General features: G+C 36.3%; 1 protein-coding gene across 2 annotated transcripts; it reads left to right on the forward strand.

Moving 5' to 3' along the window:
* The first annotated feature begins 28,549 nt into the window (after positions 1-28,549).
* Positions 28,550-220,406, forward strand: LOC128865727 (protein prickle). Of its 2 annotated transcripts, none has more exons than XM_054106020.1 (7): positions 28,550-29,231; positions 86,727-88,541; positions 170,718-171,450; positions 192,148-192,261; positions 203,485-203,613; positions 212,017-212,220; positions 214,745-220,406. In XM_054106020.1, the coding sequence occupies exons 2-7, from the start codon at positions 87,235-87,237 to the stop codon at positions 216,719-216,721; spliced, it is 4,464 nt and encodes a 1,487-aa protein (XP_053961995.1). In that variant the 5' UTR covers positions 28,550-29,231; positions 86,727-87,234; the 3' UTR covers positions 216,722-220,406. The 2 variants fall into 2 exon arrangements, with proteins under 2 accessions (XP_053961995.1, XP_053961996.1); XM_054106021.1 differs by having other exon boundaries at positions 28,550-29,175.
* The last annotated feature ends 67,952 nt before the right edge of the window (positions 220,407-288,358 follow it).

Raw genomic sequence — 288,358 nt, forward strand, 5'->3', positions numbered from 1 at the left:
ACTGGGATACAGTTCGAAAGCTTTACTTTATTACAGATTTGCAGGGTCTTCAATATACTCCAGCTAGAATGTACAGTCTTCTTCATTCTAATATACTTTTTTCTTCTTCTAATTAAGGGCTTTTACCGACCACATTCTGTCTGTGCTATGGAAAACAGCATTGTGTTAATTTGTAAGCTTGTGTGATAATACACAGTGTACGCTCGCCTAACGGGTCCCTATCGTAGGTGGACACCATTAGCCCATTAGCTGACACTTTTTTAAGCGTGCTACAAACAACCATCAATAGGGTTTTTTTTTAATTTCTCAGTCTCTTGTTTCTTCAACCTCCCCATAATAGGATGCCCATAGTTTTTCCACCCACCAGAAGCATTTTAGTTCGCTTATAAGCAGACAAACTCTGCCTTGGAGATGTCAATATCAATAAATTTTTTAGATGTTCTTTATTTCATACTCAAAGAAAGCGTGGGTTGCTCCCACAGAGTCCACAGACAGTGCAAAATTGTCGAAGGAAAGCTGATTCGCGAAAACAGGCATGCCTAATGATGATAGCGGTTGGACCGTAGAGGAGGATCAGCAGTTGGTCAGTTCTCGAACGTTATTAATCTAGTTCAGAACCAAATCAAAGGTGACATCGAAGGCTGCCTTAGTTTAAATAATCAATCAAGTCTTCATAATTGACGCCGATGCAGAAAATATCAATGGTGAAATGTCAATTGTTTCTCAGGAATCGCTGGCCAACTCTGCTGAAGATTAACTAGAAAATGAGATTGAACAAATTAACTTCCTTTGAAGAGACTTATTTAGCTATAAGTAAAAACTAAGTTTTTTCTTTGAATTGAATTGCTTAATGAACTTGAAATACACCTCCAAGATATTGAAATTAAAGTAAATAAAACCTTGCAAGCTAAATTTTCTGACGTTTCTGAAACTTATTTAAATTTTTATTATCAATATTTATTTATTTTAAATTAATTCACAAAAAATATTATAACTCACGAGCAACAAAGGCTATCAACGGCTTTCCATTTGAATAGCTATTCGTTTGCAAATTCGGTTTTTTAAACCTCTCGTATTTTTCAATATAGTATTAATATTATTAATATATTATTATTACAAGGCCATTACGCACTGCGACCAGAGCTGATCTATTGTGAAAGGCCTAGTTTTGTAACCCTAGAGTTTAAGGCTTTTTAAAAATTTTAGCACAAACCCAAATTTTTTTGGGTTTGTTGTTCCAAAGATTGCATGGAGATACTACGATACCACCAAGGTGATGAAGTCTCTGTCTGCTCAACGCAGGACATTCACAAAGCACATGTTCTGAGCTTTCAAAAGCGGCAGACATTGGTCTCAGATAGACCAATATTATTTAGATGATACCTCAGATCTACTCTGCTTAGTGGGAGAAGCTTGTCAGATATTCCTTTGTTGGGACTTAGGAATAATTTGGCTTGACGCTGACCGGCACAGTTTAGCCAGTGTGTAGCAAATTTCCTTTCTTCCCATTTCCTAAGGAATTCATTAATGTGGATTTTTGTGATTCCATAGAAAGGCTCAGGACCAGTAAGTTGCATATTTGCTCCTTGTTTTGCAAGGTTATCAACCAAAATTCTGTTTATTTCCTCAAATATTCATATGCATATAAGTACGTGCATATGTGCTGCTTTGGAAATGAAACTGAGATTAAAGATCCGTTTTACACTTTTCTCATAAGCGCGCACCTTTTCTAAGAAGACACATTTTTCAGGCCTTTAGGTGTATGAGTGAGAGAGCATACACTGTACAGCGGCAAACAATTTATCATCAGTGAAGAGCAGTTTTTGTTATAAAGCACTTTCAATCCTATATAACCCACTCTTTGGGTCTACAGCTCTTTGTGAGCTTTGGCCTGCTGCACGTGGGACCTCCATACGTCTCGAACGCTTGCGACTTTTTTCCAGTTCGTTGTCCTAAGTTTCTTGATGTCGTCCTCTAGTCGTCGTCCATTTTGTTCTCGGCATTCCTCTTGCTCTAGTGTTGAACGCTCTGGCTTCTACGATTTGTCTTCTGCGCCCTCGTACCGTCCATTCTTGTAATGTGACCCAGCCATCTTGACCGCTGCGCTTTGATGAAACGTATAACATTTTCGCCCTTTATCAGTTGATCTAGCTCGTCGTTCCATCTTATTCGCCACTCGCCGTGATCTTTGATTGCTCCGAAAATTCTTCTGAGTACTTTTCGTTCGAAGGCTTGCAGTTTTGTTTTATCTGCTTCAATTAGCGTCCACGATTCAGCTGCATAGCATAATACTGGTCTAATGATGGTTTTATACAGAGTCAATTTGCATTGTCTGTTTAGTAGTTTTGCTTGGAAGAGTTTCGTTAACGACTCATGCGATCTGTTCGCTGCTAGAATTCTCTCATCGATGGTGAGGCTCATTGAATTGTCTCTACTCAGTTTGAAGCCTAGAGAGGTAAAGGATTCAACGATTTCAAAAGAAAAATCGCCAATTTTCAGTTTGCCTGATGTTGGTTTATTTTGTCCGGACATCATCATATATTTCGACTTATCTTCGTTGATTTTAAGACCAATTTTACTAGCAGCAATTTCAATATCAGCGAAGATTTTGATTAGGCCGTGGATAATTTTGCTGACAATTGCTATTGCAATTCATCTGCGTATGCGAATAATTGGGAAGTTCTGTTTAAAATATGTCCAGTCCTTTTTGCGTCACTTACTTCATCGATGGCACAGCATAGCATAAGGTTGAAGATTGTTGATGAGAGCGTATCCCCTTGTATAACTCAAGTTTTAATTCTGAAGGGGTCGGATTTTTTATCTTGTATAATTATTGTACTTTGGATACAGTATAACATGAAATTATTAATTTTTATCAACCATATTTCTACAAAGTTAATCAACTTACCAGAAGATTTATAACTTTTACAAATAGCGTCGTACGTCAATGATATTTGACACTTGTGAAGTAGAGAGCTGCAGTATACAAAGAGACAAGTAGTGGAGAGCTAAAAAATCAAAATAAAGATTTCCATCTCTCACAATCATTTTATTTTTGTTTAGTAGAAAAGTTTTTTAAAAACAAAATTGATGACATATTTTGCGCCACCTTTAATATTACCAATGCAGCACAGACGCTAAACCGTTTACCGATCATTTACCTTAAAACGTTTGGAACTCTATTGTGATTGCAGTTCCTCACAACCATAGTAAAGTTTCAAACCGCACTGGCAAATTATTTCTCCAACTTAATCTACTACAATTTGTAGACAATCGCTAGTGTGGAAAAAGCGACTCAATGTTATTAGCAGTCACTGTTAGAAATTGCGCCTGCGCATATGCAATGACCTAAGATGGTTAATAGCAGAGTGCGAATGTTATTTTACATCAACAAGAAACAAACTGTTAATAGCAGGCATTGATTGGCTGGCAATAAAGTTTTTAAAACCATTTCAGTTGGAATTTACATGAGATTGTGAATGCGTGGTTTGTTGCGCTGTTTTAAAATATATTTGTTTGAAATGCTTTTGTTCCTTATTCAATTGAATACATGTACGAGAATTACTCTAAGATGCAATTTGAATTCACACTGAAATGTAATAACTTTGCTTGCAAGTATACAAAATATATATCGCACCCTAAATACAAAAGGGTCACAACTCAAAATGTACTTCTGCTCAAATATGAACGAGACGTTATCAATAAAACGGTCCGCGGATGACATATGGCAAAAATAAATTGTTTGTTTTTTGATGGGACTGTTATAAGCTTACATGGCAAATTTCAGCGTGATATGTCACATAGTTTGTTTTCTGTGCCACTGTAAACAAGTCAAGCTCGAGTGTGGAAAATTTTGAGTGTGCCCCTTTTGTATTTAGGGTGCGATATGTACATACATACATATATACAAATATAACAAACTATTGTATATTTTTAGGAAATTGGTTAAAAACACACAATAGTAGGTAAAACACGCATGCAAAAAATTCCCTTTGGCAGTCTTTTCGTATGTCTAATAAACTTCAACTCATTTTTTTTATATTTATAATGAACTTTATTAAACCAAATATGTACCTTTTAGGTCGACCGCCTTTTGCCATTTTTCTTCTAGAGACATTATTCCATCAGTGTAAAACTTTTGTGGTTTCTCGGCGAAAAACTGCGACAAGTAATTTTCACAGGCTTCTCTTGAAGCCAACTTTACTTCATTAAGGGAGTTCTGCATTGACCGAAACAAATGGTAGTCCGATGGTGCAAGGTCAGGGCTATATGGTGGATGCATCAAAGCTTCCCAGCCAAGCTCTCCCAGTTTTTGCCGAGTCATCAAAGATGTGTGTGGCCTAGCGTTGTCCTGCTGATCAGTTCTGGCCGTTTTTTTTCCATTGCTTGCTTCAATCTCATCAGTTGTTGACAGTAAAGTGTAGAATCAATCGTTCGAGCAGGCTGGAGCAGCTCATAATGGATGATTCCTTTCCAATACCACCAAACACACAGCATAACCTTTCGAGGTGTCAATCCTGGCTTTGCGACCGTTTGTTGAGCTTCACCACCCTTGCACCATGATCTTTTTCGCACATCATTGTCGTATTTGATCCACTTTTCGTCTCCTGTTACCATTCGCTTCAGAAATGGTTCGATTTCATTTCGTTTCAGCAAATAATCGCAGATGTTAATTCGGTCCATTAAATTTTTCACAGACAATTCATGTGGTACCCAAACATCGAGCTTCTTTTTGTAACCAGCCTTTTTTAAATGGTTCAAAACCGTTTGATGATGAATGTTTAGTGCCTTGGCGATGTCATGGCAGCTTATGTGACGGTCCTGGTTAATATTTTCCATAATTTCATCGACTTTTTCAACGATAGGTCGACCGGAGCGAGGTGCATCTTTCACATCGAAATTTCCAGAACGGAAGCGAGCGAACCATTGTTGTGCTACACGAACTGAAACAGCATCGTCTCCGTAAACTTCACAAATTTCATTGGTGGCTTGCGTGGCATTCTTCCCTTTTTTCTACCAAAATTTCTAAATATAGCGAACTTCTTCACTATTTTCACTAATTTTTTAACAGCTATAACTTTTTTTCAACTTCTCCGAATTAAATTTTTTTTTGGTTAAATGAGCTTAAAATGTCACCTTTCCAACACTATGATATGACACAATGTAATTGGTAGCACTGGAGATAGATGACTCCAACGACATCTATTGACAAAATACGAAAAGACTTTTTCGACTACCATATTATAGTAATGCATGAGGGCCTCCGGATCATGAGCTCCTGCGTATTAAAAACATAAACTTTAAATATACTGATTTTTGCTAAATTCGAATTAAGCACTGATTTCGCATTGATAATATAATACACGCTTTAATTTTTTATTTCTTTTTTCATGCCTGTTTTTGCTGAAATCCTTTTGATTTGATTGAAGAAAAACGCTTTCAATCATCTGTTAGTTACTCGAATTTGTTTTTTTTTATTTTTCCAACGAGTTGGGAGAGCTCAGTACTGTCGAAATCAGGGATCTTCTAAAAGTTGTGAGATATAAGGAGAGATGGGGACGAGCTCCCCGCGTATCATCATAACGGGCTATGAGCCTGAGTGCGCCCCATAGTGGACAATCACCTAAACCTAAGATAACAAAACCTAGTCACTCGACGCAAAAGTTTATTCAGGGTCCGGCACTCGAAGTGTAACCAATTAAAGAGGCCATAAATTTAGTTTGGAAAATTACTTTTATTCAATTCAAATTAAAAAAATGTATGGAAATAATACAAAATTAAAAATCAACTTCCTTCTGCTCGATATGACCACATTTTGCCTTAACTATGGCCTTGAGACGGTCCAGAAACGAATCGCAAGCTGCCCGAATGTGACTTGCGGGTATTTTGGCTCACTCGCGGGCAATGGCTTTTTTCAGCGCTTGGAGACTGGTGAATCTTTTAGTTCGGACCTTGCTCTACAAAATGGCCCAAGGAGAATAATCCGTTGGATTTGCGCCTGATGAATTAGAGAGTCATTGTGTGGACGTTATGAAGTACGGAACGTTGTTTTTTAGCCATTATTGGTTCACTCGAGTTTTGTAAGACTGTGCCGAGTCCGCTTGAAATGTGCATGGCTTCAAAGGAACCTCCAGAATACTTTCCCGATAATACTTCGCATTTACCCTGACGCCAGGCTCGATGAAAACTATTGGAGAGCGCCCATCTGCGGTTATATTGACCCAAACCATTATTTGTGCCGGGTGCTGCCTCCTGGTGGCAAATCGATGACTCAAATTCTCACATGAATGTTCGGTGAAATAATCCCTATCGTTTTGGAAGTTGGCGAATTGCTCAATTTGAAAAATTTTCTCTCGGAAAACACAATGTTCGGATACGGAAATTGACCGCTTTCGGCCAAGCGAAGTAACTCCTTCGCTCTCTCAAGTCTGATTTGTTGCTGCTTTGGTGTGAGATCATGCGCCTTTTGGATCTTGCAAGGCTTGACTTTGAGATAATTTTCCAGTATGTGGGGATACTATGGTCAGATATTTTCAGTTCTTTCGCCATTTGATTGGCACTTCATCGGGGATTTCGCTGAAGTCGCTTCCTCATTTTTCGAACCATTTCACGTGACGTTGCAGTCTTTTGATGATCACCTCCATGCCGATGCTACCAGTATCATTGTAACGAGTAATGGTGCGATAGGCAACAAATTTATTTACTTTAAGGTGCTCGAGCTCACGAACAATTGTTGGTTGTGATTTTCCAGCCAAATATAATGCGATGACAATATTACTTTTGAAATCCATTACTGATTTTATTTTTTCGCGTTTACGCTCGGCAAAATGCTTCCGCGCGCTCGTAAACAATAATCTGGCTGTCATTTAGCCAACTATAACAGCCAGCTGATGCCTGTGCAGTAGGCCGGGTCGATTTGTGGGGAGGCAAAAAAACCGCCCATTGCTCTGTGAAAATCATATTCTAGGGATCAAAATAAGAAATTTTGCCGAAGGAACCATACCTCTAAAACGAGTTCTGATGTCCGCCAATTTGCGTCGAACTTTTTAGTTTATTTTCTCATGTAAAGGCCAAAAATGGTGATATTTTGAAATGATTGTATGGGGAACCCGCCAGGGGAGTTCCAGGGGGTGTGCCACTGGCATGGGTGGATCGGCCGTCCAAAGTTAGTGGGGGTCGGTCATACATTTGGACTCGATTGGAGCACTCTAAATGGGTCAAAGTGCGATTTTTCGTTTGCTTGAATTCATTCTTTTATCCTTTTTGCTCCAAAATACTCTCAAATAGCCCTTACTAAAGCAGTCTTTCCTTCGATCAATGTGTGTCAGGCAATTATGGATGCCCGTTATTGATAGCAAATATTACAATTTTTACAAAAAATCCACTTTTATTCTTATTAAAATAAAACCATTAAAAATTATTTCATGCCAACAACCACACCTGTGCCTTCACAATACCTTTCTTCTTCCCTCTCTTCTTCCTGCCTTTGAAGAAAGGCTAGTTAATGCTTGAGAAGAGAAAAATGAAAGTCAATGTGAAAACTCCGCAGCTAAATAGCAAACGACCATTTATTTAGGCACATTTCAATACCATTTTCCAGCCAAAAGGGGAGAAATAAGCATAAAAGTAGGTAAATTGTCCATTTCGGCAGGGAAATAAAATTTTATGAGATCGCTTTAGCAACACGAATGCCATTGGGCGCTTGCTGCTGCTTATAATTTTTTCTACAATAGTTTTTGCTATTTGCGCTTAGTGTTTCCCTTTCTCCAACTGTTTGATGGTATGCATTTAACTATTTTTCTTTTCTTTGGGTTTTGGGTATTTTTCGCCTAGTTCTAGCCCATTTTGACTTTTATATTTTGCTGGCATTGATTTGATGACACTATTGAATGACTGAATAAATAGTTGACTGCGCGGCTGACTGCCATTTGGCATGCTTCATTGAACGACTGTCTGACAGCCATTTGGCTTTTCGCTTATTTGGTTGGCATGCCTTTTGCAGTGCCCTTTATTTAATGTGTGGCACGCATCCAATGCTAAGGTGTACTTTATGTGTTTGTGTGTGTGCGTTTGTGTTGTGTTGAAACAAATGTGTCGGTAAACGAGCCCATAATGTTCGCAATTAGCCAAATTGATTTTCTGATAAATTAAAATTGCAGTTGTGGCACTTTTGCGGCTAATGAAAATTGATTCGAAATAGTTAGTAGTAGATTTTTGGGTGTTAGATGATGGTGATGGTGGGTATTGCTGTAAGTAAGTAAGAAAATGGTAGTGAACTTACAATTTTTGTAAAAGAAAAATTTTAATAATTTAAATAATTTTTTTTGCTAATTTTTTTATAAGCTGCTCTTAAAAACTAACTACCTTTCTTATTGTAATTAATAGGAAAGAAAAGGAAATGTTCGTGAATATTTTTAATTTTTTATTAGTGCCAGTAATTACACAGGCCGACAAAATTTAACCAACATTCAGACCCAGAAACCAGACTATATATTTCCGAAGGTTTATGATGCGCTGAATCCAAATCTGGCCTCAGAATTGCTCTATTAGTTTGAGTTTTCGAGATATCCTAACCTAAAAGTGCAAAAAACCCCATTTTTGCCCATATTTGAGGTTATGTAGCTTTGCAGATGTTTTCTTTCACCAAAATTAAAGGATGGCATCTTTAAATACAATCCTTCTTTTTTCAAATGGCGTTTTGTTTGCTCAAATATCATTTTTTTTCGCAGAGATATCGCATTTTGAAATTTTCATGTTTCGAAATTTTCCTACACCTGAAAATCGATTAAGATAACATAGACATGATATAGTCGCTTACTAATTTTCTTGGGTTTGAGGGCCTGAAATATATGGATTAATAGTATGTAAATTTGGAGTTTGTGGGAAAGCCTGCTTGCGGTTATGTGGGTTAGCCTGCTCGCGGTATGATAGGGGTGGTTTCTAGGGGTTAGGGCTGTGTGTGACTCGGTACCCAAAGGTTAGATAGTGTAGGGATGTGGTGAGTCAGCACACTTATGGTGTGAGACAAAATTTTAAGAAAAATAAGACTCAATTCAAGAAAATTAGTAATCGAATATATCATGTCTATGTTATCTTAATCGATTTTCAAGTGTAGGAAAATTTCGAAACATGAAAATTTCAAAATGCGATATCTCTGCGAAAAAAAATGATATTTGAGCAAACAAAACGCCATTTGAAAAAAGAAGGATTGTATTTAAAGATGCCATCCTTTAATTTTGGTGAAAGAAAACATCTGCAAGGCTACATAACCTCAAATATGGGCAAAAATGGGGTTTTTTGCACTTTTAGGTTAGGATATCTCGAAAACTCAAATTAATAAATTAATTTTAGTTATCAATCCGAATTTTGCATGGACAGAGAAGCAGATATTAGTTTAAATTATTTCGGATACTTTTCCTTGTAGACTAGTGTTATTATTATTATTTGTTGCTGTCGCGTAGGTTAGAGGCGCATAGTGCCGAAACAAAAGATTGCCAATGTTGTCGATTGTTCGCTATTGCCTCGATCTAGGACCACGTTAGGTGTTCGTCGACTACTAAAAACTGGTGAAAAAGGCTACGTCGCCATGAACCTTATGATGGCCTCTGCGGTGATGGGAGCATTTCTGTTCATGTTTCCTCAAAGGAAGCGTGGACGGAGTGCAGAATTTGTATGCAGGACCTGATGAAACTGTTCACAGATAGCAGGAAGTTGGTTGGTTGGTTGGTTTAAGGATGACCCCACATCGGAGTGCCACACAGACCGCAAGTTGGGTGCGTTGTGTTGGCCTAGAGCTCATTATATTATATCATTTCCCCATCCAACCGAGACTTTGACTATAAATTTTGGTGCAAGATATTAATTCGTTTCGAGAATTTAGTGATAGATTCGATTTTCAGGTCCGAGAGTACTGAAAGATTGTCAATTGTTGGAGAGCCTAGAAGAGCGAGTCGACTTCTGGCTAGGCCGGGACAACTGCACAGCAAATGCCTGCTCGATACTTCCTCATCTTCGTCCTCGCAGTATTTGCATGCGTCGTTTTGAGGAACCCCGAGCCGAGGTGCGTGAGTGCCCAAAAGGCAGTGGCCGGTGATAAGAGATATTATATTCCTTAGTTCGTGTTTCGAAAGACTTATAAGGGTTTTTGTCTGTTTCAAATTGTAGGATGGCCAGATTTGTCTGGTCGTAACGCAAGTAGTTTCCACTCGCCACCTCCGATCAGCAATGCTGTAAAATTCTCGATCAATGGATTTAGCAGGAAGTTGAACGAACGTTTTGGTAGAGGAGTATTCTGCGGGCAGCTTCCCACCAGGCTTAAGTCCAGGCTACCAAACCACTACAATATGCTCCAAGAAGAGTTAGCCACAATGTAGCTCACTTGTGTTATAATTGTCAGAGAAATAAATATTCTTCACGTCCTCTCAGCAAGCGCTGGGCGTGTATACAAGTTTACAATATCGTGAAGTCCTTCTTCTCATGGATGGTTCGGAAGCACCCGAGGAAACCTTTAGGGTTAACAAAGCCGCAAGTTTCGAATTTTGTGGGTGTCCTTTCGGGGACAGTTTGCCTTATGTAGCCACACTGTGATATCGGCATTACTTCGAGTGCTTCTTGTGGCAACTGTCTGGAGAATGAAGTGGAGTCATCTCCAAGATAGAGTCGCAAGTCGGAGAAGGGGTTTTCTCTAAATCTCCTTTAAAATGCTGAATATTGCTTGTTTTTCAGGCAAAAGTCTTTGCGATCCTACAGGCATGCAAAATGCTTAAGAAACATGGGAGCGAGGGAGATATTACAATTTTCTCTGATGGTCAAGCCGCGATCAACACTCTGATGACGCCATGATGCAGCTCCAAACTGGTCAAATCCTGTAAGGGGGAGACCAAAAATGTTGGGTGTGCAGATAACATTCCCCCGATCTGGGTTCCAGGACATAGGAACATAGGGGGAAATGAATTGGAGACTGAATTGGTCTCAGAGACCTGACTGTTGTTAAAGAGGAATTGCACAACTTATTTCTTAGGAGAGCGAAAAACAGATGGAGCTCCATTTGTTCATGTGCTACTTCGAAAACCCTTTGGCCCCAGTATAATAGACGGAGGTCTTAGAAAGTCCTGCGGACTCAACTTCATTCAACTTCCAAACTCGTAGCTGTGTCTTTCAGTCAGTGGACGATCGGCACACACCGAAATGCTAGTTTTAGCATTCAACCCCCATCGCAGAAGCAATGGGTACCTTTCAGAGAAGGAAACTATTAAGCACTTTCTCTGTAAATTCCCAGGTTTGGTAGGTAGACGATTAAGACCGCTGGGTGCCTGGGGCAGTGCGCCAACCTAAATCCGATCAATATTCTGCATTAAATCAACAGCTGTGGCTGGCTGTAGATGTCTGCTTGTTGAAGGTCTCACAATGATAAAAAAACGGTGCTTTTGTGCTGATACTTCAACCATTTCACCTACCTATATAGAATAAGTTTTCGTGTTCTGGGCCTGAAGCACCTGAAAATAATGCCGCAAAGGAATCCAAAAAAAGTATTAATTAAACATTTTATAAAATTGAGGAAGCGAAAGCTTATCCCCCAGAAGATGCATTCTGTTTTTTATTGGCGTAATAAGTATGACAACCCTTTGCAAACTTGCAACTTGTTAAATCTCGAACCCACCGAAACCTTGAAAAGGCTCCTCGATTGCATGGTTGTACGAGTATATAAAGATCGAAGTGATAAACCCAACCCACGGAAAAATATCGCTAATCATGAGGCCCTACTCTAAGGAATAAGAAGGCATGATATTACCTTCACTGCTCTGCACCTCCAATACCATTACGGAAATGTTTGAGTCTATTTTGTAGTCAGTCTCACGAAAAGCCTTTGCAGTGCCGTTAAATTGTGTTTTTTTTTTTCTTTTTCTTTTATGATCAAAAAATTCCATTATATTTTTTATGCAATGCTTAGGTAGGTAGGGTGGTTGTCATAAGACACACTTAGACCTTCCGCAGGTCCATTGTGATACCACTGGAGCTCATCCTTACTCTACGTGTTCCTTTTCAAACCATCCGGTTGCTTTAATAAACGAGCAGAGCTTCGTTAGTTTTATATGGGCTATATCAGCTACATCGGTTAGAAATGCTGTATCAAGAGTGCGCAGCCTTCTCATAGCTAGGCTTTCACACTCACATAAAAGGTGTCTGACTGTTCCTTCTGTATTAAGACAGCTTCTACAGAAATCGAAATACGGGAGTCCTAACCTTCTAGCGTGGCTGCCTATTAAACAATGACCAGTTAATACACCTATCATTTTTCTTATAGATTCTCTGTTGAATCTTAGCAAGATCTTCGATCGACCGCTGTTCCAGTTCGGCCATGTCTGCCTGCTTAGTTCGCATGTTGTGAGGTTTTGCCAGCTTGTATTTACCTTTTTGATGGTTTCCCTGTCTATAAGTAATTTACAAGTAGCTATGGGTATGGGTATCAGCGCCTGCAATGCTTAAGCTTATAAATTTACAATTATACATTTTTATATTTTGTTGTTGCAATACATATGTTTGTATGTGCCTGTAGACATGTTTACGAGTGTAGTTACTAATTAGCATTTTTTCTCATTTTCTTTGCAGGTAAGCTGGAAGAAATAATTTTATACTATAAAGTAATACTTAAAAATTACACGAGTGGTAAGTCATAATAATTTAAATTAAGAAAATTTTTTTATCGAAAATGAAAAAAGAACTATAATTTGCGCAAAAAGTTTGTGATTACCAGCAGTGTCTTAATTACCAACTAACAACATCGTCGCACGTCTGCAATGAGCAACCAACATCTATGTACCTATGTACGCTGATACATGGCTAGCCGCATCCCCATCAAACATTCGCGGCAATAACCGCCAAGTCTTGTCGCCAAAGCTGTGCCTGCAAACTGACCTTGAACTTCATTCACATTGCCAGTGAGCTAAATTTACATAAACATACATACCTATCTACTCATATGCACCACTCGTAATAGCATCAGCAGCTTTGCAGATTAGCGCTGCAACAGCTTGTCGTGTTGTTCTTATTATTATTTTTTTGGCTGGATATGTTGATGCAGGTGCAGCCACAGACGCATTAGCTGTCACACGAATGGTCGTCTGTGGGTCTGTTGTTTGTTGGGTTTTTGCTTTCGCTTTTTTCCTCTCATTGATGCTAAGCTTTACATATTTGCCTCTTGACCGCGTTTATCATTGCGAACTGCCACAGCTAAGCTAATCGCGTAGTGTAGATAAATATGAAGAAATCTTACTTAGTTTAAATGTGCGACGGACAGGCAGTTGTTGGCTAATTTGCATAGACATAACTCTGATGCACTTGCATTTATCACTAATGTATAAGTTGGGTTGTATGTGTGTGTGTGCCTAAAGAAATGATTAATTGCACATTAGTGTGATCGCGCTGCAGCGGTGGGAAAACACCTCAGAGAGACTTTCATAAGCATTAATTTATTATTTATTTTGCTTACTTTTTCTTGCGATGGTTTGTTTGCTTTTTTTATGACTTAAGACTTAAACTCAAAAGCATTATTTTTTTGTTGAACTTACCATAGAGTGCAAAATAAATATTTATGTATAAAATCAGTGCGAAATAATACATGAAAGCCGCTCGGCTCACTTAAAAGAATACGAGTGCATGGTAAATTATCCGCTCATGCTCCATTTGCTTATGCTCTCATAATCAACGATTCTGATCAGTTTTATAAATATAATAAAATAATTTTTTTTATGTTTACAATGATTTGCGAGTTGGATCGTTTTTTTAATGGTGTTTATTCTTTAACCAAAGCCAAAGAAATCCAATTTTCAAAGTTTATCCAAAACTTAAAAAAGTTGAACAAAATTTCATTTAAATCTTGAACCCTTTAATTCGAGCTTTTAATAATTTTTTTGGATACGCGGTAACATGGCTCATGTGATTTTAGCAAAAAAAAAAAAACTATTAAAAAAAGAATAGAAAAAAAATTAAACAAATATTAGAAAACATGGCATTCTAAGCGCCTAAAAATCACATGGATTTTTAAAAATAAAAAAATAAACACAAAATTAATTTATTGTGAAAAAAATGTGCAAAAACAAATTTCAAATAAGTTCTCGACGGTGACGGCTCTACCAAAGATTTTTTTTCTAAAATCATCGCTATTCTTTCGTTGCTACACTTTACTATACCAAAATTCAAAGGGCTATAAAACTTCATACACGAAACTTTTTAAAAACTGAAAAATTTTTAAATTTTGTTTAATTTTTCTCAATTTTCTATAAAGTTTAATTCTTTCAGTTTTCGTTAAAATATGAACAATATTTATCAAAAAAAAAAAAAAAAAAAAAATTCGAAGATGCTTACTCTCTTTTTATAAAGATTTAAAATATCAAGAACAAAAAATGTTTACAAAGTATTATAATTAAATAAAGAAACAATTCTGAGGAAAAAAATTCCATTATCATAACGTTTATTTTTTATGGCAAAAAAGAATGGAAACACAATAATCATCTTTTAAAAATCATAAGTTGATAATTAATCTTAATCAAAAACATTTAAATTGAGAAAAAATCAATACTAGGGAATGGAAAAAAAAATATAAAGGGTGGTTAAATTTTAAGGGCCGATGTGGAATGTGAACCACACCTAAACGACAAACTTTTTTCTGCATTTCATTTGATATTTTTCAATTTCACACTAACTCAATTTGAACTATGGAAAGATACACAATCGAACAACGCGTTACATATCGAAGAAAATCATCTACAGTGATGAGGCACATTTTCACCTCAGTGGATTCGTCAATAAGCAGAATTGCCGCATTTGGGCGAATGATAATCCAAGAGTGATTGCCGAAAAACCAATGCACCCACAAAGAGTGACTGTTTGGTGCGGTTTATGGGCCGGTGGCATCATTGGGTCGTTGAGGCCGGTCAGGCAGTTACTGTGAATAGTGTTTGCTATCGTGAGATGAAAACGGACTTTTTACGGCCCGAATTGGAAGATATGGATGTGGAAGATATGTGGTTTCAACAGGACGGTGCCACTTGTCACACAGCTAACGAAACAATGGCTCCTTTGCGCGAAAAATTTGATGGCCGAATAATCTCACGTCGCGGCGATGTCAATTGGCCGCCAAGATGATTTGATTTGACACCGTTGGACTTCTTTCTTTGGAGTTCTTTGAAAGAAAAGGTGTACGTCAACAAGCCAGCAACAATTCAAGAACTAAAGGATGAGATAATTCGACACATTAACGGCATAGAACCTCAATTATGCCTCAGCGTCATCGAAAATTTGGAGCATCGGATTGAGGTGTGCCGCCGAGACGGCGACGGTCATTTGACCAATATTTTGTTCCACACGTAATTGAACCATACCAGTATTATCATAATAAAGAGAAATTATAATAATTTCCTAAAAAAATTGTATTTTATTCAAAATCAAGACCGGCCCTTGAAACTTAACCACCCTTTATAAAAAAATAAAAAAATCGCCATGCACGCACTCAATCATGCTTGCCACTGTATAAGTACACAGGGTGTGCTTAGATGCTATGCAGTTTTTTGTGTACGTCTTTCGTAGTTGTTGGTTGGTTGGTTAGAGTGGTGATTCATCCATAATCCAACTAGCACTTTCGCACCATTTTCTTGCCACATCCTCGTTACCAACTTGTTTACCAGTTCTTTACGGCGTAACTGTATCCAGTCTGTGCGGTTTAAAAACCTTATTAGGTTGTTGACATCTAAGCCAAACAGTTGTTCGAGATTCTCGAACAGCGGTTTGCCCAGGGTTAACATTCTGTCCTTCCATAGGGCAGGGCATTCATAGAGAAAGTGGAAGATTGTTTCCTTTTTCTCCGTTTGTTTACAACTGTGACAGTATGTGTTGTGAGAGATGCTCGTTTTGACTGCTTGTTCTCTGACAGACCAAAAGCCAGTTATGATTGCCGTTAGTCTCCAGGCGTCCCGTCGTTTCATGTTCATCAATGTTGACGATTGTTTGAGGTTACAGGGTGCAACACTGAACGCTACCATATATTAGAGGATAACTCGTAGTCTCCCACTGAATTATGACTGTTGCTTAATCAACCTAAAATTTAAGCAGACAATAACTCCCTACACTATTAGCGGCTTCTTGAGTGTTTCATAAAGACAATCATTTGCGTTGAACGAGAGAGCCAAATATTTAACCAATGATTCCCATGCTTCATTTATCACAAATGACGTCTTCTTTCCGGAATCAGGTTGATTTACAGTATCTGAGAGCACTATTCGAGCACTTCCGAGTGGAACGACGGTTTTGGACGTTGTGTAGAATACTGCCCTGGGTTCACAAGGGGAAACGAAAGGCGTGAATGTCGATGGATCGGAAAATGTGAAAATTGTGATTATGCGAATAGTCACTGAGCTCAATTCGACCATTGTAATAAAGGGTGGCGCAAAATTAATCGGGTGGCGCAAAATTAACCATTCAACTTTTTACTAAAAAAAAAATATTTTGAATGACGGAAATCTTTATTTTGACCCTTACGTACTCCATTGCTTGTCTGTTTGTATGCTGCAGCTGTCTAGCTGACAAGTGTCAAATATGATTGCCGTAGGACGATATTTGCAAATATTATAAATCTTTCCATAATTGATTAATTTTGCGCCATCTGTTATATGATTTTCATGAAAAATGTAGGGCAAGTAAAAAGTTCTGAGCATTTTTTCATTTTACTTCGACGATAAAACTCACACAGTTAAAATTATCTGATTAATTTCAAATATGTGCCATTTTCTCCAAAAATTTCATAGTTCCAAGATTGAAATTTCATAGTTCCGTGATTGAACAAGTCTTCGTACTTATTGGTGAAACACTTAACCAGTTCACAAATCCTACTTCAGGCTGCGTATTTTCAAAAATTGTTTTGTACCAAGTGTGAACTATTATTGAGAATGCAATAAAATATTCCATCTTTGCAGCTCCTGTGATATCGTTAAAATGCCATCTGGCATTGTCTTGATCGATCACAACATTATTTCTATTCGCCAATTCTGGCCATTTCTGGTCAATCGCCTGTTTCGAACTGATCCGTTGTTGTTCGATGAAATCGGCTAATAGAGGATCCTTTTCAATCCCAACAAACACGCATCAAAACCTTCGTCGCCGTTGATTGAGGCTCGTCGATCGTTTGGAGGGACTCAACACTATTTGTCCATAATCTTTTACGGTAGTTTTTCTCCTACGGAATCCACTTTTAATCGTAGGTTACCTTCAGCTTCAAAAATGATTCACATTTATTACGTTTCAGTAAAGAATTGCAAGCTTCAATTCGATACTAAACACATCCATGCATACATCGCTTTTTTTTAAAGCTCAGCATTATGCAAATGACTCCAAATGACCGCTTAAGGGGGTCTTCTGGTCTCCAGCGAAAAAAAAAATCGATTTTTTTTATTTTGCATGATTTTGTTGTATGTGTATGCGAGAATACGCCGCAGGAAGGATTTTTTGAAAATCGTATTTTTTCACATTTTTCTGGGCACCGAAGTGTACCCTCCTCCGGCCGTTTTATCATAAACTTTATCTTTAAACGCGTTTCCCCGAAAATCGTGTTTTTTAAGCATTTTGGTCACACTTTTCATAGTAGTTATACTCCGATTTCAATGGTTTTGGTCTTAAAAGGTTCGGAAAACTTACCACTAAGTTTCCCCGTGCACGATTTTTGAAATTTTTTTTCATTCCATTTTTATAACCTTTTAAAGTTCAAAAAATGAGCAAAAAAAAATTTTTTTTGCAAATTGTTGCATAACTTTTGAAAAAAATTTAAAAAAAAAAATCTGTCACGGTAAAACTTAACCAGGGCAACTCTGAAGACAACGCATATCTAATTTTTGCTTTCTGATTACCCAGGTGGAAAAACCGTGACCAAAATGGAGACCTGTTTCGTTTGGAGGTGGACGTCTTCAGCGCCATTTCAAGGTCGCGGGTGTTAATTTTTTTCAAAGTCAAAACCATTTTTTAAAAGCCAAGACATGTACCTTTAAAATAAAAAAAAATTTTTTTTAAATATTCACAGGATTTGTCACATCCAATCCCCAAAAAAACCGTTCATTTCAGGGCCTCGAGACCAGAAGACCCCCTTAAAAGGAATACTTAATGAATTTCATATTTTAAGTGGCTAACTCCACTAGCACTTCAGCAAATTTAATATTTTAGTTAGTAGTGTTTGTCTTTTTAATGAGTTGGATGATGGGATACTAAAATTCATAACCTGTTGATGAGGGGTTTACTCTAATTTATCCAAAAATGAGTCCGTTTGTACCCATTCGGAGGATGTGACCCAGCAAACGAAGCCACGGAATCTTTATTCGCTCCACTTTGTCTATGTCGTCGTAAAGCTCATACAGCTCATCGTTCGATCGCCTACGATAGGCACCGTTACTAACGTACAAAGGCCCAAAAATCTTCCGCATGGTGAGAGCCTTATAAAGTCTTTTTTTTTTTTTGTCGAGAGAGGGCTTTACTACGCCGTTGCCTGCTTAGCCCAAAGTAGTAGTAGTAGTAGAGAGATTCTACGTTGGATTTCAAGGCCTACATTGTTATCGGTTTTAATGGTAGTTCCTAGAAAAACGGAATTGTTTGCAATCTTGAAATCATAACTGTCACGAGTGACGTGGGTGCCGATAGGCAAGAGCGCCGACTGTTTGATGCAGCGATTAAATTCTTCGGCTCGCACGATCTTTTCCAACATCAGGTCAAAGAAGTCAGACTAAAGTCGAAAGTATCCGATTAAAAAGCATAGGCACACAAATTTATGAGAGACCTTCATTTATGGAGCGAAGAAACAGCACAATAAAAGGCGCATATGGAGTCAGTCGAAGGGCTCATAAATCGTCGAAATGGAGACCAATTCGTCACTCTACGCAAGGGCGAAAAATGCATTGCCGAGAAAGGCACTAGAGGGGAGTGCTCTTGCGAATGCTGGTCGTAAGCCTGGTATAACGAGGGAAACTTAGAAGTGAACAATCGAAAGAGAAGCTGGAAGCATTGGGAAGAGTTGGAGTGAATTAAAGTACATTCGCTCTAAATGCCGTGGGTGATGCGCTATGTCCCACGAGAGACTGAGAATGAAAAGAATAATGAAAAAAATAATGCTTAAAAATTAATAACTAATCTATTTTCACACAATATCAGAGCGTCATGGTTTTATGTAATCTGATCGAAGCTACATCATTGAAAACCATTTGGTATTACTAGTTGGCATATAAACATTAATACTTACATTTGTGAGGGTTTTACATTAAAATATTAATATTAACATTTGACTTCCGACACTTTAGCATTTTTTAACCACAGCCACATTTACAATCATTACGAATCATTAAAAACTCTTTACTGGATTCTACACTAACCCAAAACGTCTTACAGCAAACAAAAAAAAAATTAAAAAAAAAGAACTAAACCTAAAAAATACTTCGTAAAGCAAAATCTCGAGCACACCTTAATCAATAAATCATTGGGGCGCAAGAATGGCAGCAAATTCTGCAGCCAAACAATAAATGGACAACTACTGTAACCCTAAAGAGCGAAAAGCAGCAGAAGGCGAAACGCAATTACTTAATTACAGAGTGTAGGAACACGCGTAGTGGGACAAAGCAAAACAAAAACAAAGAAGCACTTGCAACCGCACAATAACACATACACACACGCGCACACCTACATAAAACCAAATAGCGAAAATCTGCGCTGCGAACTATTTTTAACTAATGGTCCGCTGGGCCGAAAGAAAAGAACCCGCCAACTGAAGCCAAAGCGGCGAAATAACAAATTGCTTTCAATCATAATTTCCAGCAAATTACAACAGGCAATAAATGTAAACAGCAAAATAGTCGGTAAGACAAAAAACAAAAGCCAAACAGAGTAGAAAATATGAAAAGTTTAAAAAACAAACACACCGAAAACTAAGCAGATAATAATGATGAGCTAAATGTAGTACCAAATCCCAACAAGCTTATGGTTTGATGCCAGAAAATGGTCCGAACATGTTGCAAGCAGTGCGAGGCGTTCAAACTGGCAAACAAAAAGAAAGAGGAATACAATGACAAATGAAACGGAAATGGCACAAGAAAGCGCCAAAGTTGGCTATTAACTTAAAAGTGAGGCGAAGAAAAACATTGCATTCAAAGAGAGCGAGAGAGAGTCAGATCGCAAAGCGTATAAGTAAGTGTGAGTGAGTGCTCAAACAACAAGATCATTGCCGGCTCCACGTTATTTCGCTCACCTTTGCTTTGCCTCGCATTCACCGGCTAGAAGCGAGCTTGCTTCAGTTTGAGTAAAAACGTGGCGGCGTGCAGTAACACCTGTCGCTTTGTGTCGCTAACGCGTTGTTAAACGATTCTACCTATTACGGCTAAACGTAGACACCTCTCGTGCTGTTCCGCGGTTTTCATGTTTCGGGGTTCGTTGCGTTATTCGTCGCGTTCAAAGTTGAATGTTTGCTGAAGTATCACTTTGGTCAAGAATCGCATCGTTTTCGAAGAAATATAATAATAACAACAACAAAACAAAAGGCGGTGGGTATGAGCGTTGCAAGTGTGTGTTCTTTGAAAAAATTGTGTCCAGCCGATTTGCAGAAACTTGAGAAAAAAATGTATTAATGTGCGTGTCAAATTTTTAAGTGCTTTGGTGGTGAATCGTGCGTGGGCAAAATATTAAAAAAAAAACAAAGAAACCTAAAATGAATTGAATTGAATTCATTGGCATGAAATTGCAAAATTTTTGGCGTGAGAAAGCACAATTATCAAATCTGATTTCAATGAAAAAGTGCCCATACACAAAAAGTTTCATGTTCAAAAAAAAAAAAAATGAATTATGTACAAAAAATGGATTACACCAAAAAAAAAATATTTACCTTTACATAAAAACAGCTGAACTTTTATTACAAAAGCAAGCAGAAAACCAGAAAAAGTTGAATAAAAGTTACAATAAAGCAGAAAAACGCAGAAACAAGTTGAATAAAAGTTGCAATAAATATTTGCAAACAAATAAAATTAAATAATACGACTTTCCTGTTACAGAATTAATTTAGTGAGCTGTATAATTTTTTTTTTTTTAAGGCAAACATTTTTTGTTGTGTAAAAATGTTACAATTCGCTAAAACACTTCTATTGGTTATAAATAGGGGCAAATATATATATGTCTATGAGACTATTATTTTTAAAATATAAAAAAATAATATGTCATAAAAAGCATTTACACATTTGCGACATTAAAAACTGATCGCTGTGGAAATGTATTTAACTGGATAGAAGAAGAAGTGGATGTCTGGTGAACGAGGGGGCAAAAATATATCATTGAAATTCAATGGACGAAATTTGCAACACTCACTGCCTGTCTGTCAAGCTGTATAAATTAAAAATTCTAGAAAATGTGTAGGCAAATATTTTGTGGCTCTCTGGCTTAAACTAATCGTAAAATTTCATTAGGAATCTTTCCTCAAACTATTTTAGAGCTCTGGGCCAAAAGTAACTTTCTTGATAAGAAGTATGTTAATACCCCTAAAAGCGGGAAGCACTGAGTTAATATAAGTTGCACAAAAATATTCTTGGCAGAATACTTATGCGATAAACAAATGCCTTTCATAACAGTAATTCTTGCTTAAGTTTAAGATTTCATAAAAAAGACACAAAATTTATAGAATTTTCTAAAATATAAATTTCCATAAAATTATAAAATTCTTAATACATATTTAGCAGATACCAATCGAAGACGCTTCGGTGCGTCAAATGATCACGGAAAGTTACCGGAACGATCCACATTTATGTGCCGCCAAGTACCACCATTTCAGTAGTACGCCTTAAGTATTCATGGGGAACATTTTATGCTGTTACAATAGCAACAACAACCAACAGGTTTCACTTCTACGATGAAAGCCAAGATCTTGCGTCGCAATATAGACTGAGAAATCGCCAATTTCTGTGTGCAAACCCTGAATATCCTTTTTTACTTTACTAGAATTTTTCAAAAACATTCTATTTTACAGAGCGATTTCATGTCAAGTGATCCAAGTTTTTCAAAAATGAAAAAAAAAAAAAAAATGTTTTTCTCAAAAAAAATTTACAAAAAATATTATTTCTTTACCAATTGTCTGTTTTGAAGTGTAGTTTATACCAAAAAATACAAATAAAATAAGAAAAATGTTAAAAGGAGTTAAAGAGATTTCATTTTAAAAAACATCACTTTAAGCACAAAAAAATAAAAAAAATAAATAATTGGAGCGTAATTGGACGAGCTACTCCTCCTCCTCTGAATGGTAGTTGGTTTCTGAATTAGGAGCCTTTTCAATGCAGAAATACATTCGAAGGTTTGTCATTGCCTGCTGAGCGGCGACCGCTATTGGAAAACACTTTTTCTGTAAGTCGGTGGTTCTTGTCCCGTCTTTCGAAACTACGCACTTCCGACTGGTAATCACGCAACAATGCATACGGCTACGGTGGATGCCTAAAATAAATTATAAAAATGTTAAATCAGCAGAAGATATTTCACTTTAAAAACTGTACACCAAAATTTTCAACATTGAAACAATTTTTCAGCATTTTTACATCATACTCAAGCCTACAAATTGAGCAAGTTTTTGAAGAATTGACGACATTCGAGATCAATTATATGAGATATGAGATCGCTCAGATACTTAATTGCCAGTATTCTATTAAAAACGGCGTTGGGAAGCTACATCACGCTTCCACCTTTCTGTAACTAGGCTCTGATCACTTCCGATTGTGCTAAATATGCAAATTGTGATACTTAGATTTAACTTGCTTTAACTAGTGCTAGGCGCAACACATAACAGCTTGAGGTAATTTCATGATTTTTTAATAGTCGCTATATTGAAATCGCTAGCAGTAGCCGCTTTTTGGAACAAATCTGCAAAATTGTCAATTATAATGACGTCACATCTATTCGATTCAAATTGCTCGATTGATCGAATGTGTGAAATCATGTCAACAATTGTTTGTGGCAACATTGAAAAAACCCAAACCGAAATTTCAATATTATAAAATAACTAATATATTTATACTTCCCCAAAAATGTGCAATCAGGCAGGTACGTGCGACGTTTGGATTTTAAGAAATAATATGCTGATTTCTGACCCATATGTTAAATGAGTTCACTCCCAATGGCTCCACAGAATGACTACATGGATACTCTGGATATCCGTTGCTAATGACTTCATTCAGAAATCTTGAAAATGTCGAAATAAAACAGTGTAATGCAATGTAACATACACTAAATATTTTCAATTCATATTTGAATTTTAATTAAAGAAAACCTCTATAAATGTGTAATATATTGCAGTAAATTGTATGCCCCTTATGTCTACATAAATATGTGAGCCCATATTAACATACGTACACAGAGCAATAATATAGCAAAAAAATTGAAAAAAACCGACTAAAAATCTTTGTTTTTAAAGATCTTAATCCGTAGTTGATCATGAAACCAATAGAATGCTCTGACTTAATCTAAAAGGCAAAACACAAAGTTCCATACATTAAACAACTTTTTTTATAAAATATTTGCATACATATGTACCATATATAATAAGAAATGTGTACCATCACCACCTCAAGGCCAAGTGAAAATAATAATCGGCAACATTTCAATTCACTTGGTGACAAGCATCCTTTCAATCAAGTATACGTACTGAAATGAAATTGAACACGCCCTGGTTGTCGTTCAATTCGCTTAATCCTCTTTTACAGCTTAGCAAGTAAGAGTGATGTAATTGTGATGTCAAATCGACTATTTCAATTGGATACTCGTTCGAGCATAGTTACAGAAACAGTTGCACAATCCGTAATATTCGTGAAGAATCTTTATAAGCCGTTAAGACCTATTTACGATCTGTTTCATAATGTGAATACACAAAATTAAAAGGTCTTTCAAAAACGTGCCCAGCCGTTGTTTTAAAATAAAACTATATAAAATATAAGATTTCTCCAGGTTTCACTATTTTTGTTGAAAATTCGACTCTTACAATTGAAAAAAGACACTTCAGCAGCCCGTCATACGAGAATTAAAATTTTCAAGAACTTGCTCACACATTAGCGCATTAAGTCCAGCAATCTCGACACGAATGTTGTGTTTCAGGTGTGGAATCATTAACGGCTTATTCGCATAGACTTTACTTTTCAAAAAATACCACAGAAACTAGTCTAATGGAGCTAAATCGCATAATCCTGGCGGTTATTTTATGTCACCATTGTGTGAAATTAACCGACTGGAAAACTTAGATCGCAATAATGCAATGTGTGAGTTGTGGCTCTATTCGGTTGAAAATAAAGATCGTCTATATGCACGCCTTCAAGCTTAGGCCACAAAAAATCTTCAATTAGTTGCCTATCGCGATGTCCATTGACCGGAAGAAAAGCTGGCGAATTATTCTTCCAGTCCAAAAACCACATCAAACAGTATATTTGGGTGGACAAAATGATGTTTCAGAAATTACTCAAGGGCTTTCTTCACCCCAGATGCAAGAAATCCATTGGGTGTGAAATAAGCTTCATCACTAAAGATGAATTTTGTGATATATTTGTTCTTAAAGATCGACCTTTTCATAATAAGTTTAAGTTAACGCGTTGCTCTATTGTGTATTCATGCATTCATGGTTAAAATTGTAAATGTCAGATATGACATAAAAAAAGAATCGTCTAGGAATTATTTATTACAGACATTTAGGCGTCACTTTTGACAGACCTTAACACCTATTGCTAAATTCTAGATGATTTGGATTCAACTGAAGTATGTGAAATATGGCAAGCAGGGCCACCGTTGCATCCTAAAATGGGTTGATTTATTTGATTAGCTTTGAAAAAGCTTCGAGTTTTAAACTTTTATTTCTCTAAAGTTTTAAGATATCGGTAAAATGGCAATCACCTACATATGCTTGAAAAATCAAAAAAAAAAAAAATTTAGTCTGCTTCTAATATAATTCTGCGAACACGAGGAATTTACACTTTATATAAATAACTATCAAGTCGTTAAACATTTGTATTCATATTTGGAAGTAAAAAGCCAATAACATATTATGAATAAATAAGAAATACTGTGGCTTATTGAAAACATGCAATAAAGATAAACTAAATCGAGTCTTAAATTTTTTAAATGACTAAGGAATATCAAAACTTGAGAAGTAACTTTCAAAAGGCCTGCACGTATATGTGTAAACATCTTTCCATGTAACTTCATCTTCCTGCGAACATCAAACGTTCGAATCTGCCGTGATCTACGCATATTTATCACTCGACAAAAAATTAAAAAAAAAAATTCCAAGAACAGCTTGCATTGAGGTATGCACTACGTTTTACCATGAAAATACCGCTAATTCTACGTCAATTCTGACGCGAAAAACGGTTAGATGCTGTCTAAAGACAACAGCAACAACAAAACAAGTGGGAGCACTAATCAAAACAACAACAATGGTGGTAACACGTACACGTGTGTGCTAACTTGAGAAAAAAAAATGTAAAACAAGGAGCAGAACTGCATGTCTCCAACAGTCAACAACAACAAATAATCGCACGAGTAATAAAAGACGGATCAATAATTTAATATTAACGTATTAACAACAGCCATCATCATTTAATGTGAAGTGCAAAAGAGTTTTTTACGTATCTTTTTAAAATTAAAAATTTTTTTATACATTTTTTTTTCGATGTTAGGTAGGTAGGTAAGATGGCAAGAGTACCCCAGGTACACTACAAGTAGCACTTACGTGCCGTTTTGATACCATAAGGTGGACTATTACCTGTGAAAAGATTTAGGGAAGAGAAAAACCGTCTACAGCCATCCAGTGCTGTTGATGTCGTGGGGTAGAGAAAACGGATTTAGGCTGTAGAATTTCTTCAAGGCATCCTCAAAGGGCACGCTAAGGAATCTCAAGCGCCTAGCCGCCAGAGCCGGACACTTGCAGAGAAAGTCTTCGTTCCACAGTCTTTTTCTCTGCAGGATCCCCACAGCTTCTGCAATAGGGGTTTTACCGAATTCCAAGTTTCTCCGCATGAGTACCGATCACCCAGTGACCAGTGAACACCGCAATGAGTTTGGAAATTGCATGGCGGGGGATTCCCATCACCTCAAGCGTTCTGTTTCTATCGTATTGGGGCCATAGTGTTTTTGAAATAGCACCACAGACCTCCATCTGTCTTGCGCTTTTTTTAGAAAGAAATTGTGTAGTTTCCCTTTAACAACGGTCAAGGGGACACCGATGTCTGAGAAGGAGATAGCTGAAACCGGTTCTGTCGACCCTTTCCTGGCAAGCTCGTTGGCAATTTCATTTCCCTCTTTGTATATTCCTGTGCCCAAGAACCCAGATAAGGGAAATGTTTCCTGCGCGTTTGAGACGTTTGAGTTCCTCTTTATAGGAGTTGAACAGAAGAGAGCTGCAATACGGCGACGATAGGGCCTTGATCGCTGTTTCGGAAAAAATATTAATGTCTCCCTCCCAACAGCGATCTCGAAGCATTTTGCATGCCTGCAGGATCGCGAAGACCTCCGCTTGAAAAACTCTGCTTGTTTCCGGCAGTTTAAAGGAAGTCAGTGAAAACAGAGGTATATATATCCGTGCCGACTCTCCCCTCTTTCCAATCTTGTCTGCTCGGAAAGATAGCCCTACCACAATCCTCAAAGCACAGTTTCCGGATGGAGAGATTAGTGCAAAGAACTGAGAAGGAGGAGAACATCTGCTTCAAGATGCTACTATGTCCTACAGGAAGTTGTCTCCAAAGGCCAATCTCCTTCAACCTAATAACACTCTGAGCAGCAATGAATTTAACCTGCAGATCTACAGGATGTAAGTGCAGAATAATGTTGAGCGCAGCAATAGGGCATGTTCTCTGCACTCTCTCTAGTTTAGTGGTGTTGTAGCCCTTCTGAAGAGCTACCCACCAAACTAGGCAACCGTATGTGAAAATTGGCAGAACCACTAAGTTGTACATCCAAAGTACGACACGTGGCTTCAGACCCCATTTTTTGCCGAACATAGTTTTCCAGATTTTCTATGTGCAACTTCCAGTGGAGCTTGGGGTCAAGTATTACACCAAGATATTTGACTTCCGATGAGAGAGTAAGACCCTGGTTGTTAAGTCTTGGAAGCCTAAAAGGTGGAGGCTTGTATTTTCTGGTGAATAGCATCAACTCTGTTTTGTCAGAGTTGACTCTGAGACCGCAACTGGCAGCCCATCTACTGAATGTCGGTGTTAAGCACATCTAGAAACTTTAAGCATGCGTAAATAAAGGAAAATTTCTTAAAACTTAATATAAATGTTTTTTACACGAAAACAACTTTAAAAAATTAGATTTTTAAAATTATTTTAAAATTTCTTGTGCCTCTGAAAAAATTTAGTTATACACATCAAAAAAGTTCAGAAAAATGGTGACAATAATTGGGCATTGAAATGGTTTTTAAACTCTTAAGCTTTAAGAAATTTCGTTTAAGAGAAATTATAAAATTTTTTCTGTAGATCTGTAGATTTTTCTACTTGAATATCGTTTTGAAAGTTGCAATTATTTTTCAAGGCATTTTTAAACAATTTCATTTAAGAAAAATTAGTTGAGTACTTCTGAAGATTTTTCTACTTGAAAGTTTTTGTCTAAAAGTTTTCGAAAAATTTTAAGTGTTTTCGAAAAAAATTAAGTATAAAAATAAAAAAAAAGTTTTCCTTTTAAGCGATTTTATTTGAAAAAATTGAATATTATCTAAATATTTTTCATTTCAATATTTTCTACAATTTTTTTCTAACAAATTTGATAAAAATATATTATATTATAATTGGCGTGTACACCCTTTTTGGGTGTTTGGCCGAGCTCCTCCTCCTATTTGTGGCGTGCGTCTTGATGTTGTTCCACAAATGGAGGGACCTACAGTTTCAAGCCGACTCCGAACGGCAGATATTTTTATGAGGAGCTTTTTCATGGCATAAATACACTCGGAGGTTTGCCATTGCCTGCCGAGGGGCGACCGCTATTAGAAAAATGAAATAAAAATAGGGTTTTGAAATAGTGGAAGTGTTTTTGAAAAAAACTAAGAATAAATATAAAATAAAATTATATATAAAGTAATACTATATGTAGAAAAGCTTAGCAAAACTTAATGCTGAAACATATTTTTTTCTTAACAACAGGCTTTCGAAAGATTTTTATTAGGAGGAAAGATTAATTCAGCTTTGGTTAATGGCTGCCGATTTTGCTGCGAAGATGAGGAGTCTATAGAACATCTCATTATCGAATGTCCGGGGCTGACGCATAGAAGGAAACGGTTTTTAAACAAGTTCTTGCTTACAGATGAAGACCTCCAATCACTCCCTCAGAAGGAGCTGGTACAATTCATAAGCATACTTAACAGTCAATAGACAGCATAGGGTGCACAATAGATCAATATGGTCGCAGTGCTAAAGGGCCATACCTTTACAACCATTAACCATTAATTCAGCCTTAAAAAGAAAAACATGAATAAATGCCTATTCAAATTGTCTTTGAAAATGAGATTTATGACTGCCGACAATTGGCTAGCAATAGAGTAACTGAATTATTAAAAACAAGTAAAATATAAAAATATATAAAAATTCAATAAACATAAAAAATTCATAAGAAATAAATAATTCGGCAAAACGGCTGGAGTAAAAAACCGCGACATAAAAATTATCAACATTTATATTTTTTGTTTTAATAATAGGAATCGTTCTACAAAAAACAAAAAATTTAGGATTTTTTGTAAAAAAAAGTCGAATACAAAATTAAATGTGTGAAATTTTTTTATGCTAAACGTTTACCATAAAAATCTGCAAATGCTGTGAGACGGTGCAAAAAATTCTACCATCGCATCGGCACAAAGCCATCAATAACTAAAACCTCCGCAAGAAATTCTACAACAACAATTTTGGATTATCAACCAGGGATTAAAACAATTCCAGCGTATAAAAGGCGTAATAACAACCGATCAGAGCAACAACAACACTAACATCATAAACATTGTGATTGCAAGGCGCAACATAAAGAAACACAACAACAGCAACGTAAACATCCAACATTCTGCAGCAGCATCTTGCTTGTTGGACGCACTATTGTTGTTGTTCTTGTTGTTTGTTGCAGCGTGTCAGCAGCATTCCCCATTTAGGCAAAGTGTTAAAGGTGCGTGTACCAAAGTGTTGTTGTGCAACAGAAACACAAACTTAAGCATACACTTAGTAAGTATATATCTACACTCACACATACACATATACATATACATACAGTTACCGCGAATTGCTGTCACATTATTAAGTATTCGCTGTTAGCGCGCCAACAGCAACGAGCCTTTTGTTGATTTTAATCGCGCGCGCCACAAAACATTTGCTTCAATTGAATTTTATTTACGCAGCTCAATAAAAGGAATGAAAAATTATGCAAAGAAAATTCCTGTAAGCAAAATTATAGAGAATACCAAAAATAAAAATAAAAAAAGAGTAAATAAAATCAAATAAAATTATGCATACATTCATATATCAGCTGTAAATAGAAATGCTTCGCTTGGCTTGACTTGACTTGTCTGGGCTTAACTTGACTTGAATCGGCTGTTTTGTCTTGTCTTTAGGCGTAGCTTACTAGCGTGCGACCCCTAGGCCGCTGCCACAAAATGCCTTCATTTGGTATTCCGTTTGTCGACGCATACTCACAATTTCTGTAATTTTTATGGGCTTTTAATTTTTTGTTGTTGTTTGCTTCTTATTTACCATGATAGTTTGTTCGATTTTTTATTGGCATCAAAATGCAATGGGTGTCGTCATCTATGAGCCTTGACGTGTTTACAATTGAAAATTTGTGTGCTGGTTATTTTATTCGCGCTGCTCATTCTTTGACATTAAATAGCCGCGTAGGAATGGGTGTGAAGTGGTTGCTGGGCATTTATGTTGTTTCAATAGTTAGTTTGGTTATTGCCTGATTTCTTGGTAGATGCGCATATGCACACCCTGTGGGAACTTAAAGAACTGGACTGTAGTTAATTGCTAAATGATAAAACACCACCAGTAGGCAAAAAAAATAGTTGCTGCAAGCATTGTTTCTTCAAAGTCATTTACATTTTTTAACGTAAAAATGTGTATATATTAATATATAAAATATATAGGCATTTTTACAAATTTGTGTATTTAATGCGCCTGTATCCGATATCCGAGATAAATCAAGGGACTGTGTACTCATTACTGTACTGCCCACTGCTGGAAATCCGAAAAATTTCACTAGAATTAGGATAACAATGTACATCTATCAACAAAAACACAAACAAACTAGTAGCAATTGATTTTGGATGCAAATGTCGACCTCAATTTTTTGACTAAATGAAGTATGGTTTTCAGTAACAATTTGGAATTAAAATTTGGTCTCTATATGAAAAAATAAGCAAAATATTAATGTTCAACAGGGTGGAGGACTATCAAAAGAATTTTTTGGTATGAAAACAACTACAATAGTGCAAAAATATATTTCTGAAGTATGTTTCAAAATTTGAAGTGCTTAGCCGTTTTCACGAAATTTGATCGGCTTTGAAAGATGCGCTAAAAATTTCAAAAGCACTTTGCGCATACTCCAAAATGTCTATAAATTATTAACTCAACGTCTTCACAAATATTCGAAATTAGGCCAAAAATAAAGTTTTTGCCTCAAACACATTTCGAAATCAATTTCTCGCGTTCAATTCATACCGACTGCTAGTTATAGCTATAAAAGCATGAAATGTTCTGTTATATGCTATATGCTGTACCTAATATTTTCCTTTTTTTGCCTGTACTAATAAGCCCTGCACCGTAGCCCAATGGCTACCATTCGGATTTCAGAAAGAGAACGTAGGTTCGAACCTCGGTGAAAGACCAAAATGAAGAAAAAGTTTTTTATAATAGCAGTCGCTCTTCGGCAGGCAATGGCAAACCTTCGAGTGTATTTCTGCCATGAAAAAGCTCCTCATAAAAAATATCTGAAAATATCTGCCGTTCGGAGTCGGCTTGAAACTGTCGGTCCCTCCACTTGTGGAACAACATCAAGACACACGCCACAAATAGGGGGAGCTCAGCTAAACACCCAAAAAGGGAGTAGGCGCCGATTATATAGGGTTTTTCAGTAAGAGTGCTTCAACTTTTGAACTTTTTTGAATAAAACACAAACGGTTTGACTTTTTTAACTATTTTTTTTTTTATTATCGAGTTTGAACATATACATTTAAGTATGAAATTCGATTTCTTTTGCATGACCACCGCGTACACGTTTTACGAAGTCCAATCGTTGAACCCAATTTTTTACCACTCTTTTGCATAAATCGGCCGAAATTCCAGCAATTTCGCGTTCAATATTGGCTCTGAGCTCACAAATCGTCGCCGGATTGTTACTGTAGACCAATGACTTCACATAACCCCAAAACGGGACGGCTTGTTAAATGGACCGTAAAATGGCCGTAATGCTCTTAAATTAGCAGCAACAGAACGATTATTTTCATAAAAAATTTGCACGATTTGCAATCGTTGCTCAAGTGTGTAGCGTTCCATGATGAAATGTATACTAATGAAGTTTACAAATGACAAGCGAAAAATAAAAAATATTGCGTCGTTCGCCCTCCCTATCGGAAAAAGGTTGAAGGGCACCTATTGAATAACCCTATATATATATCATAATATCATATATCTATATATAATAAACCCTGCACTGCGGCTCAATCAACTTTGTGGTAACATTTTTTTCTTTGTTTTGAGTTTGAGCAAAATCGTACCATAAATACGACTTTAAGAGATATCTCGACCAGATTGCCACCTGCGTTTACCGGCCACAAGCATACGCAGAGAAACGTTTAAATTTTTATATATAATATACAATAGAATTGCTTTCATTCTTGCGTAACTTGTTCTGTTAATTTTTTTCATAATTATAATTGCTTTGGCATTCTGTTATCCTACATTGCTCTCAAATTTACTGCTAGAAAGCATTTAGTTCCTATGACTAATTTTTTATTTGCCTTCTCAGGGGTTTCATATGCTTAAAAAGGCACCTACAGATCTTTGTTCAGCAATGGTTTTAGTGGAGTCTTTATAAACATTTTCCGCCTGTCCAAACTCTTTGGCGATTGTAGGAAAATCAGCATTTTCGACATATACATATACTCATTACATGTCCCTATCTTCTGATGGGCTTTCATTTAAAGGAAATGAAAAATATACCATAAATAACTTAACGGCACTTTAAATATGTAGTGTCTAATATGCTTAATTTCACGAAAAAACTCTGTTGTAAAAGGTCTGAAATTTACTTCTATATGCAAACGTTGACCCCTGATGTGTTTTAATTTTATTGAAAATATTCTATTTTTGTGATATTTTTGAAATATTCAAAATGGGTAGCGAAAATGTTGCCGAATTTTCCACTATTTTGCTTTGCTCGCCCCGTCTCTTTACTAAATATCTGTAAACAGTTGTGGCTAAAGAGCTTAAAATCTTAATTATAATATATCCAACATGTCTCTAGACTTGCAGACTGAAGCAAATTCGACAGTTTAATATGATCAAGGAGCGCAATCGTAGGAGTAGTTGAGAGATAATCGCAATTAAAGAAAATTCATTTCAATTACTGACTCACTGAAAGTAAAATCGCTTTCTTCTAAGAACTTATTTCTTCCTAGTTCTACAATGGGTTGCAAATGGCTGGAAACAGCTTGCAATCCTAAGATTTTGTTGATATCATGCATGGTACAAATGCGGGTAAATAGGTAAATATGTACTTATATATATATATATATATATATGTGTGTAATGGTATAGTACATATCATGTTGTATGCAACTCATTCGGTGAAGACCGATGTAAATAATATTCAGTCGTGGCAATCAAGTTTTTTCGTGGTTTCTCTTACACAAATCAAGTAGTACTAAAATTTTTTGTAATAGAATACATAGATATCTTAATGAGATTGTAAAATAAATACAGAAATATAATCAGCGCTTATTTCTAGGTCCAAATAAAGTTGCTTTAATGATTTCAAGGTTGTATTTAATGTTCAAAATTTTGTAAATAATTATTTTCAATTTATTTATATGTGGAGCCAGTGATAATATAATATAAAGTCAATCAAATAAGGCTCCTTTATACTCGTAAAAATGTATATACATATATACATATATAAATACATATATACATATATAAATATATGTGACGCTCAAACCTTTCTTTTCTATTGGGTATTTCACGGAGCTCCTGCTTGCACATCAGAGGACGCATTGCGTTACGTCCCAATTAGAAAATTGAAATATCATTACCAGACAAAAACTAATGACCCTCGCATATCGGACTCCGTGAAGAACCCTCGCACCTATTCAGCACACATCTTTGTTGATTGTGCGGCCGAGCTCCTCCTACGATTTGTGGTGTGGGTTTTCATATTGTTCTAGTAATGCAGGGACCTACAGTTTTAAGCCGCATCCGAACGGCAAATGGTGTTTAATGAGAACTTTTTCATGGCAGGAATACCTGGGAGGTTTGTCGAGGTGCGACTAACATCAGAAAATAGTTTCTTTAATTTGGTGGTTCTCGACCCCGAGCACTACCGAATAGTAGATGCACTACGGTTGCCGCATGATTCCTTTAGAAATGTAAAAGCCCAAAAGAAAATTCTTCGATCAAGAACACTGACTAATAAAGTAATAAAAATAAATATAAGTAATAAAAGGATAAACATCAAAGTGAATTAACTGAAAGACTTCAAACCAAGAATCTAAACATGTGGCTATTTAAAACAGCTTCTGCTCTATGAGCATATCGGACTCTTGCGCCAAAAGCTGGTCATCAGATGATGAGTATTTGAAAAACTAAGATAATTTTCATCATGTTATCTGATCATTTTTTTAAGTACAGTGATTGTTGGCGAATATTCCGAAATAAATAAAGGTTTTTCCTTTCGTATTTGGTTTTGTATTTTTTAAATGTATATTTACGCCTTCAAAATTCGTTTCAAAATTTCTTCAACATTTTCAACTTAATAACCAATATTTTTAAAATATTTCTGGATAAACAGCTTTATAGCTGAATGAATTTTAGTCCAACAAAGTACAAATTATAAGTGGCTACGAAATATCGTTGATTTTTGAATTTTTTTTTTGTTAATGTTTCGCGTTTTTTCATCCATAGAGAGAACATGCTCGTGTTGTTTACATGGAAGAAAAAGCCTAGTACTGTCAACAGAAAAAAATGAAATGCAAATTAATAGTGGTTAGAGCAAGTATTTACCTGACTTTTGAAGAATCTCATCTAGAAGGGAATTAAAGATACCTTTTATATACATTTTTAAGGTAAGCGTGGAAAGAATTGATGGGAAAGTAATGTAAATCAGATCATTTTTGTTGTTCATATTTAGGCATTATCCTGCAAATAAGTTTAAAAAAACGAAATTAAATTTTGATTGAAAGAAGCAAAAATTGGTTTACTGTAGAATAAGAAACCTCAGCAAATGTACTCTAATCGGTCTATCAAGTTTAAGTGCCCCTTATAGATAAACATAAATGAGCAGTCAAAGAAGTAACTTAGCCAACTACATAAATTTGTAAATATTCGATTAATACAGTGCAATACCCACAAGGTGACGTAACTTTTTAATTAGGTGATTAATTTATGACACCAGCATCAGATATCATTTCGAAACGAAAAAAAAAAAAAATTCAAAGCTTTTTTGTTCAGTAAAAACCTGCTTTATAAAAATTATATTTTTTACAATTTTTTGGAGTTACAGGAAAGGCGATTCGGATGATTCAGAATCGATCTAACTATTGTATATTACATAAATGTTTTTCTTTTTATTTTTTCACATTAAACAATAAATTTGAACGCACCATTTGTAAACATAAAAAAATCACATAAAAAACGTACTTTTCAATACTTCACCTACAATCTGTTCGTTTATTAGCAAATACGCCCACCAAGTTTGTTTCTTAAGTCTTTTGTCTCATTGCCGTCTGGTTGCTTATGGGTGTGGGAAGCTCTTAATTTTAAGTAGTCTGCTCAACAGATATGTGGCTTATGTGACATGTTTTGATTGGGAAATGCGAAAAGTAATAATAAGAAACAAAAAGAAAAATAAGCAAATCTGCAACAAAAGCTGCATATAAGAAATAAAGATAACGCTCAAAAATGCAATCACCATAACAAGCAATAGGCCAGACTGAGGTCATGCGCTTTTGTATGTAGCGGAAATGCAGCAAATTTGTGGGTATTGAATGCCACATGACCTAAAATATGTTTTCATGGGACACTATTCAATATTTTAGAAAATTAAAAATAAAAAAAATGTTAATGTATACAAATATTTAGTTATACGCATAAAGTACACATTTCTATGTCACTTAAACAAAACTCACAAAAATCGGTTTAAATTTACAAACGAACACCTGGTAAGCCTAATTCAGATAACGTTCACACAATCCATTTGATGAAACAAATTCAAAATAAACAAAAAACGTCTAACCAGCACTTGAAAAGTTAAAAGCGAACTCAGTGACTATCTGATTGAAGTAAAAAAAAATAATTCGTTTGCGTGCTACCGAAAATTGAAAAATCACTACAACATGTTTACAAATCGTCGCGCACATGTCAGCAGTACACGAATACAAATTACAAGTAAATTTAGTTGTATGTACTCATTTACTTAACACGATTCGCGCGCGTTGGTGGCGCTTTGCTGATACTCAGTTGGCTGCAGCTCACTTTCACGCTGCCACACGTACTGTCAAAAGTATTTTTTTTTTCATATTTCATGGTTGTTTTGCTAAAATTTTCATCTGAAAAACTTAATTTGTCAACTGGTTTTCTACCTTTTAATTTATCGCTCTGCAAAGCCAATCGCTTAATTGACCAATTTTACGTTGATCAAAATGTGCTGGCTTAAAAACGCATTTAATTGCAACGTTTTAACGCTTAAATGAAGCTTAAGCTTTAGTTGCTTGTGCGACGGGTGGTAATTCCAGTAGCTTAAGCTGATGTGTACAGATAGAGGTGCATCGAATAAGTGAAGTAGACTGAGCCGAGTGATGACTATGTTTTTATGAAGAGGTATTTGTGTACATATATAACAAAAAAATGCCTGTACAAAGTTAAACAAATTAAGGTTTTTACTATTTCTTCATGAGGAAATACAGGGCCTGCCATCTATCGTTACGGATTTGAACTAGGTATTATTTGAAGAATGGTAACACTTAGCTGTCATCTGATTTGACAGAAAATTAGTTATATTCTTCCGCTGAACGAAAATTGTTGTGTATACGCTCAAAGAACGCTGGGAAATATTGCGACATTACTTTGAAAATTATGGTAATGTTGCAGAATGTGTACGAAAATTACGTACGGCAATGGGAAGAAGAAAAGCACTGACATCGTTTGGCCGACTCGGAGCTGCGATTTGACGCCGTTGGATTATTATCTTTGGGATGCCATCAAATACCAGTGTTATGCCAACAAACCAGCAACAATTGATGCACTGAAGACCAACATACGCGATGTCATAGCTGAAATACAGCCGCATACAATCGAAAATGTGTTGAAAAATTGGACCGATCGTATGGGATGGTGCATGGCTAGCCGAGGCAGCCATATGAATGGAGTTGTATTCCATCATTAACCGGAAGGATTGTACTTCAAAATAAAAAAACAGTTAGGAAAAATATTGAGTAAAGTTACATGGCGGACCCTATATTTAAAATAATTGAGGGGAAAAATCAAATTACTGGATTTCACTGTTGATTGGGGGTCATTTGAAAGAGGAAGTGAGAAGTTTACTACTATTATTGAGAAGGAAATAAGGGAGAGAAAAGATAATGTTACGTAATATGACCAAATTAGCAAACGCTTATTGGGGCAAAAATATTATTTTGTGATTCTTAAGACCAATATTAATGGGATCCCTAAGAACGGAAAGGCATTTTCGGATGCACTCCAGCATTCAGCTAAACCTGATTTTTTGAATATATGTATGCTCGCTTACGATACGCTTACTATCTAGAACTTTCTTCGGTGTTGATCCTTTTGCTTTAGCAGGAGATTCGATGGATGACAGCTTGAAGCAATGTTTTGGAATCTATTCATTGCCTTCAGCTATAGAACAACACTCTTCGTCCTCTACATAAATTAAAAACGAATTTAAAGCTGCTAATAAACTGCATGGGCAGGGCGCAGCATAAGCTAAAAATAAATCCATTATTTTTTCTGTAGATGGCAGTAGTGATCGATATTTCGCAAAGTATCGATCAAACAACTGAAAATTTATGCTCGTTGTCAACATTTCACACTAGAAAAAGTATTTGCTTGCTGTTCCATTGAATTGTGAGTTTCAGTAAATGTATTTTTGAAAATTTTTGCGTTTTTTTGTTAAATAACAGCTCGGATATTATTGATTGTTATTGACAACTTGTGGATTTTTGACAACTTTTTTTACTATCGGGCTTTTACTTTCTTACCTCATAACGAACGCTCAACATGTTTTTTATATAGAAAACACTACCCAATATTGGGCCAGTTGCCCAGAACCCTGCAGGAAGGCAACATATATCATTGGTTGAATGACAAAAACTCAGTATCATGTCGGACAAAACTTCTATTTAGCTCAACAGCTGTGATAACATACAAACTTTCCACATCTAAAAATTATCAGGAAATCAATGCCTAACCAGAAAGGAGTTGATTCCAATTCGAAAGGGGTGGCTGAGATCCTTTCATGAAAATGTCGCTGAAAAGGTAATTTTGACACAAGTAGGAACATGGTTAATCGGCGGCTTCAACAAACTTATACACCACGGCGCACAGTCAGTTACAAAAAATGTATACTTTTATACTACGGTGAAGACGGTCAGTCGTCTTGGGGGTGCCTCGGAGCTGCGAGTAGAGTTTAAACTTTCTTGTGTGGACTTTTTTAGATAATTCAAAACCAGTTCAGATCATTAAGGTGATCGTGTAATTTGAGCCAGAAACTCTCAAACGAGAAGAATGGAAAGGCTACTATAAGGCCAGATATTTGCATGAAGCTATATTTCATAATTAGTCGGAAGTTTCAAAGCATAAATTATTGAAAAATATTATTGTATATATAAAAGCAATTTCAAAAAGACGCTAGCAGTTATCCCCACCTTTAGTATTTGGTTACTTTAAAACACTTTTTTTGTGTGATAGCGTTCGGTGGCTTATGGTTTCCATTTGTAAGTGTCACTTTTTCAGTTAAGATAAATTTAAATGCACCATTTTCCAGGCTTAAATTCAGTTTAAAAAAGTTCTCTGCTGAAAACTGGCCCTAAATGAAAGGATGTCCAAACCTCATGCTAAAAAGTATGCTCTCACAAAATTTCAAATAATAGCTATATAATATTTTGAGTCTTATATTGAAACTAAAAATCGGGTGGGAGTCATTACTCTTAAGTGAAAAAATAAAAAGCAGAAGATAATCGTTATTCCTGAGTCGAAGCACAAAAAACCTAATCACCAGCTCTAGCCCCGATATGTAGAATTGGCGCTCACACCCTTTGTTGGATGTTTGGACAAACTCTTCCTCCTATTTGTGACGAGCATCTACGACGGCGATTCCGCATGCAGATGGATTCTTATGACGTGCTTTTTTAATGACAGAAGTACACTCGGGCGTTTGCCATTGTCCGCGGAGGAGTGAGCGTCAGGTGTTTTGTGCCTCGGCGACTTCCGGATGGTTAGTCACGCACCAACCCATTCGGCTACTTTAGCCGCCTACCTGAAGTGGCCGACTACCCCACTGAAAATTATTTTAAAGTTAAAACGAAAATATGTCAGACAATTGTAGGTTTATAAAATTATGTATTTTATTTATTTATTTATTTATTTATACAAATAGTACATAGTAAGACTAAGGTCTTTTGATTGTACTTCAACAATATTATAAAAAAACTGGAATGTTTTTAACATACAAGTTTCTTAATCTAAATTTTACACCAGTTCATTTACAAATCAATCCAATATATTTAACTTAACTATAATAATAAGAAGAAAAAAAAAATCAGTAGGAAAAGAAAAGAAGGATTTAGAAAAGAAAAAGAAAAAAACAAAAGTAGTACGAGTAATTAGAGAATGTAAAGAGAAATGTAATGCGCTACTTTAAAGCAATCAAACACTTTTAAAATAATTATAGACTTGTGCCCTGAAGTTAGATCTGTTAAGTCCAGCCTTCACAGTGTCGGGTAATGAGTTCCACACTTTTATAGCGTTAATGAAAAATAATCTAGATGATGGTAGGTAATTAAATTTTGGAACGATGAATATGTTGTGTCTGCGAGGCCTTACTGGTATCAACTTCTCTGTCAAATAGGAAGGAGACCTGAATAATATAAGTTTGCACAAAAATATGCAATTCCTGTTATAGTCTTGTACAGTTATGTACAGTTATAGTTTTGGTAAACACAAAAATAATAGCAAATTTCGCAAAAGAAATATTGAAAAATAAATCTTTAAAAATTTCTTGAAAAATAAACATAAAAAAGGGAGAGAAACAGAGAATATTTTTTCTTTCTGTTAAAAAAAACTTGCAAAATAATCATTACTTCAGATTTCCGAAAAAAAAAATTATTTCAAAATGAATATTTAAAAAGTGCTTGAAAAATAAATATAAAAAAACATGGACCGAAAAGTAATATTATTTTTGATGAAAATTTAAAACTAAAAAAAAATATTATTTTTGATCAAAAAATATAAGCTGATATCTTATATCGATACCCGATAACTGAACTATACTATTAAGCTGAGAAACTTGTTATTCTTATTTATCGCATAATACAAAATCTGAAAGCAGTAAAAAGTATAAATTTTTATGCTAAAACTCTAGGATTACCACGGATATAGTGACGCATTTCTCAAAGAAAAAAAAAAAACATTGAACTATTTTTGTAATCATTTCTCTGTTAAGCTTTATTTTCTTTTTGAAATCATTTTCGCATTACTTCACCAATCTATCGCTATAATTTTTTATAAGTACGGATTTTATCTCAATTATAAAAATTTTCAAAGTTATCCTATTATTCCAAACAATTATAAATGTTCATAGGCTTTCGTGCAAGTGGCGCAAGTGAGAGTGCGAAATATTTTGTCGTACACTCTTATTTAGCGCAAAAGCAACAAATCAATAACAGCCAACGAAGTGGCCAATACCAATAGGAGCAACAAGTCCAAGAAAAAGCAATCAGTTGTGTCGCATTCATCACCCGCCATTGCGACTATCGACTGACAGCTGCAATTAAGTCGCCTTCAAGCGATGCAGCGTAGTTGACGCTACCATTCATGCCACTCTTGCTGTTACCATTTGTTGTTACTATTTTTTAATTAAATTTCCAGTTACAAGTATGGTGAAGTAAAGTAACACAGTGACCATTGACTACTGCAGTTGTTGTTTTTTGCAGTCGTTTTGTTGCAGGCAATAAGAGTTTTTTCTTCTTTGTGGAAAAATCAGGTTAATTACGCGGTTTTAGAAAAGGCAAAGCAAAGCAAAGCACAGCGGCACCGAAAGTATAGCTGCAACATCTCACACCGCAGCTGTCAAATATGTGCAACTACATATATATATATATATATATGTAGCTTAGTGTTATGCATAGGAGAAATGCAGCAACAACAGTGGTGACTTTAAGCGGTAATACATTTTTAATGGCTGTGCGGTGCCTCTTTCACTTACAGCCGCTGGCAGTGGACGAAGATATATAAGCATAAAAACGTATACATAAATATATCATTGCCACCATGCAGTGGCCAGCGGACTTGCATACTTGCAACTACTGATTAAACGTTATTTGTTTTTCATGCATCCTTATTTAAATAGCGCACAAGCCTTAAAAGCCTTGTTGCTTTGTAATATTTCAGCTTTTAATAACCTGCCGTGAAAATGTAATTTTTGCATTACCCTGAAGATACTCAGTAGCCTTTTGGGAAAACGAGAAAAGCTAGTTTTCAAGCGTCACGATGCGATTTTAAGCCACAAAATTTTAGCTACTATTTTTTTATTTTATTCATAAGCTTTTCTGTGTTCATTTTTCTTCGGTAGCTGAGTGTATAATTTATTTTTGACTATTTGATGCGCCATGTATATCTACTTAAATACTTTTTCTCGAATATCTTCATTAATTGACATAATTTATTTCCACTTTATTTGAATTCCTTTGACGGGAATACCAGTTAATTGCTGCAGCACTAATCTAACGTAGCCCATGAGTGCATGATAGGTTTTGAAATTTGAGTAACTTTGAGGACCAAAAATTTAAGCACAAGCAAATATTTACCATAGGAGTCTTGCTTGTTTTTAAGTGTAGCATAATTTGACTCCCATAACTTTGCCAATAAAATTGTACGCTCACAGCTTCATTGGAAAAGACGGCGCTTATGTTTAAAGGTGCCGAGTTTGAATTAAAAAAATACTCCTTGAAAACCAGTGAAAATATATAAAAAGGTTTGCGTAAATTGCTTATAAATAATGTATAACAAAATTAACGATTTGTCCTCGATGCAAAAGGCTTTCAGACTCCCCAATTTTCTGTAATATATTTCAAACTGAAATCTATGCCGCATCAAAAGCAGCTGAGTTGACTTTGCAATTAACCCCTCTTAATACTCGGACAAACCCTTTTTATTGATAGCCAAGCGTCTATTAAAGCAATTATGGCTGCTTGGACTAACTCAGAATGTGTTCAATAATGAATGAACTCTGTGAAAATGGTCAGGCCACTATTTACTGAATACTAGGACACAAAGAAATAGAAGGAAATGAGTGAGCCGATGAGCTTGCCAAGGCAGGTATTCGCCTGCAGAGATTGAGCACTTTAGAAATATATCCATCACTCTCCTTTATGAGGAACTATCTGTGAAAACGCTGTCGATATGGGAACACACAATGGCATCTACACACTTTATTTTATCGATTTGCATATTTTATCAAAGACTACAAAATATGGGTTGGGCGGCGATACTGACGGGACACCGTCTCACCACACATCCTTGAAAGATATTGCTGACGTGCATGAAGAATTATATAATATGATAACTCTACCCCAAATACATATCACTGGTAACACAATGAATCCTAGAGTGAGATATTTATACCGATCAGCCAGCACTACCTGACCTACCGCGTTTAAATTTTTTTCACTCATGAGAGTTTTGAACATGAGTTTTGAAGGATATACCTATACTGCGTTGAGCACTAGAACTTATTGTCAAGCTTTGTAAATTGATTTGTTTTTTATATGTAATTTTAATAATTTTTTTATGAAACTATAGTTCGTTCTCCTACAGGAACCATATAAATTTTATTTTCAAACTTATTGAAAATTACAAAAATATGAACAAATTTTCACGAAAATTGTCCGCTTTTCAATCGGAAGTTTGAGAGAAATTTTCCCGCATGCAGTTTTATAGCCCATTTAATTTTGGTATAATAATTAGTACTAACCTTTGAAAGACAGCTGTTCAAATTACGTAATTCATTTGGTCGTGAGTTGTTGTGCTTGGAGTGATACTAATTTTGTTAACTTCAAATCAATGGGATCAAAAATGATTTCCTGTTTTAATTTTACACTGCTTTTTGATGGGGAAAAATATCGCTCAAGCGAAGCAATGGCTCGAAAAGTGTTATGGGGACGCCGCTCCATTAGAGGCAATAATTAAACGATGGCTCGCTAACTTCCAACGTGGTCGTAGAGCACCGATGATGCACAACGCAGTGGACGTCTAAATGAGGCGTTAACATTTGAATACATCAAAAAAATCCACAAAATCGTTTTGAATGATCTCAGAGTGAAGTTGCGTGAGTTTGCTAACATTTAAAAGGTTTTATATTGAATTGAATTGCATAGTCAAATGCAATATAAAGTCAATATGTTGACTGTTGATTGTTGGCCAAAAACAGGTCAGTCAGAAGTCAATCAAAACTGTGGCAAAACTACATTAATTGTGCTTCAAATAGCTCCGATATCCACCTTATTCCCCAAATTTGGATCCCAGCGACTACTGGCTGTTCGCAAACCAAAGATACTCGCAAAAATTTTACCCAAAAATAATGGATTTCTTCTAGGGTACTTCACTCTTCTACCAAAAAAAAAATGGTACTATTTTTCCATCGGTGGTATGAAATTTATTGTATTAGATTTCGAAAATCAATTAAGTTTATGTGAGTTTCAACGATTTCAAAGTACGTTCAAAAGTCTCAATATTTTGATTTCTTTAAACAAATTTTAACATTTTTATGTATAAATTTTGGACGTAAACTAACCTATCATCTGAGTGGTTTTCTTGGAAAACATATTTTTAAAAACTAATTAATGTAGGGAAAACTCGACTTTTGTAGTTATTTGTAAATCAACCCTGCTCAAGTAAATCTTAATAGTTTGCCAAAATATTTCGGTAGAAGTCTTAAAATATAATATAATAAATTTTATAATTCCGGTGAAGAAACCGCAACTTTTTCGGTTGAGGCACTTCGGTTGAGGCGCACATGAGTTCGCAGTAAAGTAGCGCGAAATATTAAAAAGTTTTGAATTTTTTTATTATTTAGTTTTTTATAAAAATGTAGTTTATACTATAACAAAATTCATCTAACTTGAAGTTGATTTTGTACAAAATTTATAAAAATTCAACAAATTCTCCTAAAATTTTAAACTTTTTATTCAGAATCTTTGAAAATTGAGAGTATGCAGTTTTATACCTTATTGAGGTACAAGTTTGAAGTGGCTCCAAAATCGCGTTGATTTTTTATAACTTTTTTCTTTGACGGTGTTGTACTTTTTCTCCGCATAAAAAATGTCGATCACTCGTTATGTCCCAGAAAATGCATAACACTCTCAACAAAAGAAAAAAAATACTAAACATCAGCGTGAATTTTTAGCCACTTTAAACCTTCACAATACCAAATATTAGTGGACAACAAAACTGCATTCCTAGAATTTGTCTAAAAGTTCTGGTTAGAAAATATGAAATTTAGTGAAAATTTTTTTTGAAAGTTAGTTTTTATGGTTTTTTGTAGCACTGTACTGTATTTTTATAAAAAAAATGTTAAATAAAAAATAAGTAAATTGTCGCTGCTATTATTGCAAACACGGGTGCATATATACATATATGGTATGTATGCGTGTAATCATATATTTGCGCAAAACTAAATTTCCTACCAACCCACCCCACCAATGGTAACTGTCATTGGAATGTTAAACAATTTGTTTGTAAACGCGTCTGTACATGGAATGAGAAAAATATTTGCCTTGTATGCTTTATTGGTTGCAAGTGTATTTTAATTAATTCAGATGAGTTTGTCGCTTAAGTCTTCGGTTTTTATTTTGCTTTTTGTTTTTGCATTTTTCTACATAAACCTGTTCTACTTATATAAGCGCGCTTCATTTGTGGCGCAGAAGAATTCCTTTAATCAACAACATTCCACGCAAGCAATTGCCACTAATTGGTAGTGGGCAACAAGAAAAATATTCAGGGTTGAGTAAGAAATGAAAAAAATAATTTCGTAAACAGAAGCAATGAAGGAAGTAGATGCTATAGGCTTTCATATATTTAATGCACGGCACTTGCATGCAACAAATTTGCATTTTAATTATCTTATCTCTCTGACTACTTTATTGGTCAAGCATTTACGAGTTATGCGCGCCGCATGCAATTGCACGCAAATGGCAAAACATGGCTGAGTAGAATGCCTCAACATGCAACTGCGTGAATCTACGTGTTAATGGCATATTTTTTAGCATCGTTGCAAAATAAGCTTATAACAAAAAGAGATGGAAATATAGCAGTACCTCTACTTAGCTGTGAAAAATCTATTCTTGCACTCTCTATTCTTTCACGGCAACACACTTACATCTTGCTTTTATTTTTATTTTTTGTTTTTCAATTTTTTTTAGCAAAAAAGTATGCAGACACAAACAATCATCGAATGTTAAGCGAGTCATTAAACAGCTAATTGGTGAGTTAAATGGCTTTTCACACTTTAGCAACGCATCTCACTCGGGCCTGATTCAACTGTTAATCGCTGCACCATTATCAGTGCATAAACCGAACGTCATCGTAGTAGCTGGCTGCCAAATGGTAGTTGTGTTTGAGTTTGTGGGTCAATAACCGTTTATGCCACTGTTATGTGATGTTTTTGGTGTCTTTTGGAATGACTTTCTGGCGTTGTTTGTTGTTGTGTTGCTTATGCTGCACCATGTTGCATGCAAAAATGTATTAAATTCGCGTATCATCATCTTAGAATTTTTCCTTTGTTTATAAACAGCTGATGAGAATGTTTGATGTATTTGTGTCACCAAGTCAAAAGAGTTTTCACAAAATGAAATAGAGAAAAAGCAAAAATAAAAGACTAAAAAGAAGGCAGATTTGATAAGATAGCGGTATTTTGTTGTGCCGAAAAGCAAGTGAGTTTTTTTGTATAAAATTTAAGAGTTGTGTGTAATTCCTGCGTCTACGTTTTTCTTACAGACTACAAATAAAAGGAGATAAAAGCTTTGTAAAATAAGTAAAGGTTATGGGACATTGAATTAAAAATTTTAATTTCGAAAAGTCTCGAATACTGAAAAGTCTTACAAATACAACCTTATTAAAAAAAATCAAATAACTAAAAAAACAAAAATAGTGCGTGTGAAAATATAATCATACTAAGCTTGGAAATTCATCATTAAGATCTCCACTTAATTCCATGCTTGAATCGTTTTATTTTTAGACTAAGTTATCAAGAAGTTTGTAATCCAAGTATTTTTGTAATCTGTAAGATTTTTCTGTCATACGCTGAAATAATTGAAGAGAAATGAAATGAAATAATTTAATTTAATAGAGTCACATCAAAAAGAAGTGTTTGGCTTCTTTATTAGCCATTTCAATGCTTTTATTTAGTGACATTGTAGACTGTAAATGAACTTGAGGGGGCAGATGATTAGTGTGCATTAGGATGTCAGAATCGTTCTAATAAATTTTTGCTTTTTCTTGATGCTACCCCAAAAATTTGTGCGCGGCCAGAAAAATGAGACAGAATTTTTTTGTGTTTTAAACTAATCATTGAATCTAAATGGAAAAATGTACTTTTAGATAAATTTAGTATAAAATATTTGCAGACCGATATTATTTAATGGCAATAGCAAACCTCCCGGTGTATTTTTTCAATGCAAAAACTTAAAAAAAAACCATTTGTCGTTTGGCGGCGGCATAAAACTGTGGTTCCTCAATTTATGAAAAAAACATCAAAACGCCCACCACGAATAGGCGAAGGAGGATACATATGTATACAGGGTTGCCAATATTCGACAGACCCATCTAGCAACCCTGTATCTTTTGACAGAGACGTCAGATCGCTTAATGACATACCGCGTTGGAAGCGTCAGTCCGACCAGATTTTTACCATGGAACAGTGCACGCCACGCGAGCGCTCCCAATCTGTTGAAATTTTCATTCAACAAAAGAAGTCAATAGTGAAAACTCAACGTGCGTATAAAAAATTAAATAATGTGAAAAGTGCACCTTCTAAGAACACCATCAAACGTTTGTACGAAAGGTTTTCGACTGGTGATACTCTTTCTAATCCAAACAGGCCAAATCAAAACCGACCAAGGCGACGTTGAAACGTCACCAAGGGCGTCCCAAAATCGCCGTTCTCAGAAGTTGGGCATTGCTCGGACCACTTTACAACGAATTATCCGCATTGATTTGCATTTATTCCCGTATAAGATTCAATTGACGCAAAGATTGTTGCCTGCGGACAAGCCTCGTCGATTTGAATGGGCCCAAAGAGTCAAAGGGTCCGTCGAATATGGGCAACCCTGTATATATTTTTTCATTTTTGATACTGACCAAAAATTGAAAACCGCCTAGAATTAAAAATTTAAAACCCAAAATATTTATCTCATTTTCTTATTTCTTGTTGTCATTTTTCAAAAGCTCGTGAAGACATTTAAATGAATTACAGGCCAAACTTTTTATCTATTTTTTATTTCTTTGTGTCATTGTTAAGACGTTTGTGAAGAGAAAAACAAATTAAGTAACAATGATTTATAAAACTTGTTTACAAAATCTTTAAATAAATATTTTTAAATTTAAATTTACATTTATTCCTATGCAAATTGAGTGACAAGTTTCAAAGTATTCGTCGAAAAGCCATCAAGGGCGGTATTACCAGCAAAGAGAAATGGCCTTTGAAATATAAATGAGGACAACAATACAGAAGGCAGAAAAGCGCGAGGTAAAAATACCAGCTGTTATTTATATGGCAGCCGTGACAGTGTTCAATCCTAGTAAGATGATTCACCCGTTTGTAAGGCGCTTTTCAATAGGTGCGCTTCAACTTTTTTCTGATAGGGAGGGCGAACGACGCAATATTTATTTTATTTTTCGCTTGTCATTTGTAAACTTCATTAGTATACATTTCATCATGGAACGCTACACACTTGAGCAACGATTGCAAATCGTGCAAATTTTTTATGAAAATAATCGTGCAAATATTTTACGAAAATTTATAAATTTTCCAAAAAATCATCTTCAGTGATGAAGCTCACTTCTGGCTCAATGGCTTTGTCAACAAGCAAAATATGCGTTACTGGGCAGAAAACAATCCACACGTGATTCATGAGGCACCGTTGCATCCCGAAAAAATCACTGTTTGGTGCGGTTTACATGCCGGCGGCGTAATTGGCCCATATTTTTTCGTTGACGAGAACGATCGCCACGTTACTGTGAATGGAAATCGATACCGCGACATGATAAACGATTATTTTTGGCCGCAATTGAATGGTATGGACTTAGACGACATGTGGTTTCAACAGGACGGGGCCACAAGCCACACAGCACACGCTACAATTGATTTGTTGAAGAGTAAGTTCGATGAGCGCATTATTTCCAGAAATGGACCGGTCGAATGGCCGCCGCGCTCGTGTTATTTGACGCGAAATTGCTGGAGTTTCGGCCGATTTATGCAAAAGAGTGGTCGAAAATTGGGTTCAACGATTGGACTTCGTAAAACGTGCACGCGGTGGTCATGCAAAAGAAATCGAATTTCATACTTAAATGTATATGTTCAAACTCGATAATAAAAAAAAACTAGTTAAAAAAGTCAAACCGTTTGTGTTTTATTCAAAAAAAAGTTGAAGCGCTCTTACTGAAAACACTTTACTACGATATGGGACATCAGAAAGACCAGCACTGCAGTTTATTATTTTAGCAGCAAATACGACCTGGGAAAAGATTGCGTGAAATGTTGAAGATAAAATATTCGTCTTAGGAACGTTACGCTCCCTATTCGTAAATCTGCTCACTTTTCGCACATCTGCTCACTTTTCGGATCAAATTCCAGAATTTAATGCAAAATGGTGCTTCAAAAATATTTCTTTATAAATTTCCATTACAAATTTCAAATTTTAGAGCAAAATTAAAAAATATATCATATGATATTTTTAGAATATCATATTTTTCAATCTAAATTTTATTCACTAATTTTTAATTGGCTTGATTTTTGGCAAGTATATGCATACTTTGTTTTATTGAAATTGAATCGGCTATAAAACTACGTGCTCTTAAAGTTTTTTGTTTAAAACCCTGAAACCATTTTGAAGTTTTTTAAATCTTTGTAAATTTTGTACAGAGTTTAGAATTTTGAATGATAACCATATTAACGAAAATTAATTTGCACAAAAAAACTGATATGACTTAATTATGTGACCACAAGAGTATATGTAGGATATTTCCAGAATCAGTTGGCATTTTCGATATTAATCGAAGTTAAAAATAAAAATTAATAACTTGAAAAATTCCGCATGCATATCACTCGTTCGCGGAGAGAACGTCATAACTCAAAAAATCCAAAATTCGTGAACCGGACTTCAAAGCTTTTTCAATTTATTATGCCTCAGTAAGTAAAAGTAAATACACATTTTCTTCCAACTTTTACTCCGCATAAGCATCTCTTTTATTGAATGATGGGTATTTCTGCATACTTATCTAAAAACAATTTTCTCTTTTACTATAACCTCTTACTGCAAATATCGCGCATTTTAGTTTTCAAGTACAGAAGCATTTGTTTACAAAACTCGTATAAGCAAATCAACCAAAGCCAACAAGCAAAACCTCGTGTACTCAGCTGGCCAGCTTTTGCCTGATAATCAAACCTCTTAATGCGGATAAAGCCAATAACAAACGTTTTTCGAAATCGAAAGCCGATGAAATATATGCGACAGTCAACAAATGAAAATTCATATTATTTATTACCAAATGTGTAATATAAGTATGATATGTAAATGCGTCTATGTATGTACGAGCATGAATGCGTCCCAGATTTTCACAATATACACTTTTTTTTTTGTAATTAACCAGTTTTGTGTTTTGCTGCATACTTTTATACGTAAACACATTTCACAAGTGTTGTTCAAAATGCCGTTACGCAGCTGGAAGAAATCAATTAACACTTCCAGCATTCGTCTAGCTAGACAAAAGACTTTAGGCGCGAACTCGCGCCTAGAGGAAAACTGTTCTATTAGCATAACTAAAAACACAATGTTAATGGTGAATTATAGCATTTAGGAAACTATGTTTGGGCAATAACAGTAAAAAAGAAAGTACAACAACAAAAAAAATGTTTTTCTTTTCTTATTTCGAGCTTTTCCAATTAGAGGTATGAAAACAATTGAAGAATAGCCTTACAAAAATAAAATCTTAACTCAGTGGAAAGCTTGAAATTTTGTAGACAACTTATTTTGCGAAAAAGGGAGGCATTCTATGCTACGGACACATAATAATATAGGAATGGGGTTAACAGCGCTTAGTACACCTACTAAATACCATAATTACGATATTTGTGATGGGATTGTTATTAAACTCAAATTTCTTTTAGGTTTTGTAAATTTTTCACATCTAACTATAAAACAAAACAGCGCATAAATTAGTGCGTCTAGTTATGCCTGAAATTATTACAAAGGCATCACATATTGAGAAATTTGACAATTTATTTAATGCGAAAAATTTCGCGATTATAATGAAAAATATGGAAAACCATCAAGACGCACACCGCAAATCGGAGGAGGAGTTTGGCCAAACATCCAATAAATGGTGTACGCGCAAATTGTACATAAAAATAGTATCAATAATTTCCGCGTACAACTTTTCTGGCTGTTTGGCCGAGCTCTTCCTCCCATTTGTAGCGTGCGTCTTGATGTTTATTTATTCATTCTTTCATCAATTAAATTACAACTCAAATAGATTACTAATACTAAATCTTAAATATAATATATGGTAAACAATACTGTGAGATACATTAGTCACAATTCAAGAAGTGTATCTCCATATTAAGTTTTGACTTGAAAGTGTGTCGTAAGTTACAGAATATATCTAAATTATTACTCCCTATGCAACGCGCAAGCGGAGGCACCTTCGAACGGCAGATGGTGTTTTATGAGGAGCTTTTTCTTGACAGAAATACACTCGGAGGCTTATCTTTGTCGGTATCGGGCGACCGCTATTAGAAAAAAGTTTCCATTTTGCTGTTTCATACACGGAGACTCGATTCCATGCGCTCCCGAATAGTAGTCACCCATCAACCCATTCGGCTACGCTGGGCGACTCTTATGCCGAAATGACGGCATTACTCGACACACTATTGGCAAAACACACCAAACTGATAAAAAATACTGATCTTTCGTATGAAAAATTATCGAGCATTCGTTATATGGGGAAAATGCAAAGGACTGCCAGCAAAATTTAAAAAAAAAAATAGCAGTCTAACGGTTAGACGCGATAGAAGTGAAACCTTCCGTAAAACAAACTGAGAGAGAATGAGACGGAAGCAGCATTAGGAGCGGGATAATTATAGGTTCATTATAATATTGCTATAAAGTTCATATTTTATTTTCTTCATTTTATTATTATTCATCCTCAATATTTTCAATTTCAACAAATGTTACGAGTGGCTTATGATAGCTAAAATATGATACAAATGCTTTGGTTTCGATGTTGTCAACATATCTTTGAAATACCGCGTCAATTGTTGTTTTGATCGTGTTGTCGATTCAGTGCGATTGTTACACATTTTTAAGTTGAATGTTGTATTGAGAAAGTCAATTAAAGGAACCGCTGTGTCCAATGCAAAATTTACGTTAAAATCGCCACTTAAAATCTTTGGAACTTTATCGTAATCTTTTCTAAGTATCCGCGATACTTCTGGTGTATACTTTATTAAATTTTCGTGAATGAATTCCGTGATGCTATTTATTGATTAATTCGGTGAAATATAAATTGCCACAATTAAAACTGTTTTTCCATTGCTCAATGTGGTTTCGCATGCACATATTTCTCCCACTTTAGAGAGCTGAACAGACAGTGATTGTAGTTGCTGTGCATTCAGATCTATCTGTGGAGTTACAATACGAGCACCGTCATTTTGATTGTGGTATATTGCAACACCGTCTGCAATTGCGGTAAATATTTAAAAATGAAAATATTTACGAATATAAAAATACGGGCGTAATACAGCACACGCGGTTGCTATTATGAGCGTCGTAACGCGTATATTACACAGACGTACTAACGCACACACAAACATTCGTAGGACGCTTGGTCTAAGCAAGTATTAGGTAGTGTAGTATAGGTATACATAATGCCTTCTCGCTCACCGTGGCTCCATAATACGCAGGCGCGTACACATACGCCGCATACATACATATGACGCTTGAACTAAACACCAAAGCAAGTAATAGGCAGTGTAGTATACATACTACAATACTCACTATACTAGCGTGGCTCAGCATTACGCAGCCACACACATATACGTATATCAACATATAACGCTTCGTAGCCAAGAGTGTCGCTTTTTCGTTTCATCGAGGCTCAAATCACTCCCAACGATTCTAAAGAAGTTTTCACTTCAAAAATGTGAAAAAACAACGCGGAACTCTCATTTTATTTTACAAAAGTTCAATAGGCTATAAAACTGCATACTACATACTAAAGATTCTTATCAAAAAAGTAGAAATTTCCACGAAAATTTGTGGACTTTTTGTTTCTTTTTTAACTTGAAGCTTTGGTTTATATGATTTTTATAGGACATGAACTAAATTATTCTAAAACATTATTGATTTAAGTATTATTATTTTTAATATTATAGTTTGACTAAGCGCCGATTATGTGGCGTATATTGTCAAGTTAATGATTTCCATTTATTTTTATCGTGTGCGTTTTGCTTCATTTGAGTCATTGCGTGTTATTTCGTCATGCAGGCTGCGAAGCGGAGGATCCTGGCTTGGAAGTTAAGTAAAATTAGGTGTGAGACAAATTAATTGCCACAACATTTTCATGAGTGCTGGTGCTGTAGTTATTTAACGCAGTGTGTGTATAAGTATGCCAGTACTGTGGAGCAGTGCCAGCTTAACGAACAGTCGCAACTCATCATTCGTCTTGAGAATCGGGTGGTGTTTATATGCTCCTTCCAAACTTAAGCTTTTACGCCCTATTTGAAAATAGGTATGAATTGAAACGCTTAGGACTTTGAAGACTATTTGGAAACTCTTTTATAAAGTATGTGAAATCAGTCGAATCATAATATATCGCGTATGTGCTACAATAGTGTCACAATACAAAAACAAAAACACAATGTTGAGAAAAAACTTTTTAAAATCTTACCAAACAAAACATCAAATGGCTAATACCTTTTCGTTGCTTTTGTTGTTTTTGTTTTGTAAACAATTAGCATTTTGCCTGCAATAAGGGGGCGATTAAAAGTGATGGGCTTATCACAAAAAAGTTATTACACATAGAAATTAAAATTTTCGGTGCGACCTCAATATTCCAGATTATCCTCAGCGCGATTTGAATTATATTAAAAAAAAAAAAAAAACAAGTACGGTAGTTTGTAGTAAAATTAGGAAAATTTCTCACATTTATTAAGACAAAACTACTTGCACATAAAAGTGGCCTCATTATGCATATCCGTGTGAAAAATCAACTAGACTGAAGTAATCTTGAAAAATATGTGATTTTTATGCGCTTAGCTAATTAAGTTAATATGATTTTCGTCATTTTAATTAACTAGTAGGAGTTTTTCAAGAAACAACCAAATTAATTTACATACAACGCACTGTTAGTCAACAACCCGGACGAAGCACTAAAATAAAAAAACAAAAAATTATTATCCCAGAGGCAGTAAACCAATTAAGATGAAATTGTGACAGGTGACAGCTAAACCAAAAACTAAAAAACAAAAAGAGTCGAACAAAAGAGCCCAAAAGTCTTTGTGTTCCCTTTTGCAAGCGCGCCCCGAATTCTGTTGTGTGAATGACATTGACCGCTGTGACAGCAACACAACTGCCTGACTGACCGACCCACCACTTTGGATAAATGAGATAAATGCGGCTTGCGAATTAAAAATAAAATATTCTTGAAAGCTGCCCTCTGCTTCGTGGTTATTGCTATGCCTCTTCTTTTGCACTTTACCCTTGTCGCGCATCTACAAGCACATGCATACATATATGTATGTGTGTACACGTTTAACTGCGCAGCTCATTTACACTAATTTGACATTTGTACTTTCCAGGTGAGCACGGATGTGTGTGCGTGTGTGTGTTTAACATTTATATGTCCGATTTGTTTTATGATTTATTAACAGCGCGTTTTGCAAATTACTAACAAAGTGAAGAGAGCAACTCAGTTGTAGGAATTGTTGCTGCTAGTTGCTGTGGTATGTATTTAATAACAGAACTGTTAGCTAATTTCAATGTGAATTGTATTCAGCGCCCATTGTTGAAAGTTAAGTAAGCGTGAAAAGCTTAAGGAGGACAGTTGAAGCGAAATAATATTTTTGTGTGAAAAAATTATTGTAATACACGAAAGGCTGGAGCTTGGAACTTGCGCTTGCTTAAGCGTTGTTTATTAATGGCTAATTTGATGATAAGTGCTTATTTTTATTGTGAGCACGGAGAGCTCAAATGCAAGAAAAAATGTTAGTAGCTAACAATTTCTAAAAGAATCAGTTCTAAGATAGGCGAAGTTTGCATACTAATTCTTTCATTAACTTTGTAAAAGTAGGAAGAAGGTTTGGTAAATACGATAGTGGGTACCACAGAAATAGAAGTAAAGTATTCAGAGACCGAGAAGATCTTTTACATAGCGGGAACAAAGGTACCTTCGAGCTTAAGAAGCCTCTAGTAGCCGCTTTCTAACGACTGTTAGGATCGACTTTGCTATTCGTAAAAAAATGTTAATAACAAGTTGCAATGAAGAAACACATTTAACTGAGATATTTTAACAGCAGTATACGTTATTTACGTAAAGTAAACTCTGCTTAATAGATAACACTGTGCGTCAAAAAAAGACAAATCGGACCCCAAAAAAGGAAAGACGCATGACTTATTCTTTATTTTTTAATGAAAATTATAAAATACAAGGGTAGTGTATTGTTGAAAAGTGCCTTTTTTACGAATTTACTAATATGTATACATGTGTAAATACTCATATTATAACTGATTGTAGAAGATTGTGAGTCCGATGAAATTAATAGTCTTAGAAACAATTTAAATTGCACACTTTTTGTCTAAAAACGAGCTCACTGAAATTTCCTTGGAAAAATTTTTGTGAAACATTTTACACTTCCACGGACTCTAGAAACTTATTATTATTATTTTTATTTTTTATTTTCAGAAATACCCACACGCGTATGAAATATTGAACTCAAATGTTCCACAGAAATATACGCCACCAAGATTTATTATAGACTTTTAAAACTAAAATTAATGGTGAATATAGTTTTATACGAGATTTTTAAGTAATCGTGAAAAAGTTGAGGCGAAATTAGTAAAGCTTGAATACACTGTAAAAATTTTTTAACGCTCAGGGACATAACGCTCCAATGGTCCACAGTGTATTTAATATGAAAAGAATTCAGAAGCTGTTGCCAAGATCAGACCGTTAACCTGCTCTCAGTGAATTTGAAAGAATCAGCTGATTGTCTGACATCACCGGGGTCGTAACATCGTTTTGTTTACGAAAAAACTGAGTTTGTGCTGGTGATATACGACAAAAAGCAACACATTCAAAATAAGTGTGGGCACAATCCGGTTACCGAGAATTTTGTAGCTCTCTATTGGATGATTTTCATTCCAGAGCAATTCTCCGATGTTTGCCAATCGCTGCCGAGCAATTACTTAAAAGTCAGTCGTTTTAGAGAAAAAGAAAACAGAGAATCAATGAATGAGAAAGTAGATATAAATTTCCTAAATTTTGATAGAATTTGTCAATTCAGTATTGATCTTAGAACAGTGGTTGACAGCAAAAGCACCGGTTTTGTGTAATTTTGATAGCACTGTCCATATATGTAAATCGTACCGAAAGCGTGAGCGTGGAAGAGAAGCACTTGAGAATAAAAAAGACAAACATCATTAATGTATTTTAAGTGCAATGTAGTGAAAATTTAGTTGACGAAAAATGTGTACACAAACATAAAGATAAAGACAAAGACAAAGATAAAGATAAAGATAAAGATAAAGATAAAGATAAAGATAAAGATAAAGATAAAGATAAAGATAAAGATAAAGATAAAGATAAAGATAAAGATAAAGATAAAGATAAAGATAAAGATAAAGATAAACATAAAGATAAAGATAAAGATGAAGGTAAAGATAAAGATAAAGATAAAGATAAAGATAAAGATAAAGATAAAGATAAAGATAAAGATAAAGATAAAGATAAAGATAAAGATAAAGATAAAGATAAAGATAAAGATAAAGATAAAAATAAAGATAAAGATAAAAAAAAGATAAAGATAAAGATAAAGATAAAGATAAAGATACATATAAAGACAAAGATAAAGACACAGATAAAGATACAGATAAAGATACAGATAAAGATACAGATACAGATACAGATACAGATACATATACACATACAGATACAGATACAGATACACATACAGATACAGATACAGATACAACTAAAATCGAATCCAAAACCACCAATCCAATAACCCTTTTGCCAATCACAAGCACCCTCTATATTCCTCGTCAGTATCCACTGTTATTCCTTAATTTCATTAATTACATATATTTGCATATAAGAAGAGCTGTGGCTGCTCGGGCTCAGCTTGACAACACTACTTGTAATTACTCTATGATTACTACTGTTTGCCTGTGTGATATCTCTTGCAATATTTCCTTGCAATAATTATGTGCCTTAACCTAAATTTTATGTAAATATACTCACTGCAAATACATTGTGGTTTTTACAGTAAACTTTTGCATAAATCGTAGCAGCTTTTCCTACCTTTTTCCATTTTATGATTGCCTGCAGTTGGCTTTTGTGCTAACATTTTATCACGCTCATAAATGAGTAACTGTCTTGTTTATGTCAAACATAAATTTCCCTAACACTACCCTGCAATTCTAACCGGCATAAGTAATTTTCCGCTCCAGTGGTTTCTTTTATTGTTGCTTATATGTATTTTTATTTTATTTCTTTCACAACTCTTAATGCGTCGGCGCATGTGCGCAGCAACAGCAACCAGTTAAATCACAACGAAAATTTATGCAGCGCAAATTGAGTCACAACATTTTTCTACATTTTGCTAGTGGTTGGCTGGCCTGAAAACTGAATGGTTTCTTGGTTGGTTGTCTGAATGATTAGTTGAGTGTTGGGCTGATTGTCTGTTTGATTATTTGCTTAAACTGCAGGCTGACTGCAACATTAACTTTTAGTTGTGTGCGTTTACGAATGAAAACCACAATTCTCAATTACACTCGCGATTCCTAAGCAACAAAAAAAAAAAAAACAAAAACAATTAAAAAAAATGCAAAATGGTAGTAAAACCAAATGCAGCTGCGCGCTTAAATCAAAACAACCATAAACACATGCCTTTTTTGCCGACAAGCGTCTCAACTTTAACAGCAGGGACGAAAAAAGTGGGAAAATATAAATAAATTAAGAATAACAAAAACATAAACTTATAAGGCAACAAAGCATTTAAATTACATTTACACCTCCGCGCCGCTGCTTTAGTTGCATGACTAACCAACAGTTTCATTGATTACCAAACAACAAATTTGTGCTCAGGTTTTGCGCTCATAAATATACACTTTACTACGTTTACCCAAATAAGTAGCGGTAAGTAGAGTTTATTTGTAGTGTCAACCATTTAAATTTCTATAAATCAGTTGTTGACACCAGTTGTGGGCGCCAAACAGCAGTCAAGTCATGTACGAGAAATGAATATGTTTGCCCTTTTTGGTAACTGATTATTTGCTTTCGCACGATTTTCAATCAAATGTTGATGTTTCGGAAATTAACTGTCAAAACCGTTGTTACCAAAAACTGTTACAAATAAGTATCGTTTGATTTGTTAATTGAGCGATTATGGTGGAGTTGCTGATTTCGTCTAATTAATGGATAATAAATGAGCAACGATGTATGAACAGTCACGAGCATAACTAAATGCATGATGATTTTTTTATTTGTTAAGCTTTTCAAGCTTGAGTTTTTTGTTATTATTTCTAAATATTGTTCATTTTTAAGCAATTTTCAACTGAATAACTCAAATCTGCAAACTTTGTACGAAAATTCGAGAAATCTTCATCTAAATTTTACATTTTTTAAGCTGAATTTTTAGAAAAAATTTGACTACAAAGTTTTTTTAGTCTATTGAATTAAGGTAAGTTTTAAGTGATTCAAAAATCGCGTTTATTTAAAAAAATTGATGGCAGCTATTTCGATTTTTTCCGTATAAATGGTAAAGTTTATAAAAAAACGTAGTCGATTCCTCTACATTTTTTATTTTTTGCAAACTTACAAACAAGCAAGACTTTGGAAATTATTAGCTTCTGGTATGAATCAACTTGCCATTTGAAGTGAGCGAAATCGGTAAAAGGATAAAAATGTGTTTAATAAATATGTTCGAAAACGCACTGAAAAGTAAGCAATCATTTTTTTATAGGGATATATCCTCTTTTCTTTGGTACCCATGTTAATGGTATAGAGTGAGTATACGAATTTAATACCGTGTTTCGGACGATAGGTATAGTGGCGGTCATACCAGCTCGGGACACTGAGGACGCTAGAAGGAAGCTGAACCAAGTCATGATAAGGACGCAAATATGGCTTGAGGACCACGACCTGGAACTCGCCAAACATAAAACCGAAGTCATCCTTATGACACGAGGTCACATGCCACTGGAGGTTAACACGCAAATAGGCGACACGTCCTTAGTGACCCAAAAAGTAGTAAAATACTGAGGTATTCAATTTGACTGCAGGCTTCCTTTCTGCGCCCAGATACGGCATGCGGCTCTCAAAGCAGCAAAGGACACGGGTATGCTAACTAGATTAATGGCAAACATCGGTGGGCCAACACAGAGCAAAAGAAAGCTAATTATGGCGGCCACAAGCTCAATTCTCCTGTACGGCAGCGAAGTATGGGGAATTGTACTAAACTGCAAAGCCAAGCTCAAAGCACTGGAAGATGTGCAAGGAACAGCGGCACTCAGAGCTGCCTCAGCCTACCGCATTGTCTCAGGCACTTCAATTTTCGTGATCAGCGGTCAGATACCCATCGACTTCATTGTTCGGGAACGAATGCATGCGTGGGACTCCAAAAAGAAACACATCATCTTCCCAGAACGGAGACGCCAAACCTTGCTGCGGTGGCAAAGCCGATGGGACACTGAACCGAGTGGCAGATGGGCGGCGAAATTTATTCCATCAATTGACAAATGGGTCCAAAGGAACTTCAGAGAAGTGAACTACTTCTTAACTCAGTTCCTCTCGGGTCACGGATACTACCGGAGTTACATATCGGTATATGGGCAAGGTAACCGAGCGATAACGCTGAACACACGTTTTTTAGTTGTGACAAATGGCTCGCGGAAATAAATGCTCTGAAGGAGCAGATTGGCGACATCGCGCCGAGCAACATAATCAGCAAAATGCTCGAACGTAGGGACAGCTGGAATGCGGTATGAAATACATCGAGAACGTACTACGAAAAAAAAGATTGATCTCGACATAGTGCAACAAAGTGAAGCCGCCCAGATAGAGACACAAGAAGACGAGCATATAGCATGAAAGCTGGCTACAAATATAGTGGACCCAGACGTGGGTGAATAGAATTGGTTCTTTATGGATGCCGTTCTGGGCCCTCCCGAAGTAATATAGAAAGCAGTTCCGGGAAGGGTATCTCCCCAGAAGGAGAGGAGGGATCGTTTTAGTGGCCACACCACACGACGCAGTAGACGACGGTCGCTGTAAGTGTGACGGCATGTTATTGTTATCCAGCACAAAAAAAATACCGTGTTTCTGAAAATTTAGTCCTTTTAAAATTAATGCATTCTTAATAATACATTTAACGGTGATTGGAAATATCAAGTTTTAATTTTGTTTTTTGTATTTAGTTTTGTTTTATAAATTGATTTTTCAGAATGTTTTCACTAAAGACCTCTGAATGTTTGCATATAAAAGACTTCCGAGCATGTGCTTTATAAGGAAGAAAATTCTCAACGTGGTATGCAAAAAAAATTGCCAAAAGTCGCTGCGATTTTTGATATATTTCAGACTTATATTTTATTATATCAAAACTTTCTATGCTTTAAAATTTCATACCCAGAATTTTTTTTTTAAATTCTGAATAAAAAGTTGAAAATTTGAGTTGCTTTTTTTTAATTTGTTAAATTTTCGTGAACTTCATGCAAAGTTTGCAGCTTTGAATTATATAGTTTTTAGCGCAGAATGCACTTTACTTTTATAAAAAAAAGTTTTATAAAAAAATTTATTAAAACTTAACTCGTAAACGTAACTCGTTGCGCTCCTATTATTTTGAACCGTGTGTAGTTTCAAATGATTATGAAATTTTTGCTGGATAACAAAAAAAGTTGATTTTTGTTGATTGACCAGCTATAGAAGTATGCAGGAATTTTTAATACATAAATTTTCGTAAAAATGGTGTTTTCAAATGCAAAATTTTCAACTCAAAAAAATATTATTTCGAGGAAAAGTAAATCCATTATTTTTGCGTAATGTTTTTGCGCAAAGAGTTTAAAACTGTTTTATGGTGGATTTTTAGCTCATAGGCGATGCTACGACTTTTATCGACATTTTCTGTAACATCCAAAAGGCCTGAACGGAATCGACGAAATCAAAACTGCACGTAAAAAGCTGTAACAGTATCGGCACCATAAACACCATTCAGAATTTTAGCGGCCTGGCTCGCATTTTTGCCTTTATCAAAGAAAAACAGTAAAATGTGCAGAATTTTTGCTTTGCTGACTTCCATTGTAAACACCCTATAACTCACAACTGAATGGAACAAACAAAAAACGGCAAATGAATTTTTGTAGTGTGAAATGTCACCTTGACCACGAGCATAAACTTTCAATTGTTACTTTACGAGATATCGATCACTACAGCCATCTACCGAGAAAATAGTGGATTTTTTTCCCCTCATACTAACATTTTGTAAAAAACTGTGTAATATCTCGAAAAATTCGAGTTGATTGAACCATGCAAAATGTATTTGTCAAAATTAATCAATTAATCAGTAATGAAGTCAATCGATCAATCGGCTAGATACAAAATAGGATAACCCTTAATCTCCTTAATCCTTCCGAAGTATCATTTTAAGATACAAGCGCATCTTGCAGCACTTGAACAAACAAACAAAAAAAAAACATTTTATTTAACTACGGTCGCCATAGCCGAATAGGTTGGTGCGTGATTACCATTCGGAATTCTCAGAGCGAACGTTGGTTCGAATCTCGGTGAAACACCAAAATTAAGAAAAACATTTTTCTAATAGCGGTCGCCCCTCGGCAGGCAATGGCGAACCTCCGACTGTATTTCTGCCATGAAAAAGCTCCTCATAAAAATATCTGCCGTTCGGAGTTGGCTTGAAACTGTAGGTCCCTCCATTTGTGGAACAACATAAAGACGCACACCACAAATAGGAGGAGGAGCTCGGCTAAACACCCAAAAATAGTGTACGCGCCAATTATATATATACAGGTATCGGTATAGGTATAATGTTAAAGTTGTTTATTTAGCAAAAAAAAATATTCAAAAACAATCTGTTGTACAAATCGTGGTTGACAACATGAGCTACTAAGACCAGTGAAGTTGACTATTTAAATGGAGTTGTGTGTCACAATTATCCGGAGGGTTCAAACTTTCTAATAAAGGACATATTTTGTATGGGTATTGAACGGTGTTTTTATATAATTTTTAAAAGGAAGCAAGCTGAAAGCTAACCTTTCCTAGTAGGCATTCCTTTCATAGCAATCGAAGTGAAACTTTAACTATGATTAACTATTCGTAATTTAATAATGTGAGCTATAAATAAATAATTTGAACCGGCGCATTGTTGAATCATTAGGTTGAAGTGGCAGCCACGGATATCAAATGCACACTCACACAAAGAGATGGAGGCGAGGCTTGTTGTGAATTATTATTCGTAGAATATCTAACATGTATCTTTTTTGCATTAATGACAATAGTAATCATAATAACTTTTCTTACATTTCTAATTTCCATAACTATTCAATCATTCCTTTATACTTTTGTATCTCAACTTGATTTATGCTGCACTACTTTTAATCGGTCCGCACAGAAAATCTGTCACTTTTCATAGAGTTAACAACAACTAAGAAATTATCAAGTATCTATGCATTTGCCTCGCTTCAGTTGTTTGATTGAATGCGCTGCTCTTTCTCACACAGAAATAATCATCTGCTTATTGCAACCACGCGGCACTCACTATTAATTCCGCTATTCATGTGAATACATCTACTTATGTATGCATGTATGTTAAGTTTCTTCAGCTGTAAGATTAGAAAATCAGCAGAAAAGCAGCGTATTGCAGTTGATTTGAATTACAAATGCAGCATGAAATTTTAATAGCTGCCACAGCTGCTGACAATGCTGCCCTATAGAATGTTGGGCATTCGCAAGGTGAGATTAAAAGTTTCTAAGCTGGCAGAAGGGGAAAACGTGAAAGACATTTGAAGTGTTATTACAAAGAAATAATAAAATTGATGATATGAGGAGACTACCTTTGACATAAAGCTAGTAATTAAAGGCAGGCGCTACAAGGAATTTTCTTGAATTCAGAATTTCCATAAAAATAGGCGGTGAAATTCACCTAATTTTTATTTTTTTGAATAAATGTAAACAGATATGAGTGAATACATTTTTCTATACAATTACTGCCTAGGCTATCGAAAACTTGTATGGATGTAACAAACTCAGCACAATGGAAACTTAAAACTCATGCTATGTGCAAGAATATCTCTCGAAAATCTAACACTAAGCAACAATACAAAATATTATATTGCTACAAAAATGTATTTCGTTCATTTATGCGCCACTCCAGCAGCAGTTATCACTCAGCGCGCACGCATACACAAACACAAACACCTAATTTCATTAGAATGTGAATGCAACAGATAAATAATAAAATTTATAGTCTCTCTCCAACATTGAAATTAAAAAAAAGAAACCTATTAGCAACTCGCCGCGCCACCAGAGTGTCACGCATTTCCACCGACTACATTCAAATGATACTTAATTGCCAATCGTGTCGCAGCAACTTAGCAGACGATGGTCAAAAATCTAGTAAGAACCACCATGCTGCATCAGGCAGCCAAGCGGATGCATGCATTAGAGAAGTAACAACTGACAAGTGTCGTACACAGTTCACAGCAGTGTTGTTATAGCCAGTTTTCATTTCCACTCGACGAACGGGACGGCTGGCTAGTGCTCCCTCAGCGGTAGCAGATTGACTTGTTAAGATTTTTATTTTGTTGGCTTAGATAGTGTTTGACAGCGAGATAAAGTGCCGCTAGATGCTAGTGTTTGCTGTACATAAATATGTGCGTATGTATGCAGAAAAATGCGTCGTAAAACTGTGAAGATTATGGCAGTAACAAATTTTGTGGTATTAAAACTAGTTACTTAAAAAATGTGTAAAAAGAAGTGGAAATGAAGGCAGATAAGTGATGAGTGAGCAAAACGTTTGGACACTGCTCATTAGGGCGGGCCGAATTAAAAATTGCCCATTGCTCTGTGAAAATCGTATTCTAGGGATCAAAATAAGAAACTTTGCTGAAGGAACCATACCTCTAAAACGAATTCTGATGTCCCCCCATTTGGGTCGAACGAAAAATCCTACTTTGACCTATTTAGAGTGCTCCAATCGAGTCCAAATGTATGACCGACTCCCACTAGCTTAGGACGGCCGATCCACCCATGCCAGTGTCACACTCCCTGGAACTCCCCTGGGGGGTTCCCCATACAATCATTTCAAAATATCACCATTTTTGGCCTTTGCATGAGAAAAGAAACTAAAAAGTTCGACCCAAATTGGGGGACATCAGAATTCGTTTTAGAGGTATGGTTCCTTCGGCAAAGTTTCTTATTTTGATCCCTAGAATATGATTTTCACAGAGCAATGGGCGATTTTTTTGCCTCCCCACAAATCGACCCGGGCTACTGCTCAAACTACTTAATATTGAACTTGTTTATAAAATGTATACACATAAAGCTTTCATTAGAAAAATTGGAAAAGAGCAGCTGAAATAAATAAAATTACTCGAATAAATAAACTAATTAAAAAGTCAACTTCGTAGCGGCACTAAAAAAATGTATGGTTAAGTTATTTCAACCGCTCTCAGTTTCTAATAACATAGGGGTAAGTGAAAAAAACAATAAGCTAGAACAATCAAATTTTTTAAATCTTATTCTTGAAAAGCAGAGAGGCCTATAAGAGAATGTTGACATGATTTCGTTTTTTTGCACGCTGAAGGAGAATGAGAAAATGTTTAATTTCATCACGTGAATTTCGATGAGGCGGTGCGCTGCCTCGGCTTTCATTATCTAATGAGCAAAAAAACGTATGTGTACATGTACTGATATTGGATGCATTGGCCTGGAGCAAGTGGTCGTAAGAGTGGGTTCTGTTTATCAGCTTACTGGCTAAGATTTTTTTGTAGCTTTGGCCCGCAAGGTGGCACCATATATGATATTAAGGAGATATTCCCAAAGCTAATTTTAATGATCCGATTTGGTTCGCACTCTGTTTAGATATTGTACAATGTGGCGCGAAACTTATCATTCTATCAAATAATTTTTGCAAATGGCGTCGTATGTCAATCTTATTTGATGCTTGTTGTTAAAATTGCACAAGAAAGTAGGCAAAACTTGTATATTTTCGACTTTCGAACTTAGTCCCTTTCAACTTATGTAAATATGGTAATGCACTTTATACTTTGAAATCAAGCGCTAATAAACTGTCAAGCTGTAAACATTGATCGATCAGCTTCTTACTCTGGCAGGTATTCCGTTTAACACTTGTGTGAAGTAGACTAAACGCTTCTGCGAAGAGCTCCCCAACAGACTCAAATTCAGGTTATCGGATCGTGTTCCAAGCAGAGGTAACCGCAATCAAAGAAGCCGCTGATTGGCTACTCACCTGCGTAATAACCATTAAGAAGGTAGACATTTTCTCCGTTAGCCAAGCGGCAATTAGAGCTCTGGGCTCCATTATGGTGCATTCGAAATAACAAGTGTATGTCTGGTTTCACTTCGATAGCATCCGAATTCTTCGACATAAATCTAATCTGGGTACCTGGTCATAGCGACATTGCGGGAGACTGCGAAGGGGGCTAACTGGCCAGACAAGGGATTTGTGAGGTACTTTCCCTGTGAAAGGAGAGCACCGGGATCCTCGTGACAAACTGTGCTATACTCCTGGAACGATGGGCTTCGTGTCAACTCAGCGAACGCTGAGCAGGTACACAAACTTTTAAGGTCGCGAACTCCTTCTGGCCACATGTGGATCGGAGGCGTTCGAGAGATATTCAGAGGATGACAAAACCTCAGCTTTCAAGCTTCGTGGGTGTCTTCACAGAACACTATCCGCGCGAACTTTTGAGTTTCCAAAAGCATCTTTTGTAAAGAATGAATGTAAATGCTTTCAGCTTATTTTGTACCAAAATCAATGTGATGCTTCGTGTCCATTCTGAAATATTGTACTAGTATACATATCGCACACTAATTACAAAAGAGTCACAACTCGAAGAATTTGAAATGTTCAGGAGAGTTAAGAAAAAAAACGTCTGTGAATTTGTTTTGAGTTATATTATAGTTAAATTGAGTTCCATAAAACAGAAGACCTAAAGAAGACTAAAAGCTAGTTTTGCTAACGTTTTTTTTGGGATTTCATATTTTAACTGTGGAAAATACAGTTTTGAACTATGACTGTTGCCCTGAAATATTTTCATTTACCTAGTGGTGTTATGCCGAATCCTGCTACTTTATTGCACCCACTTTTTTCAGATAAAAAGGCAAAAATTAGAATAATATTTTAATGCATAATAAAACTAGTCAATCGTCCCAAGCATAACAGACATTCCATCTCTGTTGGCATGGCAATAAAATAAAACTTAACCCAAAACTGTCAAGAAGACCACTGATCTTGCAATTCCATCTTGATGCAATAATTGCCTGATTCATACAGACAGTTTGTTGAACTTGCCCCATATTTAATCAAAGCATTTGATCACTAGCCGCCGAGTTTTAACAACTAGAATTGACACCGAATGGTGGAAAACCGGGGGATTGTATGTATTTGTATCGATATATATATTTTCCACCTCTATAGTTTGTTTGTATTATGCGAACTCAAGCATTGACCCACTTGTAACTCACTGCTCCGCCTAAGATTACTTGATGTCAAATGCAAGTTGTCTAAATGAATTTCTACATTTCATCGTCTCCATGCAACAGTGTGTGATCTTGTTTTTGGCAGCAACTGCCAGCGATCGCATCAGTCATCTAACACCTCTATTTTTCCGCTTGCCATTCACGTCACTGTGCTCTGCTATCAGCAATCTTCGATAATTACGTTTGTATTTTCCTGCTCTTTTTAATCGCACTCCGTTTGTTTGTTAACATGCATTTACATGATATTTTCCGCTTGCACAGACACGTCGTCCATGATTCTGCACTTATGATCGCATACTCAATATTTCTCACAGTACTCAATAAGTTCGTGTTCTGAAATAGCACAATACGAGTTTAGGGAGAGCAAGTCGGTTGAAGCCGTATCATGGTCGGTAACTAGAATGAGTGCGCAAATGAATTGTAGCATAGCATAACTGTGCACTCGCATACCAACACTTGAACGTGAGATACTTGTTTGATATTTCATCTCCGCCGGAAGTCGATTGTCAATAATGATCATCATTTGCTGCTAAGTAGGCAGTTGACTGATCTAGACTCACCCCAAACATGTTTACAATCGGATGTTTGCTACTTAATTTCTTCATCTTCTTACGAACTGCAATGAAAGGCTTGAGTGGCACAGTGCTTTCTTTTTTTTATTTTTTTTGTCGTTGTATGCAAGTTTGTAATTGCTCCTTAATTAAAGACAAGTCAGTTGGTAGGTAATTGGTGCATGTGAACCAGATGCCTACCACAGTTAGTAATAAACTGCGACATGCGCTGAGATATAAAATTCATGCATTTGATTGGATCGTTACTTGCATTGAAATATGAAAATGTCTAATCCAGTTTTAATTTGTATTTTATGTGGCTGTGATATTAATGCGAGTTTTCCTTTTTTTTATACCCAACTATGTATTTTCGTGTGCGCACAGCTTCAATGAAGCCGCAATTACCACAGCAAATAATTGTATATGTGGATCGCGTGCTAGAGTTCACGAGCAATTGGACTCTGTGCTGGAGTAGTAGCAGTTATTAATGCCGAATTTAAAACACGATATAGTCACTTTGCTATGACAGCTAGCAGATCTCTACTTCTATGTATATATGTATATCTTTATTTGATTTTCACTGCAAGTGATGCTTTAGATCTCAGCCACCAATGGCTAAGTGCCACGAAATTGTATGCTCAGCCGGAAGTTTGGTAGAGCTAATTGAAGCACAACCAAATTATATACAAACATGATTTTTTTTAATTGGTTTATTTTAGCATTGATTTGCAATAAAAGTAGATTATAGCGAATATAAAACGACGGCAAATACCTAAGCTTACTTGAGCCATTTAAGCACTGCTAATCGAAAAAATTTGACTGCGATTTTTGGTATAAGTGGTTCTATTAGAATAATGGCATACAAAAATGATGATTTAAAAACAATCATAATTTAGATTTATTTAAAAATACGTTATTTTATAGGCGTTCAAGTACTCGTAAAGCGAAGTGAAAAATGCTTCATGTTTTGCGCTAGAATACCTTTAGTAAGTCATATCTCAGGATGATGTATCCATTGCAACGAGTCATACTAAACTACGATTTAAAGGTGGCATTACACTGCAAAAACGTACTGTGACTGCTGTTTAATGTTAAATGAAATCGATTGTGTTTTACCACATTAAAAAATATGGATAACACAGAGCAAATTGGATACATACTTTAGTGGCATGATGACCAAGACGAAAAGTTGAAGCAGCGGCCACTAAAATCTGTGCGTTTTATGGAAAGCAACAGCAAAGCGTTAGTAGGAAAATAGTCGAAAATGTTCAGGAAAGCATGGAAATGAGGCGAACCGCCATGTGAGCATTTATTCCATTGTTCAGGAATCGAAGATTAATTAGAAAACTGTTAGGAGCTATAAGCACAAGAGCAATTGTAAATACATATATTAATTTTATCATCCAAATAAAGCGAAAAAAAGCTAGCAACATAAATGAAATCGTGTTGCATAAATAATGAGAAGGTTTGCTCTATAGAATAATTCAATAGGAATAAGCCCACTTTTTTCACCTTGTGTAGAAAGGACGCGCTGAATTTCATGCCAGTCTCGAGCACGCTCTTAGATTGTATCAATGACTGGCATGCTTCTAGGCAGGTATTTTTCTCTGATCATTTCTATGTTTCATTCAAACTATCTTTCGGACCTCCCACCCTCTCATGGTACAGAAATGTGGTAGGAGGAGGACTGACTGGCCAAAATACAAAGCCTCATTTTCAGCCCGACTCCATAAACAAACTTATCATGGTAAGCTAATATAATCATAAAGAACTGATGAACCGAATCCTTCTAAGACAAACATCGTTTCTCTCGGTGAGCTCAACTTCTCGACTAAAATTGATGAAGCGGTAAACTTTACCAGCAAAAAATGTAACTTTTGACTTCGTAACATCGTGCCGTAAAGTCCGCCCAAAAAACAAAAGGACACCACCCAGGAGGAGTTCAGAGATTTTATCTTAGCGGAGGGACACCAGAAAGATGTTCAATCTCGCAAAAAGAACTGATTCCTGGCAAGTCTATAAAGACACACTGAAAATCTTCAAAAACGCTGTTGGAAGAGCCTAAAAAGAATCTGCGAAAGACTTCTGCAGAAACATTGAAGAAAGCGCTAAAGGAAAATAGTATCAAAAAATCCGATTACTCCAAATTTCATCTTCAAGCCAGTTTCAATGAAATCTTTGTCTTCCCAATTAATACTCATTTTCCCGGGTGCACGGAAGACCTTGGCGTAAATATTTTTAACGTGGGTTCAGGATCTTTTTCGGGAGCATCATAAGTCTGAAGAAACTGAACTGGGCAATTAGAGCTTTGCATTCGAACAAATAACTAGATGATATATTTCCCGCTGAATTGCAAGTGGGCTGTGACCTTCTAAGTCTTCTCCCGAGTATCTGTAAGGTCTGCCTAAATTTTTGCCACTTACCGAGGGCAAAATTTCATCCATAAAGGAGGCAGGTCTTCTCGTATAAAACCAAAACCAAAAACTTTAGTTCAGTAAGCATCCTTTCCTCTAAAATTTTTGGAGAGATTGCTGGATGTTCACCCGACAACAAATCCATCCGAATTGCGTCTCAACGTATCAGTGCGCATATCTCTACGGCAAGTCCGGGAATACGACTCTACATGAAATTTTAGATCAAATAGAAAGGGTACTTACCTTTAACGAATGTATCTTTATCGATATTGAAGGAGCTTTCAACAACCTCTATCCATATGCTGTCATCAAGGTGGGCCTGTATCAGCCACAGGAGTCGATCATCATCTCGTTATCTCACTTTAAACCCCCTATTCCAAATCTCATATGCTCAGTTTTTAGAGAACGCAAAGTCTGTTGTGTCTACTTAAATGATTTAATAACTTTTAAACGATAATAACTTGAAATCTTCGGCGGCTAAGAATGTCGTAAAAGTCAAATAAACTTTTGACAAAATTCAGAGATAACGCTTACATTTTGAATGGAACGACTGTGTAAGGAGAGATTCGTGTCTATAAGGTTTCGGACGTAGGTTTTATTCACAACTCCCTTATCTACTTTCTTAAAAGTGACTTAAAATCTATTATTCTATACGACGAAATGTTAGTGTCCTTGGATGATCGAAAAACCGATAGTAGCAGATATTTCGTCTTCACTTGCCAGTTATTCTATGGTGGGTAGAGAATCTTACCGCTACTAAAGTAACCCAAATAAATTAAAGTCTCCATAAGTTTCTTTTTTTTAAAAGAAGATGAAATTTTGGGTGAAAATAATAAGCACATTAAATCTTGAAAACAAAAACTGTCCGAATCAACTGAATTAAACAAGCACATTTTTGAATGTTCTTTAGACAAAATTAATATCTTTTTAATAATATGATTCTACCAATAATATTGTATTAAACTGCGAATGTGAAGCTGTAATAACTGTAATTTTTATTAAAAGTCATTTTTCAAAGTGCTTTCGGATTTCAAAGTGTCCAATGTAAAAATATTGTATGCTAACATTTTGACGTAGTCTCACCCCGCAGGAAATCTTTTTTTACACAACCGTAAATAATATGAACATATCAAATCGAATTATTATATTAATTATTTATGTATTGGATTAGTTATGTCTGTGGTAGCAACAGCTGCAATCTGTGCTTTTCGACCTGTTGTCAACTGTTTGCACGCAAACTCCAGTTTAATGATCGCCGGACAGGCAACCGATCGATTCGTTCGCCATATCCTGATTGCCATGCGCCACACATCAGACAACGGCATTATGCAGTTGACTTCTTCATCGCAAAGGAACTACTGCAACACAAACCTTCACGCACACTGTACTAATGTCGGTACATAACTACTGTATTGTATGTTTGTATGAATGCAGTTACTTCCAGTAGACAAACAAGCAATTACTACGATAATCATTTCCATGCCACCAAGTGATCGGCCGAGGAAAAATGTGTTTGCAAACAACTTTTGGCAGCTGAGTTAGCGCCAAAGGCAATGCAATTTATTGCCCTATTTATGAAATTGTTTTTGTTTTTTGTTTTGATTTGTGTTTTTCAGCATTTGCATGCAACTAAGGCGCTTTTTCAATATACAATGCGTGAAATAACTATAACACTAGGAATTATTGACAAGTCTTAAACGCTTTTTATTTTTCATTTATTTTCTCTACAAATATAATTAATTCTCCTATAAAAACTATATAAATGAGGGACTAAAATTTTATGCACATTGAAATAAAAATTCAGCAAATTTTAATATAAATTTCTAAGTCAGAACTTGAAGAAAAAATTGTACTATGTAATTTTATAACCCACGGAACTTTTGTATAAGAAAGTGCGACTTTCAAGTAGCCCAAAAATCATACTGACTGTTTTTTTTTTTTTTGCACCGGTATATGCATTTTCTCCATACAAATTCTAAATATCATATTTTTTTATATGAAAAAAAAAAACCCAACAACGTGTTAAAAAATAAATTATCTAAATTCAATGCTATTTTTGTTATAAAACAGGCACATTGAATTTTTTTCCATAAATTCTGATCAAAAAATTTGGAGCTATGATGCATTTTTTAGCGAGTTTTTCCACAAAGTTTGAAACTTGCATTTATATGGTTTTTATAGTAGAATATATGTGTATATACATATATATATATTAATAGGTGTTATATGATCTTAGTTTGAGCATAGGATGTCAACAAATCCTCTTCGCTATCGAATATGGTTTTGAGCACGGGCTCTAAGTTCATTCCAGGTCTTAATCAGAGACATCATATTGCCTCCGTTGAATGGCGCCAGGTGCTTCGTGGTCTGCCTACATTTCGTTCTGTCTGTTAGAGGGTTTCCATCGCAGCGCTTATTTGGCGATGGTTTCGTCACTCTTCCTCAAGATCGGCCACCATCCATTGCCATTCACTTCTGCAGATTATAGTCATCACATCGGATTAGTTAGCCCCCTTAATTCGGGGTTAGATATAGTTCGAGCCAAGAAAATTCGAATTATGCGCCGCAAGCAGCGATTACTGAACTTTTGAAGGCGCCTTGCGATCATTGCGGTGACCATCCAAGTTGTGCAGCCGTGTAGCAGGACGGATTTGACGCATACGTTGAAAATTCGCAGCTCGGTGTGCGTAGTTATGTGTGTAGCATAAAATTGTGTATATTTTCGAAAGAAAATTTTTTTAATTAATTAGGAAATAAATAAATCGTTAAAACTTGCCAAGAAGTCTCTGTGCTATAGTTATTTGGCGCATTGCATATTCAAATAGCACCACAGTGATTGCAATGTGGGTATGTTGTTGTAGTAGTGTTACATTTTGCAACATTTATTTTTGGAGTAAATCTATTTTACTATAGCAATGGCACCGTAGCATTTGCGTAGAGGCATATATATGTATGTACAATACATATCACAGTATACTTTTGCCATGAGATATGTGCTGTTAATCATTGTAGTGGCTGCCATCGGCTATGCAATCAATCATTTTGAAATTTCCAACAACTTCAACAATTCATTATTCCGATTTCATTGCAAAAGTAGAACAGTATTTAATAAGCGTTTTGATGCACTTACTGATTGCTGTTGGGTATCAGAAAGTTTTGCTGTCATTGCCTTAAAGGATTTTATATATTTTTTCTTGTATTACCGGCAGGAAAGCTTTGACGTGCATGTTATTCTTCCTCATTCATCCAGATACAATAGTTTAGCTTATAAGTTCTTGGACTGATGTTTTCATGGTGAAGACATTTACCGTTTTATTATCCATGAATCCAGTGAAATCAAGGACCCATTTTATGAATACCCAGTTTTTGGTCTATTAATAACTAGTTGAAGGTGGTCCTTCCCCAGCGTGGAGGTAACTTCATATGCCTTCAAGGCTGGGGGCACGATCTTGCTATCCGAAAGTATATAGAGAATGCTCCAAATAATGGTTTCTTTTTGAAAATTCATGAAAATTTACACCGAAAAAGACCTACTTTTTTCTTTATACGAGTATTATTGGTTTATTCAAAAGAGCAAACATTTCCATTATTTATGGAACTCAAATTCATTCATGTGGTTGCCTCGGCTGGCTTCGCAGTAGCGCTTCCTCTTGACTTAGTTTTCTAAGATCTTCGTAGGATCTCTTGCTCTATCTCTTGAATGTATAGCTCGATATTCGCGTCAAGCGCCTTAATCATTCGCATAACATCGGTGCTTTATGTCATTCCAAAAATATAGCCATAACGGCGTCGAATCTCGGCTACAAGTTGGCCAATTGACATCGCCGAGATTTGACGCGCAAAAGTCGATAATGGTATAGGCTGTGTGGCATTGCGCGCCACCCTGCCAAAACGAAAAATCACTCACCGTTGACAGAAATGGCGTTTTCAGTAGAATTTTGAAAGAAATATGGGTCAATGATGTTACCACTCCAAAATTCACACCAAACTATAACTCCCTGAGTATTAGGCCGGGTCGATTTGTGGGGAGGCAAAAAAATTGCCCATTGCTCTGTGAAAATCATATTCTAGGGATCAAAATAAGAAACTTTGCCGAAGGAACCATACCTCTAAAACGAATTCTGATGCCCCCCAATTTGGGTCGAACTTTTAGTGTCTTTTGTGGGGAGGCAAAAAAATTGCCCATTGCTCTGTGAAAATCATATTCTAGGGATCAAAATAAGAAACTTTGCCGAAGGAACCATACCTCTAAAACGAATTCTGATGTCCCCCAATTTGAGTCGAACTTTTTAGTTTCTTTTCTCATGTAAAGGCCAAAAATGGTGATATTTTGAAATGATTGTATGGGGAACCCCCCAGGGGAGTCCCAGGGAGTGTGCAACTGGCATGGGTGGATCGGATGTCCAAAGTTAGAGAGGATTGGTCATACATTTGGACTCGATTGGAGCACTCTAAATGGGTCAAAGTGGGATTTTTCATTCGACCCAAATTGGGGGACATCAGAATTAGTTTTAGAGGTATGGTTCCTTCGGCAACGTTTCTTATTTTGATCCCTAGAATACGATTTTCACAGAGCAATGAGCGATTTTTAAAACGACCCGCCCTACTGAGTATACATTCGCTTCTCGTCGATAGTGCGCAGATTTTCTAATCTCCAAAATACAGCCACTGGCATGGAAATGCGCCTCGTCAGAAATGATGATTTTTAGCTTCTTTCCATAATGCAACATTGAGCGACGCAGCATTGGCTGAAGTAATAAGTCCGAATGTTGTTCAACCGCAAGTCGATTTATTTCGTTTCGAAATATGTTACTGACTTACTGTCAATATTTTCAGCGGGAAATCTGTGTACATATTGTCTGAGGCTTGGTTCAGTCAGAAAAGCAGCGTTCTTTTGTCTTATGCTAAAAAGCTGGTAAATAGAATCATTTTTAGTTGCATACCATAGGCAACTCCACCGTTCCTATAGTTCTGCTCTAAATTGGACCTATTTGAGAAGAATACTTGAAAAGTTGTGTGTGATGAATGCGTACCGGTGGCATAATACTTTCTTGCGCTAGTGAAGATGAGGCGGCCAGCCATCTGAACTTCTAAAATAACAAGACCCGTGACATGAGACTTAACCAGCTCAAAAACATCAACATTTTTTACCTAGAATTGTTGTGAGAAATACTATTATCACAAGTGCTGGTGTACTATTCATAGCCGATACTAGAAAGCGAGTCAAAATTCATATTACAGTATGCACACCATTCCGCTCTTCATAGTCAACATACTCAATGCAAATACTATTCTTTTTTTTTACTACCCCTTTCCACTCCCCATTTCGCCACGATCTCATAATATTGCTGATTCATTATTTTGACGTAGCGTTGTGAAGAAAATATATCACTTTACTGCTATCGCTAATAAACAGCAAAGAATTCGCAAGCAACCACCACTACTGATTGCTTCAAGTGGTGTAACAACAAAGGCAACTAATTGCAGTGGCAACGCCTCAACTCCAAATACAATTTCGTAGCAGCAATCTGCTGCTAGCTGGCCATAGACTGCAACTGAAACTGATTGTGCTGCAAGAGAATGAGGCAAATGTAATACAATGGCATGCTTGCTAATACGATAACTATATATGTAGGAATGCAACTACATATGTATATGTATGTGTTTGCTAAACGTTACTACTCTAGTAAGTGTTTTGATGAAGACATTATAGTTCAGAGCCAAGGGTATTGCTGCGGCAAGTTGGTGGTAAGGTGAGCTACACTACTGGCAGTGAGGAAACGCAGGTATGGCTTGCAGGCAAAACTTGTGCTAGTGAATCACGTTTCTGGTTCGGAACGATTTCGCCAAAATGCAAACCACATAATCGGAATTTTTGAATTTTGGAAAACTGTCATTGGATTTGTAATCAGCGGGCCCAAAAACTCCCGAACAGTTATTTTTATGAGCTTAGCTCCAATAGTTTAGGGCTTATCTTATTCAAATTTTTTTCTTTTTTCTTTTTTTCTTTTGATGTCGATATTTACCGCTTAAATTGTACGGGAATAAAACATATATGCATTTCTACATTTGTTTACTCTTCCAGTTTTACTTTTTTCGATATCAGATGTGCACACCCTTAAGTACTACTACTTTATGTGTAGTAGTAGTAAGGTATTTATAAAAAAAATAATAATTGGCTTTTTCACTTAGGTGAATGTTAGGTGTTTAATCGAGTTCTTTCTGCTATTTGTGGAGAGTCCCACAAAATGAGGGACCTATAGTATTAAGCCGACTCTAAATGGTTTTTATGAGGCCAATCTTAAGGCTTCTAAAAACGTTCAAATATATATATATATGTATATATATGTATATATAATTGGCGCGTACACCAGTTTTGGGTGTTTACCCGCGCCTCTCCTCCTATTTGTGGTGTGCGTCTTGATGTTGTTCCATAAATGGAGGGATCTACAGTTTCAAGCCGACTCCGAACGACAGATATTTTTATGAGGAGCTTTTTCATTGCAGAAATACAATCGGAGGTTTGCCATTGCCTATCGAGGGGCGACCACTATTAGAAAAATGTTTTTCTTAATTTTGGTATTTCACCAAGATTCGAACCTACGTTCTCTCTGTGAATTCCGAATGGTAGTCACGCAGCAACCCATTCGGCTACAGCGGCACGTTACGTGTTCCAAACCTAGTCCTGTTTTTCTTGCCAAAGGTCGTCAACTTTGAACACGCACGTCTTAAGAAGAGACCAAACCGCCATCACCCGCAGCGTAGCCGACTGGAACCCTGAAGGTAGCCTTCGTAGAAGTATACCAGCACTGACCTGGAGGAGGAATCTGGAAGCTGACGTTTTTTGTTTTTTTTTCCTTGCTCACTCCTCTCGGGAGAGGCTTCGATAAGACTCTTCCATCGTACACCGTTCTGTGCTGTTGTTTTTGCACCGTGCCGACGTCTCGGCATCTGGTAGTTTGCGAGAATCGACCGCGACCTCTGCTGCCTTGCGGGTTCTAGTTCAGTACCAATCTCGTGATGCTATCTGGTGGTTTTCTCAATGTGTGACTTAACCATAGCCACTTTCTGCGTTTCATTTACCTCGTTCGTTAATCTCCACAGTGCGTCGTTACTGATGGTGTTTGGCCAGAACATTGTGCAGATGATGCGGAGGCATTTGTTAATGAAGGATTGTAGCCTCTGTGTGATGGTGTTAGAGAGCAGCCATGTTTGGCTTCCATAAAACAATACTGACTTTACGCATGAGCCGAATATTCGTAGTTTAGCGCGCTTGGAGATTTGCGAACTCCCTCATACTGTATGTATTCGCCGGAATGCCGCCCTTGCTTTGTTTAGCCTGCAGTTGACATCTTCAGCTGCTCCACCATCTGCCGTGATGATGCAGCCAAGGTAGCAGAAGCTTTCACCGAATTCCACCGGGCATCCGTCAACTAATATCTGCCTTGCGTTATTGTGGTTAACTACCATAGCCTTGGTCTTGGCGATCAGAGAGTTTGTGAGAGAGGAGTCAGATGTCATCGGGGAAGTCCAGGTCCGCAAGATGTCTGGTGAAACTCCATACGATGCCTTTTTTGTGCAGGGTTAGTTAGCTCATGACACTATCAATGGCAAAGAGAATGGGCGACAGGGGACAACCTCGCCTTATGACGTATTGACCAATAAATCCAATCCGGAGCGAAATCAAGAGGTTGGAGCATGACATTTTAATTAAAAAAGTATTTTTAAAGCCCAATATTGATGCAATTTTGTCAAATTAAGTTCTTTTAAAAGAATGAATTACTCATTCCCGAAATCCCGAATTGTATTAACGGAATTCCGAAACAACTGGGATTGTTAAAATGAAAAATAATATTCCCAATGTACACACCTATGCATACAAAGATTAACAGTAGTTTAGCAGTAGCAAACAATTGCAGCAGCTCACACTTTAGTTCGAGCCATACATTTAAGTGTTAACTTGCGAGTATAGGTATCCATGTGTACATTGTATGTGTTGCGCTTTTATGCATTTCGCCCGCAGTATTGTGAAAGGTGGAATGGTAGCGTAAATGGTTTGATGGCAGCAGGACGTTAAGCCACGGCCATCACCACACTTACCGATTATTTTGCGGAATGGCTTAGTAGTAAATGCGTACGCCTTGTTATGCTGTGGTGTTGCAAAATTATTAACTTAGCATAAATGTTTTGTTGTCGCTGCACTGTTACTGTAGTTAATGTTGTTTTTTTTTTTTGATTGTGGGCGCGCACTGAAACAAGCCTTGCTGCCAATGTATAAAATGCCTGAAGCGTTCTCACATTAAATACAGCTTATACACACACACATACGCAACCTCACTTACCCACATCCACAAACTTACAAAGTTGAAAATAATCGTTTGGTTTTATAAAATTTTTGTGGTTTATGTGGAAATTAGTAGATTCCACGCCGTGGAACGTGGGGTTATGCTGCATAACAGATGCACGAAAAATTACTCAAAAGCTATTATTTTATAAGCGTTGAGATAAAGCTCATATATATTATGGAAATTAGTTGCTGTTTAGCCAAGCATTTAAAAGCTTTGTTAATAGGAATGATATTTCTCTGTGGAACTTTAAAATTTATTAAAATTATTTTTATATATAAGAATCTTCTTCTCGACTTCAGGGATTTTTTGGCCCAGTTCAATAAAACGACCAAGTTATCGCTTTTTCCTCATGCTAAATTATGCCGATTAGAAAAACCAAGTAAAACCAACACATTTTGTCATACTGCCGTATTTTAATCATTTGCTGTCTTCGTAAAGCTTCCTTCGTCTAACGTACGCAAATCTGCCGATGTTGTTTTCCTCTTTCTTTTAAAGTTATTTGAGAAACAATTTTTTTTTTTTTTGGCTCATAAAGAACGAAATGAAAATAAAAATATTTTCTCAGCTTTTACGCATTTTTATGATCAAACTTATGAGCTCCGCCGAAATGAAAATTTTTGTATAAATAAAAATCGAGTTCAGACCAGAAATGCTATGCCTTCTGGCAGGTGGCAATCTTCTGTTATTTGCCTCTTCGATTAAAATTGATTTAAGCCGCAGACAGTGCAGATATTTTTTGTTTCTAATTTAGGAAGAATTTAGGAAGAATTAGAAACAAAAAATATCTGCACTGTCTGCGGCTTAAATCAATTTTAATCGAAGAGGCAAACAGAAAAGTGTTTTTCCTTTTCCATAAGTTTGATCACTGTTAGAGCAATAAAATTGCAAAGAAGGCTGAGAAAAATATTGTTGCTTTCATTTTGATAGTCCTTGTGGGTGTTTTAGAGAAAGCGTGATTCTTTAATTTTTTCAAAAATTCAACACAAGTACGGCGTGTACAGTTACAATTTCGTAGGATTTTTGCGCGTCTATTGGGCTGGAAAAGGAGTACTTAATATTAGTTTTTTTGTTTTTATTTATTTTTCAATATTTGTATTTAAGTGCTTCATTTTCCGAAAAAAACTTTCAAAGCGCCTTCTTTCTGTTTTCCCCAAATTTATGTCAAAAAATGAAATTTTTTTCGAAAACTTTTTGGATAGTGTTTAAAGAGAATATTTTAAATTCTTGGCACCACTTTTTAGTATCCGCTTCATGTAGTGATTTAGTTGGAAAACATATTTTTAATTCTGTGAACCAAACAAAGAAACCAAAAAAACTTGTAAATTTTTGAAGTGAAACTGTTTAGGCGTCGATGGACAAGCGAGAATGGAAAGTAAAATTTCAAGGCCATGCAACGTTTTGGGCATTTTCGTTCCGCGAGAGAGAAAAAGATATAACGTAGAGGAAAAGGAGAGAGAGAGCTATACATTATATATATCTTAGATACACTTTAGGCTATTTTTCCCGAGATTTTCCTTGTGGTTGTTAATTTCTAGGGAAAAATAACACTGCCTACTTTTTGGTGCTTGTTTGTTGGTGCAAACTTGTTGGAAGTATATTTTGCGTTTGTGCGGGCGATACACGCTCGGAGTAGTGCGCGTTGTTGCCACGGTTTGTGTCCGGCGTTTATCTACACCGGTCGACCCTTTTTCCTTTTTTTGTAAATTTTGTCTATTTGTATTCTCTGCAAATGTGGTGAATTTATTTAGATATATATTCTATCTCGCAGGCGGCCACCGTAGCCGAATGGGTTGGTGCGTGACTACCATTCGCAATTCACAGAGAGAACGTTGGTTCGAATCTCGGTGAAAACACCAAAATTAAGAAAAACATTTTCCTAATAGCGGTCGCCCCTCGGCAGACAATGGCAAACCTCCGATTGTATTTCTGCCACGAAAAAGCTCCTCATGCAAATATCTGCTGTTCAGAGTCGGCTTGAAACTGTAGTCCCTCCATTAGTGGAACAACATCAAGACGCACAGCACAAATAGAGGGAGGAGCTCGGTCAAACACCCAAAAAGGGTGTAGGCACCAATTATATATATTCTATCTCTCTCTCTCTCTCTCATTCTCTCTCGGGTCACTTCCTCTTTCTTTGTTTGCCTTCTACACGCCCTTTGTTTTTCTCACGCGACTTCTCAGGATTGTATCATACCCATTGATTTGAATGAAAGATTGATTAAAAGATCATAAAACAAGAAACCTAGAGCTTCTTTTTTTCCTATTTTTCAATTTTCGTATAACCATTTTTAACTGAGATACAGCGGTTTGAAAAATAACTAAAAATTTGCAAATTCTTGTTGGTCACTGAATTTTACCTACTACTGCTTCGTTACTGTTGTAACGGCATGAACTATTACACTTAAATTTATAGAAGCGAAAACCCTTATCTTTCAGTTTACTTTATCACATAGAAATTACAACTACAACCCACAACTACACTTTTTTCCAAAGCACTCCTCCACGAAATACCGTTCAGTATATCCGAACTGTATTTGTACTGAATTAGTTCTTTCAAATAACAATAGATTATGTGCTCACTGTAAATTTGCGCAACATAGTTCTTTACTTTACTTAAATGCTAAATGTAAGAAGACCTCAATACCAAAATAGAAAAATCTGGTAGATACAAAGCTGAGCCATAATTACTGCTGTTCGCAAAATAAATAAAGCTAATGCATATCTAAGCATGCGGTTGCACTTTTCGTGTTCCGCTATACATACATAAATACATCCATACATATATACGAATAATATAAACAAATCTTTGTTTGTGCAAAAATTTAGTAGAATAATAGATACCCCAGTCAAATGAGCCAGTTCAATGAAGTGCAGCATTTGCTACTCAATGAAGTTTTAGTACGCCAATGCTTCCGTATTTGCTAACGCTTTACTGCCTCCTATTCGAACGCAATGTTGCATCGGCTATATCTGTATGCCGCTGCAACCATTTACTCGGCATGTCAGTCAAACTCTCAGGCCATCAGTCAGTCTAGCAGTCTGGCTGTCAGGCAGTCAGCCACTCGTTGTCTGTGCTTCATTATTATTAGGCTACCCTCTTTTGCTTGGCATAAATAGCAGCTGCAATACACAAGTTGCTATGCAATACATGCCTGCTACCAACCACGGGAAACCTTGCTAATCTTACTATTTTCACTATTTACTGTTGCTGCTAGTTTTTATTATTCTTATGCCTTATTTGTCTTCACTCTTTGCACTCAACTTACGTTTTAGATGCGTCACGCAGCCTGGACTGTACATAGAACGCGCATGCGCAACTTAATGCATTTGCAGATTGATGCACGGAGATAGCGGCTGCCTCACTGCGGTCACCAGTAACACCGTCATTGTGTAATAGAATCGGTTCTTACCAAGTTCAATTACAGATAGCACGTCTTTTATTATTTTTTCAGTTTATGCGATTTTTTTGTTATTAACTTCTTCTACGCTAGCTTCTTCCCCATTACAATGCCATTGATAGGCGATCGAATCATCAGCCCATGTACGTGCATTCCATCAAGTGTATATTTTGATTACCCACTTGTAATCAACAGGCGGCTGAGACCACACCATCCACTGACACTATCAATTGATCGGCTGGATCGACAATGATGCCTGCTTGAGTTGAGTTTTTACCTTTTGCCAGCCAGCCAGCCGGTGTATACTCATATCAGGCACTGATACTTCACGTTGCGTGCCTTGTGTTGCCTTGAATTGAAATTGTGTTTTGATAGTGAGTTTGAAAATTTCAAGAAGAATGCGCATAAAAAATGAAGTAAAAACAAAGTGCAAGTATCAATTGTTACTTGCCATGCCATTCGACCAAGCTATCGCCAAATATTGGCCATCAATTAAAAGTTAGAGGCTATTAGCCATTTTCCATTAACAGCACATTTGCGATTGGCTTATCATTAACTCGATTGTCATTATCGATTCAATCTAAAAATAATATTCAAGGTGAAAATCCCCTCCGGAAGGAAAAATCATTAATAAAATTAAAAAAAAAAAAACATGAAAGAATTTAGCTGAAGTGCTAGAAAATTTATGTTACTTTGATTTCATGTATTTTTCAGGTTAATGTAATGGAATGTGGCATGCTTATTATTTAGTGAAATTTGTGTTATTTCACACCAATATTCACTTTTATTGGACTTTTGCATACAACTTCCAACAATCTTAAACAAAAAAATTCTAAATCCCCACAGCTCTACAAATATAAACGAAAGGTGACTTTTGGCAGATAAGGCCAAAAAAGGTATTTGGCAAAACCAATAAATCAAAATGGCTCAACCGATTGAAGCACTGCTTTTTCGTTAATCAAATTTATAAATTTTTTAGTTGACTATTAACATTTTTCAATAAAATGAAAGGTGTTTCCCTCTCCTTTCTCGTATATACTTTATCGTAATGACCGAGTCAGGTACATATTTGCTAGTTTTGGTTAAAAGCTGCTTACACTAGCATGCCGGATAAAATATTTTTTTTTTTTGTGTAAATATTTTATTTGCAATCTATCTTAATACAATGATATTCAGCAAATTAGGTCTTATAATCTAATAGCAGCGGTAGTACTTTCACAAATGCAAAACTACATATAAAATTATGATATTTGTTCAAGTCTTATATCTTAAATGTATTAAATTTCATTTGTACTAATTAGTTGCTTATCTTCATATAGGAACTTATGTATTTTGTTTTTTATTTAGTGTTGATAAAGTTGGGATAAAATATAAAACTTGCTTTCAAGTTAAAATTAAATTAAAATACTAAAGTGTACTTTAACTTACTACTATAACTGCGCGCCTAAATTGTTCTCTTATTCGTTATATCCATATTTTCACTGTAGTTATATTTATAAATAGTTACAGTCTGATGCTAAAAAGATGCAGCAAACATTAATATTTCCCTATTATGTAGGGAAACGTACCACCAAATGGCAGTTAGTGTTTCTGAGAGCTAATTTTTTGAGGAGCGATTTTTAAAAATAAGTTTATTTGCAGACTTGAGTAGAAAAACAAACATACTTTTAGAAACAATTCCGACGATGAACAAAACACTTGGACGACTTCATTGACTCAGATGCATCTTTTTGGCATCAGAATGTGACTATAAATATAACTACAGTGAAAATATGGATATAAGGAATAAGAGAACAGTTTCGGCGCAGAAGGGGAAAAAATGAAAACAAAAAAAAAAAACAAAAAATTTTGTTGGGTTCGTTTTAATATTTTCGTAAATTGTTTTGATTTGTAATTTTTCGCAATTGTTTGGGATAAAATATACTTTTTCAAAATATTGTATTTATTTATTAAATTTTTTGTTTTGTGATTTGTGCATACACTTTTTGTTGCTATTTTGTTCGTTTTGTTATTTGTTTATTATATTTTTGCGTTAAATATAATTTTTTGTTCAAAATAGTAAAAAAATATTTTGTTAAATTTTTTAAATATTTTATTGTTCTGAATATTTTAAATAAAAAATATTTTTAAAATATTTTTAAAATTTTTTTAAATATTTTTTGGAACCAATTTTACTCTCATTGCTCCAATAGAAGCTAAAGAAAAAAAGAAAAATTATAATTTGATTTGAAAAATTGGGCTACGGTAGAATTGCGTATTATCCATGAGAAGTGCAACAAAATAGTGTCTCCATGCGCTAGCTGACTTTCTAAACAGTGGCCTGCAAAGGGCGTGAATGGTCAAAGGAAGCAGCAGATGAACTTCCACTTGCCAGTTCGTAGTCGATTTTATGCCCAGTCACGCAATAGCCAGGTAGAAAACTTCGTCTTTTTTTAACTTGTTTTTTAATAGTATAAGATTAAGGAAGAATGGGGAGTTGTGAGACGGGTTTTGTTTTTGGACCCGTATTACTCAAAATCTTAATATTCTGCATATGTCAACGATGGAATCTTTAGTCAATGAATACTGGAAGCTATTGGTATGGCCTTTTTAACAAAACTACAATTTTCCTTAAAATTAAAATTGTATATAATAATATAAAATATAATACAAAATACAAAAATGTGGGGAGTTGTGAGACACCATGGTTTAAATCAATAAAAATGACTTATTTTAGTTGTTAGTTCTTTATTAAGATGAAACATAAAAAAGAAAAGACAATTGTTATAAGAAAGTGTATAAAAAATGCAATGCCATCAATCTGATGATTCGCAGTGAGAACATGTATAATAACCAGTTAGTAAATTGGCACACTTTAGGTGTACAGCTCGATCGCATACATTGCAATGAATGGAGTTCTTTCTGCTTAACTTTAAAAGCGGAAAAACAATAAAAACTCAAATTTAACCAAAAATTTCATGATATATGTACAAACAATGCATGAATATTGCGAGGTACTTATGAAAGATGCGTTAAAACGTCGAAAAAAACGGTGTCTCACAACTCCACACATTTGTTGTCTTACAACTCCCCAAATCGTTTTTTTTATAAATGGCCGCGTAGTCATAAACACATCGAACGTTCATGCCCAAGTGAAAGTGTAAATTCAAAGCTAATAGGACAATTAATAACTTGTATATATTAACATTTGCAATTTGCTTCAACAACTGATCGAATGTATCGCAAAACAAATGATGAAAAAAACTTACCGAGAAATTCCAAAACACAATAACTGGAGAGACGCGTCGAATGCGTGTAAATATGACCAATGCTAGCTGAAAAGTGAGATCGCATCGAGAACACTTGTTGACACTTAAAATCGAATGTAAACAAATGAATAATGCGGAACGGTAACAAAGTCTCACAACTCCCTATGTCTCACAACTCCCCATTCTCCCCTACTTATAAAATAAAGGAATGGGAAGTGAAGTAATCTGTGCCAACTTATCTTTTTAAACGTGAATGTAATTGGAGTGTAAACTTTTAAATTACTCCAAATGCCTAGTTTACAATATTTTTTCCATTTCTGATAAAAAAACGTCTCTTCTTCTTAATTGGCGCTATACGAGGGGTGCCTTTTATATGTCGGGATTAGAGAACAAAAACAAATTTTAATCGTCGAAAATCACTTTATTGTTTTTCAAAATATTCTCCATGAAGATCTATACACTTTTCCATGCATTTGAACCAATTGTCGAAGCACTTTTGCCACTCTGAATGAGGTACCTCCAAAACATGCATTCTGAATGACGCAACCGCTTCTTCAGGTGTCGAAAAACGTTGACCTCTCAGTTTGTTTTTTACGTACGGAAATAAAAAGAAGTCATTCGGTGCCAAGTCAGGACTATACGGCGGATGACCCATTAACTCGATGTTTTGGGTGCTCAAAAATGCAGTTGTTTGACCCGATGTGTGAGAGCTCGCATTGTCTTGGTGAAGACTGATCCGTCTTTGGCGATTGGTTCTCCTAATTTCTTGGAAGACAACTGGCAAACAAATGGTTGTGTACCACTCAGAATTTACTGTTCTCCGTTGTTCTAGTGGTACGGTTGCGACATGTCCAGTTTTTCCGAAAAAACAGGCGAAGTGCTTCGTGCGCGAACAACTTTTGTTGGATTTGGCTCATCTTGAAACACCCATACAGTCGACTGCTGTTTACTTTCGGGCTCATACGCGTAATTCCATGATTCATCACCTGTCACGATGTCATAGACGTGTTTCGAAGCCCCGCGATCGTATTTTTTGAGCATTTCCTTCGATCAATCGACACGAGCCTTTTTTTGAGCGATTGACAAATTGTGTGGGATCCAACGCGAACAAATTTTTTTGACAGTCGAATGTTTATGCAATATTGAATGTATGCTGGTCCCACTAATGCCTAAGATTGTCTCAATTTCACCATAGGTCACATGACGATCTTGCAATATCAGTTCGCGCACAGCATCAATGGTTTTCGGAACAACAAGTGATTTTGGACGACCTTCACGAAATTCGACTTGGAGTGAACTACGACCACGATTGAATTCATCATACCATCGGTAAGCACTGGTGATGGGGCTTCATCGCCAAAAAATGAATTAAGTTCAACCATGCAATGTTGCTGAGTTAATCCACGTAGAAAGTTGTAAAAAATAATCGCACGAAAATGTTCACGATTTAATTCCATTTTTGGACCGAGATGAATCTTTTAAGTTACTGTATACAACATAAATAGCGCTGGTAATTCAAAACGTTCTGAGTACGTAAAAGCCAAAAAATGTCAGACTTTGCGATACAGCTGTCAGTTTCCAGATTGCAACACCAGGGTTGCCAAATCTTGAAATATAAAAGGCACTCCTCGTAATTACTTACTCAATTTTGGCCGAGTTTAACAAAGCGCGCCAGTCGTTTCTTTCTCATGCTAACCGGCGCCAGTGGGACACACCGAGTCCTAGTCCTTCTCTACTTGATTTTTCCAACACTGAAAAAGTCTTCTTCTTCCTCTGCTACCACATAGATACTTTTAGAGCCCGAGCGTTTGTATTCATTCGGACGACATGACCCAGCCAACGTAAAAACTGGATCTTTATTCGCTGGGCTATATACATATATAGACATATGGCTATATATAGATATAGGGCTATATATACATATATATATATGTACATACATATGCCATCGATGAGCTGCATGACATCGTTCCATCGTCTGCGATATTCGTCTTCGCCAACGAGCAAAGAGCATTGTAGAGTGTTATTTTTGTTCGTCGAGAGAGGACTTTACTACTCAGCTTCCTTGATAAAAATGTTTCCTTGCTACGAATTTCTAATAATGTGTGCTTCGCTAAAACGTCGCCATTAGTTTTCTCTGACAACAAATCAATCAGCGCGAGAAACCCCTATTATTTTCTAGCCAACCGATAATTACAATTTTTTTTGGCAAAATTGAACAGCTAGAAAATTGAGTTTGTTTCTTACGGTGATAGTTTTACTCCATAAATAAAGGAGTGCGCTAGCCGCACAAGAGGAAGCGGGCAACCGCGGTAATAGCGCAGACACGTCAAATTTAGCGAAGCCCTCAACCATCTGTACGATCCTTCTGGCAGAAAAAGGTGAAACACAGATAGCGCTCCAAGCACTACGAAGGCGAAGGCGTTGTTTCTAAGCAACGACAGGTGGGCATTCCCACTATTTAAGACTGGTAGCGGTAGGCTAATCATCTAGCCTGTCAGAAATCAAAATAAATTAACGAATACAATGCAAGACTGAGTCTTGTCAAGGCCCTACGCCCCCGAGAGGAGTGAACAAGGAAAAAAAGGTTAATGTGTACCCCTGGCGCAATTTACCATAGTTGCGTTTTGAGCGATTGTACATACTGTAACTTTCTTTAATTGTAGTTTACATACAAACGATTTCCCAACTAAAGGTCTTAATCTTATATTTTCCATCCCCAACGACACGGCTTTACTTGGAAAAAAATTTCCATTACTTTACTTTCTGGGATAGAAATTTCGACTTTCATTTAGAAAAAAGTTAGAAAACAAGTTTTGATTTGGACTCGGCTCTATTATATTACTTACAAGTAATCCGCTTTACTTATGAACTAAATTAATTATCTAGTAGACGGCAACGAATTGATTTTCATCGTTGGTGAAGTGAAGCAAATGTTTTTGTGGCAGGAGAAAATGTGATACCAAAGCGGGGTAGCTTACATTTTTTTCTATACTAAAATTTTAACCACACCATAATTTATTTAGGCTCTATAATAAATACTGACGACCACAAAAAACGGAAAACACAATCAATGCAGTGTTAATAAACAGGAGCACAAGGACAAAGGCCCATAAATATAATGAAATAATTACACCAAAAACCAAGACTCTGCAGAATTCAAGACAACAGAAAGGCGACCTACAAAAAAGTACAATAAAAACAAAGTGGAGTTCAATTATTTTGTGTATCTTAAAATAAAGTAAAGTAGCTGATAAAAAACTGTATGCAACAATAACAACAGTAAGATTAAACCAAAAGTTGAAGTTCGAGAAGAGCAACAAAAAATTGCATATAAAAAAGTATGCAACAGTAATTGCTGATACGATATACTTGCAACACACCGAAGTTGCTACTGCAACAAATAACATCAGCAATAACAATAACAAGCAAGATATTATAGTAGCAGCAACAACTTTAACAAGTACTCACACACATACTTATGCACATACATACATACATACGCTCATCGCCCTAATAGTCAGTCACAGCAACATGGAGAACATGTCATCATCAATTGAACCGGTGCCGGTGGTGCCGCGCACCGCCAATTTGCTGGCCTGCAAACAATGGTGGCGCGTCTGCTTTTTATACGGTGACCAACAGAAATACTACCGTCAAGTTTACAGCAAAGCGGCTGCGCAACGTCTGGCTCTCTCTACTGGCGGCGCTGTTACCACTGGCTTCCAAATGGACAACGACCACAACAACGACAACGACAACGAAAATGAGACGAACAGTGGCAAGGACAGCGGTTGTAGTGGCAGCATGCAGACCGCTGACTACGATATAGTGGCAGGCGATTTTATCGAAACGCAATTAGACGAAGCAGATGCCAACGCAACAACAACAACAACAAGAGCCGCGTTAGCAGATGCGATCAATGGCGCCGATATGAGTAAAAACCATAATCCCGAGGTGGACAAACTGTTGGTGAAGAAAAAGAAGAAGCAAAAAAGTAAAGAAGGTGACGAACAAGCGCCGCCAGTACCACTCTTTCCCTCCAAATATCAAACGAACACCACTTCAGCAGTCGGATCGTCAACCACTTCGTCGATGTCTGCAACAAATCGCGGCAAAAAGCTGTTACGCTCTCTACGCGGTCATGTGAGTAAAGTGGGTGAGTCGGCAGCGGGTGGAAAATCGTCGAAGGAGCGGCATAAAAACGCACAACAAGCAAATGACCTAAACGCCAGCGAAGCGACCAAAGGTAATGCCAGAGTCACTGTTTTGGATGATCCCTTTCTTTTCGGCATCGACGCCGATCACTTGGGTGATTTGGTAGTGCGTGGCAAGCAATATGCAACCAATACTATGGAAGATATATCCAAATATTATAGTTCCTATTTGGAGCAAGAAAAGTTCGAAATGGATGTGCAGAATGGCGCACAAGTGGATTTCGGGCAACATTTGCCGACGGCGCCCTCAACGCCTGAGCAGTGTGGCTCTATGCAATACGAGGCGGACGAGCCGAAGCCAGCGTTACCGCCTAAGAAGAAGAAGCAAAGTAATTATGAAACTTTTAATGGCTTAGTAAATGATGGCGCGGAGAAAAGTGGTGCGTCACATGAACTCCAGCTAAACGAGAACGACTTACAATTTCTAAAACTGAATATGCGCAATCGCAGTTTGCCACGTAGCATGAAACCGTTTAAGGATGTGCCGACTGATATTAGCTTTACCTTTACGGAAGCGGAGGGTGACACGACGTCAGCGTCGCGTCCAGCGCCATTACAGAAGAGCGCCACCTGTGAGCGAGATATGAATTTGGCAGCTCATCTGCAGCAAAGAGGGAGTGAAGAGTAAGTTTTAGTGGTTAAGTTATTTTCGTTTTATGTAAATATTTAATTTGGCAAGTAAGTGAATGCTTTGAGAACGATCACCAAAGAGCGCCCATTCTTTAAAATATGCTGCTCTAGAAGTATATGACATAATTTGTAACGCAGATTTGAAATATTAAGAATTTTCCCCTTGATCATAAGAGTGATTTGACGCGCCACACATTCTTCATGAGCTTAAAACGAACTTCTTCACCGACCTGTGATGCCACTTGATAAGTTGTACCAAACCTTTTCTGAGATGAATTTTGTTTTTATATGCGAGAACTATAACTTTCAGAAATATACAGGGCGTTAAAAAATTAAAGCAAAAGGGTTTATTAACACGTTTTGACAATTATTTGTTTCGTATTTAATTTCCACATTTTGTTTTTGTAAATATAGTTAATTTTTCTTTAAACAACCACATAGATCCAAGAGTTCAGCTTTGTGCGAATTTTATAATTTTTATATTTTCATCAAAATTTCATATTTTCTAGTCAGCATTTTCCGAAAAATTTGGAGTGTGCAGTTTTTTAGCACATTAAATTTTATTATATTGTAATAAAGTATACGTTTTAAGGGCCTCTAAAATCGCATTAATTTTTGAAAATATTTTGTTTTTTTGCCAGCGGTCGCGAATTTTCTCCATGTAACGAATACCTGACTTTTTTTTATATGAAAGAAAGCACCCAATATCGTCTAGGGTTTGGCACTTGCAGGGTAGATTTGACCTCTATTGGAGGCACTTATCGTTTCTCAATTTGATGTGTGAAATCCAATTTGTCGAGATCAAAGCTACAAGCCTAAGACTGACAGCCCACTTGCCACTACAAATACACTTGTCTAGGTCGGTCGCCTTAAATCTCACCGAGACAGTAGCTGTCGATTTACTTACATAAGTGATTTAATCAGAAAGTATAATCCGAGGCTTGGTTGCGAGCCCTAGTATACTTATATAGTATTTTTAGTTTTCAATTTGACTAATAAATAATCTGAAAAATTGCAAGCTATTAGAAGAGTGGTCACCTCCGAGTATACGAGTACAACGAATGCTCGAATTTTTTTTAAAACGAGAAAATGCGCAAGACTGCTGTCAAAAAAAAAACATAATTTCAAAAGTGAATTCGATTTTAGAGGTGCTTGCTATTTATTATAGCAAAATTTAACGGGCTAAAAAAAACTGCATACACGAAATTTTTCGAAAAATTCTCCACAAAGCTGGAAACTTGGATTTAGGTATATCATTGCTACTCGTAACTTTTCTAATATTTGAAATTTTGATGAACATTTTTTGAATTTCAAATTTTTACAAAGTATGAAACTTTAAGTTATATGATTTTTGTTGTAGTATGGAATATAGTTTTATAAAAAAACTAATAACAAACAAATAATTAAATGAAAAAATAAATAAACAGTGAAAGCTTCGCAATTAGCAGACTGCTCTTATTTTGATATTAATTATATAATTTGCACCCAAGCTTACTTTTACTATCGATTTCGATATAGGTCATATGGAATACGAATGATTTCCCTATATCAACAACTACTGTGTATCCAAAAAACGTTTCAGTTCGAAATAACTGAAAAATTCTTAAGTTTTCCTCATTGGATTGCTCAAAATCTGTATCAGGAATATCCAATTTTCGTCATATATCAGTAAATGAGGGTCAAGTGACAAGCAAACACACGTGTTACATGACCACAGTATTCAGAAGAAGAAGGGAGAAGGAGCAATAATGGGGTGCAGTAATCCTCCAATATTAACCCTTTGGGGACGAGTGTCGGCATATAGCCGCCCAAGCCGTTTTGCCCAAATTAGTTCGTAGCTGCAAGGCTCGCGATGTCGTTCTGAGTGATGAGACACGCATAGGTATAGTAAAAGAGTAACGTTTTCATTCAAAGACACAAGCGACCATGAGCGATGAAGTCTTATCTTCCTTATAATGTAACCTTACGATGCGAGACGACGGTAGAGTCAGAACGAATTTCAGTTCTTCGATTCAGTCTCTCAGAGTCACTGCCAGAGGATCCAGCAGGCTTTTTTTTATTTTATCCTACGCACGAAGGCTAAGCGATCTAAATAAACCCTTAGTTTTTACAACGTTCAACGTATTTATTTTCTTTACTGTGCACTCCAATACCTCTCGTCCTCAGCGACGCTCGCCCGTCGAGCGGCTCCGTCCCCAAAGAGTTAAATATCTGAAGATAGCACTTGACCCAAAACTACTTTTCGGAGATTGTCTGGCCTGAGATTGCATAATCATCAAGTTCAATATGGCCCCATATACATAGCCCTAAATCTGTTAATAAACTGGAAAACTGAACTTATTAATCAGGGGCGGATCCAGAGGTCATTTTTGGGAGGGACAATTTTTTATCAAATTCGATATTTGGTACTCAACTTATATGAATCATAATCAGTAATTTATGAGTCCGATAGCTTTTGGAGTGGGAAATTTCCCCTATTACCCTCCTTGGATCTGCCCCTGTATTAATAGGAACAAAGTAATAAATGCAACAGTTATATTTCAATCCATAATTTTGCATGGAAGTTTTGTCTGGAGCAATTGTGCTAAAACTCATATTAAGAAGAAATGAGATTTTTCAATCGCATACCCCAAAGATTAATTTAATTTAATTAAATTTAAGCGTCAATGAATGTGCCAATACTCCATTCATTAGTAGATCGAATTAATTTTATTTCTTTCTAGCAATGCATACAGCCACTTTACTTATACAGCCATATTAGTAATACAGTGTTATCGGGAAAGGCACCCCAGGTACTTAAGGCACTCAAGACGATTAGTTTGATACTAGTTTTAAAATAATTTGTAAAGTAGTTACAATACAAACAAAATTCAATTACGTGAATTAGAGAAAGTCACTTAGAGAGGAATTGTAAATTCAAGACTTTATCAAGCTGCTATTTATGTCTTATCGACGACTGTTACTAACTGACTAACTTTTTAACTAAAAATTGAAAAAAAAAAAAAATCCAAGACTCTGATTTAAACATTAACATTTAAAACCAAGCGGATATACAATTTTTTAATAGTCCTTTAAAAGTCCAATGTCTCGAAAACGGCTTTGTTTTGAACCCCATGCCATATAATCAAATTCATCGGAAATACTCTAAAAAATGCTCTCAACTAGCTAAGACGACCTTTCCGGTAACTGGGAAAACCCGTCTTTCAAATTTATTCATGTAATTTTGTTCAAACTATCCAAGATTATAATCTACATTCTTTAAAGGCAATACAGGATATGAAAAAATTTATGGTCAGCCATAGAGAACTTAAAAAACCGGTTTTAACGATTAAATTGTGCTTATAACAAACTCCTTTTTAAGTTTGCCAAATAGGCTTCAGGATTGAGAGTTGTCGTGGTTTATGAAGGTTATACTGTTCGCCTGTTGGTGCATCCGTGTTCCATAACCATGATCCATCAATCGCGCAATTTCTTTTTCTGATCTAAGAACATAAATAAGTTGTGGTAGCTAAGATTAGATACCCTCCGTCAGGTTTAGCACATGAGGCGACATGGTTTTAGAGAATGTGGGGCATGGAGCCAGAGGCGGAAAGTGAGGCTTTGGGTGAGAATAAGGCCCTTTCAGCGACTGTGTGCAAATGAGGTCTGACTGATTATAGGATAAGGTGCTCTGCCCTCTACCCTACAATCCCATAACTCTACTAGCTCTGCCTTCGTGAAATTAAAATGCATTTCATCCGAAAAATACAGTTTAAAATGAGGCGAACGGGATTTTTTTTGTTAAAATAAGGTTATAAATTTGTTCTTTGTTGATTTTTGCTTCTCCATTTCTAAATGTAAATAAAAATCAGTCAACACAGGATGAACTATGGTAATTAAAATACTTACAGCGGCAGTAGCTGAATAGGTTGTTGCGTGACTATCATTCGGTAGTGCTCTGGTTTGGAAGTCTGGGCATGAAACGCCAAATGATAGAAAAAGCTTTTTCTAATAGCGGTCGCCCCTCGGCAGGCAAAAGTCCGAGCTCTTTACGGGCATGAAAAATCTCCTCATAAAAAACGATCTTCTGTTCGGAGGTGACATAGAGCATAGGAGGAAGAAGAGCTCGACCAAGCATCCAGCAAAGGGTTTAAGTGCCAAATAATTATTATTATTATTTCTTTATATTGCGGAGTAAATGGCCGCCTTAGCCGAATGGGTTGGTGCGTGATTTCCATTCGGAATTCACAGAGAGCCAACGTTCGAATCTCGGTGAAACCAAAATTAATAAAAACATTTTTCTAATAGCGGTTGGGCCTCAGCAGGCAATGGCAAACCTCCGAGTGTATTTCTGCCATGAAAAAGCTTCTCATAAAAAATATCTGCCGTTCGGAGTCGGCTTGAAACTGTAGGTCCCTCCATTTGTGGAACAACATCAAGACGCACACCACAAATAGGAGGAGGAGCTCGGCCAAACACCCAAAAAGAAGGTACGCGCCAATTATACTCGTATATATATAAATGTATTCCTTTTATTTGACTAGATCTTTTCGTTTTCATTTCGGCAAGAAACTCGTTTTAACATACATATCCGTGGGTGACAAAATTTTAAAATCTGTGTTGAAATCCTAATTTTGTTTTAACTAAAATGTGGTTGAACGCTGGACTTATATATCTTATGACTATGACTCTGTGTTCATTTGATCAACTCCTGGTACTTTTTTGACAAAATGTACGTATTCGAAATGTTTCCATACAAAAGGTACCTCTGCTTAACTGAATAAACATGAGCCGTTTCGTTCCTTGACGTGCCTACAACTTAATTTACCATTTCTTGCCCTACGATCGTACGATATATTCTTGTTTTTATTCTAAAAGAGCGAACAACACTTAAACTGAACCACAAAAAATTGCTCAATGTCCATAGCCAATCTCATGAATTTCAAAAATCGCACTTATTTGTCAAAAGTAATTTCACGCGACGCATTGTCAATTTAAATTACTCAACACAACGCAAACCAACACAATGCGCGCAACCAAACAAGAAATAAAACAATCATGCGAGCCAACGAATAACGACGAATCAGACAATCAATAAACCAACGTACGAATGGGAGTGAATGATGAACGGCCGCTGCTGAATGGCGACCACATTTACTAAATTAGCCAAATGAAGATGAGAAGTGAGGTGATGAAAGTCGCAAGTTTCAAATTGACTCAGTGCTTGAGAAAGATGAGTATTCGGGAAGTACAACAACAGTAGTCAGAAACCGCAAAGTGCAAAAAAAACTTGCAAAAAACGAAAACAAGGAAAAATAATGATTGATTACCCTTCAGGGCAAAAGCGACCGCCATGCAACACGGCACTGGAGACGTAAGAGGTTGAAAGGTAACAAAAGTCAATGTACACATTGGATGAGTTGGATGAGAAAGAACCAGGGGCAGTGGCAGCAGCAATAGCGGCGTTGGGTATCGGTGGCAAAATTGAAATTGCAAACTGTGTACAAAGTAAACAAAAGCGAATGAAACAACAACGGGCAGCAGTCAAGCAGGCAACGAAGCGAATGGACAGCGAACAAGACAAGCGGCTGTGTTCAGTAGGCATAGGTCGCCCAATGGACAGGGCCCACACGAACGCCAAAGGCAGCACATAGTGCACGCATTCTTCTGCAAATACGCGCATGCGTATGTGAATACGTGCGTGTGTTTATGTGTATGTGTATATGTATGCTTACGTGCCACTCCACTGTCAGTTGAGTTGAAATTGAAACTTGCTTTTGTTTACACACAAAAGACACGCAGTACGACGGGCAAGCAGGAAGAAACAAACAGTAACCGATCGCGCTTGGTCGGCAATTGTTGCGTATGCGCTTTTGCGCGCAGCCAAGTATAATGGGTCCGCAATGGCCACATCCTGCCGAACGTGGTCTTTGCTTTGATTTTTATTGTTTTTGTTGTTCCATTGTATTGTTACGCATGTGAAGCTCATGTTACCCGATTTCGTAACTGATCGCACACTTTGCCAATTCTTGTAGCACTACCTTTTTGCAAGACGGCTAAGTGATTTAGATGCATTTTTTCACCTCAATGTGCGAGTACTGAGAATTTTTTTTTTGATATTTTGCAAAACTATTTCTTCATTTTGGGCTTTTGTTCATTGACAGCCATCAGGCAGCAGCGCTAAGCGAAGAAATGTGAGTACGATCACACAGCCATACCAGCATATATATAAACTTGCAGTCTTGTGCAAAGTTTTAGTTACTTTTTAATGTATGCAAGAAAGAGATATGTTGCCAAGGGTGGTTTAAATCGCAGCTATTTTTTTTAATTTATTTAATGCTAAACCCGTGTTTAAGCTCGAGCTTTTCGAGACTATGAGGCATACAAAAGCGACCCGTTGTGAACTGCTGCGGGGCTTTAATTGAAGTACCGCTTGCGAGCTTCTAAACAGCCCAGTGAGTGCGTTGCAACCGATTTTAGCAGCTTCCTTCCTATAGCAGGTTGGCATGGAATTATTTATGGTCGGAAGTTTTCTAAGCACTCAATCAATGTTGCACTTTGTACTTATGGCCCAAAGAGGGGATTTAGAAACACAGGTAGGGTGGCAATTAATCGTTTCTCTGCAAACTTCCTAGAATTTTTTAAGAATCTTAGCAGTTTGTCGAGGGAAAGAGAATGTAACTCAATACATCCGGCCCAATAATGTACCGCGAAATCCGACGAAAACCGAACAGCGACTGAGAGAATCCTCTGAACTCAACTTCCAAACAAGAGGTGCACAGTGGATTGTTGATGATGTCTATGGTGGCCAGAGGTTGTCTCCTTGAATAGTGTTCCGTAATTACGAGTAGTTCTATTACGACTCTCAGCTCACTTCTTCTCCATTTGTGAACAGATTTTGCTACCACCGTGCCAAGCTTTTCCAGGACACAATTGCTTGTTTTGCAGGTGCCGCACCAACAGCTCTCATGCGCTTTATTTACTGGCTATTCCCGCTGCAATGGGGCTTCGCTCTAATTAAACGTTCGCTTCAGTCAGAGCTCGCCAATTCATCAGCCGTTCGTTGGCTTGAACAGCGCAGTGTCCGGAATCTGAAATTTTTATTAGGGTGTTATGAAAAGAAATATAAAAATAATTTTTAATTACGCACTATCTGTATCAAAATGAGAATATGTGTATACAGTTGAGCTCAAATAATTAAGTCACTTTATATTTTTACAATATTTCCAATACATTTCAGGCTAAATTTTTAACTAATTTTTAAAAACCTAGTGTATTGTTAACAAAAATCTTATAAAGGAAAGTTCCAAACTTTTTATAAAATTCACAAAAATAAGAAAATTAAAAAAAATGGAAATGGAAATGAAAATTTTAAATTTATTAACGTAGTTTTTCGAGCACTTCTCGTATGCCATTCAGTACCTCGTTCAGTTTAAATGCAATAAAGTGAAAGCTTGAAAAATTGCAAGACCTGTGACAATTTTTTTGTGCCATTTATTGTAAAATATTATACTTCGGGACTTCCGATTTTTTAAAATCGACAATAATTAAATAAATCTGTTTGCTTAGCAATTATACAAACATATTTTTTTCTTCAAGTTTTAAATGTAAAAATTTAATTGTATAGCGCCAAAGGTTTGACTTTTTTATATTTTTTAATTGCCTTGTGCTTTAAAACTTTTTTCCACCTTTCATAAAAAATTTAATTAACCATCTCCTTTTGCATTTCTTTTCTTTCTAGGTAAGTTTCAAGGACATTTAATAGTTACCCAAAAATAGCTGCATTTTCGTAAGTAAGACGTCAAACTATTTTTCCGAGTATTGTATAAAAATTGTGATAAACACGCAACAGTGATAAAAAAATAAAAAATATATATTAATAATAATAATATAAAATTAAAAAAAACAAAAGTAAACAGTGAAAAGCAGAAACAAATATTTTGTTAAATAATAAATGACTTTTGCTGTTCTGCAAAAAAAAGTTATTTCCTTACGTTTTGCACAACACTGTGCAACCAATATGTGCCGCAATCGGGTGTTGCTCTTGCGCACACCTCAGCATGTCAGCTTTTTCAACTCAATCAGAAGGTAGCCTGCGCATTTTGTGGCGAGTAATGCGATAACTCATTGCTTTATTTTATCGCTATTTGTTGGTAAAGTTTTGATGTTTTTTACTTTATTTTTCCCCCATCAGTAGTTTTCCTTGTATTTTTTATTTGAATTTTAAGTGCATACCCACTTGCACTGCAGAGTCCCTAAATTTGCTTCTTCCTCGGCAGCAAATGCTGAGCTTCTCATTTTATTTGTGTTTACTCTAATATTGGCATTTCCTTTACTTTGTGCTTGAGCATAATTCACGAAAATGTGCGCTGAAATGGCCTATCGACTCATCTTTCCGGCCGTCGTTTCTGATATTGCGCCAGCTTAAGTTGCATTTGGTATTCGCGGTTTTGCACATGATTTTGCATAATGCAAAAATGTAAATTTGGAGCGCAAATCGTTTGCGTTTGACAACATTGGAGCGGGGTGAATGTTCTGATTATTTTATGGCGGGAAATGTAGTGCAAATCGATGGAACTTCTTTTACTTTTGTATGAAAATGGAGACAAAATTTATAATACACGAAATTCAAAGCCTCATCCCAAGTTTAAGAAAGTAATAAACCAGTTTTCTGACCACGCGCATATAAGCTCCGACTATGCATTTATTTATTTTTTAATTAAAATTATTTTTTATAAAAATATATTTTTTGTGTTGTATAATAGATGCCATAATAGGTTGTTCCAAATTTTGTAAGAGATTTATAAAAGGTCGAAAAAATTTCGTAAAATTTTACATTTTGAAATTGATTTAAACTCTGAAGAAAAAATTTGCATACGCAGTTTTATAGTCTATTAAATTTTAGTGCAAGTTTTTAAACGAAGTGCAAGTTGAAAGTCGCGCAAAATTTTCTTTGATTATTGATAATTATTTCCACTCAAGGTGTTGAGAATTTTTTTAAAAATCATCGAGAGTTTTGAGCCATACTATACTATACTACTACTATACCGAATGGTCTATGAAACTGCGTACCTCATTCCAGATTTTCTGTGAAATAAAATCTTGCTTAATTTATTTCATTTAACTTTCTGGTTATAGGTACATAAATTAAGACGAATTTTTCCTCTTTAAAATTAATGGATTTTTCCTTCTATCTTCCATTTTTTGGAAAATTGTAATATAAAACTCGATTTTCGAGTATTTCTGGGCAGTACGAACCTTAAAAACAATTGAATAGGTAGTGAGTATTTTGGACAAGTGGTTGAAAATTCGAAAATAATTAGTTAAAAGGCACTTTAGTGGCAGGAAAGCGATACCGGCGCGTTGAGCTAGATGCGAATAGGGCACTAAAAGTCATAGTTATTCTACGCTATTCTAGGAACTAGTTAACCTACTACCCAACACTTTCCCATTTAAGCATCTTTTTTTTCCACACCAGTTTCATAGCAGGATTTTTGTACTATTATGAGTAGTAGATATAGCTACGAAATATAGTTCCAAAGCACTCCATTCTCCATTGTCCATTTATGCTGCAACAAAAAAAATAGTCGCACATATGTTAAAGTTATTCCCTTACTCCATAAACAAACAAAAAGAATGCTCGAAGCAACTCCGTTTGATCTCATTCTCAATTGCCATGCTCGTGTCATATTTATATCAGCGCCGCTGTATGACAATCAGCATTTCCTACTGCACTGCAGTAATGTCATTTAAATTAATGCAAAATGCGTGCATTTGAAAGTCATCCAGGCTGTGTATTAAACAATAGCGCTTCAACCATATAAGGGCAAAATAATGCTAGAATAGCGTAGCGAGTCAACGGAGAGCTTATTGAACTGAATTCATATTAAGTTATAGGTACTTTACGAGTATGCCATAAGCTGAGTTATGATTGCGCTCCTACTTAGAAAATATTGCAGAATACAACGTTTCATTTTTCATGAGCGTTTATATGCAAAAGTTTACAAAAAGATTTCCTGCAAAATGAAAACAAAAAAAAAAAAAAAAAAAAAAAAGCATGGAAAAAAGAAGCTTTCAATAAGGCCATAAAGGAAATAAATTTGTTTTAGTGTGCTGAGGCGAACAAGTTAGCAACGTAAATATGAATTTATGTCGCAAGTTACACTTCCTAGTAGAATTCACAAGCAGCTACGTTGTGGACTTTTAAGTATGTACTTACATCTGTAAGTAAATACGCTGCAAACAAAAGACTTAAGCGAGCAACTTGAACGTGCATTTAACAGCTAATAAATGTATTAAAAAAAATATGCACATACGCATATATACATGTACTGCTTTGGAATTTTAAATAAGAGCTCTGCAAAAAGCACAATTCGTTTAGTATAAATAACTGTACTTCTGCCGTATTAAAATTACAGACAACAATTAAAATTATACAATAGACTTTTTATTACTTTCAATTTCTCAGAAATGCAAACACCGCACACCCACACTTCAGCGCCTCGAGCACACTACCCCAACAACTTATGGAATACGAGCATAAGCAAGTAAATAATATGTAGATAGAAAAGTATATTTATATTAAAAGTGTTGAGAATAGTAGAGACCAAAAGAAGCAGAAAAGTACAAACACCGCAGAAGAATGTTAAATTTTCTAATGCTGCCTAGAGCTGCGTACAATTGCTTGCCTTGCAGCATGTTTATTGTACAATTATTCAGCAGTTCACTTTATCTACTTATGCCATTTGATGGTTTCCTAACGAATGTATCCACAGCAGTAATTTTTTATGAGTTTCCTGTTCTTGTTAATGATTGTTTTATGATAAGCGCAGTCAGCCTGCAGACAATCGTCATAAGTAATTTAGTGCTAACGTATGATCATCTAGATATTCAACCGGTGATAGGCAAATATTCCTCACCGCGTCATTGCGGCAATTATGTCTGCCTTGAAGCGGTCAGACGAATAATAATAAAATCATTTTCACAAGTTCTTGGCTTTTAAATCGTAACTGGTATGCAGTAAAATGCATTGATTCGAATCTGGTGGCATTCTCATGCATGCAGAATCGTAACTAGTTTTGATTCGGAAAATTAACAAAAACTGTGCAGCGTATACAAATAAATAAGTTTTCCAAATAAATAGAAAAAATCACTGCAGAAAAAAGGAAAGCAATTTTTTAAAAGATTCTTCACTTCGAAATAAATATTTTAGCGACGTTGAAATTTTTTATGTTTGACAGGGCCTAACAGCGTCGGGATCTCAAATAAGCTGCGGCCAAAAATTGTTAACGTGTTCCGATTTTGCGATAATTGGTTATAAGTCCGTCATTTGACGCCGAAGGGAGAAATCTGAAATATGGTAAAAATTGGGCAACTGTCGCACCCCCTACTCTAGTGGGCAGAAAAAGTAAAAGTCCTCCGATTTCAATGAAATTTCGTATATAGCTTTAGATTATCTCAAAAAGCAGAAATATGAAATTTGGTAGAGATCAAGCTTCAGGCACGCTCTCCAAACAAATAAATGTGGGAGAGAAAGTGATAATAATAAAATAAATAATAATTCGGTGTTCGGCCGAGCTCCTCCTCCTATTAGTGGTGCGCGTCTTGATGTTGTTCCAAAAATGGAGAGACGTACAATTTTAAGTCGTCTTCGAACGGCAAATGTAGTTTTTTTTTAAGGGGGTCTTCTGGTCTCCAGCGAAAAAAAATCGATTTTTTGTTTTTGCATAATTTTGTTGTATGTGTATGCGAGAATACGCCACAGAAAGGATTTTTTGAAAATCGCATTTTTTCACATTTTTCTGGGCACCGAAGTGTACCCTCCTCCGGCCGTTTTCATCATAAACTTTATCTTTAAACGCGTTTCCCCGAAAATCGTGTTTTTTAAGCATTTTGGTCACACTTTTCATAGTAGTTATACTCCGATTTCAATGGTTTTGGTCTTAAAAGGTTCGGAAAACTTACCGCTAAGTTTCCCCGTGTACGATTTTTGAAATTTTTTTTCATTCCATTTTTATAACCTTTTAAAGTTCAAAAAATGAGCAAAAAAAAATTTTTTTTGCAAATTGTTGCATAACTTTTGAAAAAAAATTAAAAAAAAAAATCTGTCATGGGAAAACTTAACCAGGGCAACTCTGAAGACAACGCATATCTAATTTTTGCTTTCTGATTACCCAGGTGGAAAAACCGTGACCAAAATGGAGACCTGTTTCGTTTGGAGGTGGACGTCTTCAACGCCATTTCAAGGTCGCGGGTGTTAATTTTTTTCAAAGTCAAAACCATTTTTTAAAAGCCAAGACATGTACCTTTAAAATAAAAAAAATTTTTTTTTAAAATATTCACAGGATTTGTCACAATCAATCCCCAAAAAAACCCTTCATTTCAGGGCCTCGAGACCAGAAGACCCCCTTAAGAGCAGCTTTTTCATGGCAGAAATACAGTCGAAGGTTCGCCATTGCCAGCCGAGGGGCGACCGCTATTAGAACAAACTTTTTCTATTATTTGATGTTCATGCACGGATATTCCAATATACGCACACCCGAAAGGTAGTCACGAACCCATTCGGCTACAGCGGTCACAGCAGTAATAATTCGGCATGGTATTAATGATGGCTCTCTTTCTGAATCCCAAACTATCATAAATTAGTCGCTAGCAAACATATTTTTATTTAGATAGGCACTTTTTCCGACAAAATGGTTGGAAGAAAATTAAATAGGTTTAATAATTCAATTATTCTTCTCAATTTATTCTATATTCTCAATACTATGTACGATCAATAATAAAAGTAGTAGACTGAAACTATGGATTCGGTACAAATAATGTTTGGGATGGAGTAAAATGCTCATCTAATTTCATGGGCGTCTACTGAAGGGGTGGGCAACGAGAAGGAGTGATCGGATTTTGATTTTCCTGTCCAAATTTTATATTCAAAAGACTGAAAACTGTATACTATTCTTTCCAAACAAAAAAAAAATTGCAAGTTCTTTTTTATTATAAGATGCTCCACCTAGTTTAGCTTCGCAACTCTTAAAACTGGAATGCTCAATGCAGTTCTGATTCTTTCATTCATAATCAATGGCTTGCTATTCTTGCAATACGATGGTTTTTTTCTGGATTCTTTTAGAGTATTATTTTCGCTTTAATTAAATAATTATCCAACGAATGCTCGTTTTATAGACTTATTCGCCATGCGATTCAGAGTAGCTGTTTTCAGTATAAAAAATCGTAATTTTTTTTTAACTGTGGGCTCGCCTGTTTTCGCTTAACCGAATGAACTACACTCGTTCAGAAAAGTCGACTTTAAAAAAAAATGAAATTGTGGATTAAATAGAAATTTGCAAGTTACGAGTAATTGTTAACATTAAAACACCCAAACTTTTTTTTGGCATGGAAGGAGATTTTTGGTTTGTAACGGACATTTTTCTTAAAAAAATATTTTTCAGGTTTAACAACCGCGGCAAATGATAGAACATGAAAATGTTTACCAGTTTTAACTATTTACTGTTTTTTGTTCATTAATGTGTACTACTGTTTTTTTTTTTTTTTTAATATAGTGCATTGTTTAAAAACCACTAAAAATCGACGTTTCAAACTTAGTACAACAATTTGAAAAGCTTCGCGGACTTTTCATTACAATTCCATGGTTTTGAACTAGAAATTCTAAAGCAACGCATCTGTCTCAAAGGAAAAAATTATAAAAAGTAACGGAATTTTTTCGCAACGTTAGCCTTCATTATACTCAAATTTAATAAGCTATAAAACTGCGTACGAAAAATTTTTCTGAAACCTATAATTAAAACCGAGTAATCGAAATGAATCACTTGTGGAATTTTTCTAATTTTTCTACAAAATTCCTAGCTAATTTTTTCGCTTCATAGAAAATTTATATACCCTGTACCACAAATAAATATTCGTCCAAACTACTATGAAATATTAAAAAATTCATCTCACATATGACTACATAAATCCAATGCGAAATTCTGCGTAGGAATTTGTTTCTCTTTGATACGCACGTATTTCTCGAAACAAGAAAATCCACACATAATTTGCAACTTATAACAGTTCATTAAAGTTTTGCCTCGGCAGTCCGCTTTTCATTTGAAGTTTCTTTCTCTGTGTCTGCCTTAAAACCACCGCTGCTATTATTCATAATTATGCTTTCATATCTCAAATTAAACCAAATAATTGCAGTGCTTTTTTAATGCTGATTATTTTTGCTCCTCGCATTTTTTTGCACTGTTTTCAGTATTTCTTTAAATTCAGTTCGCTCGATTGCGAAATTTTAAATTAGGCAAGAAAATGAATCTTTGAGTCTTCAAGGCACTTCTCAATACGCAAAACCACGAGTAAAAATAAAGTAATACTATATTTGTTTTTCGCCACTTCACCCGCTTTAACTGCCATCAACCTGTTTTTATGTCGATTTGTGAAGTGATTATCGCGGTGAAAAATGGCAGGTAGTAGAATACTTTGTTGAATAGCTTTATAGTCCTTTTGCCGATTAACTAATGAATTAGCATTAAATGCATTCAAGAAAATTCAGAAAGCTTGTAGGTATTTATTTTGCGCAAAAGAAAAAATGTGTAATGGGCGGCTTTTATACATTTTAACCAGGTTTTACTATTTGCTTATTTATTTTTTAATGCTCATTATTTTTTTACAAAAGAGTAACTTATTGTCTAACAAAAATCGTATAAACCAAAATTTAAAATTTTATAGAAAAATTAAACGTAATGAAAATTATGAAAATTTTATAAATAACCAAATATTTTCAAACTTTTTAATCAGAATTTTTAGAATAATTTTTTTCTTGCAGTTTTTGTAGCTCATTGAGTTTTGATATAGTACTGTGCACGTTTTTAAGGCCTAGCAAATCACGTTGATTTTTAAACTTTTTTTTTTTCTGACGCTCTTTTGCATTTTCTTCATATATGAAAACCCTCGAGCATTCGTTATATGGACTGCATAACACCGCCAATAAAAAGATGATCAAAAAACAACGCGAATTTTTAGCGCTTTATTATAGTAAAATTCAAAGGGGAATAAAACTGTACAGCCAGAATTTTTTTTTTTAATTTTGAAAAATGAGATTTTTATGAATTTTTTTTTAGTTTTTTTCTATTTTATACAAAATTTTGAACTTTTAGTTATATACTTTTTATTGTAGCATAAACAATTTTTTTTATAAGAAAATCAAAAAATTTAATGAGAATAAATATATAGTAGAAAAATGTGGCGCAAAATTAATCATCCATTTGGTTTTTGAATAAAAAATCAGTAAAAGAAACCTTTATTTTGACCTCATTGTGCAACAAATTCAGGTTAGGAAAAATTAGGTCCATTCTGAGAGTGGCGGGTGAAAATAGAGGCGAAATTAGAAGACCCGTATCGCGCCGTTTTTTTATGTTAGTTCGAATTTTTTTTTAATCGGCCTTCGAAGTTCGAAATCGGAGCAAAATTGTTTATATGGTTTTTTGGCTATAACTCGTCGACTAATTGATATTTTTTCAATCTGTAAAAGCCAAATTATTGCTAGAGACCTGTGCAACAATTACAATTTTTGAAAAAATTGGTTTCGAAAATTTTTGTGGTACTTATGAAACAATATACCGAAAATCGGCATTTGACTGCAAACTTCGAAGGCCGATTAAAAAAAAATTCGAACTAATATAAAAAAACGGCGCGATACGGGTCTTCTAATTTCGCCTCTATTTTCACCCGCCACTCTCAGAATGGACCTAATTTTTGCTCACCTGAATTTGTTCCACAGTGTTATTCAACTTATCATAGGGTGATTATTTTTGCGCCACTTTGTATATGAACACATTTTTAATTTCCCTCAACATTTCAAAACGCTGTGAAATGGAATTTCTTACCTATGTATGACTCTGTGTAATTTTCGTTAATAACATTCGAATTTTCATTTGCATTTGAACTCCTATTGCCACGTACTAGATTAGGTAATAGGTGAACAAAAAAAGTCTTAAGTCACAAACGTTAAGCCGCAGCCATTGACTATCATCACAAACTCGCGGAAATGTCACTCAAATATCAATTATTTGTCACTTGAGTAACAAAAACGCTGACAAGCAACTTAAATTGATGCTTGCGCACAGACAAAAAGCTGAGCGCTTAAGCTGCGCGGTGGAGACTGACAGCCTGGCATGCAAAGCAGATACAAATTTTCTTTTCGTTTTTTTTTTTGTAAGTAGACAAATGAACAAAGCGAAGCATTGGAATGTATGTGGCTATATTAAAAAGATAGCAGCAAACACATGTGAAATAAAATAAAAAGCATAGCTTAGCGTAAAGCGATTTCACTGCTATTAAGTAGAAGCAAGGCAGCTTAGATGGAGTTGGTGAGTGCACTTGGACAGATTCTAAATACTTGCGGTTTGTTATGATTATATGAATCACACATTGCTGTTTGAGTGCCTATGGCTTTATTAGGACCAGTGGGTTTACTAGTTAAGAAAAAGCTGTGCTCTACCATTTTCACTATGGATAAAAATATCGAACAAATAATTTGTCTTAAATTTTGTGTTTTGAACGGGATTTCGTGAGCCGAAACATTGAAAATGTTGTAGAAAACCTATGGCGAGTATGCTTCATCAGAAACATGGGTATAAGGCTACGAGTGGTATGCGGCTTTTGCAGAGGGCCGAGAAGTCGTAGAAGATTTGCCCTGATTTATTCGCCCATCAACGTCTTCAACGAATGAAAACGTCGACAAAGTGAGATAAATTGTGCTAGAAAACCATCTTTAAAGTTTGAGGGAGGTGGCTTGTGACCTTAGCGTGTCACACGAATCAGTTCGTAAATTTTTACACCATCAATGCGACTCGTTCCAAGAGAGTTGAATTTCTTTCAAAGAATTCATCGGAAGAAGGTGGCTGAAGACATGCTTGAGCAAGTGAATTCGGTCCCAACGAGTATCCAACGCATCATAACAGGTGATGAGACGTGGGTATATGAGTTTGACATGCAAACCAGTCAACCACTCAACAGGTGGCTAAATGGCGCTATCCACATGAGCCGAAACCCAAAAACCACGTCAAAGTTGGTCAAAAGTGAAAGTCATGCTACTCGTTTTCTTTGATTATCATGGTGTCAAGCACTTGGAATCTCGAAATTCGTTCTAAATGGTTCTACGGCAAATAAAGAACATTAGTTGGAAAGAAAACTAATATTGCAATAGATTTTGCACCATGACAACGCACCGTCTTACAAGTCTCATATTGTGAACTCTTTTTTGATCAAAAACTCGACAAATATCATCGAACAACCACCGTCCGGATTTAGGCACCTGTGACTTATTTCTTTTCCCAAAACTTAAATTGTCACTCCGCGGACGCTGGTTCGAGTCGATAGAGGCCATTAAGGAGAATTCTCTGAAGAAGCTGAAGAAGATCTCTTCAAACGCGTTTAGAGGGAGCTTTGATGATTGGACTAATCGTTGGCATTTGAGTATTGCTTCGCACGGAGCCTATTTTGAAGGCGCCATAATAAATTTTGATGATTAAACAATTATTTTGCTTTTTATTGAACAATTCCCGGTACTTTTTTGACAGAATGTATATATTTTTCCAATTCTTACACGATCTCCTTACTGGCCTCAGTGCACATAAATTAAAGATGTGTTTAAGAATGCAGGTGGCCGCTCTCGCTTATCCAACACAGCACCGCACCACATTTTGTTGGGACCTATACCATTCTGGAGTAGAGGGATATGAAATAGCAGATGAGGAAGGATTCTGAGCTTCCGTGCGTGGTAGAGCACATAAGCATTCCTCTAAACGAGCTATACCCTGAGATTGAATTAAGCGCAACCGCGGTGATCAATAGCAGGTGCTCTCTGAATGCTAACTCCAGGGTCTGCAAAACGCTCTGTCTAACTCGTAAGTCTTAAAAGGACAAAATGTCTGCTTGGATTCAACAGATCAACTACCAATGTCCTCACAGGTGTTATAACGGCTCAATGCACTATTGAAACCTTAGCCAATAGAATTGGTGTACCTTACTGTGACTACTGCAGGAGTTCTGAAGATGAAAAAGCAATTGAATCGGTACAGTACGTCCTCTGTGAATGTGCTGCACTTCAAGAAAGCGGTGCCAAATATCTTGGCTATTATTCCTTCGAAGCGTTGGGAAATTTGCATAATATCTCACTAGAGAGACTAGTTACCTCCTTAAAAAGATCTACAAGCCGATACACGTGGCTATGCAAAAAAAACCTCCTAAGCCATAGCCCACCTTTGTTTTGCGACACTCAATTTTGTCTATCTGTTCAAACGACCTGCTACGATTTTACTAAAATTAACACTTAAGCTCATATATGTATTTTCTCCATTTATTTTGAATTTAAATTTTCTTTCTTTTTTTAATTTGAGTAGACTTCTTAAATTTGTGGTCACTATGCTTTCTTATTTTAATTGAATATAATATTTTTCTTTACGCTTTCAGCCTCTTTCCAAATTCTTTTGCGGCAAATACCCGATTATGCATGCATACTTGAGTATGTGAGTAAGCATACATATATAGTTTCCCGTTATATTTATATTAATGCATAGAAATGTTAAAACATACAATTTTTGGTAACTGTCAAAATGACAGCAGCTTATGTGGTTAAACATAGAAAAGAAAGATATGAAGATAATGGATTTACATACACATATACAAATGTACGCACTCGACCACACGAACAAAAGAGCATAGAATTGAAAGTCTACAAAAATAGAGAAAATAATTAAAATTCCAAAAGCTATGGGCAACATGTGTTTCTGAAACCTTCGACAGGTATTAGCAAAACGTTGTTGACTTCAAGCGCATTTCTTTTCTTCTGCTGCTATTTAGCTCGTAAAATTGCCCATGTTAAGCAGGCGTAGTAGAAAAAATAGCGCAAAAAAAGGGAAGGCCGCTTTGATAATTAGCATTACAAGCGCGTATGTTGTTCTTGCGAGCACAAGCGGCAACAAATGGAAGACAGAGGACAGATAGCAGCAAGAGACGCTCAGAGTTGAGCTCAGCTGAGCTAAGCGGAGGGCCGAAAAAATGTACTTCACTATAAATTCAAAATGACATTAATGTACGCGATAGTCACTTGAACATATGAAGTGTGCGCACAGGCATATATCCATGTATGTATGTATGTATGCATACGTTGTTAGGCCAAGCTCGCAAAATCTGAACTAGTGAAACAAATTTCCCACTCAGAACTAGTACAATTTCACCAAATGTGGACCACTTCGACGCTAATCAGGTCAGAAGGCTTCGCATGCAGTAAGTTGTCAGTTTTGATCAGGCTGAAAATATTCTATAAAACTAAGTTAGTACTTCGTGAAAAACAAATGCAGAGTAAATAAAATTGCATTTGTCGAATCTTATTGTGGAATTTCATGCTGATCTACAACTGTAGATTTACGGTATTTCTATGTAACGAATTGAATGCTAATATTTGTTTTAATTTCAAATAAATGATGTGTTCTAAACAACCTGATTTGTCTTTAAAGGGTTGTGATTTTTAGACCAATACCAAATATTTTCTAATAGTACTTCAAAAGGCGTGTATTTTACAAAGCATCAAATATGCTTAAGAAAAATGTATCTTAAAAATGCATAAATGTATTTCAGCAAGCGTGTAATATACCTACTTCAATATATTCAAGAAATTAAAGGTACTTCAGAATATTTTGCCACAAAAGAAATAAAAATTGATTTCAAATATTTCAAAGTTAAATATCTTTTGTACCTTTTGATCTCTTTTAACGTGACTGCCACCTTTCCTAAAATACACTTTACACATTCAAACATACGACAAGGCGATAGCTTAAACCCAATACTATTCAGTATCATAATGAATGAAATCATTAGTGATGTCAATGACGTATAATATGTCTAAAACTGAGGCAAACATTTTATGCTATGGGGACGATGCAGTACTCATAGCGAATTTCGAGGAATATCTTCAACGTTTTTTATATTCTTTTGAAAAATATTCGTCCTTCGAAGTCGGGTTAAAACGGCAGGTTCCTCCATTTACGAAATAACATCAAGACGCACATCATAAATAGGAGGAGGAGCTTAACTAAATACCCAAAAAAGGTGTAAGCGCCAATTATATATTTAAGCCGACTCCGAACGGCAAACGGTTATTAATGAGGAGCTTTTTCATGACGGAAATTCACTCGGTGGTTTGCCATTGCCTGCCGAGGGACTACCACTATTAAAAACACTTTTTCTTAACTTTGGTATTCCACGGAGATTCGAACCTACGTTCTTCGAATGCCGAATGGTAGTCACGCACCAACTAATTCGGCTACGGCGGCCGCACAACAAAAAATACAACATGGAAATATTCACATCAAAGCACTTTCAATGAACCCATTAAGATGCAATTCAGCCGTATATGGTAAAAGCATTGAGCAGGCCATAGAATTTAATTAGCTGAGCGCAAAATTGACATCTTCAAAAAATATCATTGAAGTGCGAGTGTCCGAGAGTTTAAGCGATATTACATGGAAAAACAAGTAAATACGCACCAAGGGCAAACTTCGCATTTATGTATAAGACATCCGTAAGGCCATTAATGACATACGGAACTGAATCTCGGTTACAATTACAACAGACCGAATAATATCCACCGTCGAAATTCAACGTCGAGCAACAGCTGGCTGCACAAGGCGTGATCTTAAACGAAACGAGAAGTGACGAGAGATGTGCAAAATAACTGGCGAAGTAAAATGGAGCCGCAAGAGAAGAAAAGTATTGAACTATCATGTAAAGAGAATAGGAGAGAATCGGTTGGCAAAGATTGAGATGAAAGCTCAATTTAAAACACCGCGACCCCTAGGAAGACGAGCAAGGCATTGGCATGAGGGTCGGACGTCTGGATCCCGATCCGAATAAAGGCATAATTATATTTTTATTTAAACAAACAATAACATATTGGAGTTTTGCCCTTGCAAAAAAAACCAGGACCTAGTCCTACAATAAAGAAGAAGAAGAAGACATTCGGCTGCATTTCTAAGTATATTTAAGGGCTTTCGAAGTGAAATTTAACATTTAATATATAATATGTACAGTTGGGCTCTACTTATTAAGCCAGCAACTGTTGGCCCGTTTGGGCTATTTTCCTGTTCTTCATTTATTGTTTATTATTTTTCTATATAAAAGTTTATCTCATTGTGCAAGTAATGCCATGTAAATCCACTTTTCGAACTTTGTAGAATAATTATGAAATTTCAAGGAATTTTCACCAAAATTTTTAATCAAAGTTTTTCGAAAAATTTCTACTATGCAGTTTTATAGCACATACGATTTTAGTACAATAAAGTGCAAGTTTCATGTAGCTCAAAATTCTCGTTGATTTTTGATAATTTTTATCCGTGTAGGTGTTGCTCATTTTCTCTTTGTAAAAAAAAAACATATCCTGCTTTCGTTGTAAGTATGAAGAAAATGCGCAGCCTGCGAAAAAACTATAGCACCACAACATTTTGCCAAGTTTCGACTACTTTTTTTGTATTCTTTAAATTTTCGTATATTTTTTTATGAAATGCAACAAATCTATATATATAAAAAGAAGTTACATTTCCTTGGTAATCTTATAACTCAAGAACCGCCAAACCGATTGACACAAACATTTTAGAGTTCTTTTCTATCTTTGAGGAGGTGGTTTGTGTGGAGTTTGATTGAAATCGGGGCAGCTGTTCCTGAGTTATGACATTTTATGTGAGTAATGGTTTCCTCTCAAACGAAATGCCTGTATGGGGAAAACAACAACAAATACACAGTCGCTTATGAGCGTTTCTGTTGTACTATTGTGGTTGTAAGTGTATTATGTTAATATTAATTTGCTGTCGTTGGAATTCAGTTGACAGTTCTCTTATGTGCTTTGAGTTCTTTTATATCGGGCTCTCATTGCGAACAGACATACTTTTGGTGAGTGTTAACCATGTGTTTGGTTTAACCACGTACACACATTGAACTTTGAATAATATTTATTTTTATATATATTATATTATCGTCCGAAATGACTTGAAACAATTTTCAATGTTTTGCTTTTACATTCAATTAGTAATATACTGTACTGAAAGAATGCTCCAGCCAATATTGAATGTTTTTACTTGCGACTTTTGTTGGTGAACGTACATGGACCGCAATCATTCCAACATTTACGAACTATCAATGATCAAATGTGTGCCACATACCGTGAAGCATGTGAACAATTGCATTTGCTGGAAGATGATACGCATTGGGATGCTACGCTTCGTGATGCATCAATTTCATTTCCACCAAATCAAATTCGTATGTTATTTGCGATCATAATATCAACATGTTTTCCATCAAATCCACTGGAATTGTGGAATAAATACAAAGATTTCATGGCTGAAGACATTTTGATTCGACTTCAACATCGTTCCAATGATCCTGCATTGCTGCTGACATTGGAAATGTATAATAAAGTCTTGATAATGATCGAAGATTTGAGCCTTACTATTGCAAATAAAGCATTAGGGCAATTAGGATTGACTCAACCAAATCGTCCAATGCATGATTTATTCGAACGAGAATTGCAACGCGAACAGCAATTCGATCGTGATAATTTGCGTGCGTTCGTACAAACGTATACTCCACAATTAAATGGTCAAAAAAAAAGATGCATATGACAAAGTGATGCAAGCTGTCAATAACAACACTGGTGGATTGTATTTTTTGGATGCACCTTGCGGCACTGGAAAAACATTTTTGATTTCAGTGATATTGGCAACGATTCGGTCGGAACGAAAAATCGCATTGGCACTTGCTTCTTCCGGTATTGCAGCTACATTACTTGATGACGGCCACACAGCACACTCCGCCTTGAAATTGCCATTGAACATGCAAGCAATTGAAACACCAACATGCAATATTTCAAGGAGTTCTGGAATGGCTAAAGTCTTGCAACAAACATCGATTATTTTATGGGACGAATGTCCAATGGCCCATAAAACATCTTTGGAAGCCTTAAGTCGAATATTGCAAGATTTGAGACAGAGTCAACAGCTGTTTGGAGGTGCATTAATATTGTTATCTGGTGATTTTCGTGAAACGTTGTCTGTTATTCTGAGATCAACACCAGCTTCATTTTTGTGGGCACACGTACAAAGGCTTTCGTTGACGACCAATATGCGTGTGCGTCTTCAAAATGATTCATCAGCACGTGAGTTTTCAAAGCAATTGCTGAAGATTGGCGATGGAAAAATTGCAAGTGATAAAAATGGGTTTATCATGTTACCGAATAATTTTTGCATAATTGTATCATCAAAACAAGAACTCATTGATCGCGTTTTCCCAAATATTGTTAAAAATTACAATAACCATGATTGGTTACGAAAAAGTGCAATTTTAGCACCAAAAAATATCAATGTCAATGAAATCAATTTCCACATCCAGAAAAAATTGCCAGGTGATTCGGTAACGTATAAATCCATTGATACTGCTATGAATAATGAAGACGCAGTCAATTATCCGGTCGAATTTTTAAATTCTTTGGAACCACCAGGCATGCCACCGGATAATTTGAATTTGAAAGTTGGTTCATCGATTATACTTCTCCGAAATCTTAATGCACCGAAACTTTGTAATGGGAAGAGACTTTCAGTGAAGAAATTGATGCCAAATTTAATGCAAGGTGTGTGAAGTTAATTTAGAGGAAATTGCTTTTCCCATGGTCAACTGTACGTTGCATGTTCGAGAGTTGGAGCGCCAAAAAATTTGTTTATTTATGCACCACAAAATAAAACAAAAAATGTTGTGTATACAATTTTTTTAAATTAAACGTTGCTTTTCTTTTTCCGAAATAAAAATAAAAATTATTTCATTTTATTTTGAAGGTTATTGTGTTCACAAATCAAATCTTTTTAGCAATCAATTTTTTATCGAATTGCAAGTCGTTTTGGACGAAAATATTATATAATAAAAAATTTAATGCTCCAGGAGGAACTGGAAAAACATTTTTAACTTTATTTATTTTAGCATTTTATGTATGGTGGTGCGAAGCCCACTGGGTAATGGTAGTATCATATAAATCAAAGTTTCAAACTTTGTCGATACAAATTTTGTATTTATAAAAGGTCGACAAAGTTTTATTCAAATTTCTAACTTTTTAATCAAAATCTATATTACAAACTAAAACAAAAATATTAAAAAATAAGTAAATCATTATTTTTTTTTTTAATTAGAAGACACCCAAGACTGTCAGTAAAAAAATGATTCACATCAAATTTTCAGCAGCTTCAACCTAACAGTTTATTATACCAAAATTCAGTGAGCTAAAAACCTTCATACTCAAAATTTATCGAAACATTTTAATTAAAAGTTTTGAAGTTTTAATGAAGATTGTAAACTTTTTTTTATAATTTTTAATTTTTATTTCTTGTTTTAGTTACAAAACTGGGCTTAAATATTTTTATACGAGGATGAACAATATTTTCGTAAAAAAAATTTTAATTAAATAAGAAATAAATAAATAATCAATCAACATTTGTCAATAAGTCCCTAAGCTATACTTAGCTATTAAACGCACTGGGTATTTAACTATTCTGAAATGTACATTTGACGCTCACTGGAGTGTTATTGGACAAGTTGTAGTAAAGAATTACAAAAAAAAGCATGCAGTGGCCGATAATTAGCTTTTCCTAGAGCATCGACATAGTAAAATTCACCAGTTGCTTATTTGTAAAAACCAGAATAAATGCGAATTAGTTTCAGTTCACTAAAAGCGCGCAGTTCGATACGAGTGGATTTGCCTGCTGGGTAGCAACTTACATGCATGTGGGCATGTGTCTTTCAGAGATATCAAAAGCCGGTCGGTTTTGTCAGCTCTGTGCGCCCTACCCGCCCAGGCTTGCCACATTGGAATGCTTGTAGAGGCCGAGTAAAGTCTTCATTATTTCTTTACTTGTTTCACTATTTTTCTTCGCATATGAAGGCGCAAAACCGCTGAGAAAAACATAAAATTACTGCTTTGCTTACTTTACTAACTTTAATGTGTACAGAAATATGCTAATGCATCTAGATATTAGGAGCAAATTGCTGTGCATAAGTAACTTCATTCTCTTCTTCAATACTCTTACAAAACTCGCAGCAGCCACAAAAACATCTGCTATAAATTTACAAAACCTTGCAGGCAGAGTATAAACTGTGGCAGCGGAATAAGGAAAAGTATAAAAATTTGCCTCCTCAATAAAAACGTGGCGCCCTTAGACATTCAGTCACATCGCCGTGCTGCCCAAATGTTAAACTTATTGTTTTTGTAAGTTGCAAATACCCACTTCAAATAAACCTGGTTTTTTTTTCTACTGTTTTTAAATGCAAAGCCAGCGCAATTAAGGATCGTATACGCATACCCACATGCTTAAGTAAAAGAGGAATGATGCACACATTTGCTTCAGCTCGTCTATAAATTCGCATGCAGACTTTATTGCCTCGCGGACACACCCTTTCTTGCTGCTCAAGGCAACTCGACATAAAACATTTGTTCGTGCTGAGTGATGCGATTTTTCAGCGTAGGCTTGCAATTACGACATACCCATTACTAAAAAACAAGAACAAAATGAAGCCAAATAAGCCATACGCTTATATTTGGCTTCAAACCCTTTTCCTTCAATATTCATCGAGCTATATGTGCGCATGTATTTGTAATAGATATCAGCTGTACTTACAAATTCTATTTGTTGTTTTAATTAGCGCACGCGCACTTACAAGAAAAAAGTGTTGTCATCGTAAATGGTTTTATGTATTGTAGTAACAAGTATTGTAATTTATTTACAGTATCCGCTGTAATTAAAGGAAATCAATTTGCCAACAATAATGCAGCTGACACGGCTGGACCACTCAATTGTGTGTACTTATAAATATGCTAGCGAAATTGGTTAATTACTTAAAAATTAGATAGGTTATATGGCTTTCCATGCGAGAGCCTACTTGGACGAAAAGACAAAATTAAAGGCGTTAATGGCAGGAAAGAAAGCATAGGGAAGAGGTGATGATGAGTACATACAGTTGTTCCAACGATTTCGAAGTATAGATGAAATTCAACAAATGTGTGAACTTAGGCCTGCTATATACGCAGTTTGGTAAAAAAGTGAAAGCCGAGATGTTTCGATTCCAGCCCTGCAAAAACAGGGCAGCTGAAGAATAGATACCGACATAATTCCATCTCAGGCAGACAGTTGCTGCATAAAGAACTCGAAGCAATACCAAGTGTTAACGCAACGGATACCTAACAGATAATGTTCGTAAATAATACCTATGCAATTCCAGAGCTACGGTTTTCTTAGTCTTAGAATTTGAGTGGAGGGCCTTCAATTTTTCGGTGATTAGAATAACCTGTTGGCAGGGTTGTGAAGTAACTCAGAATTTGCTGACTTGACGCAAAGCCCAACTTGCCAATAGTAAGTCGCAGGCTTTGAGCGAACGCCAATATTTTCATTTTGCGAGAAAAATATCTCAAGGATTCGCTCTCTAACTAGTTCATCTACCTAGCAGTTTTTCGAAATGTGACCCTGTGACCCCAAATGAGGCTAGGATTGACTTATTCAGATGCAGTCCAGAGATAAGTCAGGCATTCCCCGAATAATTTCGAGCTCACCAGCAATAGCTCTACGCGAAATACTCCTCCTCGAACCCTTCCGCCCAACTTTGAGCCATCCATGAAAAGGTTTATCAGGCCCAGTCTCCGAGCTTTGCAAACCACGCACTCCTTCCTTGAAGAAATATGCATGGAAAATGTGCGAATTGGTCCAAACGAGGGTGTGCACTTATCAGTCGCCGTCGGGATGAAGTTAAAGTTTCTATGAATACAAGAACGTCCGTAGCTAAAGTCTAACTAGTATTCAAAAGAAAAGAAACAATTTAATATAAATAAAGTTAATTAATTATTGATATATTTAAAAAGTTTAAAATCCCTTTTCTAAAGTTAGTTTACCTTCTGCAGTCTAATCAAGAAGGAATACTCACAGAAAGCTTCGAAATGATCCCCAGTGTTACCAGCAGAATTGATCTCCCAACCGGTGCTTACAACCTCTGTAACGAGCTACTAATTATCTAACCATCTACATTGGCGTGCATAACTCAGTGCAAGACGACTTTCTTCCAATAATTAGAATAAGTTAAAATCGTTTTGCTACTTTTTTTAAATATTGTGTATTATTCTCACGTAAAAAAAAAAATTTTTTAAAATTTGCATCTAAATTTTGTTTTTCTAGTCAAAGTTTTTTGATAAATTTGGAGTGTACAATTTTATAGCCCATGAAATTTTGATACAATAAAGTGGAAGTTTCAAGAGGTTCAAAAAGTGGAGTTGATTATTTTTAATTTTTTTTTGCAAGGGGTTTTGCGTGTAAAGAATGGAATGGTAAAATATTGATCGGGCGAAAATCGTTATAAAATCAAATTTATATAATGACGCATATCATTTTTTTCTTCCTCTGTCATGTCTTCGTTTCCTTGGCAAAGTTTCATTAAACTTTTGTAACACATACTTAAGTTAACGTACTTTTCGGACAAATTAAAAACTTTGCTAAATCATTGTGCGACAAATGTCCATTTACTTGGTTTTTGCTCACAATTTTATCTAAAAGCGTGAAGAATACGTAGAAGTGAAAAAAAGGAAACGCCAAATTAATAACAACAAATACTATGAATCTGTATACATATTTTTTAATTACAGTTATTTTTACGCATGTGATGAGTAAACATAATCGACTAGTTTTTTCATGTCCATTCTTTAAATTTATTTTTACTTGGAATAAATTACAAACCATTTTAATTAAAGAATCAGCATTATAAAAAAAAAAAAAAAATTGAACTCGAAAAATATTGTAAATATTAAAAAAATGAAACATCTTGGTCGCTACTGTATGACCCACAAAACAGATCCAAGGTAGTTAAGTTACACTCTTAACTACACTCAAGGCACAGAAGCCGATCTTATACATGCTAAGCACTCCATACTCTCATTCCATACTTGTATTAAAGCTATACTGTATGTGGTCTAAAATTTACGTTTTATGCTGAACACTTTTAAATGTTTTAAATAAGCTTTAAGAAGCACAGGGAAAAGCAAATGAGTTGATTACTGTCAATAAATTTGCAAAGCGATGAGGCAAGAAAGTTAAGATAATTAAGACTAACAACTTAATTAGCTAACTACCATTTTAATAGCTGGAATATAACAAAACTTTTTCGCGTTAATTGCATCTATGCTCTTTGCATGTTTGCTCTTGAGCAGCCGCGGCAATTGCAGCTCATTAAAGCGGTTCGTCTAAGTACGCGCACAAAAAAAATAGCAACAGTGAGGTTGTGACTTGTTAAATATTAAAGAAATCTAATGGTAATATTTTATAAAATAAAACAAGAAAACGATGCATTTAAAATGCTAAATTTCTTTCACTCATTAAGATTTTTTATGGCCTAGCAATTCGCACTTTCTATCAGCCAACAAGCACAAGTAAAAATCAAATGCAAGCGCGCCGAGTCGGGCAATTAATAATAACTTACACTTGCATCATATTTCACTGCTTTGAGTTGCACTTTTACGCAGCTTCTTGGTTAATTAACGAGTAAATATTTCATGAGCTTTATGCGTGCCATTGAATTGCAGACATCATGAAAACAAAAAGTTACTAATACGCCACGGTTGGCAAGTTTGGAAGCGCTAAATAAATAACTTTTTCGCGATTTCTTTTTTTTTGTACGATCAGACGTATTTTGTGCGCAAGTCGATCTGTGTTCCTTTTAAAAGCGAAACCAGGCAATTTAATGCTGACTCACTGCCTTAGCTAACAAAACGTTGCAATGCCTATTATTTGCACAAAGTAAATGAGCGATGAAAATCAGCGTGCCATGTCGACGCTATATCGACAACAGCAGCTATGATGCCAAGCGATGTTGGCGCCGATCACATTGGCATTGGCAATCATGAGAGATTTTCAATTTGCGATAAACAGTCGAAACTACCGAGATTTTTTCTGCATTGCTGCAGTTGCACAGCAGCCGGATTGCAGCGCTGGCGGATTTCTATTAAAATTTTGAAGCGCATATTTTTGTATTTTATGTCTGCTATTTTTCATGAGTTTTTCACTTTGCTTGGACTATTAATTTATCATCTCCAATGGTTTGCTTAAAGCCTGAGTGTGCATTTGGCAATTATTTTCTGCTCAATGATTTGTTATGAATTCCAGTTGTTAGCCACTGGTAATTTGGTGAAATTTCAAGAGATTTCCTAAAGCATAGAGAGTGATCAGCAGAGGCGGGAAATCAGAGAGAGACAGTGTAATAGTTCAAAGTAACTTCATTGCTATCTTTATGAATTTTTTTTATTAGGTATAATTTTTTTTTTTTTCTTAACAAAAAGCAAATAACACTTTCTCCAATTATCCATCACGAATGCCGATAACAGCGAATATAAGTCCCTACTTCCATTTTCAACTTATTGAGTTTAACTGCGAAAAACGAACAAATAAATGCTTCAAATAGCGACGCCCTCGGCAGGGAAAATAAATGAACTGAGTGTATTTCTGTCATGAAAAAACTTTTCAAAAAATCTTCTGCTATTCGGAAGTGACACATTGCTGTGAGTAACTTCGTTTGTTTTACATGTGCAGCATCAAGTAGTGAATGCCAAAATTTGAATGAGATATTCTCCAATGGGGAAAAAAAGTATAGAGGCGTGAAGTTCAAATCATAAGCGGTTAGTATCAAACTTTTCACTTTCTTAATTTTTTTATTTGATCATATAAAATTTTATTTTATTAATTTAAGCTTTTTACACATGAATATTGGCATAAAACACCATTTGAAAACAAAAATTTGTTAATGACACATCTGGCTGGTATGATGGCCTACGGTTAGCCCTATTCAAAAATAGTTGACGTGCTATAAAAGGTTTGCATAGCCTGAAACAAAAAAATATTTTTAGAAATGTGTAGACTTGTCACTTTAATATGAACTACGATGATTGAAATCCGAAAAAAATCCAAAATTATGCACTTGAAAGTTTTGAAATCTTCTTTTAACCGCAAATTGTTTAAAAAATAAGACTAAATATTAATTTATAATTAGGGTGATCTTTTAAAGACTTACTCTCACGGACAATGAATTAGGTTTACAATATTTTCACCAGTTCTGGCTATTTTACTTTTTCTTATTTAGTGTCTATTTTTTGTTTTTTTTTTTTTTGTAAAAGCATAGCTCATTATGGGTTCCTGGCCATCGCGATATTGAGGGTAACTGTAGAGCCGATGAACTAGTAAGACTCGGCACTAAATTGTCTGATGAGCACATAGATAATGACATAGGGATACCCTTACAAACATGTAAGCTACTCATCCTTGAAGAAATTGTAAAGAAAGCAAACGAAAGATGGCGTAATGATGCCACCTGCAAAATCGCCCGTCAACTGTGGCCGACTCTAAATGCTAAACGCATAAAATCTCTTCTAAGCCAAAATAAACACAATCTTAGCACGTTGATCTCAGTCATAACGGGGCACTGCCTAATAGGCAGACACGCCCAAAGAATGGGTATGCAAACACATGACTTCTGTAGAAGTTGTCTAGATGAGGACGAGGAAGAGACAATCTCGCACCTTCTGTGCCACTGCCCTGCTCTATCCAGACGCACGTTTACTATTCTGGGTAGACAATTTTTTAATGAGTTAGAAAACCTCAGTTCTCTAGAAATCAGAGATATTTTAAAATTTTTGAAAAACACACACTGGTTTTAGGAGAGATAGGGACAAGCTCCCCACGCGGCATCACAATGGGCTATGAGCCTAAGTGTGTCCCACAGGACAACCGCTTCAACCTAACCTAACCATAGCTTATTATACAAAAAAAACCATATAAATCCCTTTTTATTCCATAGAATATATAACTTATTCCATAACAACAGAACATTACACAATTCATCATGCAACAATGATATCTCTGGCCTACCAATAAATCAATGAATGGGGCAATACTAAGATCAAAGGTTGCACAGGAATGCCTGGCAGCCCTAAGTGATATTACCGTCGTATTCAAGGTCAGCCTTACTTGGGTTTCGGGGCACAGGGATATTGAGGAAAACTGTAAAGCCGATGAGCTAGGTAGGAGAGGTACTGCGCTACAACTGCTCAGTGACAAAAGTATCATTGGGATACCCATGGCTAGGAGTATGGTTGGGTTAGGTTAGCCTGGTTGGCAATAAGCCACGCATAGACCTTTTGGTCTCTAACGATACCAGATGGAGACCGACCTCTATGCAATACTAAAAGTAGACATCATGTAGGATGTCAGCGCTTTTGGCGAATCTAAGTAGGGCTGGGAGCTCCGCTTTTGAGACGTCTTCCAGACCCTCAAACAGTGGGACTCCCAGGCATTTTAGTCGCGTTTTTAATAATGCCGGACAAGCGCACAGAAGGTGTTCTAAAGTTTCTTTAACATCCTCTCAGCATTTCCTGCATTTGTTCGTGTTAGCAATCCCTATCTTGTACGCATGTGCGGTCAATAGATTATGAGCTGTTAGCATACCTATGAAAGTTCTGCAGTCCTTTCGCGAGAGCGTAATTAGGAATTGAGTCGGATTGTCGTTAGTTCTACACATAACTTTTGCTGTTCTGCATAATGCCAAATTAGTCCACCCAGCTTCCACTAGTTTTTTAATGTAGTCGTCCATTTCGTTGTATATAGTATTTAGCGGTCTTGGTATGTCGTTCTCTTGTTCAAATGGTAGTCTAACAGCACTTTCTGCTATCTCATCTACTAGACATGACTCACAATTCTGCAGGTTGCCAATTAATCAGCCTATTCGTGCCTTGGTATTCATTTAGTTTCAGCCTCAACTCGTATTCTCAATAGTTATTGCATATGTTCTGAATTTATTCTCATACTGATATCGGGTGTTTTTTAAGAGCTTGAGAGCTTTAAATACTTTATTTTTTTTAAAGTAAATTTCAACCATTTCAAAGCGTTGTTCTGGCGTTAAATGACTTGCTTAACCTTACTGGACAGAAATGTCAATACATTTTGCTATGTTCAGCTATAAAGTCACAGTTATCCATATTGATAGTTCCCATGCAGCTATAAAAACATCCGATATCATTATTATTCAACCATAAACACTACGACCTCTAATTTGGTCTATTGTATTTGATTGCAACCCTATAACTGGATTCTACTGATGGATTTGAGTTCTTCCTTAGGTTTTTTGTTCCATAGCACCAATGGGTTTCGAATCGCACCACCTAGGAGTGGTAATCATCATCTTACAAGAGCTGCATATTCACAGTTCACAAAATTGGTAGACACTTGCTTCTACTAATTCTAATTTGCTGAAGTGATGACAAAGACTACAGTGTCCCGTATAGTATTCAGTGAGAGTTCGTAAGTCCTCTCTATACAAGTTGAGGAGCATACTTGATGTTTTTAAGAAGGAAGTATAAATTCGTAAGCCTGTCTCAGCCCTTTGTTTTCCATCCAATGTCGTATGAACTCTTTGTTATCCCAATTGTTAACAACTACCTTTATATGGGATTTGGTAAGTCTGCAAAAGGGGTTCTTGTGCATGGAAGTTAGAAGTAGCACCTAATTCCGCTATGCATTCCACCTGTTCCTGCCAATCCTAACATTCATGTCCTGATACCCAGCACAGCAAAATGGTATTCCCTGGGGGTAAGGGTAGTAAGGAGATTTATTAAGCATTTCTGAACGAGTTGAGAGGTTATTATGTGAGAGTCTGCCTAGCACTTCCCTTCGAAATTATATCTCTTCGAAGTCATTCTCTGCCACAAGTTTCTATGTCATGGATCTGCGTTTAAAAGCCTACAGAATGGGTTTCGGTTTTATCCTAAAAACTGCCGCACCGGCCCTGCGATTCGCAAACGTTGGCCTATCTGTGTACCAGATTTCCGAGTAAGGTTCAATGTACGAGTATGGGTTATCTTTTTGTCGCGCGCCTATCTACTTGTAGAAACTATTATAATATACTACGCATTTGTATAACAGATTTGCATATGAATTTCAATGCGATTTCGATTTCCGAATTTCCATTTTCAGAAATATTATTAAGTCTCAATGCTCCCATGGTAGTTTCCTTCTTCGTCATGGAAAGAGGGCATTACTAGAAGAGCACTCTCTACAGTATGCCAGTGCATACCAATATTCTTACATACTTTAATAATTTCTTCATTACGAGCACAAAGGGCCAAAACATACGTTTTGTTATAACGTTCCTGTGTCACGCGCAACGACTTCTATTATTTATTTCTTATTAAAATAATAACATATAGAAATATCTTTCTAATACAGCTGGAACATCTTTTCCATATCGATATTGAAATATATTTGTGGATAGAGATATTCATACCTGACCTCCACTTTTAATTGAACTTGCTATAAATACTATGCTAAATGCTCGTGGCTATTAAATAACTACTACATATTTTATCCGCCAATAGTCATTAGCGACAAGGCAAAATATAAAGGAATAAAACGACAACAAAAAAAAAAAACAGCATGAAATATCGAATACTGGATATACATATACACTAGCATGCAAGTTAAAAACTCAATTGCGAAGCGCACAGCATGCGGCATGCCGAAGGCCCTTGAGGCAAGCAGAGGCTCGCTGCAACGTAAAACGTGAACTGCGTTTGCGCTGCAGTAAATTAGTGAGCGAAACAAAGCGGAAGTGCTTAAATGCCGTCATTATGCCAAAAGCAATTATAAATGTGCTTGCTTGTTATGATTCTGTTAGCTTTGCTCATGTATAATATTCTTTTTTTTTGGTTTTGTATTAGTTTTAATTTTAAATGGATTCTTTTAAGTGGTTATTAAAATTTTGCATGGGCTAACTGATCATGCGCGAAATGCAACTGAAAATCAGTGAAAAGTAAAGAAAGAATTAAATGCTGTGGCTAGAAATACACAAATTGACAAGCAACACTAAATGCCAGATCTTTAATCATACCCTAGGAAATCGTACGGAATGTGGACACTCAAATTTATGCCTTAAATCTTTCATTAGCACTGCATAAGACTGGAGCACTTGTGTATTTGCTCTGCTACGCGCTACTACTAACACACAATACTTGCAATAATTTTATGGCTTTTTTACGCAATCGCTTCTATATGCACTTATTCCTCTGAACACGTCACTAGAACGCTTCCATCTTTGCTTCTCAGTCTCTTCATCTGCTGAAGTCACGCGCATATTTCAATAACCCGCACAAGCTTATCATTTTTGCTTTATGCATTTTTGTGTGCATTTCCCTAGGCTTGATGCGAGTCTGCAATTCATATGCTAATGAGTAGTTGCACAGAAGCAACAGAGGTTGGCTATGCCGCAAGCAACCAATGACGACAAATTAAGCTGATGATGGCGTGCAACAAGTCAAAGAGAAAAAACATGCATATGAATGTTGCTACGAAAAAACATAAAATCAAGCGCTTGCGCGGTTCGTGGTTCAATTCTTCTGCACTGTTCTTTTAATTTTTATTTCTTTTAAGCTCTTTTCCGTACTCACCTAAGGCGTTAGCAACTTGCAAAGCAAGTCCTGCGCAGTAAGTAGAAACACAAAAAAGTGTTCACAAATGCAAAAAAAAACAACGCAAGAGGCGTGAATGTATTGCGTATACGCATGTTTGGTAAGTTTTTGTAGGCTATTGGTAGCACTTTCGTGATTATTCACCCTACGCTTCTTGGATTTGATATACTCCTTTCTTCCATGGTGCATTTTTTCTGCACATGTTTCACTTTTCTCTGCTTCTCTTGCACATTTGCACTCTTTTATGCAATAAATGAAAGCAGACATTAGACTGAGGATCAATGAACGTGTAATTGCACCTCTTGTTGTTGGCTGAATTTTTTATTTTCAAACTTTTTTTAAACGAACTTATTTCTCTATAATTTTGAATACTCTGAACTTTGTGATGCCCTTTTAGTAGCTTTCCTTTCATTTATTTATTTCTCATTGTGAACTTACCTGTTTGAGGGTGGCTTTGCATATTGATTTTGTTGGGCACGCATGCGCGCCACTGTTATCGCAGCATGAATTTCGCAAAACCCATGAACTGTATACATTCTAACTTTCGCCTTGGAGAATTTGCATTCAAATACAGCTGCAGCTATCCCGTATTCCTTTTAGCTTCTCTCATTCCGTTGCATTTGGTTGGCGCTAACTGTGTGAATGTTAAAATATATGCTAGACTACGCTCTAGAAGCTGTCAATGGCGCATACGAGTATGTGCCCCTTTTAGTATAAAAAATGGCAAAATTGACCTACCCCAAACTTAGGTCTCTCTCTATACTAACTACTTCAGTTTTCTGTTCGGAAAAAAAACTAGAAATGAAAGTAAAGGATATTGAATCATGACTAATTCAAGCCGTATGACTCAAGGTTAAATTTTCTAATTGCTGTAACAGGCATGTACTCAGAATCCTCAGAAGGTATGAGAAGTTATATTCAAGAAATTAAATGAAATGAAAAAAATTAGTACCATATTCAAAAATTCACGAAAATTTTTAACTAATTAATGAGTTCAGAGATATAAATCACAAATGAAATTGTAAAAATCATTTAATTAAAAATCTAATTAAAAATCCTGGAATTGAGCAAATTTTGCAGAGACGTTCGAAACATTTTTTATGTCGTGCGATTTGACGTCGTGAAAAGAATGGGTGTTAACCGTGTAGTAAGAATCTCAATGGAGAGTAAACTAATTGCCAGTAGACTAACTGGAAGACCACCTTAAACGATGATATGAGTATTGGACGTGTAAGTCGCAAAAAGGCTGAATTTTATATGCATCGAATTTGGTATTGTTAATACAGATTTTTAGTATAATTGGAAAAGTTGTATATTATATATGAATTTCTAATTTTAAGAAAATTTTCTCTATAAATAAATAGATCTAATATTAAATAAAGGGAAAGAAGTCGAAGAAGTTTTGACGCCGAATGGTTTATTTCTTCAGGGTTTTTTGAAAAAAGAGGTGTCTGGCAATAATCCAGAAGTAGTTCCTAAACTAGAAATCCGACGCTCTATTGTTGAAATTGAGCATACACTATGCCAAGTTGTCACCGAAAATTTCATGAGTCGGCCATTTAAGACATATTGCGTTTGGAGTATATACCGATGAAAATTATAAAACCACTACATATTTACAAACTTGGCCTGGATTTATTTATTTTTTTATTTCTAATTATTTTTTTATAAAATATCGGTCATTATAATACAACGAAAATCATGAAGAACTATTTTTTTAGAAATTTTCACCGGCAAATTTTCATCAAAATTTCGCACTTTTTAATTAAAATTGAAAAATTTGGATACATAGTTTGGTATCTTTATACAAAATGTATAAAAATTAAAGAATTTTTTATGAAAATTTCATTTTTTTCAATCAGAATTGAAAGATCTAGTTACACAGCTTCGTCGTATTGTACAAAATTTACAAAAATTTATAAATTTATAAGAGTGTCGAGGAATTTTTATGAAAATTTCAATTTTTGCAATCAGAATTGAAAGATCTGGGTATGTTGGTTAGTAGCCAGTTAAATTTTCACTAGTAAAGTACAAGTTAAAAGTGTTTCCAAATTCTGAAAATTTTTCGCCTGATGGTGTTGTGAATTTATACGAAAAAAATGTAAAAAATCCGGAAAAATTTCGAGCCACTTTGGACTTGCCCTATGTTATGTTATAATTGAATGCGCTATAAAACTGCACACGCACAAAAATTTCGAAATATTGATGAAAATTCACCCAATTTTTATATATTTTCTACAAAGCTGGAAAGTATTTTGAAAATGATTTTTATTGTAGTATAAATTATACTTTTTTGAAAAATCAGAGATTAGAGATTAGAGATAAGTACATTTTTAACACATCCTACACCATTTATAATAATGTATATTAATATAATACTACAGTCTGATAAACAGTCTAAAAATCTTTGGAGTTTTCGGTACGAAATTTTTCTTCAATGGTCACATAAATTGTACACTTCAAAATCGTATTCGGGTCTAGGCTTCATTCGTCGCAATTCGGGTATATCTGAATTTTCTGATCTGAAAAAAGATCTGATCTGATCTGAAAAAAGAGCTGGACACAGCAGTTTATAGGTATACTAAACTGCTCTGTGTCCAGCTCTTTTTTTCTCACTTAGAGGACGCGGTTACAATTTGGAGGCACTACGACTAATATTAAATCGATTAATAAAATTGAGGCGTTGAAAAAATATTTCTTAAGCAGGCATTACGATTTTATTCCCTTGATTTTTGGTTAAAGCTTATTTAAAGGGGGAGGACAACCCTCAAGGGAGACAACTTTAAGAACCTATTGCTCACACACTTCGAGACTATAATTCATTATCCAATTCCAATCTGCTTGATTTTGCTTTATCTGTATCTACTTTTGTAAAAAATTTAAATTTAGTTACTTAATATTGTATTTACAGTGATTGTTAATATTTTAGTTGCCAAATTTGGCTTGTTTTTCTTAAAATTTTTGTCTAGTCTGTAAAGTATTTTGTACTATACTCTATTAATATGGAAAACCGATATTTGAGGAGGCTTTTTTGCAAACTGTTTAATATAATACTAGCACCTACTCGTCAATTTTTTTCTGTTGAAAATTTGCAAGCGTTTTTCTGAGACAAAAATAATAAAAGGGTTTTTGCCTTTAATTTTTTGTTTTTCAGTGGGTGTTTGAATAATTTTCTGTAAATTTTGCTATTCTATGAAGAAAGTAAATAGAAAAAATTAAAACCAAATAAAAGACTAAACACAATTAAGAAGGGAATAAAAGAAAACAATAATTGGTATACACTTCTTTTGTTGCTAACAGCTACAGTAAGCGGCCCTCCATTGGCAAGTAAGTGCACTAATACATTTTAGCTTTGTAGCTTAGAGAATGCGACAGTATGGTATTTCATATTTTTGTTGCGTGGACTTAAAAAAAATTTTGTCTAAATCATTCTTTAGTATACAGTCGCATATTTTTCGAACTCTATTGCCATATTTGTATTATGTTCCTATGATAAAATTTTGCCGTGACAAAATCACCATTCTAATAAAACTTCAAATATCTTCTGCAATCTTGGTTTTTTTTTTGTTTTGTTTGACATCTTTTGCAACAACCAAACTCATAAGTTAAAGCCAAATCATTGTCAAAGCCAACCAAAAACATATACAAAATATGTGAAGGCCCCCTAATGTCATTTCAAAAGCCATACAACTGACATTGGTTGACTTGTGTAAGCGATGTGTTGTTGTTGCTGCTGTTGCTGCCACTGACAGCAGGTATAGCAATAAACACTGTTTACGTATGTTGCCTCACCATCAATGTGTGGAGGCAATGATTGTGCAGTTCTTCTACAAATACTTTTTACTGTCAATATTAGCAAGTCGTTGTGGCATTTGGAAACCAACAAAAGATATGAATACTTGTAATGATGCAAAATTTATTGCTTGCAATCAAACTGTTAATCATGAAGGGAACTTGTTCGTTGGCCACTTTATGAAGCATAAAAATTTAAGGAGCCCAAATGAGTAGACGAAAGCAACAATTTTGCTATTCAAATTCGTTGTGCAATTTTATTCCTTTTTTAGAGCGACATTATACTTATTACAGCATGTAAAACTGGTTATGAGAAGTAACTTCTATTGTTGATATCCTTTTCAATTGATTTTTGTTAGTCTTGTTTGTTACTTTTTTTTTTATATATTTTATGATGCTATGGTGGGATTGCGTGCCTTTTTGTTCTGTTTGTCTTTTAAAGTGTTTCATTTTGCCTTTATTTGATATGGTTGTCAATACTTTTTCCTTTGTGCTGCCTCTACCTTTAGCACTCACCTGGTTTGGTCGCTGTTTTTGTGCCTCCACAGCGGGTTGCCTTAGGTTGCTGATCAACAAGCAGCGCAACATGTTTGCCTCAAACAAGCTCAGCTCTACTTTGTTGCATACAAAAGTATAATATATACTTGTTACACCAGTTATCGGTTGCTGGCACCGTAAAACTGAAATGTTGCAGTTGTTGCAGCTGTTAATTGATTTTTCGAAAGCAACCGCAGTGTTGCATTATAATTTTCCGCATTGTTTGTTTATTTTCTTCTTCTTGATGGCTCTGAGTACTTTTTGATATATCTTATATTACTTTGTTTTTATTTTTACATCTTACTTTGTTATTTTCTGCGCTCGTGTTACTGCCAGTAAATATTTAGATTTTTATTCACTCTTGTTACTCAGTATTTTTTTTCTTTCCCTCAGCTCAACTGCACACTCTATTTCGTTTTTTGTTGTCTTATTTCGTTTTTAACCACCTTTTTGTTTTTAATGAAAGAAATGAAAAATGTGCCCGAGTGGCCTTAATTTGCAGCCTCGTTGCGCTTGCAAGCAATTAATCAATTCAAATACTTCGCGTTTATTTCTTGCATTCCTTTTAGTATATTTTCAAGCATAATAGTTTGGGTTATTGCTGGTGTTATTGTTGTTTTTGAACTTTAATATATAAATACACAGTATATTTACAGCAAACTAATAGTGCTTTCCTAACAGTAAACGTAGTAGTACCTTTTAGTGAAAATTGACAAGTTTGTATTGCTTTCAATATCGGGTTCGCTGCTTAAGTCTTTTATTATTTTCATTGCTTTGAGACTCAACTCGATTCTTCAGCATTTTCAACACAATGTAGGCATGTGGAAGAGACTTTGATGTCGATTCAAAAAAAGTGTTAGATTTAAAAAATATAAAGTTAATCAAAAATATAAACATTAATAAAATCTAACTTATCCATAATCAACGATTGGAAGTTTTAGCGCATAGTTAGACTTACCCAAATCATGATTAATAATCACCCCTGGGATTTCTTCTTATATAAACTTCGTTGTCAAAATGTTTAACTATAATTTTTCTTGTATAGAAATGTAGCTTATATATATATATATAATGGGCGCGTACACCCTTTTTGGGTGTTTGGTCGCGCTCCTCCTTCTATTTGTGGCGTGCGTCTTGATGTTGTTCCACAAATGGAGGGACCTACAGTTTCAAGCCGTCTCCGAACGGCAGATATTTTTATGAGGAGCTTTTTCATGGCAGAAATACACTCGGAGGTTTGCCATTTCCTGCCAAGGGGCGACCGCTATTAGAAAAATGTGTTTCTTAATTTTGGTGTTTCACCGACATTCGAACCGACGTGCTCTCCGTGAATTCCGAATGGTAGTCACGCACCAACCCATTCGGCTGAGGCGGCCGCCTTGCTTATACTACAATAAAAATCATATAACGCAAAGCTCTAAACTATAAGCAAGGGTCTCAAAATTTAAGCAAACTAATGGCATATTTCTGGAAGATCTTCTGAATCACATACACACGCTCGATTCTTCCAATGTCAAAATTGTGATGAGGTCCTCAAATAAATACAGCGTAATGGCAGTCACTGAAGTGCTCATAGAATCAGGAATAATGCGAATTTCGATTTAAAATTTTTACCACATATTCTTGAGTAGTTATACTAACGATTTATGCAATAAAAAGTAGATTTTTTGATAAGTCTAAACTGGTTTACCCCCTTAAGAAAGCATACATAAAATTAAAAAACCAAGCACTAAATGCCGGGGTCCGCAGAAACATGGAGAAAACTAAGTATACGCATATAGTATGTATATATATATTCCTATGCCGAGAAATACGGTAACTACCGAAAACGAAGGCATCGCAACGGTGGATCAAATCAAATACCTAGGCATAATCATCAACAGCAATGACAATACATCTGCGAACAAAGCATTCCATCTACATCTGAAACTCTATAAATCGCGACTGTTAACAAGAGTGCTAAAACTTGGCATGCATTAATCGCGGCCAATCCTTACGTGCAATTGTGAGGTATGGACCCTTAAAGCATCAGACATAACACAAATATCAACTTTCGAAAGGAAATACACAGAAAAATATATGGTCCACTCTGCATGGAGTATAACGAAGAGCTCAATATACTTATGGAAAGAGAAAATGCAGGATACATATAGAATATATAAGATGGCTGGGTCATATAAGCAGAATGCCAAAAAATAGAGTTACTAGCATAACGTGTCACAGAACACCGATGGGAAAAAGAAGCGGAAGCATTTCGCGTTCTCTGAAAAAGGTGGCTGGATTCTGTCTTAAGTAATCTAAGGGCAATGAGAGTTACCAATAAGAAGGGGCTGACTAATGATCGAGTTAAATGATCTGCCATAGACTGTGATCAGACAAATTTATTTATTGAATTAGTTGAATATTTCCAAAAATGCTGGTGGTTGATTGGTTGGTTGCTTGGAGTGGTGATTCATCCAGAATCCAACTAGCGCTTCCGCACCATTTTGTTGCCACATCCTCGTTACCAAATTGTTTAACAGTTATTTGCAGCAGGACTATATCCAGTCTGTGCGGTTTAGAAACCTTATTAGGTTGTTGACGTCTAAGCCAGACAGTTGTTCGAGACTCTCGAACAGCGGTTTGCCCAGGGTTAACATTCTGTCCTTCCATAGGGCAGGGCATTCACAGAGGAAATGGAAGATTGTTTTTTTTTCCGGTTGTTTACAACTATGACAGTATGTACTGTGAGGGATGCCCATTTTGGCGGCTTGTTCTCCGATAGACCAGAAGCCAGTTATGACTGCCGAAAGTCTACAGGTGTCCCGTCGTTTCATGTTTATTAATGTCGACGATTGCTTGAGGTTGTAGGTGGGCCATAACGTCCTGCTGATTATGCATTTCGTCTAGTTCCTCCATCTACAATCTGCAATTCGAAGGTATTTTAAGGAAATTGCATTCTTGACCGCACCTAGTGGAGTGAATACTGGTACTGCAAGAGCGCTATTCATGGCAGATCCCCCTCTTGCCAGTTCATCGGATTTTTCGTTACCTTCTATGTTCCGGTGTCCCGGGACCCAAATTAAGGTTACTCTATGGTTTTCACTCAAGTTGGTGAGGCTATTCCTACTTTGCTTCACCACAAAATGCTGATATTTGTTAAAAAAATTGGTTCGTAGATTTTACATACTTTTTTATAAATTTTTATCACTGATCTTTTTATGACAATTTTTTAAGTAATTCTAATTTTTTTTGTATTAAAAACAATATTATTTTGTAAAGTACAGACGCGCTATAACTATTTAAATTTTGAGTACACAATTTTTACTCTGTTTTAAGCGAGTATACTTTGCTTAGGTGAGAAGCAGCCAGTAAATTAATGATATGATATTTTTGAAGGGCTCGAAACCGACACATCTTTTAATTTTACGAAATGAGAAAAAAAACAATAGTCAAAGCTGGAAATATTATTGTTTTTGAGATCACCACATCTCATTAGACCTCATTGTTTCTAGTATTATTTAGTTGCTCAATGCTTTAGCAATTGGAAAATAATAATTCATTGGCTTTGAACTTGTAAAAAATTCTACTACTAATGTTATTAGGTCCTATAATAAGCCAACAAAAACAAGAAAATTAAGCGAAAAAATAGAAAATACCCTTTACCATTTGCACTAAAAAAAAATCATTATTTTCTATTCTCACGCTATTTTGTGACTTTAATCAGCGCTACTCAAAAGGTATACACATCAAGCTTAACTACTTGCACATTAAATTCTTAAACTTATTATCATAAAATTTATAAATATGGTAATTAATAAACTTTAATATTTTTAGTAAAAAGCCCAAATCGTTTAGAAGTAAAAGCCGAAAAACAAGTTAAAAATTATCTCAATCAAAAAAACGATAATCAATCAACATTGATTTCCTGTTGAGCATCTAAACGTCAGTTCAGAAAATAAGCAATTAGATTAATCAAAATTACATATCCAAATCTCGAAAAATATCTACTTCGTAGAATAAATAAAAAGCAATTCTGAGTTTTTAACTTGTCTCATCACTTCGCTAGGCCGCTTGTCTGCAAGTCAGCCCATAGTCTTAGTTCTTTTATTTTCGCGCTGTCTCGACTAACGGCCACTTAGCACATCAATTAGACATCCAAAATACAAACAAGCTTTATGCTTCAGAGTGCTGCTGCGCCACTACTGGAAGCAATTTGTAGGCAGTCAGAGGCAGCGAACAGCTTAAAACATAGTATTCTAGTATCTAATTTTGGAGCACGCGTACACACACACTCACACATACATAAACGCTGGCATGCAAATCCGTCTGCCTAGCGATTTTTCAATTAACATCGCAACCCCGCTCCTCGATTCTGTCGTTACTGTAGCTCGAGGCGCGGAAATATCGCTCGATTTCTTCGAATATGCCTCGCACTCCTTCATTCGCTCAAACTTTGGAGAACAGTAATTGCGCGTCAAGAGCGAGCACGTTGAACTAACAATTTTTCACCATAATAAATATTATAGCGAAATCATTAAGGGGGGAAGCTGGTCTAGAATTTTGAAAAAATCGAAACATTTTTTTTTGTCTTAAAAGGTGCTTTAGGGTCCTAGAAATAATATACCAAATGAGGGATGCCAGCAAAAATGTCTAAATGCCCAAATTTTTCATTCGACGGCAGTGCCTCGCAGGTATGCCCCGAACGCTACTTACAACTTTAAACGCGTTTTTCTCGAAATCACTTTTTTTAAACTGGCCGAAGACATAACTCGAACAAATCTTTACCGATTCTTACGAAATTTTGACAATACATTCGAAATACCTTTCTCCGGAGACGTACGTAGGATTTTTTATTTATCATAGTTTTTTTACATAGTTTTTTTTAATCAACAATTTTATGTCGTTCTTTATAGTGAAAATTGTAACTTTTTGTTCAAACGTGCACCATTTCGCGAAAAAACAAAATATCGAAAAAATCGCCTCTTTCTGTTGTTATATAGAAACTAAAAAAATTTTATTTTTTGATCCAGGACAAAAATTAAGGAGTTTACGTCTTCGGCAATGGACCCACTAGAAAAAAAGGCGCCTTAGGAGAACTGCTGGACAGCGGCCATTTTGAAATTAATTCAGACGAAAAATTTTGTATTTGTACCATGAAAGCTATATTATTAAACCTATTTCACAGATTTTCGATTGATTCCTTTGTTGAGTCAAAATAAATTCATAAAATATGCCCATTTTTTGCGCTCTAGACCAGCTTCCCCCCTTAATTGATTTACAAGAAGACTGAGAAGAACAGGAAAGCAAAAAAAAATTTAATTAATTAGAACAATTGTTAGTGAATTGAATGCAAACGCTTATGTGTAGGTTAATTAATACCTTCAGAGGCAACGAGTTTGTGCGATCAAAATAAAAAAGAAAAAGTTAACAACAACAAATCTTGTTTAGTATATTACATTATTTAATAACAACAACAATCGCCAAGTATTTGCTGTTGTTGCTGCAACATTGAAGTTAAGATGAGCAGCACTTTGTTACTTCTAACACTAACAAACTTGACCGCGGCAGCCGGTTCTACGTTACCGGAATGACTCGGGTTTTTCCCGATCAAGGGCTGCCGCCCCAGTACACTAGCCCTGTCTAGTGTATCGTATATCACCCCACCCCTTACGTCACAGGAGCAAACTCCCGCAGCTAACCTGCTCCAAATACTTCTCCTCAGGGCTGGAGTCGAATCCAACCCTGGGCCAGAGGTATTCTACTGCTGCGTCTGCCATCAACGGCTCCACCCGAACTCCACCTCGGTTAGGTGCAATAAGTGCAACGGGTGGAGCCACCTTAAGACCTGCTCAGGTCTTAAGTCGCACAGGGAGTGGTCCACACGGTATGTGGCCACGTGTTGCTCCCGCCAACAGGCGTCTGATGCCTCCACGGCTACCACACCCCCTGATAGGCCGGCACTACCAACCGCCACCACAACCCACACCTCCACGGTGAGGAGCCTATCGGAGCAACACAACTCCCCTTTAACCCCTCCTATCCCTTCCTGCTCCAACCCCAGTGCGGGGACAAACCAGCAGCTCCTGGTCCCCCGTACAGTCTGTTCCGTGTGTCAGACCGTAATACCTCGGAATCTGGTATCAGTCCAGTGCAATTCCTGCAATGGCTGGTGCCATTTTCGGAGATGTTCCGGCCTGCGCACCACCCGTGAGTGGACAACTGCCTACGTTGCCCCCTGCTGCAGAGCTCTGCACCCACTACCTCCCGCGGAGGAGCGGCCGCCCACCACCATCAGGCCGCAACAACCACAGTGGATTGCACAGCAGGTCCAACGTAGACAACCCCACGCGTCCCTCACCCCCCGGATTACACTGACCTCACCGAGAAGCTTCAAGCTTCTCCAGTTTAACTGCAACGGACTTACGAGTAAGGTCGACGAGATAGTCGACTTTATGAACCGGCACAGTATCAAGATAGCTGCGGTCCAAGAAACAAAGTTGCACGCTAGGTCATCTCTGATCACCAGGGATGGCTATAACGTGCACAGACACGATCGCGAGCGAGACAACGGTGGTGGCCTAGCGTTTATAGTCCACCACACTGTGCAGTATCGTCTTATCGATGAAGGAATCGACCCCAGGGACAGCACCTTAGAATGTCAAGGCATAGCTGTCCGGTCAGGCGATTCCGAGCTCGAAATTTTTAATATATACATACCCCCTGTCACCTGCTGCCCGGCAGGATATCACCCTGATATAGGTGCGCTCATCAGAGGTGAAAACCGATTGGTTGTAGGTGACTTCAATGCGCATCACGATCTTTGGCATTCAAGCCTGCCAAATGATCGTAGGGGACAGCAATTGGCAGAGCAGATAGACGACTCGACATTCAGCACAGTGAACGACGACGCCCCCACTAGGGTAGTGGGCAATTGTAGCAGCTCGCCTGACCTAACAATAGCTAGCGCGGGTCTGATAAATAGCATAACGTGGCGACCTATGCTATCGCTTGCATCAGACCACTTGCCCATTATCGTCTCGATCGAGAGACCTGCCGATTTTGTTTCCGCGAATCACCGGTCCTATTTTAACTTTATAAAAGCTAATTGGGCCGGCTTCACGGAATTCACCGAGGACACCTTCGCCGCTCTTCCCATCCCCACTGATGTGCGCGTCGGCGAACGCGCTTTCCGCAAGGTGCTCACAGCTGCTGCGGCTCGCTTCATCCCAGCTGGATGTTATAAGGACATCCGTCCCCACTTCCCAGCAGAAGCAGCCAGTTTAGCAAACGAGCGTGACCACCTACGCCAGGCCGATCCCGGGGATCCCCGCATAAGGGATCTCAATTTGGAGATCCGGCAACTGGTCAATCAACATAAGCGGACTAAATGGGTTGAGCACCTGAAGACTTGTAACCTCACCTCCGGAGTGAGTAAGCTCTGGTCCACCGTTAGGTCCCTGTCGAACCCGACGAAACACAACGACAAGGTGGCTATCACCTTCAACGGTTGTACTTCGTCGGACCCGAAGAGATGCGCGAGCTAATGGACTATGAATAAGTTCGTTTCGGTTTTACAACAGATGGCGTAACTTGATTATTATTCCATCGATCCACATTTCCAAGCATTCATTGGAGAGCTACTGTCGTAAGGCACAAACGTCAGTATAAGTTTTTTATTTGAAGCGTAAACAACAATATTTTTACCACACTTGAAAATGTCGAATTTCGTGCCAAATAATGTGTTTTTGCGGGGAATTCTTCTTCATTATTTTAATATGAAGAAAAAAGCAGCCGAAAGTCATCGTATCTTGGTGGAAGTTTATGGTGAGCATGCTCTATCTGAGCGAACGTGCCAGAAGTGGTTTGCACGCTTTAAAAGTGGTGATTTTGGCTTGGAAGACGAAGAACGCGAGGGTGCGCCGCCAAAGTTCATGGATACCGAATTGGAGGAATTGCTCGATCAAGATCCGGCTCAAACGCAAGAAGAGGTTGCAAAAACTTTGGGAGTTGATCAATCAACCATTTCCAAACGTTTAAAAGCCATGGGAATGATCCGAAAGGTAGGCCATTGGGTGCCGTATGAATTGAAGCCAAGAGGCGTTGAACGCCGTTTTATGGCATGCGAACAACTGCTTCAACGGCACAAAAGAAAGGGTTTTTTGCATCGAATTGTGACTGGCGATGAAAAGTGGGTCCATTACGACAATCCAAAACGTCGGGCAACGTATGGATACCCTGGCCATGCTTCAACATCGACGTCGGCGCAGAATATTCATGGCCTGAAGGTTATGCTGTGTATCTGGTGGGACCAGCTGGGTGTTGTGTATTATGAGCTACTGAAACCGAATGAAACGATTACGGGGGATGTCTACCGACGACAATTGATGCGTTTGAGCCGAGCACTGCGAGAAAAACGGCCGCAATACGCCGATAGACACGACAAAGTTATTTTGCAACATGACAATGCTCGGCCACATGTTGCACAAGTGGTCAAAACATACTTAGAAACGCTCAAATGGGATGTCCTACCCCACCCGCCGTATAGTCCAGACCTTGCGCCATCCGATTACTATCTCTTCCGATCGATGCAACATGGCCTGGCTGACCAGCACTTCCGTAATTACGATGAAGTCAAAAAATGGATCGATTCGTGGATTGCGGCAAAACCGACCGAATTTTTCACAAAGGGAATCCGTGAATTGCCAAAAAGATGGGAAAAAGTAGTAGTAAGCGATGGACAATATTTTGAATATTAAATTTGTAACCATTTTACGTCAATAAAGTTTCAAATTTCGAAAAAAAAACCGCACGAACTTATTCATAGTCCTATATTTTAACCGGCTGTTTACACTGCATCCTCCGGGCGACAGAACCAAACGTCGTGTTACCAGAAGGCTGCACAAACTGACGAACGACAGTGCGCCACTTACTTTCTCCGGTGATGAGGTTCAAGGGGCCATCAACAAGTCGAAATCATCGAAAGCCATTGGCCCTGACGGACTTAACGCGCTGATGCTGAAGCATCTGGGACCCCTGGGAGTAGGATACCTCACAAGGGTCTTCAATTTGTCTCTGGCCACTCTCATCATCCCTGACAAGTGGAAAGCAGGGAGAGTGGTCCCACTATTGAAACCTGGGAAACCCGCCAACCAAGGGGAGTCTTATCGGCCGATAACTCTCCTTTCCCCAGTAGTGAAGACACTTGAAGCCCTCCTACTCCCACTCTTCACGACCCACCTGGCCCCAGCCCCACATCAGCACGGATTCCGACGAGTGCACAGCACCACCACGGCACTCACCGCCATAAACGCCAAGATAAATCGCGGGCTTAACCAAAACCGCCCCTGCGAGAGGACTGTTCTAGTAGCGTTGGACCTAAAGAAGGCTTTCGATACAGTCAGCCATTCCACGCTACTAGATGATATTTATCAGTCGACACTCCCGCCAGGGCTGAAGAGGTGGTCCGCGAACTACCTGAGCGGTCGGCACTCGTCAGTGATTTTTCGAGATCAAATGTCAAAGCAGAGGAAGATTAAGCAAGGCGTACCGCAGGGTGGTGTCCTTTCACCCTTGCTTTTTAACTTCTACATCTCGAAGCTCCCCCAACCACCAGCGGGAGTTTCCCTGATCTCATACGCTGACGACTGCACGCTAATGGCGTCGGGCAATGACATCGATGGCCTGTGTTCCAAAGTGAACAACTACCTCACCGACCTTTCTCGCTTTTTCACTGCGAGGAATCTCCAACTTTCCCCCACTAAGTCCACGGCGACCCTTTTCACCACCTGGACAAAGGAGGTCAAGCTGTCCCTTAAGGTAAAAGTCGACGACACACCAATTCCGACTGTGAATAACCCCAAAATTTTGGGTGTAACCTTTGACAGCTTGCTCTCCTTCTCTGCGCACACAACCGCAATTGCCGCTAAAGTCCAAAATCGCAACAAGGTCCTCAAATCGCTGGCCGGCAGCACTTGGGGCAAGGACAAAGAACTGTTGCTTTCGACATTTAAGGCAATTGGCCGGCCGGTTCTAAACTATGCTGCGCCTGTCTGGTCGCCTGGTACTAGTGATTCGCAGTGGATAAAGCTTCAGACATGTCAGAATACCGCCATTCGGACAGCGACCGGGTACCTCCTGATGTCACCCATACAACACCTGCACAACGAGGCACAAATGCTCCCAGTCGCGGAGCACAACAAATTGCTCAGCAGGCAGTTCCTGCTGGGGTGTTACCGCAGGTTTCACCCCTGCAGACACCTGCTTGAGCCTGAGCCGCCTCCCAGGCACGTCAGGAGACACCTCCTCGACTACGCTGACGAACTCCAGGACAAAACTGACCGAGACCTACTGGACCGGACAGTATTCAGACAGTCAATAAACGACATTCACCGGGAGTCCGTTACTACCTTCATGAACTCCCGTCCCGTGAATGCCGTAATCGGAGTCCAACCACCACCCATTGCAGATGAAGAGCTCCAGCTTCCCCGTGAGACTCGTGTAACATTGGCACAATTACGTTCTGGATATTGTAGCAGGTTAAACTCCTACTCATCCAGAATTGATCCCGACATACCAAACACATGTCCGGCATGTGAAGGTACCCCGCACGACACTAACCACCTCTTCACATGCCCCCTTAATCAGACTCATCTAACCCCCCTCTCCCTCTGGACCCAACCCGTCGAAACAGCATGTTTCCTGGGCCTACCCCTAGATGAGCTAGACGAAGACGACAGATGATATACCTACACTGACAGGGCTAACTATGCTGTTAAAACAACAACAACAACAACAACCGCGTTTATGCATACAAGGTGGCACAAAATTAATCATTCTATCGGAAAATGTACAATTTTTGCAAATGGCGGGGTGCGTCCATCATACAATCAAGCACTTGTGAACTAAGTAGCTACGATGTAGCAATAGAGCGCGTTAAGCTCAAAATGAAGATTTCTATCACTCGAAAACATTTTTGTTTTTATTTAGTAAAAAAAAAAATTACACAAAAACAAAATTTTGTGATTAATTTTGCGCCACCTTGTACAAGCATATGTGTATGTAAATGGAGTCGGTCATTCAGTGCTAATACTTCAACTTCTCTACTTGTCAAACATTAGTTTGCAGTTTAAGGTATTATACTGTATATGTATATGTGCGAGGAGCTCCTATCAACGTCCTCATAGGTCAATTATCAACTGATGACAGCGCGTAAACATGTAAACAAAACTGTGGAAAATTGCTGGCATTTGTTTGAAATAACAGGAAATGTTGGCTGTTGGTTGTGGCAAGTGGCATGTGGTATTAGAAAAAGCGTGCGCATAAAAATGACTTAAACAAGCACTGCTTGTGGACTAGAGAGCATTGTTTAGTGATTGTAGTTGTAATTTGTTTCCCATATGAAATGAGCAGCTTTTTAAAGAAAGCTATAACCTTCAAAGTGCCTGTCATTGGCACTGCCACCTTATTTGCCCAAACACACGGTGACTATTTGCTCGCACGTAAATGACATCCGAACCTTGGTCCGAAAGAAAAGTGTTGGTTTTGTGACATCCAATGCAAGACAAACCAAAATTTGTACCTGGTAGTAGTAAACGGATTCACTATAGATGAATTTGGGGGAATTTTAAACGTAAATTGTCAGTATTTTGAGTTTTTGAAATAGTACTTGAAAAAATAGAAATAAAATCATTGATGTATGGTTAATATTCATACTATTAAAATTTTTTTTTTCTTTTTGTTTGCTTCATTTTTTATTTTTACCTTAAGTTACAGAGAGGACAGACAGAATATTTTTGCTTGATTGCATTCTGCTCTGTTTCTGTTCTTTTAATTGTTTCGTTACCACACTGTTTTTCCCACACTAATGCGTTCAACTTAGCTTAAATCGGCTAAAGGGTTGTTAAGAGGACGAAAATAATAGCAAACGCAACCAACTGCTATTTATATCGGCTACCAGAGCAGTCAGTTAAGGATTTGTTTTTTAATTTAGGGCATCAAATTTTCCAGAATAACTGTTATGAATAATTATTTTTTTCAAAATTATTCTTTTCTTATTCGTTTAAGTTGTCGTTTGGTGATTGCAACACTTTCTTCAAGTCTTCCGCAAGTTTGATTTCATTTTTTTTAATATCTGGCATTTTATCTCTCCACAGTGAGCAAATTTAAATCGACCAACGAATAAAAATAAAACTTTTAAACGCTTTTCGCTGCCAGATACGAGCACTAGTGCGAATGTTAACATGAAAATGAATGGGAATACGAATATGAATATGAATATGAATATGAATATGAATATGAATATGAATATGAATATGAATATGAATATGAATATGAATATGAATATGAATATGAATATGAATATGAATATGAATATGAATATGAATATGAATATGAATATGAATATAAATATGAATATGAGTATGAATGTGAATATGAATATGAATATGAATATGAATATAAATATGAATATGAATGTGAATATGAATATGAATATGAATATGAATACGAGTATGAATTTGAATATGAATATGAATATGAATATGAATATGAATATGAATATGAATATGAATATGAATATGAATATGAATATGAATATGAATATGAATATGAATATGAATATGAATATGAATATGAATATGAATATGAATATGAATATGAATATGAATATGAATATGAATGTGAATATGAATATGAATAGGAATATGAATGTGAATATAACTACGAGTATGAATATGAGTGTGAATAAGAATATTAATAGGGATATGAATATGAATATGAATATATCTGTGAATAAAATATGTAGGAGTATGAGTATGAATATGAATAGGAACTGGAGTATGAATATAAATATTAATGTTTGGAAGATCATAAATGTGAGTATAAATATGAATATAGATGTGAATATTCGTAGGAGTACGAATATAAATATAAATATGATTTTGAGGATGAATATGAATAGGAATAACACAAATAGTAATATATATATATATATATATATATATATATATAATTTGTATATATATATTATATATATTAATATATAAAATAATATGAATATTAATGCGATTATTAACAATTTTCAAGTTTTCAATTTATGTCTTACCAAAGCCTTCTAAAATCGAAGTCATTTTTCAATATACAAATTTTATACTTTTATAATTTTCTTTTTAATTTAAGCAACAATAGGTATGGCTGTGAACACCGTCCTAAACTTGTAATAACTGTATTCAAAGTTTCGAAATTTTCTGATTTTTTTCGTATCAGATATTTAAAAGAGAAATATAAAATGAAATTGCATAAAGTTTCTGAACTTCTTAGAAAGTGGCAAATAGATTAAGCAACTTGTGTAATAAGCATTGTTGGTAGCGCTGGAAAAGAGGTGCCTAAAATTAAATTTGTTTGGAAGCACTTAATGAATATGAGTAAGATCGCTTTATTACAGGCAAACATTTGTTGTTTAAACTCGTTGCTTATGATGCTCGTGCTGCGGCAACACCGATTATGTTCTCGTTCGTCTGAACGTCGTTGTTGACTTTAGTCTAAAAACTAAAAACTGCATAGCTTATGAACATATCGGGCAACACCAAACGAACATTCTCAATGTTGATGCAGCAAAAGTCTCCTTGTATGAGCACGGTCTAATGAAATTCTCCTGAAAGCGAGTTGGAAGAATTGGAAATAGTGAGATATACCAGTTTTATGACGGTAAACTATACTCGCAAGCGGTGAATCGTGCTATATAACGCTGTTCTTGCTTTCACAGGCAAATTTTTTGTAAAGTGAGTAGAACTCAAACATAACGAGAGGAGTAATGGCGAATAGAAGACGACATTTCGTTAAAAAAATGAGCTGAAAGTTAAGGTACAACTTGAAATCATTTGAAATAGTAGCCGTATTTAGTTAAGACCCGAGTGGGATAACACACCATCAAAGAGAAGCTCAGGAGTGAAGAGCTAGGACCAAGGGAGGTTTGCTGGCACCAAACTATGGGGCTACGGAATCCTAACTGGGAGGGTACAACCAAAAGGGATAATTTGAGAATGCTCACGGGCATCCTCACATGCACCCTCACAGGCCACTGCAGACTGCAGAGTTACTTGCACATGATGGGGATTTGGTTTTCGGATTCTTTCCGTTTCTGCGGCCATTCCCGGGAGACTCGAATGCAACTGCAGGAATGCAGCGCTATAGGGCGGATAAGGTTGAGACATCTTGACCAATTGCAGCCAAAGGAAAGGCACTTACGCTCAATTCAACCCAGCTCTATCATGAGTTTAAGAAAAGAATGATACTGTTATGAGTAGAAGGCACAAAAGACCAAAAGGTCAAAGTGCCAACCTCATTCATATATCTATTTATCTATTTAATTGCACCCTGCCTAACTACGAAGATGTGTCTAGGAGGACTTTATCTTTTATGGTAGAAGTCTTATGCTTAGGAAAGTAGATTCCCTCAAGAGCCAAAAAAAGTAATTTGTAGATAACGCTGAAAATTATATTTATTTTTGTATGACAGATATAAAAATATTTGTATAAAATTAAAGATGGTTTTGTATGGAAGAAGGATCACTAAAATCGGCATATGAAGCAGAAAAGTGATTCAAAGTTCTTTCACTGTGCCGTAAAATGAGCATAAGTATATAGCGTGGACTACCTAAAGATTTTAAAATTGATTTTTCGATTCCTTAACTAATATAACCATAACTCAACTAGCACCTTAACTCAAGAACCATAGGTAGGAACTAACGTAAAGCTATAGAGAAAACATCTTATTCAGCTTGTTTTCAATAATTTATTTTATCTTAAACGCTTGAAAAATCAGATGTTTCTCATTTGATATTGAATGATACAGCAAATAGCAGTTTTTTTGTCTTGAATATCCACGCAGAAAGGCAGAAAACAAAATAGTTTTGGTTCCAACTTATTTATGAAAATTGAAATTTCACAAAATTTTCAAGCCTATTTGGCTGGCTGGGTTATGTAAATATACTTTTGTGTTCAGTGTTAAGTGTATTATAAAATAAATAACGAAAATCTAAATATGGCCAGCAAATCCGCTTTAGTTTTATAACGTAGAAAAAAGTAGTAAGCAATAAAGGTAAATATTGTGCTTGGTCAGAGTCTCAGAGCCAAACACGCTAAGAAAGACACACCGCCCCAGCAGCGAAATGAAGTGAGCAGCAATTTATCCACTAGCAGTCTGCATACACTCATAAGTATATTTGTATGTATGCATGCATATGTATTTCTCAAAAGGTGTACACGTATTTGTGTATGTTAGGAAAATATTTGTGTGGGCTTTGGAACAAGTGCACTTGCCGGAACACTCACGCGCCGCGCGTTTAACAAACAAACGAAAGAGTCAAGCCGCACATGACCATGACGCGCAGCAACAAGTGGCGAGCGCGCATCGATGGCGCAGGTGTGAATACGTAAATTCTAGGCAAATTGTTGAAATTGCTTTTAATTCGCATTCTTCTCACGATACTCTTGTATAAATACATACAAACAAACATCTGTGTGCAAAATAATAGTTATACGTTTATAATAATATTTATATTTTAGTAATAATAATTTTATGATAGTTATCCTGTTTTTGTGTTTATATATTAGACAACTAAGTTCTCGCATTTTTTTTTTGCTGAAAATACAACTTGATTCTGAAAAAATGGTTACAAGTTAATCGATGAAAGTATTTCCCATCGCTGGCTACTACTTCTTCCATCTTTCTGGTAGATCTCGTATACCGTCGGGGTAAAACTGTTCATCTTTTGAGGCTATCCACGGATCAAGCCATTTCTTGATGTCTTCATATGAATGGAACTGCTGGTCAGCTAGACCATGTGCCATTGATCGGAACAGCTGATAATCGGACGCCGCAATATCTGGAGAATATGGTGGGTGGGGTGGGATTTTCCATTTCAGTGTTTCCAAGTAGTTTTTAACGGGTTCGGCAACGTGAGGCCGAGCGTTGTCATGCTGTAGAATCACTTTTTCATGCCTCTCCGCGTATTGCGGCCGCTTCTCGCGCAATGCTCGGCTAAATCGCTTCAATTGAAGTCGATACCGATCCCCAGTGATGGTTTCGCTTGGTTTTAATAGATCGTAATCAATAAAACCAACTTGGTCCCACCGAATATATAGCATAACCTTCGCAATGTGCATATTCGGCCGAGGCGACGACGTAGAAGGATGATCAGGCAGTCCCCATGACTTTCCTTTCTTTGGATTGCAGTAATGAATCCATTTTTCATCACCTGTCACGATGCGATGGAGTCATCAGGAACCCAATTCCCCTGTTTCTGAACCATTCCCAAAGCATGCAATCGCTTGGAACTGTATTGGCGCGTAACTCCTAATACTGCTCCTCATTGAGCAATGCCTCCAATTCACCGTCTTCGATGGATTTTGGCCTTCCTTCACGAGGACGGTCGTCAACACTAAAATCATCGTCTTTAAAGCGACGGAACCAATTTCGGCACGTTGTTTCACTTAAAGCAGCATCTCCATAAACTTTTTGTAGCTCTCGCTGCCCTTCAGCCGCCGTTTTTTTTTCGAATGAAAGGGCAAAATCAACACTTCCCGCAAATTACGATTATTCGACACGAAATCAGACATTTTCACATAACCGAAGTATATGATACCAAAACAAAATCACTAATGTGTCGAAGCAGTTTGTTTACCATATGTCTAAGCTTGGTTCATGACGTTTAGGTTATGTTAGAATCGACTAACATACACTGCTGGCGGCATCAATTTACAAACAGCGGGAACTAAGTTGCGCACCTAATATTTTTTTTGGGGTTTTATAAAAGTAGAGTATAATAAAACAAATTTTACTGAAAGCTCCAAGTGACGTACAAAATTCGCAAAAATTTAAGAAATTAAAAAAATAAAAAAAAAATGACATAAAAATTTGAAATTTTTTATTGAGAATTTAAGGAAAGTTCTCGATATGCAGCCCATTTAAATATTACCCTATTTATATAAAAAAAAAATAAATAATTGGCGCGTTCACTTCTGTTAGGTGTTTGGCCGAGCTCCTCCTCCTATTTGTGGTGTGCGTTTTTTGATGTTGTTCCACAAATGGAGGGACCTACAGTTTCAAGCCGACTCCGAACGGCAGATATTTTTATGAGGAGCTTTTTCATGGCAGGAATACACTCGGAGGTTTGCCATTGCCTGCCGAGGGGCGACCGCTATTAGAAAAATGTTTTTATAAATTTTGCTTTCACCGAGATTCGAACCAACGACCTCTCTGTGAATTCCGAATGGTAATCACGCACCAACCCATTCGGCTACGGCGGCCTTTATATAAGTATATATATTATTAAAAAGTACAAGCTGCAAGTAGCTTAAAATACTCTTTTAACAATTTTTTTTTGATGAGGTGTTGCGTATGTTTCACCATATAAAAGGCATCTGAACAAGTGTTTTGTGTAAAAGAAAACTCTCAACATTTTTTCAAACTCAATTTTTTTTAAATAATTTTAATTTTTTGACCACTTCATATTTACACTTTGTTCTACTATAATTCAATGGGCTATTAAACTGCATTATGAATAAAAAGTAGAAAATTTTGATGACAATTTCTTTTAAATTTGTGAAATTTATGTGAATTTTTTACATAGCTTAGAACTTTTAGTGGCATGTGTTTTGTTGTAGTACAAAACAAAAATTGTTAAAACTTGGTAGTTCGTCGCGCTCGTACTATTTTGAACACAGGTGTACATGTGAATTTATTCATACTTTTGAAAAATACATGCAAATATTCTGCGCTTGTTGTGTGTCTGTATGAAATGTTGCTGAACGCTGAAAGCTGAGAGCTGCATGCAGCAAGACAACAACAAATAGTAATAAGAGCAGTTACTGATCCTCACTAAGTTATTCTATACATACAAACATACACCAACATAAATGGCCTGCCACTTGTGCTTTGTGAACTCGTCAGCCGTTACAAATTGTTTCACTAACCCACACACCCAGCGCAGATGGCGCAGACCCCAGAAATTTTGTGGCATTATTAAGCGCGCTGCTGCAACGGTAAAGTAATGTTAGGTTACTAGCGCAGGAGTACATAAATATGCGTTTACTGCTTTCTTACTTAAATACATAAGTGTATGTGTTAGAATGTGCAGATGAAGAGCCATGCTGACTGAGTTAATTATTGCAGCAAATGTTACAATTGTGTTACAATGTCGCTATCCACATTCGGAATTCTACATACACATAAGTACATATATACGCCTGCAGACGAGGAGTACTTCTCTCTGTTCTTTCTACTATCATGCAAGCTGCTCCTATAATCTATGTGTGTGTAATACAGCCTTTCCTTGGTATGCGAAAACATCCGCCAACATTAATTGCACAACATTCTTGTAAAATGATAACAAGTGAAGGTATTTGGTAGGGTTCGATTTATGCCTGGGAAAGGAGAGATTTAGCTAACCAACTACCAACTACTAGCCACTAACTTAGATGAGAAAAATTTAAGTTTTAAAAAATTTTACAACAAAAAAAGCTAAATGAGCTTTCATAAATATTTTGGTTACTTAAGTGAAATCCAAAGTTCACTTCTCGCAATCCATTCGCTCGTGTCTTCCCGCCTATGGCACCTAGTCGTCGATGACTTGCCGCACAAGTAAGAAAGTACTCATACAAACAATGCAAAAAGCTTTAAACCTGACGAAGAGATAGTGTGCTAGGGTGAGCTGAATATAAACCCGTCCAAAACCGCAATCATTCCCTTCACCAGAAGAAGAGTCCTAGCAGGAATGAAGGAAATCAATATGGACGTGGTTTCTATTGGAATGGTCGGGGAAGATAAGAACTTTGGTCTTTTCATAGAAGTGGAGCTTAACTGGAAGAGGCACGCAACCATGTCCAAGGTAATAGGAGCTCTCATGGTATGCAAACATGTAGCAGGAAAGTCCTAACATGCATGTACACCATGATAATTAGAGCAATGAGAAAATATGAAGCGGGCGCGTGGCTATCGAAGGCCGCCTTTTTGACAGTACAGGCAGCATTCACTTAACTGCAGCGCTTAGCATGTATACGCATCACGGGAGCACATCTTTTCTACAGCTGAGATGGAGATGATGCGCGAGTTCACATTGCTTTACATAGTTATTCAGGCAATAAGGTAATAGCATTCTGTTGAATATGGTTGGTTGGTTGGTCATCCAGAATCCAACTAGCGCTTCCGCCCCATTTTGTTGCCACATCCCCGTTACCAATTTGTTTAACAGTAATTTACAGCAAGGCTATATCCAGTCTGTGCGGTTTAAGAACCTTATAAGGTTGTTGACGTGTAAGCCATAATTAGTTAAAGTTTTCGTAAAGAAAAAGTGATCTCATCCAAGAACATGGAATCATTGAGACTGCAGCTTCCACTTGCCCAGTTAACCATGGATGGTGTCTCTAAAGTTATTAAGTTTGAAAAGAAATTCAGTATCCAACTGGACGATGAAGTAAGCTGCTGTTTTCGAAAAAATGGGATAGAGATATCTCGAAAACACTTGAAAGCATATAAGTTTGATTATATGATCCTAAAATAAAGCGGCCAGCATTGTAGCATCTTTCAGGCGAAAGTATATGCCATCTGTCTATGTGTAGAGGTCAACTTAGATAGAAATCTGTGGAACGAGCGAATTACCATTCTAAATGCCAGCTAGGCGACTTTCATGGCATTGCCATTCTTTGAAGTGAATCCCTCATTAGCCTTTGAGTGCATCGATAAACTACTAAGAATTTGCTAAGAATGCACAATCACATTCGGCTCATATAGGACTGGATGCATTGGCTGAAGATGGCACCATTCCATCAAGCAAGTGTTTCACAGCGACGAGCTCAGATCACGAGCCATAAGCTGGTGCGAAACTAAGGGTTCAGGCCAGACAAAGTCTTTACTGCGGGGTATAATCAAAAGAGATTCAGGCCACTCATAACATTCACTGAGGGCAAACTGAGAATGCTTACGGGCTTACTCTTAAGTCGCTGCATATTTCACAACCATCTGCATAGGCTTGGTATATGTTCTACTGACCCTCACTCTTTTGCGACCAATCACCGCAAACTCCAACACATCTTCTTGACGAATGTGATGCTATAGCGCGAGGAAAGACAAGATAACTTGGGCAGAGACGGTCGAAAAAAGGTATAACCCAGCTCCATCTTAGGTTTATTAAAAGTTGTAGGTATTGAATGACAGCAAACTTATTAGGTGAAAGCTGATTTGTCAAATGCTTATTTACATTACCTCAACCCATATTTGATCATCGCATAAATGAGACCCACTTAAAATTCGTATAAGCATTTTTTTTAATTATTAATTATTTTTATTTAAGACTAATTTTCTGCGGCCACCGTAGTCGAATGGGTTGGTGCGTGATTACGATTCGGAATTCAGAGAAAACGTAGGTTCGAGTCTCGGTGAAAGACCAAAATGAAAAAAACGTTTTTTCTAATAGCGGTCGCCCCTCGGCAGGCAATGGTAAGCCTACGAGTGTATTTCTGCCATGAAAAAGCTTCTCATAAGAAAATTATCTGCCATTCGGAGTCGACGTGAAACTGTAGGTCGCTCCATTTGTGGAACAACATCAAGACGCACTCCACAAATGGGAGGAGGAGTTCAGCTAAACACCCAAAAAGGGTATACGCGCCAATTATATATAAATACAAGGTGGCGCAAAAGTAACCTTGCGATGTTTTTTTGATGTAATTAAAAAAAAATGAAAAACTTTGATTCTTCTTGTGGATTATTTTTCTTTGGTCTTTTAATTCTTTTTACATCAAGTCGAGAATATGATGTCATGTAAATGGCCGCCGCCACAGTAGATTGCCATTTGAGCCCTTTTTGTGGCATTTTCCATCGCTTTGGCCAAAACTTCCGACGATAGGTCCTCACATTCTTGACTGATATTGTCTTTAAGAGCTGAAAGAGTCTGAGGCTTGTTGACATAAACCCGTAACTTCAAAAAGCCCCACAAAAAGAAGTCTGGAGCGGTCAAATCAGGCGATCTTGCTGGCCAGTGCAAATCGCCAAAACGGGAGATTAGGCGCCCGGGAAATGCATCCTTCAGCATATCGGTTGTGGCACGTGCAGTGTGTGCCGTTGCACCGTCCTGTTGGAACCACATGTTTCCCAATCCCAATTCATCAAGTTGCGACAAAAAGAACTCGTTGATCATTGCTCTGTAGCGCTCACCCTTCACAGTAACCGTTTGGCCCGCGACGTCTTCAAAGAAAAAATGTCCGATGACTCCTCCAGCGAAAACAGCACACCATACACTGACTTTGAGCGGGTGTAATGGCTCTTCGTGGGTTACACGCGGATTTACAGTGCCCCAGAAGCGTAAATTTTGCTTATTTACGTACCCGCTAAGATGGAAATGGGCCTCATCACTCATGATTATTTTTGATGCAAAATCATCTTCCTCTTGGTGGTGATTAAGGATGGCTTGAGCGTATGTTAGACGCGATTGGCGGTCAGCAGCTAACAGCTGATGCACCGTCTGGACTTTGTACGGAAACATCTTCAAATCTTGTACCAAAATTCGCTGTAAAGACCGTCGACTGATACCCATTTGCGTGGCACGTCGTCTGGTCGATTTCGACGGCGCTTCCATGACATTCTCGGCTACAGCAGCAATATTCTCTGCAGAACGGCTACTCCGGGGTCATCTCGTGTTGTGCCAGTCTCTTCGAGGCGAGCGGCTAAACGTCGCAGTGTTTCACCAGTAGGCGTTGGACGGCAAGGAAATCTGCGATGAAATTCACGTTTTGCCAAAGTCACCGACCGATTATTGGTCAAATAAATAGTCAGCAATATTCCGCGTTCTGGAGCAGTGTGGCGTAACATTGTTTATTAACGTGTATTTCGCATGTGTTTACTACACAAATGTAAAAACAGAACTGACATTAGGGGCCAATCGCAAAATTTATAGCATTTTCTGATAGGAGAATTACTTTAGCGCCACCTGTTATATATTTATATATAACGGTGTATCAGCTGTTAGCTGCTGACCGCCAATCGCGGTATCTGCTGGGACTTAAATCGTTTGTTCAAAAACTTTCCGCGAAAATTAGTTCTAGATTTAGAAAACTTTATTTTTTCTATTATTTCCCTTAAAGGTATATTTTGGGTTTTCGCTAACAGATTTTCACTTACATTTGGAAGACTTTTTGTAAGTTATTATTTATCTAATAATTCGAGAGTTGAAATTTCTGATAAAAATTCTACTTCTGTTTCGTTTTTAAGCAGTTCTGTCCAATTGATCGACCCAAGTTCTGGGAGTTTCATTTGAAATTATGCCTTTTAAATGAAGTTTCCAATGATCAAGCCTGCCAATTAACTCATAAAGTGAATATATTTTATCAATATGCATAAAATCTTTGCTCTTAAAATAAAATGCCAAACGTTTGAAGGGTTTTTGAGGGTTATATTATAAGCTTCGGTCCACCTTTTTCTTTAAAAAGCACCACTAGAAACTGTATTCATCCCGATTTCGATGTTCAAAGATGTTTTACCACTGTTATACGATTTTTGCGGAATTTTTGTTTTACTTTTTGTTTGAAGATGAAAATGGAATATTTGTTATAGACATGCGAGGGTTAAAGAATTTAAAAATATAAAAATACGGTAATAAGTATGCATTCGGCAATTCTGACACTTTTTTCATGGACTTTGTTCCTGCTAAACCTTCAATATTTCTAATGCAATACCCATCTGATGTGTATGGTTTCATATTTCGATTTTGAAGCCTTTACATGACACTATTATTTCATATATTATTAAGCTTATACATATGTATATAAAAAGCGTCAACCAAATTGTGAAACACACCCACTAATAACTGATTAAATTGGCATACCAGACAGCAGGGAATTATAAAAGCCAACCAAGGTAAATAACACAAAAAAAAATATTTGAGTACACGATCAACAACTGTAACTGCCATCAATGCGGGCAGGCTGAATAAATCGAGGAACAATAAGTGAAGACAGTTACTTGGTAAAGAAAAGAAGTAAAAAAAGCGTGAATGGAGCCAGACAATGTTACGTGGGCGTGTGCTGGAATTTTATATTTTTTTTTCTTAATTTTACGTTATCGTATATTATTTTTTTGTTGCTTACTTGTATAATTTTCGTTCTTCCAATAACGCAATTCAGTATGTTTTTTTCATTTCCATCGTGCAGTCAAAAATCGTTTACAATGTTCGTGTCGAACTCAGCGTCCTCCCAATGTACTTAGTTGTATGTACACCTATGCATGTTTATACTGATTCATCGAAGTGTGAGAGTGTTTAACAGCAGTAACACACTTCTACCCTTTATGCGGCACATACAAGTCGTAAAACAATAAAAATTTAAGTTGCACATACGACCTGTGGACTTTCGTGTCTGTGCGAATGGCGTGTGCTTAGGGCCTGGAGCGTATTCTCGCACACCCACGTTTGCACAAATTTATTGTGAATTGCAGTAGCAAATGCCACCGCCTCAGGCTATAAAGGGTCTTTCGAAAGTGACACCTACATGTCAGTAGTGCATAATTCCTAGACGGAACCTGTGTTTTAAGTCATCTTTGACATGTGTCAAAAAGACAGATCAACAATTTTACACGATAGAACAACGCGTTAACATTGATGAAACTTATTACGAAAATGGTCAATCTTTAAGAGCAATATATTGCAAAACTCGTAATTTTTTTGGTGTAGATAATCGTTTGAATGGGTCGACTTAAACAACTTAAAGGTGGGTGAAAAAATTTAAAAAGAAAATTGTTTCTGTAGAGGACAGAAAAATTACTGGCTGACCAAAACCTGCATGTTCTGCTGAAAATATTGCCGCTGTAGCACAGGATGTTGCTGAATAGCCTTCAACATCGATATCTCGACGCTTGCAATAATTAGACATTCAGGAATCGACAGTTTGGCGGAAGTCACCTGTAGACGTGCTCATGTTGAAAATTTAAGTGATTTCAATTTCTCATATAATTTTATTTTACTCGTATTTTGAAGAAAAATATTGAAACCCGAAAACATCAAAGTTTTTAAATGTTTTATTTTAAAACAACATCTAGGCGCGCCTTTTGAAGGACCCTTTAGAATTGAAGTAATAATTGTGTAAAGAATAATAAACGGAAAAAATTGAGTAACTAAAATACATACAATAACAATAATGCAGATAATAACAAAAATAAGATGGAACATGCACTTACAGTGCTAGCAAAAAGTTATTAACTTCCTTAGGTTTCTTGTTTTTGCTTTATGATATACAGCTCGCGGAAAAAGCTTTAGCAACCCAACCGCCGTAGCTGAATGAGTTGGTGCATGACTACCATTCGGAATTCACAGAGAGAACGTAGGTTCGAATCTCGGTGAAACATCAAAATGAAGAAAAAGTTTTTTCTAATAGCGGTCGCCCCTCGGCAGGCAATGGCAAACCTTCGAGTGTATTTCTGCCATGGAAAAGCTCCTCATAAAAAAAACATCAAGTCGCACACCACAAATTAGGAGGAGGAGCTCGGCCAAACACCCAAAAGAGCGTGTGTGTGCCAATTATATATAATATATATACCCATAAATATTTTTGCATTTACAATGAGAAAGCTTTCAAAAGAAAAGTAGTCAAATAAGGGCAAATTTTAAATACAAGGCAATTTAAAAAAAAATATTTAACAATACAAAATTTTAACGGCCGTGTATGGCTTGTAGAAAATTTAGTTCTATAGCTGCGTTTCCATGAATCCATTCAACATATGAAAAAAATTATATCCGAAAACGGTACTCAAGTTTTAGCCAATACTGTACTTGAGGAATAGGAAGGAAAATGTAATCATATACTCGTACTCCTATTGTCATATAAACTTAAGTATATTTGCGACTTGTAGTAGGAAGGGTTTAAAAAATACTATGTAATGAATGCAACAACAACTATATGCATATGGTAAACAACAAACAATGGTGTCGTCGAAACAAAACAAGTCTCGGAGGTGAAATTCCGAGACATCATTTTATGAGCCACCTGTCGCCTACAAAGTGAAGCCGATGACTATGCAAGGGCAACAAAAAACTTTATAACCAACGTAAAACAACAATAATAAATGCACATGCATGTCTGCGACTGGCGGTAGCAAGGCAAATTAGATACAGGCAGATATATTTTTGGCACTACAAATATGTTGCGGTTTGTTCGCTTCTCCAACGAGTTAACCAATAGCTACTAGCACCACTACGAGAGGACAGGTGCTTCCCGGCGCTACTGCCAATCATTAACAAATACATTTGTATACTTATATAAATTTTGGCATTTCAGCAGCAAACAACTGTGTACAACCGTAGAATGGTACGAGTATTTGGAAGTAACGAGAATATTTCAGTTGTGACAAGAACACTACCAGCTGTATAAGGACAAAAACGGAGCTATTTTAAATAATAATAAGAGACAAGCTAACCATGTACTGGGTTATTAGTTAAGTTTTATTAAGTAGATGCCTTAATTAAAGTAAAAGAGGTGGCCATTGAGGTACTATTGAAAATACGCAATACAGGGAAAAGTCGGAAAGAACATATTCAAACTGTGGTTATTAGGAAATATGGATGAATCAAGTCAAGCAGCTATTAACTACAAATGACCGCTACCCAGTTGCTCGCAAAAAATAAGAAGCAATAAGTCTGAAACGTATCGTCGCTAAAGCAGCGCGCTGAGAAGTAGACGCTAAGACAATTTCTCTTCATTAGGTATAGGATAATCGCACCTATAGAATGAAGGTTAAGCCTCACCCCATAGCCTCATATCGCACAATGACCGCTTAGAAAGGCCTCTAATAATGAAATTTTCGACATTGTTAGCCAAAATGCATCTTCGTTGGCCTCCTCATTTGGGAGCGAGAAGAATTTTGTAAACGTGTAAGTGACTCGATGGTCACCTGTCTATGGGTAGACCGTAGCTAAACAAATACTCGTAAAAGGCCCAGTCTCTTTGTAAGTTGAAAAATATGTATAAGGACAAAAAGATGCAATTCTAGGCATGCTTGTGATCTCTTGGGCACCCCCTTTTAGAATCTTCGCATATGCGCCCAAACATAGTAGTGTACATAATATTTGATCAAGACTAAACAAACAATTTTTTTTATTGAATATCAATTCAGTCATACAAACTCATGACGGTTCGTCTTTTATACTCTAGCGCGTCGGGTATAAATCAAATTACAATTACACTGTTCAAAAAAAAAAAAAAACGTTATGAATATATTTTTTTTCAGGTTCGAACGAAGTGCTTGGTTAATACTCTTAATTTTGAATTGATCTACGAAAGTTAGACTTAGTGTCAAAAACCCAATTTTTAAAAGTTGAATCATTTAAATACTTACCCAATAAATTTATCTTTATTTATTAGGTGAAAAATATTTGTATGCCATTCCAAATAAGATATTTTCCTGTTTACAATGTTATTGTATATCAAGTGTTAGTGTGGATGTAGGTATGTATATCTTAAGCAATGCCATAGCAATATCATATGAAATTTTTTAAATTTATGTGCATTTTTTCACTTTGAATAGTGTACGTACGTAGGTGGGTAGTTGAAATCGTTGTAGTACCACTCTAGTTTTTCCTAAGTAGCACTAAAGCACCGATTTCACTGCCTCAGACTGTCGAAGAAAGCAGTATCCAGTGACATTAATCGTCTGGCTGTCAAACGAGGACTTTTACAGAGAAAGTGCTCAACAGTCACCATTTCTGAAAGGCCCGCATGGCTTCTACGATGGGAATTAAATGATAAACCCTGATTTTCTGCGTGAATACAGACCATCAGTGACCGGTAAGCTCAGCTACAAGTTTGGAAATTGTGTTAGTGGAAATAGAATAGTGTTTTAAATGACTATCTTATTTTGCAATATATATGAAAATAAACTACTTTCAACTCTGTTTTCAGCGAGCCATAAGCTATGGAAATTCACTGAGGCTTGGTGAAGCTATATATTTGACTTTATAATTCATCATAAAAAATTCAACATATGTGTACAAATTCTGGAAAAAATTCATAGTACAAAATATTTATAATATTTACTTAATCACTTTCCCACTTGAATATTGTCTTACCTTAGTATGACAAATGCTATGCTTAGGCGTACAATATGCAGCGGTACTTACATCCTGTTTGGATATTTTGCCGAGCTCCTTTCCCTATTTGTAATGTGCGTCTTGCTGTTTGTCTATCATTGTCTACCGAGGAGCGATCGCTTCTATAAATTGGTGTTTCGATACTGAGGTTTCAAACTTGTGCACATCCGAATGCTATTCAGTTATGACTTCCCGACTAACAAAAAAACTAAGAAATTTTTCATATCGGAAATATTTTCTGCGCAAGCACAGCAGGAGTTTTGCAGAAATGTTCAGATCTGGGCCCATTTTTCTTTTATACGTTCAGGAGCAATTATTTTAATAGTTAAACTTGCTGACTTGTTGAATATTAGTCCATTTTCAGATTTTTCTGGGTTCTAAGCACAAATACGCCTGCGTAATTTTTTTATCATTCGACTTAGACCCTTCGGTATATCATACTATTATCCATCTTATCATTTTCAGATTATCATTTTTATATGGTATCATGATACAATATTAATTTGCTGTAAAAAAAAATACATGATTTTCTCGGTAGATGTTACTTCAGAATTTAATGGGTTAAAACATTTAATATTTTGATGAAAATTTTTAGAATTTTTTAAGAGTTCAAAATTCTGAATTATTATAAATTAATTTTCATAAAAAAAAAATAAAAATACTTTTATAAAAAATAAAACTTTGTCTAAGCCGCGCTGCTATTATTGTGAACACCGACACTTACGAAAATCTCTATTTGATAATCCCATTATCTGTCTATCTATCGCTTAATGCCAATTTTTCTGTTAAAGTGCCTGAATATTTCCGCTCTTTTGAAGTGTCTGTCATTTCAAAAGATAAAAGCTTAAATATTTTGTTGCTTAATTTTTGGTTTCTCAAAATGATTTGCACTTTTTCTTAGCGCTTAAACATTTTCTACGCCATTGTCAAAACTTTAAACGGAAATGTGGCATTTTGTACTTGACTAATGTGAGAAATGTCAGCCTAGTAAAGTGTCTTTGTTTGAATATGTGATTGCTCGTTAAAACCCACTCAAAGTGTAATGTTTGGGTTGAAGTATTACTTAAAAATACAATGTAAGATCATAGACAAAGCCTCATGAATTTAGTGAACGGGCAGCCAAATCATCAAAATTGGTTACGGTACATTAAACAATTGCCATTTAGAGCAGATTTCACTATGCAAAGTTGAAAAATGCGACCAAAAAAAGTGGACAAATCAAACTATTAAAAAACTTGAGAAAGCCACAAGTAAATAAAAATTATCGCCAGAAATGTCAGTTCAAAGCACCGCTGCGTTTGATGAGTGAATGCGCGCTTGTTATAATAATCTTCATATATATTTGTAAACACTCTAAAAACTATAATAACTACCATAGATTTACTCAATTTCAGATAGAGAAAAATATATCTAAAAACTTTGATCCGTGCTTTATCTTTCATGCAATTGCAAAATTACTTTTAGCTCTTAAATATTAATAGAAGTTCTTAGCAAAATTCGAAGAGTGCGAAAAAAAACTAAGCTCAATCAAAGCATTTAAATATTTTTTGATATTTTTCTGTAACTGAATATTTTTTCTGCAAGATACCTTCCAATGTAAATGGAATTTTGAAAAGTAGAGATTTATGGCGTGATCCTCTAACGACGTGCACTAACAATGAATATTGAAGGTGTAATGCTGCGCCGAAAAAAATCTGAGGCATGATTCCATAGATCAGGTGCAAACATTCAAGTTACCCTGAGATTTCTCTTTTCCTCACTTAAGAAAAATACACAAAGATAGCTGCTAACAGTAGGCGGTTAGTACCTGCAGAGTATCGCGTTCACTTGATGAACGAAGTACAAAGAACCTGCTGAAGTTTTGGAAAAAGAAGACTAGCTCTTCTCACAGAAATACGAATGGACAGTGAATCATGGGCTATTTAACCGCCAGGCTTGAAGTCCTCACAATGAGTAGGACGGGAGATCAATAATGAGGACCAAATCTCTAACGCAAGATTCAGGAGGAAAGTCAGTATGGCTTGAGTTATAACACGATCAACTCTCTGCAAACTTCCCTCACTTGTTGATGTATCCGAGGGAAAGAGAATGTTGGTGTTTAATCCTCAATTCAAATCCGGAAATCAAGCAGAAAGTAGAGAAAATACTCAAGATTTTATCTTTGTTTCAACGAAAGACAAATATAAATTTGTTGTTTATATTTTTAGTAGCCATCAATCTAACCAATAGTTTCGGTACTGCCTTTCTCGACTTTTCCAAGAAGCACAGAATTCGCATTGCAAGTATTGAGGTAGCTCCAAAGTCCTCTGAGTCTTTTGTGTATGAAGTATCGGGGCCATATAATAGTGCCTGTGAAACCTGGATCAATAATATACTCTAATTACAATGAGTTATTACTCTGAACACAGCAGTGTCCTGATAAAGCAATTAAGAATGGAAAAATTTGGAAAAATTTTGCTCTCCCTTTAATTGTCATGAGAGTTTTAGAACTCCCTGTGAGCTCTTCCAGAGTAGTGTATCTAGCAGAGCCTTATCTAAACTATTTTCTCTTTTGCTAGGTTGCCAGTATCAGAGTGCTCAATATACAGTGATACCCTACCACTTCGAAGATGTTTTATAAAAAATATCACGAAAGCTTTTGAGTAGTTTAATATTTTATTAAAAATTAAATAAACCCAATTGTTCTCTTGTGAAATATAAGAAAATATAAAATATAAACTATCTCGGTCTCAAATAAGAGTGGAAAACCCATAGAAAATCTGAAAATTCGCACAGAAAAACTGTTGATACTCTTGGAATAAAGATTGTATGTATGAAAAAGTTTAGTAACAATTTCAGAAAAATTACATTTAATATTTAGTAGGATCGTAATCGAATAACCCCTTTTAGTCGGTCAGACATTGAGTGAATCAAATTTTTTCTATAATCCGAATTTATATTTTGCCAATCGACTTGGAGCAAGCTTTTAAGTTGATTTTTTGAAGTTGTGTGGCTTTTCCTTCATCGTTTTTGCTAATGATCCCATAAATGCTCTATAGGGTTTATATCTGGGCTCTGCGGGGGCGTTGTTAACAAATGAGGTACTTTATGTATTAGCCACGTCTTCACTATGTGCGCGGTCTCTTTGGGATCGTGAAAGTAAAATCCACCAGACAATCCCATTTTGTTCAGCGCTTTGTAACAAGTTTTCTTGAAGGAGTTTTAAATATGGTGTTTAGAGACATTTGCAATACCGTAGCTATGTTCCGAGCACTTTCGAAAGTATTTTTTTCTATTGTTCTCTTGATAAGGTGTTCATATCATCCGGTTAGCTTTCTAGGGCGGCCTGTACGCTGCTTTTTTTCGATTTTTTCTCCTTTTTGAATCTTTGTATTACCTTTTGCACTGAAGTTTTTCAGAATCTATAATAGTGTGTGAAATTTCTTAAAATTATACTTAAAAATAATAGGGTATCAAGATTTATGCTGTGCACTGACTGAAGAAAAAGCCCAAGACCGTCGGCCACAAAAAAATTTCCGAAAATCAACGCAATTTTTTAGCTACTTGAAACTTTTACCTTTTTTCATTGAGCTATAGAATTGCATACTCTAAATATTTCAAGAAGTCTGATTAAAAAGGATGAGATTTTGATAGAAATTTGTTTAGTCTTTATTTGGCATTTATATGGTCTTTGTAATAGAATAAACCATATTTTCATACAAAATGATTAAAATTAAAACTATTTGGAAATAAATTATCCAAAATAGTGAATAAGTCCTAGCGGTAAAGTTATTTAACGCAAGTGGTGTGAATTGGAAGTGAACTATTTTGAAAAAAACAAAATCACTTTTGTTGTATCAAAAAAGTTATCCGCTATTATTATTTTATGTTTTATTCATGTTTCTTTAGTCTGTAACTGAATTTGTAACTATTTATCTCTTTATTACATTTATTTTTATATTTTCCATCTCCTTGGCAGCGATAAAATCAACATCGAATTTTATTCTAAACTTTTATGATATATTCAGCTGTGCTTGCCATGGTTTTCACTGTTTCTTCACATTTTACAACATTTTTATTGCTTTATTGTCAACACTGGCTTCGTTGTGGATCTTCAAAAATTTATTTCCCTTCTTTTGTTATGCAAAAGATGACCCATGAGTGGCGCGCTAACATTTTGTTAAGCTTTTAGAAATCACAATAGAATATCTGCTTATGGCTGCTTAAGTATTTAGGGTCAAATATGTTTTCTTTTATTTTATAGTTTTGGCATTTCCATTATGTCACAAATAACGGTTGGGGAAGTATACGAGTATGTATGCATATATTGACGTTTTTTAATTACTACTATTACCTCAAATGGTTGCCAGTAGTCGATTTACAGATAACGAATCCGAAAAAAAGTAGAAAATTATGACTTCATTCAGCTGAAATTTTTGATATATGTGCATACATGTGGGCACTGGAGTGTGAGCGATTTATATTCAAGATTTTTCAGATTTCTAAAATATTGTGATATATTCCTACAGGGTGGCCCAATCACAAGTTTTGTTTTCAATTACGGATCATTTTGACACAAGTAGCTCCTACTTCGCACTCGGTGTATGGACGCACGCTACAAATAACGGGGGGATCGGTCAATTATATCAACACTTATATACATAGTATATGTATTGCTTTTTTGCCAACTGTCTCTCCTTCTCCCTTACATCCATCCTCCCTATAGAAGTTAAGTGCAATAGGCGATATTGCCTATCGCTTGAGAAATCTCTGGTGATCCACAATGCCATTTCATTCCATACTAAAATTGAATGAGCACTAAAAATGCACTCCCTAAAAATTCTGAAATATTTTAATATAATAAACATTTATGAAATTTTTTTGCAATATAAAAAATTAAAATTTTTTTTTATTGTTGTAGCCGATTTGAAAAAAAATAAACACTGCAGGCAATGCCAAAAATAGATGTACTTTTTGATGGAACTCACTGTATATCTACTGCTCTTTCTTTTGTTTGTAAAAACCGTTACAAAGGTTATGACTACAGATTCGTAATTACAAAATGTTCCCTAACCTCATTAATGATTGACGTATCATTCATTTAGTTTCCGCTGGTTAATAGATAAAAAATGTTTGTGGTTTGTGCTATGTCTTTTCACTGCATGTATGTATGTATGTATTTTCTTCTAACATTACATTCCTATTTTTCCTCATGATCTCCATGACTAATTCGAAATTTTACAGCTTAATAAGCAAATTACAAAGTTGTCTACTAGAAGAGTTATGAAAATACAGTGCATACAAAAGCTCAATATAACAAACAATTACTACCAAAAAAAAAAAAAACAAAACCATAAAGCAAATTGCTGCACGCCACCCTAGGAAGAAAAAAAAAAATCTAGTCAAACAAAAATTAATCTTGCCGGAGCCCATTTGTAGATCAGTTAACTGTACATTTTTTTCTTACTTTAACCAAAAACCAAACCATAAATAAAACACAAAGCAGAGCCGAAAAGAAAAGAAAAAATCAGGGCAAATTGTAGAAAAAACCCCAGCTTGAAAGAAATTACCGTAAAATTCACGTGCACTCAAGTCAAATATTGTAATGGTCAGTTGCAAACTCGAGCATAGGAAAATTAAACGACCAACAGTCACACATACATAGGTACATATATACATATAAAAAGCTGCAAGCTGGGAAAAATCTCAATGACCAGTTCAGCTGCGAAGTAACAAATTGCAGCGAGACACATTTGCGTGAAAAATTTGGCGATTGCACAAAATGCACGTTTATTATTTTTGTTGCAAAATTTTTGAGAAAATACGATTTTTTTCAATTACCTTTAAACTCCTTCAAAGTATTAGTGTTCGTTTGATGGTGTGAAATTTTGTTAGCATATTTTCGCGTCCCAGACGTTATGCTGTGTGATAGCCAAAGCTGGAAAAAATGAGGTCAGGAATGAGCCGCCAATTTGTATACCTACTCGTACAAATAATATAAAGAAATTCGCTTGTAATATTGTGAATTTATCAAAGATATATTGTTATGCGAATAAAATTCCTTACTGTAACAAATTATGGTGCTACAAATTCGGGCCCACCTGAATTTAAGCTTATAAATTGGTGCACTTTTGGTCAGCTGTAAGAAGGATGGTGATGTATGAATGTATGTATGAATATGTTTGTATATAGGTACGTATATACATATGTACTCAAATGCATCGTGTTGTTGTGTGAAATTGTAACGAATTTCTTTTCTACTATAATTGATTTTGATACGAGGGTCATTCAATAAGAGTTGAGGAAATCCAAAATATGGCGCTCGTTGTAGATTGAAGCAAATCACTTTTGCTTGCTTAGAAGAACGAAAAAAAAAAAAATGGTTGCGTGTGGTGATTAAACTGCATTCACCAGATATGACCACTACTGACTGCTTTTATTTCTAAACTCAGAAAAATGGCTCTATGGATAGCAATTCAAGTCAATTCCTACTCACATTTTGACGTGATAACGTCTTATAATTCGATTTAACAGGCTGCACGCACGAAAAAATATGTCGTTACCTTGCTCATTAGTGTTACCTTGCTCATATGTCGTTACCTTGCTCATTGCCGTTACCTTGCTTATTTGTCGTTACCTTGCTCATTGCATTGAATGAACCGCAAGCGAAAGCGCGGAACGAACGACACAGCAAACAAAGCAAACGAACGACAACGTTCGACATCTTGCTCTCTCCTATTTAAGTGAGCGTATATATGTATGTATATGCGCATATGTACATACATATATAAATTCACGTATATGCCTTCTTATTGATTATTATTAATTTGATTCACTTGAAGAATTTAAAATAAAACCAAGTTTGTTAATAATACCTGTTGTTTTAATGTTATTATTATTTTTTGACGTGATAACGTCTTATAATTCTATGTAGCCGGCTGCACGCACCAAAAAATGCGTCGTTATCTTGCTCATGCGTCGTTACCTTGCTTGAACAGCGTGTTATGTTATGTTATGATATGTTATGTTATGTTATGTTATGTTATGTTATGTTATGTTATGTTATGTTATGTTATGTTATGTTATGTTATGTTATGTTATGTTATGTTATGTTATGTTATGTTATGTTATGTTATGTTATGTTATGTTATGTTATGTTATGTTATGTTATGTTATGTTATGTTATGTTATGTTATGTTATGTTATGTTATGTTATGTTATGTTATGTTATGTTATGTTATGTTATGTTATGTTATGTTATGTTATGTTATGTTATGTTATGTTATGTTATGTTATGTTATGTTATGTTATGTTATGTTATGTTATGTTATGTTATGTTATGTTATGTTGTGTTATGTTATGTTATGTTATGTTATGTTATGTTATGTTATGTTATGTTATGTTATGTTATGTTATGTTATGTTAATGTTAACTCATTCTCTATATCCATACAAAATATCTATCAAACAAATAAAATTAAAATTTTCTTTTGAAAAATGCAACCATTCAATCAGTATTTTCTTATGACGTTATCACGCTAAACTATCGTCAGTAAATCGACTTTACAGACAACCTCTTTTTTTTCATATGCGAAAAAAGCCCAGCATCGTCAACAAAAAATGTCCAAATATCAACTGTATTTTGTAGTCACTTGAAACTTGCATTCTGTTTTACTAAGATTCAATGGTCTATAAAACTGCATACCCAGAAATATTCTAAAAATTCTAGCTAAAAATTTGAAATTTTTTAAGGGGCTCTATGCAATTTTGAACAACTTTTTACAAAGTTTGGATCTTTTTGTTATAAGGTTTTTGTTGTAGTGTGAACTATATTTTTATTAAAAATAGTTGTGTGTTTGCTAAGTTTGCAAAATGGGGAGTATAGAGAAGAAATCTGAGGGGTTCGAATTAATAGTTATTAGGGCATACAAGTACATACTAATTACAGAGCGCTAACACATGTCAACATCGCAAATAGGAACACGATAATCTTTATTATTAGTCCTGTCTGTTTTGCAAAAAAATGGAAAGAAATTATATATTTTCCTGCCCCACTTCAACTTAACCACCAGCAACCCTACAACTGATTTACCAAATAAAAACTAAAACCAAACGCTTTTGATCACAAATTCCTTTAGAGCCCTTGAATTCAATTAGAATACCATAAATAAGAGAAAAAAAGTGTTCAATTTATTCATTAAAGAAGCATGCACCACTTGTGCCTAACCAATTAAATTCTAATTCCTTTGACCCACTACAAAAAACAATAACAAAAACGAATGCAAAAGACAAAATAAAAATTATTGAAGAGCAAATTCCATGTTATCAACTCCAAACAACTGGTTGAAAAAATTTTCAATTAATTGACAGGCAACCGCAGAACACAAAACAGCCGACAAGCCACTAAAACCAATGAAACTACAACAATAACAACGCAAATGCAATGACAACGTCAACAAAACGCCTCCTGGGATATTGACACATCAAACTGTCAAATAGCGTTGAAACAGAATTTTTGTTTGAATTTTTCAGAGGGGAATAAAAGCACTTTTGCACGAGAATATAAAATGTGAAAAAAATTCAGAAAATAATAAAACAAAAACCAAAATTTTCCTTTAAATACCCTTTGCTTCAAATCCAAAACATGTGTGCTGACTTGATAGAAATACATAGAGATGTCGATCAAAAATAAAGTTAGAAACAAATACAGCCGAGTATAAAATGTAAAGGTCACTAACAAATAAATAAAATTAATTTCATTGAATCTCAAAACTGTCACTCACGTAAGATGCTAAAGCTTGGGCACAATATATCTTAAGGGGTCCTGGTGATCTAGAACTCGAAAATTTAGGGTATTTTCAGGAATGTTTTTTTACAAAAATAAAAATGAAAAACTATATTAAAGTTTTGTAGGCTTTTTATTTAACTTTTTTTACATACAAAAATGAAAAAAAAAATTTTTTTTTAATTTTAATAATTTTAAAAATGGCGCTGAAGGTGACCGTCCCGCAAAATTAGGCCTGGAAGTTGTTGTCCATTTTGGCTCTTCGATTTAGCTGAAACACAAAAATCAAATAAATTATTAATCAGTGTGACTGGAGGTATGTCCCGTACTAGAATAAAAAAATCATCAAATAATTTTTTTTTTTTCAGTTTTTTAATAAAAAAAAAAAAACGAAATAATTGGAATAATTATATGATTCTAGCACAGGCGATAGCCATTGATGTTATGAACAACATATTAAAATTCGATTCGGTTGAATTAAATAGTTTTTGTTTTTTTTTTGGAAACACCAGGCCGAAAGAAGTCGTTTCGAGATAAATGAGTTTTAAGTTTGAGGTTCAAGAGCGCGCGAACCGCTCTCTACCTAGTTAATGAGCTGTAGAAACTACAAAATTGAGAATTTCCGCATGAAAATTGCACAGTATATCCTTAAGATACTTTCGGAATATCGAAGAAACAAACAACCGATTTTTTGAAATTTCTAGACCATCGGGTGCCCTTAAGGCCGAAGTGTGATCCTCCTTTTATTAATTTTCTAAGGTACGAATACAAAAATGAGTATTTTTTGATTATATGGTAGGCATCTTTTTCAATTGTGCCTTTGCCTCTTCTCAAAGTAATTTTTGATTTTTCTCAAAATGCGCCAATTTGTGTTTAAAAGCGTATTTCAAATTAGGTGCTTAGATTTTTTAACCAAAGGAAGTTTAACATGGAAGCTCTTGCTCTTATCCTGCAAGAATAATTTCATTATCTATCCAATGATATAACTATGACAAATATATATGTAACTTGTATACGGACGGTTCTAAAATGACTAGTAGAGTAGGCGCTGCTGTATTAGGACTGTCCAGAACTAGATCTAAGGAAGTCGTATATGCTTCTAGGCTGAAGTTTGGATCGTTTAGTATAACGTCCAAGATCGTTCTTCAGAGCAGAGAGACAGTAGAATGGTTGATAGCGAATTATAAGCTAAATTTCTATTGGGTTCCGGTCATAAAGCCGGAAGAAAACGAGATAGTAGACGATGTAGCGAAAAACGGGGTCTCTCTATCCTCGGATTTTGTCAAGGAAATACCAAAGTCAAAAAGAATACAGAAATGCGAAGATCATTTGTAAACATAGTATTCGATTTATAGTATCACTAACACGAAGAGATTGTAGAGAAATGATACACGTGCTGACAGGACAAAGCCCACTAGCAGCGTATGCTTATAAGATAGGTATATCGGACAGCGAGGAAAGCAGGAAATGTAGGGAGCAGGGGTCTAGGGAAACTGTGGAGCATCTCATTTGCGGATATCCCGCGGACACCTCAGTTTGATAGATTAGAAGATATCTCAGCAGTAGGTTGAAAATTTCTCCTTGAATTTGAATAAATAGAAACAGGCGCCATAGGGGTGAATTATTTCAAAACATATAATTAATGAACTTCATCTGGCACCACGATGGAGCAAATCAATCTATGGGTGACTGCAAGCCAATCAGTTAAACGTAACCTTAAAATAAATACCTGTTCTTTATTTTTATTCTTTAGCTTTATTATAATTAAAATTTAAACGTACTATAGAGAAACGCTAGCTGACATGGCTATCGGTACGTTGGAAACTTAAATTGTTAGAGTCATACTGTGAAGCTAGAATTAGTATTTAGTCTTATCGTTTTGTATGAATGAGGTATTCTATTTAGTTTGAATATAGTGTAATCGCAGAATAATTGTTATAATATATCGATTTTTGGTACCTTTGCATCTTAGGTTTCGATGGACATCACTGTTATTTTACATTCCCATTAATTTTACTCTGCACTCATCGTCCATACGTACGCACATAAATCAATCAGAAAAAATATAATAAGAAAATCCTTAAAAATATTTGAATGCAAGTATTTTACATGCTTTGTTCCTTCGAGTCAGATATGGTATTCTACTACTGACCAGGCACTCCCACAGCCCAATACACAATTTTAATTGGCTTGTGCTTGGATCAGTTCAGCACATATGTCCACACAGCTTTTGAACGTCACTCATCTGCCCGAAATGTTGTTCGAAGATCTATTTCTTGAGAATAACTAAAATTATTATTCAAAATACTATATTCCCTTTTTCAAACCGCTCAAATAATATCACAAGCTTCGTAACTTAACGTCTCCACACTAAATTTTTGATGATTTTAAAGGTCAATTTCAATGAAAATACCAATCGGGACAGCAAATTGAATGAAGTTGGCAATTCATATAATGAAATATGGTGAGTGTAATGAAATATGATACCGTAGTATTACCAGTGTTGTTGGATTCGTGGTAAACATAGTTCGTGACACATGTCTTGTTGAGTTTTAAGGGGACAGATACCTGTAAACGGCCATATTTTCCCTGATTTTTATTAAAATTATTTAAAATGAACAAGTCAATATATTTTTTTAAATCGGCATACAGTTTGTTTATACATTAAAATAATATAAATTATTTTTTTTCATTTTAATCATTTAAAATAACGGATGTACATTCAATTCTTCGAGGAAGGTCGCAGCGGGGCTTCTAAATCGGCGGGCATTGTAGCATCGGTGTCAGTGACCTGAATACAAAAAACCAACATTTTTTTTATTTATTAATGTCGTAATTTCTATATGAATTAACAACAAATGAAAAAAAATCGCGGAATGAAATGCTTAAAAAAAAAATAATTTTGGGGCGAATTTTCCTACCATTTTTGCTTCGAAATTTTCGAAAACTGGTAAATTCACATAGAAAGTATTATCATAAAAAAGATGTGTGCAAAATTTCATTTTATGAAAAAAAAAAAAAATGTTTTTTTTCCGAAATTTTACAGGTATCTGTCCCCAGTACTCCAACCAATGTTTTACTTTCCTTCCTTGGAAGTGATAAAATAAAGTTTGTTGTTTTCGTGTTGCAAATTCTTAGCATTATTTAGCAATCCTGTGAGAGGTCGAGGCTTCCCATATAGACTGTGCTCCAGAGTTAGTTCCTCGTCTATTTGCATCTTCAAAACTGAGAGAGAGGGATATACGTTGGACCTACTCATCTTAGGCAGGCCGGTGTCTGTCTTAGCAAGCTCGTTAACTCTCTCATTTCCCTCTATTCCCTTGTGCCTTGGTACCCATTAAATTCTGACCTGTTTATTCTCGCAGAGCTCGTCCATTTTGTATCTACTGGGCTGTAGCAATTGGGATTTTTTTTCTTTTTAAACTTACATTGGTAGCATATTTGATACTTTTAGTTTTCCAGACTGTGGATTTTCATATTCGGAAAAAAGGATTCACGCAGAATCTCGGAGTCCTTCTTTCCTATTCATCGTATAAGTCAAACAATTAAGAAAGCGGGCACAACGTATTAGCTTACTTGACGACATTTTTCAAATAATCATAATAAAACTTGGCGATGCCTTCACTTAAAATATTGCCATGGCATTCAGTCAAATTTGGCAGTTGTTAAAAAATGAATGAATTGAATGGCTAAATGTTGTCTGTCTTTTTTTAGTTTTATTAAGATAAAACATATGTTTACTGTCTCTCAACTTGTTCCTAATCCAAAATATACGAATGTATAGATTAAAAAAAATATAACCAATCATTTTACTTGTAGATACGCGAATAATGCAAGTTTAATTTTAAATAATTTTTTTTAATTCCCAATACCGATGGTGAAATTCGAAAATAAAAATAGCAGAGAAAATATCTGAAAAAATTGATAACCCGGCTTTGAAGCTAAAAAAAAAAGAAATAATTGGCGCGTACACTTCTGTTAGGTGTTTGGCCGAGCTCCTCCTCCTATTTCTGGTGTGCGTCTTGATGTTGTTCCACAAATGGAGGGACCTACAGTTTCAAGCCGAGTCCGAACGACAGATATTTTTATGAGGAGCTTTTTCATGGCAGAAATACACTCGGAGGTTTGCCATTGCCTGCCGAGGGGCGACCGCTATTAAAAAAATGTTCTTATTGATTTTGCTTTCACCGAGATTCGAACCAACGACCTCTCTGTGATTTCCGAATGGTAATCACGCACCAACCCATTCGGCTACGGCGGCCGCCCGGCTTTGAAGCTATGTAAACAAAAAACGGGCCCTCACCCACGACAAACAGAATAAACAGAAGATAAACTAAGGGGTGAGAGATTTTATTTTAAATTTACTGTTGGGATTAACTTTAGTTATAAGCAATTCAGTAAATAAACCCAGGCATACAAAAATAAAAGAAAAAATAATAATAAAACGGTTTTAGTTCCCTCTGCCCCAGAACGCCAGTTTAGATTTCCCTGCTGGGTATGCACGAGCATTTTTTTCACATCATTTCGAATTGTTTGCACACTCACAGCTGTCCGCTCGCCTTTCAGCTGTAGCAAAACATCTCTACCCCCTGTGGTAAACGTATCATATACATGACAACAATAGCAATGAACAAAATACTGGCACCAACGAAAATAGTTTACTCCAAAAAAAAAAAAAAATGTAAAAACAAAAATACCATAAATTTATGTGTGTATAAATAAATATATGCAATTTGCACTCACGTGAATTTTGTCGTTTGGCTGGATGTTGCCGTGGCGCATTTGCAAGCCGTAGATAACAAAGCAAAAATATCGCATTTACGAGCCGTTGGATGTATGCAGCGTCGACGAACGGCGAACACGCGTCATGAACCCACCAAAATATCCGCCAACATGCATTGACAGCTGTCAAAAGTACGCAACAAAGCGTATTGCAAAGACAACAAAAAATTCATAAAAATGCAGGAAGCAAAGCCAAAGTTTTTTTGATATTTATTACATTTTTTATTGCGAGTGTTTTTTCGAAATTCATGTTTTTTCTGTTGTTTTAATTTTGCATCGCATTCTGCTTTATTTTCCTTTTGCTAGCTTTTGTCACTGACGCTTATAGAAATTTATATTGTTCCACACTCTTTTGGGAGCGCTTCATAGTTATCGCCAATTTTTTCGTCTGTTAACCGACTTACACTGTAACAGTGTTACCAACTGGCTGTTAAAATGCAAATCGACAAAAATGACTACAAAATTGTTGTTATAAAAACATTGTTGCAATTCTGTTACAAGTATTTGTGTATATACATACAAGTATATCATTGCGAAGATTTAGTACCCTTTGAAAAATTTAGGAAAAAATTCAATTTTGTAAATATGTTGCCGAGATTTTATTATTTATGACAGGCATAAAAATAGTAAAAATATTCTGAAAAACTGTAAATTTTAGCTGAAGAGCGCATGAACCTTTGGTGTGCTTTTTGTTCTAGGCAAGGTTGCACAAGGCATTAGTGCCTTTCCCCCCTTAGTGCTCAAATCATCCATTTCGGGTTCAAACTGCGAAAAAACAATGTTTTGCGCCTTCAATAATGTCATGTCCGAATTTATGTAAGTGAACTTTAAAACATTCATGCCCTGTAAATATTTGGATAAGGCGGAAATCCACTTCCCCACGTCGATGGTACTTCGTACAAAAGGAGATATGTGATAAGTCTAGGTGAATTGCTCCACCGACTCTGCCATCTCTGGCAACAATTCTACTTCGTTGCTTGACAACCACCATACTTTTTGAAAATTTAGCCATTTCTCTCGCCAAAATGTCCCAATTTTTCCCTCCCTGATGCTACACGCGCTGCTTCCTCTGACTAATTTCGTAACGCGAATATAATTTTATAGCTAAGCCGAAGGCCCTGGCAGCCAGTGCTTATTTCGTAAGTGGAATAGTTATTAATAACTGTTACTATTTTAAATAAATAAATAAAAAATAAAAAAATTGTATAGCTTAAAGCCAATACAAGGATTCCTTTTCGTGTGGGTATGAGGTTTTATTCAGTGCCACGGACCTGATAGGTTCACTGTACAGAAGTGTGTGCAGCAGCCTACACAGTAGCTAATTATTTATTTATTTTATTTTATTTATGCACATTCAGGGACCAGGACATTTTCTTGTAGCACTCTTCCAAAGACTTTACATTCATTCACACCTTCCTTCGTATTGTATTTGAACATTTTATCCTTATGAGGTTTCTGAAGTATGTTGAAATTTCAAAACCATGGAGAGCTCCGGATGCTTTCCATTTCAGTTCAACCGGGCTATTCGGGACATGTTCTTCGATTTCGATGTAACTCAAATATGTTGCTCTCTGGTCAAAATAATGAGACACGTATTTTTTTGTTCACCCGAAAATATTTGTTTTCAAGATTTATCGGCACTTTTGTTTTTCGGCTTAAAATCGATTTCTTTCATTATATAAGACATTTTTTTTTTTTTAAATGCTCATAACTTAGTCAAAAATGAACCGATTTTAATGATTCTGGGTTCAAAATCATCGTCATTACTTGCACGAGCGACTCCAAATTTTGTTATTTTGCAAATAAAAAACAGTGCGAAATTTTTTCGAAATTTAATATTTTTTTTAACTTTTTCCAAATTAACACGGCACCTCAAACTTCCATTGAGCTGAATGCCCAGTAGCTAAAATGAGTTGTTTTTGAGTAAAAAACTTGTTTCGCAATTTTTGTTTTTTGCTAAATAAAAAATATTCAACTACTTTTTTGCTATTGTTTGTACATCGGTATACAAATTACGTTAGAACTCAAACAGCTGCACAGAATGCATACCTAATTAACTGTAGGAGGTGTAGCACTGAATTCAAAATACATTCTTCCTTAGATTTTTATTATTATTTTTTTTTTTTTCAAGCTCCCAGAAGCATATTGATGGCTTAAAAATGTAATCAATTGCAACTATTTTCACTCAATTCACTCACTCAATGAATGCCAATTTCGTCTATCAGCAATTCCTCAAATAACGGGCCAAGTAGGCTGTAGTTGCGCGCCCTAATTGCTGTTGAAACTTTCAACTTTACCTCTCGGGTTTGAGCGAGCTCAACCACTTACAATTTAATTAACTTTCAATTTGCTATGCCGCATGCCACACAGCTGGCTGCATATTGCGGCAACCGGGAATGGTTGTAATTCCTCTAAAGTAGGACACACACACATACAAATGTAGACAAGGCTGGTAGAGGCACAGTTAGTATAAAATAAAATTCGAAAGAGATTGATTACCACGACGCACCAATAATCACTGCTGCAGCAGCAACTGATGCCGTCACAAGTTCAATTATTTTTTTCTTTTAACCATTTTTTAATTCAACTATTTTTAAAATTCTTTTAATAATTGTTTTCTTATTTTCTTTCTTCCTGTTTGCAGGCCCATCAGCCGCACGCCGTTGACACAAGTTTCGTATTTGCAAAAAATACCAACACTACCGCGTCATTTTTCGCCCAGCGCAGCAGCCGCAGCAGCAGTGTCGGTTGGTGGTAGTGGCAGTTTAGGTATTGGCGGGCCAGGTGCAACCAGCGGCTTACCCAGCAGCTCGTCTGCTAGCGCTTTATACAGCCCCAACGCAACAGGTTTGCCAACGTCACCGCTACCACTGCAACGTCAATTCCATCACCCGCCGCCACCGATATCACAACAACAGCACCAACAACAACAACCGCCATTACCACCATCACATCACCATCAATTGCATCAACAATATTTGCCACCACATCATCAGCTACCGCCGCCAGCGCCGCCGCATGGCTCACCTTCAGTCGGCATGCTGGCGCATCACGCACCACAACAGTATTCGCCAGCGCATTCGGCGCACTCTTCATCGTCCAAGTACTCGACCTCATCGCTGAAACACCAACATCAACCGCACGGAATGCACCAGCAGCAGCAGCATCAACAACAGCATGTGCCCCACCAACTGTCGCCAGCAATTTCATCTCCCTCACCGCCTTCGCTGCTACATCATCCTTCGTCTGCACACCCGCCTTTCGCGCTTGTCGGTCACCAGCAGCTCGACATGCAGCGGCATTCCCATTCAGACGATGACAGTGGCTGCGCGCTGGAAGAATATACTTGGGTGCCGCCCGGTCTAAGGCCAGATCAGGTGAGCGATACAAAAAAAAAGTTTACATTTTCTAGAATTTGTTGAGGTTGAAATCGAGAAGCGCGTGGCTGAAAAGTACAAAAGTGCAGTAGAGGTGCTGTGGATAGGCGTGAAATTATGCCACGATTGTTTTGATTAACTTAATGTGATCGGATATTGCAAACTTGAATATGATAGGATATTACAATCAGTATGAATTAGCAATGAGTGGAAGAATGCAATTACACGCGTTGAGAGTTATTTACTAGCACATGCATAGCAATGCATTGAAAGGCAATAAACTATAAACTACATTCATGCATACACACATACATATGTAAGTACATAAATATATGGGCGTCACTCACTATGCCTTCATATCCACACACAAAGCGCCATTGCCAGTGCGATTCATATACGCCTTGCGCTGGCATATCAAGTTCCAACGCGCACGCGTTGCCAACCTTTCAACACCATTCACCGCAACAATGTGCAGCAACGCTCAGGTCTATTGTGTAATATAACCAACCAACACCCAACAACCGACAGCCCGCTAAATCTTTTTGCGCGGCATCCATTTCATGATGATAACTGCAAGACTTCATCGGAGTAGCCTTGTAGGCTTCCCTTACCTGCCTAACTGCTGTCGCTATGTGTCTTCGGTATCATAAAGATTTGTGGTATGCCTATCCAATGCGTTGCCAGCTGCAAAGCAGTTACTCAAAAATATACTTGTACTCATGTAAGTTGAGAGCGCTTTGGTGTTTATCATTTTACTGCACGGCAACTGCTAAAGATTTCTTACGCATCGCGCCGGATACATTCGTGCATACATTAGTCCAGACATTCGACTACAACCCGTTGAGATACTTTGTTATATTGAATGTCTAGTTGTGTCACCTTTAATCTGGTGAAATCCATATCTAGCCGATTGTCATGGCACTGAGAGAAATTTCACACTAAAATGTGGACTCGCTGCCTTAATCGAATGCACTGTGCTCTTGCATATAGTCCGCGACAAATGAAAGCACATCAATATTTTCACCAGTTTAATGTTCGATATTTTTTTTAAGTAATAAAAATCATTAAAATACAAGTTTCAAACTTCTTTCCAGAAAATTGTTTAGATTAGATTAGATTCTTTATGAGGTTTGCACTTCGACCTCATGTTGTTTTTTGCCCTCTAATCAGAACAGTACCTCAGCCAAGCCCAGTTCCCTTATTAAGTTCAGGATAGAGCTGGGTGAAATTGGGCGTATGTGCCTTTCTTCTGATTGCAGTTGGCCAAGATGTTTCAACCTTTTCCGTGCTATAGCGCTGCATTCCAGGAGAAGGTGCATTGGAGTCTCCTGGAATTGGGATCATGTGCAAATGACTTCGCAGTCTGCAGTGGCCAGTGAGAATGCCCGCGAGCAGTCTCAGATTATGCTTGGGGAGGGTTATGAGTTGCTTAAACCTCTTTTAGTTCTACCCTCCCATTAGGGATTTTGACTGCCGCAGCCCCATAGTTTGGTGCCAGCAAACCTCCCTTGGCCCTAGCTCTTCACTCCTAAGCTTCTCTTTGATGGTGTGTTGTCCCAAAAAAAAGAAGGGCTCTGGTGCTAGTCAAGGTGAAGCCGCAACCTATCTCCCCAATGTGTCCGCTATTTCGTTCCCATTTGTACCCCTGTGTCCTGGAACCCAAATGAGCCGAATGCAATTGTGCGCCCCTTGTAGATTAAGTTTATTGATACACTCAAGTGCCAGTGAGGATTTGAGCTCACAGGACGATAGGGCCACAAGTACCGCCTGACTGGAGTCTTAGCTTATACAATTTTAGAATAACAAAGTGCAAGCTTGAAGATTGCAAAGAATTCCATGGGTAATTTAATGCATTTATCAGGTAATTTTTTAATGACTTTAGATCTAATGATAAAACTAAACAGAGATTTTTTTTTTGATTGCATTTTTTTACTATATTTTTGTAGATAATTTCATGGCTCTAATTTTGTGGGCAATGGTGGCCTGAATATTGCAATAAATCGATTGTTAAACTCGCTGTATGGCAAGATGAGCTATCTTGTTGAAACCAAATGTCGTCAATGTTTAGCTGATTAATTTTTGGGAAACACAAATTCAGTAAGCTTGGCTTGACAGTGTTCGCCATTCATTCCGAAAAAAATAAGCACCGGCCAGCCACCAGTGCTCTATGAACTTCGCGAACAGAATTATTTTTTCAAAGTAAATTTCCACAATATGGAATCTTTGTTCTGTCGATTACTTGCCAAACCTTACTGAACAGAAATGGCAACATAGTTTGACATACTCAGCTATCAAACCGTTAACTATGATATCGATAGTTCTCAGGCAGCTAAAAAAAAACTCGATATATAGAGAAAATGCACAACACTTTGAAAAAAGAAAATTATAAAAAGTAAACGGGATTTTACAGCAACTTCAAACTGGCACTTTATTAGAATTTAAAAATCTGCAAAAATTTATGCCAAAACTATTTCTAGAAATTCTAAATAAAAGAAAAGCTTGTGGATTTTTTTTTTAATTTTTATACAATATAAAATTTTAAAATTGGATTTATATGGATTTTACTGGACAATGACACCTTTATACAAAAAATAAAACTAAAAAAACGAAGATGCATAATCAAGACTGGTCAAAATTCTGATGTGCTGTCATTTCCTCGCGGGGTATATATGGCTTCTTTCATAGGACTTTTTCAATACAAAAACTAGCTGCGGTTGCGAAAAAAAAATTGTCAAAAATCAGCGGTGTGTTGTAGGCACTTCAGGCTTGCGCTTTGTTATACTAAAATTTAATGGTCTATAAAATGGCATACTCTGAAAAATTAAAAAAATTCAAGTTAAAAAGTTGCACAATTTAATGAGATTTTGAAAAAAGTGATTAAATTCTTTACGAAGTTTGAAACTTTACGTAGCTTCTCTTGTAGTATGAACTATATTCTTATAAGAAAAAATTGTGGTGAGTTTATAATTCTGCAACGGAATGTATATGAAAAAAAAATCATTAAAAGTAGTTAAGTTTTAGTACTAGGAAACGTAATTCAGCATTTTGTATAATTTTTATACACAAAATTACATCTTCTATTATTACTACCTATTTTTAGCAAAAAAGTAAATATATTTTATTTACTAAATGTGGTAGGTTAGATTACGTTGAAGCGGTTGTCCTGTGGTATACACTCAGGCTCATAGCCCATTGTTATGCCGCTTGCGGAGTTTGTCCTTATCTTTTCTAAAACCAATGTGTGCTTTTCAAAAATTTTACGAAACCCTGATTACTGTAGAACTGAGATCTTCCAATGCATCAAAAAATTGTCTACCTAAAATAGTAAACCTACGATTGGATAGATCAGGACAATGGCACAGAAAGTGCGATATGGTCGCTTCTTCTTCCTCATCTAGACAGCTTCTGCAGAAGCGCGCCTTCCTCTTAGGCAGTGCCCCATTCTAACTGGAATCGGTGTTCTAAGACTGTGCTTGTTTTGGCTTAGCAGAGATTCTGTGCGTTTAGCATTGAGAGTCGGTCACAATCATCGGGCTATTCTGCAGATAGTTTCATTACGCCATCTTTCATTCGGTGATCTTACGATTTACTCTAAAATAAGTTCCTTACATGTTGTAAGCCTCAAATGTAAAAAATAAAAAATTAAAGATAATTTATTTCGAAATATGTTAAATAAAAAATTTGTAAAATCGGGATAAAAAAATGTGTATTTTAGAAATAGCGATTCCTTGCGATCTTATTCCAAGCAGATGAAAATTAAAAGGGAATTCGGATATTTTTTGTGTTTATTCTAGTGGCTTTTCTGCAAGTGTAGGCATAGCAACAATATACATTTTATGCGCCAAAGTAGTTTATGTGGTTGATGCGGTTGGGGTCATAAATATGTCAAGTGCAGTTTTGATAAATAAGAGTTATTGCTTGACTAAAGCAAAAAAGCAAAACATAAAAAAGAAGCAAACAACAAACTAACCAACTCTGAAGCAATAAAAGAAGCGAAATAAAAACTGCTTCAATTTGTTGCATTGATTGAAGTGGCAATAAAAATAGAAATTAAAAAATGTATGGTATACTATGAAATACAGCTATGCATTTGCAAACATATATGTATGTGTAGTTAAGTGTGTGTTTGTGTGTAATAAAGTGGCTATGTAGTGCTATTTTATTACACCAGCCAATTCATAGACTTTCCAACTTCCCGACTTTCGGATTGCACCAACTGTGCGACATTCAAATGCCACCAATTGACTTTTTACAACGTGTTTAATGCGTTAAAAAATGACCAAACGCCACACCATTGGCCAACGCGCCACACGAAATCCTTTCGACTTTATCAATTATGTCGGCCATTCATTTATTGCCAAAGCTGTGGCACCACGAAAAAAAATTTCTGTATGGAATTTAAAAATAAAACAAAAATTTGTAATGCACAAAGAAAATAAATAAAATCCTTTTGCTGCTACACTAGCATCACACATACATATGCACACATACTGCGGCAGTTGCGCCTTATCCGTACGTGTCAGAAGCTACCGACTGCCGCTGTGTGCAACACATAAATTATTACCGTAAAATATCCGTTGCCGCGCTGCTACTGCTGCTGCTGCTGCTGCTACAAAATATATAAATCTTTTGCAATCTTGCGCCTGCATGCATGCATATCTACATATACATATATCTACATATGTATGTGAGTGCGTATGTCTGTCGATATGTGTGCTTTATGAAGGCTTATGTATGTGTTAGTATCACCGCTCTTCTCCTCTGGCTCAGACGTGTTTTCATTATTGTTTTTTTGGTTTTTTGTTTTTTGGTTCAAAAACATTTTTTTATGAAACTTTTCTTATCATTTTTCACTCAATTTATTTCGCTTTTATTTTCACTTGCTTTGCACGGCTGTCTTTGCTTTGTTTTGCTTTGAAGCTTCTAACAGTCACCGAGCCAGGCACGGTCAGCGCCATTGCGATCACAATGGGAGCATACAAATTTATACAGTGGCCGCGTGTTAAAACTCAAGAAAGCGCAGTGTGCTTTTGGCGTTTAAATAAATAAAGTATTGTTTGTGGCTCAACGCATTTGATTTTCTTCTTCATTTTGCTGAGCTTGTCCATCAAAGTGATATACGGAAGCTGATGGTAGTTGAATACTGAAAGCGCTATGAAAGCATACCAGTGGTGCCGTCCATACATAGGCACATGAATACGAGGTGTGTTCAAAAAGTATCGCAAATTTTGAGTTTTTTCAAAAATTATTTACTTATTCGTTAATATCTATTTTGTCCCCTTCAAAGTAATCCCCATGAGATATTATGCACTTGTGCCAACCTTTTTTCAATCTTCGAAGTATTTCAAAAAATCAATTTTTTTTATTTTGTTCAGCTCCTCATTCGATGCCGTCTTTACCTCGTCAATCGTAGCGTAGCGTCGTCCTTTCACGGGCCTATTCAGTTTCGGGAACAAGAAAAAGTCACAGGGGGCCAGATCTGGGGAATACGGCGGCCGTGGTATCAATAGTGTGTTGTTTTTTGGTCAAAAAATCGCGCACAAGCAACGATGGGTGAGCAGGTGCGTTATCGTCATGCAAGAGCCAATTTTTGTTCTTCCACGAATCCGGGTGTTTCTTGCTTCGCGCCAATTGCGCATGATTTGCTGGTAATATTCCTTATTGACCGTTTTGCCCTGTGGCAAGAACTCATGATGCACAACGCCCGTCCAATCGAAGAAAACGGTGTGCAAAACTTTTACATTCGACCGAACTTGGTCCGCTCTTTTCGGTCTTGGTTCGTGCGGCAGCTTCCATTGAGATAATTGAGCTTTGGTTTCCACGTTATAACCATAAACCCACGATTCGTCACCAGTTATGACCCTCTGGAGTAAATTTGGGTCGTCGCGGGCAGAGTCCAACAGCTTATTAGCAATGTTCATGCGATGCTGCTTTTGGACGAAATTGAGCAGTTTTGGTATTAATTTTTGCGGCGACCCGTCTCATGCTCAAATCATTGAAAAAATCGAATGGCACGAACCAATCGATATGTCTAGGTCCTCAGCAACTTCTCTAATGGTGATTCGACGATTGGCTAATACCATTTTCTTCACTTCATAGATTTTTTCATCTGTAGTTGAAGTACTCGAGCGTCCGGCACGCTTTTCGTAGTTCACATCTTCTCGGCCTTCTGAGAACATTTTGTACCTCCGATAAACGTTGCTTTGGTCTGTTTGACACAGTCAACATTCGGAATGCATCCGCGCACTTAATTTCGTTTTTCACACAAAATTTGATACAGGTTCTTTGATCCATCTTTTTGAATAGGTAAAAATCGAAGACGAGTCGAAACACGTGCAAGCAAAGCAGCTGTCAAAAATTAACTGAACATTGAAAATGGCCGAACTCGCCGGCATGAGTGAGAGACATGAGTACCAACATATCGCCAAAAGAAAACGAAATTCGAATATACGTGACCTGCGAAAATTCAAAATTCGCGATACTTTTTGAACACACCTCGTACATATAACAAATATTAATCGCATGGATAATGCGTTGCTTTGAAAACAGCAATTGCTGTACTCTTCTTATTTTATAAAGCTTAAATTTATGGAATACCTACTACTTTTTTTTCATTCTGACCAACTCTCACTATTTTTTTGTTTTTATTCAGCGCAAGCCATCTCATTTTTTCTATTTTCTCCAAAACACTTCCTGTCCCTCAGTTTAACACGCGTGCAATATTCTGTTGGTCGTTTCTGGCACCACAAATGCTCGCTTTTGGAAATATATCACTTCGACTGTGTGTGTTTTATATCCCTTTGCTGCGCTCTTTTCATTAGTTGAAAGCATCGCCTGTGCCGTCGTTCAGCTTGCGGGGATTTCATTTAAATCCTGTGGGCCTCCTATTTATGCACTCACCAGTGCGTCTGCAATGTGTGTGTGTACGAATTTTGAATGTGCCCAGCTTTAATGGTTTGTCGCTTACAAAGATGTGTGATAGAATTCATTACGTTTCTCTAGAAAAAGTGCTTGCCATAACAGTTACTCATTTATATGTATGAAATTTTTCATTAGCACTATAAAACGTTTTTTCGGGTACTGGTGCTTAAAACCTATAACGACTGTTAGTTTTCTATGCTTGTGGATATGTCATATGAGTTGTGTTCGATAACAAGCTTAGCCGTTGCCAGACATCAATCTAAATATAGTGAAGGTTTCGTCACGAAATGAGAGGATTGGGGTTCCCTTAAGAACCTGTGGTCTGCTCCTGGAAAGATGGGCCTCGAGTAACCTCAACGAGCGCTGGGCTAGTGCGCAAACGTACAAGGTCGGGAGATCCTTCTGACCATGGGTAGATCGGGGATGCTCGAGGGAACTGCTAAGGCTAACAAAGCCCAGCTCTCGAATTTGGTGGGTATCCTTACCAGACATTGTCCGTTAAGTGTTCATGCGGTGAGACTTGGGATTTTCTCAAGTCCGTTCTGCCGAAGCTGTCTTGAGGTCGAGGTGGAATCATCTCAATACCTGCAGCTGCCCTTCTATCGTCTGGCAAAGGTTTAGACATCGGGACTTTAATTTTTGCGATACACCTGCGGATATAGCAGGTATAAATACCATAAATTCGGTGAAATTCATCAGTAGCTTGTTGCGGCTAATTACGAACGCACCGTCGGCGTCATCGTAAAATGCATGGTCATCATCGTCCCTAATCCCAGGGCTCCTTCTTTCTTCCCTTCTCCTTTCTCCTCTCTTCTTAATGGCATCACAACGGAAGAATTTTCAATATTTGTCCAAGTGTGCCCTAAGCTAGGGCATCCATTTAACCTTACCTAACCTAACTAGACAGCTCCTCAATCATTTCGGGTTATTTAGTAAAGAAGTAATTAAAAAAAAAAAAATTCACTTGGTACAAACTTTATAACTTTTTATTTATTTTCAAAGTTATATGAGCTGTATAGCTTTTCTTCGACTTCGATAAATAGCTTTAAAAATAAATAGAAGGCTTTTGATATACCGAAATTGTCAAAATAGCACATCTAAAAGCAAAATTAAATATTAACGAAAAAAGTCTTGCGAAAATTATTTGTAAGAAATATATCGGAAACGTCCGTCTGCACTTTTACACACAACATAATTGTAAATATACAGTTTAGTCAACATTTGTTGAAGTTATGAAAAAAAGTAGTTTCGTGGAAAAACAGAGTTTGAAAAACTGCAAATATAACAACAATAGCGCTAAATAATATGCTGTGACTGTGCTTTGAAAGGAATCTTTGCTGTTGCAGTAGTCGAAATTACAGCACAGCAGAAATAAGGTGTTCGTTTAGCTTTCCCGTAACTTTAACTGCGCTATTACAAACAGATCAGATGCAGGACAGCTTAAAATTTTTACTCGTATAAAAACGCTGTGGCTTTAGTAGCGAAAAACCGACAGCACAGCAAAATTCTACAAAAATTTCCATACACTACTTGGAACTTTGGAACCTTTTAAAAGCTACGAGGTGTACTATCTGCACGACGGTCCACAGCATCAGCAACATCTGGGGGCATCTTCCTAAGGCGAGACATTAGCAGTTAAAACGACAAAAAGAAAATGGTAGTAAAGTACTTGGCTTTTTCTAAAACGCTGTCGCTATGCTTTCGTGTTGTAACAATCATCGCAGCAAAGCAACATCAGAGCTTTGTTTTTTTTTGTGGTATTGCTTTGCTACCATAGTGACAGCTTCAATTTTCGCAGTCAAAGTATGGCCGAAGTAAATTAAATGACAAACTGAAATCAATTGAATCACTGACAAAATGGTGCTTAAAATTTTCTTTACAGTAGGCATTAGTCTGAACAAAGCTACACCTAAATTCAAAATAAAACCATGTACACATTTTTCACATCACCCAACAGCTGAATGCGTAAAAAGCAAAGATACTCCTGCCAAATGCATTAACTGTTTGCAGAACCACCCAGCGAACTATAAGGGTTGCAAGGTGTACCAAAGCCTTGCCAAAAAGCCAAACATTTCAGATAGGAGGCAAAATTTTGCATCCTATTCTTACACTGCTCAAGGTTTTCCTCAACTAAATAATTTTACACAAAGAGAAAACATAAATGCCAATCCAAACATATCGTATGCCCAATGTGTCAAAAGTAATTCCAATCAAGATAATAATGTTCTTGAAAAAATTGAAAACTTACTTTCTAAACAAATTGAACTCACTCAAAGCTTGTTTAAAATGATGTCCCTTTTAATGGAAAAACTATGCAAGTAAATCTACGAATAGCGATCTGGAATGCCAATGGTTTAAGTAATCATACCGAGGAAGTAACAATGTTCCTCAATTTAAACAATATTGACATCTTGCTAGTGTCCGAAACTCATTTCACGACTAAATCATACTTTAAAATTGTAGGGTACGATCTTATTTGTGCAAACCACCCACGCAACAAAGCCCATGGTGGCTCAGCCATTTTAATTAGATCTGAGATCAAATATGAAAGTCTGGAAGAAGTCAAAGAACAATACTTACAAGCAGCCGGGGTTAAAATTAAATGTTATACCCATGAGTTACAAATATATTCAGTATACTTCCCTCCGCGATTCAATCTTAAAGCTGACCAATATGTTGAGATTTTTAAAAATTTTGGACCAAAATTTTTTGTTGGTGGAGACTTCAATGCAACACACCCTTGGTGAGGCTCTAGGCTTATCAACCCAAAGGGCAAAGAACTCGAAAGATGCATCACCCAAAGAAACTTTTCTATATTATCTACAGGTACGCCAACTTATTGGCCAAGCGATCCGAAAAAAATTCCGGACCTTCTTGACTTTGCGGTATACTCTGGCATACCCAGTTGTAAGTTAAGCATTCAGAACAGTAATGATCTCAGTTTAGATCACTCTCCTTTAATTGTTATATACAATGACAACGTTTATCACATTTCCAAGAAATATAAAATACTTCGACCAAAAACTGACCTCGAATCTTTTCAATATTGGATTGATAAACATATTGATCTGAATGCGCCGTTAGAAACAGGAATTGAACTAGAAGCAGCAATAGAATCATTTACGAACCTTATTCATGAGGCCGCATACCTGTCTAGCCCGACAAAGGACCAACCCATTTCTAATAACCATTCCCAAGTCCCATCTGAGATATTGCTGCTCATTAATACCAAAAGAAGATTAAGGAAAGCCTGGCAGGAAAATAGATACCCTGCTCAAAAGAGAGATCTTAATAGAGCAAAGAAACAACTGAAATTAAAGCTTGCTGATTTTAAAAACCAGACTTTTAGCTCGTTTATTAAGAACCTTGAACCCACTAAAAATGATGATCACAGTCTTTGGAAAGCTATCAAATACCTTAAGCGACCAACCAAACGTAAAGTAGCAGTACGAGATTCAGTCGGCGTATGGTGTAGGAGTGACGAAGCCAAAACAGAGGCATTTGCAAAACACCTCTTTGAAACTTTTCAACCTAATTCCGTAGGTACCAGCAGTAATGAAGTAGAGATATTGAACTTTCTCGAATCTCCATGTCAAATGGACTTACCAATCAGTAAGATATCAAATAATGAAGTTACTACAGAAATTCATAGATTAAATAACTACAAGTCACCTGGATATGACTGCATCGATAGCAAAGTAGTTAAGGCTCTTCCTGAAAAAGCTATACAATTCCTAACCATAATTTACAATGATATCCTTAATTTATACCATTATCCCACCCAGTGGAAATGTGCCAATGTGGTCATGGTACCAAAACCCAATAAACCCGAGAATAGTGTCAAGTCTTACCGTCCTATTAGTCTGCTGGTAACATTTTCGAAAGAATATTTTTGCAAAGAATGTTGCCTGTAATTGAGGATCATAACATCATACCTGAACATCAGTTTGGGTTTAGAGTAAGACATGGTACACCAGAGCAGTGCCACAGGGTCGCAAATGTAATTACAGCTGCACTGGAAGAGAAAAAATACTGTTATGCAGCCTTTTTAGATGTTGAACAAGCATTTGACAGGGTATGGCACCAGGGACTTCTGTTCAAAGTAAAAAAGATATTACCAGCACATTTCTATCTGGTACTTAAATCTTATTTAAGTGACAGACACTTCTATGTAAGGCACGGGGATGCCTCATCTGAAATTTATAACATTAATGCCGGTGTACCCCAAGGTAGTGTCTTAGGTCCTGTCCTTTATACTATATTTACAGCTGATATGCCCAATTCAGAAAAGGTAGAAGTAGCAACTTTTGCTGATGATACAGCATTTATCGCTTATAACGAGTCCCCTGTAGAAGCTTCATATCTTTTGCAAAATCAACTCCAAATTTTGGAGTCTTGGCTTAACAAATGGAAAATAAAAGTTAATTCGGAAAAATCTACACATGTCACTTTTACATTAAGAAGAGAGCAATGCCCTGCTGTATTTTTAAATAATAAACAAATTCCCACTAGTGACAGAGTCAAATATTTAGGGATGCATCTTGATCGACGCCTCACGTGGAAAAGTCACATTCAGGCTAAGCAACAACAACTAAAAATTAAAACAACACGTATGCACTGGCTGCTTGGCCGTAACTCACAACTTAGCCTAGAAAACAAAATACGGATCTACAAAGCTATTCTGAAGCCCTTTTGGACCTACGGAATACAGCTATGGGGAACTGCTAGCAACTCCAATGTGGAGATCTTGCAACGTTACCAATCAAAAACATTACGAAGCCTTGTTAATGCCCCTTGGTTTATTACCAATGAATCTATTCATAACGACTTAGGTATTCTTTTTGTGAAGAATGAAATTCGAAAATATAGTACTAGATATCTGAAACGATTATCTAATCACATAAATCCAGCTGCTATTTGTTTATTAGACACAACCAATGAAACTATACGGTTAAAACGCAATCATATCTTAGACTTGCCATTCCTCTAGTATGAATCTACTCAACCTATAAACTTTAAGGTAAAATTAAGTAAGTTAATCTTAAGTGATAATATTAACAAACAATGAATTTAAGCAATCTTGAAGTACTAATGAATTTTAATAATTTAAGAACGAACTGTACAAGTTAACAAGCTGTTGTAATTTCTATGTAGATTTGCACAAAAGCAAAACTACCGCTGCCATTATCTTATAATATCTAATTTGCTGAATGTCTTATAGTAGATAGATTGCAAATAAAGTAAGTTATAAAAAAAAAAAAAAAATACTTGGAGTATGCCTGTTGGAGCTAGAAGCGTTTTTCTAGCTCTGAATATTTGAAACTTTCTTAAAATTTATTTCTATTAATTTTAATTTATAAATTTATTCTTTACAATTAATTAAAACGACCAGGTGCGTTGAGCGATCAATCGAGGAAAAAAAAAATCCTTTAGCGGTAGGTAGGCGATGACGAAGAATGGTGGGTGACGAAGACGAAAAAGAAAACGGTGATGTATGGTGGTGTGATTTTCGCTGCAGCTACTACGAGTGGTGGTGTGATGTTTGTCGTGCCGAAATTACATTTTTTATGCACGCACTTTTGTATTGGCTCTCGATTAGCGGGACATCTAATCGAACGATGAAACTGACCTACCGCTAAGTATAGTGAACTCAGTGCACTGCTATGGTTCTGTGTCTGCACTGCTAATGTGTTGCGTCGTCCCAGAGGTAATTTTCTGTTGCGTTATCCCAGTAGGGATTTCTGTGTTTCAACAATGCCATTTTTAAGGTATAGGATAGACACTATTTTTTAAGGGATTGGCATTAATTTTTGTTTTTCAAGTTTTTGACTGTAGCCTTATTCCTTAAATTCTCTCGTAAGATCAAGCTTTTGACGTCATTAAGTACTAGACCGAGTCGGTCGTCATACAAAAAACAGAAAACCCTGGTCAACCATTGTACTTATTTACAGCCTATAGTTACACATTTACTGCAATCCTCATCTCTTAATGATTAGGATTTAGGTGGGTTTTCGAGGCATTATACCCACCTAAATCCTAATCTGTTGTTTGCTTCTCTGCATATAATCTGCTATCTCCACGCATATCCATTGCAATTGAATTCGGCATCGACAGTTTTTTGCCAGATTTTCGCAGAGATACCTGACCGACAGGATCCTGCGAACTCCACCTTATTGCTTGAATCGATACTACTAACTTGGAAAAGAAAAATTATTTTGCTGTAATTCCTTATACCTTTTGAGCAAAATCTATGTATGTAGAGATTTAAAATTATTGCACTAATTACTCCTTATTGGCTATCATCTTCATACCATAAATGTCCGTTCGACTTAAAGTGTTGATTTACACTCCAGATTACATAAATTAGAAAGAAGCTTAAGAAGCTAGATTTAAAATATTTACAGCTTTTTATATTGAAAACCATAAATTAAACTGCTGACTCATTGGACACTCATTGGAACGCTTTGATTGTCATTTAACTTACAATTCCATTTCTTAACTATAGCAATTTAATGACCACCAAGCTCGTCTCTCACATTGACCCACTAGGTAACAGCACTCACTTAGCGCTGATATCAGCGATTCTGCTATTTTTTATAGTTATTAAACTGTGTTGATTGCCGTTGAACTGCTTTGCCTACATATATGCATATTAGCCAAACAAAAAAAAAACGTATACCAATTTATATAAGAATACTTCCATGCTTGCATAAATCGACGAACACGTGCAATCGAACGACCATCATAAATAGCACCTTTTATATTCCTATTGAAAGTCTCACTTCATTTCCAATTGTTTTGTGCCACATAAAAGCACATTTGGCCTAAGTGTAAAGAACTGTGTGTGACAGCAACGGCAACGGTGATGGTGTTGGTAATAGTAGCAGTGGCGTTGGCGTTGCTGATGGAGTTGAGATGGTAATGTGGCTGATGACAGTTTACCTCCTAGCATTTTCTTCAGCTGCATTATGCACGCCAACCGTTTGCCCTGCAAAGCACATCCTTCCATTCCATTGTGCACTCCTCCCTACGGTTCTTAAATATTCCCTGCATTTGCCAATAAACGCCAACAATATCCTGCTTTAATTTTATCGATTTCAATATCAATCGGATCGACCGCCAAGCATTTGCCTCTGACCAGCCACTTGCCTGTTAGGCCAGCAGAACACTTGGAATTGTAGTGGCATAAAACCCATTTCAGTCGATTTCAACTGTGGCGCTATTAAAATGGCATAAAATATAAATTTATGCCAAGCAATGTCAACGACCAGCTGCAAGTCCTCGCCATCGTATGTGTTAAGATGGCAAAGAAAACAGCAAATCATGCGCCAACCCGCTGAGATGCGCGGCGCTTTGAGCCGATCGATGCGATTGGTACGATTTTTGCACTTACTCATCGTGGCGTATTCACAGTTTGATAAGCATTTATGATCACTTTTCCTGGCGTTCATTTATTGTCCATTGAGTGTGTTTTGATGAGCCTTCGATGTGCATCTGTTCTCCGATGCTGTGGTTGATGATGGTGATCGCCGCGTTTGCATGCGATGCTGTACTGCTGTGAAAGAGGCCGAATTTAGTTGGTTAGTGGTGATTGTTTTGGAAATCGTGCTGCGCCTGCAGTGCTATGAATGTAATCATCGGCAAGTGCTGAACTTATGAGCAAAAAGTTGACACATTCACCTTCAATGGACAATGAATAGCGGTGTGGGAGCATAAGTTCAAAAAATACAATATTTTTGTTTTTTAATTTGATACGCTCTTTGATACCTTTTTTGATGCCAACATTATTTTTTTCTACTTTTACTACTATGTAATTGCGAAAAATGTATACCATTTCTAACTACACTTAACTTAAGTTACGTAAGAACTTAAAGATGAGCTTGATTAAACTGTCAAATCGAATTACTACGTAAACAACCGTAAAAAATACACATTTAAGGTTAATATATAGTTCATAAATATCCTGAAGCAAGTAACTGTACAACATAACTTTAAGCAGTCAAGCCAGGGTTATTGAATTAAAAAGAATTCAATCATACAGTAGCACGATTTTCTCACTGAAAAACTTAGGGAGGTGGTCAGCACGTCAAGTCAATTGAATTAGTGATATATTTCATCACCCATATTTACAACGTTTTGTTTTACTTATTTCTTTGCTTTGGAATTTTATTCAAAAAAGTTTAAAAAAATTAATATATCTGGCAACATTATTCTGTCGCGACTCTCAGTTTATGTAAAATACATAGCTTAAGAAATCTTATACCTACAGCTCATATTTTTTTTAAACTAAGTGAAGCTTAGGCTAACCAGGAATATGTGGTGTCGGTCTGGTAGATAGGCTTTAATTATGTAAAACTAAAGGGTGTTTTTTTTAGAGGTTAGGTTTTCAAGTTGGCACTACTTTTTTCGTAGATGGTCTTTTTGACAGCTGTCACTTGATTTATGCTCAGTTTGGTTTGCCATTTCATAATGAATAGACTTACACCTGAACAACGTTTGCAAATCGTGCAAATTTATTACGAAAATAATGGTTCGGTTCGCGCGACGCATCGAAGAAAATTTTGTTCAGCGATGAAGCTCACTTTTGGTTGAATGGGTATGTCAATAAGCAAAATTGTCGCATTTGGAGTGAACATAATCCACAAGCTATTGCTGAGACGCCGTTACATCCTCAAAAAGTCACTGTTTGGTGTGCTCTATGGGCAGAGGGAATCATTGGTCCATATTTCTTTAAAAATGAAGCCGGCCATAATGTTACAGTCAATGGAGAGCGCTATAGAGCCATGATTAATGACTTTTTCGTGCTTGAATTGGACGATGTTGATGTGGACGGCCTTTGGTTCCAACAAGACGGCGCTACATGCCATACAGCCAACGCAACAATCGATTTATTGAAGGAAACTTTTGGTGAGCGCATTATCTCGCGCCGTGGACCTGTGGCGTGGCCTCCAAGATCGTGCGATATAACACCGCTGGACTATTTCTTGTGGGGCTATGTGAAGTCGCTTGTCTACGCAGATAAGCCCGAGACGATTGACGTCTTGGAAGAGAATATTCGGCGCGTTATTGCTGACATACGGCCCCAATTGCTGCAAAAAGTGGTCGAAAATTGGGCCTCTCGGCTGGAATTTATTCGAGCCAGCCGCGGCGGCCACTTGCCCGAAATCATTTTTAAAACATAATGGCAAACCCTTATCTTTATAATAAAGCTAAATTCTTGGCCATACCATTAAATTATATACGTTTTATTTCATCTTGAAAACCTAACCTCTAAAAAAACACCCTTTATGTCTTAGACTAACTTAGGCTAACAGAGTTCTAAAAATTCAAAGTCAACAGCTCTCTAAGTTTCTTAAGGCTGGAGTAATCATTTAAAAACAATTACTCCCCTATTGGAAATTTTGGCACATGGCGTCGTACGTCAATCATATTTGACACTTATGAACTAGGCAGCTGCACTATTTCCGTGAAAGTCATCACTCAAAGTATTTTTATTTTTAATTTAGTAAATAAATTATCCAAATTGTTAAGTTGTATTTAAGTCTAGAGTGATTATTGTACTCTAAAACTCTTCGATTTCATTTACAAAATTTATGTCCCGTAAGATAATTTATATTTATTCTGTTTTAAATGATAGATATTTTTGAAACCGTTTGATATTTAGTGGTGCTGTAAATCACCTTAAGTTCCAAATGTAAAGCGTGGTTAACTTTGAAGAGCCGGTGTTGATTTTGAATAAAATACAATTTTTTTAGGAAATTATTGTCATTTCTCTTTATTATTATAATATTGGTATGGCTTAATTACGAGTGCAACAAAATATCGGCCAAATGGCCGCCGCGGCTTCGGCGGCACTCCTCCATCCGATGGTCCAAATTTTCAATGACGCTGAGATATAATTGAGGTTCTATGACGTTAATGCTGTGAATTATCTCATCCTTTAGCTCTTGAATTGTTGCTGGCTTATCGACGTACATCTTTTCTTTCAAATAACCGCAAGTCTAAATGCAAGTCTTTATGCATAATGTTCTTTTACGCCGAGCGTGAGAGGTGCAATTGTTGAGGTGGACCGCTCTTTAACCACACTATCGCGAACAGCAGCAATATTTTCTGCAGTACGAGCTGTACGAGCATGCACTGGTGTTTTCACATCTCCTACAGACCCGGTTTGCCCACACTTTTGCACAATTTTTCCGATTGTTCGCACATTTGGACGATTAAATTGACCGAAAAAATCACGAAGTGCGCGATATGCATTTTGATTTGAACGCCCGTTTTCATAATAATGCTGAATAGCTTTAACGCGTTGCTCGATTCTGTATCTTTCCACGGTTTATATTGAATTAATCTGAAATTAAAAAATGTCAAATGAAATGCAGAAAAAAGCTTAACGTTTAGGTGTGGTTCATATTCAACATCCGCCCTTGAAGTTTAACCGCCCTTTATTTTAAGGGGGAAACGATATTTTTGTCAATGTCAAAACTTTGAGGCTCGGAAAAAATAGTCAATATTAATTTAATAAATATTTTTTTTTTTAATTTAATTAGAACTAAAATTTTATACAGTCCATTCCTTTGGAGTCTTTCATCTTTACGTGTATAGGGTATTCCATTTGTACATTCTTTCCAAATGAGAACTTTGTTTCTCGACTTGCTTCCTTTATAGCATTTTAGCGTCTAACGTCTGTGCAGTACAATTTTAATTATGGAACCGTATAACGTGCAGAAATGTAGAGGTTAATCATGATTCAATAGTAAAATGTTTGCTCAGTAAGCAGCTTTCTCATTCCCTCTTGACAATTCGGCTCCCTTAGCAAGACACTGGGTTGCTAACTCTAGAAATATTCAGCAACAGTAAAATTTGTAGGACAAACATTTCGTTTTCAAAAGAGTGTATAAGCACTTGCTTGATATGTCCATAGCTAAAACGATATGGAAAACATACTGACATACAGCTTAAAGCAGGATCTCATAGAGCATCTTTGTGAGGCAATGAACGTGAAAGATGGACGTTTTGACAATTTGAGTCTGATGACTTTCAAATACTGGTTGGGGGAGTACTTACTATGTTACTTTAAAGATACATAAGTTACCTACAAGCAATAGGTATGTAACTAATCACAGCCTCCTGATGGCAGCTGGTTTTTTATGAGGAGTTTTTTCGAGGCAAAAATACACTCGGAGGTGTGCCATTGTCTGTCCAGGAGTCTCCATTATTACAAACAACATTTTCTATCATTTGGTATTTCATGTCCGTGATAGTTTGTCAAGTATGAGAATGACGAACGCCGTACCGTAACCACCAACGGTGACCGATATCAGTACATCAGCAAATTTTTTTCATCCATTATTGGAGGATTATTAGTTCCAACACGACGGCCTAGCAGACGTTGAGTTTAGTTTGACAATGTTCTGTCAGCGGCTCATCTCCAGGAACGGCGAATTCGTAGTATTCTTATTGAACTAAACATTAGCCAGCAAAAACAAAAAACATAATGCAGATAACAAAAAACATAACAAAAATCTTAATGCATAAGAAAAAAATAGCAGCAAGACATACTAAATCAAATTATCTATGCGCATTATTAAAAAGTTTGATGAAAGAGAATTTAGAGGAAGCAAAGTCAATCGTAATAGATTTATAAATATGATAGTATTGAATTCGATCAGAGCTCTCACAACGGGTGCATTCCTTGCAAACAGAGTTCTTATGAAGGCAATATGGAAAAAATCTAACCTACACAGCGTTCTAGATTGGGTATTTAAAGAGATTCGCTCCAAAAGGGAGGGGAAATCCACAACGGGCTGAATAATATGAAACACAAAAGATAAAGACAAAATAAATCGCCGAGACTGCAAAGATTTCAAAGTGGTAAGTAGGCATCTATAATAATATGAGGGTATGGGGAATGTAGCCAATGAAAACCAAGGTATCCAGATAAAGGATGCATATTCCTCTTTAGAACAAACAAATGACGGGCAGAGCAATTTAAGAGTATAAGAACTTGTAAATTCTGTACTGTTGCGCCTTACAAATGATAATATGGCATAAGATTTCGAAATTGCCTAACTAATATGACTAGTAAAAGTGGACTTAACATCAAAAATTACTCCTAAGTCCAATATATTACTGATTGATCTTCGAAATATAAAAGAAGAGGTCCTCAAAATAGAAAAACACTTGTTGAAAGTAATGTGCTAGCATTTCGAAATATTTAAAAATAGTTGAAAAAGATCCTAAATGTGCTTCACTGAAAATGTTAACACTCCTCTCGATATTGTTTACGGCCATTGACTAAATAAATTGTAATATGAGGTAGGGAATAAGTTCGTATCGTTTTTACCGAAGACTTTTATTTAAACAAAAAACTTTAATTATATCAATAAGTTAATCAATTACATATTCGGTGTTGCTGTTTTCAATCTCTTCTCACCTTTCGACCAATTAGTTGATGCCGTTCCGCTAAAAATTGCCTGGTCTGATGTCAAAGAAGTTGTTGAGCCAGTTTTTAAGGATCTCTTTGTTATCGATGCTAACGCCTTTCATTTGGTTTGACAGGGAGCGGAAAGTATGGTAATCGGTCGGTGCAAGGGGCGAACGCGGCGGATACTAAAGGGCCTTCCATTCGAGCTCTTGGAGTGCGGCTTTGACGACTTGTGCAACATGGGGCCTGGCGTTATCGAAAAAGAGTATGGTTTGACCATGTCGATCAGGTATTTTCAGTCGAATAGCCTCCTTTATGCGGTGTAGCTGGGCAATGCAGAACTCTTTGTTGACCGTGGCATTCTTTTCGAATATTTCCCAGTGCATCATACTCTTCCAGCCGCACACATATTGGATGAAGATCCGGCTTGACTCTCGGTTTTAGCGCATCTCCTGGAGCCACCCACTTCTTTCTTTGTTTCACATTGATGCTAAGGAACTATTTCTCATTTTCCATGACGATTCGGTACACAAAGCGCTGTTTATGACGGATTGTTGCTCGATGACGGGTGAGATGCTGAAAAGCAATTTGAAGGCGACTTTCTTCGTTTTTGTCGTTGAGCACTCAGGCTCCCAATTTTTCGGTAAAACCCATTGAATGAAGGTGATTGAGAATCGTTTTATGTCAAAGTCGCCATTTTGGAACTTTGCAAACCATTTCCGTGCTGTAGACTCGCCTATGGCACCTTCTATCGCAAATGTCCCGGGATACTTCGGCAGCTTTTTGACCTCGCTGAAAAGCAAGGAAGAGGAGGTGTCGAAAATGTTGATTTTTGCCTCCTGGGTATTCCATATTTAAGCCTCAAAGCAGCAAACGAATGATTTGCGCGTGCATCCTTTGTTGGGTGTTTGGCCGAGCTCCTCCTCCAGTTTTTGGTGTGTGTCTTGTTGTTCTAATGCAACTGGCGTTACCTAGAGTTTTTTGCTGCCTACGAATGGTAGTTAATTTTTATTAACAAGTTTTAATTCCAAAAATAAGTAGGTGCAGCTGCTAGTAGATAAATATTTCATTGAGTTTACATGTTAGTAGTATATCTCAATTAAGTATACCTCTACTCTATGCAAACAGCTAAGCTGTTAAGATTTTTCATGAAAAATTAAATCCCTTCCCTTCAGAGATATTTTTATTGTTCAGACTGTTTCAAGCAACCCCTAATATACCACCAAAAGCTATACTCATTCACAGAATCAACTAATTCCGTACTGTACTGTATGTGCGGCATGGTAACCTTATACTCCCTTTGGATATCAGTATTACATTTATAATCTATTTATTTCCTCTCTTTTTTGCAGGTTCGCTTGTATTTCTCACAAATACCCGATGACAAAGTGCCATACGTGAATAGTCCGGGTGAACAGTATCGAGTGCGGCAATTGCTGCATCAACTTCCGCCACACGATAATGAGGTAAGAAACAACGCACACATACACACATACACGTATAGTAAGTTTATTTAATCATACCCTGCAGGGCAATCAACTAGGCACGATTTAATGCTTTTTTGGTGAATTTTGAACTATAGTACGCGAATACACTATAACATCTCAACGTTCTAACAATTTTTCCTTGTTTATTTTTTTTTTTTAATACAACTCATTGATTAACTAATACCATATAAATCCAAGTTTCAAACTGAATACAAAAATTAGAAACATTCAACAAATTTTCGTAAAAATTTCAAACTTCTTAGTCAGAATTTTAGAAAAATTCGGGTACTGAATTTTATAGTTATTGAACAAAATTGCCATTGGCTCTCGGTCCGGCTAGACGCTGTAATTTACTCCTTCAGTGGCTGTAGTCATTACACGGTGCCACGTCCATGGAGCGCGCTTAGGGGGATTGTTTGAGTGTACTTTTCGTCACTCTACATTCCAAAGAAAGATGTCGTAAGAAGTCGTTCACGATTAACGCAAGCGTCTTAATTCTAGTTTCGCTAGCTTTGGTTTTTCCTACACCTTGAAAACAGAAACTGACGGAATACATACAAAGATATGAAAATATATATGTATATAAAGGGTGATCAGCTTAAGGGTATCACATTTTAAATTGAAATAAAACAACGAAAATTCAAATTGATTAGGTAATCTTTACTATTTTTGTATAGAACCATTCATGAAATTTATTTTATTATTTTTAAAGATAATCCCTTTCAAATGTTAGCTGCAATTGCGCATCGGCCATCCGTAAACACCAATTTTGAAAGACTCGCTGGAGGACTTCGGTCGAAATCTCGTGAATAACTTTAATAATGTTGGCTTCCTATACTTCAATCGAAGCTGATTTATCCATATAGCATTTAAACTTTGCACAACCCCACAAATAAGTTCAAAGGTGTACTATCACAAGATCTTGGTGGTCAATTCACTGGTCCGAGACTATAGATAAATTGCTCACCGAAACGCTGACGTAGTAAATCCACTGTTTCACTGGTTGTATGTCAATTAGCGCCATCTTGTTTGGAATTGAATATTGTGAAATTCACGGGCTTCAATTTCCGTCTTTAAAAAATTGTTTATCACTATTACATTGGTGCCAGTCTCGTCTTTGAAGAAATGTGGGCCGATGATTCCTCCAGCTCATAGACTACACCGAACTGTTGTTTGCAATGGGTATAATGACTGTTCTTGGATGGCCTCGGGTTGCTTTTCAGTCCAAATTCTGCGATTTTGATTATTGATATAGCCATTAACACTAAACCTACCGATACTTTATGTATTCCTATTCCTTCCAAAGAGGGTCAAATGGCCCGTCTTTAAAATGTTATATACAGGGTGAACGATATGAAGTGTTACCTATTCAAAACACCATAACTTTTTTGTGTCAAATTAGTTTTTATTGATTTCAAAGACAAAATTGTTCAAAAATGATTACTATTTTGACATACAGGGTGAACGATATGAAGTGTTACTAACTTCATACTGCTTGTATCTGTAAAACAGCTCATGACATCAACGTCAAAGTTGTTCTAATGACAGTTCAAAATATTGTTTATAAGCCATCAAAACCATTTGCGTCTCAGTTTTGTTGAATTTTTTTTTGTGATGGAATTCAAACGTAATAGTGTGAAATCAAACGATTGTGATTGCGTTATATTTGGCTGGAAAATCACAACCAGCCATTGTTCGTGAGCTCAGTCACCTCAAAGTGAATAAAATGTTTGTTTATCGCGCTATAGAACGTTACCATGATACTGGTATGGTAGCATTGCAAAACGCTATGGAGGTGGACCAAAAACAACCGCAAGAACGCCAAAAATGGTTCGGAAACTTGAACGAATTCCACGTCGAAGTGGAAGAAAAATGGCCAAAGAACTGAAAATATCACAAGATAACATTTTACGCATATTGAAAAATGAGCTCAAGGTCAAGGCTTACAAGATCCAAAAAGCACACGATCTTTCACCACAGCAAAAAAAGTTCGGTGCGAAAGAGCAAAGGAGTTGTTGCGCTTGCACGAACGTGACGAATTTCCTAACATTGTGTTTTCTGATGAAAAAAATTTCTCAATTGAGCAGTTCATAAACACTCAAAACGATCGTGTTTACTTGACCGAACGCTCATAGGAGAATTTGAGCCTACGTATGGCCGCTCGAAGCAATTTCCCATCGCAAGTAATGGTTTGGGCTGCAGTGCCCGCTGAAGGACGCTCTCCAATCGTTTTAATCGAGCCTGAAGCTGCTTTAGAGCCGTGTCAAACATTTCGGTCGTAGACCATGGACTTTCCAACAGGACTCGGCACCGTCTCATAAAGCTCGTGTGAACGAAGAATGGTTAAAAAATCATGTTCCACACTTCATTTAGTTCACACAATGGCTTTCGAATTCGCCAGACGCAAATCCGATGGACTATTTCATCTGGTCCATTTTGGAGAGCAAGGTGAGAATTATACGAGAATGGGCCAAAATACCTCGAGATTACATTCGTGCAGCATGCAAGTCATATTTTGACCGTTTGAAGGTTATAGTCAAGCCAAAAGGTGGTCATATCGAGCTAAAGTGAATATACATATATTACTAAGATCACATATATTTCTCGGTAAAACAATTAGCAAGAGAGGAGTAAATCTTGAAAAACACATTCGATGTATTTTTTAATAAAGGTCGTGAAGGCAAACGGCAATTTAATAATGTTATTTCTAAGAACTTCTGACGAAAAGTTTAAAATAGTTAATTTGACCTGTCAAGAAAAACCCTATTGGAAATGTACCTCCAATCTGATTACTTTTTATATGTAGATTTGACACTATGTGAGTGTGTTAAAGTATTTATTATAGAAACCCCAAGCAGCCAGTTTCCCAAATTGTTTGTTTAAATGACAACTTTTACATCTGATTTACCCAATAGATTGAATCCGAAAAGGCTTCAATTTAGCGAAGAGCAATAAGGATAAAAGCTGCGCATAAGTAGTGTACCGCCAAGGTTCATAGGTTTTGAAGAGTTAAGAATGGTCTACCAATTTTTTGGTAGCCTTCACGAATACATATTTTTTACAACAACAACATATCTGGCACAGAGTCTTCACCCACGCACTTTACTTCACTCCCGCCATAAATAGCCAATCAATTACAAGTTTTGCATAATTTGCATTCCTTTTCAAACTCTCACGCAACGCAATTCTGGCGTTCTGCTCCACGCAATTTATTTTTTTTTTGTTTTTGCTAAGTATGCTAACCCGATTTTTATGTTATTAGACAACTTCAAGTCTCAATAAGTTGTTAACGTTAAAAATTGCCCCAATTCTTTACTGTCTAGGTGAACTGGTCCTCCCTAGCTTGCGGGATCAGCATGTGGTGTGCTGTTGAATTCAACTGAATTCTAGATATTTGTACCGTTGAATGCAACTATGAAGTTGGGGTATCGCCATTTGCGACTAACGAGTTTTCACGCACTTCCCACTGTGTTCGAGTTGCTAGCAAGTTCATCCCGAAAACTCTTTGAACCATTCATATGAAAATATCTGATAGATATGCTGATTGGTAGTGACATAGCTGGTTAACTGAGTAACATATGTATGCATGTGTATGTGTGCACATTCACATATGCATGCAAATGCCTCGGCGAATGCATGGAAACCAGCGGGAGTTGGTTAGAAGCGAAATTTTAATGAGCTACAATAAATTTGCGAGAAAAGATGTTGAAGAAAATGAAAATAAATGTAAAAATGGTTCATTGACAAACATTTTTGTTAAGTTAGATTCTTTTTTTTTTAATTTTAGTTATATTATTTATAATTCTTATCGTCGTTTATGTGAGATCGCTTCAAATTGAGATGAAAATTTAAAGAGTAGCTAAAATCCACATCTGAAGAAGGAAACTAAAATAAGTCAACTATAACAGCGCAACTCAAAAAATGCTTTTGAAGACAACAATAAAAACAAATCTGCCATTAATTTCTAAATATAATATATGCGCCAAAAATGCTTTTAAAATCCTCATAATCCTAAAACTGTGCCTTTAAATTTTATGCACAGACTCTGACTTATTAACAAGTTTTAAGAATTTGTTTGTTTTGCATTTAATTTTAATAATTTTTTATAAAAATTGGGTTCATTCTCCTCCGAAAAGCGAGTTTCAAAGTTTGAGCAAATTTTGAAAAAAAATGGTTATCAAAGTTTCACACTTTTTGACTAGAATTTTGAGAAAATTTTCGGATGCGCACATTTGGGTAATATATTTCATTAAATTTAGGTACAATAAAGTGCATGTTTTAAGTAACTCGAAAATGGGGTTGATTTTTAAAATTTCTTCTTATGCAAAAAAGATCGACGAATTTCCATTTTTTTTTTTTTGAATCGCGCTATAAAAACTTTTTTAACTGCTTACTTCGTCAAAGTCGAGAAATGTCTTTTGAATAGTATTCGTGCGCCTTGCTTTTATAGTTCATTACAAAAATTGTTAAAAAAAAGTGTGCAACTATCACATAAGGCGACTTCCATTAATCACATACACCACGCCTTTACGCCCATTCGAAATGCATTAACGCACCGCCCGGATTACATAAAAAAAAACAGTTACACCTTTGTAGCTGTAGGGCATTGAAACGCATAGCCAGACCAATAAGGAAACAAAGAAACCAACAGCATTTACATGAGAAAGGCAGAGATGCTGAGATAGAAATGACATTGCGGCCGAATTGACAATTTGGATAACTGGCGAAATGCACAAAATGTTTGAACATTTGCATACATATGATTGTATGAGTGCATGTAGTACAAGCTACATACCTACCATGACATTCGCTCGGGCAAACATGAGAAAACAAAAACAACAGCAGCGTGAAAGAGCGAAAATATTATAATTGACAAGAATCGAGTAGCCAACTGGAAGCTAAAATAGATATACATATACATATGTATATGTCTACACACATATATGTACATATAAACATAAATATGTATGTACGCATTTATGTGCATTAGAGCGTGGCATGTGTCCACACTTGGTCATCATCAATGGTCTAACAAACCGGCCTGTTTCCCTTACGTGCCTGCGGCTGCCTTTTCCCCACGCCCCGGCTGAAGCCTTCCAGCAAAATGCGTGTTTGCGTGGAATTTGCATACAGTAAACAAGCAGAAGGTGGATCGAACCGCAGTTAGTCAGTTAGATGTACAAACTGACAGACCACTACTCAATGGAACAACAGACTACTGGTATTGCTGCTTCTGCTGTTCCACACCACCGCGTTACGCGAAAATGGTTGTCATTATTCGAGAGCACGTCAGTTAAGTTGCATGCTTCACATGCCACAGGAATGATTTGCCACCGACGAGCCGTGGTATGAGCTTCACACAGCTATGCGTAATAACATTGGACAACAAAAGCCAGCTTTTTCAAAATAACGAAACTCCACCCAGGAATCATACCAAAGGGTGACAGTCCCGGATATTAATCACGCTCGTTCCGGCAACGTAGAACCGTCTGTCGTGGGAACGTGCAAAGTCTGGCTGAGTCCCAGAGGTACTCTGATTTTAACGAATTTTTTAGGCGAACATTTTTCGAATTCACAATAACCATATATCTGAGTTATAAAATTTGCCCAATAAATTTGTGAGAAAAACTGCGAATATAATCACTTTAGAGCTTATTAAGCCGCCATCAGATTCATACGAAGCATACAAATACTAAGTTTGAACGTCGAAGAATACAATACAAATACATAAAATTTCGTATAATACCTCAAAAATCAAATATAAATATCATTTTTTTTAATTGTTCGCAGATTTTTTTTAATCGCATGTATATTCTGCCGAAAAAATATCGGGAATTGTTCAATTAAAAAACGCGCGTTACACATATGTCTCAATTTTTTTTTTGCTGGAATGTTGGTACAGCTGTCCTCTATAGTGTCGCAGAGTTTTAGCATGATCCGTCAATTAGCTTCTTTTTGGCATTTAATTATATCAGTCAACCACAGATGTGCACCAACGCACCCAACGTTGGTATATGAATTTGACATGCAAACCAGTGAACCAGTCAACAGGCGGCCGAAACCCCAGAAACCACGTCAAAGTCGGTCAAAAGTGAGAGTCATACTACTCGTTTTCTTTGATTATCACAGTGTTGTGCACTCGGAATTCAATGCAAATGGTTCTACGGTAAATAAAGAAGAAGAAGTAATGCGACGTTTGAGAGAGAATGTGCGTAGAGAGAAAATTGTGTAAAGAAAACTCATAGATGTTGCAGCATGACAACGCACCGTCTCACAACTGTCATATTTTGAACACTTTTTGGACCAAAAACTCGACAAATATCTTCGAACAACTACCGTATTCACGGACTTAGCCCCCTGAGACTTTTTTTCTTTTCCCAAAACTTAAATTGCCACTCCGCGGACGCCGTTTTGAGTCGATAGGGGCCATTAAGGAGACTTCGCTGAACGAGCTGAAGAAGATCTCTTCAAACGCGTTTAGAAAGAACGTTAATGACTGGACTAATCGTTAGCATATACATATGTATTGCTTCGAAGGGAGCATATTTTACAATTTTGATGATTAAACTATTATTTTGCGTTTTATTGAACAATTCCCGGTACTTTTTTACAGAATGTAACTAGTTTCTTTGAGAGAAGGTCACTAATAAAATTTTCCAGGGAATATATTTGTGGAACTTTATGTTTGCCAAATAAAAAGGTCTGAACGACTTACTATGGGAGACAAGAATGTGGTAACATATTTTACGAAAAGATTGCTGCTAAAATTACATTTTATGTGCCCAAACAGTACACTTACCTCAGATTGATGCTTCTAATCTTATGTTTATCTTGTTTGACACAAGATTAGTCACAATTATGTAAATATGAAATTTGAAGTTTTCCACAGACTGATATATTTGTAGAATTTTTTAGCCCTTGTCTCATTTTTTTAGAGAAGATTTTAGGTATTTATAAATATTGGCGCTTTGTGTTAAACTTTTTTGTAAGAAAGTTGATCTCGAATTTTTGTTTGTCCAAAATATATTTAGTTCAGGTTGATTACTTAAGTGTTTTTTCCAAATCTTTCAAGGTTGTTTAGGCACTTAATTTGCCTATTAAAAAAAAATTGACCTATCCTCCTTTTGGGAGGTTCCATATGCTCATCCGACGCCATCGCAAAGGAATTTCTCATTACCCCAAAAACTATAAACATTTTTAGGAATCCAAATATAATATCTATATATGATAAAACTGATTACAATTTGAGGTATCTGACAGGCCCTATACTTCACTAGGAGAAGAGGATAGGAAGTAAGTAAGCAGATAAGATATATGTAAAATAAATTTAATTACTTGAAACTTTGTTGTTAAGTTCAGATTATCTACACTTATTTCAGTAAAGTATTCCATTTTAAGTAAATAAATGGAATAAATAGGTTTCTAAAACTGGTATTCTTTTGAAATCAGGAACATCTTTCTGAAGCATTTTGGCAATAACTCCAAAGTTGTGTGAAATTAACCCATAAAATCATCATTGATATACTTCTTCTGCTTAATTAGCGCGATAACCGCTTAGGCGATTTTGGTCAAGTTTAATAAAGCGCGAGAGTCGTTTCTCTCCCGTACCAACCAGCGCCACTTGGACACACCAAGTGGAGCCAAGTCCTTCTTCACCTGAACTTTCCAACGCAGCGGAAGTCTTCCTCTTCCTCTGCTACCACCTTTGTATCAATTCCGACGATATGACCCAGCCAATATAACCGCTGGATCTTTATTCGCTGCTATGTCTATGTCGTCGTAAAACTCATAGAGCAACATCGTCGTCAAGGTGCAAAGGTCTAAAAATCGTGCGTAGAATCTTTCTCTCGAACACTCCAAGCATCGTTTCATCGGATGTTGTCATCGTCCAAGCTTCTGCGCCATACGTTAGGACGGGCATGATGAGACTATTGTAGAGTGTTAGTTTTGTTCGTCGAGAGAGGACTTTACTGCTCAGTTGCCTACTTAGTCCAAAGTAGCACTTGTGGACAAGAGACATTCTTCGTTGAATTTTAAGGCTGACATTGTTAACGATTTTAATTCTGGTTCCTAAATAAACGAAGTCTTTAACAACCTCGAAATCATATAACTGCCAACAATGACGTAGGTGCCTATACGCGAGTGCGCCGAATGTTTGTTTGATGACAGGAGGTACTTCGTTTCGGTACTACAATGTCATCGGTATACGCCACAAATTCTACGCTTTTACAAAAAAAATGTGCCTGAGCGGTTAAGTTCTGCGGCACGTACGATCTTCTCCAACGTCAGGTTATAGAAGACACACGACAGCGAATAACCCTGTCTGAAACCTTGTTTGCTATCAAACGGCTCGGAGAGCTCCTTCCCCTTTTATCGGCATACACTCGATGTAAATACAGCACTAGGTCTTATTGACCACTGATTTGTTTGCGATTAATGTTTATAAATTTTTTATGAAAATAAAGTTCATTGTTCTACAAAATCCTGATAATTTTTTTTTTGTTTTTATGCAGTTTTATAACCCACTGAAAAATAATATAAAAAGTGCAACCGGCTTAAACATCCCGTTGATTTTTGCCATTTGTTTTTTTTTTTTGGTTGGCTGGCGGTCTTTTACACTAATTCCACATAACGAGCGCTCGACTTTGCAGATACCATCAATATTTTTATCAATTTTGACTATTGATTTTTATTTGTTCTCTGGATATTAAAATTTTTTTTTATAAAAGTACACCTCACTGTCTAACAAAAACCAATAAAGATCCAACTTTCACACTTTATATAATATACAAACTAGAAAAAATCTCAGAAACTCATCATCTCAATTACATGGGTTTTAAGTAGAAATATTTTTTTTTTTTTTTTCTACAATTTTTTTTTGGTTTTGTTTTTAGCTCATTAAATTTTAATGCGATAAAATGCAAGTTTGAAGCTATTTCTTGTAATATATTTTCTTGACGGTGTTGTGATGTTGCGTATTTTCTCCATTTAACCCTTAGAGTACGGGACTTTAGGTCCCACAAGATTAGTTTTTCTTTAATAACTTCGTAAATAATTTCTTTCTCTGTTTTTCCCTTTAGGTAGTCGAGTATTTTTTAAAATCCTGTATAAAATCTTATTAGTGGCATTCTATTATTCTTTTACAATATTTATAATTATGAGCTAAGGTTTTCGTTTGGGGGACAAAAGTTACCCCACTCCATCCTTTATGTCCATACTATAAAGGCTAAGAAATGCGCGAAACTGTTTTTCTATGCGTAGAAATTGCGCATATCTCAAGGAAAAGCGAAATTTGCAAAATTGGTCAAAATATTGAGCTACTATACTATCATTTTGTCGCGAGTCGTATTGGCAAAATGTATGACAAATATTTTCAACTACATATTGGGTTGGGGAAAAAGTAATGTCGTATTTTGTCAATTGAGCGCGACATTTAAACATATCTTGCGTTGTACTTATTGCATCGGGTCACACTAAACGGCGATTTGAAGATGACAATCTGTACTATAATTGTCCCATTGACAATATTGTGATCGTACGTTTCAGTCTTAAGTTATAGCGCGTCAAAGATGGAGTCCAGCAAGCAAGAAACTCGTCATATTTTACGTTTTTACTACCTTAGAGGTAAAAATGCAACGAAGGCGGCGGCAAAAACTTGTGAAGTTTATGGGTCTGATACTGTAACGATTCGCACAGCACAGCGTTGGTTCGATCGATTTCGTTCTGGTGTAGGAGACGTCGAAGATGAACCCCGTACTGGTAGGCCAATCGTCGTAGAGACTGATAAAATCGTTGAAATTATCCAAAGAGACCGGCATGTGACCATTCGCTCGATTAGTCAGGAACTAGGTGTAGAAAACACAAAACCGTTTGTAACCATTTGCAGAAGATTGGATTCCAAAAAAAGCTGGATGTTTGGGTGCCACACGTGTTGACGTAAAAAAATCTCTTGGACCGAATCAACGCTTGCGATTCTCTGCTAAAACGGAACGAACTTCACCCATTTTTGGAGCGGATGGTGACTGGCGATGAAAAGTGGGTCACGTACGACAACTCCAAGCGAAAAAGATCGTGGTCGAGAAGCGGCGAGCCGGCCCAAACCATCGCCAAGCCCGGATTGACCGAAGCTACGGGAGCTCGGATGGGATGTCCTATCGCACCTACCATATAGTTCGGACCTGGCACCAAGTGACTATCATCTCTTCCGGTCCATGCAAAACGCCCTTGGTGATACCAAGTTTGCCTCAAAAGAGGCTGGCGAAAAGTGGTTGTGTGAGTTTTTTGCAAATAAAGAGGGGGTGTTTTATAAAGGGGGGATAATGAAATTGCCTTCTAAATGGCAACCAGTTTGCGAACTGCCCCGTTTTGTTCTTTTTTTTTTTTGACTTGAATCGGATAATTGTAAGTCCGTTAAATAAAGCGTCAAATTTCGGTCACAAATACGACATTTCTTTTTCTCCAACCCAATATATTGCAAGCCATTATATACATGTCATATGTGCTTGATTTCTTATATTTTCCTTAAAAAGGCAAACCAACCCATATATAGATGAGGTAGAGGGTTAACATATTCCAAAAAAAAAAATATTTCGGTAGTATGCCACATAAATTTGTTGAACATTTTGTTGAATTTTTGTTTGTATCTTAGATGCTAAAATCTTGTGATTTCGTTGACTTTGACCCCAAAAATAGTAAATAATTAATAAGTAAACTTTAAAAACCGCAGATATTAGCGTTCGGTCTCTTTACCAGAGCCTTGATATCTTTATTTTTTCTTGTTTTTGTTACACAGTGTAATCAAAGTGTGCACACATCACACCGCTTACACATATCTACTCATACATGCAAACGCACTGAAACTTCCATATCGCTTTTGAGCATCACTTGATTGACCATCAACAGCTGCTTTTGAGTTCTACAAAAAACAAAAGAAGGCGTTGCGCTGTGCAGTAGCGACCGTTTCTCAGAAACAATTTTCAATTTACACACGTACAGGCAAAGAATTTTAAATTTTCAAATAAATACTTGACTACCGACCACAAATTATTTAAGTCGCCACTTACCTAATCGTATATACACACATGTGGATGTGTTACATGCATATATATATACATATAACAAATATATACATACATACATTACTCTCCATCACAATATCATTGTTTTTTGTTTTTTTTTTTTTCTTGTTTTTTTTATTCACAGGTTCGTTACTGTCACTCATTGACGGATGAGGAACGCAAGGAACTTCGCCTATTCTCCACACAACGCAAACGTGACGCGCTCGGACGTGGCAATGTCAGACAGTTGATGAGTGCGCGTCCGTGTGACGGTGTAAGTATTACTTTTCATCAAATTCACTTAAAAATATTTTACATACAAGCGTACTCTGCTTAAGTTTAGTTAAGTTACCACGCAGTATGGCCTCTCAACATACGGCTGAAGTGTTTTTAGTGGCGATTTGCTTTTGCTTATGTCGAGTTGAGTTCGGTGTAGAAATTGCTTTGAAAACGACTAGAAGAACTGGAACAAAGTAAATTGAATTCGTTGGATATATGTAAAATTTTGTTCGGATGTATGTGGAAGAGGGACATATTCTTCACTTAAAAACTTAATTACACATTAAGTATTTCTTAAGTGCTTCTTAAGAGAGAAGTTAGAGTAGATGTGAAATATTTTTCATTGTCATTCACCAAAGAATGGGCAAAATGTGATAGGCCTTAAGCCGCAAATGGCGTATATTGATAACACAAATTTACCATCCAATTCCTAGGAGCTCAAAAAAGAAATGTTTTTAAATGTTATTATTATGGAATTGTATAATTAAAATGTTATATATATATATCTACATTTGGCCGGGATATCATATTCTAGGGATCAAAATAAGGAACTTTGCCGAAGGAACCATACCTCTAAAACGAATTCTGATGTCCCCCAATTTGGGTCGAACTTTTTAGTTTCCTTTCTATAACTCATTTAAGTGAGTCATTTACATATTATATGTTCTGACTAAATAAATTTCTTAGGCGAAAAAATAGATATTATTATAAATAAATAATAAATATTATTATAAATAAATAAAAATAAAGAAAAAACATAGCCATTTAGCTGATTTTTTCATGTAAAGGCCAAAAATGGTGATATTTTTAAATTGGGGGACATCAGAATTCGTTTTAGAGGTATGGTTCCTTCGGCAAAGTTTCTTATTTTGATCCCTAGAATACGATTTTCACAGAGCAATGAGCGATTTTTAAATCGACCCGCCATAATCTACGTATATATATATAATTTGCGCTTACTCCTCTTTGGGTGTTTGGGTGAGCTTCTCCTCCTATTTGTGGTGAGGGTCTTTATGTTTTTCCACAAATGGGCCCACAGACAGAGGGACCTGCGAATGGCAGATGGTTTTCTATGAGGGGTCATTTTCACGGCAGAAATACATTCGAATGTTTGCCATTGGTTGCCGTGGGGCGACCGCTTTAGAAAACACCTTTTGTATCATTTGGTGTTTCATCTGCGGACTTCGAACCCAAACATTAACGAGTGGCCGTCACGCAATAGATTGCATACCGCTACGGTGGCCGAATGTAAAATGTATTACCCTATATTTTTTCAGTAGGAAATTGTATGTGTTACGCTAAATGAGCAAAAATTACTACTTCTATTCTAATACGAATAATTTTTTTTATTTATTTGAACTTTTTTTTATTAATATTTCAATTTTTGCTTAAGATATGTTGGTTTTAGGGAATGAGTAAGCAAACTTTATTGACGTAAAATGGTTACAAATTTAATATTCAAAATATTGTCCATCGCTTACTACTACTTTTTCCCATCTTTCTGGCAATTCACGGATTCCCTTTGTGAAAAATTCGGTCGGTTTTGCCGCAATCCACGAATCGATCCATTTTTTGACTTCATCGTAATTACGGAAGTGCTGGTCAGCCAGGCCATGTTGCATCGATCGGAAGAGATAGTAATCGGATGGCGCAAGGTCTGGACTATACGGCGGGTGGGGTAGGACATCCCATTTGAGCGTTTCTAAGTATGTTTTGACCACTTGTGCAACATGTGGCCGAGCATTGTCATGTTGCAAAATAACTTTGTCGTGTCTATCGGCGTATTGCGGCCGTTTTTCTCGCAGTGCTCGGCTCAAACGCATCAATTGTCGTCGGTAGACATCCCCCGTAATCGTTTCATTCGGTTTCAGTAGCTCATAATACACAACACCCAGCTGGTCCCACCAGATACACAGCATAACCTTCAGGCCATGAATATTCTGCGCCGACGTCGATGTTGAAGCATGGCCAGGGTATCCATACGTTGCCCGACGTTTTGGATTGTCGTAATGGACCCACTTTTCATCGCCAGTCACAATTCGATGCTAAAAACCCTTTCTTTTGTGCCGTTGAAGCAGTTGTTCGCATGCCATAAAACGGCGTTCAACGTCTCTTGGCTTCAATTCATACGGCACCCAATGGCCTACCTTTCGGATCATTCCCATGGCTTTTAAACGTTTGGAAATGGTTGATTGATCAACTCCCAAAGTTTTTGCAACCTCTTCTTGCGTTTGAGCCGGATCTTGATCGAGCAATTCCTCCAATTCGGTATCCATGAACTTTGGCGGCGCACCCTCGCGTTCTTCGTCTTCCAAGCCAAAATCACCACTTTTAAAGCGTGCAAACCACTTCTGGCACGTTCGCTCAGATAGAGCATGCTCACCATAAACTTCCACCAAGATACGATGACTTTCGGCTGCTTTTTTCTTCATATTAAAATAATGAAGAAGAATTCCCCGCAAAAACACATTATTTGGCACGAAATTCGACATTTTCAAGTGTGGTAAAAATATTGTTGTTTACGCTTCAAATAAAAAACTTATACTGACGTTTGTGCCTTACGACAGTAGCTCTCCAATGAATGTTTGGAAATGTGGATCGATGGAATAATAATCAAGTTACGCCATCTGTGGTAAAACCGAAACGAACTTATTCATAGTCCTATTATTTCCTACAATATAAATCGAAAATTTATCGTATCTTTGAAATGTTTAATTTTATTGTGTTATTAGGTACGAACGAAAGATGGAAAATATAATTACCTTTAATTTGATATGTAATATGCTTCTATCAGTTAACAGAACCTCATTTTTTTTTAATCCAATAACATTATTTGCCGATGTCTCGAAAGCTAAATGGCAGAAAAAATAAATAAAATTTTCGGTCTCAGTGGCCGATTTTATATAGGAATTGGATCGTCTTTGAGTTCTTTTGTTTTGCTGTAAACTAGTGTAATCGAATCTGTTGGCATTGAGCACGAAGATTATTGTACTACACCGTCAATACTACACTGTACTACACAATCACAGTACCCGATGATAAAACCAATTTTCGATGATAGCCACGGTTACTCATCACTACTTCGAAAAATGCACCATTTCGTGCAACTTGCAGTCAAGTCGTATTTCTTCAAAAACTGAGGATATACAAGCACAATTGTTTTTTTTTTTTGCCAAAAGTGTGTGTACAATCGAAACGGAATTTCAAATTCTAAATTTTTTCAATTATGTTAACATTTTACAGCTTATAACTCTGTAGTAGCCTAGCTCTCAGCAGCTTGCCTGCCAAGGATCAGTCACCATGAATTCGTATCGTTCACTGGAGTTTGATGCCATTTAAGAAACTGTAGAGCTTATCAGTATATATCCAGCTACATCTATTATTGAATTATTGGGAGGCTGACGGAAGATGAGCTCGCAAGCGCTGAAATAAAAATTTAGAAACATTTACTAATGATGCTACCTTTTATTCAGATATTGTAGAAGACCTCTTATGAACTGCAATAGTTTTGAAGTGCGTACAGGTATGCAAATAAAAACTTAGGTATACACCTATGTGCATTCCTATGTTGGTATTGCATTTGCCATTAACATCTTCGTCTCAAACTCAATTAGCCAAATTCAATTAGGCAACGCACTCGATGTTTGCGTGCATACATATTTACGTATTAGCGCAAATGTTTGTGCATCAGTGCACGTAACAAATAGTAAATGTATGTATGCAGTATCTCCAACAACTGTCAATTTGGCTGTCACTGTCACTGACATTGGCATTGACACAGGACAACGATGCAATGCCTTGTCACTGTCACTTAGCAGGCGACAAAATGTGTTAAAGCCACACTAAGTAAACAAGAAACTTAACTCAATGGCACTTACAAGTATGGTAAATAAATGCCGATGTGCATACGAAGTTTCGTAGTTATTGTAAAGTAAAAATTCTTTGGTGTTGTATAAACAAAATTACATAAGTATGGCTTAAAGTTATTTGTATTGCCTTTGCTGTTCTAAAAGTGCAAGTAAAGGTTTTGTCAAATAAGTGTTGTGTAACTTAAAGCCTAATTACGAGTAAGCAATTCTGCAGACATACTTGGTGAAGGAAGCGAAATATATGGCATCCTTAAGAAAAATATTCTAAGATATTTTGTTGATGGCATTTGTGGAAATACATGCGGAGGCTTGCATTGCCATTCGGGAGGCGACCACTGCTTGAAAACCCTTTTGTAACATTTAATGCTTCATGTCCACAGTGAGTGTCGAACAAGATGCTAAGGAAATTGTGGTTTTATTTTTTTTTTTATGTATATTTATTGTTTCATTTTGTTGAAAAGCTCAAAGGTTCTTACTGACTATTGATTTAGTGCTAATATAAACAATACAGTAATAAAATAACTAATAAAACAAGCTAAAACTAAAATGCAACTTGATTAAGAAGAATACGACTATACTAGCGAATTAAATGATGCAACAAAGAAGAGAACTGATTTATATTTATTGAAAAATCTAACGATGCGGTATTTCGGATCTCATTGAATTCCCGCAGAGTCCGAGTATAGGTGCGTTTTGTATATCTTGAGATAGAAAAGGGTAAGATCTTCGTAAACTTCTGACCAGTATAAGAAAGTTAATGCGTTGCAAAAGAAACGCACAATCAACCTCAGCTTGAATAAAATTAAACACAAAACAAAGCGATAGAATCGACCTTCTGCACTCAAGTGACTTTAATCCAATTAATAACATGCGGAAGCTATAAGAGGGATATGGAACCGATCATTTAGAGATCTTAGTGCATTTTTTGTACTCGTTCCATTCTTGTGGTGACAAATTGGTGATAAGGTCTCCAAATAAATGAAGCATATTCCAGTCTAGATCGAACCAACGCGGTAAATAGTAGTTTCATCGTATACGGGTCCGAGAAGTTTGAACTGTTACGCCCAAAAAAGCCCAAGATCGATATGATTTTGAGATAATATAATTGGTATGACTCCTCTTTTTGTTGCTTCCAAATAATATTACACCTGTCTATATGAACAATAAGTAATTTGTTTTAAAGATATTTGGATATTAAGTGATACTGCAAGGCTATTGCTCATCAGGATCATTTAGGAATATGTAATTCATTTGCAAAATATTTACTATGTTATTTTAGATAAGTACATAAGTATATTTCTTGGCATTACATTACAGGAGGTCGTTAGTGCTTTTCATTTAAGTCTCTTCTTATCGCATACGAAGCTTCCTTCCTGCTTATATGCCTTCTGCTCGCAGTTTATATTAATTCGTCTATTATTGTCCTAAGTATCTACGACTGGGCACGTTGCAGTATTGTCAAATTGAGTTTAGAAGCTGTGCCGAAAACTTCTATACCATACCTCCAAATTGGTGTAATTTTCGTTTAGTAGATTTAAGTTTTGTTTTGCAGCGAGAACCTTGACTGAGGTTCTATCAGCCAGTACAGTTGCCGAAGGTGATTTTTATTTCTTTTCGCTTTTTATCATATGGTCTCTCCAGTTTAGTTTAGAGTCAGTTGTAATGCCCAAGTATTTAGCCTTCGTATCAATATTCGCGTCGGAGCTTCCAATCTTTAATGAGTCTATGGTTATCTTTCTCTTCGTGTAATTGACTTGAATTGTTCTGTCGCCATTAATTTGTATATTCCATTTTCTGAACCAATACAGTGTTTTGTTTAGGACGTTTTGTAAATTTGTTTGTGCTATATTCGGGTCTCTATGTGATGCCATTAGTACAGTGTCATCTGCAAACGTCGCAATCGTGCTGTTTTCTGAAGACAGTTCCGGTAAATCAGCGGTGTAGGTAAGATACAGAGTGGGTCCTAATACACTGCCTTGGGGAATTCCTGCGTTCATAGGTTCAATGTATGAACATGCGTCGTTATATTTAGCATACAATTTTCTATCTTGGATGTAATCTTTTAGCATTAAAAAGTAGTCATTTGGCAACCAAGATTGGAGTTTATGCTGTAATCCAGGGTGCCATACTATGTCAAAGGCTGTAGCTACGTTGAAATATACAGCCACGAATGCTTGTTTATTGTTGAAGTCTTTATTAATTTTGTGAATGACTCTGTGCATCTGTGGGATTGTTTAATTTTTTGGTCTAAATCCGAACTGATGTTGAGGAATTACATTTTTTTTTTGTTGTGATAGGCTCTATGCCAACAAAGAGCAGCTTCTCAAATATTTTTGATATTGGCGGCAGCAGACTTATTGGTCGGTACGACAATGCAAATGTGGCGTCTTTATTTGTTTTGGGGATCGCAATGATTTCTGCAATTTTCCACGTCTTTGGGAAGTTAAGTTGAGCCTTATAGCAGCGTTGAGAATGCTCCTAAGATAAAATATTTGCTCTGTCGGGCATATGCTTTACAGCTTTTCCCGATATGACTTGAGAATGGAAAATTACTCCAAGGTATTTGATCTCATCCACAGATTAGAGGATATTATTAGTGATACAATATGACGATTGTAGAATGTCCAGAGATTTGAGAGTAAGTAACTTGAGCCTGGAGCTTAAGCATATCCAATGAATTTCGTTTTGAGGCAAACATTTTTAAATAGTCTGCATATAATATGTACCTGGCAAATAAAAAACATCTGCTAATATCATTTATAAATAAGACGAATAATACAGGGTTAACATTATTCGACGGACCCATCTGGCAATCCTGTATCTTTTGACAGAGACGTCTGATCGCTTAATGACATACCGTGTTGGAAGCGTCAGACCAATTGTTTGAACAGTATACGCCACGCGAGCGCTCCCAAATTGTTGAAATTTATATTCAACAAAAGAAGTCAATTGTGAAAACTCAACGTGCGTATAAAAAATTAAATAATGTGAAAAGTGCGCCTTCTAAGAACACCATTAAACGTTTGTACGAAAGGTTTTCGGCTGGTGATGCTCTTTCTAATCCAAAGAGACCAAATCAAAACCAACCAAGGCGATCGGATAAGAATATTGCTCTGGTACGGGCCAGTGTTAAGACGTCGCCAAGGACATCCCAAAATCGCCGTTCTCAGCAGTTGGGCACTACTCGGACCACTTTACAACGAATTATCTGCATTGATTTGCATTTATTCCCCATATAATTAAGATTCAATTGACGCAAAGATTGTTGCCTGCAGACAAGCCTCGTCGACTGGAATGGGCCCAAAGATTAAAAAAAAAACACATGGGTCCGTCGAATATGGGCAACCCAGTAGTGGCAATAAAAAAGGGATAAGATTTATGCTCAATTATAACAAGACAACTCCTTTCACTTAGATAAGATTTTAAATATAAAAGGGAAATCGAGTGAACGCCAAGAGTGCTTGGTTTACACAAAACAATTCTATGTGACACAGTGTCAAAGACCTTAGAGAAACCAGTGTAGATGCAATCAACTTTAAGTTCATACGAAAATGATTCAAAGTAATATTCACTGAAAACAGCCAGGTCGAAAACAGTGGACCTACCTGTTACAAAACCATTCTGATAGGAAGAAATTAAATATTTTGTTGCTATGTATAATTTTTCTTTAATAATAGCTTCGAATACTGTGAAAGTAGTGAACAGCTTTTGAAATTGATTATGTTCCTACATCCATACGCATATTTTCTACATTTTCGCATATATTCTGCATCCATTTGATTGCATTCTATGATACATTGCATTAAATAATTGAAACATATGGATTTATTGACAAGTTTTCAAAATTTATTTCTTTTTGAATTACTTAATTTGGTTTGTATTAATTTTAGTATTTTTTATGAAAATATAGTAAATTTTCCTCCAAAACCAAGTTTCAAGCTTTGTGCAAATTTAAAACGATTCAACTAAGTTTCATCAAAATTTAACATATTGTTATTAGAATTTTTTAAAATTGGTTGGGTATGCAGCTTTATATCCCGCTGAATTTTGGTATAAGTACCTCAGTAATCGCGTTGATGTTTGATTTATATTTTTTTACGGCGGTCTGTGCACTAATGGCCTGTGCTCCAAACTTTTTTTATATGTACGAAAACACCTCACATCGTCAGCAAAAAAAAAAAGTTGTCAAAAATCAGCGCGATTTTTAAACCGCTTCAGACCTACTTTTTGTTACACCAAAATTCGGAACTGCATACTAGAAATTTTTCTAAAAATTCTGGCTATAAAACTGAATTCAAATATTTATGAAACTTATTGATTTTGCTTTTATTTTACACTTTAATGAAATTCAAAATTAAATTTATGTGGGTTTTGTTAGAGAATGAACTACTAAAATGATTTAAATTAAGTGGAAAATAAATAATTTGTCACAACTTGTCAAATGTTGCTATAGTTTTTAAAGCATTGTATTTACGATTTGATTCAATATTTTTTATTTAATTTTCTTTCTCCCACCAATTCAATTTCAGTGTGACGAATTGATTTCCACCGGGGATATAGCTGTGTTTGCTACACGCCTGGGTCCAAACGCTTCGTGGCATCCGGGTTGCTTCATTTGCTGCATCTGCCATGAGCTGCTAGTCGATCTCATTTACTTTCATCGCGATGGCCGACTGTACTGTGGACGTCACCATGCAGAGACACTGAAGCCGCGTTGTTCCGCCTGTGATGAGGTGAGTTGACTATGACTAAAATGCAACTACGAAAGATAGAGTATGGAGAAAGTGTTAATCATGATTTTGAACTCAAAAAAATTGGTAATCCGAAGGTGCAATGTCTGGGGAATACGGTGGGTGGTGCAAGATTTCCCAATTCAGTCCCTCTAAACATTTCTGAACCGATTTAGCAATGTGTGGCCATGCGTTGTCATGCAGCAAAATCTGTTTGTCATGTCTACCGTCTCATTCCGGACGCTTTTCTTTGAAAGCTCGATTCAAACGCATTAGCTGCAGTCGGTAACGATCGCCGGTGATGGTTTCACATGGTTTGAGGAGTTCATAATAGATGACACTATTCTGATCCCACCAGATGCACAACATAACCTTTGAAGCATGAATATTTTTTTCGCTGTCGATGAACCTCGCTCACCTGGCAGGCTCCAACTTTTTCGACGCTTAAGGTTATCATAATAGCTTCATTTTTCATCACCAGTGACGATGCGATGCAGAAATACAAGCCTTTTCTGCCGTTCAAGAAGCATCTCCCACGTTACCAAACGTCTCTCGATATCTCTCTCCTTCAATTGTTGTGTGTTATCTGCTTTGTGGACCATTCCCATCGTGTGCAAATGTCTCCCGACGGTTGATCTGTCAACATCCAACTCTTTAGACATATCATCAAGGGTTCGACATCGTCTTCATCCATTAATTATTGCTGTTGAGTATCTTCGAATTTTTCAGTGCCTCTTCGCAATCTTTATCACTCACGTCGAAATTGCCACTTCGGAAGCGTCGAAACCACTCTTTACAAGTCGTATTTGATGGAGCTTGATTACCCTAAATATTGATCAATATACGACGGTAATAATAAGGCAGAACTTCCCGTAAATACTGTTTTTTCGGGACGTTTGTTGGCCTATTTTGAGATCAGATAAAAAAAGATATTTACGCTTCAAACAAATGTCAACTACTGCGAACGTGAGCTCACACATACACCTTCGAATCACCAGTATATTACTAGAGCGAACACAAAAATAATATTATATCAGCAGCAACACCGCTTAAGGGCGGAAACTTATTCCCATATCCAATACTACCCGATCGGAAGATTTATACGAACAGATGGGGCAGGTCAAAATAGAGATGGAGAAAGTCAAAATAGAGATTTTCATCTCTCAAAATACTTTTTTTGTCTATTTAGTAAAAAAGTTATTCAAAATAGATATTGGATGATTAATTTTGAGCCGCCTTGTATAAGGTATTAAGCGTTCCTAACACATTCGCAAAAATTGCATGTACGAGTATTGACTTTAGTCGTAGCTGCCCTAAATTATATGAACCCAATTCTTACTTGGTCTGTTCTGATCTATGCAAACCTACTTTCTTGCAAAACTCAAATGCAACACCTCTGAGATTAAATTTCATATGCGTGTGAGTACAGAAGTAATCAGTACAATACCTACAAGTCAATGCCCATGTAAATAAATAAATTTACAAATTATATATATAATTGGCTCTTACTTCTTTTTGGGTTTTTAGCCGAGCTCCTCCACCTATTTGTGGTCCGCGTCTTGATGTTGTTCCCGAAATGGAATGTAGTGTTAAGAAAATTTCTAGTACTTATAAATAAAATAATAATTTAGAATTGTCGCTCTCTGAATACACATTGGGGTGGCTCTTTGTGTGCCTCCTTATTTATTATGATTTGTGTGCCTCCTTATTTATTATGAGCAAATATTTATTCAGTACTCGATACTTTGTTTCGATAACAGGAACAAGTAAAGTTATTTATAGCAAGGTGGCATGAAATGATCACTAGTAGTGCAACTTAATCCAGAACGATGATATTTTTTGCAGCATTTACGGAGGAATGCCAATTGAAATCTTAAAAGCGGGATTTCTTTGTTGCTTTGTGTTTCGTAAGCTTTTGCCAAATGGGAGTACTTATAACTTACACTTTGTGATAGTAATCGTATTAAATAAGTAAAATTTATTTTTACAATTTTCTACTATCTTTACCTCCTCCTTAAATCAAATTATTTTATATTTTTAGTAATAAATATATTTGACATTTTTTACTTACGACTTTTCCTTCTTTCTATCAATATTCCCATTTAAACTCATTTCGTTTACAGCTTCTTTTAAAATTCCATTTCCATTTTAAATGTAAAACCACAAGATGTAAAACTTTCAGAGACTTATCCCGAGCGTGTGAACCGAAAACATGACCAAGAACAATCAACAGCCAACACCTTCGCTAATTTTTAACTAACCACTCTGCTCTACTCTAAATGCATACTTTCGAGCGCCTTTACAGAATTTCGCTAGCGGCTTCGCTACTACCGCGCGATGTAGCGAGCATTTCTTATAAATCTTGCAGCTAAAGTTTTCGAACCGCACACAACCTGCTTCCCTTCTATCGCTTTCACTTTTCTTTAGCGTCTGCCTTAACGTCGTCTTTACATCTGCTTAGCGCTCACTTTTCAGCTTTTGAACTTATTTACTTATACTTTTTTTTTGCATTTTCCTTTCTTCGCAGATAATCCTTGCTGATGAATGCACCGAGGCGGAAGGACGTGCCTGGCATATGAACCACTTCGCCTGTCAGGAGTGTGAGAAGCAGCTCGGCGGCCAGCGGTATATAATGCGCGAAGGCAAGCCCTATTGCCTGCTCTGCTTCGATGCCATGTTCGCCGAGTACTGTGACTATTGCGGCGAATCTATCGGTGTGGATCAGGGTCAAATGAGTCATGATGGCCAGCACTGGCACGCGACGGACGAGTGTTTCTCCTGCAACACTTGTCGATGTTCACTTTTGGGACGCGCCTTCCTACCGCGGCGCGGTTCCATTTACTGTTCGATTGCATGCAGCAAAGGTGAACCGCCTACACCATCGGACAGTTCTGGCACTGGCATGTACACCACACCGACACCGCCAACGCAACGCGTGCGCCCGCAGACACGCATACCCAGCAGTCACGCATCGAGTTCGCCGCCAATGTCGCCAATACAGCAGCAACAGCACCAGCAAAGTTTTAATCAGGCAATGTATCAGTTGCAGAGTCAGCAGATAGCGGCAGGTATAGTTGGTGGTGGTGGTAGCGGTGGCGATGCCGGCATTGCCGGGGTGGATGGAGGTGATGGAAGTGGTGGTGGCAGAGGAAATGAGATGGGTGGTCTTGAGTGTATGCCAGCTGGCATGAGCGCAGCTACAATGATGAGTGGCACAGTCGATATGACGCTTATGGAGGCAACCAAACAGAGCTACCCAACCTCAGACTCGGATGGTGGTGTGGTCAAGGATATGGAGCGTGCAGGCGGTAGTCGCGGTACTGGCGACTTTACAGACTTTTCGGGCGGCGCGCCATCTACGTCTTCACAAAATCTATCACCGCTGATCTCACCTACTGAATACACGCATCTAATGCCTAAGCCAATGGAACTCAAATCTGAAGCGGCTTACAACTTCAATGAGATGTCGCTCAACTTAGATGCCGCTTGGCCTGCCAAGCCGCCGCACACTGGTGCGCACACTTACAACCTGCCGCGCCATATGCAGCGTGTTTCTAAAATGGAGAGCTCCATGACCTCGAGCATGCCTGAACTAACAGGGCGACAACCCGTGCAGGTGCCGCATGCGGGCGCGCATACCTCCTCGCAGCAATTTGCACACGATTACAGTGACGCGATCACTTCACCGCTGCCCTCTGACATCGGTGAGCTACCCACACCTAACTTGTCAGTGGCCTCTACTGCGTTACCGCCTGAACTGATGGGTTCACCCACCGCTTCGGGTGGTGAGCGTTCAATTACCTCACCGCAGTCCATGAACTCTGGACAAGCGCCCGCTCATCCTGTATCCATACTCAGCGGCGCATCTTCCTCATCACCAATGAGCGGTGCAACAGGCGGCGGTGAGGTGAAGAAAAAGGGTGTACGCTTCGAAGGCATACCAGCGGAAACGCTACCGCGCTCGCGCAGCTACTCAGGCAATGGCGCGGGCACAGGTAGCGGCAGCAGTGGTGGCGGTGGTGGCGGAGATGGAAGCAGACATAAAGAGAGCGCCAGTACCGAACGCTCTTCTGGAGGCAGCGGACACTCATCGCGTCGGAGACGTCGGCGCAAATCATCAGGACATCGCAACAGCGGCTATCGTACACATTCAACAACGCGCGCTGATACTTATGTGACCGCGCAACCGCTCTCTTCCTCTTATCAGGGACCACCCTCCGTGCTGCAAAGCGCTTCGGTCTCCCAAGTTGGTAGCGGCGCGTCCGCAACAGCGCATGCCACGCGTTGTGGCGATGATGAATCGGATGATGCTTCAAGCGTTTGCTCCACCTGTTCATCATCTTCATCCTCCTCTGAGGACTACATGATGATGTACCAATTGCCGCAGCGGCGTCACTATGGCGGTGTGCGTGTGAGTTATGTTCCCAACGATGCGCTCGCTTACGATCGCAAGCGTAAACCGACAGATATGAGTGATAAGGACAAGAACTGCATCATTTCGTGATGTGATAGTGCGTCAGCGAATCAACTTGAGCGGCTTGAGAAGTCATTACATGTCACCTGTCGAACGAAAAGAGAAAATGGGCGGTAAGAGCCGCTGGGAAAATGCGGCAGCTAAAGCTACAAGACGGCATTCAACAAAGAAGTACAACAAAATTCAAAAGTAAAATGAATTTGAAAAAAAAGAGGCAACATACATTAAAATTTAATACTATAGCTGGCAGGCAAGCAGCAGCACGGCGATGGTGCGTAACAAAGCGTTTGTAAATCTAATATGAAATACAATTGAGTTATGGCTTGTTTATATAAAGCCTTTTGAACTTAAATTCGTTACAAAATTTTAATTTTCAAATTAGAAATTTGTATGTGAATAATATTATTTTGGGGAAATTTTTCGGAAAATGGCCTAAAACTGTTTAATGGTCAATCTTTAGCTTCTTGGCTATGCTACGACTACTAACATGCACGTCAACTTCGGTTATTTCTGTGATTTTATTGACATTTACATCAAAATTGCCTGAACGGCACCATAATCACAAATCACAATTTCAGCGGCCTGTCCTGCATTTTCGCTGTAAACGGAGAAGAAGGTGCTGAGATGATTCCACCACGTCCTCCGGACGGCTCCTGCAGAAAGGAGTCTTAAAAGTTCTCTTAAGCGTCCTCGATCTACCCGTGTCCAGAAGGATCTCGCGACTTTGCACGTTTGGTCGCTGAGTTGACGCGAAGCCCATCTTTCCAGTAGCAGACTATAGGTTCTCAAGGGAACTCCAATCCTCTCATGTTGCGATAAAGCCGTCTCCGGGGTTCCCTGTCTAGCCAGCTCATCAGCCCAGCGGTTTTTCTCTATGTCGCTGTGACCGGGAGCACAAATGAACGCAATATCGAAGTATTACGATACAATCGAGAGATAAGTCAGACATTGCCCGACTAATTTCGAACACACAAACAACGAGCCTAAGGCTCTATTTACCGATTGGCTGTCAGAGTAAATATTTACCTCCTTTACAGTAATTTTATTTAGAAGCAAGCAAGAATAGCTTCTTCTAAAATTTTGGGGGCTCGAAATTCACTTTACAGCTATGGAATATTTTCTTATAATTTCATGTAGAATCCGAATCTGCCAGGAACGATGTAAAAAAAAACAAAAAATGTTCCACCCTATTGTATATAAAGGGTGATTTTTTAAGAGCTATAGGAAAGTTTTTCAAAAAACACACGTAAAATTCAGAACAATGCATGAAATTTTTATTTAAATCGATAGTACAGTCCATATAATTTAATGTTTCATGATTATTTCATGCAAATGTTGACCGCGACTGCGCTTCAAATGGTCCATGCGCTTAGTCCAATTTTGGCATACTCTTTCCAATGTTTCGGCCGGTATCTCACATATAAATGCTTTAATGTTGTCTTCCAATGCGTTAATTGAAGCAGGCTTGTCTGAATAGACATTGGGTGGCCAATTGACAGGCCCCGAACGTGAAATAAAATGTTCACCGAACTCGCCTCTCAACAAGTCCTTTGTTACGCGTGCTGTGTGGCATGTGGCGCCGTCTTGCTGAAACCAAATGTCATGCAAGTCGAGCTCTTGCATTTTGGGCAAAAAAAGTTGGATATCATTTCACGGTAGCGCTCACCATTCACAGTTACGTTACGATTCGCAGCATCTTTGAAGAAGTACGGTCCAATGATACCTCCAGCCCATGAACTGCACCAAACTGTGACCTTTTCTGGATAAATTGGTAGCTCTTGCAATTCTTCTGGCTGATCTTCACTCCAAAATCGACAATTCTGCTTTCTTACGTACCCATTGATCTAAAAATGAGCTTAATCGCTGAACACAATTTTTCGATAAAAAAGTGGATCTTCGTCCAACTTTCCAAATTCTGCGTTGCGGTAGGTCGTTCGGCTTCAATTCTTGCACTAGCTGTATTTTGAGAGGCTTCACACCTAAACCCTTTCGCAAAATTGTCCACGTTGTTGAGTAACAGAGGCGCAATTTCTGCAACCGGCGACGAATCGATAATTGATGGTCATCATTAAGACTGGCCGACACAGCTGCGACATTTTCTTCGGTTCGCACTCTATGTAAGCGTATTGGTGGTTTGATGTCCAATAATGTAAATTTGGTTCTAAATTTAGTCACAATAGCTCGAATAGCCACTTCAGTGCGTCGATTAAACTGACCATAAAATCCAAGAAGCGCGCGATAAACTTTCTTAACAGAACACGCATTTTTATAATAAAATTCAATGATTTGCAAGCGTTGTTCGTTTGTAAGACGATTCATGGTTAAATTATAGACCAAACTGAAGATGTTTGACAGCGAAACAAAACACGAAACGTGCGACAGCTGTTTAAACCAACTGTTTAAAAAGAGAATAGCTAAAAAATCACCCTTTACATTCGTGCATGCAAATACATATAACTATATACCCTTAAAAATTAAACAAATTTCCATCAAAACTGCCACTTTCTAAAAAAGTTTCTAGAAAAAAAATTTGAGTATGCAGTTTTATAGCTTAATAAATTTGGGGATAACAAAGTGTAAGTTTCAAGTGGCTTAAAATTTGCGTTAATTTAAAAACACTTTTTTTTTTTTCTAGCCGTCTTTTGCATTTTCTCCATATAAAAAAAGAAATCGAGTATTAATTATACACCCGGAGGATTGTCATGGTCTGCTGATGGGCAATCGCTACTTATTAAAAAAAAAACCTTTTCTATTATTTGGATCTTTCATGCCCACAGTTGGCCTCAAACCAGGCCCCTACGGATTGTTAAACGCGCACAAACCCATTTAGCTACGGCGTCTGTAACTGCAGCCAAATATCGGTTATACCAATATAGAAAATTATGATATATAATTTATTGCCCGCCCGCCTGCCTGCCTGCCTGTTCTTCTTCATATATTAATATGAGTGTAGATAAAAAACATTTTTATTAGTGTCGGTAAAAAAAAATTAACTTATAATATTCTATGATACAAACTCGTTAAAAAGTTCAAGTACACCTTTGTATATATTTACGTGTATCTCTAAATCTTCCATACAAAATACAGATTATTGTAAGAAGTTTTCGAATTAGTCATATCCCATTGCAGCACAGCAAGAGTTACTTATAAAAATGCAGGTAGTTAAAAAAATAAGTGCATAAGTAAAAAACAATAAAAAACACGATTTAAAGCAATACATAAAAGTTCAACTTTACGGTTCTGGCATTGTTTGGAATCCTCACCTATAGCAATTAAGTTTTAAAATACTGCACATTAAATTAAAATAGTAAGTAAAACATAAAATTAGAGTTATTTACGAACTTGTATAAGAATTTTTATTTATATACTTTGAAAAATATTTGAAAAATGTATCGATAAATATTTTGCTATAAAAATGGAACATCGACGCAGCTGACATATTTTTGATAAACAAATATATTTGAGCTACATACATGCATATATAAGTAATATTAAGTAACATTATACACTGAAATATGTACATACATACATACATATGTAAACAGAAAATTAAAAAAAAGTGAATAACTATTTATTCATGTTCAAATGATATGACTAAATGTATACATTAAAACGTAGGCACACCAACTGAACTTGTATTTTGTAAATGATTTTATTCAAGGCTTAGTACTAAGTATATTAAGTATGTAATGAAGAAGTATAAACTAAAATTAAATCCAAGTAAAACATTAATTAAATTGCGTCTTATTCACATATGAAAAGAGGTAAGAGCTAAGTTATTGCCACCAAATAACGATTTTACATATTCTCTGTTAACAACATTTCTCCCATTGCCCATTTCTCTGTTAAGTAACAGTATTTGCTGCAGCACTTCATGTCGCTAACAGCAGAAAATATTAATGCTAATGCTAACATTGTCTATTAACAGCGCACTCTCTCTGCACATTGCATGCAAAAACAACCATCACAACTTCATAGTGAACTCCTTGCTGATATGAATCGACATGAAAAGTGTGTGTATGACGGAAAATGGCTATAACTCCGTGAAATGTAAATCGATTGTGGGGAAAATGGTATTCTAGGAAAGTGCGACACTTAAAGTTGCCTACTGAAATATTTAAGTATAAAAATACAATGCTGATGATAGCGCATATCCATATATACATACATCTATTCTGTCAAAAAAGTAGCGGGAACTCTTCAATAAAACGCAAAATAATTGTTTAGTCATCAAAATTTATTTTGTCGCCTTCAAAATAGGCTCCATTCGAAGCAATATGCCAAAATGCCAACGATTAGACCAGTCATCAAAGCATCTTTTAAACGCGTTTGAAGAGATCTTCTTCAAATCCTTCAGCGAATACTACTAATGGCCTCTATCGACTCAAAGCGACGTCTGCGGAGTTTCACAGGGGGTTAAATCCGAGAATACGGTGGTTGTTCGATGATACTTGCTGAGTTTTTGGTCAAAAAAGTGTTCACAATATGAGACTCGTGAGACGGTGCGTTGTCATGGTGCGAAATCCATGAGCTTTCTTTCCACAAATTGGGCCGTTTCCTATGCACATTCCCTCTCAAACGTCGCATAACTTCCAAATAATATTCTTTATTTACAGTAGAACCCTTTGGAATGAGTTCCGAATGCAAAACACCATAATAATCAAGGAAAACTAGTAGCATGACTTTCACTTTTGACCGACTTTGACGTGGTTTTTTGGGTTTCGGCTCATGTGGATAGCGGCATTCAGCCAAATTTTAAGATAAGTTCTTTGTTCGATATTTTTATCCATAGTGAAAATCGCAGAGCACGCCTGCGGTTGACTGATATAATTAAGTGGCAAAAACAAGCTAATTGAGAGACCAGGGCAAATCTTCCACGACTTCGCGGCCCTCCCCAAAAGCCTTATACCACTCGTAGACCCATGTTTTTGATAAAGCACACTCGTCATAGGCTTTCTGCAACATTTTCAACGATTCGGCACACGAAATCCCGTTCAAACACACAAAATTGACTGATTGACAGATCACGCTCAAAGTCTGCGACACTATAGAGGACAATTGTATCAACATTCCAGCAAAAAAAAAAAAAAAAAAATAGACATTGTAAAGCAATATAGAGGCATGGGCAAGTATAAATGTTACGTCAACCATCCAGAGGCAAGAGTTAAAATATGAAAACGAAGTTGTTAGTAGCGAAGTACGTAAGAGCCAGAACGCGCAAAAATTTGCTGAAAAATTGGTTTATTTATTGGCGGACTACTGTGAAGCCAGTCATGGAAGTTATTTGAATGAGCAAAGTTTACTCTTAAAAAAAAATCTTAGTAAAATAAGCATGCGTATTAAATTCTATACCAAACGCTGATAAACCACCATATATACATACATATATTCGACTACGGGGGATGTCTTTTATATTGTGCACCCAATAATGCAAACAGGCCAAAATCGCTTAGGCAATTTTTGCGCCGATCAGGAATAAGAAGAATGAAAACATAGTAAAATAATGATGAAAACGGCTCTATTGTTTTTCATAATACTCTCCCTGGAAATCAATACACTTCTGCATTCACTTGAACCAACATTCTAAGCACTTTTGCCTCTCGGAAGTGGATACCTCCAAAACGACTTGTTTAAAGAATTCAACAGCTTTTTCAGGCTTTGAAAAATCTCGCATTTTATTCTTGACGTCAATTGCAGCACAATTCTCTGAGAACTTCAGGCAAACAAGTAAGTAATAGGACTATCAATAAGTTCGTGCGGTTTTTTTTCGAAATTTGAAACTTTATTGACGTAAAATGGTTACAAATTTAATATTCAAAATATTGTCCATCGCTTACTACTACTTTTTCCCATCTTTCTGGCAATTCACGGATTCCCTTTGTGAAAAATTCGGTCGGTTTTGCCGCAATCCACGAATCGATCCATTTTTTGACTTCATCGTAATTACGGAAGTGCTGGTCAGCCAGGCCATGTTGCATCGATCGGAAGAGATAGTAATCGGATGGCGCAAGGTCTGGACTATACGGCGGGTGGGGTAGGACATCCCATTTGAGCGTTTCTAAGTATGTTTTGACCACTTGTGCAACATGTGGCCGAGCATTGTCATGTTGCAAAATAACTTTGTCGTGTCTATCGGCGTATTGCGGCCGTTTTTCTCGCAGTGCTCGGCTCAAACGCATCAATTGTCGTCGGTAGACATCCCCCGTAATCGTTTCATTCGGTTTCAGTAGCTCATAATACACAACACCCAGCTGGTCCCACCAGATACACAGCATAACCTTCAGGCCATGAATATTCTGCGCCGACGTCGATGTTGAAGCATGGCCAGGGTATCCATACGTTGCCCGACGTTTTGGATTGTCGTAATGGACCCACTTTTCATCGCCAGTCACAATTCGATGCAAAAAACCCTTTCTTTTGTGCCGTTGAAGCAGTTGTTCGCATGCCATAAAACGGCGTTCAACGTCTCTTGGCTTCTATTCATACGGCACCCAATGGCCTACCTTTCGGATCATTCCCATGGCTTTTAAACGTTTGGAAATGGTTGATTGATCAACTCCCAAAGTTTTTGCAACCTCTTCTTGCGTTTGAGCCGGATCTTGATCGAGCAATTCCTCCAATTCGGTATCCATGAACTTTGGCGGCGCACCCTCGCGTTCTTCGTCTTCCAAGCCAAAATCACCACTTTTAAAGCGTGCAAACCACTTCTGGCACGTTCGCTCAGATAGAGCATGCTCACCATAAACTTCCACCAAGATACGATGACTTTCGGCTGCTTTTTTCTTCATATTAAAATAATGAAGAAGAATTCCCCGCAAAAACACATTATTTGGCACGAAATTCGACATTTTCAAGTGTGGTAAAAATATTGTTGTTTACGCTTCAAATAAAAAACTTATACTGACGTTTGTGCCTTACGACAGTAGCTCTCCAATGAATGTTTGGAAATGTGGATCGATGGAATAATAATCAAGTTACGCCATCTGTTGTAAAACCGCACGAACTTATTGATAGTCCTATTAGTTCTGCATTACTCGGAATTGGTTGTGTTAAGTTTCTCTGGTGATAAAGTTACGATATGACGAGATTTTCCGGGCAACGGGCAACCATTTGCTTTGAGGTGCTTCTTCCGCGAAGAACTTTTATTGTATTATGCTCGGCCTGGAACACCCACACTGTCGATTGATGTTTTGTTTCCGGCTCATATGCGTGGATCCAAGATAGCACGTGCTTTGAATAACCTCGGCTGAATTTTTTCAACAGCTCTTTACACCAACCGAGAAGAGGTCTTTTTCAAAATACGCGGCATCCAACAAATCTTCTTGATGAACAAAAAAACTAAAAATAAATAATTGTCGCGTACACTTCTGGTGGGTGTTTGGCCTAGCTCCTTCTCCTATTTGGGGCATGCGTCTTGATGTTGCGGACTACGAACGGCAAGTGGTTTTTGTTCTTTATAAGAAGATTTTTCATGGAGCTTTTTTTCAGAAATACTCGCACATTCTGAGATGCTCCATTGCCTGCCGAGGGGCGATCGCTATCAGAAAAACGGTTTCTATCATTTTGCTGCTTAATGCATAATAACCGTTTTTCGAAGGCATTCACGAAATTTATCGAGCAATGATCGACGGCTATGCTGGAACTCGGAGTACCAGATTCACTGCTAAAACACGAATTAAGTTGATTAATGCTATTCTGGCTAAAAGCTTTAGATAGCTTTACCTACAACTCAAAAACTCTCTTAGAATGCCACAAGGCACTCAATAACCTGGCATCCAAAAACAATGTCTTATTAATTTGGGTACCAGGACATGGGGGATATGACGGCAACGAAAAGGCAGACTTTGAAGCCAAAAAAGGGGCAGATGTAAATTTCATCGGACCTAGTCCCATGTTTGGATTTAACAAAAACAGCCTTAAACAAAAGGTAAAATACTGGGCCAAAACTCTAATAAATCAGCATTGGAACAACGTAGAGGGTCTTAGACACTCCAAAAAGTTTTTAAGTTTCAATGCTAAAAGAGCTAACGTGAGGGCCATACGTTAAACAAAAAGAGCATTCGCACTCTCACAGGCGCCCTCACGGGTCACTTCACCTGCAACAAACACTTACATAAATTAGGCATAACTCATACCAGCACCTGCAGATTTTGCTGCGAAGATGAGGAGTCTATAGAACATCTCATCATCGAATGTCCGGGGTTGACGCATAGAAGGAAAAAGTTTTTAAACAAGTTCATGCTTATAGATGAAGACCTTCACTCACTCCCTTAGAAGGAGCTGGTACAATTCATAAGCGTACTTAACAGTCAATAGACAGCATAGGGTGCACAGTAGATCAACATGGTCGCAGTGCTAAAGGCCCCTTTACCCTAAGTTTATTCTAAAAAATACCAAACTTATCGATACAAATATCAAATTACAAGCTCCTCACTCGCAGTGTGGCAAGACGTATTTTTTGTAATCGCCAGAGTCAGTAAGTAAATTAAAGGTCTATTAAAACTATATTTAAAAACGGGGTCTCAAAGACAAGAAAAAATCTAAAAAAATGGAAAAAGCCAGCGTCCTGAGCCAATTATCTGAGAAATGGACGAAAATTATTAGATCATATTTTCAACACTAGAAACATATAATATTATATATGTTTTTCTTCCTCGAATATTTAAGGGGGGAAGTACCTTTAGAGGGCCGAAAAAAACCAGTTTTTCGTGATTTATTTTTGGGAAAATGAAAACAGTGCACATGAAATTAATATGATATATATTTAGGGCAATGCTCCAAGAAGAAAAAAGCGTATTTAACATTATTATAAATAAGCAATTAATTGAGTTATGGCGGTTCACGTAAATCGTGTCGCCGCTGACATCGAATTCGGCGAAAGCGATCCTGACCGCAACTTTCATCTGAAATCATAAAATCAAACATTATTTTACTCAGGAGGGTTTTTTATCCTAGATAGACTACAATCTCTAGCAAATTCGAAGATTAACCATTAAAATGAGGCTTCAAAAAAAACTTTTGGTTTTTTTTGCAAAAATTTTCAAACATTTTTGTGTTAAAAAGTATCTAAAAATTATTTTTTCTTTTCGTCCGTAGTCTACCTAGAGTAGCTTTTTATGCCCTTTAAAATGGAACCTTGATGAAGAAAATTGGTTCAATACTTTTTCCGTAATCACTTACGCCAATTTGAAAAACATGGTTTCGAGAAAACGCCGTTTAAAGTTCGCGGTCAAGGAAAAAGAAACTTACCGAAGTTGGACGCTAATCAGCACCATCAGGCTCATAGAGGAAACCCTCAGCTTCCTCAAAATATTCGTTTTCGGCGAGTTGTGCCTCCCTACGAGCACTGCGGGCCTCCTTCGTGCAGTCGCTGTGACGTCGGTCTGCGCGCGCCAGTCTAACGTCGTCCATCTGATCGGCGAACATCTTGCGCTTGGTCGGCTCGGCGCGCGCCACTTTCAAGTGGCATATCTTCCATAATTTTCAAGATCGGCTTTTGAAATTTTGCAATAATATTCTTAGAGCATATACCTATCGGTTAAGACAATAAAAAAAAAATCGATTTTTTGAAACGTCTAAAGGTACTTCCCCCCTTAAATGTGAATTATTCAAAATGGATATGCGAAAATCACCACAACATCCACCAAGTGAAATGGCATTCAATTACCCAAAATGCGTGTTGTAATTTGGCACACAATTAAAAAGAGCCAATAACACCAACGTCAATGTGGTTGGCAAATGGTAAAATTTCCATGAACACAAACACAAATTTACATACATATGCACATTTGCATATATACATATGCACATACATTGGGATAAGCACATCTGCATTTGACTGTAATGACTATCCAAGCTGGTGGACAAGCACAAATTCACACGCAATTGCGAACTATGCTGGCCGGAAAATGATAAGGCACACATACACTTATAGGCCGACGCAAGCACATGTATATATGTACATATGTGGGCATACTAAAATCACTATAATCTGTAGTAGGAGTGCAGCGGAAAGGACGCATATAAATTGTGTTTTATCTGATGATGACGATGCTGCTCCTAGTGGGTAGTGGCTGGTTGTTGGGGGCTGGCAGCTGCGTTGGCACTCACACACGCACGTCGACATCGTTTTTATGACTTTAATGTTGTTGGCTTGTGCTAGGTGCAATTGTTGGTTGCATTTCTGGTTAAATGCTTGGTTGGTTGATCGGCTTTTTCTACTATGTAGGTAAGCTTTATTTGCAGTACGCCATGACGTGCATGTGAGCGATAAGCGCCAGACTTCAGCTTACATTTGGCATGTAATAGGGGTATCCGTTCGCTTGTGTTGCTGCTGTTGTAGGCTGCCGAACCGGATACAGGAAGCGGAAATGACATGTAATAAAACATAAAAGCGCAAGCAGCAAAAGAAGGAGAGAATAAATTTTACGAGTACAATAAAGGTTTGAGTGCGCGTGCTATTTATACCCATGCGCACTGGTGAACCAGGGCATTATAACTTTTGTCACATTACGGTTGTTTGTAAAACCCTAACAGAGGCTATATAAATACTGGGTTGCCGATATTCGACGGACCCATGTGTTCTTTTTATCAAAGAAAGCCACAATTTTTTTGATGTTGACGATAATAATCATTTTATTTGGTTCAAGTAAATTTTTTGACATCACTTTTTGTATATAATATCTCCCAAACGGCCGCCTTGAGCCTGTACGGCGTATTGTGCCCGTTTTGCAACATTTTCCATAGTTTTAACTAAAATTTCGGCTGCAATAGCGGCTATTTCCTCACGGATGTTGTTCTTGAGCTCTTCTATGGTCTTTGGCTTATTAATATAAACCTTTGGTTTTAAATATCCCCACAAGAAGAAGTCAGGTGGCGTTAAATCGGGCGAACGCGGTGGCCAGTCAAAATCGCCATTTTTCGACATCAAACGACGAGGAAACAATTTCTTCAAAAAATCGATTGTGGTGCGAGCTGTGTGCGGTGGGGCGCCGTCTTGTTGAAACCAGAACTGCCTCATACGCTTTCGACGAATAATTGGCATCACAAAAGTGGTTACCATATCGCGAAAATGCTCCTGATTGACGGTAACAGCTTGACCATCTTTATTTTCGAAGAAAAACGACCCAATAATCGTTTCTGCACTAACGCCGCACCAAACAGTGACTTTTTCGTCGTAAAGAGGTACCTCTTGAATTTCGTGAAGATTTTCAGTGGCGTAAATACGGCAATTTTGCTTGTTTACCGTCCCATTTAATAAGAAATGAGCCTCATTGGACATGATGATTTTGATCTTCTTCTTCTTCTTTTGACTTCTTTTGTTGAATGTAAATTTCAACAAGTTGGGAGCGCTCGCGTGGCGCATACTGTTCCATGGTAAAAATCTGCTTGGACTGACACTTCCAACGCGGCATGTCATTAAGCGATCTGACGTCTCTGTCAAAAGAGGCAGGGTTGCCAGATGGGTCCGTCGAATATGGGCAACCGTGTACATTTAAATGCATAAATAACGAGTTTTGAGAATTATATAAGGAATCGCGTTAGCTATAACTGTCTGTCCGTCCATTCGCCCATGCACGCAATAACTTGACAAGAAATCTAGATATCCGCAAGTGACTATATACAAAATGTGTTACCCTTGGCTTTCGGTAAGTTGCAAATGAAAAGGAGCAAAATCTAGCACCAATAAGTTTTAAAAATTCGAAAATATTACGTATTTTTCTACGAATTTTCTTTAATTCTCTATAAAAGATGGTATCAGTGCAGGAACCTGGCTAATTTCGAAATTCTGAAAAATGGCTGGGCACCGCATTCTTTTAAGTAATTTTATTCGTATTCCCGTAATATATTCAGAAAATTCTAAATAAATGCTTATTCCCCAAAAGTGTTAACGCGTGTTTTTTTTAGAGGTTAGGTTTTCAAGTTGGCACTACTTTTTTCGTAGATGGTCTTTTTGACAGCTGTCACCTGATTTATGCTCAGTTTGGTTTGCCATTTCATAATGAATAGACTTACACCTGAACAACGTTTGCAAATCGTGCAAATTTATTACGAAAATAATGGTTCGGTTCGCGCGACGCATCGAAGAAAATTTTGTTCAGCGATGAAGCTCACTTTTGGTTGAATGGGTATGTCAATAAGCAAAATTGTCGCATTTGGAGCGAACATAATCCACAAGCCATTGCTGAGACGCCGTTACATCCTCAAAAAGTCACTGTTTGGTGTGCTCTATGGGCATAGGGAATCATTGGTCCATATTTTTTTAAAAATGAAGCCGGCCATAATGTTACAGTCAATGGAGAACGCTTTGGTTCCAACAAGACGGGGCTACATGCCATACAGCCAACGCAACAATCGATTTATTGAAGGAAACTTTTGTTGAGCGCATTATCTCGCGCCGTGGACCTGTGGCATGGCCTCCAAGATCGTGCGATATAACACCGCTGGACTATTTCTTGTGGGGCTATGTGAAGTCGCTTGTCTACGCAGATAAGCCCGAGACGATTGACTTCTTGGAAGAGAATATTCGGCGCGTTATTGCTGACATACGGCCCCAATTGCTGCAAAAAGTGGTCGAAAATTGGGCGTCTCGGCTGGAATTTATTCGAGCCAGCCGCGGCGGCCACTTGCCCGAAATCATTTTTAAAACATAATGGCAAACCCTTATCTTTATAATAAAGCTAAATACTTGGCCATAACATTAAATTATATACGTTTTATTTCATCTTGAAAACCTAACCTCTAAAAAAAACACCCTTTATTATCGCCTTGGATGTACTCCACTTCAGCTGTAACTCACTTATGCCAGCGATTGATCCATCTCTCGAAATATTTCTGGAGCTGTATTTTCGGTATAGCCATCAGAGCCATCTTCGATTTTCCATCATTTCCTTTCGGCTGTTAAAAGGTGTAGTAGTTTTTTGACTCGAGCAATCAGAAAAAAAATTTGCAAGGAGCCACATAAAATTAATTCGGTGGCTGCTGGATGAGCTTTGTTATGTTGTTGGTCAACAATTCATGGAAAATGATGACATGGTGCAAAATCCACGAGTTTTTCTCCTATCAAATCGAATTCCTTCACGTAAACATCTCAAAACGCTCAAATACGAGTTCATATTAGCTGGCTAACATTCTGGGGAAAATTTGTGGTGTTCAATACTGTTATAATCCATAAAAACCGTAAGCATCGCTTCCTTTTTCGACATAAAACGTGTTTTGTTTTTGTTCTTGGTTCACTCATCGTCAGCGAAGGTAGCCGTTATGTTATTTTTACAGACCGGAAGGTCAAATTCGAAAATCACATAGAGTATAGGTCCAAAGATACTTCCTTGTGGAACCTCGGAATTCATTAGCTTAAGGCTTGGTTAAGTCCCATCGCGCTTGATCCTGAAGTATCTATTGTTTAGATACGACGATAAAAGTCCAAAAATTCCTTTGCAAGCAAGATCTTTAGCTTATGGAGTAGTACTTCAGTACTAACTAAGGTATGCAGTTATCGAAAGCCTGAGCAACATCAAGGTATATGGAAGAGCATATTTTCTTCGCTTTGATTGCGTCTTCTATTACGCTTGTGATTCTGCGCACTTACCCTATTGTTGAGTGCTTTGATCGAAATCTAAAGTGGTTTCCTACTCACCACTCACAAGCGCTTTATTTTCAATAAAAGGCTGCAACTGCTGCAGAATTATTTTTTCGAGTAACTTAGGTAGTTTAGGTAGCAAGGAGATAGGAGGGCATGCTACCACATCATCATCACTTTCGCCAGATTTTGCTATCATTACTACTTCTGAAACTTTCCACTCCACTGACACATATTTTAACTTGAGGCATGCGTTTATAAGCCGTGTTAACTTAATTAAAGTTTTTTGTGGAAGGTGTTTTAAGATTTTTGCGGGGATAAGATCGAAACCAGATGTGTGTTTCGGAATTGAGAAGACTTATTTCATGCTTATTCTCTGACAGCGAAGCTAAAGAGAACTGATTTTCAACCCGATGTATGCTAGAGAGCAGTGGTACCTGATCCTCTTCATAAGGCTTAACGGGTTTTTCCAAATACTCAGCAAAAACTTCCGCTTTTTCAGTGTCGATTTTGGTGCACAATCCATTGTTCTTTTTATTTTGAGGGTTTTGTATAGTTGGTCCATTTAAAAATTTTGTAGATTTCAACAAAGAATAATCAATGCTTTTTTCCGTTGTTAGTCCTTTAATGAAGTGATTGAAAGATTTTTGACGTGATAACGTCCTATAATTCGATTTAACAGGCTGCACGCACGAAAAAATGTGTCGTTACCTTGCTCATTAGTGTTACCTTGCTCATTTGTCGTTACCTTGCTCATTTGTCGTTACCTTGCTCATTGCCGTTACCTTGCTCATTTGTCGTTGCCTTGCTCATTGCCGTTACCTTGAATGAAGTGCAAGCGAAAGCGCGGAACGAACGACAAAGCAAACGAACGGCAACGTTCGACATCTTGCTCTCTCCTACTTAAGTGAGCGTATATGTGTATGTATATGCGTATATGTACATATATAAATTCACGTATTTCTATTTGCATATGCCTTCTTATTGATTATATTAATTTGATTTACTTGAAGAATTTAAAATAAACCAAGTTTGTTAATAATACCTGTTGTTTTAATGTTATTATTATTTTTTGACGTGATAACGTCTTATAATTCTCTGTAGCCGACTGCACGCACCAAAAAATGCGTCGTTATCTTGCTCATGCGTCGTTACCTTGCTTGAACAGCATGTTATGTTATGTTATGTTATGATATGTTATGTTATGTTATGTTATGTTATGTTATGTTATGTTATGTTATGTTATGTTATGTTATGTTATGTTATGTTATGTTATGTTATGTTATGTTATGTTATGTTATGTTATGTTATGTTATGTTATGTTATGTTATGTTATGTTATGTTATGTTATGTTATGTTATGTTATGTTATGTTATGTTATGTTATGTTATGTTATGTTATGTTATGTTATGTTATGTTATGTTATGTTATGTTATGTTATGTTATGTTATGTTATGTTATGTTATGTTATGTTATGTTATGTTATGTTATGTTATGTTATGTTATGTTATGTTATGTTATGTTATGTTATGTTATGTTATGTTATGTTATGTTATGTTATGTTATGTTATGTTATGTTATGTTATGTTATGTTATGTTATGTTATGTTATGTTATGTTATGTTATGTTATGTTATGTTATGTTATGTTATGTTATGTTATGTTATGTTATGTTATGTTATGTTATGTTATGTTGTGTTATGTTATGTTATGTTATGTTATGTTATGTTATGTTATGTTATGTTATGTTATTTATTTATTTATTTATTTATTTATTTATTCATCAATTAAAGTATAACTTAAATAGATTACTAATATTAAAGCTTAAATATAATTTATGGTAAACAATACTGTGAGATACATTAGTCACAATTCAAAAAGTGTATCTCCAGATTAAGTCTTGATTTGAAAGTCTCTCGTGAGTTAGAGAATATATCCAAATGTTTGCATAATTGGTTAGACTGTCTTATACAACGTGTGAGCGGTTCATTTCGACTAAAATTGGTCTTGTGATAAGGTAAATGGAACATATTGCTGAGTCTTAGGTTACGAGTGGGACAATTAAAGAGTATTAGCTCCAGCAAGAAGTGACATTTGATATGATTCGTAACTATGTCTCTTATAAACATTACCGATGAAGTTTTTCTCCGCTTTTCTAAAGTTGGCAGTGCTAACAAAAGACATCTACTTTTATATGCAGGCAAACTGCAAGGCCAACGAAGTGAATAAATAGCAAATCGAGTGAAACGTTTTTGAACCTTCTCAATTCTTAAAGATAAACCCATATAGAATGGATCCCAAATGATGCTGCAATATTCGAGGTTTGATCTCACAAGAGAAAAATACAAATTTTTCAGCGTAGAGATATCCTGGAACTCCCTCGAATTCCTTATTACAAATCCAAGCATAGATCTAGACTTGGCAATCATAAAGTCTATATGTTTGGAAAATGACATTTTTGATGTAAATATGACCCCAAGTCTTTCTTTTCGTAAATTTTTGTGAGGGTGGTAGTGCCCAACTTGTAATCGAAATCAATCGTAACTTTTCGTCTACTGAATGACATGTGCTGGCATTTACCAGCATTAAGAGGTAAGGAGTTATTATCACACCAAGCTTCCAATCTGGCTAAGTCTTCCTGAAGTCTTATGCAGTCAGTTACTTTCTCTACCCGACTGTAAATTTTCAGGTCATCTGCATACATCAGACAACGTGATGTCTCGAAAACGTCTGGAATGTCATTAACAAACATTAAGAACAATAGTGGCCCAAGATGGCTACCTTGAGGTACGCCTGAGGTAACTTTGATGGCATCAGATTTTATGTTATTTATACGAACGAATTGAGTTCTATCTGTTAGATAAGATGCAAGCCACTTGAGTAAGCTAGGATGAAGACCAAATGAACCCAGCTTTTTAAGTAGGATACTATGGCTGACTCGATCAAACGCTTTCGAAAAATCAGTGAATATGACATCGCATTGTTGGCCTGTTTCAAATTGGTTTAAGACATAATTTGTAAATAACCCTAAATTCGTAACAGTAGATCTACTCTTAACAAAGCCGTGCTGATTAGGCGATATGAGATTTGAAATTTGGAAGAAAATCAAATCATAAACTAGCTTTTCAAAGAGTTTAGGTATGCAAGAGATTTTGCAGATAGGGCGATAATTTTGGACTTCCGACTTACTTCCAGACTTATGTATCGGTATGATAAACGATTTTTTCCAATTATGGAAAAACTCACCAGAAGCTAGTGATTTATTGAATATAATTGTTAATGGTTTTGCTAGCGATGTAGCACAGTTTTTTAGTAATATAGGAGGGAAACCGTCTTCTCCAGGAGTTGGGTCATTTGCCAAGGCCGATAGGCTCCTGAGTACATCATTAGATGAGAGCTGGAAACCTTTATTTGTTCGTGAGCTGTTAAAAGAGCTGTTATGTTATGTTATGTTATGTTATGTTATGTTATGTTATGTTATGTTATGTTATGTTATGTTATGTTATGTTATGTTATGTTATGTTATGTTATGTTATGTTATGTTATGTTATGTTATGTTATGTTATGTTATGTTATGTTATGTTATGTTATGTTATGTTATGTTATGTTATGTTATGTTATGTTATGTTATGTTATGTTATGTTATGTTATGTTATGTTATGTTATGTTATGTTATGTTATGTTATGTTATGTTATGTTATGTTATGTTAAGTTATGTTATGTTTTGTTATGTTATGTTATGTTATGTTAAAGTATATTATGTTATGTTAGTGTTAACTCATTCTCTATATCCATACAAAATATCTATCAAACAAATAAAATTAAAATTTTCTTTTGAAAAATGCAACCATTCAATCAGTATTTTCTTATGACGTTATCACGTTAAACTATCGTCAGTAAACCGACTTTACAGACAACCTCTTTTTTTAGTTTCCTAATTACTTCGCGTAAATGTTTAGTCCTTTTATTGTGTAACATTTGCAGCGCTGGTTGCCGGTGTTCTTACCATTTTTCCTTTTTGTTGCGGTTTTAAGTGAAAAGGTTTTGTTCGGGTAACAAAGTACAACTTATTTTGCTCTTTGAACTGTTTTGCTATGCCATGCGGCATTTAGAATTTGTTGGGTAAGCAAAACTACTCCTTAATCAATGCCATTGGATGTATTTGAAAAACTCACAATCAGTAAACTAGATGGGTAAGGTAACCGCTTGTTGTTTTAATTCAATGGCTTCTATTAGCTTTAAATGAACGGGGGAGTGATCTGAATGCTTCTATTAGCTTTAAATGAACGGGGGAGTGATCTGAATTCAGGTCTGATCTTTCATATACTTCTAAGTGTTTTTACAAATTTTTCTGGCAAAGAAGAAATCAATAATGTCTGGAGCTTTATTTTGATCTGTTGGTCTTTATTTTGAACTTTGATCTGATGTGGTATCAAGACATATTTTATAAATAGCCACGTTACTAAATCATGCTGGAAAATCATGTGCCTTTTGGATCGTGTAAGGCTTGACTTTAAGATAATTTTTCAGTATGCGGTGGATGCTAAGGTCAGATATTTTCAGTTCTTTCGCCGTTTGATTGACACTTCGTCAGAAATTTCGCTCAAGTCACTTCTTCACTTTTGAACCATGCGTGCGATAAACAAAAAGTTTATTTACTCTGAGGTGCTCGAACTCACGAACAATCGCTCCGGTGGTTTTCCAGCCAAATACATTGTAATCACACTATTACGTTTGAAATCCATTATTGACTTTCTTTTTCGCGATTATATATAAAGGGTGGTTAAGTTTCAAGGGCCGGTATTGATTTTGAATAAATACAATTTCTTTAGGAAATTATTGTCATTTTTCTTTATTATGATAATATTGGTACAGCTCAATTACGTATGGAACAAAATATCGGCAAAATGGCAGCCGTGGCCTCCGCGGCACACCTCCATCCGATGGTCCAAATATTCGATGACTCTGAGGCATAATTGAGGTTCTATGCCGTTAATGTGCCGAATTATCTCATCCTTTAGCTCTTGAATTGTTGCTGGCTTATCGACGTATACCTTTTCCTTCAAATAACCCCAAAGAAAGAAGTCCAACGGTGTCGTTAACGTTTAGGTGTGGTTCACATTCAACATCGGCCTTTGAAATTTAACCACCCTTTATATATAATTGGCGCGTACACCTTTTTTTGGTGTTTGGCCGAGCTCCTGCATTTATTAGTGGTGTGCGTCTTGATGTTGTTCCACAAATGGAGGGAGCTACAGTTTCAAGCCGACTCCGAATGGCAGATATACACTCGGAGGCTTACCACTGCCTGCTGAGGGGCGACCGCTATTAGAAAAATCGTTTTCTTAATTTTGGTGTTTCACCGAGATTCGAACCGACGTTGTCTCTGTAAATTGCGAATGGTAATCACGCACCAACCCATTCGGCTACGGCGGCCGTCGATTTTTCGCGATTACTCTCGGCAAAATGCTTCTGCGTGCTTGTAAACAATACTCTGGTCTCTCATTTAGTCTACTAACATACATGCACGGGCATTAGCTGCTCGAGCGGTCTGAAGTTGGTTACAATTCGAGTGCCGGACCCCCTGTATTCTAAGCAAGTACTTATTTTCTTCAAAAGTCTTGCTTATTTAGCTGCATAGCTTGCCTGTAAATGAGGCAAATCTATATTTTTTCATCAGACAGCAAAAAAAGAATGCTGCTCTAATATTTGCATTACAAGAATTAAAAAAACTAGAAAAAAATAAAAAATTATTCTACCATGTCTGCGTGAAATTACAACTATATTACAATACTATTTTCAATTTCCATTTCCATTTCAATTGCAATTGCAATTTCATTTTCGATTTTAATTTTAATTCCATTCAAAATGCCAATGCAATCTGGAAAATGTAATCTATTCGCTTTTGTAAGTGCCGTTGCACTAGGATGCAATACAAACGTACCCGCACTCCAGCCCCTAGCACATATCCTTATACATACACATACAAACAAACAAATAACCCACGCTTTGTTCAATTGTTGTCATTGTTGTTCTCCCTCTACCTGATTGCTGTTTTTGCTAACGCTTTTGTTGTATTCCATTGTTATTGCTGTTGTAGCTTATCAGTGCCAGACATGTTATCGCAGCAGCAGCAGCATTCACCTTTCCCTGTCATGTGTTTTATGTTGGTTTGTGGCACCGGAATGCAATAAACAACATCAACATGCCTCACCACTCACTGTTGCTTGCAGATATTTTCTATGTCGCGTAGTTGCAATGCTTTCATTGTTGTTTTTATTATTGTGCGCATTGTTATTTTTCATCTATTTGCAGCGCAAGCCTGTTCAATGTTTGTTCAATGTTTGAAATATGCAAAATACCAGCTGTGGACAACAAAAGTCAAGCAGCACCAACATCATCAGCCGCAACTTGTTCAACCTCAACCAACCGAAAGCAATTTCATCACTGTCTCGATTTTATCATTACGATCCATCTTAACTTTCGTTCGGTCTTGAATTCCTCACTTTTTCCCCTACTTTTGACATCGCCAGCAGCATATTGAGGGGCATTTCACTATCTTTGCCATCGTCAACCGAGCCTCAGCCTTTATCAGTAGCCACAATTCATTTGCTACCCACTTTTCTTCTTCGTTGCCAACTCATTGTATTCGTGTGTATGTGTAAGTGCAGGCATGTATTTACGTGTGCATGTTGCAATCATGCTAATCTCCCACTTTCCAATGATATGATTTAATGTTGCCCATTTACCGGAGCTATAATTACACAACCATTAGATCGATAATATGTCCCTAAGTGAAGTGCAGTGAAGTGCGGCTGTGGTTGTCCAAGTGCTGTACAACTTTGTTGCCCTGGTGAATTAAATACAGCACACAGCTGCACACAAACACACATGCCTAAGTTTTTACCTGTTGTAGTTATCAACAAAGCACCGCTTCAAAGTAGCTCTTCTGCTTTGGAGGAGCCTGAATCGAGTGGCTTAATAGCTATAACAAGTTCGAGTACTCTGAAGTCTGTATTACTTAGTCGCTCTGTGTGATTATTCAACCTCGGAGGCCATCGGCGTAGTGAACTTGCATTTATTTGCAGCTATTTTTATGTGTTTGCGTGTGTGCGTCTGGCTATTGGCATCACTGGTGGTTTTAGGCACCTGCTTTTGCATTAATTAGCTACTAGTGGTTGACAGGTTGTTGTAGCTTGGGCTTGACTAGCTGCTTTATACGCTTGAAAATTAATTACCGTGTTAGTCGAATTTAATACGTTTGAGTGAGTTTATGTTAATGAATGATGTAAGCAGAAAAATGTTGGACCCGCAATAGACTTTGTAGAACAAAAGTTTGCTAGAAATTACTTTGGATGAAAAGGAGGTTATTTGAAATGGCGAAGTTAAGTATATAATTGGTTGCTATAACTCAAAGGAGGGCGAGATAAGTTTTTAAACTTATTTCTACTTTTATTTTATCACTTTTCTCCATATTGTTCTAGGTATACTACAACGAGTCCAGTCTAAAATACTTAGGCTAATGACTGGTGCATACCTAACAACTTAGTGCATACCTAATGACGTTCATCGATAATATTGACAGACAATATAAAGCGCTAGCAGAAGACATATAAGCAGACTATTGACGCATATAAATCCACTATTGACCCACATAACCAGAAATCTACCCAAAGTCGGCTTAACCATGAAACACCAACAGATCTTGCAAAATCTATGTAGTTAAAAAACAAACCAGTAATGGATTCCAAACGTAATAGTGTGATTGCATTATATTTGGCTGGGAAATCACAGCCAGCGATTGTTCGTGAGCTCGAACACCTTAAAGTTAATAAAGTTTTTGTTTATCGCATTATGTCTCATTACAATGATACTGGTAGCATCGCAAAACGTCATGGAGGTGGTCATCAAAATACTGCAACGTCACGTGAAATGATTCAAGAAGTGAAGAAGCGCCTTGTGCGAAAACCCCGATGAGGTGCCAATAAAATGGCGAAAGAAGTGAAAATATCTGACCGTAGTATCCACCGCATACTGAAAAAGGATCTCAAAGTTAAGGGGGTAGTATGGTTAATTCGGTGTAAAACAAGCATATTTTTCGAAATTTTTTTTGTCGACACAGTTGATTTATTCAAAATTTTAAAATTACTTCATTATAAAGTCATATTTAAAGAATATTGTGTGAAATTTTCATTAAGTTTTATGAAGAAATGAGTTGGTGGCAGCGAATCTTCGCGGACGTCTCATAAAAAAGTTTTATTGCGGTGTCCCTCAGAACTCATTACTGGATCAACTAAAATCAAAAAACCAAATTGATTTCATCAGCTAATAAAGTTTCGCAGGTAACAACGTCGAATTTTTTTTTTTTTTTTTTAATTTTTTAAAGCGCTTTGAAGTCAAAACACCGAAACTTGAAAACTTTGTTGTTTTAAAATATGACAAAATTAAAAAAAAAAAAAAACTCGACGTCATTACCTCGTGAATAAAGTAAAGAAACAAAAAAACCAAATTTGAAAAGAATCGGTGCAGTAGATATGAATCTACAGTGGACACCGACCGTAAAAAAGGCAAGTGTGAGAAAAACGCGTTTAAAGATTTTCGGCAGCGTGAAATCCGGTTGGAGAGGTAGATACTTAATCCTTTGTGTCTTTGTCAATTTTACTCTAATGCACTTCAAACTTTCACACAATAATCTTAAGATGTTATAGAATAATTTAAAAAAAAAAAAAAAAAAAATGAAAAAAAAAAAAAATACCATACTACCCCCTTAAGCCTTACGAGATCCAAAAGGCGCATGATTTCACACCAAAGCAGCAAAAAGTCAGACTTGAGAGAGCGAAGCAGTTTGGAGAGCAAGGTCCGCACTAAAAGATTCACCAGTCTCGAGGCGCTGAAAAAAGCGATTGTCCGCGAGCTTGCCAAAAAACCTGCAAGTCACATTCGGGCAGCTTGCGATTCATTTCTGGACCGTCTCAAGGCCATAGTCAAGGCAAAAGGTGGTCATATCGAGCAAAAGTAAATTGAGTCTTATATTAATTTTGTATTATTTTCACATATTTTTTTAATTTGAATTGAATAAAAGTAATTTTCCAAACCAAATTTATTATTTTTTGTTAGTCACTTCTTTTAAAGTAAACTTCGTCTAAATGAGCTTGAGAGCATTGATCCCTCAATATCATTCCTATTCCATCTCTTTGTAAATTAAGTTACTTATTGTCTCACGATAGTTGTAATATTTTACACAAGCAAATTAAAAAAAAAAAATAGTGTCTCAAAATTGCACATTGATCAAATTTAATTTGACGATTTTATGAGTATTTGTCCATTGCTCCAGGCCGGGGGTTCTTGTATTTCCCCGAAAAGTCTTTGCGATCAGCAGGCACGCAAAATGCATAGATCAAGGCGCTGACGGCACCCTGGTGCAGATCCAAACTGGCCAACTCGTGTAAGGAGGATATCAAATCTCTTGGGTGTGCAAGTAACATTTACCTGACCTGGGTTCCAGGACATAGGAACATATAAGGAAATAAAATTGTTGATGAGCTTGTTAGGGACCTCCTACCCGGTCATCGGCAACTCTGTGACTGTCAGTTTGACAAACTGGGGCAGTGCTGCAATCTAAATCGCATCACTGTTCTCCATTACAGCTCCGGCGGCCTGTAGGAGATCTCATAATGGCATCGAAACGGCGCTTTAGCTACTTGGAGAGTACCTTAGTGTTACTTGAATCATTTCACCTTCCTATAGAAGAAGAAAATATGTATAGAAGAAAATATCAAACACCATCAGCGAAATATATTGGCAAAACTCAATGAGATTTTGATGGCACTTCAAACTTACATATGTTTTTATACTAACATTAAAATGAGGTATAAAACCGCATGCTCCGAATTTTGCTAAAAATTATAATTAAAAAGTGTGAAATTCTGATGAAAATTTTTGGAATTTTTATAAAATTTGCCCAAAGCTTGAAACTTGGATGTATATGGTTTTACAGGAGAATGAACTAGATTTCCAAAAAAAAAAAAATTTAATTATATGTAAAGAATAAAAAAAGTATTAAGACCTGTAAATAGGTCCCAGTGCTACAGTTTTTAACTGCTGCTTAAAAACAACTGGCGAAAAATGGTCAGAACTTTTTACTTCACGAATACCACTTTTTATAACACAACAGACATTCAAATGAAAATGCGTGCATCGTAAAATTATAACTACTTTTATTACCACCAAGATTTTGTTGCACTGCGGAAAATTTCCAATAATTTCATTTTGCTTATCATTGCAATTTTAAATATCATAAATTTGAAAAAGTACATACAAATGTGCTCAATTTATGCTACGGCAGGTGACTAACAAAATAGGTAAATGGAACACATACTACAGTACATATATGAAATCACTAACGTACTCATATATATTTATATGCACGCACCAGTTTATCCAACTGTGCTTTCCCCTTAAACAAACAAACACTCCTATGGAAAGTTCAGCCCAAAAGTGAGCAGATATAAATTACAGGAAAATGGCCAACAAACACATAAAAATAAGAGAAAAAGCAGCGAAAGCATTTAATTAATTTTTGGTCAGCGCACATGAACAGTTAAAACAAACGTACATGCATATATAGATATATATATATATATACTATTATTTATAAAGGTTGTGTACGCAGCATGCATTTGAACTCCAATGCGTAATTATGACAGAGAAAGCAGTCTAAGGGTAACACTTAGTTATCTACAGCAATCACGTGTGTTGGGAACGAGTAAGCCGAGGCGTGAAAAATTATTATTAGATATTATTTTAGGCGATGCCGCAGACGAAACAATAATATTAAAAGCAACAACAACAACATTGGAATATACATCAAAACTAATAATGAGCTGCAGCGCTGCTCTATGTACTGACTAGCAACAGGAGTTACAAAAGGAGAGTTCGTGGTTAGCGATTGATGGTTGCTATGGGGCACATTGAACGTTTTTGTTGCTGCTCACTGGCATTTAGTACATCCACATATGTATGGGCGGTTTGTACTCTCATTAGTGTGGCATGCAGCAACATTAACGTTATAGCTTAGAAGATGTGAGAAATTATTTTGTATTGATTAATGTGTTGCAAGTGTGGCAAAATTCAATTAGCAAAAGGCCGCAAAGACGATGCTTATGGAAATTAATGGCCAAGTGTAGGGAGTAGCATTTTGGTGCTTGGAAAGTGTAATAAAAAGTATTAGCACATTATTAGAAGAGCAGCAAAGCAACGAATATTCATCATCTCCCTAATGGACGAACAAGGGGCGCATTTAATGGGTAGCTAATATAATTCAGTCACCTCAGTTTTTATAAATGGAATACATATAAAAATCAACAAAAAGCTTCATAAGACCCTCAATGTAAGTCAATTAAAGTAAATTTGCTTAGAACGAATGATTTTCGTTAGTTTTCCTGCATTTTCACATAAACACTTTAGTGAATATGCCTTGGGGTAAGCTTCCGGGAGTGTGGGATTTTATCACGTATTCATTTACACAATAAAACTATCTGCTATCTCTGCTACCAACGTTCGTACTTATGCATATAAACCTTAGATGAACTATTACTATTTATTTTTACTATACACATACATACATATGTATATATAAGTACATATGTATGATACATACAATAGCATGACTCGCCTTAGACCCTTTAGTTTGGTCGTCCAGTTGCATTTAATGACCTGCCCGCTACCAGCTACATTGTATACAATATTCTAGGAACAAGAGCGTAGCATCAGCCTCACCAGCCACAATAATAACCTCAAATAATCGTAAAACTAATGCCTTGCCGGTCGTTAGTGCTGCTTTGAGAAAGCGTAGCATACTTGCAGGCGCACAGTGTTTCATTGAAGAGAATTGTAGAAATCGTGTAGCATTTAGCAACTACATAGATAGTAAACAGGAAATTTAAAGTTCAGTTCAACTCGCATGCGGGCATACTATTTTTATACTAAATGGCTTGAAGTGGCTTAAAGTTAATATAAAATATCGTCCGGCTTATGGCATAAAACTTCAATGAGTAAAAATTAAAATGTTAGGAAATCAAGTTTGAAAGTTTATTACACTCGCCAAATTAAAATAAAAACTTATTGGTTCTTTCCTTTTATGCATGGCATTCCGGGTTTTGATATAACTTAGAACGTGCAAAAGTTAGTCAGGTCAGCTCCTTAACTCATCAACAGAAAATGAAGGGATTTATGCTTTTGGCATGAGGTGGACGATATATGATTTTCGTATACTTAGTGCTATAGTATAGTATATCAGCTGACATCTGAAGACTATTTGGCTCTTTTAAACTTTTTTCAAGGTCACTTGACTTGCTGGTCATCGAATGCAAAGAAAATTCTAGATTTAAGGGGGGGGTAGGGTCACAAAATCGAAATTTTTTTTCTTCACTCATCTTATAGTAAATCATTTCAAGAATGTTGTGTCAAAATTTTAAGTGGATCGGAGCAGAACTCTCAAAGTTATAGCCTTTGTAGGCACTCTACCTCGAATGCGGAGCATCGATAATTTTTCAGAGTAATTTTTTCAAACGCGTTTTTCCCGAAACGACTTCTTAAAAGTCGGTGCCAATCACAACTCCGAAACTATTCAACCGATTCTTTTCAAATTTGGCACACGTTGTCTAAATCAAACATACCTTACGCCCCCCCCCCCCCCCCCCCACTGTTTTTTTTTTATTTTTTTTTTAAGGTTGCTTTTCACTTACAAATATGGAAATTTTTCGCCAAAAATGTTCGTTTTACGTTGTTTTGCCACCAAAACTACAAAATGAAAAAAAAAATTTTTATTAATGTAGGGGGGAGCATTACGTCATACTTTAACTGAAAAATTCGACTTTTTTAGTTTCAGATGATTCTACGACGAATGCCGATTGGCACCGCAGAGCACCTCTCGAAAAACATATCTCCAAAAAAACTCTGTCATGGGCTTATTTGTCAATATTTTATTATTAAAAGTTTTTAAAAACTTATTGAAAAGATGTACCATAACATGCAACTGATTTTATTAAAGTATCTTAAGCCATATTTCATTACAATTCAAAAAAAAAGTGTTTTTTTTTAGCGGTAAACCCTACCACCCCCTTAATTGATTTTTTTTTTTGCCTATAAAAACATTTAAACAGCCCATTTGACTGTTATTAAAGGTTTTAACTTGAACTCGGACTTGGTAGTATCGCAAAATGCAGCACACAACCAAAGAGCAGCAGGGCTAGTCAATGCTTTCACCGACTGGACATATTTTCAACTTCAGCTAGTGCAACTAGACAGTTCCGAGAATGTTTAATTTAAATGAATCGCGCACGTAAGAACCGGCTCATATTTTTTTCTTATGTTGGTAGGACTGTAAGACTCACGTCTGCCATTTTTTAGCGCCATCAGTTCATTAGTGTCTGCCTGGCCGACCGGAAATGTGGGCAAACAATTCTTGAATTTTGAATGATGATAACGCGCCATCGCACCGAACCCAAATTGTGCTGGGTTATTTGACCAAACACCAAGTAAATATCATCGTGCAAGCACCGTATTCACCTAATATGGCCCCGTGTGACTTCTTTTTGTTGAAGTTGAAGTTACCACTTCGTGGAAGGAGATTTCAGTCGATAGAGGAGATTAAAGAGCATGCGACGAAGAAGCTGAAGGCTATCCTTTCGTCGGCATACTAGGGGTGCATGGAGGACTGGGTTAAACGTTGGCCCTTGTGTGTTGCTTCAGACGGATGATATTTTGAAGGAGATAAACTAAATTTGCCTGGAATTAAACTCTGTTTTGTTTTATTTAAACATTCTCGGAACTTTCAGATCATAGGGTATAATTACTATAAAACACTACCCGTGAATCGCTCGATTGACAAACGGAAACGCAAGCAGCAAACCAGGTGTCGAATCATACGTGCAGCGATCAACAATCGTCAATCGTGGGTCATTCGTATAAGCTGAATCGCAGTGATATCAACGAATGCAAACGGATCGTAACTTATTTTTTGAATTCACAATATTTTTCAAGTTCCACAATGATTTGGATCGGATTTTTAGATCACAATGACTTGACATGTCAAAACTATTGTCAAGTGTAATAAATCAATTATAACCATATATCCGCTTTTGTTTTTATATATGAGTTCTAGTAAAAGTGATGGGGATGAGAAAATAGTGCGAATGCAGCTAAGAGAAAAAAGCAACCCCAAACACAGCATAGGTATGTAAATGGTTAGCTATTCCAGCTCTTTCATAAACTTTTCCTTGTAGACGTCTGAAACGGCCAAACAATAAGAGACCAAATAAGATGATCCTTATTGACTTTTTCTCGAAATTGAAAATATGTTTACCCATACCCAGGTGCAATCTTGTAAATGGTTCTTAAAGTATTTTTAAGTGAAATGGAAAACCTCTGTAACATACTTAAGGTGAAACAAAAAGATAATACTTATGCATATTCATACTTTCTTCATTTTTTATCGCATACAAATGTTTCGTAGTCATAAATACTTAAGGGGACAGATACCTGCAAAATTTCGAAAAAAAAAATTTTTTTTTTCATAAAGTGTTTATTTAATCCTTTAAGAATATGTCAAACAATTTTTAAAACGTAAACTTAAGTATTTCTTATATTATAGATCGTCAACCGTGGCGACTGTATTCCTTGCGTTCGAGCGCTGGGAGAGGTATAGCTACGTTGTATTCAAACTTTAGACGCGTTTTTCTCAAAACTATATTTTTCGAATTGGCGTACACGATAACTCGAGAAGTTATTGACCGATCTCCTTGAATTTTGCACACATCTTTTTTATAAACTATGTGAAACTTAAAGTTTTCGAAGATTTTTCGAAAAAATAATTTTTTCGAGGCAAAAATAGTAGGAAAATTTGGTCCAAAATTATTATTATTTATTTTTTTTTGAAGCATTTTATTCCCCGATTTTTTTTCTCCATTTTTTTAATTGATATAGAAATTATGACATTAATAAACAAAAAAATTTTTAGTTTTTTGTATTCAGGTCACTGACGTCGATGCTACGATGCCCGCCGATTGAGAAGCCTCGCTGCGGCCTTCCTGGAAGAATTGAGTGTATTACATCCGCCATTTTAAATGATTAAAATAAAAAAAAATAAAAATAATACTAGTTTACTGTATAAATAAACTGTGAGCCTATTTTGAAAAAAAATATATTGACTTCTTCATTTTAAATAATTTTAATAAAAATCAAAGAAAATATGGCCGTTTACAGGTATCTGTCCCCTTAAATACTAAGGAATACGAAAGTATTATAAATAAAATCCAACCCAAAACTCTTGATAAAATCAAGAATTCTCCACTGAATACTTGAAACTAAAATTCAAACTTCCAGATATTTAAATTACTAAGTTGTCGTGTTGACCATGCACTGCACCATTATATCTTTTTGGATGGGCTTAAGTTGACTAAAACTCTTCATATAATAAATTTATTACAAAAACCATATTTAATTATACATTTTTACAATTTACATACATATTTGGTTAAATTCGATCGTTTACGGGCGGCTGTCGGTGTGCGAATGACAGTTCGATCAAACGAGTACGTTCGGCACTCGTTCACAGATATCGTAGTACGAAATATGCACTTTTCAGTGACTAGTGGTACATTCGTTGATGTGGTGATTCGACCACAGATCTCCATTAATTAAAGCTAAATTGAACTTAAAAAGTAAACAGCTGCACAAAGCGATCTAAACACTTAAAAATCATGCATTCTATCGATTTCTGCTTGGACTCACAGCTGATAAAAGAAGGATTTTGTTTTGCAGACGTTGGTGGAGGTGATGAATGTAAGTACTTTTGACTAGCGTATCCGCCCAGATTATGTACCATAAGTCTAAAGATTTTAGTGTTTCTTTGTAAATAAGTAATTTATTGCGGATTGATAAGCTTAAGCGTCTACCAATGAGCTAATATATATTATTATGTATGGTAATTCCAAGTTAAGCTCTTCTCATTGACGTGGGGAAAGCGCATTATGTGCTGATTTTCTTCTGTTTAGTTTTATTTTCCATTTTTTAGCCTATATGGTAATAAGGTTAATAGTTTTTGATAGTGTTACCGACTGCAAGTATGACAGTGTCATCCGAAAATATTGACCTTACTTGGTGTTTTATCGTTGGTAGGTCGTGGGTATACAGAAGATATAGTCGAGAATCCCAAATGTTTTCCTGTGGTACGCCTGCGGTTATATATTTTTGAGACGAATATGCATTTTCGTGTTTTACGCAAAAGTACCTATCCTTAAGATATGACGAGATCACCTCGCAGAATTGTGTTGGCAGCATATGGGCTTTAGCTTCGGGCTATACTTTGTCTAAAGCTTGCGATACATCAAGGAAAACGGCTGAAGGCATTTTTTCCTTTTCCATAGCACTTCCTCTGGTGCTTACGACCCTGTGTGCTTGATTGAGCGTTGAATGATGTTTTCTGAAGCGAAATTGGTGAATGGGAATCAGACTTTTATTTCTAATGAGTGACTGTAGACGTTTTTATATGGAGAAAAGTTTGAAATTTTGATACAAATTTTTAAAACTTTTATAAATCTTCCACAAAGTATTAAACTTTTATTTACACGATTATTTTTACAGAATGAATTATATTTTTGTAAAAGTTGAATGAAAATTAAAAAAAGAAAAAGAGGGGTAGGCAAAATGCTGTGGTAGTATACTTGCTTTCAAGGGTTGTATTTTATTAGTTGCAGTCAATTAAAAGTTATTACAATTCAATTCTGAAATTTTGCTTCCATCGTCTTTACTCAAAATATCGACTAAATAACAGTAAAACTTTAACTTTCTAATATTGTTTATTGCATTTTTCGCATAAACAAAACACTGTGCCCTTTTCCACACACAATAAGACGATAAGGGCAATTACAGCCTTGGCCACTACCAAACCGAAAAGTCAAAGCCACAACTAACTAACCAGTGGAAAGCAACGCCAGCCAATAAAATTCACCACTGGAGAGATCTCCAATGTCCTTTTTCACTACGCGGTATGAGCAAAATAGCTGCGACGAGTTTATTTATGATGCCAGATTGCCTGAGCAAAGGATTTTACTACTATCTCAGGACGCCAATTCGGAGCATAAAACATTAGTTACACACACTCCCTCACTAACAAGCAGGAAGAATAGGTATGTAGTTGCAAATATGTATAGTTGCATTTGGACCATCATATTTTATTATGGATTTATGATTGCTGCACGTTGCAGCAGCCAACTCAAAGCATTGAAAACACAACAAAGTTACAGTTCACTCATACAGCCACAGCTTGGGAAATTGGCTAAAAAAATAGTGAAAGTATTGACATAAAAGTATAGACACACGTACATACATATATGTAGATAGGTTTCTTGTATATGAAATTGAATCTTGAATTTTTAAACTAGATTTTTCGTGATTTGGAATAATTTCACTTTAAAAGCAACAGCAGCAGCAGCCAATTACTTACTTCAATAAACTTTCGTTTGATTTTGACTTTTTTGTCAGTCGTCCACATCCAATTTACCTTTGCTACAGTAATTAAAACAAAGCGGTAATCAAAAGAAGATATCGAGGCATACATATCTACATACATTTGTAGATACCTAAGGCACATAAATAAAATTTGAAAAACAAAAAAAAAAAAAAACAACAACTGAGCAGACTTTGCCAACATATGTAGGTTTTGTTTGCTTTTATTTCGCTTCTTCTTTTTTGGTTTTTGCTTATTGGTCCAGACGCCTCTCTGCCATAGTTTTGTTCTGTTCAAAGCAATCAGTCAACCGAGTCCTTATTTCTGTCAACGCTTGCCGTCTGACTCAAACAACATTCATTGCCATAAAGTAAACAATTCGATGCCAGTATTGATTTAACTTGAAGCGCTTTTTCATATCAATTTCGTTTCACAAGTGAAACATTGCTTGGCCAGCTGTAAAATTGTGTGGCATGAAGATACGACAAAAATGAAGATGGGAAAGAAATTTTTAGCTCGTTTGAAGCAATATTTGCTTAACGATAAAGTGAAAGGCTAGAGCAGTGAGTGAGAAATGTAATTACTTGGCTGGGATAAAATGAGTATTGGTGGCCAGGTAAGAAATTTTAAGTAAAAATATGTTAGAACCAATATTCAGCTCTAGTAATTTTGAGCATGTGAAGAATTTTTTTTTTGCTTTTAAAGCCAGTAAATTTGTGCATATAAATAGAAGTTGCTTTGATGATCGAAGTAAAATGCATTGGACTGTGAAGTATGCGATCATCAGATGTAGACGTAGAGGCTAATCAACAGATTAGGCTGATGAAATGATGAGAAGTTGTAAGTGGTGAAGAAACTTTCTTCTGGCAATACGAGTAAGCACTTCAAAAGCAGTTAAATCTAGTCAACCCTAAGTAGTTTAATTATTTCCCGCACCTCAGTACCAGAAGCTTTTTCTAAACTTTTTTTCTTTTTTGATTATCACGCTGAATAACTTTTGTACAGGGTGGTGCAAAATTAATCATCGTATCGGAAGATTTATAATTTTTGCAAACGGCGTTGTATGCAAATCATAATCGACACTTGTGAACTAGACAGCTGCATCATGCAAAAAGGCAAGCAATAAAGATTTTAAATACTCAATTAGTTTTTTTTATTTAGTAAAAAAGTTATTCAAAAGAAAAATTGATGATTAATTTTGAGCCACTTTGCATGATAATAAGCAAACCCATTTCAGTGAGTTATTACGATAGGTGGTCAGCAAAAAACAAAATATCAAAAACTGAGACAAATTCTTAACCATTTCAAACTTGTAGTTTATTTTACTGAAAATAAATATTGTAGCCCACTCCATACCTAAAATTAAAAGCTCTGATCAAAAAGTATGAAATTTTGATATACATTTTTTGAAATTTTTTAAATCTTTGGGACTTTTGGCTTATATAAATTTTTTTATAGGAACAATTAAATTTTTATAAAAAATTAGGAAAAGATGTTTCACATAACTAATGAGTATTCTAGAAAGAGAACCTGAACGCAGACTTTTTCAGCGTAGTGTATTTACGCAATAAAATTATAGAAAATAAAATTACAGCACCTCAACAGTTGGACCAGTTCTGACTATTTTTCTTTTTTTTTGTTTTATTGTTGTGAATATTCACAATTTGGTTATAAAAGTGCAGCTCATTGTTTAACAAAAACCGTATGATTTCAAATTGAAAACTTTATACAAAATGTAACACAAATGTAACACTTCAACAAACTTTTAACTTTTTTAAAGAAAAATGCGGCTGCGTAGTTGTTTGCACTATTTTGTTGTAATAAAACTCAAGTTGGCTCAAAATTGTCATTGAGTTTTGAAAATTTTTAAATGTTATGAAAATCCATTTGAAGGCCCGAGTAGGTTCTACCAAGTATCTACAGTAACAGTTGAAGCTTGCTTGAATACTCGTACGCCTTCAAAATTTGGTCAAGAATTTTAGTTGTGGCTGAACTTCGTCGTCAAATGTGGACTTAAGGGGACAGATACCTGTAAACGGCCATATTTTCCCTGATTTGCATTAAAATTATTTAAAATGAGGAAGTCAATATATTTTTTTTCAAAATGGCACACAGTTTATTTATACATTAAAATAGTGTAATTTTTTTTCTTATTTTAATCATTTAAACTGGAAGGTCGCAGCGGGGCTCCTCAAACGGCGGGCATTATAGCATCGGCGTCAGTCACCTGAACACAGAAAAACGAAAAATTTTTTTGTATATTAATGTCGTAATTTCTATATGAATTAACAATAAATGGGAAAAAAATTCGCGGAATAAAATGCTTAAAAAAAATGAATTTTGTTTTTTTGAAAAACGCGTCTAAAGTTTGAATTCATCAAAATTCCTTTCCCAGCGCTCGAACGCAAATAATACAGTCGCCACGGTTGACGACCAATAAAATAAGAAATACTTAAATTTACGTTCTAAAAATTGTTTGACATATTCTTAAAGGATTACATAAACATTTTATGAAAAACAAATTTTTTTTTTTCGAAATTTACAGGTACATATGTGTCCCCTTAAATCTACATACAGCAGCTTATTTTCTTATTTCAGATATACAATAATTGAAAACGCTGTTGATGTATTTTTTTCGGATTTCATATTTGTTCATAAATTAAAATTAAACTGAAAATTTAATTATTTCACTTGCTTTGTAACAAAAAATTAACAAAACAGCATAAAAGCGGTATGTCAAAGGCCCACATACATCCATCTGCTTTGGTTCACTAAAGCAAAGCAAACCTTGGAAAAGTAGCTGCAAAGTAGTATCGTTATTCGAAAATTTCAATTGATAAATCGTCATTGCTATTACATTCATACATATCCATTTGTGCAATTCGTATGAGTTCGTATGAAAATAATAAGCGAACCAGCGAACCAACCTGCACTAATTGTCAAAGAAAGCCTCTTGTGGGTGGTTAAATTTTAAGGGCCGATTCTGAATGTGAGCCACATCTAAACGTCAAGTTTTTTTTGCATTTTATTCGACATTCTTCAATTTCAGACTAACTCAATTTGAGCCATGGAAAGATACACAATCAAGCAATGCGTTAAAGTTATTCAGGCTTATTATGAAAACGGACGTTCAAATCAAAATGCATACCGCGCACCAAGACCACTGAGAACACTGCTGGAGAGTCCGGATTTATGTCCGATAGAGCATGTTTGAGAGTTTTTAGAGATACAAATTGGACGAGGTATAGTAACTGACACAAAATCGATAAAGGAAGAGTTGATGAAAAGATGGAACAGCATAACGTGGTAAGAGCTTACCCAAATAATTGGATAAATGCAACGAAGCCTTCAAGAAGTGATCAAAAACAACGGTAAACCTACTAAATACAAAAACATAGTTTTACAATGAATATATTTGTTTTTATAAGCTAACTGTATGTAGACTTTTGTTGTTTTGTTACTTTAATTTTTTAGTCATAAAACAAATAAAGTACAATAATTTGATTTTTGCAAATTTATGAATAAATAAGAATTCCGAAAAAGGCTACATCAACAGTTTTATCAAATACGGTTTACCTTCTGGGAAATAAGAAAATATGCTACTGTATGTAGACTCGGTCGCCGTAGCCGAGTAAGTTAGTGTGTTACTACCATTCGGAAAAACGGAGTATGTAGGTTCGAATCTCCATGAAACATCAAAATGAAGAAACACTTTTTTCTAATAGCGGCCGCTCCTCGGCAGGCAATTTCAAACCTTCGAGTATATTTCTGCCATGAAAAAGCTCCTCATAAAAAATATTAAGACGCACGCCATAAATAAAAGGAGGAGCTCCGCCCAAAAAGGGCCAATTATATATTATATATATTGTGAATATACATGTGCAGGCTGAGGTCATTCTCTGTATAAATATATACCATGACACTGTGGTGCTCATGAAAATGAACGATATATGCATCATCAAATCACCCAATTCTACCAAAGCCAAAGCGTTTTGCTACATGGATCAGCTACTTCGTGAGCAAAGTTCAAAGTGCCTGTTGAAGCAGCGGGGACACATTGGAAAAGCGAAAAGCCGCTCAGTGATTGTTAATGTGCTGAACTCTCTTTGGGAGCTCCCACGTTCTCCTGTAATAGAAGAAGGACAAGCTAGGTGCAGCGCAAAGTGTCACTTCCAAATTCGCTTCTCTCGATACTCCCAGCCTACCGTTTAAGAACTTATGAGGCGTCCCATGTTCGGCTAATATTCATGAAGCGGTAAGCTTTGTAACCAAAATATGTAAATCTAATTTTATCATAACTTCAGATCATATCCTAACGGCAAGAGGAGACTAGCCTGATGGAATCTCGAGATTACAGTCTTATGGGGAGACATCAGGAAGATGTTCAATCAAGAAAAAACAAGAGGATGGTGGCAAACCTAAAGGAACGTCCTCAAAATTTTCAAAATATAAGACAGAAGGCTTCAAAGAAAAAAACTTATTGGAAAAACTTATGCGAAAAAATTGAAGAAAGCTCTGGTGGAAATCAGTTACGGAAACTATTATCGGAAAATCCGATTTGCTCGAAGTATGATACATCCAGTTGACTGGGCCTGTTCAGGCAACAAAATGGGAAAAGTCCAAATGACGTCAAAATAATAGCCACACAGAGCAATTATCCGTGGTGCACAGAGAGCCCTGTCTCAAACAGTCTTAATTTGAGAACCTGGAACTTCCACGAAAACATCATAAATCTTGTGAAATGGGCAAATAGGTCTTCCCAGCCGCACAAGTCCCCAGGACTAGCTGGTATATTTCCAGCTAAACCACAAGCGCCCTGAGACCTTCTACGTTCCCTTCCCCAGATATCTATAAGGTCTGCCTCAACCCTTTCCACATACCGAGGGTATGGTAAGAGTAGTTTCCATCTCTCTCCAAAGGAGGCAGGACTTCGTATGTGAAACCAAGGGAAGCATCTCCTTTCTTTCTTTCTCTAAAGATACACGAAATGGAAGACGAAATAGAAAGAGGACTTGCCTTCAAGAAATTTACGTTAAGTATCTTTCTCGATATTGAAAGACCTTTCAACAACCTCTATCCATATGGTGTTATCAGAGCCCTCCTCCGGGAGGAACTGGATTATCCACTGGCAGAATTCGATCAACTACTTATTGCGAAAGGTACCCTTGTTTCGGAGGTATACGGGAACAACTGCATATTACTTGGGCTTCTCTTTCTATTCACCCATTCTTGGGTCCTAAGCATGTTCAAAGGACAAAATATGTTTGAATACTTTGAGTCTTAATTTTGATTCACACATATTTTGAACAGTTTACTCGCCGACAACCCATTCTATGGCAAACTAACCAAAGAAAGTGGCGCTTAGAAAAAAACCACATAGCATCACCATAATGGCATTGGATTGGAACCCACAAGGGAAGAGAGATCGCGGTCGGCCAAAGAACACACGAAGAAGGTCGCTGCTGCGCGAGAACCCGACATTACATAGAACGGCGCAAAATCTGCAGTCAAAAACCTAGTACGATGGATGTGTACTGAGAAGGAAACAAAATGGTTAATATTGTATTATAAATTCTCAAAAATATCACACAAGAGGTTTGACAGCAAAAGTTATATGGACAAGATTTCATTTAGCACAAATTTGGAACACAAAAACTAACGCAAAATGAATACCATTGAATATATTACTCGTATTAGATTTTGTAACGAAAATTTGCAAGCCAACAATTTTGCGCAACAACAATATACATATAAGCCGATATAAGGGAATGTATTCAATGCTAAGTTAAATGAAACTTAATGAACAAATAAAAATAACAACTAAGTGAACCAAAATAATGCAAAGGAATTGAAATGAAATCTGCAGACGAGCAGCGCTCACAAACACTACATACATAAATTTACAAGCGAGCAGCAAAGAAAGTGGTTTTTTTTTGTGAAAGGCAGGGAGATGCTTTGTGCATGCAAGAATTTTCGCCAACTTGCTGTAATACAGATACCGATACTGGATAGGTACGTATGTATTGTACTCGTATGTACTTGAGCTGCTTGGAGCAGCTTAAAATAATGAGTTCAATAACTTAGTTACAAAGCTTGGAGTTTACGAGAGTAAATTTGCGAACATTTTATGAACTCGAAAATAGTAGCAAGCACTTGAATTTGGCTTGCAACTTGCATACATTCATATATACGTAAAATATATAGTACACTTCAACAGGCGAGTAGTGCAAGAGTGGCATGCAACAACTTACTATGCCACTTCAGCAATGGCTTACTGTTTAAAACAATAAAAACTTATTTACTTAATTTAATGCAATTCAAATTGTGTAGCTATAGAGCAAGTTTTGTTTTGAGAGTGGGAGAGAGAAGGGGAATGAGCATTTCGTTCGTTTCAATTCAGGCAGTTAAGTAAAAGGATAACATTTCGCTGCTATGAATAATTTACACAAATCGGCTTGAACGCAACCTCAGTTGCGAAACCGAATACGTTGAAAATTAGGGTGGAAGTGCAGCGCAGGCGGTACGAAAGTTTATATGCAGATATTCGTTTTCATCTAACTGCTCTTTTTTACGAGGGCTACAACTTGCATTACGTAATTAGTTTAGCTAAAAAATAATTAAATTGTTTGTCAAAACAGTTTCTATGCCAAGTTAGGCATACAGATTCTGCTTGAATTCAACAGATCAACTACCGGCGTCCTCACAGATGTTTTATATATAACAGGTCATTGCACAATAGGCATCCTAGCCAATAGAACGGGTGCACCTCACAATGACTTCTGCAAGAGCTGTGGATATGAAGAAGAAATTGATTACAAGACTGTCCTGCATATGTCCTGCACTTCAAAGAAGCAGATTATTTATTTTAAGACCTGGAAAATTTGCAAAATGTTTCACTGGAGAGACTAGTTACCTTCTTAAAAAGATCTAAATGGTTTAGACAACTTAGTTAGAGGATGGAAAGCAAATGCAGATATCACAATGGGCCTTAGGTCCACCGAGCATCTTGTCTTAGACAAACAACCTGACTAACCTAACCTAATCTAGACATACAGTCCACGACAAACGGTAGCACATTAAAATTGTGACCAGCTTTTATTTTTATTTTTAAGCGTTTATTATTATTTTTATAAAAGTATGGCGCAAGGTATTACCCATTACAAAGTCACACAAGAACTTCATAAAGCGAGAAGGCTTATAAGATATACCTGGAATAGGGAATTGCGCAACCTGCGCAAAGTAGATATCAGGGAGTTTTAGATTTTATAAGAGGTAACTTACTTAATTTACCATCTCTCAAAAATTCACATTGGAAAGGAGACAGAGGATATCTTGTGCAACTGTATCGCCTTAGCAACAACAATACTGCAAATTTTTCATCGAGATCCCATGGAGCCGAATAAAGTCCAGATTACTCCTGTGTGCAGATATTCTGAAATTTGTCTGCAAGTCGGAAAATTTGCTGAAAGAATCTGGCTTCCAACCAATTTCCAGCCTGTGGTAGGGAACATCTAGGTTAAATAGAGCCCTTTAAAACATGCAGTAGCACACTAAAGATCTTTAAGATCAAAATGATGTCATTGGGTCCGCTACAGAAATTAAAATATTATTATTATTATTATGGCGCATTGTCAAACAAATCATATACATCGAAGTTTCAAACATTATATGAAATATAGAAACATTCCAAAAACTTTTAATCATAATTTTAATTAGAATCCCTAGAAAACCTTTTGGTATTTAGTCTTATAGCTTATTCAATTTTAGTATAAAGTGCGAGTTGGAAATTGACAGAAAATCTCGCCGATTTTTTTATAATTTTTTCGGCTAGTTTTCTCTTTCTAATAAAAACGAATTTTTTTAAGTTAATTAACTATACAACTGCATACCTAAATTTTTTCTAAAAATTCTATTTAAGGGGGGAGCCTGGTTTATGAGGTCTAAAAATTGCATCTCTTTGTGATTTTTTTTAAGGGGACAATTAATTTTGCACTGCAAAGTTTTCTCTATCTTTTAATGAACATTTAAAAAGCATAAAAAAGTTTTGTATTGGTTAAAATAAGTTGAAAAAAATGTTTAACATAGAAATTAGTAGAGCGCTGCAACGCTGGAGTTTCCAACTGGCGTACAAGATACAGCTCGTAATTATTATCTAAAGCAACAAATTCAAATGGATTTCTAATTATCATGATTCTTTATTCTAGATGAACTAAGAAAACTGAGAGAAATTCCAAAATTTCAACTTTTTGGAGGTTTTAAAGAAAACAATGCCTTTCTATAAAAAAAATTCATCAACTTGGTATAAAAATCTTGAAAATTTTTTTTTTATCTATTTTGTTAGTTCAAATAGAAGAGAATTTAATAGGAACAAGCTATGATTCATTTGAAAATGTTCATTAGTTTTTTTTTATTCATGTACGCCAATTCAAAGAAATCATAAAACTGAAAAGTCGAGAAAAGAAGATAAAGGTTGTACTATAGCTGTCCGGTCACAGCGTAACTACCTAACGCTCACCTATCTTTGGCTTTGTATCTACGGAAATATTGAGAATTAGGCTCTGTAACTTTGTGTGAATATTCTGAAATATATTAGGAATCGCTTAAAACGAAAAAAAAAAAAAGATTTTTTTGACCTTATAATCCCTTAACAGTCCCTGGCAAAAAGTGTTAATTTGACCCAACATCCAAATATAAATTTAAGAAATAAGAAGCAGACTAAACATAAGAGAAGTCTGTATATTTATCGCTAATCAAGGCGAACCTTTTAAAGGTGATAGAAGTAGACCAGCTGATTTGTTTCTTTTTTTTTCGCCGTGTGAATTCGGATACCAGCACAAAATTAAATAACGAAAAGCCGTTCCATCGTATGCTTGTAGCTTCCAATGCTCCGCAGTTCGTCTTTTTTAACTTCTTCTGTCGTGGAATACCAATGTACAAAACTTGCGCCATCATATTTAATGAAAGCATCTTGTCATTAATCATAACTAAATAAAAATGCACCAAAAAAAAAACTAAAGAAAAAAAATAAAAAAAAAATATTATAAAAAAATATATTGTACATTAATTGTTCTTCACTTTTTCCACACAAAATGAAACGATGTTGTTATCGAATTTGCACAAAGGTCTTAAAAATCGTGGAATTTGGATGTAAAGTTTGTAGATTTTTCCTAATTTTAGTACTAAATTTGATACTTATATTTATGTGATTTTTATTAGACAATGAGCTGTAACTCTCAATGGAATATTCGCAAGAATTTTCTCAAACATTGGTCTAACATAGGTGGCCCACAAGGAGAAAGGGGACGACAATTAGCCATATTCATGAGGTAGTCCGTCCCCATAGCCGTAGAGAACTACGCTCTACATGCGCTTGTATTTAGAACGGTATCTTTGACTTCCATGCGATGAAGCTATATCGCCTATATGAAGTACAAAGAGTGAAATTGCCAAATGGCAAATAAGATGGGAAGATTCAAGCAAAGGCCAGTGGATGTACAAATGTATACCAAAACTCGAAAGGTGCTTAAATAGGAAGCATGGCGATACCGGCTATTAACTAACTTACATGCTCACCGGACACTGCTGCTTCTTGGAATACCTACATCGTTTCCAGCTGCTCGATAGGCCTTTTTGTCCCTAATGCTCAAATAAAGTTGAGAGCGAAGAAGACGTGGGCTTCCACTGTAAACGTTTCAGTGAAGAACGAACAGTGCTGGAAAAGGCAATCGAATATCCGCATTTCTTACAAGATTTGCGGTGAATATGTTCTCGTCCATCGCTGAAAACGCTCCATCCGTAAAAACGTTCGCGGAAACAATTGTGATGAGGCTCAGGAAAGCACAAAAATGACAGCAGCGGAAGAAGCAGCTTGGAAGTTGAAATGAACTGCTGTAGACAGACCGACGACAGATACGGACGCTTTGGTCAATCACTGGATAGAGGGGTGTCACTTGAAATGAGAAAATAAGTCTTGCTCTGGAGCGAATTTGGAAGAAGACTTGTGGAATGTTTTATATTTTCACTGGTGGAAAATAAGGCTACTGTAGGTACGAACACAAAATGGATTAGTTTGAACACTTGCTGGAAATCACGTTTACTTTGTCCAACAGTCGATGAACGAACACTGCCGAACCTGCTGCAAGGTATGCACATCCTAAAGAAATATTGGAATAGTTAAGAGTAATTTCCATAAGTTCTGTAAGGATATAGAAGAGAATTTCTGCAAGACAACTTCTTCGTGAACTAGAACTTAAAGCTTAAGGAATAAAATTAATGGAACAAAATTTCCTACCCCAATATTTCTCATAAAATTCCATAGGTGGGCACTTTGCAGTAACAGTAAGAATGCAGTAAATATAATATTTTACTGATATTGCAATTTAATTTTCATTACCAGTAAACTTTTACTGATTACTGAAAAAAATTTGCATTACCAGTACACTTTTACTGATTACTGAAAAAAATTTGCATTACCAGTACACTTTTACTGATTACTGAAAAAAATTTGCACTACCAGTACACTTTTACTGATTACTGAAAAAAATTTGCATTACCAGTACACTTTTACTGATTACTGAAAAAAATTTGCACTACCAGTACACTTTTACTGATTACTGAAAAAAATTTGCATTACCAGTACACTTTTACTGATTACTGAAAAAAATTGCAGTAAAAATATTTTTTTACTGATTACTGAAAAAAATTGCAGTAAAAATATTTTTTTACTGATTACGTTTCTTGAAGATAATTTTCCGAGTCAGTGGAACCACATTATAGTATGCTTATATCTATTTAAGTAAATATATACATAAAACAAATATTTAATTGAAAACCAAGTGTAAACAGTTTACCATTACTTTCATCCCCGAAGTCAAAAAATGTTTTTTGAGGTGGTTGAGGTAGAATACGAGTTTTGGCACAGGCTACTTTTCCATACTTGACCACATAAGTGTTGAACATTTTTTTAACTTCCTCTTCTGTTTGCGTTTTAGCTGTTTCTAAAAGAGCTTTCACAAATCGCAACTTAATGTCAGGGACAGAAATAGCGGCAATAACAGCATCCCAAGCGTCAGGCTGAATCAGGAAGTACTTTTCAAATCTTTTAAGCAAAGCTTCATGCATTTTTTTGCTACTTTCGGTTAAATACTTCAAACTTTTAGGCTCCAAACGACGCATTTTTATACTTAAGGACACTATAGTGGGTATGAAATAACCAAAATACATGGTATTTTCACCCTGAAGGAAATCGATTGCTTCTGTTTTATTCATTGATTGCGCACATGGAAAATATTACAAAAGACTTTATAGTCTAGCGAACCTGACTTGTTGATACCCTGCAAAATATTTGCAAATTATTCATTCTTCTTAATTTAAAGAGTACTTATTATTATATTATATTATATTGAAGTAAACTTGATTTGACAAACGAAAGAACGTAGGTTAATCGATTCTGACAAAGAAGCTGATAATTTATGTAAAAATAATATATCTTTAACGTCTACTCTTTCTATGTTGTATAGATATGTGTAGGGTGCAATACATATTTATTGGCCTATTTTTTTCAGTGCATCTTCATCCAATTCTTTTGTTTGGATTGTACGACAGTTACAGTTATGGGGTTATTATTTTGTTATTTAGGAAAATAAGAGAAACCAAAAAAAAAGAAAGAATTATTGAGTACACAAATGATTGAATCTCGTGATGAGAGTGTATTACATTTTGACTTCCCATAAACAGTAAATATTATACTGATAATGCAAATCAAATTATATTATCAGTAATTTTACTGCAATTTTTTCAGTAATCAGTAAAAAAATATTTGTACTGCAATTTTTTCAGTAATCAGTAAAAAAATATTTTTACTGCAAATTTTTTTCAGTAATCAGTAAAAAAATATTTTTACTGCAAATTTTTTTCAGTAATCAGTAAAAAAATATTTTTACTGCAATTTTTTCAGTAATCAGTAAAAAAATATTTTTACTGCAAATTTTTTTCAGTAATCAGTAAAAAAATATTTTTACTGCAATTTTTTTCAGTAATCAGTAAAAAAATATTTTTACTGCAATTTTTTTTCAGTAATCAGTAAAAAAATATTTTTACTGCAATTTTTTTCAGTAATCAGTAAAAGTGTACTGGTAATGCAAATTTTTTTCAGTAATCAGTAAAATTTTACTGCTTACTGCTATTTGTAATGCAGTAAATTTATAATGCAGTGTGCCCACCTATGTAAAATTCTACGCTATTCGCTAAAAATAAAAATTCGACTTAAAAGCCGCAAATGAATCAAAAGAAAAATTGTATATAAAGAACTTAGATATGAAATTTTATCGAAATGTCTTTTTCAATACACTAACGGAATTAACCCTCAAGTTGAATTTTGAGCTTTAATAGATTTAAAAACTTTATAGCGGAATATTATCACAAATATTTCTGTGGTGCAATTCATTTATTTATTTAATGATCTAAAAAAAAACATTGCTTTTTAAACACTATGAAAAACAGATTAATTCAGACTTCTTAAATTAAAACTTAAATATATTATAAGCAGCTTTTTAAAAGTAGACTTAGAGTAAGAAAAATCAAAGTCTTAGAATGAAGAGTAAGCATTAAATTGAGCTAGCGTATTCCTAAAGAGAGGATTCATTCCGTAAATAGTTTCAGCAATACCCACAAAGAGCAGTTCTTTACAACGGAAAATGCGCCAAAAAACATTAAAATGTGGTTTATTGAATAGATACGGTTAATCTATTGAGCCCGCACAAATATCGAAGGCAAAACATATATCGCCAACAGAACACGCCCAGACTCTAAGGACTCTAGAGTTATTAGTAAGCAAGAGAGCGATGGAACCGAATAGGATCAACAAATTTCCATACCATATACAAAATCTCTCTGAACAGACTCTAATCTATTAATATAGACTGCATTAAACGGTATTCAAACGCATATTCTAACCTGAACCGAACTAAAGGTAAGTAGGTACAAGAGTTTGAGATTATAGTGATCAGAAAACGAAGGACTAAACCAATGTATAGATCAATCAATAGAGACGAACATTTCGCACGATTTAGAAAGAATGTAGTTGATATGGGTGGTGAAGTTGATCTTAGACTCAAAATATGACGCAAAGTTACAAATTTTGTACAGAATTTTAAAATTGATTTTCAAATCTTCATCAAAACTACCAACCTTTTAACGAAAATTTTTAGAAATTTTCTGGGTATGCAGTTTTATAGCACATTGTAAGTGTAAGTATCATCTGACTATAAAATACTTTTGACTTTTGAAAATTCATTTTGTTGACGGCGCTACCTTTTCCTTCAATAAAAAGATTATTGAACCTTTTCCAATGGAGCTATCATTTTGAAAGCCTTACTAGTATCCAAGAAAATAAAGCCAGCCTAAATATACTCGATCACGAAAAGCAAACAGCCACCCTCTTGTGTAGGTAAATTTCATTTTATATTCAAATGCCTGCATTTGTGTATGCAACTCTGTTTGTGTATGTGCATTTATGTTTTGGGTGCGGATTAGTCTAAAGGCATTTGCATATTTTAATTATTTAGATTGTTTTAACAGCGCAATGCTATCGTTCTCGTGGTGGCACCATTCCCCCGAATTCCTTTAAGCTTAACAGCAACTTTCAAACAAAAACAGCCGGAAGCACGCCAGACATTGCAACTGCCATTTGCGCGTAACTGACATCCTTTGCTCCCCCTACACTCAACGAAATGATGAACTCAATTTTAGTTTAAACGCTGAAACTCAATTAAATACCCAGCTGTCGGCAGGTGCAAATTTTCCAAATTTCCAAAGTAAACATCACCAGTGAGTAGTACTCCAAAGGGCGATAAATATCTAGCAGAGCAAAAGAAAAATGAAATATCGTTAGTTATCGGAAATTGATATCCTGCTTGCATGTACGTGTGTGTGTGTGCGTGGTTGTAAGGAAATTGTTATGCACACATTTTTCTTCCCTTTACGAGGAAATGGTTGCCCTGCTGCTTAAAATGTTCTTCCTTTTTTGCCTTTCAGCTCTTAATGGCAAAGGCATGTTTGTGAAGTGGCGCATTTCCGCAATTTTTGCATGCACTCATTTTTTTACACATCATTTTTTTATTTTTACGTTTGCTTGCATGCAACAGCAAAAATTCAGCTACTTCACTTGCCTGCAGTGCCTTTGTTGCGCCTGCAATTGAGCTTGTTGTTACGACTCCTTTTGGCGTGCATCACTTCTCACAAAAGCGTCCGTAGCATACGTTTACATTTTTCTCTTTTACTTAACAGATAGCCAAAAATCGTGTATGGCTTGTCGTTCAAAAGTGTATTTCATCGTTAGCGAATGTTGAGAAAAAATCTGATGGTTGTTGCATTTAAGGTATTCAAATTACTCATACGCACTGCTGTGCAGTGCTGAAATTTCCGTGCTTTTTTGATATGCAGCAATTTTTTGGCAGTCAATTATTTCTTGTTTTCTGATTTTCTCTTTGGAAATATTTCATTGAAATGTGCTGTTTCAATGATTTTTAAGTGCATAATGATTGATGGCAGAAAGTTACAGCAACAATAAATTGAAAGTAAAGTATACGCACTGGGAGCTGAAGGGGCACTTTGTGATATCAACAAACTCCTTTCATCCGGCCAGTGGGTTTTTTAGCACGGAAATGAAGCTTTATGGAATTATGCTTAACATTATCAACTTTACTAACATTCTGCACTCATTTTCGAAAAGTCTTCAATTCAAATTTTTCAGCCTTAAGAACACACGCTTAGTCATTTCTCGAATTGCACTGTATATAAACTCATATGAAACTGTAGAATACAAATCAGATCGAGAAAGATACAGTTGAAGCATTGAAGCAACTCTTGTTAACATTATTATTATATATTTAATTTTTGTAACCACTGTAACCCACCATTAACTTGTTTTGCACCCAACTCTACTAAATTTTGCTTGAGGTGCTTAATAACTACTATTTTCAGACGCTTATGTCCAGCACATATACACACATATTATTTCACTTCTCAACCAACCGTTGAATACTAAAAAGTGCAGACCTTCAAGACACTTTCAAGACCTCTCCGCCTGCTTGGGCTCTTCGGCGTGCACTGCGTATACGGAATCAAATTATTGGGCCAGTTGGATTTAAAGCTTCTAGTTAAAAATTTGAAAGTGAACATACGATCAATTAAAGCATAACCACCCGTAAAGAGGACATATAACTCGAATTAAGTGAAGGTTGTGAAATATTCCTGTTCAGCTATAAAAATTTATAAACATTTCGAAACTTCATTTTTCCAGCGCTTCCTCGCCTTTTTTTTGGGAAATGGAAAGAATTTTTTGAAAAATGTTAACAATTTATTTATTCTTTGTTTAATTTTAATAATTTTTTTATGACAATATAGTTAATTCGCTTACAAAAATCATATACATTCAATTTTTAAACTCTATGAAAATGGGGAAAAAATTCAATAAAATTTCACACTTTCTAATCAGAAGATTTAGAAGCATTTCTGGTAAAAAGTTTTATAGCTCATTAAATCTTGGTATTGTAAAGTGAAAGTTTCAAATTTTCTAACAATTTTTTTATTTGCTTATGCTTTTCTGCATATAACGAATGCAAGAACTTTTTATCTATGTAAGAAAATAGTCAGCACCCCAATCATATAATAGGGGTAAACACGTCCAGAAACTGGGAGTGCCGACGTGCGATTCTGCAGAAGTTGCTTAAATGAGGAAAAGGAAGTGAAGATTTTGCGCCTTCAGTGCCACTATCCTGCTCTATCCAGACATAAATTTGCCATTTAAATTAACAATTTTCGATTTGTTTGATAATTCGACGGAGCTCAGGGGTATATTAAAGTTTCTGAACAGTTCACATTGGTTTTAGTAGTGAAAATTACAAGTTTTCTGCGGGAAATCACAATCGGCTATGAAACTAATTGTGGACATCCGCTGCCACCTAACCAACCTAACCAAATCAATGTTGGCCCATAACTAACCAAAACTCCATATTCCAACTTCTGTGGTATTTGGTACCATAGGTGGGCACTTTGCAGTAACAGTAAGAATGCAGTAAATATAATATTTTACTGATATTGCAATTTAATTTTCATTACCAGTAAACTTTTACTGATTACTGAAAAAAATTTGCATTACCAGTACACTTTTACTGATTACTGAAAAAAATTTGCATTACCAGTACACTTTTACTGATTACTGAAAAAAATTTGCACTACCAGTACACTTTTACTGATTACTGAAAAAAATTTGCATTACCAGTACACTTTTACTGATTACTGAAAAAAATTTGCACTACCAGTACACTTTTACTGATTACTGAAAAAAATTTGCATTACCAGTACACTTTTACTGATTACTGAAAAAAATTGCAGTAAAAATATTTTTTTACTGATTACTGAAAAAAATTGCAGTAAAAATATTTTTTTACTGATTACGTTTCTTGAAGATAATTTTCCGAGTCAGTGGAACCACATTATAGTATGCTTATATCTATTTAAGTAAATATATACATAAAACAAATATTTAATTGAAAACCAAGTGTAAACAGTTTACCATTACTTTCATCCCCGAAGTCAAAAAATGTTTTTTGAGGTGGTTGAGGTAGAATACGAGTTTTGGCACAGGCTACTTTTCCATACTTGACCACATAAGTGTTGAACATTTTTTTAACTTCCTCTTCTGTTTGCGTTTTAGCTGTTTCTAAAAGAGCTTTCACAAATCGCAACTTAATGTCAGGGACAGAAATAGCGGCAATAACAGCATCCCAAGCGTCAGGCTGAATCAGGAAGTACTTTTCAAATCTTTTAAGCAAAGCTTCATGCATTTTTTTGCTACTTTCGGTTAAATACTTCAAACTTTTAGGCTCCAAACGACGCATTTTTATACTTAAGGACACTATAGTGGGTATGAAATAACCAAAATACATGGTATTTTCACCCTGAAGGAAATCGATTGCTTCTGTTTTATTCATTGATTGCGCACATGGAAAATATTACAAAAGACTTTATAGTCTAGCGAACCTGACTTGTTGATACCCTGCAAAATATTTGCAAATTATTCATTCTTCTTAATTTAAAGAGTACTTATTATTATATTATATTATATTGAAGTAAACTTGATTTGACAAACGAAAGAACGTAGGTTAATCGATTCTGACAAAGAAGCTGATAATTTATGTAAAAATAATATATCTTTAACGTCTACTCTTTCTATGTTGTATAGATATGTGTAGGGTGCAATACATATTTATTGGCCTATTTTTTTCAGTGCATCTTCATCCAATTCTTTTGTTTGGATTGTACGACAGTTACAGTTATGGGGTTATTATTTTGTTATTTAGGAAAATAAGAGAAACCAAAAAAAAAGAAAGAATTATTGAGTACACAAATGATTGAATCTCGTGATGAGAGTGTATTACATTTTGACTTCCCATAAACAGTAAATATTATACTGATAATGCAAATCAAATTATATTATCAGTAATTTTACTGCAATTTTTTCAGTAATCAGTAAAAAAATATTTGTACTGCAATTTTTTCAGTAATCAGTAAAAAAATATTTTTACTGCAAATTTTTTTCAGTAATCAGTAAAAAAATATTTTTACTGCAAATTTTTTTCAGTAATCAGTAAAAAAATATTTTTACTGCAATTTTTTCAGTAATCAGTAAAAAAATATTTTTACTGCAAATTTTTTTCAGTAATCAGTAAAAAAATATTTTTACTGCAATTTTTTTCAGTAATCAGTAAAAAAATATTTTTACTGCAATTTTTTTTCAGTAATCAGTAAAAAAATATTTTTACTGCAATTTTTTTCAGTAATCAGTAAAAGTGTACTGGTAATGCAAATTTTTTTCAGTAATCAGTAAAATTTTACTGCTTACTGCTATTTGTAATGCAGTAAATTTATAATGCAGTGTGCCCACCTATGTTTGGTACAAAATTGAATATGCCTATAGAATCCAGCTAATATATTTTAGCTTATATAGAACTATTTATTGAGAGGTGTTATTTTGATATTAAAAGAAAAATGCTATTTTTTTAAATAAATGATCGGATGTTTATTTCATTATAAAGAGGAAGGTATGCCGTTAATAGTGGAAAACAGCATCAGGCAAATAACCACCACGACCACGCTTACAGGACAATATCTTTTTCATGAAATTTTCTATAACCGAATTGCAAAGTGGCTGCCCTATGCTCTCGATAGCCTCACGAATTCCATCTTTGAGTTCTTGAATCGACCCTGGGCTGTTGGCGTTTACCTTCTCTTTCACGTGGCCCGAAAGAAAAAAGTCACAAGGTGTTAAATTACAAGATCTCAGTGACCAATTGTGATCACTTCTTCGAAAGATAACACGGTTCGGAAACTTTTCCCGTAAAATATCGATCGTTTTGTTGCTTGTGTGGCACGTAGCGCCGTGTTGCTGAAGTTGAAAATAAACGTTGTCCAGATCAATACCATCGAATTCCTACCATAAAAAATCGTTAATCATCTCTCGATAGCGCAATCCATTCACCAATAGCACCTTTTATTGGAAAACCCTTTATTATCTACGAAAAGCTGAGTCATTTCATGGATCCATAAGCTTATATGTGTATATTATAAGCTTATATATGTATGTATATGAATTTGCTTTATATCGCTCAAAAGCTATTGTAGTTTGCTGAAGCCTCAAACAGTTACTCAAACTGTCAGCGTAAGTTGTTTGGCTTACAGATTTACAGCAAGCTGGCATTATTTAAATACTCCTTTTACCATTAAAAATGCCATAATTTATATTAACAAATTTTCAACTACTATTGCATACCTGTGCAAAATTCCTATTAACAGAAAATTCTTTAAATTTCATTTAGTACACCCAGCCCGAAAATTCCCCACCTTCTGGTACAAAGGTAAAGCATGCGAGCAAGCGAAAATTGTTGTCTGTCTGTGAGCCACACCGCCAATGCTGGGTATTTGAGTTTTCCTGTAGCAAGCTTGCGGTGCTTATGACGCAATGGCATTACGTATACGCCCGCGTGTCTGAACTTCAACTCCAACAATCGCATGCATTAATAGGTATGTGCCCTTATATGTAGGTTTGTATATAGCAGTGCATGGATACGGCGGAAATTCGAAATTTTGAAACAGAACGTATGTCTGCCCGGAAGGTAAAATTTACATGCAAACACACATTCACACTTAAGCAATTGAGAAGAGAATGTAACCATACGAATAAGGGGGCAGAGTACGCAAGGGGAAACATAGAAGAGCATACAGTTAGATTTCTATCCAGCTGGTTTGAAGTAGAGCACGCGAAGAGATTGTATATCACCCCAAAAGAATACAACATTTTTCACCCCTCCAATACCTTCACAGCCCACACATATACACGTGCACACAAACATATATATGCACTTGAAAATATTTTAGCGCCTGAGTGTTTGGCACTGATTTTATGCTTTATAACTTCAATATCCGAATGGCAAATAAACAGGCAGATTGGTGAGATAGAGTGGGTAAAATTTCAATGAAGGGGATGGGACTGAATTGGAGGGCTTGGCTCGAGGCAGGCAGTTCGCAGTCGGCGGTCGGCAGTCGGTAGTCATCTGCTCCCTAGCAACATTGTAGCTATTGCTTTGCCGTTGCTCTTATTTTTCTGGCGACATTGGCTGCGAAGTGTTGCTTTCCAACCTGAGGGGTTTGGAGTTTTTCAAACTGAACACAGATTTCCACATTTTCTATATTCGACAATCATTTGAATTGAGTTTTGTTGTAGGGCGTGTTGAACATTTATGGTGTTGCAATATTTAAATACTTGGCCGCAAGGGTTTTAAAGAATGAGGTTGGGGTGAATAGGAACAGTGTTACGTTATAACTGGAGTAAGACTTTGAATTTTTTATTATTATTTTATATTATTGCTAAATCGAAAAAAGGGTTTTCGACCCACTAAAGTTTAAAAAAAAAGTCTGAAACTGTCTACCTGATTAAATTAAAAATAATAATTTCTACAATATTTCTGTTTTTTATTATTATTTGAAGTTCTCAAGCTCTTAAAAAATATCCGATATATATATATATATATATATATATATATAATTGCCGCTTATACCCGTTATTTGGTGTTTGGTCGAGTTCTATTCCTATTTGTTGTCTGTGTATTGATGTGTTTCCACAAAAGGAGGGCCTACAGCTTTACACTGCCTCCGAACGGTAGATGGTTTCTTTACGGAGAGCTTTTTCATAGCAGAAATACCATGATTCTAAAGGTCCCTGAAGTGGTAATTTTTATGAACTTAGCTTAGTGTAATTTAATAATTTGCAATTCGATCGTAATACTTGCGCATTTACGTTTTTTTGCTTTTCTTCTTTGAACTTACATACGGATATTACGAGGGTCGTTTCATCGCCACATTTCTCTAGACTTGACTCTCTCGCATATTTCGAAATACTATTCGTTTTCCAATTTGAAGTAATGGCTGGATTTTATTCAAATGAGGTTTTGATTGTATAAAAGAATGGCTATTTTTCTGACTTGAACAAATCCTATTATTCGGAAGGACCAACAAACTAGAACAGCGATGAACCAAATCTGTAAGCCTAAAAGGGGCCAATGTCGATAAATAAAAAAGGTCTCTCCCACAAATAAGTAGTTTTTATTTTTGCACATACTCTTAAAACGAGCCTCATTGTAGTACTGTACGATTTATATTTTAATTTGGGCATAGGGAGAAGTCTCTAGCACGACGAAGTGGGCACTAGACGCCAGAAATCGGAAAAAAACGTTGATTGTAGACCTTTGTCATCCCACGTTTTCTATTCCTGCTGGGCGCTTTTTGCCTGATTTCTGACACGTGTACAAGAGCGATTCATTTCGTTTACAATTTAAAGTCGTGAATTTTGAGGTTTTTTCTCGCCCCATAAAAATGCGGAAAAAGTGTTTATTTGTTTCCTCCTTATACAGGTACATCACTCATAATTCACATCTGTTTGCCAAGATGCCGCGAAAGGTGGAATTTTCTTTTTAAAATATGAATTGCTTAAAATATTTAAAAGTGCTCGGATTTATGCAAAAAACTTCGCTTAGCGCAGAAGGGAGATTTCGTATCTAACACACATATTTTGTTTGTACGTAAACATATTTACTTAACCCCGTTCAGATAAATGCGTAAGCACATAAAAATAAAATAAAATAAAATAAGTTAACTGCGTAATCTGTTACCCACGCCGCATATTTCAAATGGTTCCATTTTGCTTCGAACTAAAATTTTACCTTTACCTCTTTTACGCATTTCTTCTTCTATCAGAATGCTTTAATATGTATGTATGTACCTATGTATGTAAATATGCATTTGTGTGTGCATGAGTTCTTTGCTCTACAATCCATTTATCCTCTCACTTGCTTAAATGTCAAAATAGATAAATGCTTTCGTAATAAAATTATGCGACTAGCCATAACTTTCTGAGGGGTAGTACATATGTACACGAAATATCTGTTTGAGGTTCTATTATATTTTTGGAAATATATATTCACGTACGTATGCAAGTAAATACTTCAGAGTTTAATTCAAAGTTATGTGATTTGGCAGCAGCTAAAATCTCCGTACCGTGGCTCGCTTGGTAGTTGTCGCCCCAAAATTTGGAAGTAAAATTATTTTACAAGGTATTTCACAACTTATGAATTATTTTCTTTTTCGTGTGTTGGAGTGTGTTAAGGAGTTGCAATGAGTACCAGTGAAAAAAATGTGTTTGTGTTCAAGATTTTGCTGTACTTGTTATTGTTGAATATAAGCAAATACCTGTTGGGTAAAATATTCATATATTTATGTGGAGCTTCTTGCGTACAGAGTTCAGAAAAATGTGCATAAAATTTAAATTTGATGTAAGAGGATAATTAGAGATAATAGGCAGCATCTTTTAATCTCCTTTAAATGGTATATCGCTCGCAAAAAAGGGACATCAAATAAAAAATGTATATGAAAAAATTTCATTGTGATGCTTAGATATACTTATACAAAATAACGAAATTTCATTTTTTTTTTCTTTTTCGATTAGTAAAGGGTGGTTAAGTTTCAAAGGCCGGTGTTGATTTTTAATAAAATACAATTTTCTTTAAACAAATATTGTCATTTCTCTTTATTATGATAATATTGGTATCGCTCAATTACGTATGAAACAAAGTATTGACCAAATGGCCGCCACGGTCTCGGCGGCACACCTCCATCCGATGGTTCTAATTTTCGATGAAGCTGAGGCATAATTGAGGTTATATGCCGTTAATGTGCCCAATTATCTCATCTCTAAGCTCTTGAATTGTTGCTGGCTTATCGATGTACACCTTTTCTTTCAAATAACCCCAAAGAAAGAAGTCGAACGGTGTCAAATCACCTGATCTTGGCGGCCAATTGACATCGCCGCGACGTGAGATTATTCGACCATCAAATTTTTCGCGCAAAAGAGCCATTGTTTCGTTAGCTGTGTGACAAGTGGCACCGTCCTCTTGAAGCCACATATCGTTCACATCCATATCTTCAAATTCGGGCCATAAAAAGTTCGTTATCATCTCACGTTAGCAATCACTATTCACAGTAACTGCCTGACCGGGCTCATTTTGGAAAAAATACGGCCCAATGATGCTGCCGGCCCATAAACCCCACCAGTCACTCTTTGTGGCTACATTGGTTTTTCGGCAATCACTCTTGGATTATTATTCGCCCAAATGCGGCAATTCTGCTTATTGACGAATACACTTGCACGATTAAATTGACCGAAAAAATCACGAAGTGCGCGATATTCATTTTGATTTAAACGCCCGTTTTCATAATAAGCCTGAATAACTTTAACGCGTTGCTTGATTGTGTATCTTTCCATGGTTCAAATTGAGTTAGTCTGAAATTGAAAAATGTGAAATGAAATGCAGGTCTTCTATTTTAGGCCTTCTATTTATCTGAAACACAAGAACCAAAAAAAATATTAATCAGTTGACTGTAGCTATGTGCCGTACTAGAATAAGAGAAAATTTGACAAAATGGCGCGGTTTTGGATTTGACACTCTAAAAATCGTTTTTTTTTTCAGTTTTTTAATAAAAAAAATACGAAATAATTAAAATAATAATTTGATTCTTGTACGGGTGATAGCCATTAATGTTGTGAACAAAAAATTTAGGCGATTCGGTTGAATAGATTTTTTTTTTGACAATACCAGGCCGAAAAAGTAGTTTTGAGATAATTGAGTTTAAAAGTTTGACCATTTAAATGCAACTTTGGTGCCGTCGCGCAACGAATCTAACTCTACCTGCTAAAACGGCTGTAGAATCGGAAATTCCAGGAATATCCTTCCAAAAATTTGACAGTATATTCTTAAAAATCCATACTTTCGAAATATCAAAAAAAAAAATAGATTTTTTGAAAACTCTAGACCACCGGGACCCCTTAAGTAGGTAAACATTTTGGATGCTTAAACATTTTCTTTATGAATCGCATTTGTAATTTGTCAACATTCTCAAGCAAAAATACAGTATCGCAATACCTGCGTCGCCTAACTTTGGACAGCTCGACAGACTGATTGTAACATTTTAAACATTTTTTTTTTTCAAAAAAGTTATTCCATGTGAAGTTTAAACCTGACATTGGCTCGTTGTTCCTTTTTTCTAGATGTTTCTGGGAAACCATTTTGGGTGTAAGAACCACCCACAGGTAGCAAGCAGTACGTGTCTGTTATAATTATATTTTCTCGTTTATATTGCCATTTTTCTTCTTTCGATAGTTTGTGCCCCCGACGAAAAAGCATTACTACCGATTTGGCTAGGCTTACCATCCACGTTCCATTTTCCACCGTAAGCATCTAGATTATTTATCCTTTTTTTAAGTGTATTTATTTCATCCGCCAAAATGACTATAACATCGGCATATAGAAGCAGCCTTATATTATATTTAGACCGCCAACTTCCAAACCAACACCCAAATCTTCATGCAAGTCAGTTTAAATATGGCGCAAAGAGTAAAGGAGACAGCAGACACTCTTGCTTTATCCCTGAGAACGTTTCAAAATCATCTGAATATTCTTCACCTGCCCATGTTATAGATCTTATTTCTAGATATATTTCTTCCATGAAGTTAGCAAATTTAGAAGACATTCCCTTACTAAGTAGTTTGTAAATGAGCAGATTACTTTGTCAAAAGCGGTTTGAGAGGCATAAACCTTTTTCTTCTCGTAAAATTTTAGGTGCGTTATTGCCGCAAGACTAATAATATTGTCAATCGTTGAATAGTTTTGCCAAAACCTGGTTGAACTGAAAAATGAAAAAAATTGTGGGGGAGAAAGAGATATAAAAGCACTTTTAATGTAGTTAGGAAGAGCTAAAATTGTTTAAAGAAACAAAAAAAAAAAAAAAAAAAAAAGGCCCATTCCCGTTGGTGTCTGGCAAATTTAGGTTTATAAGAATATATAAAAATCTACACTCAACGTCTTTATAATATTTATTTAAAAACTATCAATCTTCCCTATGACTTTTAAAAATGCAACACTCCTTCTCTTACTACAGCTTTGTATTTATTTGCGCTTCAAAATTTTCCATGCTTTTCGAAATGTCACTAAAGCATTTTCTCTACTCATGGCCCCATGCGTCCCAATACACTTCAATGCTCATCCTATGTACCTGCCCATATGAGAGAATGTAAATCTAACTACTTTGTAGAAGTCTGGCATTTTGGTTGTTACATCTGTGTACGTATTTATGACAACTGTTCGTATATCCTTTTGCCGCATTATTTGCATTTTCACTTTTGATTTATGTCTATCAGAGTGTGAATTTCATGCGCCGACACAACATCATATAACAAATCACAAAGGAATATGCAGCTTCAATTCGAAAATGGATACAGGTAGGTATGTATGTACATAGTACAATGCCTATGTTATTACACATGAATACGAACGAAGGCGTAATTTCTCTTGTAGACATCGAAATCTCGAACAACAATACTAACGAGCAATCAAGCACACGTGGAATAGTCACCTGAAAGGAAGCAAAAGATTTGAGCGTTACGATAAATATGAAAACATAGGTGTAGTTAAAAACTCATAACTTTAAAACGACAAAACAATAATTCATATTTTTCTTGCATTGTCACGTAATACATTTATGCAATGTGCTGGCTAAAGTTTAAATGCTCTAGTAGCAAAAGAATCTGTTCAAAGTGATGCATGCATAGCTTTAAATGAAGGTAATTTTAAAGTGCTTATTTTACTTATCGCCGTTTAACTGTCTTAGTTGTGAGCTGCTTTCCTAATTCAGAGATATTACGTGCAAAAGAGTCCGTATTTTAGTAAAACTTGCAAAGAATTGGCTTTTCTACGACTTTGCATGGAGTCTGCGAGCCACAAATTTGGCAATAATGCTTCTGAATGTTGGTGATAGTAAAGAGAAAAATGCTTTCCATTCGAGGAGCTAAATTGCCATCAATTTCCAGCTGTTCCGATGGTCGTACAGAGAATCAGTGTTATCTTCACTTTCTGGCTTAATTGCATCTTACAAGTGAATTAACTGAGGTGCACACTCAAAGGACTTGCAAAAACTGAAAAACTTAAAAAAAAGAGTCGTAAAAATTCAGATAATCTACAGGCAATTGTTAAAAGGATATTTATTTAAGATATGCAAACTAGTTTTCATCTCAAAATAAAGTTTTGCATTTCATATGAAGCCTTAATTGTAACGGAAGCAATGTTTCCCACCGAACTGTGATGCTATGTTATAATAAAGATAATGATTAAGGCTAACCCAAAATCTTTCGGGGTGTTACGTAAACTCTGCAGGTTCTACGTTCACCCTCGTCAGTTTTTTATAATATATAAATATAATATAAGATTTACAAAAATAAAATCGACGAAGACGATAACATTAATAGCGCTTGGAACAAATTATTAAACAAGAAGAATATATAAAAGAGAAAGAAGGATGTTAGCAGCCAGAAAATAAATGTGAAACATTGGTTTTCTGCTTATATTAGAGAGTTCCCAGTAAGAACTAAAACAATATTAATCCCAACCAGCAGATCTATATGCGTCTGCAGCGACAGCCAAGCTGCGCCTATGGCCTTAGACAGCCCCCCAATCACATCAGGGGTAGTCGAGTCCTGTAAATCCAGGCTGAACTATGTCGGCAGACATAATAGCTTGAAGCTAACACGGGTTCCGGGACATGTGGGGATCGCGGGTAACGAGACTTTTGACTCCTTAACTGATTTCTTTGGCCCAGAGCCCGTTTCGACACTCCCTTCAGCGGCCATCAAACCACTTCCTGTGCGTCTGCCACACCTTCGCTCGAATCAGGTTTGAGGTTTTTGGCACTGATGTGTTAAGAAGCGACCATCTTGGCTTCTTGGCATCACAAGATCCACTCAGATTTCTTCGGAGATCGAGTTGATTTAAATAAAATTAAAAGGGAATCCAAGTGTAATACAATGTACTTAATTAATGTCTGAGTGCTGCACTTGCCAGTTGTCCCGACAAAAAAAAAAATCACAACCAGACTAGAGCACAAAATTCAAATTTAATGAACGAAATAATGTTTGTCGAAAAAGAAATCCATTATTTTTGGGCAAAAGTTTTCCGAAAATGGTTTCAAACTGTTTTATGGTCGATCTTTAACTCCTAACATGCCGGTCAACTTCGACTATTTCTGTGATTTTACTAACATTTTCGACAATTTGACGTGATAACGTCTTATAATTCGATTTAGCCGGCTGCACGCACGAAAAAATGTGTCGTTACCTTGCTCATTAGTGTTACCTTGCTCATTTGTCGTTACCTTCATCATTTGTCGTTACCTTGCTCATTGTCGTTACCTTAAATGAACTGCAAGCGAAAGCGCGGAACGAACGACAAAGCAAACGAACGGCAACGTTCGACATCTTGCTCTCTCCTACTTAAGTGAGCGTATATATGTATGTATATGCGGATATGTACATATATAAATTCACGTATTTGTATTTGCATATGCCTTCTTATTGATTATTATTAATTTGATTTACTTGAAGAATTTAAAATAAAACCAAGTTTGTTAATAATTCCTGTTGTCTTAATGTTATTATTATTAATTTTTTTATTATATATGAAGGAAAAGATGTATGGTAATATTTACCACATACCTTATAAGATATGTTGTATACTAATATATGTATATAAACATGCATATACATATACAATTTCGCGCAATTTTCAAAAAGAACAAATCTATATGCAAAGATGCATACAAGTCGTATGGACATATCAAATATACGAATCTTTTCCGTACGCAAGCAAATGTAAGCTAATGTGCTTGAACTGCAAGCGAGAGCGCGGAACGAACGACAAAGAGCACAATCGGTCCCCGCGTTCGGCAACGTGTGACATCTGGCTCTGTCCTACTTGAGTGAGCATATATATGTATGTATATGCGCTTTTGTATATAAATTCACATACTTGTATATGCATATGCCTTCTTCCTGTGTGCATGGTAATGAACCATTTCTCTGTTGAGAATAGGACGATGATAGAAAAAGTAGGAAATGAAAGGGAGTGTTTCGAATGTAAAGTGTCTTGAAAAAGGCAAATCGATGATGGTGCCTCTTAGTGTTGTTGACTTATTAACGTCTGATGCACAATCGAAATTGAAGATATCTTTCATGAATTTGATAAATGTTTCGTCATTTTTCACGTTTGTGTAAATGTAACTTGACCTATTCCATTGCAATTCCTTTTACCTCCTCCTCTATATCCATACAAAATATCTATCAAACAAATAAAATTAAAATTTTGTTTTTAAATTTGCAACCATTCCATCAATATTTTCTTATGACGTTGTCACGTTAAACTATCGTCAGTAGACCGACTTTACAGACAACCTCTTTTTTTAGTGTGAAATGTCACGTTGACAATGAGCATAAACTTTAAATTGTTTGACCGATACTTTACTAGATATCGATCACTACAGCCATCTAATAGAAGAAATAACGAATTTGTTTCTCCCCAAAATAATATGTACCATATCCTTTCATGAAGCTGAAAATTCTATTCGTTAATTAGAAAAACTAGACATCTGGTCCTTACGGAATTTGTGATAAATGATAAAGTATGGAGAAGAACAGCTCATCATGGAGCATACGATTTTTTGACAAAATATTGGCCAAAAAAGTACCATCTCTATGAAAAGACAGCATAACTATACCAATACATACAAAGGGCGATATGCAAATCCCTGAAAACTACGGAGGCAGCACTATTAAGTGCTGTCCTAAAATTTTTCGCTGATATTTGCAAGTCAGCAATCATTAGTTTAGGCTGTATGCCATCTTCGCCCGCAACTTTGTTGAGCTTCAGCTTCTTAATTGCTTCCTTAATCTCCGCCAGGCTGGGACAGGATGATGTTATTTTATTGCTTGTTTTTGTACTGCTCACTTCAAAGCTAGGTATACTGCTAAGCGCAATATTGCTAGTTCCAGCAAAGTGTTCCTTCCATCTGCGGATCTGGTCATCATTGGAAGTCAGCAATACCCATTCAGATCTCTGATCGGCTGGTTGCTGTTACTTTGCTGGTTGGTTAAGCGGCCAACTATGCCGTACAGCCGACTCATGTTGTCTACTCCTGCTGCCGCTTCAGTATCGCTAGCAAGATCTTCAACGAACTGTTCTAAATAAATTTGAAGAAAAATAAGGCATTTGAGGAAACCAATCTTTTTACGGAGTTTTTCAACGCAAACTTGGAAAAGACACTAGAATATTTTCCCATGAAGCTAGCAACTTAAGTTGCCGATCACTGTGGATGAAGTTGAGGGAGGTATTTTTAATATATACGCCTGAAAGGAAGTTTATATTGATAGACTTTCTCTCGTGTGTATCTTTTTAAGTACTGTGCTGCCCTTGCACGTCCATATATATTAATTTTCAATAAATCTCTTGAATGTGAAAAGTTTATTGAAGCTTTGAAGTTTACCTCTATCAGTCCTATTCACAAAGTAGCTATAAGGCTAATGTAGCTAATTATCGATATATATTAGCAATCTTGATGTTTCCGATTAAATTGTAAAAAACTTATATTCTATTGTATTAGAATAGATGGATTTATTTCCTTTATTTCCTCGGAATGTTCGTCAGAGGAATCCGTATGCTGCCTGAAAGGAAGTTGTAGCTTCTAATGGCACATACTTCACATAACTCCATGTAAATGGTTTTCGAATAACAGGTGTTACAAGTGAATGGATTGTGCTATCGAGAGATGATTCACAATTTTTTATGGCCGGAATTGGATGGTATTGATCGGGACAAAGTTTATTTTCAACAAGACGGCGCTACGTGCCACACAAGCAATGAAACCATAGATCTTTAACGGGAAATGTTTCCGGACCGTGTTATCTCTCGAAGAGGTGATCACAATTGGCCACCGTGATCTTGTGATTTAACACCTTGGGACTTCTTTCTTTGGGGCCACGTGAAAAAGAAGATCTACGCGAACAACCCAGCGTCCATTTAAGGTGTCAAAGGTGGAATTCGTGAGGCTATAGAGGGCATAGGGCAGCCACTTTGCAATGCGGTTATGGAAAATTTCATGAAAAGGATATTGTCCTGTAAACGTGGTCGTGGTGGTTATTTACAAAAAAAAAAATAATTGGCGCGTACACTTCTGTTAGGTGTTTGGCCGAGCTCCTACTCCTATTTGTGGTGTGCGTCTTGATGTTGTTCCACAAATGGAGGGACCTACAGTTTCAAGCCGACTCCGAACGGCAAATAATTTTTATGAGGAGCTTTTTCATGGCAGAAATACACTCGGAGGTTTGCCATTGCCTGCCGAGGAGCGAGCGAAAAATGTTTTTATTAATTTTGCTTTCACCGAGATTCGAACCAACGACCTCTCTATGAATTCCGAATGGTAATCACGCACCAACCCATTCGGCTACGGCGGCCGCCAATGTTGTTATGTGGTTATTTGCCTGATGCTATTTTCCATTATTAATGGCATACCTTCCTCTTAATAATGAAATAAGCATCCGATCATTTATTTAAAAAAAATATCATTAACACCTTTTACTAAAAAAAACATTATTATTTATTTAATTGTTTAAATAATTCGTAACTTTGGCTAAGAAAGTACGGAAACTTATTCGCATTCCAATAAAACAATAAATTCAATACAGTAAAGGCACAATACGCTTATTTTGTTGGTTTTCTGAGCGCAAAACCACTTTGAGTACCAAAATAACACGAGCACATTTGTGCATATTCGTATGTTCCTAATTAGTAGACAAATTAAATATAAATATTTCTCAAATGTTTCCTTCAATATGAAAAATGTTAAGAAAAAACTCCATTGCAACTGCTTCCGCTATTATAAACGCATATGCAATTAAACATCATCAACGAGACCTCATCAGCAGCAACGAGTTTCAAAAGGACATATTATGAGTTCCGCAGAAAAGTGGTTGCAGTCACCATAAGCGGCTTAACTACATACAATAAACCAGAATACTCAAACACATACAAAGCAAGCAAAATGCAGTAATTCCAACTAAAAATGTCATACAAATATAATAAAGTAACGAAGAGCAAAGGAGGATCCCAACGGGAAATGGTAAGCGGCGGTGGAATAATGAAGCAGCAAGCACTCAGCAACGGCAATAATGAGAAAAACAGCTTCAGCGAATGCCAACAACAACCACCTTCGAACCAATAATAGCAACAAAATGAAAGCTTTAATGCTGGCAATGACAAACGTAAGTAGATAATTACACCGGACCGACAGACCGAAAAGCGACATTTCGCAGGATACGCGGACTTTGTAGTCTTTATGTTTGTATGTATGGGTGGGTGTATTTGAAGTTCGGACAGGCAATTGTCGCATTGGCAAACCACAAGCGGCGAAATTAGAAAATAAAAACCACAAGCGGAAAATTAAACCAAATCGTTGGCTGGAAAAAATCTCACAGGCGAAAAAAAAAGCGTGTAGCGGAAATATTTAAAAAGCAAAAAAACAAAAAAAAAATAGGTATAGAAACTGCGAACACTAAAAAGTTAAGTAAACAACTAAAAAGTAAAAAAAAGAGAGGAACCAAGTGAACATACAATAAATGAAGGGAATGACAAAAGCCAACAGTTGCTGCCAGCGCGCGCTTTGTGTTGGTTTTTCATTATCTTTCTTTTTTACTATTAAAGCAAATGAAAGGATGCAAACGATTACTTATCTCTTACATATACATGTGCATGTATGTATATACATATGTATGCGCATGAAAGGCTGGCTGCACAACTGTCTACTTAAACAAGCAAATATATGTATCTACATACATATGCACGAGTATAAGTTCATATAGAAGAGGTTGTATATGTTTTGGCTCTATTTAGGCATCACAAAAGCTCAACAACCACAACAAAAGCAGCTGCAAAAGGAAGCGGCGAAAGCAGTCAAAGCGGTGAAAGCGAGCTCCGCCATTCGAAATACTCGTAAAAGCGAACCCTGCGGCGTTATTGAAATGGAAATGGAAATGAAAATGAAACTTTTCCCGCCAATACACACTACCTACACGAACACTCTCGTCTCCCAACACTCGACTCAATGCTGGACGCCTCATTGGTATTGTCTGCGCAACATTTAAAGTGAAGGTTGATGAAGCGCTCTGTAGTGGTGGGAGTGCGGCTATGCGAGACGCGCATTTACTGTTCGAAATGACATTTTCATGCAAATTCAGTCGCACTCGAGTGTACATTTTTGCATATTTCAATTTCAAGTACGCAAAAGTCTCAACTTTGATTTATGCTTACGCTGCAATGGCGACGCGTCGAATCAAGCTATTTAATTGTGCGCCTTAAAGTATGCAATGAAAATGTGCAGCAATGTCGGTGCTGAAAATGGAAAAGTGCTTAACTTTGATTATGCCTTTCGGCGAGAGAGAACTTAAACATTTTTTTTTTTCGACTACTGCCTTTTTTATTTAAAAAAGTTTATAAATCGGCAGGGGGCTTCAAAGTAACATTTTTTAATACATTTTTTTTTATTTAAAATACTTTATAATTGGACGAGGTGTTAGAAACTAACATTATTTGTTTTTAATTATAATTTACTTCGCTCTGCCACAAGTTCTGTTAAATGTTAAGTCCGTGCAAGTTGAAGTCCAAAATAAAGAAGAGTGAGCTAAAATAGAAAGGACAGGAACTTTGTGCTAATAACTTCCAGTTTATTTATTCAAAATAGTCCTCTCTGACCCCGATACACTGTTTTGCGCTATCTAAAAGCTTTTTGAAAGAGTGTTTCAGGTCATTGACCGGAATGTCCTTCAGGTTGTCGGCCTCTACGAACGCAAAATGTTTTGCTTTCATGGCTAAATGCAATTTTCCGAATAGGTAGAAGTAACAGGGAGCCACATCAGGCGAATATGGTATGAATGCCGGTTTAAATGCGATATCTAGTCAAAAGATTAGTTACAAAAGTGGATCGATGAGATGGTGCATTATCATGCAATAAGCGCCAGTTTCCTCCTTCGCCGTTTTAAGGGTCGATTCGACAATGCGATGCAACAAACGCTTCAAAATGCCAAGATAGAAAATTGCAATGACGGTTTGGCCTGTTGGCACGAACTTCTTGTGAACAATTCTCTTTGGAATTGTAAAAACAAATGAGCATCGACTTCTTTTTTATTTTTTCATACGCGATTTTTTGGGTGGTGGCTTGTCTGGGGCTTTCCATTCGGCAATCTGACGCTTAGTTTCTGGTTCATGTTAGAAACGCCACGTTTCATCATCAGTTACAATGTTGTAAAGGAAGTTCTCGTCTTTTCTCGCCTCTTTAATGAGGTCTTTCGAATGTTGAATTCTGATAAATTTTTTGTTCTCTAATTCTGACCACAAACTGTAGCCAAATGGATTCAGGTCTGGACTTCCAGATGGTAATTCTTCTGCGGCTATAAACCCAATATTCCTGGGTTTTTTAGGCACTGCTTGATGGTTTTTGCTAAAAAACAAAAAAGATTTTTGTTCGAGAAAAAAGTTAATAAACTTTGATAATTTAGTAAAAAACGACAAAAATGCCTTTTTGTTAACTTTCAACAGCTGTATTGCGAAAACTACGACTTCCATTGACACGAATTATGTATTGCCATGTAGGTTATGTATGTGACTTTCGAAATTTATGCACTTCAAAGAAATGGCGCGCACTGTTTTCGAGATTGCAGGTAATAACTGCACTATTGCACAAAAAACAGGTTTTTTGGGAATATCTCGGTAACCGTTCTTTGAAAAAAAAAATAAAATTCATTTTTGGTTTCAGCGATCTCAAATTAGTTTAAAAAACGCCTTTTGGTGGAGGACCATTTTTGGTGTAAACTAGTGTTATAGAAAAAAATGTCAACATTACATATTTCACTATATAGTCCGGGAGCCAGGGGTCATTTTGACCTCATCATTTCATGCCGACTGATTTTAATACTGAAGGCAGACGCCATCCAATGGATGACGAAACCAACAGTCAGCTGCTCCAGTAGCGGTGGGTACGTGCGTGGGATGCTGCGAAATGTGTCGAAAAATTTTTACCAACTCATTTAATACCAGCTGAAATTTTTTTTGTGTATTGTTTCATGCCCATGTGACATGTTTCATACCCTCCTACAATCACATTCACCTTCGTTATTCATGAAAGCTAAATCACAAGTATAGTCAAGAATTTAACGGTATAAAAACGCAGTCCAAAATCGACCCCTGGTTCCCGGACTAATAGCAAATAATTATATGTGCAAGGCTTAGGTTTCAATGGTTGCTTACACTTTTTTACTTTAAAACTGGCAAAATTGAAAACAGACACATTTTATTAATACCAATACACCTATATTTAAAGCTCACCTACAGACCTATTTCCAAACTTTTAACGGTTTCTCTCTTTGAGTATATTGTAAAACAAATATTATACTTCGCTGTAAAACGTAATATATCAAGTAATCAGCATGGCTTTATGGCTGGTAGGTCAACTGTCACTAATCTTGCTGTTTTCTCAGACGTTTGTACGTCGGCTTGCAATAATAGCCTTCAAAGTGATGCAGTTTATGCGGATTTTTCCAAGGCCTTCGATAAAATCTGCCACTCAACCTTAATCTCTAAGCTAATAAGTTTTGGATTTCACTCTTTCACACATTTCATTAGTGAATGTGTAGTTGTTATCGATAATGTATCTTCTTATGCTTTTATTGCCTCTTCTGGTGTCCCTCAGGGCAATTTATCATATAATTTTTATTAATGCCATATCTGAAGGTTTTTATTTCTCTGAGTTTCTTTTATATGCAGAAGACTTAAAATTTTTTAAAACTGTACGAAACCAGTCTGACATATGATCGTCAATCAGACCTCAACTAATCTACTTAAATTAAATATTAAGAAATGCTTTCATGTGTCATTTTCTGAGCCAAAGTATTTAATCTCTACTTCATATTTTATAAAGAGCTCGCGCCTAAATACTCTTAATGAAATTACTGATTTGGGTGTAATCTTCGACTCCACCTTTCAGTTTCTTAGTCATTTAAATGTTGCCATCGCCAAATCGTATTCTACACTTGCCTTCATTCGGCGGTTTGCTTCCGATTTTAGGGATTTTTATACTTTGAAGTCACTATTTACTTTACTCGTACGATCAAAGTTGGAGTATGCCGTCTTTATTTGAAGGCCTTCTCATCAGTGCCACGTCAATAGACTTGAAAGTATTCAAAAGAAATTTCTTTGTTTTGCACTCAAATCTTTGAACTTCACTGATCCGATTCCTTCTTATAATGCAAGGTGGGCATTACTAAACGTAAAATCGTTACAAAGTAGAAGCAGTATACTGTCACTCTACTTTGTTTTCTATATTATATGGAAATATGGTAAATGGACAGTTGACTCGCCCATACGTTTAGAGCGTATTCATTTTATGTACATACCTCGAAAAAATCTTCGGAGTAATTATTTATTCCTTCATTGAATGAGTTCAACCATATTTCAAGTTCTTTGGCTAAATTTAAGTTTAAATTATCACTTAATAATTTCTTTAGATAGTTTCGAAACATGTACATATATAAAATTCTTACAAATACTCTTAGTTCTATATGTAGTCGGTAATAAACTTTGCAATTCTTGACTTACTAAATGAACAAATGAATTATTACACATTTTTTTAAATAACCTGGCTGAGACAAAATAACATCGAGTTCCTTAGGGTTGGATGAGTGGTTGGGTTGATATTCCGCTAATCTTCTTCCGTTACGTTCTTCTACTTCTTAGCAATTTCAAAACGCCGCTCCGTTCTTATATAAATAGTTTCATTGTACAAAATACAAGTAAAAACACTCGTATTCTTCCTATATCCTATTTTTTTTAGGAGGAACCCTAAGTGTGAGTTTGACGGGCACCTATTTGTGTAATAGTGTGAGAGCTTAGTTTTTTTGCTTGAGCATAGCAAGCCCGGCAATACCATATTAGAATTTGTATGGTAACATTAAAAACAATACAAAACATCGAGAAAAAAATTCAAAATAATACAATAAAACGAATTTACAATAACAAATATTTTTAATATATTTCTAAGCTATAATTATGCTTTATGCACTTTAGAAAACTGTATCATTCCATGAAATTTAATAATTTTTTATGCCACCATGCTACAGAAATGAGCGTTTTGAAATCATGTAATCTCAGCGCGAGCATTTTTGATGACCAGTGAGATAGGTTTTACTTACGGATATATAAAATGCTCGCTAATTATCACAAATTACTTTTTTGGCCACGTAAGGCATAAACATTTCTATTTTGACTTTGGTCCGTTTTCTTATATGGTCACCTTACTGCCTCAACATTTCATTTTCCAAATGTCATCAAGCAAATCGGAACGCAGTATTCGCGCTTGCAAATGACAACTGATGGAAAATTAAAGCAGTGATGACGAGAAAAATTTTGTAACCGTGAAATAGTGACATCAAAATTATCAACATTAAATTCTCAATGCTAGTTATATGCGTGTAAGTGCATGTCCAGTTCCTAAAGGGTGATCAATTACGGGTGTCGAGTTTTAAACTGAAATAAATTTTTGGTAACTTTTTTTTGTCAAACGGAAACGAAATTGTTCTCCATAAATTCGGAAGTTCGGAAGTCAAGCTTCCCTTGAGTGACCTTTTTTGAATATAATTCGAAAAGTTGTGGCAGTTCCACTATGAAACACTTGCCCAAGGTAAAGGAGAGATCATTAACGACTTTTTATGACCGGAATTGGATGGTATTGATCTGGACAATGTTAATTTTCAACAAGACGGCGCTATGTGCCACACAAGCAATGAAACTATTAATCTTTTACGGGAAAAGTTTCCGGACCGTGTTATCTCTCGAAGAAGTGATCACAATTGGCCACCGAGATCTTGTGATTTAACACCTTGTGACTTGTTTCTTTGGGGCCACGTGAAAGATAAGGTCTACGCCAACAGCCCAAGATCGATTCAAGACCTCAAAGATGGAATTCGTGAGGCTATCGAGAACATAGCGCAGCCCCTTTGCAATGGAAAATGGAAAAATTTCATGAAAAGGATATTGTCCTGTAAGCGTGGTCGTGGTGGTCATTTGCCTGATGTTATTTTCCACTATTAACGGCATACCTTCCTCTTTATAATGAAATAAAGGGCCAATCATTTATATTAAAAAATAGTATTTTTCTTTGAATATCAAAAAATAACCTATATTATTAGATAACCCTAAATTATTAAAAATAAGAAAAAATTAGTTTTACAAAAATTCTGTAGAAAAGTTTTTCTTCAAACAATTTTGAAGCAAAAAATTTAGTTTTTCTTTCCTAATAATTTTTTTAAGTGTATTTTATCATAAAAAACTAAAAAAAATTCGTTATAAAAAAGTTAAAAAGAACCAAAATACTTCCGTTCCAAAAAATCTGCACCCTAATTTTCAACATTGAATAAATCTCAAATTTATTAATTTTTGTTTTAAATATTTTGAATGTTCTTCTTATTTTTGAGTTGAAAAGAGTTGACGACAGTGGCTAAAATACTAGGAAGCACTTGACTCATTTTTATACTTCAAGGCACCATTTGGAGAGCAGATGTGTAAATACTTTTATAATATAAAATTTCCTTTTTCCCCAATACTACATTAACTTTCACTCCTATATATAAAACCATTAAAGTTTTCGATTGCTTAAATATACATTAATATTTATTGGTATAAAAATTGGCTGGATTTTATTATCGCATACAATTTACAAATTTTTATTGCATCTAATTCTATTGCCGCAAATCCAATGAATTCTTAATTTTTGAAAATTAAATTCCAAAACAGAAACAAACTGTCACCGCAAATGTCAACGCTGTCTTACACTTCAGTGCACATAAAACCGACTACAACAACAACAGATAGCCTCAGAGTAGGCTGCTAATATATATTGCACACAACTCCAGCTATTTGCATCACACCCCAGCGAGGTGTACTTCACTCACCCCACTTGACATTTATCAGAAGCGTTAACGTGCCCCTTCATTTGGCTCATTATAACAATTTATGTAAAATGTTAAAACCACAATTGAAAATCTATTTAAATTAACCACCGCAAAATACTTTCACAATCACACGAATGAATTTTGTAGCACACACTACGCCGCACAACCACAGAATGCCATGGAATCATGCATATGCAAATAAATAAAGGGGAGGTTGCCGAAGTTTTCATTTCCACCCGGTTCCAAGGTTGCTTGCATTTATTCCCAGTTCACCGGCGTTTCGGTGGCTTCTGTTATGTTTTGTCAGGCCAACCGTTCATTGATGCATATGAATTCAATTATTTCAGCGTCACCTTTGCCGTCAACAAACAGTAGCCAGAAGCCACAACTACAACAACAGTAGCAACAAAGGCATAACACACATAACTGAATTGCCTGACAGCTGCCGAGAATGAATAAATTTCGATGGTTTAATGAAAATCAGCCAGTTTGCAAACGCAAAGCAATGGTTTCCACCCCCTGTGCCACCACCTGTTAAGCCCCTTATTACTCCATTACGTTGGCGCTAACCTCGTTAATTTTATGCGGCGCACTTGCACTTTTTTCTCACTTCCGTTTGCCAATTGCCGCTCAAAGCTGAGCTGTCTGGTTGGCCGCCTGGTTCTTTGTGAGCTGCTTCAATATTTGTTTGTTCGTTTATTTGTTTGGTTTCTTGCTTCTCTAGCGCGTGGGCTGATTGTTTGGTTGGTCCTTTTTAGGTTTTCATTTTGGGCAACCACACCACACACCAATACACTTACATCTCCGACTAATTTGCATATTTTTCTATGCACAAAAGCGTTGAAGAGGAAATCCAGCTCTGGCTGCTCTCGGCCTTTCCAAAGTCAGTGGCAACTATACTTGCGGCTGTGTTGAAGTGCTTGGCAACTGACTACGAACAAAAGGTGGGTCGCTGGCTAGGACTTTGCAAAAAGTAATTTACTGCCTATTACTGGAAATAGACTTATTCGCGTAATGGCAGAAATATTTATAAGTAGTTCTTGAATTCGTTGAGTAACCGGTTTTGAAAGCGATATAAATATGATATAAAAAAAATGTACATAGATATCTAAAAAATATAATCTTCCGCTAGGTAGGTCACGGGACAAAGGTAGGTCAGACGATCCTTTCATTTTGAAGCTAAACAAGATTCAAGGAGCTATCCCAGATGCTCAACTTTTTTTTGCAGGAAATAAATCAGGTTTAATATTACCACTTCTAAAGTTTTATATAGATATATATATAGTTGGCGCTTACACCCTTTTTGGGGTGGAGTTCCTCCTCCTATTTGTGGCGCGTGTCTTGATGTTGTTACACAAATGGAGGGACTTACTTAGAACTGTAAGTCGATTCCGAACGGCAGATAGTTTTTATGAGGAGCTTTTTCATGGCAGAAATACACTCGGAGGTTTGCCATTGCTCGCCTTGGGGCAACCGCTATTCGAAAAACTTTTTCTAGTATTTGATGCTCATGCACGAAGATTCGAACCTACGTACTCCCCATGGTATTGACGCACCAAGCCATTCGGCTATGGCGGCTTGTAGATTAATTGAATATCTGTGGGCAAAAGGTAAGGTGAATTTGGTTGTAAAATGAAAAATCTTTATTTATTCTTGTAAATCAATTTCATCGCTCAAATAATATTCCTTATTAACAGTTTGGCCAGGTGGAAGGAATTCATAGTGCACCACACCACGAAAATCAAAAAAAAACTGTGTTCATGACCGTTATTTTTGAACGACTTTGACGTGCTCTTTTCGGTCTGGCCTCGCCTTTAGCACGATATTCGCTTGATTGGTCGGTTGTTTCAGGATCGTAAGCATAAATCCAAGTGTCATCTCTCGTAATGATGCATTTGAGCTTGTCCTGATAGTCTGAAAGCATTGTTTCACACACATCAACGCGACGACTTTTTTCCAAGAAATTGAGAGTTTTCGGTACCAAACGAGATTTGACTTTACGTAGGCCCAAATGGACTTCCAAATTTTTTTTCACAGATCCTTCTGATATTCCGATCATATCAGTAAGGTCTTTAACAGTCAACCGACGATTTTTGAGCACTAACTACTTCACTTTATTGACGTGTTGGTCATCTGTTGACGTCGATGGTCGTCCGGAGCGCTCCATGTCATTAACACGTTCTCGACCCTCTTTGAAGTCTTTGTACCACTTATAAACATTTTTCTGCGACATGGTCGAATCACCAAATGCCTTCTGCAACATGCTAAACGTTTTCGCAGCCGAAATTTCATTCCGCAAACAAAATTTGATGGCACTTCTCTGCTCAATCAAATCAAACATTGTAAAAATCGAAAAATGCACTCTTGGTCGTTTGGTAAACACAATCGTAAATATATTACTGATAATTACATTCACATAAAAGTTGGCCCAGATGTTATTAACAGTGCTGCCAACTCATGAAAAGAATAACTAGAGCGAAATTTTAATCCCGCGAAGTTTGACAAATAAATTCACCTTACTTTTTGCTCGATTTTCTATTCAATCAAGCTTTACTTTTTCATCTAGGTTTGAGTCATCATCTCAGAGTACATCCTCTCCCATTTATTTCTCGAGGGCAATCGTGTCCACATGAAGTTTAGTTTATACATCAATGAATTGGTTACAGCACAACTCAATAGCGAAATATTTGTCGTACAATTTATGTTATTTGAACTGCGTAATCAGAAGCGATCTCTGAATGCTGTTGTCAACAAACTTTGTCTCTTATAAAATTCACTTAATTCAAATGGTTTGAATTGGATCGAAACACGAAATAAAAAATATGAATATCAAATTCTCCAAGCAGTCCATTTTTCGAATACTCACAAAGTCATCTTTTAGCATTTCTACCGCACTAACGACAAATACAACTTTAAACATTTTACAGAAATTACAGTGGAAGACATGCAAAGTTATCATGTAAAAAATATACAAGCCTACAGGAAGTGAACATTTCCTAAGTAAATTTCGCAAAATGCAGAGTAACAGACTGGTACTCCAGCACCTACTGCACTACGGCCAGCAGCAATATCCTTTGACTTTTGAAAGAATTTC

Source organism: Anastrepha ludens, chromosome 6, assembly GCF_028408465.1.
Source record: "Anastrepha ludens isolate Willacy chromosome 6, idAnaLude1.1, whole genome shotgun sequence".
Taxonomy (NCBI): domain Eukaryota; kingdom Metazoa; phylum Arthropoda; class Insecta; order Diptera; family Tephritidae; genus Anastrepha; species Anastrepha ludens.

Excerpts from the sequence above, each read along its gene's own strand:
- LOC128865727 (XM_054106020.1), top strand. The coding sequence starts at position 87,235 with ATGGAGAACATGTCATCATCAATTGAACCGGTGCCGGTGGTGCCGCGC. Across the intron at positions 203,614-212,016 it reads GTGCGCGTCCGTGTGACGGT|TGTGACGAATTGATTTCCAC; the intron begins GTAAGTATTACT and ends ATTCAATTTCAG. Across the intron at positions 212,221-214,744 it reads GTTGTTCCGCCTGTGATGAG|ATAATCCTTGCTGATGAATG; the intron begins GTGAGTTGACTA and ends CTTTCTTCGCAG.